Raw genomic sequence first — 274,269 nt, forward strand, 5'->3', positions numbered from 1 at the left:
TGACTAGGATACAGTTTATGAAACTAATCAAAATGAAGTGTGGCTTAGTTCCATTGGGTTTGCATCCTAGTAAGACCCCATAAGGACATTGGGGGGGAATGCATCAGACCATTGCTCCATCTAGCTCTGTAATGACAACATTGGCCAGCAGCAGCTCTTCAGGGTTCCAGAGAAGGTATGTGTGCAGCCATACCTGGAGATGCCATGGATTGAACCTGGGGGCCTGTTGCGTGCAAGGCAGATGCTGTACCACCGAGCAATCCCTTCCCTTAGAATTGAAGCCTTAGACCAATAACTGCTGTATGAAAAGCCCACCCATGTACGGCTGGCTGCATGGCAATGGCCAATGGGGCAGTGTGTTGTTTGGAGCATCAGTGTTCATTCTGCAGGGTAGAGTCTGTTTCCGGGGACTGGGAATGCCTTGCCAATGCTGGGTGGTGGGTTTCCAACATGAATGATCATGTTTACTTAAACAGGAAGGCTATGTAATGACAGTGATGGCTTCTGAGAAAGTGAAGCGCATGGTAATTGCTACAATTAAACTGTAATGACATAATTAATGCAAAGATTATGCATGGCTCGACTCCAAGCTGTCACAGTGCAAGAGGTGTCGATCATGCCTGGACCACAGTTCCTTCTGTTGAGATAGCCTCTGATCAGCCTTGGGAAGCCAGGGAGCATTGTGGAAGCAATTGCTCATGGGTGGTAATAAAACAGGCTACTAGAGATAAGAAGGAAACACATGGAGAAGAGCAGGGAAGGGCCACAGCTCAGGGACAGAGCATCTGCCTTGCAAGAGAAGGTCACAGGTTCAATTCCTGGCATCTCAAGGTAGGGCTGGGAAAGAGTCGCTGTCTGAGTCACTGACAGTCAGTGCAAGCAGCACTAAAGAGGTGGAGACAATTCTTCGTATAAAGCAGTTTCCTATGTTCCTGTGATTTAGTGAAAAAATGAGGGCTGCTTTACACTTTATGCAATTCCTGCTCAGAAAAGTGACTGCTTGAAATGCATGCCTAGATTAAATCACTTATTCCTGCATTTCAGGGGCTTGGACCAGATGATCCCCAGGGTACCTTCCAAGTGGAAGAAATGGCTAGGTCTATCAAAGAATGGAAATGACAGCTTTGAGCTAAATGTTGGGGTCCTGGTGGCAAAAGCTGTTCAGCAGTAGAACAGACTGCCTTGAGAGGCAGACAGCTGACATTTCCTCTGGTTTCCTGCAGTGATGTAATGGGCTTATAAACTGGAGGCAAAGAGTTGTTGTTGTTGTTGTTGTTGTTGTTGTTTAGTCGTGTCCAACTCTTCGTGACCCCATGAACCAGAGCACGCCAGGCACTCCTGTCTTCCACTGCCTCCCACAGTTTGGTCAAACTCATGTTAGTAGCTTCGAGAACACTGTCCAACCATCTCATCCTCTGTTGTCCCCTTTTCTTTGTGCCCTCAATCTTTCCCAACATCAGGGTCTTTTCCATGGAGTCTTCTCTTCTCATGAGGTGGCCAAAGATAGCCTTTGATCCTGTACTTCCTTTGCTCTTCCGTCCTTCCTGTGCTAGAACTCTTTCTAACTGAGAAGCTAGATGTGCAGAGACATTAGGAAGCTCAAAACACCCAAGCCTCATGGTGGTAGAGTAACAGTTCCAGGACTCATCTTTCACAGGAACTTGGGACTTGTCCACACTTCCTAGAAAACATGGTTCTGAGAGGTTTTCCACTTGTCCCATGCTTCTTAGATATGGGGTCCAAGCAGGTTTTTTTGTTTGTTCTGCCACTTTCCCCAGGAAAACCCACTGTTTACCGCTGAATCAGAAGAAACATCAATCTGCAGAAAAACTGACGTTTGATCTGATTCAGCTTTAAACAGTTGGTTCTCCCAGGGGAAAGCAGCCAGGCAAGCGGAAGTGTGTGACAAGGCTTAGGTTGTCCAAGAAAAGTGGCAATGTGGAAGAAGGTAGCCACAAGATGGGAGCCACTGGGTTATAGTGTGTGTGTGTCTGTGTGACTGAACACACAGGGAGATGGGGAACCTGTGGCCCTCCAGATATTGTTGGACTGCAGGTCTGATCATTACTGATCAGCCACCACACCAGCTGTGCCTTCCATCCATGTGCGTTGGCTCTACCTGTAAGGTTGCATTAAAAAACTATTCTCTTTAGCTGTTCCGGCTGTGCCAAATGCCTTTAGCTCTCCATGTTAACTTCAGATACTGCTGGAAAACCAGCCAGCCATAATTCAAAACATCCCCTGGCAACTTGCTCGTAAAGGTAGGTAGGAGTGATGGCACGACCAAGCTCCATAGATCATCCGGGAAAGGGAAATGTAAGAGTCAAAAGCCAGCACCGACTGCCCATTTCATCAGAGTGCTCGTGAATCTTGTCAGCCAGAGGTCATTCAGCCATTCTAACTGGTGAGCTTGCACTTGCTAGCACTATCTCTGCTCAGTGGAATGAAGACTGATGGTGGTGGCATGTTTTGTTGGTTCAGTGGTGATTTCTGTTCTTGTTCGCTCTCTTTCCCGAGCTATTGTGTCGCTTAATGGCACATGGGGCCCCTCCGGAAGTCCTTTTGATTGTGCATTCATGATTTGTGCTCATGTTGATGTTATCGGGGTGGTTATACTTCCGCCTGCTTTCAGTACACTTTGCATCTGCTACGGTTTTGCAGCAGAAAAACTGCCTCATTTCCAGTCAGTGCATGCCCTGAAACTCCCAGCTGATATCTTATAATTTTTCACATATGCACATATATGTCCAAAGGGTCTGAACTGGTGGCGACTGACCAGCAATAAGACCTCAGGGTCACAGTGGACAGCTCAATGAAGACATTGACCCAGTGTGCAGCTGTGAAAAAAGCTGGCTGAGGCTGATGGGAGTTGGAGTCCAACGATATCTGCTTTAAAGCTCATGGCACCTGATTATAACATTTCCAATTAGGTCAATCAATCACAGACACACTTGACCACTGCGAAGGAATGGACTTCATACACCTTGCTTTCAGTTCATCCTTTGGGACATTGATGGTCTCTCTTGCCCCCAGCACCAGCTGAGGCTCTCTGTCTTTTCTGTTGTTACTTAAAAATGTAAAAGTGCAATGCTGGTGGTCAACAAAAGAGGTTTAAAGACTCTCTCAAGGCAAATCTAAAAAAAATAGTATAAACACTGGCAGCTGGGAAACACTGGCCTGCGAGCACTCCAATTGGAGAACAGCATTTACCAAAGGTGTCATGGGTTTTGAAGACGCTCAAACTTCGGACGAAAGGGAGAAACACGCTAAGAGGAAGGCACGTTTGGCAAACCCTCATTGTGATCAACTCCCGCCCAGAAACTTATGTCCCCACTGTGGAAGGACATGTGGATCCAGAATTGGCCTCCACAGTCACTTACAGATTCACTGTTAAAACTGTGATCGTGGAAGACAGTCTTACTCGGCTACGAGTGATCGCCAAAGAAGAAGACTTCGTTTTCCTTCAGAAAACAATGGGGATCAAAATTTGCAAAGTGAGAGGCTTATATTTATTATGTGCTTCTTGATCACTGTGTTTTTTTTCTCTCTCTATGTGTGTGTATTTAAAAATTAGGAATTCTACTCTACGGATTCCTGGTGTATTTTAAACCCAAAATAATTAGAAAGCAAAGTACAACTTTGCTCACTGTTGTGCATATGGTTATGTTTTAAAATAATGTAGCGCCGAATTTTTATTTGCCTCTGACAAGAGCCTAGCATAAGAGCCCAGCACCCTAGCAAAGGAGAGGCCCAGGATTTGTGTTCTTGCGGCACCATCTTGGCCGCTTGACTGCATAAACACACAGCGTTGTTCAACATCTGAGGGGAAGTAATGACTTTCCATTTAGACTGTGGAGCATTCTGCTTAATAATAAATACGCTCCTGACATTGTTAAATGATAGCTTGGTTCTAATAAACCCCATGTTGATCAGTGTGTTGGTTAGAGTGGGTAATTCATCTTCTAGCGCTGCTGAAACTATAGCTAGGATTATAAAGACAACATGAATTAGGCATCCAAAGCCAGCTTCCCTCCTGCTGGTGTGTTTATTTCCGAAACCATCAGAAAATATTGGCCACTTTATTTATTTAGTTATGGCTCTCCTTATTAGTTAACTGGTGGCTCACATGGGAAGGAATGTGGTGCTGTATTATTGGGAGGACCACACAACTGAGGCAAATAGGGACAGAGGAAGCTTCTTCATACTGGGTCAAACCATTGGGTCCATCTCAGTAGTGCCTACACTGACTGGCAGTAGCTCTCCAGGATTTCAGGTACAGAGACTCTCCTAGCCCGACCAGCAGATGCTGAGGATTGGACCTGCTGCGCAGACCACCTGCCACTGAGCTTACGCCCCTTCCCGCAAATGTTTTCCTTACTTTCCTGTTCACTCTTGCACCCAAATGGACCCAGTAGGAAGAACTAAGTAAACCTTTTGCTTCCAGCCGGTCACATAGCCGACACCCTCCTTCCTCAACGGGTCATGTTAACCTGTATTATGGTGGCCACATATGCATCACCCAAAACGAGGAAGTGGACCATCTCTAAAGGATGCACATTTGCATAAAACATCCACGTGCTAATTTATAAAGATGCAAATTTAGGCAAAAACACTATGATTTTAATAGAAATGTCATGCATCTCACCATAGCAGGCTGAGTGGGGATTTAAACACTGGTTTGCCATGTTTTAGTCCAATACTCTAACCAATACACCAAATTGTCTGCCTTGCTCTAGTCATGGATCTGGGGGGGGGGCATTCCTGAACCCTCTTGGCATAAGGTCCCCATTATCCATGGAGCTTCTCACCTCTCAAAGTGACTGATATTTACCAGTTATGTCAGAAATTATCCTCTAATTCCCTGCTTTCTTTGTTACTGACTGTTGGGAGTGGGGGGGGAATCTAATTACCTTAAAATCTAATTATAGCTCTAGCTACTTGCAAGAGATTGGTTGTCAGGTTTAAATGCAACCCCCCACCCCACCCCACCCAGTTCAAGTTGGCTATAAAGTCATGTTCTACATGCTGCTCATTAAAATCCATTGTCTGGTGCACCCAATACACCAGAAATAACATCTTTTCTGGGAACAGAGTATTTTTCTCCAGCCTTTTCATGACCCAAGGTGTACAATCATTCAATGAAACCTCTGGGTATGTTACAAGCTCAAACTTGAGAACTGGGAGTCTCATGGTGAAGTGAATGGCAGTGAGTCCAGCACTTTGAAGACAGTTGTTCATCACAAAACACTTATGCAGCCCATGGAATTTATGGCTGCAGGATTTCATAGTGGCCATTAATATGAGACCGCCAGAAAGATCCAGGTTAATTCATAAAGGAGAGGTTTACTAATGGATATTAGTTATGAGACCGATTTTAAACACAGTCTGAGGATGAGATTCTTCACTCAGCACAACCCTGGGTTACACCACTTGGCTATATAACAAGATTATGAAATATGACACCCAAGTCTTGAACTGGAGCAAATAAGCTCACCGAGTTTCAGTGTTATCTCATGGATGGGTAGAGATCAGATCGGCTGTAAGAATTTCCTCCTTATTGTGCCACTTGTTATTCATGGTAGGGCAAAAAAAAACAGCTTCAAAGGTGATACCAGGTATATCTCCTTGCGCTGAATGCACTTTATACAAGCCAAATTGGTTTTTGCTTTGGACGACTCTTGTAGAGGAAAATCAATTTCGGGTTACAATGGCTTTGATCTTTCAAGCTAAAGATCCATTGCAAATGTGGTAAGTGGCTGGGATGTACGGCCTCTGCATAGAAGGGAATGCATAAAGCAGGTGTTCGGATCAAGGTTTCGCTTTGAGTGTGTATAATAAACAGCCACAAATCATGCTGGCCATTCTTAGTGCAGGCTCCCAAATGGATATTATCCTGACTAAGTAGCTTGTTTTTCTCTGGTGATGGCCACCGCAGGGATGTTTAAAGGAAATGTAAGTTTCTGTTTAGAAGCTATTCATGTTTCAACGTATGATATGTCACATAATGCTTCCACGCCTCAATATTTCCTTCGCATCCAGAATGTGTCAACGTCCTCTTGAATTTTGCATGAAACAAAGGCAGTTCTAAGAAATATGGTTCTCTCCCTTCCCCGCATCTCTGGCTGGGATGGAAGGGACCTGGAGGCTGACATACCTGGAGGGTGATTCGCATCAGGGAGTCAAATTATCTCATGTTCAACCTTTCCCATGCACTCATCCCCTGCCCTGAATCTCCGAGAGACCTTTAGCTGGTCTCTTTCAGCTTACCTAACCACCCAGGGGTGTTGTAAGGCGGGGTGGGAAACCTCAAGGCCAGGGACCAATTGTGGACTTCAAGGCCTCTCTACCTAGCTGTTTGGACTCTCCCCAGCCCACCTACCCTGAGTACTTTTGCCAGACTGGAATGTGCCCTTGAACTATGGTACTTCTTCTTGTATGTCCTGGATGGAGGAAAGATAGGGATGTGTGAGTGTGCATTGTAGAATCTACCCAGTTTTGCCTCTGGCCATGCCCACCACGGGCCTGTGGTCCCTGCCCTGGGTGTCTATAACAGAATGTGGCCCTTGGCAGTGAAAGGATCCCCACCCCTGGGGTAAGGAGATAGAGGGGTGGATAGATGGATGGATGAAAAAGCCCATTGCCATTTCCTTGAGGTCCTTAGAGGATGTGGCGAGAGATTCAGATGATAAATACATTATTTAATTTAAACTGATTGATTTTTTTGAAAATGTAATTGTAATTCGCCTTGAGCCTTAGAAATAGTGAGAATGTCGCATAAAATAATTACTGTAAAGTCTATTTCAGTTCTGAAGTTTTATATAGTGAGACATTGCACCATATGAGTTGTGTTGTGTTTTCCCCCCTTCTACTATCCCCCCTCATTTGTTCACATATGCTTGGGTCCATAATTCCAAGCGTATTTCCCTTCGGCAAAACTGCATTACGTCTGAAGCCTATATCATTAAAGTAATTTATCTACCCAAGCTCTCTTTAAGGTAGCTTAGCCTTTACCCTTCCGTTAAGTTTGTGGATGGCTTGTTTCAGGAGCTGAACTTGTACTAAAGGATCTTGTCAGAAATATATTTGAAGCCAGAAGGCCAGCGCTAACATGAATATTTAGATGTGTTTGATTTACATATTATGCCATGTCGTAAACTAACACCTGCTGGTCATGTTTTAACTAGCTGTTTTGTGCGAAAAATTGCTACTCTTAAATAAAATAAAAGAGCCAGCATCTAAAGCATCTTCATGGCGTTTCACAAAGCTGTTTACACACCACCATTTCTGAGATTGGGCGGGGAGAGAGAGAGAGAGAGAGGAGAGGAGATGAGAGAGAGAGAGAGAGAGATGCCATAAGGTAGCTTTTGCTCTCAAACATCATGTGAAATGCATGTAGCTTCCCATACACAAAGTTTGGTATATTTTGCTACTTGAAAACAGGTAGAAAATTCATAGTAATTCCCCCCCCATTTGTTGTTGTTGTCAGTTCGTTCAGGGTCGGTGTCCGACTCTTCGTGACCCCATGGACCAAGCACGCCAGGCACGCCTATCCTTCACTGCCTCCCGCAGTTTGGCCAAACTCATGTTAGTAGCTTCGAGAACACTGTCCAACCATCTCATCCTCTGTCGTCCCCTTCTCCTTGTGCCCTCCATCTTTCCCAACATCAGGGTCTTTTCTAGGGAGTCTTCTCTTCTCATGAGGTGGCCAAAGTACTGGAGCCTCAACTTCAGGATCTGTCCTTCTAGTGAGCACTCAGGGCCGATTTCCTTGAGAATGGATAAGTTTGATCTTCTTGCAGACCATGGGACTCTCAAGAGTCTCCTCCAGCACCATAATTCAAAAGCATCAATTCTTCGGCGATCAGCCTTCTTGATGGTCCAGCTCTCACTTCCGTACATTACTACTGGGAAAACCATAGCTTTAACTATACGGACCTTTGTCGGCAAGGTGATGTCTTTGCTTTTTAAGATGCTGTCTAGGTTTGTCATTACTTTTCTCCCAAGAACAGGCGTCTTCTAATTTCGTGACTGCTGTCACATCTGCATGATCATGGAACCCAAGAAAGTGAAATCTCTCACTGCCCTCCATTTCTTCCCCTTCTATTTGCCAGGAGGTGATGGGACCAGTGGCCATGATCTTAGTTGTTTTTGATGGTGAGCTTCAGACCATATTTTGCGCTTTCCCTCTTTGCACCATCATTAAAAGGTTCTTCAATTCCTCCTCACTTTCTGCCATCAAGGTTGTATCATCAGCATATCTGAGGTTGTTGATATTCCCCCCCAACACCCCCACAAAACCCAATCTTCTCTTTACAAGGAGCCATGAAACACATAACAATTGTTTCCATCCCCTTGTTATATTCCACACTATACTTGCCATTGTTCAAAGTTATCTCTGCATCATGAGAATAAGAAACATGGTTGTTGTTTTAAAAGAAATAAATTCATAATTGTAAGGGAGGGCTGAAGGCTGTGAACAATGATCGGAAGGGACAATTTTCCACAGGAAAAATGGCACCCTACTTTTTATGTCACCCAAAGGGTCTGAGAACAGAATTAGGTGGCCAAGGAAAGTGAATAGGTCCTGAGGAAGATGTTCTACACAGCCTAGTAGTTACAGGGGAAAATTTGGCTCCGCATGTAGACTTGTTAAACTTTTTAAGTTTTGCAGAAAGGAGGAGGGAAGAGTTCAAGAGGGGCTTGTGGAGGAGTTTGGGGAGACCTTAGGACACACTGTACTTTCAACTAGGTCATCAGGAGCACAATGGATTTCGGGATTTCTAAATGGCAGTAGAACAAACCAAGCTACATTCTGATTGCTATTATTATTAAATACAAGCCAAACCTATTCCCCTCATTCATCTTGATTAAAATGGAACCACTGGAGCACATTTCACAGTGACATCAAAATTTCCCAATTTAGGAATCAGAAGCTCCATTAGTACACCTTTATATACAAGAGGCTTGCAATCTTCAAGTTTCTGAAAAACAATTATCAGTGCTCAGCTCTAGTGATCTCACATGTTCATTTTGGGTTATGGAGTTGTCATATGCAGAGTTTAACGGAATTCTAGAACAGTGCTAGAGGATGGCAAGGCTGCTCATTATAAGTGAAGTTGCAGAAAAGTATCTGAAGAATAGCTGCAGTCTCTTCTTCCTTTTACCAGTGCAAGACACCTGCACGAGCTATTGCATTTTAATAAGAGAAAAACACGAGGCGTGGGTCTTCAAATAGCAAAATATTACTTTTATGATGCATGTGAAAATTTCCCCTATTCCAAGGTTTTTTAAACAGTGGAGAGACAAATTACAATTACAGAGGACCAGCAGGTGATTTTAGGCTCATCCAAGACCCCCTGAGATGGGAAAAAAGTACAGCATTAAACAGCCCTCTCATACAGAAGCATGACTCAAGTCTCTCACTATACGCATATAAGATGGATCCAACTCTTCAGAGTCGAAGGGTGGCACGATGATGCTAGCATTGCCAGTAGTGATGAGAATCCAATTCATAACTGGTCTGTGAATACAGGTTTGTTGTCCTAGAGGTCCAACTCTGTATTTCAATAAGGACTTGGAGTGTTGCTCACCTAATCCAGACTGTTCAAACCCATACTCCAGTCCAGTCACTCTAGAATCTGTGGCCATCATGGCTTGTGCAGGGTGAACTATAGTAAATTCCCCCAACCATTTGGCCTCAGTATGGTCTCTAGATCCACACTTTTGCAGAGCTTGATTTTCAACAAAAGAATAGAGACCACAGTGGGGCGATACAATATCACATACTGTGCTCACAGGTAATGCTAGATTTCTCTTGTCCCCCTCAAGGCTCTGAGAAACAGCCATCGTCACCACAAGTTATTTGGTCTCAGTGGCATAGTAGTTGCATGATGTGGAATTCAACAGGAAAGCAGAACAGCCAGTGCTATAGCTTGGCAAAGCAGGCCACTTTCCAAAGCTCAGAAGCTGTCAAAGAGAACCACTAAATGCATACGGAGCAAATGGGGAGATTGGAGGCAGAGGGCATCTCTTCTATGCCTCATCCTGTCCCATGTTCAGTCAAGGATTGTGCTCTCCCACCAGAGTGTGTGAATACAGGGAACCAGTTACATGCTGCATGTGAGACCCTGTGCAAAGTAAGAATGCACCATGTCTCTCTCCAACCATTGCCAGTGAAGGGAGAAACTGATGGTTTCTTGACTTGGGGTCTACCCAAACCCTCAAGTAAGCTTTGTGCAGCAACAGAGTAGTGTAAACAGTTCTTCTCTTCTACACACATATTATTAGATTTGACCTCAGCTCCCAGATATCATCCGTCCCTTCTCTCTCTCTCCCCCCCCCCATCCCCCCCCCCGCACACACACACACACATATTTTCTCTCTCCAGGCATATACAGTATCTAGCACACAACAAGTGCATGAATCAAATACAAATTATAATGTGCAATATAGCTTGCTCCAGCACGCTTCCAAAGTTGTGCTCAGTTACATCAATCAAAAGTGCAAGATTAGTTAGCCTTTTCTGCTGTAATCCCAGCATATCCATTTCTCTGCTCCCATAAGGCCTGGTTTTCCTCCTCTCTGCCCTTCAGCTGCTAGAAGCTGCTTCTCCCACTAATTATTTCCCAAGGCTTTTTCCCACCACCTTATCAATGAGGACAATAAATTACCGCATTTACTGATTTCAGCAGGTTCCCTACTCAAAAATGAGAAGAGCGACTTCTGCTACAACTAACAGATGAGGGTCATTGACAATGTTTCCAGATTAAGCAGTTGTGTTCTTATCTGTATGGATGTGTGGTCCCACCTGTCCTTGAAACTTCTGCTATGGCTCTCAGAGCCAGCACTTGTGTGCTTTCTTCAACCTAGGCACAGCTGTATGTCCTTATTCTTTGGCTTTTGCCCCACGCTAGAAGGCAAGCCCCACCCCACCCCCAAGCTTGGACAGCATCCTTGGCTGTTGTTCTCAACAAAGGTCCTCTTGGTTGAGCTTGCTAGCGTTGCCGACAGACGTGGTCAGGACATCACCATCTCCCATCGCTGGCTCATTGCCGTGCTCTCACAAGGGTTAATGACGACTTCCCTCATGTTCTCGTTGGAGTCCCCCACCATTTCGGTGTCCAGGCAGTAACGTGTGGCCATGTGCTCAATGTGAGAACAACTTTATTCCATCGCTTTTGGAAGAGAAAGGAAAAGAGATTAAATTCAGCATGCCTTGCCCCCACTGAGCTACAGTAGTTAAGATCTATGGCAGTGTTCCTCAATGCTGGTTCCCAGATGCTGTTGGACTACAGCTCCCATCACCCCAGCTACTTTGGCCAATGGGTGGGGGTTATGGGAGCTATAGTCAAACAACATCTGGGAACCCAAGATTGGGGGAAAAAACATTTATCTATGGTCTGTGAAGTAATAGTATTAATGGCTAGCACTCCCTCTATCCATTTTTTGTTTCCACAACTGTAGTGCATCAGCTATATGGCTGATATTCAGCTAGGTTATACATAAGTTAGGTTAGACCTATTGAAAGTAATGGACATAACTTAGTTATGCTCATCAATTTCCCTGGTCTACTCTGAATACTACCTCCTGTGTTTCCAGCAACTGGTACTTAGAAGCATACTATTTCTGACTCTGGAGGCAGAGCATAACCATCATGGCTAGTTGCCACTGACAGCCTTATCTCCGTGAACTTGTCCAATCCTCCTTTAAAGCTATCCAAGTTTGTGGCCATCACTGCCTCCTGAGGGAGATCCAAAGTTTACTTTATCAGTCCTGACTCTTCCAACATTCAGCTTCACTGCGTGTCAATGAGTTCTAGTGTTATGAGAGAGGGAGAAAGACTTTTTTTCTATCTACGTTCTCCACGTCATGCATAATTTATAAAAGGTATATCAATTGCTCCTTGATTCCACACATCTAATTCATATCTCAACATGTCTATGGATGATGTGAGGGAAAAAAAACTTCATATCACTGCTAGTAAAGTACGCTGTAAGAGAGAGAGCTTTTAGTCTTTGAGGGGGAAATGCCTCACCTGCTTGCCATCCCCTTCTTTGCAAGGTAAGAGTACCACCTGTGAACCTGGAAAGAGGGTTTGTATTGATAAGCACAGCTTCTGGAAGTGGACTTGCTGGTTGTATGTATATGTCCATTCCTGAAACAAGGAGAAAGCTATTACATGCTATCCTATTCTCTGAGTGGTGAGACTCTCCAGGGGTTCCAAACACTTTGTCCAGGGTTCAGTTTCCTTGAAATGAATGTCACTAGAGACTGCAGTGTCTTTAAGATATATGGTTTTATTTACACATATATGCAACCTGAGCATAGGATGGAGGGCCTCACAGCATTAGCACCCCAAAGATCTAGCTCCTTTGTTAGTCACAGTTTTCGATCCAGCATGGAACAAGGCATGTCTCCGTTTCCAGCTTCCAGCTCTCACACACAACTCTGGCTGTTGTTCCCCCACGTAACTGAGTCAGCCTTGGTTGCCCTGATGGATGACCTTTGTGGGACAGATGCAGTGCTGTCTTGCTCCTGCTTCTTGATCTCTCATTAGCATTTGATATCATTGACCATGGTATCCTCCTTGACTGGCTCTGGGGAATGGGGGAACTCGGGGCACTGTATTTCAGTGGTTTCCAATCCTACCTGTAGGATCGAGCCTAGAGATTAGTACTGTGTTGGGACACTGACTTTCGGCCTCCTGCCACCTATGTTATGGGGTGCTGGAGGGGACTATTTTATCCCTGGTGCTATTTAATAACTACAGGAAGCCATTGGGAGTTGTCATTAGGGGTTATTTGCTGCACCACGGTAAACACTTGTGAAAGAGTGGCACAATGACTTGGGATCTGTGTGCAAGGCCAAGCACTTTATATTGACTTCATTTCTGTAGAATAAATTCAGGCAGATATTCCATCTTCTTGTCCCAAACACTTCTTCTTTTTTAAAACAAACAAACAAACAACAAACAAACTGTAGAACTGGTTGCATGAACCAGCCATAGGAAACGTGAAATGGGTTAGTTTGTTTTGTTTCTGGAGCCCAGGATGAATTGTTTTGTTCTTGTTTTGTTTCTGGAGCCCAAGATGAATTGTGGCAACAAACAGGTTTCTATCTTGTATCTCTCAAGACAATAGTGGAAGAAACAGAGGAAGGGTGAAACAAGGGCATGGTGCAGGCGTCTGCTCTCCCCCCTTTCCTTTAACATTTCCATATTTTTATCTGGGGCCGCCATCTGGTTTCCATCTGATTAAATGGCAGGGGAGGGGGAGGCTGCGTCGCCAACCGAAGGCAGCCGTGCAAAAGTCAGCCAAATATGATACTTTAAATTTATTTCTTGAATTCATTATGACGCTGAGGAGCAGTGACAGGTGTCCACTGAATGATGTTAAAGCCTTGAAAAATTGTCCCCGGTCTCCAACAGCGTTAATGTAGCTTTTTTCTTTTCTTTTCTTTTCTTTTTTTGAGGGGGAATGGGGTAGCATATGAAGTGATTCACTGTTTGAAGCCGGCACCCTCCCCACACAGCCCTCACTACATTTTCTCAATAGCCTTTTGCACCACGGACAGCCTTTTCAACACATTTCGCAAAGATTTGCCTTGTCTCTGACAAGGTGCAACTGCCTTTGCTGCTTCACTGCTCGCTTCTTTCTTTCTTGGCCAAATCTCCACCAATTAATGAGAAGGTAAACTGCATTTTAGAAAATATCACCGGGGAGAGAACAATCCAGAGAAATTATCATGGCTGGGGTGCAGGGTTTTTTTTGTGTGTGTTGTTGTTGTCTTTACCTTGCTTTTGAAGTGGCTGAGGGGTGCCCACAAGTGTCCTTTCATGCTGCAAATCATCTCGCTGACGGCATGCGGTCTGCAGCCTTCCTAGGTGCTCATGCTCCCATTAAAGCCCAGGGGAAGACATTATGGGGCAGTTGCTCCGATGGGGTTTTTCAGGTCAGGAAGTGTGGGCAGCTGGGGAGGCTGCAGAGAGCTGAAGAAATGCTACTGGAAAGAAAATGCACACACCAGTCTTGGCTACCTCGCAAAGATAAAGTAAGATCAAACCCCCCAAAGAGTCTTGAAAATGAGGTCGAAAAGTGGAAGCCTCTTTCACTTGGCAGGACAGATTTTGGCACAGCACTAATCTGGTGCATTAAAGAACATGTGAAGGAGACTCCAAAGCCCACTGAAAATATGCCTGCAAAGAAACATTTTTGGGAATATGATGCATTCATTCAACAAAGCATTAAAAAACCCCAGGGCTGGGGATAGTGGTATGTATTTGCATAAGATGGGCTAAAAATATAAATATTATAAATGCACAATTCTCCTGTTTTCACAAAGATGTATTGAATACATCTGAACTCTGCAAGGGCTCCATCTGTGGAGGCTGGATCATCCAATGGCAAGGGTTGGGTTCAGGTTTAGTCTGTATTATAGCTAAGGATATAAGAACCACATTTAAGTTTTCCCCATAGGAGTCAGCGACATCCATCTGTTTATATGGGACAGGTTAATGGGATGCCTTTAAGCATCCCCAGTGATTGAAGCAGGGTGAAGTCCTTCACTTGTGTCCCATCTTGCATTCCATCTAGTCTGACCCAGAGTTTAGTGGGAACCATTTCTATTTGCATAATTTGCCCTCTTATCAACATAGCCTCATAGAGTATGAGAGACAGAACCTGAATTTGAAAGTGAAAAAGTGCAGATGTGTCCAGAGGAGCTGCAATGTTGTGGGGAGTTGAGATATGGTCATCATCACGAGTGCCATCTTCTAAGGGTGGCCCAATCTCCAGCCTCCAGATTTTAAAGCAAATATGTTGGACTCCCCCCCCCAAGGAAAAGCACTGATAGTTTCCTGGTTAGTATCATTCCAAGTCAAGGAATCAAAGCCTCAGTGGACCTAGTAGAAAAGGGGTAGCCAGTATGGTGCCCCACAGTTGCTGCTGGGATGCAACTCTCATCATCCCAGACCATGGTTAATGTTGGCTGCGGCTGATGGGAACTGGAGTAACTACATGTGCTGTAGACTTTTTTGTTGGCATCTGTCTGTCTTGAGACAATGGAGTGCACCTCCAGGGTGAAGTCAAGCTGCTGTGTTAGCAGCATCAAAGTGACATCCCCAGGGACAGGGCTTTTTTTCAGCTGGAACTCAGTTCCGGCACCTCTCAGGTGGGCACCATTGCCATTCAAAGAGAACAAGGGAGGCGTTCATGGCGAGTTCTGGCACCTCTTTTTCTAGAAAAATAGCACTGCCCAGGGTGCAATCCTTAGCAGTGTGTATGGACATCCTGAGTTGCCCAGGTGACAAGACCCCCCCCCCCTTCTTGGCCTCTCTGATGTGGTCCAAGGAAATCAGAGCAATATGTTTGGCAGCAACTTGGATGTACAAGTTGCCGGAAGGAGGCATACAAGGCACCATCCAACTGTCTTAGGGACTCCACTCCAGATTTGTGTAAGGTTTACTCCTTAGCCTTTTCTTCTCACAAAGATGTTCCACAAAGCAGTGGAAGTTTAGGATCAGAGTTTTCCTTCCCTAGATGGGCTACCTTCCCAGCTTGACAAGTCCCATTTCCTTCTGTAGCATGTGCAGAGACCATCTTCTCGACCATTGGATCCACTATTGGTCTTGTCCACTCAATCCACTGGAGCCTGTCTTTGCATGCAGGGGAAGTCCCTAACTCACCCATTGGCTACCCTCACCTGGTTGAGCTGTTGCATGCTGACAGCTTCTAGTAATCACAGGTGAGAGCTGTGTGCAGGGCGGGCACAAAAGATGTACAAACTACTGCAGAAGGAGCACAGTGTGTCCCCTACCAGAGGAACGACCCCTCCCCTAAGAATGATATTAGAGACAAGACTCTACAAGAGTTCTCAAAGTGAGAAGCACAGGCTTGTAATGTACTGTATGACCACCTCAATCTAATATACTTTAGCCAGTAGTAGATTGGATAAATTAGGGGACAGAATGTCAGCCCCTCCCAGTCTGTAAAGTAGGAAAACAGCATCTTGGAAGGGGCAATCTTTATCATTCTCAACGGGCTTTAAAGCATACTGTGGGCTCTTGCAGTAGCCTCAGTGGACATTGTTATTTGACCAGCTTTGTCCCCAGGGTGGACAATAAATCTTAGCACTTTGCGTAGGTGCACTAGAGGAGGCTGAAACAATTGTTTTTGTCTTGGTCGAGATGCTCCCTGTGACAAAGTTCTGCGGATCCTCTGGGAGAGAGCTGACAGATCGGAGCATCTGGCTGAATTTTTCAACAAGATCAGGACAAAAATAATGCATTAACTAACTAGGATGTTGGTGATTCACTCGGTGATTGATATTTTGAGAGGCAGACAGTGGGGCACAACAGGAAGGGGGGGAGAGATTGCCATCCTTCTGTCTGCTTCTCTTTTCCTACAGGAGACTGACAGCTTCTCTCTGAATACAGAGTCATTTCTGTACTGCTGCTGTTGACGATGTGCTCAAGTGTATCCAGGCCTAAGAGGCTTCTGATTTCTTTTCTAAAGCTTGTCAGGTTTCTTGGAACAGCTAATGATTAATGGGTTTATTAAATGAATCCCAGAGTCAGAAATCCATTCCAAGAAGGTTACTGCAAAGTTTAATATCAACTGATGCTCTGTTTCTAACAGAAAGCCAATGCACCAGCCAAACGGTGACATCTTCATTAGACAAAACCAGGGCAAAATTACGATCAATTATTTACCCTCAGATTGCATTTCTCCAGTGAAGTGCTAATCAATCAATCCCTTCAGCAAATGAGACACAAACAAGACCGGATAATGCCAAGTGTCTGACTTGCAGCATCATTGCAGAGGCAGCATGCTTGGTGCCATGATCAGTGGTACAGTTAGATAATTTTAGACTCTGGACTTAATAGTTTAATAATCCCCCCAACACCCTTTGAGGAGTAATTTAGCTCTCTGCATTTGGGGAGTCCTGCCCTCCTGGTCCTCTGCCCAGGAGTGGAAGGAGGGGGTTTGTGGACCACTTGCAGCGAGGCAATTATTCCTTTATTAAAAAGCAGGAGGGGGGGGGAGGAATATGAGTCAAGGGAGAACATGACAGAGGTTTACAAAATTATGCACAGTGTGGGGAAGTTACTCTCTTCCGTATACATTCATACCTCGGGTTGCGTTCGCTGTGGGTTTGCATTTGGCACGGGTTACGAACACGCCAAACCAGAATGGGTTACTTTCCAGGTTTTGGTGCGCACGCATGCGCAGAAGCGCGAAATTGTGCTTTGCACATGCGCAGAAGCACCGAATCGCGCCACGCACATACGCAGACGCGGCGCTTCAGGTTGCGCTCTGTTCAGGTTGCGAACGGGGCTCCGGAACAGATCCCGTTTTACAACCAGAGATACTACTAGAATTTGGAAGTTGTTCAATGCACCATCTTGCCAGGAGAGGGTGATAGCCATTGGTTTAGATGGCTTGCGAAGGAGCATAAGGCAAATTATACAGAGAGGATCACACTGTCAGTGAGGCCCACTGTATCAACAGCTACTAGCCATGGGGAAAGGGCTGCAGTTCACTGGTAGGGAACTTGCTTTTCATGCAGAAGGTTCCCAGTTCAAGACTCTGACAAGTCAGGGTAGAAAATATTGACCTCGATAGTCTGTCTCAGAACAAGGCAGCTTCCTACGTGGTGCCTAGTATTATTTTTTAAATATATTTTTATTAAAGATTTCTTAGTTTACAAAAATACGTGCATTGTCTCTTTTTCAAGTTGTGTTTTCTACAGAGGGGGGAATGGTGGGTGGGGTGGGGTCGAGTGGCAATGCTTCATTCTTCTACTTAGTGTATGTGTGGGGTTTTGTGTCAGCGCCACTTGTGTGGGTTCTCTTACTATTCTTTTGTTGTATTTCTTTGGTGGTGAGAGGTTGGGGGTGGCCTAGGGTGTGGTTGGTTGTCTTTGGTTGGCTGTAGTGAGATTTGTTTTTGTGTGTGTGTGTGTGTTTGGATCAGGTTAGCCATATTGATTCATATGCTGTTGGCAGATTCTTGTCGTTGTCTTGTTTGGCTGTGTATGTGATATAAGGGAACCATACCGGGGTGAAGGCGTCTTCTTCTAGTTGACCCTGTGTCAGTTTCAGTTTATTGGTTAGTTTTTCTAATAAGGCTGTCTCCCATACTTTTTGATACCATCGGTCCATGCTTATTCCTGACAGGTCTCTCCAGTGTCCGGCTACGTGGCTCCTTCAGATTCAGAAGCTGAATACCAGGTAATGGGCAGGACAACAATTAGAGAGCATTATTATTATTATTATTATTATTATTATTATTATTATTATTATTGGAATTTATATACCGCCCTATACCCTGAGGTCTCAAGGCGGTTCACTATTGCCCAAGGCCCATTGACAGACCAACCCTGCATTACAAAGATGTCTGCAGACTTGACATGAAGCCTAGCAACATCAACCCTGCCATGTAGGAATCCCTTGCAGATGACCACAGTGTCTGGAGACAGGCAGTGAGGTCGTGCATCTATAGCAGTGACCAGAGGAGGAATGGCTGTTGGGAGGAGCGCAGAGAGAAGAAACGCCATGGTGCATCTGCGGCAGCACAACCGGATGCACAAATCAATACATAGATAAACAAACAAGGCATGTGATCTTGGGCTCCTCGTTATCATCTAGAATACATGATCTGTGAGTCCATGGTTCCGCACTTATAGGTGGAACAGATGTAGCGGGGACAGCAGGTCCCCAAACAATCCACAAGGAGAAAGGAGCTTTGAGAATTCCCACAGCACGTTATACCTCCTCCATGTCTCTGGCAATAGAACGAGGAGCACATTAAAAAGACACTCCTAGTTTCCTGCTGATTGTGGAACTTACTGTCCCTGGAGAGACGTCGAAGCCAGAGCCAGGGCAGCTTTCAGAAGCGTTGCAATGCCCATACTGGTGTTTACTGAGGGGCGTTGAGGTAGGACTTTAATGTATAACAGCTCCCCCTCCCTTCTATTTAACTATCCGCTTATGCGTTTAAAATCCTAACCAGAACATGGAGAGAACAGAACACCTTTTTGTTGTCACAAACAGCACCTAATTCTCAATCTAGTTCAGAGAATACTCACTGATTGACACTGAATATTTTCCCCTTTAGTGATTGAGAAGAGGGGAAATGAGGTCAGCCTCATTAAGCCGCTTCTACTTTAATAGGCAATTTAATATTGAATGAATGTAGAGGATGAACTTAAATATATCATTTCAATTCAGCACATTTTTTTGAGCGACGGGAAGGAGTAAATAGTTCTGAAAGATGGGAGGAAAATTATAATTCTCATTTTCTTCCTCTGATCCTTGAAGAAGAATTATGTGTCAACGTAGCTTGCATTCCGAGTACGGATGGGCTCAGTTTGGTTCAGTTCAGGAGGGTGCTTCGTATCAGGCTTGTCTTGTGGAAAGCCTGCTGTCTTTGCAGCTTCGATACCAGGGACATTGGGAGTATCCATGAGTCTATTTTTCCAATCTATGCCACCCAAATCTGCTGTTTGGACAAGTTGGCAAAAAACTGGCACCAGTTCCAATTTTGAGGTGGAAGAGCAATCGCACAGCCATTTTTTTGCACATTTTTAGTGTGATAAGAAAGGCCCCTATGAAAGAACCTTGAGGTGTTAAAAAGTGACATCTTAAAAATACTAGGAATAAATTGGAGGTGTTTTTTTGGGGGGGGAAATGACAGCTTGCTGACTTACGCTGTGGGAGGGGGGCCTTTCGCTGACCATTTTGTCACATGAATGCAGAATAGGGGAAAAAGTGAAGGAACTCATGGTGACTCCTGAGAATGCATCATTTCAAAATGCAGTTAAGCGATTAATTGTATGAATGCTCTCTAGTGTAAAAAAAAACCCAGCAACCCTGCATCCAGAAAAGCGCATCTAAGGGAAAATGCTATATAGAACCTCATATGCTAGTTTTCTGTGGAAAGGGAGTTTGGGACACAGGAAAGCACTAACCTGCGTTCTGAAATATATCACAGAAGGACTTGCATTCCAATTCAAAGTGTTGGTGCTGACCTTTAAAGCCCTAAACGGCCTCAGCCCAGTAAACCTGAAGGAGCTTCTCCACCCCCATTGTTCAACCCGGACACTGAGGTCCAGCGCCAAAGGCCTTCTGGTGGTTCCCTCAATGCAAGAAGCAAAACTACAGGGAACCAGGCAGAGGGCCTTCTCGGTAGTGGCGCCTGCCCTCGGTAGTGGCGCCCTGAGGAAATAAACAACTATCTGATGTTTAGAAGACATCCGAAGGCAGCCCTGTTTAGGGAAGTTTTTAATGACTGATGTTTTAATATATTTTTAATCTTCTGTTGGAAGCTTCCCAGAGTGGCTGGGGAAACCCAGCCAGATGGGCGGGGTATAAATAATAAATTATTATTATATTATTAAAAACAAAATCGAAAATTCTTTCTAGTAGCACCTTAGAGACCAACTGAGTTTGTTCCTGGTATGAGCTTTCGTGTGCATGCACACTTCTTCAGATATTATATTATTTTTATTTTTATTATCCCCTTTGGGCTCTCTTTGGCTCTGGCAATAAGATGAGTGATTTTTGGCTGGAGGACAACTTAAATTATGGACTTGCATGACTACATGGCACCAATTATGTTTGTTCAGAGAGCAGACAACCTGGAGAGAGCTCAATTGTAAATACCTCATTTAGCAAGCCAGCATTATATATGGCCACTTTCCTTTGGAAGATGCAGCCCAGTAGGCAAGAACTGAAGTTCACAAAATGACCGTTCCCCACATCAAACGGGGCGTGCAGCCCCCTTTGATCCCAGGACAGCACATGGTAGTTCAGGCTGGCACCACCTTCCCAGGTCAGATACCTGTGGTCTCCGCCTACCCAGGCAGCCGTCCAATCCGGCCTGGGGGGGTGCTGCCAGGGGGATTGGCCAGGTAGGAGGAGGGACCACACAGTGCACACAATAGAAGGTGAGACATACCTGAGACATACCTGGGAAGCAGCAGTCAGCTCCAGAGCTTCCCCACCCTCCACTCCCTCAATTAATGCTTACTTTGCAGGATAACATTTCTTCCACAGGTGCACACGCACGCAGGCGCTGCTATGTCAAGGCCGCTGTTGAAGGGCCGGAAAGGAATTTCCCTGCATTGGCAGGTTTCGCCTTTCCCGTAGCAATTCGTCACAACTTTGGCGGTTGCAGGCCTTGGGCGGAATCCTTTAGCCATCTACCTAAATGGGGGGGCATGGGGCAGTGACCCCCTGCCCCCATTGCGGTGGCGATACCAGGGTTCCCGTTAGAGGGGTCTTAGGGGGAGGCAATGGCCATACATGCCGAGGTTGTCACTGCCCTCCCCCTCCAGTGGCGGCAAACAGGGGGGCGGGCTATCTGCTTGAACGTATGTTCTCCAGAACTAGCCCAACCCCCCCCCACATGTTGGATAACCCTGAATTTACCCAGTTCCCAGGCTTGGGGGGGGGGCTGGGAAGGATAAACGCCCAGTGCCTGAGCCAAGGTCTCCCTACACCTGAATCTTAATAAAATTGTGGCCAATTTTAATCCCATAGAAAGTTGTCTTGTGTCATTATTCCGCTCAGGGGCTGCCTGGGGGTTTGGGGGACTCCGCTTGACCGCACAAATGCATCTTATTGAGGAAATTGCTTGTACGTTAGTCAAAACTGAATACAAAAAAAAATGTTCTTCTTGGGGAAAATTTGTGCCAAGACGTCGATGAATTTCCATGAGGATTAAGCACAAATTTCCATGCAAATGCGGAGAACTAAATCTAAGAATAGAAAACTGAGAAACTGAAAGAGCCAAAATTGACAGACTCATCCATCCCTACTAAGGGCACGGCTTCTTTGTAGTGGCACCACTATTATTTCAATTTCAGAAGGAAAACCTCACTGCTAAGTGTAAGAAGAAGACATTTAAATCTGGAACTTCTTTTTAGAAAAAAAACCACTACCTTTAATTTCCTTGTTTGTTGTCTTCATACTGCAAAAGTCTCCTTTGTTTTGTATCACTCCCCCCCACCATGGTTTTTTTTATTATCTTGAGTGCCTTCAGACAGAAAAGCAATTGAGAGGTTTTGCAAATAAAATCCCCCCCCACACACATTATTCATGAGCATGTTCAGTGGTTCTGGGTGAGCCACCATCTTATCCTTAGTTTCACAGTGCCATCTTTAAAATGGGATCACCCCCCAAAGGATTGCTGTTAGGATAAGGGCACCAGATACTCTTTAAATCCCAAATAGGCCCTAGAGAACTCACCTGAGCTGCCATTACTGCACCTTTGCTGGTGACGCAGGGGTTTAAGATCACAACTGGGAACTCCTGGGCTTCTGACTTCTGGGTCTCCAGACATCTCTGTCTCTGTCGAATCATCCCAGTCTGGTAGAGAGATTCCTCAGGAATTCTGAGGGAAGAGGAAAGGATAAGGGTCATCAGTTTTTGGCAAGGTTGCTCTGCCCGTTAAAAATGGATAAGAATGGATAACTAAGATAATGGACTATGCAGAAATGGCAAAATTAAAAGCCAAAATAAGAGATCCAAATAACGATTGCTTTCTGGAAGCATGGAAGCCCTTCTCGGACTATTTAGGGAAATGTTATAGTGCGAAGAATTCACGAGCAGGATTTGGAAATATGAGCAACAGAAGGAATTAGAAAATACAATATTGATGTTTCGGTATAAGAAACAGAAGGTATTGTGCAGCCGAGGGGGGATATTAAAACACCATGGACAATGAGGCAGGAAGCGCATCAAGGGGGAAAAACTTACTATGTATTGATGTATATATGTCAAACTTTTGAAAATTCAGTAAAAGGTTAGTACAAAAAAGGGGTTACCAGTTTTTGCCTAGCAGCAGCCCACAGTAATAGTGAACAGCACTTTTCAGCACAAAGACTGTGTGTACCTTTGTTGGCAATGTTCTGGGGCCGCATACCAGCAGAAGGCAGGGCCAAAGCCAAATGTTTATGGGGCACCACATATGACTCTCAACTTTGAACAGAACATTTGACCCGGGGGGGGGGGGGAGAGAGAAAAGGTTCCCCATCCCTAGTTCAGAGGAAAAGTCGCCTCTTGGTTATTTAGCTTTCTGGGAGTGGGGGGGGAATAGGCAGAGTAATTCTATCCATGTTTTCTCAGAAATACTGTATGTCGCTCTGTGCTCAACAGAGTTTTCTTGCAGGAAAATGTGCACAGGATTGCAGCCTTGAGCCAATTTTGATTTGAGGAAAAGGGAAATCTGTGACATTTCACCCGCACAGGTAGCACATTTCAAAATTTGCTAGTACCTCAGTTCAGGATAGACATTTTCCAGGTACCACTTGAAGGTGTGGCATTTCAAGGCCTTTCTCAATTCCACTCTGCTCTGGATGCTGTTGAAAACAAAATATTTGCAAAAAAATCTAATCACGCCACTTTATACCGCTGCAACTTGAGATGGCCTTGAGTCCCAAAGACAGGATTCTCTCTGTAAATCTAGCTAGTGGCAAAATGCATTTGTAATCGCATATCCACGCCTTCCTCAGCTCCCACAGTTAACTCATTGTGTGTCACGTCACTGAACAACAAAGGACCCAACTAGAAATGGCATTCATTGGCATGACCGCAATTAATGTGTTGCATTTTTAACATTAAAAATCCCCCTTGGATTGCTTGATCAGCATTAGGACCTCAGGGAGGAGGGGGTTAACCCTTTTCCTCATGCTGAGATCCCAATAATAATAAAAACCCAAAGTGATTTGGCATGCAGGAACAACTCCCATTGATGCAAAGGGGAATTTACACTCTGGAGTGAAAAGCAGCTTTGGTAGTAGGGTGACTTTCATTAGGACCATAGTGTGGGGGAAGAAAGGGTTAAACTCCTCGTGTGCCAAAGTCTTGGATCTCTTGCATTGTAGCTGCTATTTAAAATTCAGAAGCTCGACATGTGAATTGCAATCATGCAATTAATCTAGGCAGCGGAATGGATGGTTTTAACTGTATCCTATTGGTTTATCGTATTTTAATTTGTTGTAACCTGCCCTAAGATCATTTGAGGTGAAGGGTGGGACATAGATCTTATAAATAAATAAATGTCTACTTGGCCCTTAGACCCATGAGAGTTCCAGTGCAGGTTTTCTGCCTAAATGGTATGTGTTCTATTGACATATACCAGAGCTACAAGACCTTGGGGTCAGTGTAGATGGAGATGTCGACCTAGCATGCAGCAGTTGTGAAAAAGGCAAATCCCATGCTAGGGAACATTAGGAAAGCAATACAAAATGCAAATGCCAGTTTTGTGAAGCAATTATACAAATCTATGGTGAGACGGCACTTGGAATAAAGTGTACAGTTCTGGTCATTTCACCTGGGAAGTGATATTGTAGAACTGGAAAACTGTTCAGAAAAGGGTGACCGAAACATTCAAGTGAGAGGAGAAAGTCCCCTGGGACAACGTTTGGGGCTTTTCAGTTCAGATAAAAGGTGACTGAGAGGAGACATGTATGCAATTATGACAAGTGTGGAAAAAGTGGATACAGAAAAAAGCTTCTCTCCTCTCAAAACCATAGAACTCATGGATGTCCAAAGTTCTTCTTCACACAATGCATTGTTGGCATTCACCCCTACATGTTGTGATGGAGGATTGGACTATCAGTGCCACTAGATTGGCCCTTAGCCTGTACCAGCAAACTCTTCTCATGCTCTTATAACACAATACGCTTATGGTATTCTGGCTCTGCAGCTGCTTTTCATACTCTGAAAATGGGGGAAATGACACAAATCCGCTTTTCTACTGCTTCTTTTTGAAAGCAAGGCTCAAGAGCTCCATAATCTTTGTTTACACACAGGCACGTGGATCCCAGTCTGGCTAAGGGACATGCACCCGGGAATTTGGTTTCCATGCGTGAATCACAATCTAGATGAGGAACCACAAATATAAAGGGTGCTGGACACTTGAGACCTAGTTCAATCTGGCAACCAAGAGTGCATAAAGAAAATTAGTCTCAGTTGCTGGTGATGGATTAGGATGTAGGAAGAACAGCGCCGGATTAGTCCAGAGGTCCATCTAGTTCAGCATTTTGTTCTCATAGGAGCTAGCCTTATGGCTATGCACAACATGAATACAACAGAACTCTGCCAGTTGTGATACCCAGCAGCTGGTTCCTCTAATACAATGGGTCCCCGGCTGTTGTTGGACTACAACTCCTATCATCCCTGACCTGGCGTGGAACTTCTGGGGCACTGTAGCAGTGACATCCAATGGAAGGTTAGAGGTGGGAGGGGACAGGTTTTGGCATTGCACAAGGCGCCATTGAAATTTGAGACACCAAGGCCTGCCACTGCCCCCCCCCAACAGCCCTGCACTATACTGTGCTTAATAGAATATGTGGAACTCTGGATGTTGCTGAACTACAACTCCCATCAGCCTCAGCAAGCTTGATATAAAGGAGGTGCGTAAGCAAGCAAGACCATGGTAGGAATAAATCACATCACACTTTCCAGCAGAAGGTTATCGCTAAAACCCTGTTTCGCCCACAGGGCAAATATGGAAGTAAGGATTTAGGCTGCCTGGCTTGTATATTTTACTTGCTTCTTTGCCCTGGGGCAGTGTTTGTTCATACTACTGGCTCATCTTCATAAAGATAGCAGGTTTTGCTTTTCTTGGCCCAACAGGGCAGTCATTAAAGGAAGGAAGAACCTTGGAGGTTGACCTGCAGCCCTTTCCAGGAAGCAGTAAGAGGAGAAGACGAGCTCTTTTATTTTAATCTAGGAACAAGCCAACCTTTCTAATGAGGTACACCAATAGAGTTTTATACAAGCTCGCATACATACACATACACATACACATATATACATACATACATACATACATACATACACATACATACACACACACACACACACACACACACACACACACACACACACACACACACACCAAGCAACTAGGACTTTATATCCATATACTCATAGCATCTGTTTACTATTAACATCTAATTAACTGTTCCCACAGAAACAAAATGCAGGCATCCCAACAGCTGGACTATAAAACCATAATGAGGTTCCACTGTATCAAACAATTGAGTCGCTCTCTTTGTGTTTTCCTTCACCGCCAGAGGGGGACACTTACTCTCCATATGGCCTCCCCTGAGCTGCAGGCCGGGCCGCGTAATAGTACTGCTTATATTCATCCATCCATACTTCAGCTGTGCGTTTGGTGTTTCTGAGGAGAGACATTTAAAGGAAAAAATGAGGGAGAAACCACAGGAGCATGCATGAAAGAGTTTTAATTGGATGCCTCAAATAAGAGCTTGAAGGGATAAATTGTGTGTGTTTGTGAGGGGGGAGAATCCCTTTTCCTCCTTCCTCCCCCCCCCAAAGGCATCTAGGTGGTGAAAACAGTAGATAAGATACAAAACAGATGGGCAGATTGTTTTAGTTTTTATTACGGTTTCGTTGAGAGCAGAGGACATCTTATTTGAGGGGACCTGCATTCATGGTGAGGTGAAGCTTTTTAGATGCGCATCTTTAGGGCAGAACTACATGTTATGTTCATTGAGCAGGTTGTAGCCCTGTCAGGGGATTTCATTTTTAAAAAAAATTAGGGTGACAGAGGGAGCATTTCCACTGGGACTGCAGCAAACAGGAGGGGGAAAGGTATAACCCTTCTCTAACCGACTGCAATTGCAATTGCACACTGATGGGGGAGGAGGAAAGCCCCATTGGTAGTTTTTCTCTATCACCATTTGCAGTGTGTGAGGGCGATATTCATCGCAATTGTAGCTGAGGAGGGAAATGCAGCTGCTGTGCATCTGTGAAGAAGTACACAGAATTCAGTGTCTGGGGATTATAGATTTTCAGTTGAAATGTGTTCTTTATTCAGTCTGTCTCCTCTTTCCCTCCCTTTCTCCCATGCCTTCTGTTTCTCCAGGTTAATCTTATTAACTTAAGGTCTCACGACGTCCGTGACTGTGAGTTTGGGGGGAATGGTGGCTGTTGCTCACATGGCCTTTTGCAGCACATATTTTTGTTTCATTCAGCCGCCAGTGAATAAAGTAAGCCTACTTTATGTAGGTGTTGGCATTTCCTTCGGGGAAGACGTAGGGGTGCTTCTTCCTGAAGACGTGCCCAACCCGGCTGCAGGGGATGATTTCTAAACTTCCGCCGCACATCCACACCCGGAATGAGATTTCTGTAAGAGAGGCTCGTGTTCATTTTTTCAAAGTCTCATAGCAGGCAAGATTCCAGCTTTAGCCTTCATTTTACCGCTTTGCCACACCAAGTCAGGCAAACCCACATACCAGAAAGAGCATTCCTGGGCTCTCTCCCTTCTTAAGTGCATTTCAAAGTTTCTTACCGTCAGTTTGACATTAACCTATTTGAAATCTCCCTGTAACGTTGTGGGTAATGATATCGAAATGGAAAGAAGCTGGCCTCTACACAGGTAGTCCCTTTATACAGAGTCCTGTTTATGTATCAGGAAGTCTCTTGCTGTTTCTTACTCTTGTGCTGATTGGTGTAATGTGTAGTGCCCTCCACAACAGACCCACAGCTCGTGGACAAAGGGTAAAAAACAGAATTTGGACTGGTTGCCAAATTACAAAGCATCAGAGCTGGTAGGTCCATAGTAAGGCATCTACTCTGGGTGCAGAAGGTTCCAGGTTCAATTCTGCTGTAAGTGTAGGCACAATACCAAGTTAGATAGCACAGTCAGTGGCGGAGGAAGGCTCCGCGCTACCCAGGGCAGCAAAAGGAAACGCTCCAGGGGACGGGGCGTGGCAACGTCACATTGTGACGTCATGACGGAGTGCCGCCGTTGCTTCCGCAGCCCCCTTTTAAGCCGCAGAGCAAAAAGGCGGCTCTTGGGGCTGCCGAGCGTGATTGGCGGCTCCCCGCCGATCGCGCACGGCAGCCCCACAAGCCGCCTTTTCACTCTGCGGCTCAATAGGAGGTCGCGGTCTGACAACAGATTGCGCCTGCACGAAATGTTGCGCAGGTGCACTCTGTCATCGGGCCGTGCGCTGCTGCTCCCAGGGCGACGGAGCGGATGGCGGCGCGTGGGGGTGACAAGCGGCAGCCCCTCCCACCACTCCCTACGCACCCCAGGAGCAGCAGCGCTGCAAAGACAGGGTTCTCACTCGGCCATGCGCTGTTGCTCCCGGGGTGACGGAAGGAGCGGCGGTGCGTGGGAGTGGCAGGAGGGGCCGCTGCTTGTCACCCCCACCCTCCCCTGTCACACAGGGCATACCGCCCCCACCGCCCCCCCTAGCGACGCCCCTGGGCCCAGTAGTCTGACTGCAGACAGTTCTTCAAATAGAGAACTATCCTCGGTGAAGTAGGGCACATGGCCACCGCCCTAAGCAAAATATACCTACATGTGCAGTGATAATAGGTTTCAGGAGGGAGGCAAACAACAAGCAATTGGATGGGTTTATTGCAAAGTGGGAGCATCTGTTTGTACGCATCACTGGCAGAGCTATTACATCTGCTAGGACATGGGGTCCTTTTTTCTCACTAGCTGCGCTCCCTGGAGAGGCTGAAGTTTTAAAGCCAGCTTAAAATCTGTCTTCCTGACAACCCGGTGCCCCTCCACCCCTTTCAAGGCTGCGGTTGACTCCCTCTGATTTGTAGCATTGTTGTGGCCAGAAGTAATTAAATAACAAACCACCCCCACCACAAAGCCCAGTTTGAAATAAACTTCCAGGCATGAACAAGGAGAGATTACACAAACACCCTATTTTTCACTTCTTCTTAGGCAGTCCAGGAGCTGCCCACCAAGGCAGAGTCAACTGGCTACAGGCCCAAGTCCCCTGTTGCCCTTGTCATCATTCCTTGATATCTTTGTGTCATCTAGGACATAACAAGGCTAGCTCTGATTAACAAAGTGATAATGGGATTACAGCTTGTGGCTATCTTCTCCCTTCTCTGTCCTTGCACTGGTGTAGGTGTTATGTAGAGAATCATATTCCCGATATCCTTTCACTTGGCATACAGTAAGTCTGGTCTGAAATCACCTTACATAGGAGCTGTAAACATGGTGCAGCAAGAAAGCAGATGGGTGGATGGATATCTCTTGGAAAACCATGCGCACACAATCATGCTCATGCCTAGATTCACTGCTTGTGAGATTGTTTTTATTGACTTCAAGTGCTCCATGTGGACAACAAGCAGTTAACAACCAACAGAAGATCTCGTGTCAGGCCACAGATCATTGAGATTCCAAAACAGATGTTCCAACTCCACCCATGTGAGAGGCTCTCCCACAGCCACCATAAAATCGTCCCCGAGCAGAACAGCCCATTCTTACTCTGCTTGGTGACACGTTAGTAAAATGCACTGCACTAATTAGAGAGGTCCCACAGGAAAACCCTACCAGACATTTGGAATTAACTCTGACACGGACCATTTCTTTCCTTTAAAATGCCTCCAGTGGCTAAGGTTATGGCAAATCTGTGCACACCACATTTTACCACTTGGAGACTGTCTTTTTGCCAAAGGACTGCCTGCCTGCCTGCCCGCCCACCTGCCCTTTTTGCAAAGCTGGTGATGGCATCGAAGAGATGATATAATATTTGCCTTTGCATTATGAACGAAAGGATGGTGCTGGTGGAAAAGTAAAGTTGGCACTTTAATAAAGGCACTGAAAAGAATTGAGCTCTTGCTTGCTTAGATTTCCGGCAAATAATAAGGGGAACCTTTGAGTGATGGATGACCAAAAGAATGCAAATTCCCCTGCCTCTTGAATCTTGGCAAGCAAGGATGCTGGTTGTTGTAGAGTGACAGGGACTCACCAAAATTCTCTCCACCCCAGATGTCCATAGCTGCATCGTATTTCCCAAGGTGGTTGAACCAGGCCTTGTCAATTACAAAAAGACCTCCTGCAATGATAGGAGTCCTGCATGGATGGGGGGAAAAGAAGACAGAGACTCTCACTTGGACTCCTTTGTAAGAGGTTTTGCACACACACACACACACACACACACACACACACACACACAGAAATCCACATCCTTGTTTCCTGGCCCATGTGCACTTTTGATCTGTAAATAGTCAGATAACACGGCTTTTTAATTCCCAGGTATGAATATGGAAAATGTCCTGGAAGCAGAAAGGAGGAGGGATCTGAATGCACGAATTCTCCAAGTGGAACGGAGTAGCAGGCACACAAACCCTGCCCCCAATATCCTTGTGGATGGCGTCATTCCCCAACCTTCCCAGGGGCTTTCAACTTGCATGTGCTTGAATGCAGGTGAGGACCATGATAAAGCAGTGCCCACAATTGTATAGAGGAATCTACTTGTTTCCAAGGGCATGTGACTAGAAGCCTCCCTGCACAGCTTCCCTGCACACCACAGAAAAGGGTACAACACACATAGGGACATTGTGGGCGGGATTTGCATGGATGTCCCTGTTCCCACTTTTCCATGTGGTTGGTCATATATGCCTGAGCACACCTATTGTCTGTTAGTATTCTGTTCATTTGAAAATCCACAAGCAGAGGCCAATGGGAGATAAAAGACTCTTGCAGCAGACAGCACAACCACTAATACCGCATTGTGCATGCTCACAAACACTAGGCTGCACTGCACTAGCTAACTCCATTGTTTTTGTTTTTTAAAAAGTGTGTGTACCTAAATGCAAACTGCTAAAACTCCTTCTGGCTGCCTCTCTGCAACTTCCTCAAACTCAGATTGCTTCCAGAGGCTACAGCCATCGAAGTAAACTCAGTCCGTTTGTTAAATCCTTCTGCACGCATCAAGTTTCATTTATCTTTTGAGGAAAGGAAAAGCGCAATCCTATACATATCTAAGTCCCACTGAGTTCAATGGGGCTCGCTTACAAGTAAGCATGTCCAGGATTGCATCCTAGCAGGATTCCTTCTATTCTATCTAATACCTGCACACAAAACAGACCACTCAATAAATCGTCATAATAGAATTTGAAACTCGTGTTTCAAAGAAGACTTGTTATTTGTATGTCAGTCAGAAGTGCTAATGCACTCATCAGCGCAACTCCTACAAGCCTGAGGTTTTCAGTCCTGATTGCAGGCTTCCGGACCAAAAATGCATTTAGCCCTCGGGGGTTATTTACATGGCATTATTTAACTGGGGCTCTGTGCCTAGTTTTATCCTGCGAGGAGCCTCGTTTCAAGGAGAAAGTCACACTTTCTCGGAAGGAGAAAGAGCTTTTAAGAAGCCCTTTGTAATCAGCCGGGTTTTGATTTGAAAACAGAGTTATTTGCCCCCCCTCCCTTTTCCTCCAGATCAGCTGGGAAGAAAAGTAAAGAAGTGGCACTGAGTGGGGCTAAGACTACGTGGCAAACACTGCTGTTAATTTTGCAGCGCAGATTCTACCCTCAGCAGCCTGGTTCATGCCTCAAAGAGCATTTTCTCTTTGATTCTACTGATGGTGGACTGTGATAAGGCAGGAATTGGTGCTTCCTCTCCTGCAACGGGGCAGCGTCAAAATGTGGGGGATGCCATGAGGCAAAAACGATGAGCAAGAACACCTGGGATGCAGGGATAAAGGGAAATGCTTGGAGCATCTATCTGGCCTAGAGCTCCGAGGATGCACTGCAGGTGGATTTCCACTTTAGGATTAGGGAGGTCCAACGTCTGAAGCTCAGCCTCAAAAAAAATGGAATGCCCTGGACTAGCTTTTAGGGCACATATGAAAGATTATGTCTCTTATCATGATGGCCTGTTTCCTTTGTTCCTAGTTAGGGAAAGCGGTGGCAAACTCAACCATCATTACGACATCTTTAAAATAATATGTATTTAACACGCTTTTCAGCAAAGCATTAAACTGTAGTTTGCTGTAATCTGCTTTGGGACCTGCTGGAGAAGGGTGAGTAATAAATTTAATGATAACAACAACAACAGCAGCAGCAGCAATTTATTATTCATATGCTGCCCACCTGACTGGGTTGCCCCCAGGACCGGTGCTAGGGTTTCTTGCGCCCTAGGCGAGACCACCTTCTGGAGCCCCCTCTTGCCCACCGCCAGCCCCCCGCCAAAGCCTGCTTTAGCGGGAGGTGGGGGTGGTGGAGAGGCAAGCAGCAGTTTCTCCGCTGTAGCGGAGAAGCTGCTGCTCGCCCGTCTGCCCCCAGCCAAAGCCTGCTTTAGCGGGAGCCGGGGGGGGGTGGTGTAGGGGGTAAGCAGCACCTCTCCGCTACAGCGGAAAAGCTGCTGCTAGCCCGTCCCCGTCCCCGACCAAGCCTGGCCAGCGCCCTCTCCATTTTGGTGCCCTAGGCAATTGCCTAGTTCGCCTTAATGGACGCGCTGGCCCTGGTTGCCCCAGCCATTCTGGGCAGCTCCCAACACATTAAAACACAGCAAGACAGCAAACATTAAAAATATTAAAAACAAGCCCTACTTCTAATTTCTTATGCTTTGTGCCAAACTGTTATAGGACACATTTCTTGGTATGTATCAAATCAGTGGTGGGGAGACTTTTTCAGCCTGAAGACCTTCATTCCCACACAGTGGGTGGGGCCAGAGACAAAGGGACTGGAGAAATAGGGCTGCAGTCCAGCCACACAAAACCCAGCTATTTCTACACACACATACCCCTATTCATCCAAGCAAGCAATCGGCACTAACACAGTTCCCAGACAGGCAAAAAAAGCACATGAGCAATGCGCAGAGCAGGCTACCGAGAGGGTGTAGCCTGGGGAGCCCCAAAGGCTGGACAGAGAGATTCAGTGTGTTGTGGTGGTGCGAGTGTTGGACTAAGACCCGGGAGACCAGAGTTCAAATCCCTACCCAGCCACGTAGCAACTCTCAGCATCACCTACCTCACAGGGTTGTTGCGAGGATATTTGGGAAAGGAGGAGAGCCATTTACACTACCTTGAACTCCTCGGAGGAAAGGTGGGATATCAAGAAGAAGACAGAGAGGCCTTGGGAGCCACAGTTGGCTCCTGGGCCTAAGGTTCCCTATTGTAGCATTAAAGCGAAGCATCTTTTGCCTCTCTTCCGCAGTTCTGTGCTTGTCACCCCTGCTTTCCCTTCCTCCTTCTTGTCACTTACTTGATGGGCTCTGTGGGGTCTGCCCGCTTTGCCTTCTGCTCTGGAGAAAGTTGTTCCCATTTAAAATGCAGGCTCCAGTCGAACCCTAAATAGGAAGTGAACAGAGGGAACAAAGAGATTAGAGTTGGTGCTTCCAATTACGGACCCATCGTCGCCAAGCTGCCTTGCATCAATATCATCGTATCAGTCATGTTGATAATCAACAGGGCGGTTAGTCCTATCCAGGAGAGGATTTCACGCCTTCCCACTGCCAAAGAAGAAAAGTCACAGCCTTAATATCCAGTTAGCTGTCAGGGACTGGACACAGGAGGAATGGTGGAGACTGCCTCCCCAGCCTGAACCTTCCACAGGAGAGGAAGACAGTATAGATTTACAAGAGGGGTTTGCGGGAGGTCACAGCTCAGAGAGAGATGAGGGGCAAAGTTGGGAGATAATGGGAGAGGAGGAGGAGGAGGGGAAGGCAGAGCTGGAGCAGCTGGCTGACACGTTATCACTAGAAAGCATTCCAGACGCCCCTTATCCGAGAACCTGGCAAGCATTGAAAGTAGGAGAGTGAAGGGCTTGGAGACAAATGACCCTAGGTGGCCACCGTAAGGTGAGTGGTGCTGTTGATGATTGAGGAGAGAAGAGGGGGTGGAGATTACTTGGAGCAACGCCATTACTCCAAGCTGCAGCATTTCTAAGCCTCTCTCTGTGAATATTGAATAAAAGACACTGGTAAGACTTTCCTTGTCTATCTATTCCTGGCAGCCTACGCTGCCCCGTTGCAGGAGAGAAGGCACCTGATTAGCACATCTTTATCTAATGAGAAAGAATGGTAAGATTTGTGGTAGCTTACGCATCAGAAGTGGCTCAGTGGGTGGAGCAGGGCTGCTATGCTCACTTTCTAGCAAGCGAGTCGCTGTTGCTTATAGGGGAAGGATGAGATGACAGGGAGGTTGGAGCAGTGGAAAGGTGGCAGAGTCAATCTGGTGCTCCTGCCAGTACGTTGGTGCTATCCTGACCTCCTGACAACCCACCTGCCAAGAAGCCCATGTACAAATTCCACCTCAACTGGTCAGAAGCTTCTGTTACACACAGCAGTTGGTATATTTCTCTTTCTCTCCCCATCTGTACACCAACCTCACTTCATTACACACGGACTATTAAAAGGAGCCCAAATGCAGTGGTGGGTTTCAAGGAGAACATAACTAATTAGCAATGAAAATGATTTTTCAAAAACCCAGTAAGGATTTTGCTTTCATTACATCATGCAGTAGCAAGCAATGCAAGTGCATAAATACAACACTTGTCCTCCATATTTCACTCAGGGCTTCCTGCATTGCAGGGGATTAGACTCAATGACCCTCGGGGTCCCTTCCAACCCTACAATTCTATGTTTCTATACTTCTTATTCCCCTCTAGTGACTTTGCTCATGCACTTGCCTGAACCAGGCATAGCAAGCACGGTACCCCACCTGCCAATATCTCATATGCACCAGTTAGCATGTTAGTGGCCCCTGGCCTAAACATTTACCTGTGTACAGGTGATGGCAGACTCACCTCCTCTCAGATCTGAAGAAGCTGCCACATAAGCAAAAGTGTCCAAGTTGATGATGTCAATAACTGGACTCACCACGTGCTTTGGGTCCTGATAACAAAGATGAAAGTACAATAAATATATTTGCGTATCACATTTACGCTGCAAGGGTATTGCATTTCCCAATCCTGGAAGGCATTAAAAGTTGTACCTTGGAAAATGGGACTTTCCCCGGAATTTGCCAGAAGGCTGTGAAAGGAGGCAAGAGAATACCAACATCCCAACCCAATAAAATGAAGGATCAGGTGTAGAATAACTTTTTTTTTCAACTCACAACAGGTTGGTTCCATTCTATTAACCCCCCCTTTTTTTTACACTGTGCTGTCGAGATTAGTACACTTTGTTTCTTAATGAGTATCACAGGATATTGTGGATATTGCATTGGGTAATGTTTGTGATGTTGCAAACAATGAGCAACACTCTCTCCATCTTTGCCAATTTGAGGGTGGAGCTGTCCCCTTCTACAGCAAGTCTGTCATCTCTCCGTCATCACATAAGAGAGGACAGAATACTCTGGTAATGAACTGAGCCTTTTTGGAGTATCGTTTCAGGGAACTGGTGCCATTGGAGCCCACTTTCATGCAGAAAGAATGAGAATCATCCAAAACGGAACATGCTGAGGAAAAAGTCAGAAGTGCCGAAGAAACCAACAGGGTGGTTGTTTTCACTGCAGAAGGAATTTCTGGTCGTAGAGAAATCACACAATTCCCAGAAGATGCCAGTTTATTTCTTTTAATTAGCTAAAAAGTTTTCTTTTAAATAGAAAAATTGCTATGGGCCTGGTCAGGCACTTCCCTGGGCTAATTCTTACGCTGTTGTAGAGAAGCAAGAGTCTCTATGCGTACTTTAGGGTCCCAATTTAGGGTGTGTGTGGGATTTGTGTAAAGCAAACAAACACCTACACTTAGGGGCACAAATACACATAGGTTCCATATTGCCTAGGTAGGGCCATCCCAGGATGTTTTGCCGGCTAGGGCAAAACAGAAAATGTCCCGCTGTCCTGAAAAGGAGCAAGCAGTGTGTGTGTGTGTGTGTGTGTGTGTGTGTGTGTGTGTTAGAAGCTGACAAGTGCAGGAGGTAGAGAGTGGTGTGCTCCTTGGAGGCTGGGTCCGTCACCTGAGGCGACTTCCTCACTGTGCCTAATGGCCCTGGCATTATGAAGCTGTTCTGGCATTATGAGCAGAAGGCCTTGGCTCATCATCTGTGCCTTTAAGGGATTCCTTCCTACCAGCATTACTGGAGTGGGGCAGGATCTAGCCAAGTGGAAGAGGCTCCCCGTATGCTCCGATAAAGTCTATTGGAAAGACAACAAGAATGGAAAGCAGCGAGGAGGTAAAATGCGTGAAGAAACCCATTATGTCTTTTCTGAGTGCTGGGACACCACTTCCCATGTCAATCAACTTCTCCTAAATCCATTGTTGAGCAGTTCCTTTGTACAGGAAGAGCGGCTTTTAATTTTTATTGCAAGGGGAGTTGCAAATGTTTGGTCAAATAATTTAACATCTCTGAGCAAACTCACCCCTTTGAAACCTGCTTCCTTAAAATTTTTCTGCTGACTGCCAGTGAACAAACCGAAGGGAAGCAGCTGAAGAACATGCAGCCCATAAAGTCAGCAATGAGGAAAGGCAAAATCACAGCTGAAGTTCAATGCAAGCCAGCGGGGAAATCCCATCGGACTCAATGGGACTTACTTCTGAGTTAGAAAGGCTTAGAACGGCACTACCAACAGTACACAATAACCTCTCCTCGCTCCCACACCTGACAATTGCTGTGGTTTTTCCAATTGTGAGAAAAGAGTTTGAAAGAATTAGATTTGTCTGTTACGTTTATATAACACCCGAGCAACTGTGTGGCTAACGTACACCATAAAACAAAACAAAAAAATACATTTTTCTTTTCTTTTCTCCTTTAAAAGCACATTAAAACAATAAATAAACCACAAAGCAAAGAAGTTGGGCAACCTCCCCACACCACAAAACCCTATCTAAAACTCAGCAGCTAAAAACACAGCATGATCACGTACAATATTTGGTTCTTATTGCTCAATTAATATATAGTCATGGGTGGAAGGTAAAGGTAAAGGGTAAAGGGACCCCTGACCATTAGGTCCAGTCGCGGATGACTCTGGGTTTGTGGCGCTCATCTCGCTTTATTGGCCGAGGGAGCTGGCGTACAGCTTCCAGGTCATGTGGCCAGCATGTCTAAGCCACTTCTGGCGAACCAGAGCAGCACATGGAAATACCATTTACCTTCCCGCCAGAGCGGTACCTTTATCTACTGGGACTTGGACGTGCTTTCAAACTGCTAGGTTGGCAGGAGCTGGGACCAAGCAATGGGAGCTCACCCTGTCACGGGGATTCGAACCACCGACCTTCTGATTGGCAAGTCCTAGGCTCTGTGGTTTAACCCACAGCACCACCCATGGATGGAAGAGGTGGGCCCAAATATCTATCAGGGTGGTGGTACAGCAAAATTTTGTCAGCTCTGAATGGCCTTTTCCTTTCTATTTCTTTCTTTGTTTTTTTGTGTGTGTTTTTTAAATAGCCCAGACTCCAATTATAGCTCTAAGCTTCAAGCTTTTCTCCCTATGGGACCAAATCTCTTTCCACAGGTATGCAGCAAGGAGCATCTGACCGAACATTGTTGGAAATCAGCTCTTGCAAAAAGGAGCTGGGTGTGAAAATTCTCTTAATTATGCTGCGGTGCACAAATCCGGTAGCCAACGGTGGCCCCTAAATTTGGGTCTGGCACATGGCTTGATGAAGAGAGACAAAAACCTAATTTCCAAGAAGGTTTGAGCCCTGGAATGACTCAATTAAACAGTTCAAACTGAAAGGAAAATAGGAAGCTGCCTTATACTACCGACTGGTCCATTTAGTTTAGCATCAGGTATTCTGGCTGACAATTGCTCTCCAGGATGTTAGAAAGAGGTCTTCACCTTTACCTTCTACTACTACCACCAGTATTATGGGATGATTGGGCTTTAACCTAGAATCTAGGTTAACCTAGAGTCTCACCACTCTATTCTGATACTCACTTGGGATTAAAGCACAGCAAGAGCAAAGAGGAAGGCATTTAATTTACCGTATTTTACACTCCATAAGACGCACCTTTTCCCTCCTAAAAAGGAAGGGGAAATCCCTGTGCGCCTTATGGAGCGAAGGCTTCGCTCCTGCGGCCTCCCCCCATCCTCCGACGGGAGGTGGGGAGAGGCAGCGGCGATGTTGCTGGATCGTGCCAGTACCTCCGTTCGCCGAAAGGTGCTGGGCACGATCCAGCAACATCTCCGCTGCCTCCCCCCAACTCCTGCCGAACGCGGCGGGGGATGGGGGGAGGCAGCAGGAAGCGAAGGGGATGTTGCTGGATCATGCCCAGCACCTCCGTCTATTACTTTTTTATTCTATCCTATTGCATTTACAATTTGAATTCTATGGAACTAAAATGGCTAAAATAGAAAAAAGTCATTAAGTGGTTGGCTAGCAAGTCCTCAGCGATTTTCAAGTGGTTCTTGGAGGGAGGACGTTTGGGAACTACTGAAATATTGTGCTTAATAATAAGACTGAAACGATCTTGAATGTCTGTAATATCTACTTTCTGAGCGTTTTGTTGTAATTTATGGGTTCTGCTGTGGTGGAGGTAGAATCATGGGGCTAAAATAGATGCAAAGATTATATAGATCACATAAGAAGGCAGCAAATGGCTTGAGCCTGAGGCTGGAAGTGCTTTATGTTTTCTTCATAAACTCTCCCCACCCCTAGTATAAAACTAACCTACAGCTAACCCACACAATCTTTTAAAGTTTAAATAACTCTAATTACCATTAAAAAGTTATTCTCTTAAAATTAATTCCCCTACAGCAGGAGTTATTCTCCTACAACTATATTTATTCTCTGACAATTAATTCGAATAATTTTAACATATATTAGAAGATAAGGTTGAGTCTTTATAGCAAGCCCATTATAGCAGGAATAAAAGATAACTGAAGAAAGTATAATCAAGTAAGGAAGGGAATAAATCCAAAATGGGCTGTGAAAGATATCTTCTACTACCAGTGTTGTATAAAAAGCACAGAGGAAGAGAGGAACAGTATATATATTTTATTCCAAATCTTGGCTCGAGCTGATAGCAATGTTTACAGGCAACTTTTACTGTGGGATCTGGGCTGTTTAGGTTAAAGCTTCCCAGTTGGTGTTCGGCTAATAATTATTGGATGTGTAGAGACGGTACCGACTCTCCTGAATCACTTATATATATATTTAAAAACAGCCCTCTCTGTCAATACAATGGAGAAGTCAAAGGTGCAGTGGTAACCTTGGTACTTGAAAGGCTTGTCTCCCCAACAAATCGGTTCCTGAACACCACAAACCCAGAAGTAACTGTTCTGGTTTGCAAATGTTTTTCGGAAGCCGAACGTCCGACTCCCAGATGTTCTGGACTCCCGGAATGGATTAAGTTTGAGAACCAAGGTACCACTATATTCTCATTCTTCCTCCCCTGCATATATACAGAGCCTGATCCATACATACAGAGCCAGTGTGGTGTAGTGGTTGAGAGCGGTGGACTCGTAATCTGGTGAACCGGGTTAATGTCTCCGCTCCTCCACATGCAGCTGCTGGGTGACCTTGGTCTAGTCACACTTCTTTGAAGTCTCTCAGCCCCACTCACCTCACAGAGTGTTTGTTGTGGGGGAGGAAGGGAAAGGAGAATGTTAGCCACTTTGAGACTCCTTTGGGCAGTGATAAAGCAGGATATCAAATCCTAACTCCTCCTCCTCCTCCTCCTCTTCTTCTTCTTCTTCATACAGAAGAGAGAGTCCCACCAAGAGATGCCAGGGATTGATCCTTGGACCTCTTCCATGCAATGCAGTCACAACCCTTCCCCTGCACCACTGGTATGTTAATGATATTCATGGAATGGGCCAGTATATATAACATATATTTATGAATATGGAGGACTGTAGCTCAGTGGCAGTGCATCCTCTTTGCATGAAGACGGTCCCAGGTTCAATCTTAGGCAACCCCAGGTAGGGATCGGCAAGACTCCCTGACTGATGCCATGGAGAGTTGCTGCCAGTCAGAGCTAGACAAGCGAATAGTCTGACTTTGAGTAAAGCAGCTCCTTATGTTCCTACACAGATAAGGGCTTCCCAATCTATACAGATCCAGCCTCAGATTTCCCAAAATCCATTCAACTGCCACTTCAGCCATCGCCAAGCTTGAACTTCCATCCCCTCCAACCTCTCTCCTTGGCAGAGAACCTCTAGCACATTAGTTGCTGTTGGTTCCTTGCAGGATATCAAAGCCACAGGCTGAGCAGCAGCGATCACCTCCAGAGAAAAGGTGCACAAGAAGTTGTTCTGCTGTGAAGGAAAGGGAGGCACAACTAATCTCCTTGATTCTCTCTTGCAACATTACCTGGTTCTAATCTACCAACAAAGAGGGCCCCAAATGCTCAAGTATTATCTAGCTTTACAGGCTTGTGATTGCCCCAGATAATAGTCACCAATGCTGGAGCAACAATATTCAGATAGCTGATGGCAGAGAAGAGGAAGTAATGAAGAAAGATCTTTCCTTCAAGCTGGATTCATGCAAAACTATATAGCTTCATGTTCCACCCCCCTCCCTCTCTCTTCAAACAGGAAAAACAGGAGTGGTGTGTGTGTGTGTGTGTGTGTGTGTGTGTGTGTATGTGTGTTGGATAGTGGAACATCGCCATCCATTGGCTCATTACCATGACATTAACAAAAGCCTGTTTTCAGGTGATGAAGATTGATTCCTTCTGTAAAAATGCCTTGGGCCTTGTAATTACATTTTAGGGGAAAGTTATTTGGCTAAAACAAATTGGTAATGGTAGACACATCAGCTCTCCAAGTAAAAACAAGACAGCATTGCAGAGGCACAAATCCGTACCTGCGCTAAACAAAGTGGAATTTCCCTGCAAGCTAACACTTCTGCTATGTAGTGCTCTCCCAGTTACAGATAATGGACACCCCCTCATCTGACACAAATTTATTTAGTGAAAGCCACTCATTTCCACAAACAAATGTGCTGCTTCTGCCTCCATTACCTATTCATTGCTGGGTGGTTCTTTTGAGCCCTCTTGGGCTGAAGGACGTCAGCCCTGACATCCACCCCTAGCTGCCCCCCTCCAGCACCAGAAGTAACTGTCACGAGGGAATGAGGCCTCTCCTTCCATACATCAGGTGGATGGTGGCTCCTGACTCCTTTATTAATGGCAGAGAGGCCAAGAGAGATGCCGGGGAAGGGGATAACATTGGCACCTTTCCTGAGCTCTCCTGTGTTTCCATTGCTGCTGCTGAATTGCATAAAATAAGGTCTCTGTAGAAGTGGAGAGCTGAGACACAGCCATGGGAGAAAGTCGTTTCAGTTCATCATGATTCTCACTTCCCCAAGCAATATGTTTAGGGAAGCTTTTAGTATTTGATTAATTATTGTATTTTAATATTTTGTTGGAAGCCGCCCAGAGTGGCTGGGGAAACTCAGCCAGATGGGTGGGGTATAAATTATTATTATTATTATTATTATTATTATTATTATTATTATTATTAGCAATCCCAAACAAATCTATCCTGCAAAATTCACAGGTTTCTGAATGTCGTGGTGCAGTTCTCCATCTGAAAAAGGTGTATGTTAGGGGAAAGTGTGCTTAAAAATATAAATATTAGTGAAGATAGCATAAATGCATTGTATTAGGGGAAATGTGTATATTAGGAAAAACTGCATGCAAAAATGTGTGTATGTGCATTCAAAAGGCTGGCAAGCTTTTGTGAGGAACTTATTATTATTTTTTATAAGAGCAAACTGAAGTGAAATGTGGAAAGAAACCAAAAGCACATTTTGTAGTGGTTAGAGTAGGGCATGGATGACCAGGGCTCGATTCTCCACTTGGTCCAGAAGCTCACTGGCTGACCTTGGACCACTGGGCCAGTCACTCTCTCTCAGTCTAACCTACCTCACAGGGTTGTTGTGAGAATGGGATGAGGAGGGGGATAATCATTCATGCCCCTTTGACCTCCTTGGATGGAAAAGTGGGATATAAATGCAACGAATGAGTAAATGAATGAATGAATACTGGCACTCCACTGAAGAGGACCCCCTTCTACCAGGTCCTGAACGGAGACTGCAAGCTTCTCCCATACGGGATTCAGCTCCACTAACAGCAGAGCTCTATGCAGATGCAGCCTGGCAATACAAGCATCAACAAAACCTCAAGGAGACCCTGTCACCTCACGTATCCATCAGAGAAATATGTATCTGTCATGTGTACTTTGCCCAAGAGACACTTTTCTTTTAAAGTGTCTTTGGGGTTTGATGCCCAGCGTTAATTTACTATTCCATTACACCCTCCCTCCCTTGCTTACACACACAAAGACACGAGTACACTTTGCTTCTTGGATGCTTGCCATGCGTTAGAAATCTGGCTAAACAGATGTTTTGCTGAATGAAAAATGGAAAGTGACATGCAGGTTGCAGGGGGGGGGGGCAGTTGCTGATTCAGATGCATTCTGGGTTCTCGATCTCTTTGAAGCGCAGAAGTTTATTAAGCCGAAATGGACTGTTTCCTGCAAGCCACAAATTAAGAGAAGACCATTAATCTTTGGGATGGGAGGAAGAAGAGCGTGGCAGGCAAAAATGAGTCGCCTTTCCAGCACCAGGCTGAAGGTGGCAGCATTAACATTTAATACAGTTGAACAAACACTGTTTGACACTGGCCAAAAAAGAAAAGAAAAGAAAAGAAGATGGGGTGTAATTTTCACCCGGAAGTAAGATAGCACAGGTGTGAGACTTCCCCACCTTTAAGGTGGGAAATGTGGGCGTAGGAAAAGAAAAGAAACATCTATTTTACATGCATGCAACCGTTCATCTGTCCCATCAACTTTTACTTCAGCTCAATGACCCGGGGAAAAGGCAAAGTGGAACAAAGTAGTTTTGAAAGGCTACAAATGTACATCTAAGGCATATGGCCCCTTGATCTCCTCACATGATGGTCCCTCTGTTTATCCCATCCAGTGCACACTGGAAATGAAATTAAAGTAAGGTTACCAGATATATTTTTTTCAATGAATCCAGGGACACTTTTCAACTTCCTACTAAATAGATGGATTTTGTCAGGGGACTGATTTGTAAACCCGGGAAACGGGGGCATCTGGTAACCTTAAATTAAAGGAAACTTTCAATGACTCTATCAGTGCCAGATGCCACCAAACACTCCCTCTAATGGCAAACTTGGGGGATGAATGCCAAGAAGACTGGAGTCAGAGTAGGAAATGCAAGGGAAATATGAGCATGCTCAAGGAAATCCCAAAGTTGGCTTCAACACACAAAAAAAGATCTTTACTAAACAATGAAAGGGAGGCCCCCTCCTTAAAAACAAACAACAGAAACCCACCCAAACTCAACACCCTAGTCCAGGACTGGGACTAATCAGGCCATGGAATATTGAGCAGAAGTTGGAAAAGAAAGCTGAAAATGCCTTGCTATGGTTCATGCAGTTTATAAAGTCCTGGCACACTGGAACCCTAACCTTGGGCAGTATCCAACTAAACTCTTGTAGTAGCACAAGGATTAGGGCTAGTGCAATAGGATACTCTTCCTCCCCTACCCCAAGTTTCCCACACTGTTCCCAAATATGCTCTGTAGGGTTTGGGGTGGGGAAGCCCAGAACAGCGTTAGGGACACAGAGCAATCCTTGTGCTGATGGAACAGTCACCTTAGCTCTGTGTTAAGAGATGCACCTGGGACCTTCATCATACAGGTTCTGGGGAATGCTGAAGACACACCTTGTAATCCTGCCCTGAGGTGTATATTTTTTAGGACTCGCCTTATTTCTGTGGTTGTCAGTTGTTTTAAACTGTTTCTGAATATTATGTTGAAACCTGCTCTGGGACCTAGGATGATTAATAATAGTATTAATCTGAATACTGCACTGTGTCAAAAGCAGCCCTCCAGATTCTCAAAAGTGAAAGAGGCTTCCATTTTTATGCCTCATTCTCAGCTGGGGAACCCACAGAAGGCAAGATCTACCGGTGACCATTATCTGTAAATTGGCAGCAAGGCCACTCACAAACACTCCTTGGCCACCTTGAAAGGAATGTAAAGGAATGTAACAATGAAAACCACAGCCCACCCATGAGAATTTGCCTGACATTTTCCTCCCCCTGTTGGCGCTGTGGGTTAAACCACAGAGCCTAGGGCTTGCCGATCAGAAGGCTGGCGGTTCGAATCCCCACGACGGGGTGAGCTCCAGTTGCTCGGTCCCAGCTCCTGCCCACCTAGCAGTTCGAAAGCACGTCAAAGTGCAAGTAGATAAATAGGTACCGCTCCAGCGGGAAGGTAAATGGCGTTTCTGTGTGCTGCTCTGGTTAGCCAGAAGCGGCTTAGTCATGCTGGTCACATGGCCCAGAAGCTGTACGCTGGCTCCCTCAGCCAGTAACGCGAGATGAGTGTCGCAACCCCAGAGTCATTCACAACTGGACCTACCCTTTACCTATTGGGCTACGAGTTTTGAGGGGGCCAAGCATGTGATTCTGTATCTAGCGAGGTTTAGAATTGAGTAGAAGAAGCCACTGAACCAGTCAGATGAGTGTCTTTGTGAGATAATGGCTACTTAAACGCTCAGCATCTCAAATAAAATGAACTGGGTTGCAAAAGCTATTAACTAAGTGATGTGCTCTTCAGGAAAGAGAGGCAGGTATTCACCCCATTCCTATCATCTGTCTGGATGCCACGTCATCCTTGGACTGAGAACAGCCCTGATAACAGTGTTAGGAGTTTCGAGGGCGCCAAGGCTATGATTATGCATCTAGTGAGTGTTGGAATCTAGTCGAAGAGGCCACTGAACTGGCCATGCAAGTTTCTTTGTAAGATAATGGCCACTTAAGCGCTCAGCATCTCAAATAAAATGACCTAGGTTGCAATAGCAGGCACTCTCCCCGCACCCCCAATCTGGCTGGCTGCCACATCATCCTAGGACGGAGAACAGCAGTGCTGGGCATGCGTGCCATTTGTGTGTGTGAACTGGGCTGATGCTGGAAGCTGGGGACACAGAGACATGTTTGCTCTGTGCTGGACTTGAGGCTCCCCTGTACACCTAACGAGGAAGCAAGAGGTGGCAATGCTGTGAGCCTCTCCATCCTATGCACAGGTTGTGTATGTGTAAATAAAACCCTATATCCTTTAAGTCTCCACTGGCCTTCATTCCAAGGAAACTGGACCCTGGGGAAGAGTGCTTGGAACTTCTGGAGTCTCTCACTGCTGAGAAATTGGGAAAGCACATAACAATATAACTGCTGTAAGAGAGGCACACATGCCTGGCCTTTTTTTTTCACTTCACAAGCACGCATCACGCTGACTGGCTGATTTTTTTTAAAAGGCTCCATGTTTGCCTTAGACTCCTTTTCTCTTTGCCTATACGAGTCAGGCGTTCTGTGCTCTGGACCTTGAGATTACTTACTTCTGCACTCATTTTCCCGCAAATCCTGTACCACTTTTTGGGGGAGTGCGTGTGTGGAATCCGTGACATGAGAAACCACTGAGCTGGCCCCTCTTTCCAACATTCATGCAGGCTTCAATTTTGATTGCGTGGGTTTTGTTTTTAAAAAATAAATTGGGAGGGAAATGAAAAGGAAAAGAGAAATTACAAATAAGAGAAGTTAACAGAGGTGACGTTTTGCTTTTACGCTTCATTCAGGCCCCGCTGCTGCTGCTGCCACTGCAACCATGTAATGAAATTCCTACGGCGCTGCTGCATATGGCATCCACATTCATCCATCACATCAGCTCTGAGCATGAGCTACATTCCCCCAATGCTGCAAGGGAAATACAGCTTGAGCTGCCATCCTGCTGGCTGAGAATCATCAAACATCTGATGCGGGAAAGGCGCCGTCAACCACTCTGATAGAGAGATTTGGAAGAGGGAGAGTGAGCAGGTGGGTGCAAAAAGGGGAGCGAAGGAGATTAAAGGGGCCATGTTCAAAGCAGAGCCACTTCGCTTGCACACCATTTCCTAAACACACACCCCTCAGAAGAAAGTTCAGAGGCCATCAGTGGGATTTGCTCCCCAGTAAAACATGCTCAGCATCAGGAAATAAGAACTGTGGACGCATAAAGCAGTTCTGACAAAATAATTAATGCCTTGTCACAAGATGCCATAGGATGAACATTCCTCCTGTGGAGAAGAGGACCAAGTGTTATGTTTGAGCAAGGATGGTACTGGGTTTAAATCACTGATCAGCTTCCTGGATGCCTCTGGAGAAGTCACTAGTCTGCACAGGACTGCTGGGTGATGTTTAAAAACACATAGTTTTGCTTCATATACTAGAACATGATATACTAAGTAATAGATAGATCGATACCAACAAATGGGAGGTATTTTGAAGGGTGGAAGACCCTGAAAAATGAAATACCTTTCATGATAACTTATTTACTGTATTTGCCATATTTACACGAATGTCACACACACTTTTCTGGCCAAATCGTCGTGAAAATTAGAATGCGCATTAGATTTGATTGCAAGCTTGAGAAACACCACTGACGTAGCAAATACTTTTTTTTTTTTTTTTGGCTGCAGGGTTTTGAAAATTGAGGTGTGCCTTAGATTCGATGGTGCATTAGATCTGCGTAAATACAGTAGTCTTTGAATGCCTGCTTTTATTGGTTTGGATATACTTGGGTGAAGGAAGCAACATTTCACAATGTGCTACTATGGCAGTGATGGGAAACGTGTGTCCTTCCTGGTGTTGTTTAACTCCAGCGCCCATCAATCCAATGGCCACTGATGATGGGAGCTTAATATCAGTTCTGCAACATCAGGACCACCGGCTACCCATCCTTGTGCTATGGCCCATGGCTAACTGGTAAAACTGAGCAAGCATTTCACTGTCATTTCTGAGCACAGCTCCTTGTGTACACTTATTCAGAGCAACCTTTATTGCTCCCATTTTACAGATGGCACTATCCAATCAAGAGAGGCAGAGGAAGCCCACCGAAGCCGCAAGATACATTGTCAGAGAGAGATGCCGAGAGGTTCCCTGTCCACATGAGGAGGCTACGAGGACACAACCGCAATGCCTTTATCTCTCCGAGAAGGACAATATTGGAGCTTTAATCTCATGTTCCCGTCTTTACCAGAAAGAGAATGCCATTGTCTGCTGTGAAAAAACCAGCAGGATTTAATTCCCATTAAATCAATTTATTAAAGCTTAATTTGCATGAAATTAAATTCAGCCCCTATTCAAAGAGCCATCACTCCCCTAAATCATTCACTACTGGGAATTGAACATAGGCCTAATTAAAAACTTGGCTGGAGCAATGCCTGCCTATTCCCTATGTACCACTCAGCAACCCTGACAGGAGCCCTGGGGCTCTGCTGACAGAATTTGCATACACCCGGGACAGCCCCTTCTTTGCTTGTTCTGCAGTATGGGCCTTCACTTCTGGGCATCATCTGACACACATCACTCATTGCATCACTGGGACAGGGTATTGGTTCTGCTCAGTCATCATTTTGAAGTGGACCTGAGCACATTTATTGCCAAGGCATCAGAAATACACCCACAAGAGGAAAAGTTATTGGACATCTGCAGAGCAGATTCCAAAATGTCTTAGAAAATAACTATGGGGGTTGTTGTTTTTCCTGACATAGCTGGCTTTGGATTATTTTTTTCCTGGATTAAGTGTACAGCTGTTTGATCCCTTGTGATGCTTTGGAATCTGAGTCCACAAACCAGTCCAGGAATCGGGACTCGGGACATATGTTAAGCTCAGTAGCGCAGGACACGTCTGGCTGAAGAAGGTCCCAGGTTTGGTCCTTGTTCTCTCCAAAGAAAAGGGTCGAGTAGCATTTCCTTTGCCTGAGACCAATAGCGAGCTATAGGTGGGCAGAGGTGGGTGGACAGTCTGACTTGGTTTAAGGCAACTTCCTATGATCCTAGTGGTGAGCTTATTTCTACCTCAAGGCTGGATTACTGCAAAATGCTCTGTGTGGGACTGCCTTTAGGGCTGGCCTGGGAGCTTCAACTAGTGCAGAATGCTGGTAATGGGAACAGACTACTGCTAAGGCGCAATCCCAGTGTTAAAAGATGGCTTCCCATTCACTGCTAGGCCAGGTTCAGGGTTTTTGTACTGGAGTACAAAGCCCTGGACAATGGAGGCCCAGGTTTCCTTAAGGACCGCCTCAGCTCGTATGTCCTGGGTCCATCGCTAAGATCTGGGGGAGTGCTATTAGTGGTCTCCCATTGACCAGACTCAAGTCACCACAGAGCCATGCCTTCAACGAAGTGAACACAACACTATTTCTAATTTCCCATTAGAAATAAGGCAGGCACCATCCTTGCCAAGCTTCAGCTGTCAGGTTAAACATGGCTTTGTTTCAGGAGGCCCTTGTAGCATAAATGCAGTTAACAATTTATTTTTCAATGTTTTAAATTTGGCGTTTCACATGTTTTAAGCTTTGTAAACCACTTTGAGGCCCAGAAGTGGGATATACTTAAAAAATAAAAAATATAGTACTGTATTGCTCGGATTTCAAAGCCACCTCCCACCATAGCTTTCCCCCCCCCCTCACCATTGGCTCCTCGGTCTAAAAGCTGCACATAAACAGAGTCGAGGCCCACTGCTACTTCTGACAAAGGTCGAGTCCCGCCGAGCTGCTCAGGGAACACTTACCTCTTTGATCCTTTGTAAAAGAGGCAGCAGCCAGTCCTTGTTCACCTCACAGTGACTGTCTAGAAAGGTCAGAACGCCTGCCTGTGCCACATCTGCTCCTCGAATGCGGGACCGGATCAAACCTGTCGAGATGCACACAAACTCAAGTGCCGGTCCGAGAGCCTTGGACCCCTAAGCAAGAAATAAGCTGCTAGCCAGGCATGCACACATAAGCAGTGGTGGCTGGTGCCCATTGGGCGGGGAGGTAGAGGAGCCAACAGTAGGTGGCGCCAGAGACAATGTTGGGGAGAGCCAACTCATTCTAGCCTTGCCCCCACCCTCCTCCCTGCTGGGGTCTACCGTGGCAATGCAGAGGCCAAGGAGGAAGAAGCTGATAGCCAGTGCCAACTCCTGTAAGTAACAAGACAACCAGGTGGGGACAGCTGAGGGGAGAGTGGTTTTTGCAGGGCGGGGTCCCATTTGCCCTAATGGGGCAGCATCCACCAAAGCACTCTTCTCCCCTTCTACCACTTTCATGCTCAGCTCCATATAATCAGGAGAAGTCATGATCGTCTTATGCGCCCAGCACTTATTTCTTCTAGAGACATATGACAACCCCTTTTGGTTTTGCAAGCTCCAAAAATGAAAGAGCTGATTGAAAAGGAACGATTTGTGGCTAATTCGCACAATTCTTTTGGTTGTTGTTGGGGAAGGAACTGAGGATAGTTACATGGACATTTTCAGTTAGTTCTGAAGGGCGATGGCACCAAAGGCTGCCAACCAAATGTCACCTAAAACAAATGTGGGGATTTCTTCCTGAGTGACACCTCCGAGGGTTTTTAAGGGGAACCACGAGAATGCATGAAGATCCCTGCTGCATCAGACCAAAGGCCTATCTAATCCAGCATCCTGGTCTCATAGTGGCCGACCAGGTGACCTACAGGAAGCCTGAAAGTAAGACATGAGCACAGCAGCAGCATGAGGCAGCATCAGTTGTCCTTGAAGAGGAAGCAGAAAGAAAACTGTACGTTGCTCTATCCGGCCTGCAATCGCTTCTCAAAGAGTTGGGCAATGTGTTTATGGGACATAGCAGCCTTTTTCTCCATTTACTGAGAGCTGAAGTCATAGAATCGTAGAATCATAGAATCATAGAGTTGGAAGAGACCACAAGGGCCATCCAGTCCAACCCCCTGCCAAGCAGGAAACACCATCAAAGCATTCCTGACAGATGGCTGCCAAGCCTCTGCTTAAAGACCTCCAAAGAAGGAGACTCCACCACACTCCTTGGTAGCAAATTCCACTGCTGAACAGCTCTCACTGTCAGTAGAGTTGGAAGGGATCCAACGGTCTCTAGTCCAACCCTCCAAAGTCCTCTTTGGAGCCAACTGACACCATATGGCAGAAGCTGGAAGAACAGGGCGGCAGTGACACAGATATGAATCGGTAGAATAATCATCTATGGGTTAAATGGATTAATCACTGGGGAGAAATTTTAATTGGTATGGAGAAATTATAATCAGTTGGAATGAGAGTTAAGGGCTTTTCTGAAGCCAGTGTGTCACTGTAAAAGGGAGATGGGGGATGACCTTTCCTTCTAACAGCATGTGACAACTTTGGTTAACGTAATCACGCATTTTATTATAATTCCCCCAGTTTCTCAAAAGGGAACAATTTTTGAGTTCTAATTGCTAATACATGAACATATTGACATTTAATTGCTAAGTCAGCTAAAACGAGTGCTCTTACAATCACAGTACAATAATTCACACTGGTTCTGAAACCTCACATTCTACTATGATATTCCCAGTAGTGTTCTGTTCTGGTACTCTACATTGTTGCTGTGGGACTTGTTAATGAATTGCAGGCAGTTGTTGCATCCTTTCCCCCCTGGATTAATCTGTGCATGTGGAGCAAGGCGCAACTATCAGCATTAGAACTGCAGCAGAAGGTCCAATTAGTGCACTGGAAGCTGGTATCTCAGCACATTTATGCCAAAGCAGCAATCCTATGCACACTTCCATAGAAGTAATATCCGCTGAATACAGTAGGACATACTTCCTTTTAAACATACATAGGATTGCACTGCTGATTTACAGTAGGGCCTAGTATAACTGAGCCAGAATCTGACTTTAAAAAAAACACACCAAACCACCTAATTGTCGTAGAATGCAGAATTACAAATATCTACATAGCCCACATCTGATTCACTTGTAGTTATTATTTCTGCAAACCAAGGTTAGAAAGCATTAATTTAGACTATGATTTTGGAGGGGAAGTGCATAGAGAGGTTTCCAGTAATAGCCCCTAGAGCCTGCTGTGGCAATATTCATCCTCTATATGTATCTACTTAATCTTTAAAATACAATTTAATTAAACGTATTTTTAAAAATCCCAGAGAGGCCGCGTGAGCCCATCTCATCTGTTTCCTTAGAACAAACAGCTTTAAAAGGAAGACCCCGGGCATTGTTTTGCCTATTCTAATTTTCTGGCTAATAAGCTGCAGCTGAGACTCCCTGGATGTATTAATAGAGCAATCCCTTTAAACATGAGAGGGGGTGGGGGGCGGATCTATTTCAAGCTCTGACCCCCTTTTGAACATCTTAACTAGCGTTCACTCTCTAGAGCCAATCTGAATGCCTAGTCGCCAGTCTTGTGAGAACTGGAACCTATTCATATAACATATAGCATGTTTAGTAGGCCTTGTGAATCTGCACTCAAGCATCCTGGCACAGCAGAGCAGTCACTCGCATGCCAACTTTTCAGCTCAGCTAATTGCACGCTGGTCCATGGAACCTGGGTCCACGAGTTCTTATCCTCACAAAAACCCTGTGAGGCAGGTTAAGTAGCGACTTGGTCCAAGGCCATTAAGAAGTCTCCATGTCTGAGCATGTATTGAACTCAAAGATTCCTCAGTCCAAGTCCAGATCCACTACAAAATCATGGCGCCACATTGAATGAATTACGGGTGGATCAGTTGCTCTCTCTCTCTCTCTCTCACTCACTCACTCACACACACACACAAAATACATACACATATTGAGCACTGGAATCCAAACACATTTATAAGAAAGATAATAGTACAGGAAAAACCTATAGGCATCTGGTTGGCCACTGTGAGAACAGGATGTTGGACTAGTTGGGCTATTGGCCTGATCCAGCAGACTCATCTTCTGTTCTTACATCAATTATCAGATACAATAAAGTACCACACAACAACATATTTATATCTCATGCTCAAGCACATTTATATGACCAGTTGTTTTTCCCCCTACAATAAACATGGAACTGTGGACTTAATTCTTTCCTGACTGACTTTTCTGTTTCCTGCAGGGAAAACTAACAATTCAAATCCATGGTAACCACACACAATCGACAATTCCATTTGTGTATTTTGCTATTTAAATGTGGGCCCCTTTTCATACCCAAGATCAAAATGTAAAGTATGATTTGTTTCACGCTGCCAAGTCAACAGGTTAATGATCCAGCTGTAATACCTAGAGAGTGCCAAGAATAGAGGATGGTGCAAAGATCGAAGGTGTCACATGTGTATTGATGATGAGACCACCAAATGGTCTGTAAGGGGCAGTGTTGGGTAGGTTTTAGTCATTTTTCATTCAGTTTCCCCTGATGGGAAGTAGACCAGATTGGCAGAATTTGGTTACTGGTGAATGTTGATTTCACAGTACACTAACCTACGAAAATGAATTTTCAGCAGCAGTAATAGAAATTTCAGGTAGGCAAAGTAATAAATGCTGCGTGAAAACTAGGAATGTCAACAGATTAAAAGTTTTCCTTAAATAGAAAACTCATTTAACTCTTGGGCTGATTAATTTGCAAATTAAAGCCAATTATTACAGTGTTAAGTTTCCCTTAACTAATAACACAATTACTTTTTTTTCTTAAAGTCACCTTAAAATAAACAATCTCTGTCATGAGAGGCCTGGCAACAATTTTTAGCAGAAATCAGGCCTTTCAGCAATCAGAGCAGCTGCCTCACCATTGTACTAGCTGAAATGGGGAAGGAAGGATGGAAAGTGGTGAAGAGAAGACCACATTTGTACCTATGAGAGGAAGATGGCTCATCTCATTAAAACCCATGTCCTCCTACCCATCTGGGCTCTACAAAAGCACAATGGAAGAGAACAGGATGGGGCAAAGGGAGATCACCAAAGGTGGTCACTGGTGCATCAACAAAAAAAGAGGCCAGAAGAGGATTTGCACAATATTTCCATGTGCTAATATATGTGTATAGATGCATACTCAGAAATGATTAGTATAATTTAAAGAGAAATAAAAGAAATCGCACCACAGCGGGAAAGACTCTGATCTGGTGACCTAGGGGCCTGCTCAGTTTGCTGTCCAAGTGCTAAGTGCTGATGGGCAATTTCAAGGTCCCTGCTGTCTCTTAAAGGGTAAAGGTAAAGGGACCCCTGACGGTTAGGTCCAGTCGCGAACGACTCTGGGGTTGCGGCGCTCATCTCGCGTTACTGGCCGAGGGAGCCGGTGTACAGCTTACGGGTCGTGTGGCCAGCATGACTAAGCCGCTTCTGGCGAACCAGAGCAGCGCACGGAAACGCCATTTACCTTCCCGCCGGAGCGGTACCTATTTATCTATTTGCACTGCGTGCTGTCTCTTAGGAACATAGGAAACTGTCTTACACGGAGCCAGAACATTGCTCCCTGTAGTTCAGTATTGCCTGTGGAAAGTGGCAATAGCACTCCAGAGTTTCCCAGTCCTACCTGGAGATGCAGGGGTTAAAACCAGGATGTTCTGCATGCAAAAGCTGTTGCTCTACCACTGACTGAAACTGAGATGTTGCCGTGGTTCTTTATCTTCAGACCTGGCTAGAACTTGACCTTTTTTTTTTTTTCAAATAGCGGGCTATCCCTTGAGAACTCTTCAAACAAAGGTCTCTAATCTGCAAAATAGGGTACATGGGCACCCTAAGATAACCTGTTCATGGGAGCCTCTTGGGCCTGATGCTCATGCCGCTCCAAAACTGGAACCACATGGGAGGAGCTATGTGGAGACTCTATGCCAGCATTTAACTCAATTTTCTAAAGGCCAATGTTGTCACATAGAGGGGCAGCTGTATACAGTAGGTTCCTTTCATGTTACCCATGGTAGTTATCTCAGGAGTGGTGCTGCAATGACTCCTTACAGGTTTCCTGGTGATATGGGAAAGACACTGATGCAACAAATCCAATTCCACCAGAAAAACAGGAGTTCTGATAGGTGGCCTCCCTTCCAGTTTGGTTTGTCTGGGAGGAAATTGATGGGATGGGGAAAATCAGAACATTTATGGGTACAGCCTAGTCTGAATCACACTTCTTGCCCAGAAGACAAGTGGGCTGGAAGGAAATAAATGGATCTGCCAACTTTCCTCCTCTTACTAGTGCATTCAAATACTGGTATCTGCCTCTATCTGCCTCTGTGCTGTTTTTAAAAGGTTGGAAGGAAGAGAGAGAAGATGGGAAGGGGTGGTCCCACAATGCTTCTAATTAAAACTAGATTAAAGCCTGAAATTAATACAATCTCCCTATCAAATGTAGGTTTCAGCCAACACTGACTCCTAACATAGAGGAATCAAGCACAATTTAAAAGCCTAGTTCGAAACTCAAATTAGAACAAAATCTTTGAAAGCCTTTGAATGACCTGAATCAGTACTGAATGAAAAGAATAATACAGGCTATGGTTTCAGTCAATGTAATGATGATGGGCTATAACTTCCAAATACCCACCCTCTGCCTGACCAAGAGCAGAGACATCCAAAGCCTCTATGAAAGCAAAAGCAAGTAACTTGTAATCACAGGGACACCAGAAAAAAGCCCATGAGAGGTATGGGCTCTGAGGACACGATTGGGACTTTGTCTCTTCCATGGAAGAGGAGAGGCTGCACAACAGGGTTGAACTGTTCACCCATTCAGAGTGAAGACAGGAAACATTGCCCTCACTCTGGGTTGGCTTCATGGCTGTTGCCATAGTCATAAGCAAATCCAATTGGCTGCATGACACGTGAGGTCATCTCACCGACTGCGTGATTTCTGATTAGCTGGAACACAAGCACAAAGAATCCTTGTTCTTAAAAAAAGGCACATGACTGAAGCAGGTGCCAAAAGGGGCAGCAAACAGGAGGAAACCAAGTGCTGGTGATGGCTGGCTGGGTGCTTTGTGGACATGTCTTTCAGAGTACATTCCAAGCCATGTAAAAGCCCCTTTTCATGCCATAGATTGAATAGGCTGGATAGAATAGGCTAGCTACTAAATGGTAGCTTTGGAAAGATCATATACATACCAAGGTAGAGCTGTTTCTTCTCCTCCAGTGTGGTATAGGGTGTGACTTCCTATAATCTGACATGAACAACTAATGGCCACCTTGCTTTTCTAGCTTTCTGCAGTCTAACAGGGTATTCAGCCCTGGTAATAGGGACAAGTCACCCGTGCTCTGTAGAGGGCACTTGATCATATTCCCCATGGGAATTGCCTTATGTATGCAAAGGAGGAGACTGGGGGAAGGACAGTTTGTTCCAGGTCCTCAAAACAGGGAAGTTGCTTATAGAATTGGCATGAATTTTACTGCTCCAAATATTCACGGGGAGATCTTCGTGGTTGGCATTGCTCTGTGCCTCAGTTTACCTTTGCTCAACCTGGGGGGGGGGGGGAGAACCCTTTCTGCTGCTGTGAAGTTTCCACTTAATAATTAACCACAATTGAGGCTGATTCCTGTTGTACGGGGCCCTGTTTGCTGGTTACTTATGATTTTAAACTGCTGCCATAAAAATAAATAAGGATTACACATACACAATTGAGCGTTTATTGATTATTTAATTCAAGGCAAGCTTTAATGGGACAGCATTTATATCCTTCAGTGGGCTCTGCTCAATTTTCCAAATTAGTATTGCAGCGGAGTACGACTTTCCGACTGGTTCAGAGAGGTTGCCCGAGCGGTAACCAAGATTTAATGGGCCCAAACCAGAATAGTTACAGACCTGCTTTGCATGTCACATTAAACCATAGTTAAAATAAATTGCAGGTGCATTACTCTTCCCCCACTTCCACTGCTGCCGCACTGCTAAGGAACAAACCATGGTTTAGCTTGGGCTCGTGGTTTATTGCTCTCCAAAGAAACCAAGATTAGACATCATGCTAAGCTAGACCGTGGTTTGTTTCCTGGGAGCAGCAGGAGTAAAGCACCTGCAATTTCAGCAGCAGCAACATTGCACATTCATAATAAACCATAGTTTATATTTTAACTGTGGTTTTCTGTGACATGTGAACAAGCCCATAATCGCAGCAACTGAAGTGGGGGGAAATATTTAACTTTCTGCAAAGAAGTCGTTTCTGAAATGCAAGGTTCACTGTAGCCCTTCTTTATCACCACAACAGCCATGTGAGAAGATGACTACTATTGTTCATGTACTGAAAGGAGGAAGGATTATTAAGTGAATATTAAATGAATCTGTCATTCCAGAGGCATTTGGAACCCATATTCCTGTTATATAGTAGGCCATGGAATGTGATGCCAGCAGGTGGCCTCCTGATAGGCAGTCAACCCTACCTGAATGGTGATTGCCTGGCCATACTTACGCTTGCTAGGGAACTTATTGTTTAGACCATTGCAATGGGGGCTAGCTTTGAAAATGGACTGAAAACTGCAGCTGGCCCAAAAATAACAATAAGGATCTTAGCTGGGGATATGATATCTGATCATATGACGGCATTGGCTGGATCTACACTGACCTGTTTAACGTGGCTGGGGAAACCCAGCCAGATGGGCGGGGTACAAATAATAATATTGTTAAGCTTGGGTTTGATCACAGAAACATGGCCACTGACTACAATGCCATATGGTGTAACATTTGAGTTTATTATCTTTGCACTGATGTATGTGAATGTTGCCTCAACTGACTGCATTTTTATAGTTTGATCGTCTAGCATTTACTTTGTTTGCCTATATGCAAAAATAAGCAATGGAATGAAATCGTTTGCAAAATAAAAACAACAAAAAGGAAGTCAAAATTTCAGTGGGAGCTGTGATGCCTAGTAGTTTCTGCCATGTTTGTGCCACATCAGTCTTGGATTGCCTGCTATTGGATGAATACTAGACTTTCAAGCTGTACAGGCAGGGTTATAATGTAAGTTATAAATTAAGTTTATAAATCAATGTAAGTAAATTATAAAGGAGTATATCAGCGAAGTATGCTACAAACCAAAAGACAGCCACTCCCCCCCCCCCGTCCCTCAAAACAGGTAATTCATTTTGCCCTTCACCATCTGCAGCTGGGCCACTGAGTTCTTACCTTCTCTTCTTCTGTTGCGCAAACATTTCACCTTGGGTAGCTTGATCAGCAAACGGCAGTCATCCGCTTTGGAAACACAAGCAGAGATCCATCCCATTTTCAAAACTTTTTTCTTTTTTTAAACTTTCACAGACTTTCAGGGCAAAAGAATAGCAGGTGAGCATTAAGGAGTTTGACAATGTGACACAGGTGAAAATGACCAATTGGCTCATTGGCTGCAAGAACACAGGAACTTACATCACAAGAGAACATCTGCACCTAGGTGTATGCAGGAACTTTCCCAGGGCAGTGGGGACTAAAGTAAAATATTGAAAAGGGGAGCAGACTCCTGCAGCCAATCAGAAGCCGTGCCTTGGTTTTCGAACCATTCCGGGAGTCGATTTGTATATGCATACAAATTATAAACTAACATTTAAAGAAACCAAAACCTATCAGCTAATTTCTCAACAGCAACAAAAAAATTGGGCAGAACAGTGCCTATATATTTTGCCGCTTCTCTCAGATTATACAAATGCTAGACATTTATTCTTACTCTCTTCTCCATGCATGCTGGGAATCTCTGGATTATGGTTCAATGAGGGGGGGCACTGTCCCCTTGCCCCACCATGGGCACCCATGCACCTGCCTTTCCAAGCATGTACACACATAGTTCTCCCCCCTTCCCCCACTCACCCCTCCCTCCCACATTCAAGTCATAAAAAGTCACTTACGATCATCACTGAAATCATCTACCAATATAATTTCATGGACCAGATGCACTGGAGTTCGGTTCAGAACACTGAGGAAAGACAAGGGGAAAAAATGCAGGGCAGCATTTCAGCAGAAAAAAATTAAGCCAGGGAATTAAAGCTCTGGACCAATTTTCCTCCAAGAGACAATTGGGTAGGTGGTTGAAGAGAGATTCGGAAATATCCTTATGTCAAACAGACCCATTGCAACATTATGATAATCAACAGCTATATAAATCAGGAGAGGTGACAGGTTTATGTTAAAGTATCCAATGTCTCACATTACTGGAAAGTTGATTATATGCAGAGGGAAAACCTACATATCGTAAGGACTCCAGGCATACCTTGCCATGAAGAAGGAAACTTGATCCACTGGGAAATAAAAGAAGCAGCACTTTTATAAAAGGGTAAAAGCAAAGTTGGCAAAGTTGTGCAAATAGATCCCCAGGAACATTCTACAATATACAGAGCAGGAAAAGGTGATAATACTATACAGGCAAGGATACCTGCTTTTCTGTGGCTGACATCAAAGGATAGAAGGAATATCTAAAAGAACTTATAAGAAAATAGGGTGATTTTTAAGGCTGGACTTGGGAATGTCAACATTAGGAATAATTATAATATAATAATAATTTATTATTTATACCCTGCCCATCAGGCTGGGTTTCCCCAGCCACTCTGGGTGGCTTATAAGAAAATATTAAAAACACATAAAAAGGAACAGGCCATTTCTGAGGAGGGGAAGGTTGTGTGGATGTATTTAACTAAAGGTTGCCACAACCACTGCCACTGTGAACACTTAAATTACTTGACCATTTATGCTAGGGCTGGTTTGTTTTTTAGCCAAGGGATTGCCCAAACATTTAAAATAAATGTACACTACCAGCATGCATGTTATTTTGAAGATACCCATTTCTGTTTTGGAATGAAATGATCATCCATTGTTTGAAAAAAATAATCTGCAATTTACTGCTGAAATTTGAGGAAAATACAGGTTGCCATAAACTCTAAACAAGGGAGAGCTCCAATTACAATCAGATTTTGAAAATTCCACTGTAATTGGCATTGAATGAATGCATGATTAATACTGTTGGTTAATTAATGTTTTCAGGCAAATTTAATTATTTTAACTTGCACCATTGCAAACTCTTTCCTTAATTTTACTTTACCATTAGGGAACTGTCCGCCAAACTAGATTCAGGTGTTAATGGTTTTCAAAACACCACATTCATTCAAAGATACGCATAGCATAAATTTGCTCATCAGGGCAGTAGTAGGGGTGGCAATCAGTACTCTTAACTCTGTGTTAGATCATAGCCCTGAGACTTAAATCTAAAAAAAAAAAAATGTAATGTATGAAGTGTAGGGGTGGTTGAGCAATTTTATTCATGTTACAGGTAGGTAGCTGTGTTGGTCTGTCTGAAGAAGTGTGCAAACACATGAAAACTCATACCAATAACAAACTTAATTGGTCTCTAAGGTGCTACTGGAAGGAATTTTTTAAATTTGTTTCCATTTTATTCAGTTCAAACTTCAAGGTGAACCTACAAAATTCCCACTTTCTGGAAAAAGAAAAGAATTAAAACATGGCCATCTTTGAAAATTTGCTGTCCTCTGAAATTTGCAACGTAGTTCGTGGAAAAAAAAGATGCAAAGGAACATTATTTTAGGCGAAAGTTCTTTGCAAAAATGTGTATATTGGGGGAAATCACATTAAAATGTTCATGAATTCTTATGAGGATTAAAAATTAATCACAAACTGATGCAGAAATGTGGGGAACTGGATGTAAGATTGGAAAAAATGAGAAACTGAGCAAAGCAGAAATGGGCAGTTTCAACCACCCCTAATGGAGTGGTCTTAAACTTAATGCTATATATTTATTGTGTGTGGAGGTATGACCTCACATGGAGAGCCCAGCAATGGGCACAGTGAGTAACACCAACCCGCTTCCCCTGTTTTTGGCCTTTACAAAAACTCATTTTGAAGAAGACTGTTCAGCTTGGAATTCCAAATGTAAGTGGCCTATTAAAGATAAATAAGAACAAAAACAGCTCCCTCCCCCTTTTATTTCCACAGGGCTCACATATTTCTCTCTCTCTCTTTCTCTCCTCCACACACACACACACACTCTCTCTCTCATGGAGTGGGATTTAGATGTGCTGTTTCCACTTGTCAAGTTCTCTTTTAATTATTATTATTAATAGGTTTGTTGGTGCTGAGGGCTCCCTCCGCCTTTCCTTCAAAAGAAAGCCAAATGTAGGAGCTGAGTTCAGCAAATTACTGCAACGGAGTATGTCAGAATAGGGAGACAGGAGAGTAATATCACGCTTGGCGGAATATTTAACAGGCACCGATTGCCTGGAAATGAAAACGGGTAAAAATAGAAGAGGGGAAAAAACAGCACAAAAAAACCTTTAATGGACCAGTAGAATTAAATTAAAAACAATGACCTTTTTCTGTTAAGTTGTTGGGCCAGTTTGGAAATGAGAATTAGTCTGCAGTTACTTTGGGCCAAACGAGATGAGACATTAGATCATTTGAAACCATGTCACAGTTGGAGAACTGGTGGCCCACAAGCCTTTCCAACTGACTCACTAGCCTCTAGTCTCAGGTCCAACCCACTGCTCAGCCATCTACCCTCCTGCTGTTCTTCCAAGGTAGTCTTTGCATGGCGAATTGGCGATGGTTTTCAGTGGTGACAGCCTCACTAGAAAACCCAGATGCTGCAGTGCTAAACTCTCTGTACTAGTCCAGGTTCTTAGTGATCATTGCCAAGGCTTGGGCAATCTTTTTTTAAATATATATATAAATGATTTTTATTGGTTTTACATATAATCAAATTACATAACATCGTATCCTCATATTTTATCCCTTTGGCTCAATTGAGCCTAACGACTTCCCTCCCTCCTGTCTAACGCTTTACAAAATTAAACTTTTACAACTTTACATTTCGCTTTGTTTCCTATCCCTGTTATATCACTACCTAAAATATTATATTACTCAACCTGAAGAGATAGCAATTTCTTCTTACAAAGCTTCAGATAACCCTGCTCATGATGTTAATTGCTTATAGTTGTCTTTCAGATATAATATAAATTTGTTCCAGTCCTTTTGGAATGCTTGGTCTCGCTGGTTCCAGATTCTTCCCGTCAATTTCGCCAGTTCTGCCAAGTTCATCAGCTTCATCTGCCACTCTTCTTTTGTTGGTAACTCCTGTTGTTTCCATCTTTGGGCTAACAAAATTCTTGCTGCAGTTGTTGCATATAAGAACAGTGTTTTTTTATCTTGTCTCGGTATCTCTCTATCCACTATACGCAATAAAAAGCTTCTGGTTTTTTAACAAAAGTGTTTTAAAATATTTTCTTTAAATCATTATGTATCATTTCCCAGAAAGCTTTTACCTCTATACATGTCTACCACATTGTTGTTGTTTAGTCGTTTGGTCGTGTCCGACTCTTTGTGACCCCATGGACCAGAGCACGCCAGGCACTCCTGTCTTTCACTGCCTCCCGCAATTTGGTCAGGCTCATGTTAGAAGCTTCGAGAACACTGTCCAACCACCTCGTCCTCTGTCGTCCCCTTCTCCTTGTGCCCTCCATCTTTCCCAACAGTCTTTTCCAGGGAGTCTTCTCTTCTCATGAGGTGGCCAGAGTATTGGAGCCTCAGCTTCAGGATCTGTCCTTCCAGTGAGCACTCAGGGCTGATTTCCTTCAGAATGGATAGGTTTGATCTTCTTGCAGTCCATGGGACTCTCAAGAGTCTCCTCCAGCACCATAATTCAAAAGCATCAATTCTTCAGCGATCAGCCTTCTTTACAGTCCAGCTCTCACTTCCATACATCACTACTGGGAAAACCATAACTTTAACTATACGGACCTTTTTTTACCACATATGGTAAAAAGTACCTTCCTTTCCCTTACATTTCCAACATTCATTTTTTTGTTCTATACATTTTGGCCAGTTTAACTGGTGTTAAATACCACCTACAGTATATATCATTTTCGTAACATTTTCTTTATGCGTGCTGCATGCAGTAAAATAAATACCTTCATTCCATAACCTCTCACAGCCTTCTAACTGTATATTGTGTCCAATATTTTTAGCCCAATGTATCATTACTGATTTTACCTCCTCATCTTTCGTATGCCATTCCAATAATAATTGCTTGGGGAATCTTAAGTGACCGGGAACAAGATATTAATGCTCCCACTCACCTCTCCCTTTCTGAAACTTTTTCAAGTGCCTCAAACCAGAAAGTTGAGGACAACTAAAATGGAACCCTTTAAGACAGGGCTGGGAAATCCTTTTCAACCCAAGGGCCACATTCCCTTCTGGATAACTTTCAAAGGGCCACATGCGGGTGGTGGGCAGGGCTACAGTCAAAAGTGGGCAGAGAATGCACATTTGGGCTTTATGCAGATTCTACACACAGTGTCATCGGCCCCCCACCCTCCACTCAGGCAGGAAAGGAGTCTCAAAGCGGCTAACATTCTCCTTTCCCTTCCTCCCCCACAACAAACACTCTGTGAGGTGAGTGGGGCTGAGAGACTTCAGAAAAGTGTGACTAGCGCAAGGTCACACAGCAGCTGCATGTGGAGGAGCGGAGACACGAACCCGGTTCACCAGATTACGAGTCTACCGCTCTTAACCACTACACCACACTGGCTCTCACTTTCCAGCCAGGTAAAAACACTAGAGGTGAGGGAAGGTGGCCTGTGGAAAAGCCTGAGGGCCAGACAGGGTGGCCAGCCCTGCTTTAGGAGCATATTCTGAGTTTCCAACATTTGCTATTCAGCAAATTATAGAGATGTGAATGTATGTGAATGTTCATGCAGCAAAAAAAAAAAAAGGAGAGGGAGGAGACAGAGATGAGGGGAATAGAGTGACTTAGACTGGAGAGGGGGTTGGAAAGGTTCTGTGAAAAAAAGAAGGCAAATAGGGAGATATGCCAACTGCTTTCAGTGATCTAGAGCTATGTTCTGAAAAGAGGGGAGGGGGAGCCTCCAGGGCATTTTGTTGTTGTTTTTCTGTTCCTTCCTTAACATCTGTTTGCATGCAAACACCAGTGGCAAAGGATTGACTTCTTTAAAAGGGCAAAACTTTGGAAACTTGTTTGCATGTGAGACAGAGAGACGGATGGATGAATGGGGTACATGCTTTTCCGTGGATGTACGGAAGTGTGTGGATTTGGGTGGTGGATGGGAGATGCATGTGGATGGTGTATGTGTGGCTTTGGCCCTACACATTTTGGGCTGAACGTACAAGGGCCTCTTGCATACACAAAACGGGGCTCTTATTTTGAACTGCACACAAGTGCTTATTCCAGAAATCAACCTAAAGTTAGATAAGAAGACACTTAAAAGGCCAATCTGATAATATGCTTGGTGGATAACTGCTCTTGGGAACTTGCTACATTGGGCTGGCTTTGATGGAGATTTCTGCATCCTAAGGCCTTTTCAGCAGCATGTGCAGTCTCTACAAGATAAGAGAACCTTTGCACTAACATCACCACGTACGTATTTAATATATGCAGACACTCACTCAGTCTAAGATTTGGACTAATATCCCATGTAAGAAGCCATAGAAATGAAGGATTCGAGCTGACAATGACTGCGTAGCCATTCATCATAGTGACAGGGGAGAGAGAAACATCGATGGATTCTACCTCTGCCTTGGAAGCAGGTGTTGGAATCCAAACCTCCTCAGGGCTCCAACATGCAGATGGTACCTTGCAGGAGCAGCTGCTGTCCCCATCACAGAGAATGCCCTGCATACCTCCCTCTCCACCGTACAAGAGAGTCGGCTGTCGTGTGCAGAATCTTGGAATAAATTCTAGAACCACTGGATTGACAAGCAGCATGTCTGTGCTTCCAGATGGGGTCTTGATTTGCAAACAAGACACTGAGATGTTACAAATAGATCTTGGGCAACAGATTATTTCTCTACTTATTTGCTAGATTTCCCCTGGTAAGGATTGTTGTTGTTTAGTCGTTTAGTCGTGTCCGACTCTTCGTGACCCCATGGACCAGAGCACACCAGGTACTTCTGTCTTCCACTGCTTCCCGCAGTTTGGTCAGACTCATGTTAGCAGCTTCGAGAACACTGTCCAACCATCTTGTCCTCTGTCATCCCCTTCTCCTTGTGCCCTCAGTCTTTCCCAACATCAGGGTCTTTTCCAGGGAGTCTTCTCTTCTCATAAGGTGGCCAAAGTATTGGAGCCTCAGCTTCAGGACCTGTCCTTCCAGAGAGCACTCAGGGCTGATTTCCTTCAGAATGGATAGGTTTGATCTTCTTGAAGTCCATGGGACTCTCAAGAGTCTCCTCCAGCACCATAAGGGTAATTCCAAGTTAATGGGGATGGGGGAGAATATGGCTGTTATTTTTTATGTCAATGGTGCTGTGTGGATGCTGCAAAAAATGTGTGTGCATGAGCAGTGGCAATCTCACAATAAACACCTATCTGGAAGCATCCTGAGATGACAGTATGCCATTAAAAAAAAACATTTTAAAAATCCTACCCCATTGTAGTATTTACAAGCTGCAGAGATTACAAATGAGGGTGTCTGTGTGCTTTTGGAAAAACAACCAGTTATGACAACTCAGTCTTGATGCAAATGCAAATCACTGCCAAGCTCCCCTCAGCTTTTCCTACCCCTTGAACTGCGACTTAATTTTGAGTAGCCTCTGCAATGTGTAAACCAGGGATGGCTAGCTTGTGGCCCTCCAGATGTTGGTGGACTCAACTTCCACCAACCCTGACCATTTGCCATGCTGCCTGGGGCAGATGAGAGTCTGACAACATCTGGAGGATTGCAGATTAGCCACGCCTTGTGAAGAGGGAGGTGAAGTGGGGATGTTGGAGGTGCATACAGACCTCCCATTTTCTGGCCTTTCTTAGTATTGCTTGTACACAAGCCAAAAGAGAAGCAGAGAAACAGCACCCTGTTCAACCCCAGGGGATGGTATGCCTCCTGCCTGTTCAAACTACATTGATATGGTAGTTCTCTCAAATGTTCTTTAGAGAACTCTTACAAATTCTGCTCCAGCTTTCCAATTAGGTATACATATATACTTGCCTTTGTTTGTGTGTGGGTAGCTTCTTTTGTTTGGCTTTGATACACCCAAAACACAACATGCTTGATATCACAGCTCTTTGAAGCACCTTGACTTTAAAAAAAAATGAATTACAAGCACCTCTGTAGGAAGGAATACTAAAGAGTCAAAAATCTACCTGAGGAATCCTTATGGCCAGTTGTTGCTCTGTTTTGATCAGCCCTCATTTATCGTACTTCACACACACACACACACACACACACACACACACACACGTTTGATTCATAGGATTTAATTAAAGTTAAACAGAATACAATCTAAAGACCCTGAAGCTAACAGGAGCACAGCATCTATGCCTTGTGGGCTTCCCACAGACAGCTGCCTTCTGGCAGTCAACAATGGACAAACATTTACAATGACTTGCAGCACCATCCAGCCATTTCAGGTACATAAAGCTGTCATTCAATGCAACACGGAGTGGTACATCAAACCGGTATAGTCTACTCTGATGGTCAGCAACTCCCCAAAGGCTTGAGCAAAAGTCTTCCCCGGTTGGTCGTTTTAAATGGAAATGCTAGAGGCTGAATCTGTGATACTATGAATGTCAAGTGTTGTGTAAAAGATAGAATGGCTATGCTCAACCTCCACTGTAGGAGGCAGTATGTCTCAGCTGCTGGAGTCCCAGCTGCTGGTGCTCACAAACGGTTGCCCTCAGGTCCAGTTTGGCCACTGTGAGAACAGGATGCTGGGCTAGATGGACCATTGGCCTGATTCAGCAGGATCTTCTTACATTTTTGATACCTGAGAGCTTCTAAGAAGAATCCATTTAGTTCACCAAGGTTTGCTTAGGAGATCTTGCTGGATCAAGTCCTGTATATATAGTCATACCTTGGAAGTCAAATGGAATCCATTCCGGAAGTCCATTCGACTTCCAAAGCATTCAGAAACCAATGTGTGGCTTCCGATTGGCTTCCTACTGCAGCCAATCGGAACCCACGGAACCCGTGTCAGATGTTTGGGTTCCAAAGAACGTCTGCAAACTGAAACACTCACTTTGCAGTGTTTGGGAGCCAAAACATTCAATTCGCAAGGTGTTTGACTTCCAAGGTATAACTGTATAAAGGATTTCATTATCCCGTTCATACCTCCTAGTATTAAAAAAAAACAAGTTTGGATGTTGGATTGTGATTATTTATGAAAGTAATTTATCTCCATGGCAATGCATTAGAACCTGTGGAAGATTGGGGCGGGCCAAGGGGGGAGGGAGAGAAAGCCAACAATAACCTAAAATGCTCAAAGGGTCAGAGGTCACAGATACTGAAATCAAGTGGAGAGCAAGTGAAGTGGGGGGAAGCCAGCAGAAATAAAACACTCCAGCATCCCAGAACGACTAATTACATAGGGGAGAGTGAGAGAGAGAAATCGTTCAAGAATAACTATAAATGAGTGTTGATTACAAGGCAGCTTCCACGTTTCCCACTCAAATACCCACCAGCTCTTTGAAATTCAAGAGTTCTCTTATGTGAACATCAAAAAGGTAAAACCATGAGCCGGGTTACATGCTTCCTCATTCCGAGAGATGATTAGAAAAAAGGGGGGGGGTAATCTAAATGATGTGGCCGTGGGGTTGCGGGGGGGGGGGGTTGGAAATACTGTAAAGGAAAGGAGAAGTCAGCACAAAGCACTAATTATACAGTTTCAGAGTAACACCTGGCTTATTTTTTACTCTTTTAATCAACGTCATTTGAGCACAGTTCCTATGAAGTGCGTTTTCACTCCCAGGGAACTTGAAAGAGGTGGGAAAGTTCTTTTCAGCAAGGCAGGCTTCTAAACAGGGATGCCACCTTCAATGTGTTCAATCCGCTTGGTTGATTAATTGGAAGGGCCCAATTTCAATGGGTGTAAAAGGCACCTTTGCTTCTTTATCCAAGGCTATTTTTGGTCCCGGTGTGTTAATGTTCACAGGGAAAACAAAATGTTCAAGACTCCCTTTGCTTCCCTAACAATAAGTGGTAGATTTATAGCTTCAAAAAATTATATTACTTTATTCATTGGAAAGGACATAAAGTTAATCAATTAAAATCAAAATTAATCTGCTGCCTGGGGTACTGATGGGAGCTGTTGCCCAAAACACCTTCAGGGTTCTAGGTTGGGGAAGGCTGCTGTAGAAGAAGCAGGGGAATCTGTTTGTAGCTTCTTCTCCCTGCTCTTAGTAATCGCTGAACTGGCTCTCACTGGGTGGCCACAGAAAAGCACTGCCTTGCTCTCAGCCTAATGGGCATTGTGGGATTGAGACGATGCATAAAATAAAGACTGCAGAGCACTTTCATGCAATGAAAAAATGTCATAAAAACCATTACAATAGCACTGAAATGATCCATTTGGCGGTGTTAGACACACTCCAGATCCTCCTTTGTTCTGTCTTTAACTGGGCTAATGCCCGCTTCCTTGTTCCTTCCTTCAGGCTCCACGTTGGCACACAAGGCCTCTGCCTACCCCCCCCCCCCCCCCGTTTGCTGCCCAGCTTGGCACCAGCCCCCAGTACAGCCCTGCAGCCAGAAATCCAATGGGGAGTTGGGCGTTTTGCCTGCAGTATCATACACAACAGCTTTTCCTAGTCGGATGACTGCCAGTCAATGTGTCTTTTGAAGCTTCCGCTCTTATTAATGACTTCTTCTTTTTAACAGTCCCAGGCTGTTCCTAGAACTTACTAAATTGCCCATAAGTACAAGGGAGCACTGGGCCTTCTGCGGGCTACAAGTCTTACTATGCTACATTTTGCAGGCAAAAGGCTACACTGAGCAAAGGGCTGTGACACAATCTTCATGAGAGAGGTAGGGGTGGTGACGGGGAAGGGATGAACGTCTTTACTTGCACGTTGTTGATGAGTAGCAACAACAAAAGCCGAGACGGGCTCCCAAACTCATCTTGGATTACCAAAGATCAATATTCCAAACCAAGGCAAAGCCCAGAAAACATGGAAAAACCTCCCATATTTTTTAATTCACTGTGTGACAGGGTTTCATTGCACTGAACTGGCCAGAGAACTAAGTAGTCACAGTGGCAAAAAGATGAGTTTGTGGTACAGAGCCCATTACTTGCAGAGATGGCCTTTCTCTCCTTGGTTATTTAACCTGCGGCCCATCAATTCTCTCAGTATTTATCTATTATAAAATTTATATCTCGCCTTTCCCCCAAGGAGCTCAAAGTGACATATACATCTCTCCCCCTCTCCATTTTTTTTATATCCACAACAAACCTGTGAGGTAGGTTAGGCTGAGAGACAGTGACTGACCCAAGGTCACCCAGTGGGCTTCACTCAACTGAGAGGGCAGGGGAAGCTGGCAATTCTTCTCCGGCTCAGATTTTAAAGCAAACTAGAGAAGAAATTATAGGTTTGAAAAGTTTGCTTCTCCTTTGACATAAGCTTTAAGAATCGCCATGAATTCTTTTCGAGCCTGCCTAAGGAGAAAGTTTGCCAGAATCTCTAATCGGAACAAGCCTAAATCACTCGTCCTTCTGCTTCTCTGAACATCCAAAACTGTCCTTTAGAGATTCCACATGTAGATAATTGTCTCCCCTACTTGGAGCTGCCAGGGCAGCTGGAACAGGAAATGGAGAGAGCTGCCCCTGTTGAACACAGTATTAGGGTATTCAGACATGATTTTTCTCACAAGGCCTTTTGTCTGGAGACTGCACTAGAGAGTGCTGTAAGATGAAGGCATGTTTCATCCCTTTTCCCTGAGGCAAAGGTCAAAGTTTGCCAGCATAAGTAATCTGTAAGTAGTATATTACCTCACATTCCCTCACAGCTGCCTCTGGCACTGGTCTGCCTCAGTCCCTTCTGTTCTCTGCCGTTTATTATTTAGAGAGAGAGAAATGCAGACTGGTTCCCTGCTTTCCAAGAACATTTCTGCAATGAGGTAAGAGCCTCACTGGAGTTAAGAAGAGCCAGAAACATTTATTGAGGCGAGCTTATAATGCTTATGTCAGTGCCTCAGCAAATCAGTGTCAGGGAGAGCTCCCCACCCATTCCTATGCATTCAAGGGTGTTCTCTTCCTTTGGGAAAGCAGAGTTGGCCAGAGCTAGGGTGGATTCATGCCGTGGAATTTTCTTAGGTGACATGTTGTATTTCATACTTGGGTTTTGACTAATCACCATATGTGTAGCTGGAGGGGGAGGGGGTATAATATTAATATTTATTGGTATCCCACTCTACCTCCTAAGCAGAGGATGACATTAAGGGGGTTGATATCTGGCCTCTGAGTTGCCTGCATTCTTATCTCTTCTATAAGTCATTTCTTGTGTAAGTTTCCTATCAGATTACCCAGGCTAATGCCCCGGTGGCAGGGGTTGCCTTTGTCTAGAGTGCAGGCAGGCCTCACTCTCTGCTGAGTCATCTGAAATTGCTGTTTTGCAGTTATAAGGATGGTTGCAGTGGTGCCTGAGGGACAGCACTGCTCTCCTGGCTTCCAAATAACATGTGTCGCTGCAACTTACTGGGAGCGTCAGCATAAAAAAATTGGAATGGGATTTGGCTCCACTGCCATGCCCACATCCGCAATGCTCCCTTCTTCTTTTTAAATAATTTTTATTGATTTTCTTTTTCTCATAACAAATATCCAATATCAGTAACATTCATTTTCCAATTTCCTCCCTCCCTATTGACTTCCCTCAGCTTCCATTTCTGGTTTATTACCTCAAATGTTACATTCTGCTGTTTGCATATAGTACTATGTTGTCACATTGTTAAATTTCTTGTTCTCTGTAAATAAAGTTATAAATGTTTATTTAAATCCTGCCAGCGAGCCCTTTCCCCCCCACTACAAATATGTTGTAAAAGGTTCCCATTCTTTTTCGAAATCACTTTTGTCCTTTTCACGCAGTTTATCTGTTAACTTTGCCAACTCTGCATAGTTCATCAACTTTTCTTGCCGTTGTTCTTTTGATGGTACTTCTCCAGTCTTCCAGTTTTGTGCTATTAAGATTCTTGCTGCTGTTGTAGCATACATGAATAATGTACCGTTTTCCTTTCGGCAGCTCCTGTCCTAAAATACCTAACAGAAAAGCTTCTGGTTTTTTTTAAACAAATGTTATTGTAAACATTTTTTTCAATTCATTGTATATTATTTCCCCAAAAATGTTTAATGCAATACTCCCTTCTGCCTTGCCCAGGAGCAGCACATCCCCTTTCACCGCTTGGCACGCTGCCCCATTCCATTACCATGCCACCCCAATATCCCTTACCTGGACTGCGTGGCAACACTTGGAAAGCAGCGATGACAGTGTTTTCTGGCAAGATCTTGCCAAAATCTTGTGAGATCTCGCAAAATTTTGGCGATATCTCACTGGAAGCTGGCACCACTGCCCATGCCGCTTCTCTGTTGATGGCAGAGGTGGGCAGGCCGGCTCTGTCATTCCCTGTCCCCTTTCCAATAAATGACACTAATATGTGGTGCTCAGAAACTGAGAGAAGAAGAAGAAGAAGAAGAAGAAGAAGAAGAAGAAGAAGAAGAAGAAGAAGAGTTTGGATTTGATATCCCGCTTTTTACTACCTGAAGGAGTCTCAAAGCGGCTAACATTCTCCTTTCCCTTCCTCCCCCACAACAAACACTCTGTGAGGTGAGTGGGGCTGAGAGACTTCAGAGAAGTGTGACTAGCCCAAGGTCACCCAGCAGCTGCATGTGGAGGAGTGCAGACACGAACCCGGTTCCCCAGATTACGAGTCTGCCGCTCTTAACCACTACCCCACCTACCACTACCACGTGCTTATATCTGATCTCTGTAAGTCTCCACCTGACTAAAAGCTACTTCAGTTGTACTGAACCCAACGCCAAAGAAGTTAAAACAAAACAAAAAATGTATTTAATTAATACAAACTTATCGCAATATATCCTCAGCTAGCTGGCAACATGGACATAGTAGAGCAAATGTGATATGTATCGGGTGGATATGCCCACATGCATGTTCAAGCCTTCTGGCTCTAATTCCTACTAAATTAATAGAAACTCCCAGGGTGGTTGGGCCTTTAAATCCCATGGATGTACTTTTGAAATACTTGGGAGAATTTGGCTCAGAAAACAAAGTGGAGTTAATAATTCATTTGATAAAAGCAGCTAGAATATTGATGGCCCTGTTTTGGAAGAACAGACATTCCAGTCAATAAGAAAATGAGAAGAAAAATGTTGGGCCATGAAAAGATGTTTGAACGTGGCATTTATTTCACTATAGAGAAAGGAGAGTTAGGCATTTAAATGTTGAGGGTCTTAGATGGTTTCTTCTGCTTATTTATTTATTGGGCCTTAGGATGCATCACTGCGTAGACTTTGTGATATATTGAGATGAAGAATGGAGCTCTGTAAAATATTTGTTAAATTAATGGAGCAAGCTTAACTATGTCTTAACATGGAAAGAGGTCCTGCTGAATTCAATGGGGCTTACTCCCAGAAAAGTAGGATCAGGACTGGTGTGCATTATGAGCAGAGCTTCAAATGTTTCTGCATTTATTATAGCTGCATTCACGCATTATGCTAAACCATGGGTTTAGCCTTATGAGGGCAAGCTGCAACAAGCACCTTCACATCTGGCTCACTTGCTCTCTGCTCCCCTTCCAAAGCACCCTTCCCTTTCAGATCTACCACCACTTGTCATGATGTTTCAACCTGGAGAAATCGGCTAGTTTAAACAATGGTTAGGAAAAACATACCAACTTCGAACCATGATTTACAATGCTGTCTTGTTTCCACTAATTATAGTCAAGATGAACTACAGTTGAGGGTTCCGATTAAACTGTGATTAATCTAAGGACAAACTGCGGTAGGCAGTGGAAGACAGGAGTGCCTGGCGTGCTCTAGTCCATGGGGTCACGAAGAGTCGGACACAAAGAAAAGACGAAACAACAACAACAACAACAACAACAACAACAACAACAATCTAAGGCAGGCACTTCCAATCCCCTCCTGAGTTTAAGGAGAGGTGAGGAGGAAGTACATAAGCCCATGACTTGTGGCAGTTCATCCTCATAATGTAAAACCATGGTTTAGCGTTTTGTGTGACTATGCATGCTTAAAGGTAAAGGTAAAGGGACCCCGACCATTAGGTCCAGTCGCGGACGACACTGGGGTTGCGGTGCTCATCTCACTTTACTGGCCGAGGGAGCCGGCGTATAGCTTCCGGGACATGTGGCCAGCATGACTAAGCCGCTTCTGGTGAACCAGAGCAGCGCACGGAAACACCGTTTACCTTCCCGCCGGAGTGGTACCTATTTATCTACTTGCACTTTGACATGCTTTCGAACTGCTAGGTGGGCAGGAGCATGCTTACTCAGAGGTAAATCTTACTGTCTTCAATCAGGCTCACTCCTTCTCCAGAATACAGTCGTACCTCAGAAGTTGAACAGAATCCATTCCGGAAGTCCATTCGACTTCTCAAATGTGCAGCTTCCAAAGCGCGGCTTCTGATTGGCTTCCAAAAGAACGTTCAAAAACTGGAACAATCACTTCTGGTCTTCGATCGTTCAAGAGCCGGAACGTTCGACTCCCAAGGGGAGCTGAGGTACGACTGTATTTAGGATTGCAGGCTGTGATACTTGAGCTGTTTATATATATAACTTTGAGTGTGTTTTGATGTTAAAACAAGAAAACGAAGCATCCCTCTAATAAAACAATTATCCATACAAACCAGAAACAACACATTTATCATAGTATCAAGATCAACACATTAGAGCCACTTAAAACACAAGTTTAACAGCTGAGGCTATTTAAAGGAAGGCTTCTGAAACTCATAAATGTACTTCTTATTTGAAAGCTAAGTGATTAGACTAGTGAGCCTCTCATGAGAGAGTTCATCACCATGGAACCATATGGGTGGGATATTTTATCAGATAGTCCCTACTGTTCTCCTGAACAGTAGAGTCCACCAACGTGGATGGTTTAAAAAAAACAATTAGTCAAATTTGTAGAGGATATGGTTATCAATGTCTACAAGGCACAATGGCAATGTTCCACCTCCACTTTCAGAGGCAATTTGCCTCCGAATACCAGTTGATAGAAATTACAAGTGGGGAAAGTGCTGCTGCCCTCAATTCCTGTTTGTAAGCTTCCCATAAGCACCTGGTTTGTCATAGTAAGAACAGGGTAAGATTGGCCTTTGTCTGATCCAGCAGGGCTCTTAAAAAATAAATAAATGTATTTATATACCGCCCTATACCTGGAGGTCTTAGGGTGGTTCTTCTTACTTTCTATGTCTTCCTCTGAGTGGCTGGCAGTGCTTTCCCAAATGGAAATGGTTAACCTCAGTCCAGCTTGTGGTGTTGTGAATCTCTTAAAAAAAGCATCCAGTGCCAGGCTATTACACTATCCATCACAGCATCCAATAATCAACAGGATGGCAATTGATATGTTTACCCCCATGTGTTGAGATGTGGAGAACAGACCCTATTCCATGTGATCTATAGGGAAGGGGATATATGAAACAACCTGGACCCTGTGATTATCATCTGAGGCCCTTCTTCATGCGTCATAGAATCGTAGAATCATAGAGTTTGAAGAGACCACAAGGGCCATCCAGTCCAACCCCCTGCCAAGCAGGAAACACCATCATAGCATTTCTGACAGATGGCTGTCAAGCCTCCGCTTAAAGACCTCCAAAGAAGGAGACTCCACCACACTCCTTGGCAGCAAATTCCACTGCCGAACAGCTCTCACTGTCAGGAAGTTCTTCCTAATGTTTAGGTGGAATCTTCTTTCTTGTAGTTTGAATCCATTGCCCCGTGTCCGCTTCTCTGGAGCAGCAGAAAACAACCTTTCATCCTCCTCTATATGACATCCTTTTATATATTTGAACATGGCTATCATATCACCCCTTAACCTTCTCTTCTCCAGGCTAAACATACCCAGCTCCCTAAGCGTCGTCTCCGCTAGAGGTCTGGAGGGCGGCAGCACAATAATGGGCCTTTTCTGCAATGGCTCCATGCTTGTGGAATGCTCTCCCCAGTGAGATATATTTAGGCACGAGGTGAAAACATTTTTATTTAGCCAGGTCTTTGGCTAATTAAACCATCTGTGGCCCTTTAAAGTGTGAGGGGGTGTTGCTTTTGTTTGTTCTTATGATATGTAGTTTTGTGTTTTTCTTCAACTATCAGAATGCCTCTTGCTTAATTTGTCTTTGGCTAATTAAACAATCTATGGCCTTTTAAACTGGGGGGTATTGTTTTTGTTACTAAGTTATGTTGTTTTATGTTTTTACATTATAAACAGCCCTGTGATCCTCAGATGAAGGGTGGCAAAGAAACAACAACAACAACAACAACAACAACAACAACAACAATAATAATAATAGGTTTAGCATGGAGAATTAGGGAACATAGAGATCTGCTTTTCTGTAGCCCAAAAAGAACAGCTATGGTTTTGCAGAGATCTGCTCTTATGTGGGGAGAGTTTTTTCACTAACAATCTCATGGCTCCCAATTATGAAGGACAATTAGCTGCAAAGCTCTCTTGGTTTGCATGGAGATTATGTTTTCAAGGACAACCTCCGAGTTCCTCTGGATGAGCCATGGAGAGGTCTGGGCACATGGCCATTTTTTCATTTGCTAGTTCACTCTTGGCTAAGCTTTCCTACGGGGGACTGAGGAGATGCCTAATTTTCACTGCAGGCTTTCTAAAAGTAGCATTTAATTCCCATGTGTGTCTTGAATCTACAAAGCACCAAATACAAAGCTCCTCCCTGCAAGAAACAGAGAAAGCTTTCTTACAGCCTCTGTACGTCTAGAGAGCCTCTCCACTCTAGGTGTGCAAGTTGTACAAGTGTAACTAGGACGCATCTGTGTGTGCATTTGCAAGCGGTGGCTAAATAGAAAGGTGAGCACTTGCAACTGGTTATTGCTTGGCTTGATAAAACATGAGAACTTTTAGCTGTGGACAAGATTTCAATCCACATTAAAGGGGCACGAAAGCAGTTCGTTGCGGATGGCTCACTAGAAAAATTGTTTCCATTTATTACATATGTAGACTCAGCAAAAACAAAAGCATAGAAGGCAGTTGCATCTGAGTTCAGTATTTATTTTGGAAAGTTAAAGGCAGGGAGTGAGGAGAGGAGAGAATAAACAAAAGCAAAGAAACTGCTTCAGAACTGGAATCTTTGCTGATTTTGAATTTCCTGGTACTGTTTAGAACTTGAAATATATAAGAAACACTTGCTATTGCTTTTGAAACTTTTTGGAAGAAAACTTAAAATAGTTGATCAGCACCAAGTGCTGCATGAGTCCCCATTTTGGTTTCCTGCGCACCTTGTTGTTAACTTATGGCATCTGCAATTGACTGCTTTGAAGCCAAATCGGAATGTACCGGTATTTTGCTGTTTTATCCATGATGCAATCATTAGGGTGTATTTTAATTGCTCTAAGCCACTTCGGGAGCCAATCTTGGGTGAAACCAAATACCGTTACAATGATCATTTAGATAAAGAGGCTTTTAACAATGATCAGGAGTGGGTGGTGGGGCAGCTGAGCAGCTGTAGCAGGTGCACCTGTACCTGTGCTGTAGTATTCTTGGCCGCACCTCTGCCCAGGAAGCAGCAGTGGTGCCAGTACCAGGAGACCAGCTCTAAGGTGGTGTTGCACCACCTGCTCCCGACAGAGATGACACATCCCTAGAGGCGGCAGTAAGCACTCAATGGAAAAGTGTGCACTCCTGCAGTATCTAAGGTTAATATTAGGGGTCAATGGACACCCTTTTGCTTGCCCTAATAGTGATTGAGTGGCAATAAAACACAGGCACCTTGGCTAATTATTTATTTGACTCCACCTGCTTCATTCTTCAATGCCATCAAACTTCCTTCCTTCCAGTTCACTTTCTTCTTGTTTTTCTTGGAGTTTAAGTATCTCCTGCCATGTAGTTCTAACTTTTTACTGGAAAAGCAATGACAAACCTAGATAGCATCTTAAAAAGCAAAGACATCACCTTGCCGACAAAGGTCCGTATAGTTAAAGCTATGGTTTTCCCAGTAGTAATGTACGGAAGTGAGAGCTGGACCATCAAGAAGGCTGATCGCCGAAGAATTGATGCTTTTGAATTATGGTGCTGGAGGAGACTCTTGAGAGTCCCATGGACTGCAAGAAGATCAAACCTATCCATTCTTAAAGAAATCAGCCCTGAGTGTTCACTAGAAGGACAGATCCTGAAGTTGAGGCTCCAGTACTTTGGCCACCTCATGAGAAGACAAGACTCCCTAGAAAAGACCCTGATGTTGGGAAAGATGGAGGGCACAAGGAGAAGGGGACGACAGAGGATGAGATGGTTGGACAGTGTTCTTGAAGCTACTAACATGAGTTTGGCCAAACTGCGAGAGGCAGTGAAGGACAGGCGTGCCTGGCGTGCTCTGGTCCATGGGGTCACGAAGAGTCGGACACGACTGAACGACTGAACAACAACAAAATTGCTTGGTGGCAAATTTTTTTGCAGTTGTAAGCTATAGTAGGCTTCTGCTGTGTGTGTGTGTGTGTGTGTGTGTGTGTGGCACACTAAAGTCTCACTAAAGTCAGAAAGAAATTGTTTTCACTTGCTTTTCAGATAGCTGTACTGGTATGTTGCACTAAAAATAATACTGGGCAATGTTGTTTTGTTGTTTAGTCGTTTAGTCGTGTCCAACTCTTTGTGACCTAGACACAACTAAACGACTAAACAACAATGCCCAGTATATTATTATTATTATTATTATTATTATTATTATTATTATTATTATTACAACATACCATAAGTATACTGGGCATACTTATTTAATTACTAGTAAGTCTACCCAACCCAGTGGGCTTCTTTCTGAGTAAAACTGCATAAATCTGGCCATTCTGATTTGAGGTATCTATAGTGGACATTGCTAAAGGGCAGACTCCTTTCCAGATTTTTGTATCATGCTCTGCCCGTCATTGGCTTTGGATCCATCCACTGGGGGCAAGTGTCCCCCACAACAGATTACAGATGAGAAAATACGGCCTCAACAGAAAAAAAAAAGATTGCTCACCCCTGATCTAAAACCATCAGATTTCAATCCCATCCTCTATCTTGAATCCAATTCAAAACCATTTCAGTAAAGTTTAATTGCCGAGTCTGATAGTGCATTGGAAGGGTATATTAACACTTATAGGCCATCCTCAAAAGTAGTTCCTCGGGCGGGGGGGGGGGGGGACGGACATGCTAAAGCCTAGCAAAGTTTTGGGTGCCAGGCCATAGCCAGCCTCGTCAAATAGTGAGAGACATGAGTTTCTGGAGCCAGAGCTTGAGGTACAAACCACAGGCCACACAGAGCTGGGGACAGTTTTGACCTGGAAGCTTTTATATCATCATCATTACCATCATCACCAACACCATCAAATTTGTAATCACTGCCCTTCACCAGCAGGTGTCTAGGCAGAATTAAAAATAAAAAAGTTATAACATGCTACAGTCACAGGAATAGTTGCCAAGGGCCAGAGGTGCATCTTCAGCATTCACTGAAAGATATATTGTGAATAAGTAAGTATCACCTTTGTGGGGATGGAATTCCACGACTTAAGAGTCACCACAGAGAATGCCCTCAACCAGGCCGCATACTCCCTGAACTTTCAAGGGAGATTGAACCACCAAAAGAGCACCTTCTGCTCATCTGAACATCCAGGAGGGTCTGAAGGGAAGGATGCGGTCTCTAAGATAGTTGAGGCCTGAGTTGTTATAGCCCTTGTAGATCCAGAGCTGAAGAAGTCAGCTGGCTGCTGGGATGGCAGAATTACCCTGGAACCCAAGAACTTGTCATAACTCAGGGCGTCTTCAGGCCTACTGCCTCAACCCAAAAGCCCATCACAACCCAGGGAACATTCACCACTTAGGGGTAATGGAGAATGGATCCATCTGTTCCCACTTCTGGCTTCAGCTATCCCTAACATGAAGAGCATCCTGCTTCAGGCAATAATTTGACATTTCCAGCTGAGCAACAGGGGAATGTTTTGGTCAGTGCTATTTTTATGCACCTCACTTACAACAAGTGGAATTGATATTGTGTGACAAGAGATGAAGTAACATGAGTTCTGCAAAGAACCCCTTCAAATTTGTGACTAGTGCTTTAGAAATCTGCATTGCTATAGAAAGAGAACATGTAATTATGATTGCATTAGAGATGCACATATTTCAAAGTCCCCGTTGCCTTGTCACTTTCCCCCCTTTAAGACTTCCTTGACTTCTAAATGCTTTTTATTGGTTGAAAGCCAACAATGAGGAGAAAAATGCCCTTCCTATCATCAAGCTGGGGAAAAGGAGGGAAAAGGTATATATACATACAAAATTTCTAGAAAAAACAATTTGTACACTTGTGACAAACCTACAATATTCTTAAGTGATAACAAAATAAAATAAAAAATTCTTTCCAGTAGCACCTTAGAGACCAACTAAGTTTGTTCTTGGTATGAGCTTTCGTGTGCATGCACACATCTTCAGATACACTTCAGATGCACACCTCTTCAGATAGTGTATCTGAAGAAGTGTGCATGCACATGAAAGCTCATACCAAGAACAAACTTAGTTGGTCTCTAAGGTGCTACTGGAAAGAATTTTTTTATTTTGTTTTGTTTTGACTATGGCAGACCAACACAGCTACCCACCTGATTCTTAAGTGATGTTAGCTATACTTAGAGAAGACTCATGGCAATCAACAGAATTAAGTAAATAAAGTTCATTAATTTTAGTGTGAGTATGACTTAGCAGGATCTCATCCACAATCATTAGATTACCACAACACATTATGCTTGGGGCTGCCTCTGAAGACTGCCTTGAAACTTAAGTTGGCACAGAATTCAGTGGCCAGTTTGCTCATCGAGGCAAGATGGTTTGAATATATAATGCCAATCCTGACCCGACTGTACTCGCTGCCAATTAGTTTCTGGATTCAAAGTGCTGGCTTAAGCAGTTCAGGACGGCAATACCTCAAGGACCACATGTCCCCATATGAAACAACCCAGACCCTATGATCATCACTAGAGGAAACTCACGTGCCAGGCAAAAACATTCCTCATATCCCAGGCCTTTGGCTAATTAAATAATATATGGCCTTTGAAACTGGGACGGGTGTGTGTGTGTGTGTGTGTGTTGTTGTTGTTGTTGTTTGTTCTTATGTATTTTTGTGTTTTTATGGTCCACAGTAGGAAGGTAAGAGTCACATCAGTTGCCTCAGCCACCTTTGCCTCCACCCCCTCCTAATTTTGGCACACTTACCTGAGATTGAACTATACTAAAACCGTACGCAGGGGTACACGTACCCCTAAACATTTTGTGAATCTAAGTTTGGCCTGATTGAGGGGCAGTATTTCAATATGAGTAGGGAAATGAGAGTACCCCTAATATTATTATTTTTTTTGGGGGGAGCACTGCCTGTGAGTATATGAAAAGGATTGCTCCAAATCTCTTTGCTCTCTCTCACTCACTCATTTTTGAACCCAGCTCAGATTCTCATCTTGAGTTGCTTTTTACGTCTTCATAGACTATTTTGTCCTGCACTCTGCCTGATCTTGTTCTCCACCATCACCCAGACTCAGCAAATGCTTGGCTTAATTAGATCCTACAAATCTCCAACCACAGCATCCATAACATCTTGGGTGATATGCTATGTGCTGGCAGAAATGAAACTCATCTTATTAGTACAACTCTGTTTCTTTAGGGGCTTCAAGTGCTACGTCTAAATGATGGAACTGAACATACCCCGACTGCTGTGATTTTAACAAGCATTACTCTCTGCTTATTAGAAGCTGAGCAGGAAACAAGGGGAAGGCGATAACTGGTTGACTTGCTTGCCAGAAGCTCGGCTCTCCCCTCGCCGGTCCTGGAAGGATCCTACAAAAAAGTCCCATATGCATAGAGACTCTGCGCCTGTCCATTGGGGGAAATAGGAAGCCCAGAGCACTTATTTTTTAGATGTCCCTTCTATGAAGAGGCACATAGGGAGACCATTGATCCCTTGATGGTGAGGCTCGTTGACCTCCCAGAAAAGCAAAAATATGACCTGTTCCTGTGAGGCAAAGATCAGAAGACGACCCAGATGGTCGCCAGATTCTGTGTTCAGATCTGTAGGCACAGACCTTCCCCTGAGCCAAACTAGTCCGTTAAGAAAATCCCCATACCCGGTTCTGCGTGTTACCCAGGTTCAGTTCTCTGCAGTAGATTATCCTAAAGTTTTAAGTGTCTAATGCTTATTGCATTTATAAATTTTAATTTTACTGCTTTACAATGTTTTAAATGTGTGTTTTTCTTCCGGGATTGTACCCCCAAATGTTTTTATATGCTGGTCTCTGACCGTAATAAATTGTCTATCTGTCTATCTGGTTGACTTGTTCAAGAATATTGTGGAAGATGAACACAGAGCCTAAAGTCTAGGTCTGCATTCCCATCCTGTTGACCACCAGATGTTTTGGATGACAACTCCCATCAGCTGCCAACCAGTTTTTATATATGCAAGGAAAAACAGTATATTTCGAATGGCAGCATTTAAATCCATTAAATAAACAAACACAACTACCCGAGTTAGGAAGAGAGCAGAGGGAATTGCTGCAGATCCTTTGCATCCCGGTCATCATCTGTTTGATTTACTTCCATCTGGACATTGCTACAGGACTTTATACACAAAACCGGCCAGGCACAGGAACAGTTTTTCCCCCCTTGTGCCATTAAATTGTTAAATTTGTAGTTGTGTAGTGGAAGGGGAGGTCAGTTATTGGTGGGGTTTCTTTGCTGTGTCATTGTGTTGTTAGTGGAACAGTGTTTGTATAAGGTATGTTTACATTGCAATGTAGCCGAAGCAAAATTCCAAGTATGTTGGAAAATGTACTTGGCCAATAAATTATTCCTTATTCCTTACAAAAAGGGATAAAATGGTGCAGTTGTTTTTACATAATAGAGCTGGTCTAAAGTGAAACATCATGCAGAAACACATTTCTCATGGATGGGGCAATGATTCCCTCCATAATCTGTCCATGGTTTTCCACCAAGTGTGAAACAGAGTTTACTCTCGGTGATAAAATGGCAGGTGAGCAGACGGCAAAACTGGTCTATCCCATTGTGGCAGCATGTTAACATTTTCAAAAAAAAATCTGACCCACTGAACTGGGCATATTCAAGCTTTTCTGGGGATGATGGCTTCCCTTGGAAAATAAAATTAGACCCAAGCTCTGCAAATCTGAAAATTCTCCACAGGCTGTTCCTTATATTGCCAGACTCCAGTCAGTGATGATAAGCAAGGATAGAGTCAAGGCACAGAAAATAATTTCACATAAGTTTAAATCCTGAATATCTCTTACCACCATCACCTCCCACATCGCCCAGTGGGAAAGAGTGTGCAATTTTCATATTTGAAGTATTTGAAATGAATCATTTGTGAACAATCTGCATCCCTGCAATTAATTGCTCCAGAAAGTGGTGGGATCGTTTTGAATAATGAATGAGCTTGGTAATTGCACGATCTGTTCGCAGAGGACTTGCCAATATGGAAAAAAAAGGCGGGAAAGGGAGCTAAACAACATCAAAATGAATCACTGAGTACAGCATTCTCCGAAAAAGAACTGCATCAGCATTCAAGAATAGGGAGGTTGTGCCCATTGAAGTCCCCAGCAGGCATTCAAAAATATTGAAAGAGTCGGAAATCCACATGACTCTAAGCACTGTTCCTCACATGCAGGAAAATCATTGTGAAATAAAAATGGACAAAGTCAATAAAGCTAGGTCTATCATCTTGCTGTGCCGCAGAAGCACCTAGCATGACAAGATCTTCTTCACATGCACCCACAGCATGAACTACTGGGGAGTGCAAGAAACAACCACGTGTGAGGTCAGAGGTCAACTGCATTGGTGTCAGGGGTTGGACTCAAGGGGGTGAGATGGAGGAGGAATGGTGGAGATTCCTGATGCTGCCAGAGTAGAAGAATGCAGCATTGATTAACAGCAGGGCTTTGAGGAGTTTGAGGGAAGTCACAGCTCAGAGACAGACGAACAGAAAAGTTGGGAAGTGTTAGGAGAAGGGGGAGGGGAAACAGAGGCAGACCAGCCAGCTGACACGTTGTCACTGGAGAGTATTTCTGAACCCCCTTCTCCCAGAACTCGGCGCTTGTTAAAGAGTTCAGGAACAAAGGACTCAATGACATGCTTAATAAACGCATGCACCTTATGTGCCTAATTACATCACCATCACATATCTCCAGCTGCACATTATTTTGCCAGCTAAACCATTTTGTATCCAACTGCACACTAAAAAAACCACACACACCATGAGCACATTTTCACAGCACTCTTTTAAGGTCAACAGGTATTCAAATGGCAGGTATGGGGTTGAAGTTTAGGGGTTTGCCTAAGGTTTAAAGCTGAGTTAAAACTTGAACCAGGAGAACTTCATAGCTAACAATCTTAACTGCACCAGTTCCCAGTCCTCACAAATAACACAAGACAAAGTGGACAGCAATATAGGCCAAACGCTGTGCAGGTCAGCGTCTATACACGCAAGGTCAACAAAAATAATGGGCTAAAGAAGAGAGGGCAGCTGTCCTGTCTCTTTGCTGTATGATATGCATAAAGGGGGCAATTTCTGACAATCTCATCTTATGCCTTTGGTTGGTGGGGATCAGTTGCAGTGATTTTTCCTGATATAATTTCAAGCCTTTCACAAAAATCAATGGCTGTTATAAATAACACTATGCCAACATCTTCTCTCTAGTTCCTTGAAAGTTTTCTTCCTCTGAAAAAGAGACAATCTTTCTCTCTATTCTTAAGGTCACTATATATGTGTGTGAATTTACAGAACTTTGAGCTTACCTTATAATTGCTAGGCGGCCTAATGTCGTGTGTATGGGCTTCCACAGGATTTTTTTGGGGGGGTGGAGGGGCTGCAAAGTAAAATACTGAAAGCAGGGCCCACTAGAAAAATATTGCTGGCACATTTTGCCCTTTATCTCAGGTTCTACACATGCTGGAAACCTGCCCTGAAAAATGAAATCTGGGAGTCTGGGGATTACGGTTCATTTAGAGAGCAGGTGACTGCTCCTTCCTCCCCATGTTTTCTGATCTGATAACGTCCCACAGAAGGTGCTATATAATGTTCTCTTCTCCCAGGTTTTAGTTGGAGTGTAGGAATCTGGGGATGTGCGTACAGCATTGGTGAAATAGTTCCCAGAACAAAAGAAAGAAGACTTGTGAGCATCCCAATACAAAAAACAAAACAAAACAAAAACTCTCCCCTTTGCTAATATTTAATTGCAGCTTCTTTTCTCATTAATTAGTGGGGCATGGTTAAAAAAAATAGATATGGGAGACAATTTTGGCACAGCACTAGTTAATCATGCACTTGGCATCTTGGAAGCCATTTGACTGTCAACTTCACTGTCAGATTACTCGGTCTTACCTTCTTATCGTCCTTAGTAGCGTGGACCTGGCCTCATTATGGAAAGTGATGATGATGCTGGTTGGCGGCAGATCTGTGCGATAGTGCAAAGTAGTGCATCTGAATGAAGAAAAAAACAAAAGTATTGCTCAGGTTATGGAATCGTTAAGAGCGTGGCATTCAATAGATTTCCTTCCCAGTAGGGAGGTGCTAAGTGACAACTAAAACCCATCTGTGCAGCTCTGAAATTTGTGGTATTCATTCTTCATTAAAGCAATGCTATGTGAACATAGGTCCAATGAAATGAAACTGGGTTTGATGAGACACAGGATTGCAATGTGAAAGATTCTAAACACGATAAAGAGCCACTGGTGAGAAGTCCACCAGCACCTGAAACCCAGGATGAAACTGTCACTTATAGGACACTCTGTCCTATAAGCCAACCAAGTTGTGCATCCTTGCCAAACCCACCATAGCTTCTTTGCTCAGCCTGAGTGCAGGACTTGGGCTGGATGGAAAGGAGAGAAAAAGCTCAGTGTCACCTATGTGTTGAAGGCACTCCACCCCTAATATCCAGATCAACTCACCTAGTCCCATAATACACGTTGGAGAGGTAGGATCACAATGAACCCCACAAGACCAACAAAATCCTGAGACATAAGAGGTGATCTCCTATAACTACTTTGAGAGACCTTTCTAGGAATCAGCAAAACTGCTTATGAGTGAGATCATTTTTGATTAGTTATGAAACAAAAAATTACTGGAGCACTGTTCACAATACTTATTATTTATTACATATCACAGAGCTGTTCACAAGTCATCATATAAAGGACGTAAACATAACCATTAATTTTTAAAAAATCTTAAAATTCCAAGAAAACTCATTAATTACAAGAGCAGTAAGATAATATATACTATCAACTGCTCGGCAAAGCAGGGGACTAAAAAGAAAGAAAGAATTCCCCTTAAAGGCAACTTCAACAGAATCAGAAAGCCTGGGCAAAAAGGGGCATCTAAAGTAACTGGAAAAACTGAAATAGTTATGAAACAGCCTGTTCCATAAAGAAGGTGCCATTGCCAAGAAGGCCCCGACTCAGGTTACTGCCCCCTGGGCTTTGCCCAAGAGCAAGATCTCAATTTTAATGTCCAGGCTGCTATTGCTCCAAACTATCAACTTTGCAAGTTGTGTGTCACTGAGGCAGAAGACATGATGTCCAGGCTGGGTTCCCAACGCCTCTTCATTTGGAAATGAAGCACCAAGTGCTGTTCACACAGTGCATTTCCTGCTTTCTTTAATAATAATAATAATAATAATAATAATAATAATAATAATAATAATAATAATAATATAAATTTTTATTTATACCCCGCCCTTCCCAGCCAAAAACCGGGCTCAGGGCGGCTAACACTAATTAAAATCACAGCAAAAACATAAACACAATCAATTTAAAATAACAGATTAAAATACAAATTTAAAAATTCAATATTAAAACTGCAGTCTCATTTTCAAATAACCCACCAATAAAAGAATGAAGCATAAATATCAAACAGAAACCTTGAGGTTGGCACCCACATAATTCTCTTCTACTTTGAAGTGACATTTCATTAGAGCAGAAGAGCTGAGCCTTGGCTGGAAGATGCTAGAGTTTACCAGATACTAGGACCCAGGAGACCACCTGGGTTCAAATCCCCACTGGGTGACTTTAGGCCAGTCACTGTCTCTTATCCTAACCTTCCTCACAGGGTTGTTGTGAGGATAAAACAGGGAGGGGGAAAAAACCATGTATGTGTCCAGATTGAGCTCCTTGGAGGAAAAGGTGAGATGTAAAGTAAATAAATAAATTGCTTTGCCTATTCGGACTATTTTATGTCATGTTGTATGCCTTTATTTTTGAACTGAGATATTTATTGTTGTTCATTTAATGTGTTGCAAGCAACAATCTTGTGGGAAAGTGAAAGACAATTAAACAGATGGAAGATTATGATGACGTAACATTTATGTAAAGATTCAGATAGGTTGCCGAGTTCTGGGTCCAACATCCTGTGGGATATGCACACCTTATCCGCACCACAACTTTTCACCTGGAGCTTCAGAGTCATTCTCGCCCTGACCCAAGATAAATAATTGGCTCACGCCACCCCATTGTATCCATATCCAGTGGTGTCTGCTGTTTGGTGTGAATGCCTTATTGTAAAAGGTGAATTACATGTTAACCACACAGATGGAAATCGAGCTTTTAATGACATTCTGAATATACAAGCGACACTTCCTTGCCTTTCTCTCTCTGTGATATGCACAGCCTTGTGGCAACCCATTCAATAGGCAGGGGGACCTTTGTAGACAGATCTTTCAGATGTTTTGCCTTTCATCACACAAAAAGGGTTTTCCTCAAAGCCTTCAACACTAATTGGTTCCTCTTTTACCAAAAAAAAAAAAAAAAAGGAAAAAGGGGGAAAGCTCTTTTGACATGTTTTGTTGGCTTTCTACCTTTAAAACTGTGCTTCCCAAACTACAGGCCACAATAGGATGGTGCTCCCAATTTGTGTTAACACTGCTCTGCTCCCCTCACATTCATCTCTGGGACTGGGAAGGCAGAGGGAGAAGACTTCACTAAACCTAACTAAAGCGAGGTAGAAAATTGTGCACAAACTGAACTTCTTCCTCTTCCATGAATCTGGAATAACATGTGTTTAGAGGTAGCCCGGCTCCCAGATGGAGCTGCCAAAAGATGGTGGGAAAATCTAGAGAGAGGCAGTTAGTGTTGTATTTATGTCAAAGAGATTAATAACAATATAACTTTTAGAAAACATCTGAAGGCAGCCCTGTATAGTGAAGTTTTTTAAATGTTTGATGTTTTGTTATGTTTTTATATCTGTTGGAAGCTTCCCAAAGTGGCTGGGGCAATCCAGTCAGATGAGTAGGGTACAAATAAAATAATAAATGATGATGATGATGATGATGATGATGATGATGATGTAAGAGGCACTGCCTCTTAACAATTCCCCCAACAATGAAGTTAGGTCATTGAGTAAACCACCTCATGCTTGAGGATTTGAGGGTCACTACAGAAATCTGAGGCCACATTTTAATCCAAAATAAACACCAGCTTTAGTATTTAATTCAGGATTCCGAAGTTTACAATCCAACTTGGGGATCCAAAAACCATGAAATCTTCCATTTGGCCTTACATCCAGCCTTTCATGAGCTGGGAAGAAATGTTTGAAAGTTGGGGGGATCGGGGTAGAGCAAAGGGGGAGGGCAGGGGGAGGAATGCAGGGTAGGGAAAGCATGGATTGGCTCTGCTACTGCATTCAACTGGTACCCAAACCTGTAAATGTCCCAGTAAATGACAGTGACTCTACCGACAGGAGTGCAGTGGCATGGCACCAACTCACTGTACCAGTTGCTCCTTGGTTATAAATCCAATATTTGCCATGGCCACTTTTATAGCTCATAATAACCAACAGTATAGGTGCTCCAGAGGAAGAGTCAAGAGGGGAGGAATAGGTGACCCGCCCCTCTGCCTTCCTCAGCAATGTATTTGAGAGGAATATAGGACATGCTATTTGACTACAATCAGTTTCTACAGACTGAGTTTAAGAATTTCCTTCCTAAGTCAGAGTGAACATCCATCTAGTCTAGAAATTTGCCTCCCAGGTGACCCAGCTAGTTGCCCCTGAAATGCTCACGAGCAAAGCACGGAGAAGATGCTCTGCTTCCTAGTTTATTCCAAGCATCTAGTAATCAGTGATATACAGCCTCTGACTGTGGAGCTTAATAGTCATATAGATGTTGATAGACCTGTCTTCTTTCATGAGTTTGATCATAACTTTTTAAAAGGCCAACACAGCTTCTTGTGACAATAAATTCATGGTAAGTTTATGATGTGTTACATGAAGATATATTGCTCCCTTCTGACAATCAATTAGTTTAGATCCAAATAAAGTCTCTAGCTTAGTTTATGCCAAATTTATGCATCTCTCTACTCAAGCACTTGTCACATCTATGATTCCTAAACTATATTAGGGCATTGGCAACTGGCACACCTTAAGACAGACGGTGCCCCTCTGGGTAGTATAAGAGCAATCACTATTTAATACAGACAGACAAACATTCACTATCTTAGTTGTTTTGTTTGCTGGATTCTCTTCCACCTAAACAGTCAGTGTAGCATACTGGTTAGAGTGTTGAACTGGGACCTCAGAGACCAGGGTTCAAATCCTCCATCAGTCATGAAGGCCTTGCCTAACCTAATAGTTTTCAACTATTTCAAGCAACCGCCGATCCTGAAGAGAGTGACGAGAGGCAATACTTTCTGTCGATAATCACCTTATATATTACAGCGAAGTGAAACTAGGACAGAAGGACTGAAGCCCAAACTCACTGAGGTCTGTGTTTGTGAGTTTGTTAGGGCTGTTCTGTAGCCATTTTGAAACAGCAAAATAGACTAGTTAATCTCTGGAATTCATTAAACAACCAGGAAAAGGGATGCTATGGTTATGGGAGGGAGACAATGGCAGCTGTGGAATGAACAGGGAGAAATATTGCTGGGAAACCTCTCTGAGAAGGAGCAAGTGGCTAATTTAACAACTCTCACTGTCTAACATTAATGCATCCACAACGAGGGCCAGCTCCAAGTTTGAAGTGACCGCCTACATCATCACTGACCCCCTCTGTGAGGCACAGTTGGTGACAGGCACCAATAGCAGCAACGTTATTTCAGTCAGCACCAAATGACAAACCCCCATTTAAATTTTCTACAATGTCCCTGATGCAGTACCACGCTCCTCAGACCTGGATACATTGCACTGATTGGATGAGCTGGCAGACTCTGGCCCTGGCAGCTATTCAAAGCTGCCAGACCTGCCCGCAAATCTAACTGCTTAATTCTAAAAAGATAAAAATAAACTTCACAGTGGAAAGCCCCATCGTTTGCACATGTGCCTGTTAAAAATGCCTTCCTACCTTCCCATCCTAAGGGTTTCCTGCTTTGTGCATCTGTGTATGGAATTCCAGGCATTTTCTTGGAAATTGGAACGCTTTTGGCGCATCAGACTCAAATATCCTTTTTAATTGAGCCAGCCTTTTCTGTCAATATTGACTCCAGCAGGGCAGAAGGAATCGCCCAGAGTTTACTCTCATGTTTGATTTATGCTGTACGCACAGGTTAAAAAAATTGTAAAACAGGAGATATAAAAGCAGAAATCTCAGAGGAGACCTCTAATTGTTTTCCGTCGTGTGTGGTTATAATCCAGCACAATAATGCAGAGACAAGCCGTGCAATCTGTGTGGAGTGAGAAAGCAGAGCAAAATATGGTCAGAGGAGTCTTAAAGCTTAGGCAAAACCTCGCAGTGCCTCAGGAATTGCAATGAAAGGCTTTGCTCAGACATATTTATAGAACAAGGAACCACGGACAGGCATGTTAAGACTTCTCATTAACTGACTTGCTCTGTAATATTTCAGAGGAGGATGTCAATGGGATTTAACAAGCTTAACTGTGTGCTGGACTGCAGATCAGGTGAAGTCACCGTGACTTGGCCAGAGTGGCGTAATGCCCGTGGCTTAAACAATCTTAGAAGTTAGCAGAAGTTATAGTCCCACTGTCTCTCATACAGTTGTAGTCTTTCCTATGAATCAAGAATATCCAATCTCCTTAGAAATCTAACAGGGTATTTAAGTCATAGCTGTCAACTTTTCCCTTTTCTTGCGAGGAATCCTATTCAGAATAAGGGAATTTCCCTTAAAAAGGGGGCGGGGGAGTTGACAGCTATGATTTAAGTGTGTGTGTGTGTGTGTGTGTGTGTGTGTGTGTGTGTGTATCTCACCTTACCTTCATAAAAAGAGTCCTATTGGATCAGGTGACAGGTGAATCTAGCCCTGCATCCTGTTTTCACAGATGCCTATGGGATGTCTACAAGGAGAACCTGAGCACAACAGCACTCTCCCTACTTGGGATTCCTGGCAACCAGTATTCAAAGTCAACAGTGGAAGCAGAACATAGCTAGCAAAGCCAATTGCCACAGACAGCCTTATCAACCCTGAATTTGCCTGATCCTCTTTTAAACCCATCCAAGCTGGTGGCCAATGCTAGTTCTTGTGGGAGCAATTTCCAGAGTGCAACTGTGTCATTGAAATTCTGCTCAATATTGATCCAGAGTACATTCCAAAGTATAGGTAGCAGATTAACAACTTAAACACATTGCAGGTTTCCCCCCCCCAAAAAAAAAATAGACCAGAGGCAATTAACATTTCATACAGCAGAGCTTTAATGCTACTGAAGGCAAATGAGCATAATCGTCACAAATCCAATGCATTCAGGATTGGCACTGTCCATAAGAAATCCAGTTGCAGCAGACTTAACATAAATTTACAATAACTCATATTAAGCCTACAACTTAACACTAAGCATACTATGTACAGAACACCACACCAGAAGGAAGAGAGTGAAACCCAAGCTCCTTCTGGCCTTATTTTGATAGTCAGCATGACCTTGACAGAAGAGATAAGTGAACCAGTTCAAGCCAGCTGTACTCAGCTTCTCTGAAGGTATAACCCAAACATCACGAACCTTCTGCTTGTTTCTTTCACACAGAGAAGCTTCCAGAAGCTTACATAACCCTTTTGAATTAATTAGAATAGGAAAGATCTCTATACTTTCTTAACTAAGAAATGCAAACTGTGTGCCATGTGAAGAAGTACCTTCTTTTATCTATCCTGAACCTTCCGATATTCTGCATCTTCGTATGCCTATAAGATCTAGTGTCATAAAAGAGAGAAAAAAACATTTCTCCCATTTACTTTCTCTACACCGCACACAACTTTATACACAGTTTCATCCTTGATGGTAGTTTGCTTGGCTTTTTTATTGCTGCTTTAGAGTTTGCAAGTGTATTTTAAGCTGGTGTTTTATTATTACATTATTGCTGCTTCTAATATATTATGTAAGCTGCCTTGGGAAATGGTTCAAGAATGTTAAAAATAAAGAACACACCCAATCCATGTGCAGCAGCACTCAACCCACATTTAATGTACAAAAACGCCTAAGTCAGAAATCAAAGCACTGTAGGCAAAACTGTGCATTAAATGTTGGTTGAGCTACAAATTGAATGCGCGCTGAAGCAATCAGCACCGCTTTGGCGCATGACAAAGGCTTCGTGGACTCACTTGGCCTACAATTACACCAGGCCACTCTCGTAATTTGACCCGCACATTGTTCTATGTTCGTAGGGTCATCAGGCATAAATGGCTCAGGACTAGCTCACTGCAAGCCAGTCTGCCACCTATATCCACCTATTCCCAAGCAAACTTACCTTTGCAAGGCGGGAGAGGGGCTGGCTGCAGGGAGAGCTGGCGGGTGTCAGCAGAGCTCTTGCAACCTTGTCCACAGATACTCCCAGAGTATCCTATTGCCCCGGGGGATGCACACACAAACTACAGCATCCAATGCCTTCCGGCTCCTTGCTGGTTTATTAATATAGTACTATAGCAGTATTATATAAAGGAGTATTATATAAAAGAACTTTGAAAATAAATAATTCAAGGGAAGGGGGAAATTAAAAAGTGGGGATTGGAGAAAATGGGATTAAGAGGAAAGGGGGTCCTGCAACAATGCACTTATAATGCACTTCTTTTATAAATGAGAACTTGAGCCAGGCAGAAAAGAGTAGAAGAAGAGTTTGGATTTGATATCCCGCTTTATCACTACCCGAAGGAGTCTCAAAGCGGCTAACCTTCTCCTTTTCCCTTCCTCCCCCACAACAAACACTCTGTGAGGTGAGTGGGGCTGAGAGACTTCAAAGAAGTGTGACTAGCCCAAGGTCACCCAGCAGCTGCATGTGGAGGAGCGGAGATGCGAACCCGGTTCACCAGATTACAAGTCCACGGCTCTTAACCACTACACCACACACTACACCACACACGTTGAATGCGTTGAATGCTACATAAGGACAAGGCATACGAGAGCAATGCTCTTACCAACACTGCTGGCTCCCCTGCCAATTGGATTTTCCCCCAATTAAATAAACGGTTGCATTGAATAACTTCCTGCATTGCAGAGAATGTAATATTAAATAAAGATATTATTGAGAAAAGCAGTGCCAGGGAATAAATAATTCAAAGCAGGTTTGGGTGGGGGGGATGTGAAATAATAGAAATATTTGGGGGGGTTAGAATTGTTGAAAGAAGGCCCTAAGGAGCAAGGGGTGGGGGAAGAGGGCCCTGAAATCATAACACACACCATTCCCATGTGCCAAATTAATCTCAAAAGAAAAGAAAAAAAAATCAGATCAGATTTGAAAAAGGGGAAAAAAACATCAGATCTGACGGCTCTGTATAGTCTGCACCAAACTTCCAGAAAATTGCTTTCTCACTGCTATTGATATACAATTATGTTCTAAATGCTCCCAGATGTGTGCCCTGCTATCTTCTTTGTACGTAGCATCAAAAGGGGTCTCCTTCCAAAAAAAGAGAGGGAGGGAGAGAGAGGGAGAGGGAGAAAGAGAGAGGTATTGGCGTACTGATAGAGACAGAAGATCCCAGCCACTAATACATCAATTATGTTGAGAGTTGAGAGCCAGCTAGTGCAGAATTGGATTTTCTATATACCTGCTGCTACCTGAAACGCAAAGAACGCTCCTGTCCTCAAGTCATGCCCAGTGGCTGGGACAGGTTCACTCCTCACCTTCCCTTCCCTGGAAAGAGCTCAGCAGTCTGGCAGCAGGGGATAACGAATTGAGCCACAACAGGGAGGTGACCATTAACAGGAAAGGGTGCAGCAAAGGGCAGCAAAAATGGACAGGGGTTTGAGCAACTCTCTGTTTTTATTCATTTTGTTTGCTTATTAGATTTCTGTATTGCGCTTCATCCAGAGATCTCAGAGCAGTTTCCAGCATGAAAATACAAAAAGAAACACAAAATACAAAGATGAGGAATACCCTTCTATTTTAGAAAAACGTTTAGTGGGGGGCAGGGAATTCTCCCACGCTCGTAGTATTAGAACTTGAGGTCACCCAATGACGCTGAATTGACAAGGCTGCTCATGGCTGATGAATATTCCCCCTCCCACAAACACCACTGTCGGAGGCAGTATGCCTCTGAATGGAAACTATGGAGGGGGGGCTGCCATTTTGCTCAGGTTCCTGCTTCTGGGCTTTCCATAGGCATCTAGCGTGGTCTCTGTGAGAACAGGGTGATGGACGAGATGGTTCACTGGCCTGATCCAGAAGCGCTGTTCTTATGTTCTTAGGTCCCCGCTCACCTCTCTCTCTTTCTTTCTCTCTCTGTCTCTCACACAGCTTATCAATAAAGTACAACATTCACTGCCATGAGACGTGGTGAGGACCACCAACCTGGGCAGGTTTAAAAGGGGCCTTCATAAATGTAGGCATAAATAATAATAATAATAACAACAATAACAACAATAACAACAATAACAACAACAACAACAACAACAACAACAACAACAACCACCCCAACATTTTCCCTGACAGGGACTCAAGGCACCTTACAGATAAAATTAAGAACTGCTAAAAACATAAAAACCATTAAAAACAATCAAGCATTAATATAATTAAAACCAGGTATGATCTGTTTATATTTATGCATTCCTTTGGCTGTGTGAGTTCTAGTCCTGCTTCCAACATTTGTCACACTGAGCATTATGCCACCCTGCCTTTCACATTTCACGGTGAATGGCTACATGGTGACTCCTTCAAACCGCCTGTTACGAGAGCAGCAGAGGGGAATCCAGTGTTCACATCAATCCCAAATCGTCGTTCACCCTAGGCCTGTTCACCAGTTACAATGATCACAGCTAAGTCTACACGTGTACAAGCATTTGTGCGAAAGAGCCTATGCTCAGCAATTCTATACACACCCAGTACGTCCACTGAATGCTGCTTGAGTGTACAGCCCAACTATCTGTGTAGACAGCTTGTCCGCTCATTGAATGTAGCACGTGAATATCTCAACCAACCTGAGAACGTGGAGTACAGGTCTACCAGGGCAACATTTTAAAGACGCTGTAGAAATGTGAGGTCTGTCTAGTAGCACTGAAATGTGATGTGCCATTAGTGGTCCAAGCGACACATTGAAAGGAAATCCTTCAAAACATGAAACTCACGTATAAAGGGCATTTGACGCCACTGGGCAAGCTCATTGGATCAATAAGTTTACCACTTAAGAAGATGGGGCCAGAATGCTCTTTAAGGCTTCTCCTAAACAACCCCTGCCCATTAACCATCCTACCACTTGAAAAGGCACATTGCCGCCGAAGCTGTTGACAAGCGGTTTTTTGGCACTCGCTTGGATAATAAAACCACAGCTTGGAAAACATTAAATTCAGCATGTCCAGAATTATTCTGTGTGACAATTACATCTGGGGTAATTTCAATTTAATACCTCACTGCGAGTGAAAATTGCAGCATGCAGCCCTAAAATTGCTGTAATAATGAAAATAAACCCACTAAGAGCTGCCTGTGCTACCTCGGGCTGTCACTGGATAAATGTTTTCTGCTGCTTATGGTATTTCATAGGTCACCAAATTGCCAACACATTTTTTTTTTTACAAAACCAATAAAAGTTCAACTTCCCTCCCCTCCTCCCCTCCCCCATTCCCAATTGTTCTTTCACAAAAAGAAGCAATTCCAGTACACAACGCTCCAGACCGCAGCTGGAGATTTTGTTTTTTTGTTTTTGAGCTTCATGCTTTGAAATCTTATAGTAGAACAAGGAGGGGGAACCTGTGGCTCTCCAGATGTGGCTGGACTCCAACTCCCATCACCCCCTGACCATTGGCCATGCTGGCTGGGGCTGATGGGAGTTGAAGTCCAACAACATCTGGAGGGTCAGAGGTTTCCCACCACTGCAAAACCAAGATGCATTGCACTACATTTTCACATTCTTGGATCTCACTGTGGGACGACATCTTTACTACTTTTATGCAGAAACTTCCAACAGCACAGAGAGAGGGAAAGAGGGAGAGAAGGTTGAGGGCGCCGATTCAAGGAATAATTCTTCAAGAGAGCTCGTTGCAGCCCATTCTCAGAGTCATTTTTGATGTCTTTAAGCCGTCGACACGTGGCCTTTCCATTTGATTTATCTGAATTATTTATTTCCCAGCAAAGATACATCTGAGATTAAACTTTCCTCAAATATGCCAGCCTTTCCAAATGGCACTGAGCATTTGAGTATACAACCTTACATGGAGGAAGCTCTCCAAGATCTTTATCACAGCAACTTCTGCAATCTTAGAGGCAAGAAAAATGTTGCTTTTCACAACAGGAGAAGGTACAAATCCCATTAGCTCACAATGACTCCAACTATACAATGACTTATATGACAAAACATTTGCAGACAAAATCAAATTCAGGACTTCCCAATCCAGAGTTCTTAATTTAGCAAGAACATTTTCCTATTACCTAGTTTACTTTCTTGGGTTCCACGATCACTGCAGATGGTGACAGCAGTCATGATATTAAAAGACGCCTGCTTCTTGGGAAGAAAGCAATGACAAACCTAGACAGCATCTTAAAAAGCAGAGACATCACCTTGCCGACAAAGGTTTTCCCAGTAGTAATGTATGGAAGTGAGAGCTGGACCATAAAGAAGACTGATTGCTGAAGAATGGATGCTTTTGAATTATGGTGCTGGAGGAGACTCTTGAGAGTCCCATGGACTGCAAAAAGATCAAACTTATCCATCCTTAAAGAAATCAGCCCTGGGTGCTCACTGGAAGGACAGATCCTGAAGTTGAGGCTCCAGTACTTTGGCCACCTCATGAGAAGAGAAGACTCCCTGGAAAAAACCCTGATGTTGGGAAAGATGGAGGGTGCAAGGAGAAGGGGACGACAGAGGATGAGATGGTTGGACAGTGTTCTTGAAATGACTACCATGAGTTTGGCCAAACTGCGGGAGGCAGTAAAAGATAGGCGTGCCTGGCGTGCTCTGGTCCATGGGGTCACGAAGAGTCAGACACAATTGAACAACTGAACAACAACAAGTTTAATACCAAGTTTCTTTTAAGTGTGGATTCCCACTGCAAATAATATTGCCAACTGGGTGCTACTTCTAACATTTTACTTCATGAGATGAAAATTCCCTTGTGGGTCTCTCTAGTGTCTAGTTAGTTAACAAAATTCAGCAAAAATAAAGAAAATAATGAGAACACCAAACAAAAATAATTCCAGGAGGGCTCACTGTTGGAAACCAGGGAGAGAGGTAGGAAGTTGGGCAGATTGCAGCGTAGGCCTGCAACCATCTCCCCTGGCGCTTATTTCCAATCCAAAATAATTTACACTATCAAAAAAAAGGAAAGAAAAACATCCCTGAAATAGATGCCTCTTTATATAACTCTATTTCAAGTACACCTTCTCACTTAGTGAGAAAAGGAACTGTGCCTTATTCAATCCGTATTGCAGGTTAACTGCCCTGGTGAGCAATATCATTTCAAACGAGGGACACATCCAGAGATATTTCAGCTATTTTAGATCTTTCTGTTTACTTACGTAATTCTTGTTTAGTGGTTTTGGCAGAATCATGAAGCAAAGGACTACTGATTAGTGGCAATAGTTCTTTCATCCTGGATGCTATTTAGATGCCCTTGTATGCCAGTGCCCTCATTATTACATTATTGTTTTAGTTCTTTAGTGGGTGGTTCACTTTTGAAGACTGGCAAATTGCAGTTGCCTAATTACCTTTCTTTCTTTCTTTCTTTCTTTCTTTCTTTCTTTCTTTCTTTCTTTCTTTCTTTCTTTCTCCCTTCCCTACCCCTCCCTCCCTCCCTCTCCCCTCCCACACATTCCCATGTTGGCTGAGGCTGACAAGAGTTTTAGTTCAATATACCTGGAGGGCATCAGGTTGGGGAAGACTGGTACAGAACTTGTGACACCATATCCCCAGAAACTGCATACAATCAAGTCTCCCTTTCTCTCTCTCTCTCTCCCTCTCTGCCTTGTTAACTTTCTTTAAGAGATTATTATCATTCTCTCTCTCCCCCTCCCTCCCCACTCTGCCTCATTCCTGCTCATTATTCCTTTCTGCTTCAACAACACTTGCTTGCCAGCAGCTCTGCTTTTGCATTTTTAGCATTCTCTGTGCGTACCCAACACTCCTTCACACAGCCAGAATCACACAAGAGTGTTCTGCACATATGCCTTCCGAGCAGGCCTCCACGTCTGCAGAATCACATCAGAGAAGACCCCCACACTCTACACAAGAAGAATCTCAGGAGCATTGAGCTTGTGTTAGCAGAGGGGTTAGAGTGTGGGATAGAGGGAGAGCAGGGTGCCAGCCCCCACTCGGCCTTCAAGCTCACTGGGTGACCTTGGACCAGTCACTGCCTCTCAGCCTAAGCTACCTCGCAAAGGTTGTTGTGGGGGGTTAAATGAAGAAGGGGCAAACCATGAATGCCACTTTGAGCTCCGTGGAGCAAAAGGTGGGTAGAATAAATAAATAAATAATACGAGTAGAGATGGGGAACTTCAAGCCTGTGGTGGAAATGCGGCACTCAAAATCTACCTGGCCTCTCTGGCGTTCCACACCAGCCCAGTTTTGCAATCTCCTTTTGTGTTTTTGCCTAGCTGGAATATGTCATTGAACTCTGATAATGGCATTTGTTTGCCTGGATGTAGGATAGAGCTGGAGGTGAGAGTGTGTGCAGAAACTAGCCTGCTGTGCAAAGGTACAATTCATATTTGCTGTTCTGCCCACATTTGCCTCTGACCCCACACCCCAAAAGTTTGCCCAGAAAAGAATGTAGTCCTCAGGATGAAATTTGTTCCCCCATTCCTGGTGAGAGCCAGTGTGGTGTAGTGGTTAAGAGCGGTAGACTCGTTATCTGGTGAACCGGGTTCGCTTCCCCGCTCCTCCACATGCAGCTGCTGGGTGACCTTGGGCTAGTCACACTTCTTTGAAGTCTCTCAGCCCCACTCACCCAACAGAGTGTTTGTTGTGGGGGAGGAAGGGAAAGGAGAATGTTAGCCGCTTTGAGACTCCTTCGGGTAGTGAAAAGCGGGATATCAAATCCAAACTCTTCTTCTTCTTCTTTATCCACCTTTGGAGCCTGTCAAAGGTGCTCACTTTTGTCCTCCAGCTAAGGGTTTTATCCATGGGACAATGGGCAGGTACGAAATACTTCATTGATTCACATTCAAGGCAACCTGTGGGCAATGGTTTCAGGGTTAAAGCCCCCAGAACCTCAGTTAACACCCATCAATTCTCTGGGGAGATTGACATCAGTATTTCAATAAGCAGGGCTTCAAAAATCTGATAGATCTGAAGCCTCAGTGGTTTTTGCAATGGAACAAACATTATGAGAAGACTTATGGAGATGGGGACTAAAATACCTTTGGTTTATTCTGAAATAAAAAAAAATTGTCATAGGTTGAGAATGAGTATCTCAGAAAATGCGTATTAGGAACCAGGTGCTCTACAGCCCTGTTAAGCTAAAAACTAACAAGGAGAAGGGGACGACAGAGGATGAGATGGTTGGACAGTGTTCTTGAAGCGACTGGCATGAGTTTGGCCAAACTGCAGGAGGCAGTGGAGGATAGGGGTGCCTGGCGTGCTCTGGTCCATGGGGTCATGAAGAGTCGGCCACGACTGAACGACTGAACAACAACAACAAAACAAGTATTCTCCCTCCCTTCCTCTGACTCGGCATATCATACTCATTTCATTTGCTCAGTCTTCGTTGGACTGGGGGTTTTCTGTTTCTTTTTAGGGGGAGCATTACTACCCCTAAACATTTTTTTTTACTTTGCCAAGCTTCCAGATGCTTCCTGTCAGGGTTCAGCCATACCCAGACCTGGAACCTGGGGTCTCCTCAGAAAATGAGCAGGAGGTGGAGGACACAAACATGCAGGGACCATGCACATCACCAGGTCAGCTGATTCTCAGATCTTCAGATGCCCAGGCCAAAGCGCTGCACAAAATAGTGGGCAGAGAGGTCACCTGATAGCACTATGATGACATCATTATGGTGTCAAGTGACTGGCAGGTGGGCAGCTCTATCACTACTGGGAAAACCAGTGATTATTAGACCATGCATATAATGTTGAGGGGCCATTTGCAGGGATGGTCCATTCAACTTTTTCCTTAACCATGCTGGGGGCTGGAGGAGGCTGAGTAAGGGATAAACAAAGACTATGTCGAGGAGAAGTGCGGTAGGGATCAGATGGCATGAAAATGGCCACAAAAGTCAAGAGTTTTCATTGGGTTAAAAGGGGACTGAAAAGAAGAAGGTGGAGATCTGCTTCATCTTTTCCCCATATATATTCAAGCTGTACATAAAAGGCCTCTTGAAATTACTCACCCTATTTGTGGGCAGAGAAAATAAGTAGGGGTAACATTTCACCAAATTTCTCTGCGGGAGAAAGAAATTCTTCAGCTGTTTTTTAGGGGTGAAACTTTGGGGCTCACCATTAGTGGTGCCAGTAGCACAGCTTCTTTCTCCCCCCCCCCCAAGGCTTTGCAAAAAAATGGCATCTAAAACAATAGTGGAGAAAATTCTGCAAAATGCTTTTCTTCTTATTCTAGGGGGTTGAGGAAAAAATAACTTTTCAGAAATATGTATTCTGTGACATTTTAGCTCAGCTCTAATACAAATATATAATCTAATGTTAGCCTTTCAAGTGAAAGTTTAGAAGTGTACATTAATCTCTGAATGCATTGGATGGGCATATAAATAAATGTCTAGAGAATATTGGGGTGTCACATTTTACACTTCGTAGAATTCCTTCTGGGGCTTCTCTAAGATCCTGTCCTGCCATATAAATCTCTAACGTCAACAACACATAGCAGCAGCATCAAGCTGATTGACACGACAAACTACACTGCAGCCCAGCAAGCGCTTTATCTAACCTTCTGCAGGTCCAAAGCTCAAGGTTTTCTGACTCACCTTTGTAGACTTTTTCTAGGGTCTTGGCAACCAAAAACGTCATGCCTCTCTAGCTTCTTTTAATGAAGATTGCATCACATATTTCTTGGTGTTTTTTTGTTTGTTTGTTTGAAATCTCTAGTGCATCACATATTACTGCCCTTTAACACTGATTAAATGCCAACTGTGTGCCACGCATTTGAGTCTTAAGACACGTAGAAAGGTAACACAGAAATTATAGCATGTACAAAATTTGGAACCACTTATGTCTTAGTGTACAGAAGTATCTCTAAGACTGGAAATAGACTATAATTTTCTTAGACAGGTGACATGATTAGAGTTTCTAATGGGCACACTCGTCCCACTATGGTCACCGTCTCTGTCTAAATCTTTGCCACATTTCAAAGTGTTGCAAAGCCTGTTTGATCAATGATAACTGGAAAACAAGAGAGTCTCTTAAATACTCCTTTTTCTATCACATTACTTTTAGTTCTCCTAAAAGCTATTATCTGTCTTATGTCAAACATGGGCACAAATCAAATCCCTTTCTCTTCTTTCTCTAGAACAATCTTTGGACCACAATTCCCATCAGCCCCAGTCATCTGGCTGGGACTGATGGGCCCCAGTTCGGCTGCTCTAGACACAGGTGTGACTGGTGTCTCTAAAAATTTTTACACATCACTTGGGAAGAAAGGCGAATTAATGCCAGTGTACTGGGAGAAGCAAAGATCACCAGTGTCGAAGCAATGATTCTTCAACATCAACTTCATTGGACTGGTTATGTTGTGCGGATGCCTGATTATTGTCTTCCAAAGCAACTTCACTATTCCGAACTTAAAAATGGAAAGTGTAATGCTGGTGGTCAACAAAAGAGGTTAAAAGACTCTCTCAAGGCAAATAAAAAAAAAATAGTATAAACACCAACAACTGGGAAACACCACACCAGAAAGCGCTCCAGTTGGAGAACAGCCTTTACCATAGGTGTCATGGGCTTTGAATATGCTCAAACTCAGGACAAAAGGGAGAAACGTGCTAAGAGGAAGGCACGCTTGGCAAACCCTCACCGCGATCAACTCCCACCTGGAAACCTATGTCACTTACAGACTCACTGTTAAAGCTGTGTTCATGGAAGACAATCTTACTCAGCTACGAGAGATTGCCAAAGAAGAAGAAGACTTGGCAACCTGGGAAGGCAGCCCATCTAGGAGTAGGAAAACTCTGATCCTAAACTCCTCTGCCTTGCAGGATATCTTTGGGATTAGAAAGGGCTAAGGAATAAATGGTTTACTGTAAACCCTACACAAATCTGAAGCGGAGTCCTTAAGACAGTTGGATGGTGCCTTGTGTGCCTCCTTCAGGCAACTCCTGCAGCCAAGCTAGTGCCAAACGTATTGCTCTGCTTTCCTTTGAGAACAACTTTACTGTATATCTCCCTACTGCTCCAAGATGAAAACCCAGATGTCACATACTATTCTGCACTGCCTTGATGGACATACATCGAAGGATGGCTTCTGTCACAAACCAGGCCTAAACTGAAGGCCCATAACGCAAGACCTGTGCTGCTTCACGCTCCCTCCCTTACAGTTGCTTTCAACCGCTTGTCTTTTGTCTCTATCTGCTTTAAGTTTATATGAGTTATAACCACTTTTAACTATTATGTGCTTTATTTTATTTGCATGCTTGTATATTATGCTGGTCTGCGATCGTAGTGAAGCTTGTTGTTGTTGTTGCTTTCCTTTGAACCACATCAGTGAGGCTGAGAAGGGGGGTCTTGGCATCTGTTCAGTTCAGGCATGAGTTCAGCTTGGTGCTGCTAATGCAGTGGTTTGACTTCACCCCCGGAGGCACACTCCATTGTCTCTGGAGATGCACAAATGCCAACAACTATTACTACCACTACCACTACTACTACTACTATATAATATCGTCTGCTGCTACTGTTGCTAATACTCCTCCTCCTAATAATAATGATTTACATTCATTCTGCTAAGGAGCTCAAAGATGCATACACAGGGATATTCTCTGTTTCCAAAGTCATACAGTGAGTTTCATAGTTCAGCAAGGATTTGAGCCCAGGGGTTCCCTAGACACTCTTATCTTTGATATCAGGGAAAAGGGTCGGCAGCTCTCTGTTAGTGATTTGCAGCAGATCAGAAAGTGTTTTTGAGTCTCCATGGTTTAATTTTTCTCCCACCCCCACTTTTAGGCTATTAGTATCTATGGAGAGTAATAACACAAATGAGTAATGGCATTTGCAGGGAATCCCATTAGGACATGCCATTTTAGGGGGTGAAATTTAATTTCTTCAGTGAGGGGTCTTAGAAATATTTTTCGGCACGTGAGAGGATTTCAAACCTGGCATTATTTTCGTGACTGGATGACATTTAGCTTGATAAGTCTATTTCAGACCCTCCAAGTTTCCCTATTTTCCAGGGACATCCCTGATTTAGAGAAGCCATTGCAGTCTCTGAGTTCATCCCAGAATGTCCCACTTTTCCTTAGTATGTCCCTATTTTCAATGTAGAAATGTTGGAGGGTATGGAGTTATCTGACCCCCGAGCCATCTGAAGGCAACCCTGTATATGGAAGGGTTTTTTTAATGTTTAATGTTTTTTATACATGTTGGAAGCTGCCCACAGTGGCTGGGGCAACCCAGTAAGATGTGTGGGGCATAAATAGTAAAATTATCATTATGGAATGGGACGTCCCTATTTTCACCAGAGAAATGTTGGAGGGTATGCTATGTTTGATGAAGAAACACATAAAAAGTTTCTGGAAAACCAAAGGATTTTAATTTTACCTACTGAAAATGTCAGGTAATGCTAAATAATATAAATACATAATATAACTGCAAGTACTAGGCAATCATTTTTAATGACTTCTATGAAGTTTTACTTACCAAGCAAAACTAAATTATATTAATTTAACCAAAATATCTTTTGAATTCCCAGCTTTTTAGCAACCCTCATTTTTGGAAGTTGAAAGCTGAAGAATTCAACACGCCCTACCATCCCATTAAAGAGGAGTGATAGGTACTGCCTCCTGAAACAACATTTGGATCAGTGGCTCCATCTCTAGAATGCTTTGATGGTGTTTCCTGCTTGGCAGGGGGTTGGACTGGATGGCACTTGTGGTCTCTTCCAACTCTATGATTCTATGATTCTAGACTGCTATTTTTCAGCCTGAAATCTGCTCATACATGCTCTACACCACAGTGACTTTTCTACTGGAAGAGTGCTTCTGTACCCTTGGAAATAACCAACCCCACTGTTTTCTAGTTAAGGAGAGGCCATACTGCAGTAAGGAGAGTCTGGCTGTTCCTTTTATGATAAGGATGGTGATCTGTTACCTATAGTATGCATCTTAAACACTGTTCACAGATACAGGATAACACCATATCAGTAGAATTAAATAGCTACAAATCCTAGCGATTGTCATTTGCATTTCAAACACTTGTTCCTGTATTACACGGCACATTAAACATATTCACAAGTTTTTTTTTCTTGGAGGGGAGGGATAGTGTTATAGATGTATGTGTGTGTTTTCAAGTGATCTTCACACCACTCAGGAAAGCAGCCAAGGAGCTGCAATTTCAGCTACAAAAGAGAGATGATGCAGCTGACGGCCGAAGGAACATATTTGATTTATCTTATTTGCTTATCTTGGTATTCCTGTGCTACTTTTTCAGCCTGAAGGTTGCATCTGAAGTAGCTCACAAAACGGTTTAAAAATGTATAAAGTATTGCAACAAAATAATGAAAAGAGAGGAGTTAAGGGAAATAAGTGAAAATAATAGCAGGAGACAGGCTGTCATTCGACCCGAGGGAGGGATCAACCATAAAAAGAAAGGGGAAAGGAGGCAATGCTCATTGAAAAATAGTTAAGCTTCCTAAAGGAGGGTGGTCAAGAGCCTGGGTACTACCACCAAAAAAGCCCTGCCCTGTCTCCACAATAGCTTAATCTCAGGTGGTGGATCCTAGACACACTGTCAGTTGTGTGTCAGTCCACATTTGCATTGTGATGTTGGCCTCTGAGGATTCATCATAGGACAAGTTCATGCTCTTCTTTTTAAAAGATGCAGTGCATTATTGCTGTTTGAGAGCCACTTTGCTCAACTTCCCAGTGTCGGCAAATATGATGGGGCTGGTATTAGTGCTGTGTCAAAAATGACTTCAAAATCTTTCCACATGATCCGTGTCTTTTGGCTTTCTTTGGTCTTGCGATCATGAGGACATATAAGACTAGGATTTGTCTTCTGATGAAATTTTGCACACCACTAGATGGAATTCTACTTTTGCTTGACACAATTTCTGGGTCCCTCTTACTAGCTCCCATTTTCCTGCATGCCTTACACACGGGGCATAGGTTTCCACAAGTCCAGCAACTTCCTTCTCTCTCCTTGCCAAAAGCAGGAGTTGCAATCAATGTCAATGAGCTGATCAGGGCTGACTTCAACCCCTGCTGGGGTTGGTTGCACTCTGGAGTTCCTGCTGGCCGAGAGCCTCTGAGTGCAGCTGGTCCCTGCTGAAAGTGAGAATTGCAATCAGAGTCAATCAGCTGATTGGCTGGGATTCGCCACAGGGAACCTTCTTGGCAGTCCACCTTGAGTTCAAGCTGGTCTGCAATGGAATATTTTTTCATGAATTAAAGCCAGTTCGTAAATGAAGAAGAAGAAGAAGAAGAGTTTGGATTTGATATCCCGCTTTTCACTACCCAAAGGAGTCTCAAAGCGGCTAACATTCTCCTTTCCCTTCCTCCCCCACAACAAACACTCTGTGAGGTGAGTGGGGCTGAGAGACTTCAGAAAAGTGTGACTAGCCCAAGGTCACCCAGCAGCTGCATGTGGAGGAGCGGAGACACGAACCTGGTTCCCCAGATTATGAGTATACCTCTCTTAACCACTGTGGAGAACTAGCCTCCTGCCAGGTAGGGGTTAAGTGTTCTGACAGTTAGAACCCTTAGGGGCGGGCTTAGCCTCGGTATAAAACACCCCTCCCAGTGGGCAGTGAGTTAGTTAGAGTCCGAGTTAGAGTTGGAATTGAAGTGTGGGCAGGAGGAGTTTAGTGAGGGGAGTTGAAGGTGAAGTGTGAGTCAAGAGATAGAGCTGGGAGTTTAGAGTCTTAGGTGGATGTTAGCAGAGAGGATAAAGAGATTGTGACACGCGTTGTTATTGCTATTTAGTTAACTATTAGAGGTATTAGGCCGGTAACATTTAGAGGTATTAGGCCGGTATAGGACAACTGTTTTAAGCTTATTGAACAACCTTTTATTTATCAGCAACCACAAGCTTTGTACGCAATAAACATCTTTTTAGTTCACAATATCCTCGTCTGTGGTGAATGAAGTAAGCAGGATCCAGCCAGTAGTCTGAAGGGCTGCATGCTGGGGACTGTTTGTCGTTGGTGCAGCACTCATAGACCGTAAAACGTCCGGGGGTGGGCTGTACAGGGCGAAGGCCCGCGACATTAAAGTGGTGGCAGCGTCGGGACGAAAGATAGTCATAAAGTGGTGGTCACGTTGAGATCAAAGATCTAAAGTGTTGGCAAGAAGTGCCAAGGTACAAGAAGGATTTAAGGGTGACGCATTGTGTGAAGTGTGAGGCTTAAAGAGGATTTAAGCAAACTTCAGTGAGACTCTACAATCTAGTCAGGAAGGGGATCGCATACACCTGGAAAGGGAGAAGGGGAATTCAGAGAGGAATTACCTGGCCCTAGGGTGTGGTGTGATAGCGCCTAAGACTGTGAGATTGTGAGAGAATTACAAAGATACTTTGCGTTGGAAACTATTTCAGGCAGAAAGGTTTATAGTGAGAGGTCGGAAAAGTACGCTGGATAAAGTGCACTGAGGTAACTTTGGGCGTGACTTTGGACCTAAACTGTGGAAACTAAGCCTGGAGAAATAGTTTAACTGAAACATCCTTGATTTAAGTACAGAAATAATACCACCAAATAAATAGAAAATGCCACCTAGAAAGACTAAAACAGCTCTTAGGGACTCACAAGTAGAAAGCTCTGAAGAAGAAAATGGGGTTTCCCAGATTGAGGAAACCAGTACTGAAACAGTTAACAAAAATCCTGCTGAGGGGACGAGTTTTAAAGCCTCAGAGGAATTTGAGAAATGGAAACTAGAACAAGAATATAAACTGAAGGAATTAGAAATGAGACTGCAAGCTGAGGAAAGAGAGAAAAAATTACAAGCTGAAGCAAAAGAGAGAGAATTAAATATTGAGAGAGAGAGAGAGAGAGAAAGAGAGGCAATGGCACTGAAAGAGAGAGAATTAAAGTTCCAAGCTGAGGCAAAAGAGAGAGAACTGAAAGAGAAAGAAATGACCTTAGCTATTGAGAGAGAAAGAGAACGGGAGGAAAGAGAATATTTACTAGAAATGAAAAGACTTGAATTATCAGCTGTAGATAATAGAAACAACAACAATAGTTCCACACAAAATCCTAGCAGGGTGGATTTAAAAAGATTCCCTGACTTCAGAGATAAAGACGACCCTGAAGCGTTTATCATTTCTTTTGAGAGGGCTTGTGAGGATTTTGAAGTAAAAGATGAGGAAAAAATGCAAATACTGAGAGCGCGTATTAGTGGAACATTAACAGAGATTTATTCTCAAATGCCATCTGATCAATCTAAAGATTTTGAAGCATTTAAACGGTTGGTTTATGTCAGATTCGGAATTACTGCAGAACAACTGAGACAAAAATTTAGAACAATAACAAAAGTGCGTGAGGAAACATTTGCTCAACTAGGAGCTAAAACTACAAATTATTTAAACAAGTGGCTAGAACAGGAGGGTGCTGATTCTGTGGCGAAAATAAAAGAGGTGATCGCATTGGAACAATTTTATGACACGATTAATAGTCATCTGAAGTATTTAATTAAAGAAAGACGCCCTAAAACCATCCTGGAAGCTGCTAATCTGGCAGATGAAATAAATGAAATCCGAGAACACGCTTATGATGCCCCAAAATATAAGGACAAACAGTGGGAAACAAATAAGTTTAAGAGAATGCAACAGCCCACAAAGTTTACCACAGAAACTGCCAAGAAAATTTTTCCCGCCAATGAAAATGTTCCCCATAACACGCCTATGACAACGGGGGGGACTGAGGGAAAAGTAAATAAATATAGTGAGGGTAAAAGGCCTGAATTAACCTGTTGGCAATGTGGGAAAAAAGGCCATAGACAACTGGACTGTAGAACTGAAATCAGAACTAGGAGTGCAAATACTATCCCTCAGAAGCAGACATATTGTGTCCAAACTGTGGAGACAGAGCCAACTGCCAACATGGTTGCCACGACAACCGAGGCCCAGTCAGAGGCTGATGAGTTACCAGTGGCCCAAGTTGTGAGGTGCTATATAATTCAACAAGATGACATGCTATTACACAAAACAGGAGAAGAAATTTGGGTGAATGGTAAACAATATAAAGGCTTAAAAGACACAGGGTCTCAGATTAGTATTGTACATCCTGATTTGTTAAAGCCAGAAGACTTTATTAAAGGCAAAACAATCAGTTTAAAAGGAATATCAAAACAGCCAGAAATCTTGCCAGTCGCATTAGTTAATCTGACATATAAACAATGGTCTGGAAAATGGCAAGTAGCAGTTTCACCAGAAATCCCAGCTCCAATGTTAATCGGGTGGGATCTCCTTGACCATGTACAGAGTGCATTTGTAATAACTAGGGCACAAAAACTGCGACAGTTTCCTCAGGAGGAAAGGCCTGATACAATTGCTGAACTGACACAAGATACAAGTATAATGCCAGTTACAAATAGTCAAGCAGCTAGTTTTGCAGCCAAGCAGAAACTAGATACAGATTTACAGAAATATTTTCAAGCCACAGCCGTGAATACAGTATTAACCCCTGAAAGCCCGGAGCAGTTTATAGTCAACAATGGGTTGCTATACAGGGAGATTCTTTTAAAGCCTAATAGAGGGGGTAATGAGATCCACAGGCAACTGATAGTACCTACTGAATTCAGAACCAAGATAATACAACATGCACATGGCAGTATCTTTGGAGGTCACTTGGGAATCACCAGAACCAAACAAAGGGTGTCCCAAAATTTCTTTTGGCCTGGGATGGGCAAGCAAATAAAGTTATTTTGTCGAACGTGCCATACTTGCCAATTACAAGGACATGGGCAAGATAAAACAAAAGCACATGAGAGATCTTTTGAGCCAGGACAAGATATTTTAGTAATCAGACCAGTAAACAGTGACCAGTTACAACTGACATGGGAAGGTCCTTTTAAGATCATTTCAAAAATGAATGATGTAAACGATATAATCCAATACGGTGAAGGGAGGCGGGTCATGCAGGTGAATATGATAAACCCAATCAAGCCACTAAACCATGAACCCAATCTAGACTACAGTAGTCACGTTGTTGAAAAAGCCTGTGATATTGGTAAAGGAGTGTCTACCTGCAATATGACCAGTGACCTATCTGTGAGATCAGTTAGAACAACTAGTCATCGTTACGATAAACCATTCATCAGTTGGAAAGATAGAAAGAAAGACGTACTGGAAGTTATAGCTGGCATGGGGGCCTATCGAATTTCTATGAAAATGAAAGTGTTCCCTACACTAGAGATTGTGTGGTGGGAAGATGGGTACCCTGCTGCTCATGCAACACAAATAAATGTCCAAAATGAATGTAGTTACACAGCCTTAACAGAGCTACCACGTCAAAGGCATACAAAAGTAGTCTTAAAATTGCTCGAAGTGGGAACTGATAAATCAATACAGACCAAAGATGAACTGACAACAAGGGAGATTGCTATGAGCAATAAGCAATCAGAGCTTTTTAGCCTACTTTCATTAAATGATCACGCTTGCCTAGAAAGCTTCAGCAAGCTGACTAAAAAAGAAGATATCCACAAACTTCTGAAAATAGTTCCCAGTGCATTTAAAAGCCAGACAACCAGTGTTTATGCAGCTTATGATGACCTGGAGATGTGTGTACAAGTCTGCGAGCTTAAACATTTAACAGAGATCCTGAAGGAGGGAGAGGTTGAACTAAGAGAGCTTTTGACCCTGAGAAACAAGGACTCTACCCAGCTTGGGATCCACAATCGTTACAGACGCCTCGAGTGCAGAGATCGGAATGGGACTGTGTCATCTGGCCGAGGAAGACAGCTTACATCCCATCACGTATGGCAGAGAAAAGACTGGTGCCCAGAGAAAGATACTTCCTGCGACGGTTAAGGACGATAAGGAGCGTGAAAGGATCCTAAACATCATCGCAGACGCCTTATAATGAAGACCCAAAGACAAAGGTTAAAGGACAGTTACGGTTTTTCCTGCAATAAAGACCTTATGCTGCATGAACTATTGTATATAATGTGCACAACTATATGTACTTTTACTGGAGATGTAACTGTTTATGCCATAGTTAGGGAAAGGTAAGAGTTAATAAATGTAATGTCTATAGTGATGTTTAAAAATGTTGTTTGTATCAGAGGGATACTTTGGCTAGTAACTCCTCTGATACAAACCTAAAAAGGAGGGAGGTATGTGGAGAACTAGCCTCCTGCCAGGTAGGGGTTAAGTGTTCTGACAGTTAGAACCCTTAGGGGCGGGCTTAGCCTCGGTATAAAACACCCCTCCCAGTGGGCAGTGAGTTAGTTAGAGTCCGAGTTAGAGTTGGAATTGAAGTGTGGGCAGGAGGAGTTTAGTGAGGGGAGTTGAAGGTGAAGTGTGAGTCAAGAGATAGAGCTGGGAGTTTAGAGTCTTAGGTGGATGTTAGCAGAGAGGATAAAGAGATTGTGACACGCGTTGTTATTGCTATTTAGTTAACTATTAGAGGTATTAGGCCGGTAACATTTAGAGGTATTAGGCCGGTATAGGACAACTGTTTTAAGCTTATTGAACAACCTTTTATTTATCAGCAACCACAAGCTTTGTACGCAATAAACATCTTTTTAGTTCACAATATCCTCGTCTGTGGTGAATGAAGTAAGCAGGATCCAGCCAGTAGTCTGAAGGGCTGCATGCTGGGGACTGTTTGTCGTTGGTGCAGCACTCATAGACCGTAAAACGTCCGGGGGTGGGCTGTACAGGGCGAAGGCCCGCGACAACCACTACACCACACTGGCTTCCCCTGGCACCATGGTGGGATCATGTCAAAGGGGTCCACGGGGGTGGGTGTGGGGTGGGGAAAGCACTAGTGACTGGCTCACCAGACAATTCCAGTTCCCCACCCCCTTTTAAAAAAAACTTTAAATTGTGCAAGGTGTTATATGTAGCAAAGTGCTGGGTTGAAGGTTTTCAACTGAAAACATTTGCCTGGAATTTGGTTGGGTGGGGTGCATTTCTAGGTGCCATATTTAGTTATCCAGAATGCCAGGAATGACGTCACATCGTGAGATGAGGAATATTCTAGAGGTAAAATGCTGGTCCACACTGGTGGATACCATTAAAATGGCAGCCACCTTTGGAGGCCACAATTCTATTTTCTCTGAATGCTCCCAGAAGGACCTAGTGCCATTCTGAGGGGAGTAAATACTGCAGCTTCCAAACCAGGTAGAGCACCAGTGAATTTTATGGGAGTTCCATCCTTGAAATTGTCCCTGCCCCTGAAAGTAGCTGAAACCCGCCCTTTCCCCACCTATTCAGGGCCTGCAAAAGCAAACAGAAGCATTGCTCAGCACTAAGCCAAACCCATAAAAATCATTGCAGCCATCCTGGGGAACCATCAACAGTGTCCTTTTCCTTCTATGCTTCCCAGCTGCAGTGTCAGAATGAAAAAGAAACTTTGGTTTAAGTGACTCACAACCCCACAATGTCAATGCCATCCTTTCCACAAGAGAGCTATCTGGAAGGGGGGAAAAACACCCAACAACACCCGAATCCCTTGACTAATTTGAAAAAAAGGGGGGGGATATGTGCCGGGAAAGATGTGAAGGTAAACAAACAACAAGCTTGATGCTGAGTGGGAACCTTGCGATGTGTCAGAAACATCACATTTATAAAGTATTAAAAATTCACAGGATCTTTTTTTGGTCTTTGGTTGGGAGTAAGAAAAAGGAGGAGGAGGAGGAGGAGGAGGAGGAGAGGCACATTAAAAAGTGGAGGAGAGACTAGCAGGGCTGCATTTAAGAAGATTAACTGGATTGTGTGCCATGATTGTCAAAGTGGCTCATGAATTATTCAGGGATGGCGGGCCATTCATAAAAATGCAGGCAAGGGCTGCTCTCTCAAGTTCTACCCCACCTCCTGCTGTCAGGATCATGGAGAAGGAGGGGGGCAGCAAAAGGAGGGTGGGTTTCCCCCCTCCTCTTTCTCCCTGCTCCCTGCTATCAGCAGGCCCAAACGCTTTGGCCCAATGCTTGCTGATTTCCCCTTTCACCAGGGCACAGTCATTACGTCTTGTTTCAACCTAGTTCATCTTTTTAAAAAATAAATAAAAATAAAAATGCAAATAAATGCAGAGGAAACAAACACAAGAGAGAAACCTGGAAACTTGCCTCAACCTGTCAACCTTTCCTTGAAAGCCATTTGGAACGACACAGAGAAGGCTTGGAGAGCAGGTCATTTGGCATAGATGACGGTCCCCAGCTGGGCTTTGCAGCTTCCAAATGCTAGGCTGGGAGAGGGAGGGGGGAGTCCAGCAGATCTGCACACGCAGCCGTTTATTACAAAGCAGAATCGCAAAGGGGTCCAGCCCCGTGCAAAAGCTGCTCAAACACCCCGACGTGACAGGGCTGCTCTCTGCAGCAGAGCTTGGCAACAGAATGGACATACGGCTTTCAAAGAGGACTGGGCAAATTCATTCAGCATGATGGCTACTAGCCATGATGCCTATGCTCTGCCTCCACAGTCAGAGTCAGTAATGTTTCTAAATACCAGTTGCTAGAAATTGCAAAAGAAGAGAGTGTGTTTGTAATTGGCACCTGGTTGGCTACTGTGAGAACAGGATGCTGTCCAGACCCATCAGAGTGTCCCTATTTTCCGGGGACCGTCTCAAATTTACAGAACCAATCCCAGTTTCTGATTCGATCCCGGAATGTACTGCTTTTCCTATTCTCATCGGAGAAATGTTGGCAGGTATGGAGTTATGCAGCCGTCGAGCCAAGGAGATAAGTAACTATACAAGCTTTAGAAGACATCTTTAGGAGACCACCCAATGTGGAACTGTGGCTCTGCGAAGGGAATTGGGGTCTCCAACCAACTCTCAGCATGCTTAAGAAGCCACGGTTCTCAGGATAATTTGGGGGGTCCACGGCTGTCAAAAGTGATATCATGGTGCTTTATAGATAGGAATGTGGCTAATCTTAGCTACCAGGGAAAACAATGGTCTCTGCCTGAGTCCCTGGAGACCTGCTACCAGATGGAATAGCATACCCAATTAGTCCAGTACTGGACTGGGAGGAGTAATGATACAACTCTGTATACGGCAGCTTCACAGTTTTTCTGGCTGCAGTAGCACATGAAACTGTAAGTTGGCTCAGAGGATAGACAATATCTATTTCTTTATTTCAGGGGGAGAGGAAGGCCCATTTATTAACAGTAGAAGAAACTTGCAAAGCCCAGGGAATTAGTGTACGGTTTGTTATTAATACATGAAGTTGACTTCACTCCAGGCATATAGACCTTCATCTGACACAAAAGCTGAGACAAAAGCAAACCTTAAGTAAACAATTTCATTCTCACGGAATTACTCGAGTCATGTTATTAAAGCAATCGAAGTTGCATAATAACTTCAAGACAAATGATCGATACGGTGAAGCAATCAGACTCGGGAGTAATTCTGTGGGGGGGGGTGGAATGATCAATAGTAGCAGACCTGAAATGCGCATAGTGATAAGGTAATAGGAATGCTATAAAACAATCAAGAGGTATTCATAGAGTTGAGTTTACCCTGCACCTCCTGAGTTCTTTTGTCTCTGGGGAAGGGTACCAGCATACATAACTTTTGGCTCATCTTTGGAGCATCCTCCTTCACTTGGCTGTGGTTGTGGGACAGACCTTGGAAAAGGAAGGCTCAAAGTGTCCGGGTGAGCATTTTGACTCATATGCCAACTTTGGCACAACTCCTTTGGAGCTCAAACTCAACTCAATGTGGGCTCATTCAGGCTTCCCCACAGATGCCCCCTTCACAATCCAAAGAGTGTTCACATGTTATGAATCGTAGATTCTTACTGGATCAGGCTAGAGGCACTTTCAGTCCTGCGGCCTGTTTTCACAATCGCCAGCCAGGTGCCCACGGGAAACCCGCAAGCGGGGCCTGAGTTCCACAGCACTCCTCCTGTCATGGATTCTTTAGCTGAGATTCCTGCATTGCAGGGGGTTGGACTGGATGACCCTTGGGGTCCCTTCCAACTCTACCATTCTATGATTTGATGATCCTTCATTACAGCTGAGTGTATAATCTGTGTACCTGTGGACAGAGATACATTGCCCAGTTATTCATATGCAGAATTAAATGAGCAATCTATGTACCTGTGTACACAGTGGCTGAGCTATACAAACCAACCCGTGTCTACCCTTTCATACAGACACATCTACATTTGTGAAGGCAGCTTGTACCTCTGTTCAGCACTGAACTGTTTGGGGAACATGCAGGAAACAAATGTTATGAATAAATCATTCCTTTCCCAGTGATTACTAGCATGATTATCGCCAAACAAAATGGTAAGCCACATCAGCATACAGTTCCTTGTTGTGAAGGCAACCAATCCATTAGCTCGCACTTGTCCTTTGCTATCTCGTCTTTTGGCCATCTGGCAGAGGGTTGCCTTCCTGCTCCTCAGTGAACAGGAGTGGGGAAAGGAGAACTTTTTCAATAATTTGGGAAGGGGGAATAGTTATACTGCGCCAAACCCCTCCTAGGCAATATCTGAAACAGGAGAATATATGGCTCATGGCTACCTGAAGAATTTCATGCTCACCCCCCCCCCCTTGAGTCTCATGCAACCTTCAGAAAATATTTCTCCAAATTTCTTTGAAAAATGTGAAATACAGTCGAAGCGAGCGTTCCGGTTTTCGAACGATTTTCGGAAGCCGAACGTCGGACGTGGCTTCCGCAGCTTCCTACTGACTGCAGGACTCTCCTGCAGCCAATCAGAAGCCGCGTTGTGGTTTTCGAACAGTTCCAGAAGTCGAACAGACTCCTGGAACACATTATGTTCGAGAACCATTTACAGTCAAACCTCGTTTTGCGGACGGGATCCGTTCCGGAGGCCCACCCACTAGCCGAAAATGACACACGTCGAAGTGCCACTTCTGCGCATGCGTGAGCAGCGAACCCGGAAGTAAACCCTTTCGGTACTTCCGGGTTTGCTGTGGACATTTGCTGAAGAGGACGGAAGTGGAGGCAGACTCAGAACAAGGTTTGACTGTATTAAATGTATGTATTAAATGACTCAGGCCTGAAAGACCTCCTCCTTCCCTAAACAACTACCTTCTTGGTAGCTCCCCAGAGGCTCATGTGATGGCAGCCTGTGAGGGGGCATTCTCTCTTCTCTCTGGTGGCCCCAAAACTCCCTCCCCATGGAATTGCATCTGGCATCTTCAGTATACAGCTTCTGGAGATTGCTGAAGACTCTCTTTGCCCTGACTTTTATTTCTGTAACTGTAAGTTGTTTTAAACTTGTTAAATGGGTTTTAATGTCTCAGTGTATCTGAAGAAGTGTGCATGCACACGAAAGCTCATACCAAGAACAAACTTTAGTTGGTCTCTAAAGTGCTATTGGAAGGAATTTTTTATTTTATTTTGTTTTGACTATGGCAGACCAACACGGCTACCTACCTGTAACAGGTTTTAATGTTGTGAAGGGAAGAGAATAAATTAATAATAATTCTTAATAATGCCTCCCTAATCTCCCCCTCCCCCTCCTAACTTTCCCTTTCTCTATTTTCTCCCCTCTCCCTCTCCACCTCTCTCTCCCTCCTCCATCTCACATTATCTACAACAACAAAAAATGTTTCAAACTGACTGCAGCTGTTGTGTATGAAGGATGCTAAGACTTAAAAAACAGGGGCACTGAATGTACTTTTGTTACCTATGGAAAAATCTTTCAATAAATAAATATTATTAAGAGATTTGTGAGAGATTTGCAAATATGCCCATATATAGCAGTGTCAAGGAGAAACGAACACACCAGTTCCTGGGTCGCTCGTCCTCAAGACAGGTTTTCTGCATCCCTTGTTCCTCCATTTATTTTCCAGCTGCAGTCTCCTTTAATGTACATCCATGCAAACGACGCACATTAGATTTATCTAATAGTGAAGCTGTTAATTCTGAAGGCAGAGTCAGTGATGGATCGGAGCTCTTTTTCTTTTGTGTTACATCCCAAGTTCTTTATTTCTCCTGTTGACACGGACATGGGCTAAGGCCGCTGTGTGGCAACTCGGGAAGATTCTCAGCATGAACTTTATCTGTAGGCAACTGTGTCAGAGAAATGCAGCTAATTAACTAGAGCCCTCGCTTTTGTTCCTTTTATTTCTTTTTGAAGAAGAAAAAAAAAAACCACCCCAATATTTTATCCCATTCAGCATCTACGAGAATAATGAACTTTGGAGGCATCAGTTTTAGCATCTCACAGTGGGATTAGGCACTGGAAAGGCATACACAGTAATTAATGGAAAGTTGCTCTGTGTTTGCTCTTTAAGGGAACAGTAGATAGTCACTGGATACTTCTGAATACAAATAGAGCTGCAGTGGAAAATCACTTAAGGATCACGTACTGCTCTCCACTCAAATGCTTTGCAACATTGCACCTGTGAGGGCTTCTGACACCACGGCAATTGATGCGTCGAGAATTTCCTTTTTCTATACAAGGTGAACTTTGGCAGTCACCTTGCATTACATTACAGACTGTCAGTGCTACACAAGCCACTACCGAGGGCCAGCAGACAGTGGGCAAATGTAAGAATTTGCGTGTACCTGAGCCAGAACCATGGACAGCTCTGTCGGAATCTTGTTTAGTTAGTTATTACATATTTATTGCATTTCTATCCCACTTTTTCCTCCAATGAGCTCAACATGGCGTACCTGGCTCTCCCCCTCCTCATTTAATCCCCACACAGCAACCCTGTGAGGTAGGTTAGGCTGAGAAGCAGCTCACCCAGCGAGCTTCATGACTGGGTGGGGATTTGAACCCTGGTCTCTTAGCTCCCGGTCCGACACTTTTAACTACCACACTACACTGGCTCCCTCGCTTTAGGCCACTATCGAAACTCCAGCCAGCCAGCAGCAGAGCTTAATGGAGCAGTGAAGTCACACCCACATTTTACCAGGCTGCACCAGGTGACACCTCTGCCAAATCCAACTCCCTCTCCACCCTGCCCCAGTCTGACACAAAGGGGGTTTAGATTGCAGAGTTGCTGCCCCCAAGACCCCATGTAATCAGGGGCTGGAGAAACTTGGATCCTGGAGTACAGGGGACAGAACACACTGTCCTTGTTAGCCAGACAAGGACAAAATTACAATCTCCTAGTATTTATACCAGGCCTAGACAATCAAGAGTGATCGTTATTTTAGCACCACTTTGTAGTAGGAAATGATGGAGGCTTCTAGGCTTACTAAATGCTGAAGCATCATTGTTCCTTGGGTGGTTATGCATGTTACTTTGCAGAGGACAGTCCTCTTCCCGAAGGGCTGTCAGTCCTTTTATTTGTGGGAGCCCTTTGCTTGAAGACCTGTCCAGTTTCAAGTGCAGTTTAAAGACAAAGAGAAGGGAAAGTGGGTGCACTGAAGGTCCCCATCAACTGCTGGTCCCCAGGTAGGTGATTGAGTTTGTTGCATTCTTCCACACCAATTTGAACTGTAGTAATTATTTCTACATTTGCACCTATGCATATAAATTAGCACCTGCAAAGCTTATGCAGACTTTCCTTCTATTTTCTATGATGTCTAAGTGGCCATGCCAACAGTTTCACAAAATGATATGAATCTAGCCCTGGGAAACCAGATTGAAAGACAGAGCTTAAGGATACATCGCTGGGACCCTTTTGCAGCTCTTAATTCAAGTTTTTTTCTGAGATGTGTGTGTAAAGAGGTCAAGCACATGCTCATGTCCATGACTGAGATGGAGCCTGAGCTTGGCTATGCAGGCTTCTCAAGAGGTTTAAAATGCAAATATCTGCACAGCCAAGCAGCTGACCAGGCAGGTTGTAGACAGCAACTGGGTCAGAGCTAGCTGCATTCGGCTAATGAAAGCCAGTTTCAGCTCTGAGGTGACCCCTGGACCCTAGTGGGTTTATCTGGCTGTAGTGGTAATGCATCAAGATGTGCTGAGTGGCTGTGTCTAGCAACTCATTTAATTCCCCACCATGCCCCAGAAGAACACTAGCTCAGGGATGCTATGGGAAATTCAAAGTGTGGCTGGATCTAGTCACTTTTGCTGCTCAAAGTGCCATGCCAGGGAGTTGAGAAATTAGGGAATTCAAGGGCAGGCATCAGCACATGCCCCAAAATGCCAGCTGTCTGTATTTGACCCAATAGGTTTCTATGGGGATACAGAGAGCTGTTTGGCCAACTGGAAAGTTGAAGTGAGAGCCAAAGTGCAAAGGAGGTCAGTTTCCATAGGGTGGTGGCTTCCTTGACTTCAGAGTTTTGTGAATCAAAAGGCTCTATTTGCATGTACCATAATTGGCCATACTGATGATTTCTAATTTCGCTTGCTGCATACAAAGCCAGGAGAATGCATCTAGCCACTCAAAATAAAACCTTAAAGAAGACCTGAGATTTGCTGGCAGAAGAGGGCTTCAGGAGCTAAAGGAACACCTGGCTGCTTGGATTTCTAACATACAAAGCATCACGGACGAAAAAAAATTCCCCTTGAAGTCAAAAGTATTAAAATAAGAATACACATACCAGAGGACAGCTGTGTGTTTTCCATTAGCCAAATGACTTTCTTTTTTGATAACCTGCATTGCGAAGGAACTCCAAGAACTGACAACCTTCTAGATTAGATCTAGAATTGTTGCCTGGAGGACATACTTATCTACTCTTTTGACAAGCCAATATTGATGGTGATCACAGGCGTTAGCCCATGGCAGATGACAGAAAGGAGGCCACAGAAAGGACATGGAATTTATCTTGAGTAAAGCGATGTATGCTTAATTGCTGCTGGGTGGTGGTTGTTTTCATTTGCTGATTTTAAGGTAGTGTGATTGCTACAAATGTGGTTGACGCATCATAAATCTCTGGTACACACACACACACACACACACCCCGTCCCCCAATACCTTAGTCATTGCCTGCAGCAACAATGAGACTCCTTTTTATCCTCAAAACAGCATGACTCAGCCCCAACCTGGAGAGTCTCAAGGGGTTTGGTTCTGTGGATCCTGACAATCTTAGAGAAAGAAGTGGTAGGATGACAACCAGCCATCATTGCTGTCAGTATTCTTGGCCAGTGGAGAAGACAGCAGATTACTCAAAATATATTGGGGAGTGGAAAAGGAAGTTATAAACACTATAATCAGCCAGTCAGTATAGAAATGATCCTAGTTATAAACTCTGCAAATAAGATTACTCAATTTAAAGAAAATGCATTATTGTGTAAGGTCCAGAAACCATGAGATAGATGACTAAATATAGTATTTATAACTTCCTTCCCCTCAACCCAATATATTTTAGTAATCTGGTTTTGTTTTTTTGTTTTTTTAAATCATTTAGTGTGGAGTGAGAAAGAAAACGCAATCAGCGTAGAAGTAAGTTTAGGAAATAAAAGAAGTTTTATAACTTTTTACATTGCTTCTGTAGCAAAATCTTTGAATCAGAGCAAGGCATGTAACATAAGTGACAAAAACTTAAATTTCCACATTTTAATCCTTTGCACTTAGATTCAGGTCAAACAGCTACATTCCATTTTCATATAGCCAACTCTTGCCAATGGTTACGTGGGCACAGCTATTTAAAGCTAACAATTATAAGATCAAAAAGTTAATTTCCACCTAACCAGATCATTCAAGAAGGAGGCATTACTCAATTTAACACTCCATTCACACTTTCTGATTGTGAGCTTGACAGACAACAATAGACGATGAAGTCTTGATCCTGCCTTCTTCCCTATTTCATGCAGCATAGGAGATAAAGCTCCATTTTCTTGGCCCTGTTTTACATGCAAGAGCATAGGTTATTAACTATAGCTATACAGCAACACCTCTGGCCAATTAAACCATGATGTCTCAACTTTGAATATTCCAATACATTCTAAACCAGGGGTAGGCAACCTAAGGCCCATGGGCCGGAGGTAGCCCACAGAGGCCATTTAACTGGCCCACGAGCCACCCCCAAACCGAGCCGAGCCGCCTGCTCAGCAAGTCCCCGTGTGCTGCGCTAAACTGGCACAGTGGTGTCTGGACATGCACAGAAGTGATTTCCGACGCCACGGACATGCGCAGACGCGATTTCCAGTGTCACGCTGTGCCTGTCTGGCTCACAGAGGATGTCCACGGGAGTGATCTGGCCCATGCCTGGTAAGCCTTGCCGACCCCTGTTCTAAACCACCCCCACCCCAAGTAACATCCACGTAAAAGGGCTACAAAATTGGGTAGATTTTGTAAGATAGATGAGAGAATGATCTGGATAAAGCACTTCGTTGTATCATTTATATAGAGTTTATCTTCTGGAAAATCTGGAAGAAGACTTTGCAACTGAATGAGAAATTGAGGAACTACATGCTAGTCCTGAATCTTTTTCTTTTCAAAGTATATGTTTACTTGTCAAGCTTGCAACAATGAGTTTGAATACGTGGTGCCTAAGAAATCTGTAGATCATGCCAAGCTACCACCAACACTCACCAGCACCTGCAGACTACATCAGTGCCATACATTGAAAGCACACACACACACCCCTTAAAATCATGGGAATCATATAATTATAGAGTTAGAAGGGACCTCAAGGGTCATCTAGTGCAACCCCCTACAATGCAGGAATCCTGCCCACAGCCATCCCTGGGTGGGCTTGAACCACCAACCTTCTGTTTAACAGTCAGATGCACAGAGCTATAATTCCTATCAAACTGCAGTTCCCGGGGTTCTTGCATTAAATGTATGGTGCAAACACAGTTCCAGTTAGTACTCCAGGTTGGGCCACAGATTTCCTGGGCCACAGGCTGGAGACGTCTGATGCAACATTATGAAGCTGATTCCATGAATCCAGTTGTGTTATTGTTGTTGTTGTTCAGTCGTTCAGTCGTGTCCGACCCTTCGTGACCCCATGGACCAGAGCACGCCAGGCACGCCTATCCTTCACTGCCTCCCGCAGTTTGGCCAAACTCATGTTAGTAGCTTTGGCCAAACTCATGTTAGTAGTAGTTTTATTACATGGACAGAATTGTTTGGGAATAATGTGACCAGGACACCAGTTTGATCCAGATTAGCAATCCCCTCTTTTTTTAAAAAAATTAAAAAGTCAAATGTAAAATGCAGGCTCTGCCTAGCAAAATCAGATGCTTTTTAGGCTTGTTCTAGACCTGCAATTCTATGACAGTAAGTATTTGGTCTACCTGCTTACCCAATAAATTGTGTGCCATTAACAACTGTGTACATTTTAATTTCTACTTATGTCCAGCAGGTTTTTATGGGAGGGAGCTCATCCTCACATTTTTTATTTATTTATTAGAACACAGCACAATTTCCCCGGGGAGCTCAAATATCATATCTAGACCACTCTCGTGAAATGAAATGATAATGACAGTTCACTAAAAAATCTCATTGGGAGAAGTCATCATGGCCATATTTAGATGCAAATTTGGTATGTCTTCCATTCTCTCTTTCTCAATGGTAACGTTGCAGGAACCCGCAAGGTCACAGCGTAATCATGGCTAGCTGATTTTGGCTGCTAAAAATGCATTCCAAAAATAGCTTTAAGATGCCTGAAATTCTGTCTGAACATTACTTCTCAACGTAAGCAATTGTGCTGCTTTGCTGGGGGTGGGGTGGGGTGGGGGGAGAGATCCTATGTGATTGCTTCTAGGATATTAGGCCTCCCGTACCACTGTTCTGTTGCAGGCCAGGCAACAAATTGTGGGAAATTCCCAAGAATGCACACTTTCCGCATGTGATGAGCTTCATCTGTCTGTGACTATCCTCTTTTATTTCATTTCCTAATGCAAATGTGTTTGCTTTCATCACATGGCTGCATCTCAAGGGTAGAACAAATCACACCCCTTATTTAGACAATAAGAATGGTGTGAAGCCTCTCGGGTCCTCAGAGAACATTCAGACAGCTGGGATTACAGATTAAGAGCAGGAGAACAATGCAAGGATGCTGCTGGCTGGGTATTGTTGGCTTTGGCTTGCAGAAAACAGCAGCTTATAACAAAAACACAAAAGGAAGAAGCTCAAAATCCCCTACGCACAGCAGCGCAATCAAAGAAGGACTTGCTGTGTACGGGGCCAGCCATTCTTACTAGGCTGTCTAGAGACACAATTGCCACACTGTTTATTCCAGAATATGCACAAAGACTTCAAAGATGATTCAGGAGAGGAGTCATAGGTATAGCAGAGGGTTCACTGAAGAGGTGGGGGGGGGATTGTGCTGGTTGGATGAAAAGCTATCACAGCTCACTTTCCACTCAGCCAACATAAGGGACTCCTGGGTGGGACAATTCAGGGTCCTCACCATATACCTCCCCACCCATTTCTTTGCGAAATGACTATTACGCTCACGACAAAACCAAAACCAAGGTACAGGCAAGGGTTGAGGCAAGCATGCAATACAGAACCAGTCACAGCGCTCATTATGAGATCTCTCGACAATTAGGGGTGATAGTTGCACTGCAGGCCAAGTTGGTACCTCTACCATGACTCTGCCCTAAGATTACAATATTCTGACAATTGGCTATGCTAGTTGGGTTGGGAGGTGAAGTTCAACAACCTCTGGAGGACCACATATTCCCCCATTCCTTAGTGTTGTATTGTTCCTGCAGTTTGAGTCTTCCCAAAATGTCATGAGGAAAGAGCCATGCTAGTGGCTAAACAGATAGTGAAAGCCTAAGGGAGATGCAACAACAGAACACTGGATGCAACATATGTTGAATTTAGATTTTAAAAAAAACAAAAACAAAACAACCCTATATTTAATAGCTGTGGAAAGCCAGATTAGCAGGATCAGGTTGGGAAGAATCTTTAAACCTTCTAAAAAAAACCCAGCATAAACTATGCTGTAATCTTGAACTGCCGGGGAACTACCCTTCTGAATGCCAAGCAACCTGTTTCAGGCTGGTGTAATAGTGACCCCTGGTCACTAGACAAGACCAGGGGCCAGTGATTCTTGGACAAGGAAATTCACATCTGTCTTTGGCATCATTTGAGAGTTGCATTGAACAGAAAGGAGAACTTGGGGTTTGCTTAATACATTGCAAGGAAAAGCATAATTTGTTATTTAACTGGCATTCAGTGGGATAAGATAGATGGACCCCACACTGATATAGCTCCTCCCTTCTTAATAAAAAGGGGATTTATCATAAACCTACTTGGTCCCAAATGAGGAATATGCCTTGCCTTATGCTGGGTTTGTTCGCTTAGCTCAGTGGGGTTCCAGGGTTTCAGACAGGGTTTTCTCCCATCCCTTATTTATTTATTTTTGAATTTCTCATGGCGGTTCACAAAGCAGATCACAATATATAAAATCAAAATAAAAACAACAACCCAATAATACCCCCCCCCAAAAAAGAGCCACATTTTAAAAGGGCATAGGATGTTGATCAGGCCAACCAAAGACCTGGTTAAATAGGAACGTTTTTGCCTGACGCATTAAGGTGTAAAATGAAGGTGCCAGGCGAACTTCCCTGGGGAGAGCATTACACACACAGGGAGCCACTGCAGAGAAGGCCCATTCTCATGTTGCCACCCTCCAAACCTCTCGAGTAGGAGGCATACAAAGGAGATGCAACAGATAGAGCCTTCTGCATGCAAAGCACTGCTTCACCACTCTGCTATGGCACGTCCTAACCTGAAAGGTTGGAGTTTATCTGTCCTCTAAAGGAAATCAGAAAACTCAGCTGGTGATAGCAGCAACCTGTAACCTGCATAGGCTTTGTTGAGTAGACCTTAACACTTCATTTCTAGTATCTCAGTGTTATAGGGGTGCCAATTAAATAAAACACAGTAATCCTTCCAAGAAACTGTGCTCCACTGTGCAATGCCTTGCTAAAGACAAGTGAAGACAGCTCACCATCTAACAGGGCAAAAATGAGTTCAGGATTAATATGCAGAATCTATTTATGTTGCTGGCAGTCATGCATAAGCCAAAATGAAATCAGTCGGAGCCCTGCAACTGAAGGAAGCATTTGCACGCCTGACAGTTTGAACAGTCCCAAAAGAACGGGGAAAGTATTTGCACATTTCAAAGCAGAATCACATTATAAAACTGTCACATTTTCATGGCCGTCCTTCCTGTGACTGACCCTTTAAAAAAAAAGTTCCTCTTTGAGGAATAAGTGGAAGCAATTAGATTTAAACGTCACCCCTTGCCAATAAATGCTCCACTGTTGATTTCGTTGCCTTGTCTCCTTCACCCCCAAATCTAGTTACTTTCCTGGTGCCTGCTAGACAAAACCCACTTAGAGAGGGATAAAAATGAACAATCAGCCCTGTGAATGTGAAACAAGCACAACACTGCAATATATTTTCTCATCAAAGGGGTGCTGGCTTCATATCTCATCCCTCTGAGAGCTTTGGCTAATGTTATCTGCTCTGCCTCAAAAAGATGCCACAGAATCAGTCGTTTGTGAAAAGGGACCTTTGGCAGAATGTATTCCCCCACCAACACCCCCCCCCACACACACACACAATGTCAGCCTGCAGATCGTGCTTGCCAAAAACACGTGCCACCTTCATCACAGGGAGCCTCAACCCTGGGTCTCTAAGCAGGTTTGCAGACATGAGAAAGTTAACTAAATATGGAAGAAGAAAACAAGGCAATCTGAGAAATCAATAAGGATTGTGGAGACCTTACAAAGCAACGGCTCATTGTGTTTAAATCTAATTGCTTCCACTTATCTTCAAAGCAGCAAAAGTCATATGTTTGTTTTCATGGCCGTAAGGTAACTCTGTGAAATCCATCCCAGGCTGCTGCGCCATTTCCCTTTCTCAACAACAACCTCATATTGAAACCATGGTCTGAGCAATAAGGCTTTGGGCCTGGGAGGCCATGTGGCTGCACAAGATTTAACCATTTAGCCAGCATGGGAAAGGCAGCTAGACGTTTTTCATCTTACTGAATCACAGGACTAATCTAGCCCTTGCAAGGCTAGGATCTATGAGCTGGTTTGTGTGTCCTGTATCATCGGCTGCATTAAAAACATGCCTTTAAAGCACATTCATCACACAAAGAATCCCAGGAACTATAATTTACCCCTCACCCAACTAAAATTCCCAGGCCCTTTAAAACAATTCTTTGGGGAGGGGGTTGGAAATGTGCTTTAAATGTATGCTGTGTACGCAGCCTTACTGAGATCAGCCTGGATATTGTGTTGGCGAACTATAAACCAGAACTCCCCTGCTTAGAAACACTTGACACTTTCCTCCCAGTACTTGCCACTTATCTCCTCTTTGCCTCTTTTGCTGGATGCTGGCTTCCACTTCTGTCTGTGATTAGAAAAAGTAACCCAAAATGGGAAGCTGCATTATTATGGTAAGACAATTTGTCTGTCCTCCTAGCCTAGTATCCTCGATTCTGGCAGTAGCTGTCCAAGGTCCTGATACGTCTTTCCCATCACCTGCTATCTGATCCTTTCAACTGGAGATGCCAGGGATTGTACTTGGGAGTCTTTTACCTGCAAAGCATTGGGCTCTTATCACTGAATTACAGTCACCCGGCTCTGAAATAGGTTCATACTGTGAATTCACCGATCCAACTCTACTACCTAGCATTTGAGCCAGGCTTCAAATATTCGGGTTCAGGTCACAGATCAAGATTGCAGGCTGCACAAAACAATTTGCTAGATTCCATTCTCTGTTTAAATGGGCCTTAAAATGGCCTATTGTTCTCACATATTTGTTCAAAGGAAGACCAGGGAAAGGATAATTTGAAGACAGATTTTTAAAATGAAGGAATGATTTGGATGTGATAATTCAAATCCTGAAGCAGCAATCCCATCTTTAACAAGAGAAGGGGCTACTAGCCCCCCCATGGAGGACATGCTTTGGTCCTGGGTTCAGTCTAGGGATGGACAGATCAGCCTATTTTTTTTATCACTTTCACAGGCATTCAACCAGAAATCCATTCCCTTCATTTTCTGCAGATATGACAAGTTAAAGTCAACATTTAAGTTGTAGGCTTATCCATTGTTCCTAAAAAAAACCACACATTATGTATGCCATTTGTAGGCACTTTCTCCTAAAAGACATTATTTTCGAACACACACAATTTGCATGCCGTGCGCATTTCTTGAAATGAAACTGCAGTGCAAAATTTGCCAAAATGTGCTATCTGCTTGATAACTGCCTGCTTACGACATAAAAGTCTAGGAGATGTGAATTAGGCTTGCTCCCATTTTAAAAGGGAGACTCAGTTAAATTCTCCTCCATCCAGTTTATTCTCCACTAAAGGATCTAGTAGACCCGGGGAACATCTCTGCCTGAAATCATGGCACTACCAGTCAGAGTAGATGATACCAGCCTAGATGAATCAATGGCTCTCATTATAAGGCACCGCCATCTGTTCATATTATAAACTGCATTGTGCTAGCAAAACTATGAATAATTTTAAATTATCATTTTTTTGAACTGCAATCCTTGAAATATTCAGATTTCCCCATTTCCTCCCCTGTTTAGTTTCCCTTTCCATCTTTTTTGCACTTCTCCCTTGTTTATAACAACTGCTGAGCCAAAACCAGCATGTCACCAGCAGAAACTAGTGATAGTGGCAGCTACTGTATATCAGTAAAACCAATGGACCATTTGGAAGGTGGAGGTCAGCAGGGCTAGCATATGGAGCCACAAAGCCATGGAATACTGGCATGCCTCGACTCGTTGGGAGGTGTCTGCTGCAGATGGCAGAGACCCAAAAGCAATCAGGAAGAATTCTTTTGGCTGTGGGCAATTCATCCCACTCACTGTTACATTTCTAGCCTGCCAAGCTGGAGTGTATGACTTTATTCCAGATATTGCACACGCGCACACAAACACACACACACACACACACACACACACACACATGGGGCAGGCAGGAGATGATTTACAGTGCAATTTTGGCTCCAAGTTTATTACTGCTTTTGCTAGTATGTATGTATTTATGAGAAGAGAATCGAAAAGATAGTGGTATACGATCGTTTCTCTGTTTATGAAGAATATTAATAGCAACACTGTTTTGTTATTAGATCTGAGAAGGAGGTCTTGTACTTTTAGGAAAAGGTGAAGAAAGGATTGGTGACAAGAAGTCCCCGTGAAGAAATGGAATGGAGCGTGGAGGAATATATTGACCCAATATGTTCGCTTGTTTTTAAGTAGATTCGGTATTTGTGGTATGACTCTTGTTGGTGATGTGGGTTGTGCACATAATTTTCCTACAGGTCGGTGCCCCATTCCTAGACAAAGAATAAATTTATTTATTTATATTAGATTTCTACACCAAAGGATGTTAGTTGCTGCAACTGAGGATTACAGAAAAGTAACACCTGACTGCTGCTACCTACCATATTTCCACTCAATTGCAGCTATTATCTACAAGTATATAAGCAAAGCACAGCTTCCATAATTGTTCCACAAAACATCATCTTGTGTTGCTTCCTTCCTTGCAATGTTGCACCTGCAATATCCCACCAAAAATTTGGGGGAGAAATGGCTAAAGCAGGAAACCTGGCAGGGTCTAAAGGCTCCACTCTCATAAGAATTTCTATTTCCAGATTTTCCCAGATCCTGTTATATTATCACAGAACTTAAATGCACACTTATACTGTGATTGCCCTGCATTTCTTATTTTGCATGTTCCCAGCACTTGAAATACCTTTTAGTTACTGGTCTACCCACTGAGACAGTGATAATCTTATTGAAAGGGTCCAATCATCATGTTTCTTGCCTGACTCTATAAATGCATGAATTTCAGTGCATGATCACAGCAAGTTGTTTGTTTGTTTTTTTTTAAAAAAAGGCCATTATGCTGGGTGAACGTGTCATGAGAACATTCCCATTTTCCAAGGATTTGGAAATGGAGAAAATGTTAGGGAAGTGGAGGGAATATTACTGACATCTTTTTGCTTTCATCAATGAGTTGCAGGTGGGGCAGTTGGCCCAAATAACATGAAAATAAAGAATAATTGAAATGCAAAATGGAAATGACCTATTAGGTCATTTAATCTGCCTCCTTCCAAGTCTGGGTTTTTCAGACACTCATTGACTTAAACTGTGTGATTTCCATTACTGCTCCAAGAAGATCAAATTCAATAAATCTTACACTTATATCATTTCCTCTAAAAGACATTCCACCTTCATGTGCTTTGTTTTTCATTATTCATACACCATTTTATAGACCAATGTTAAACAATTCCACTTGCAACAGGAAGATTTTCTTATTTTCTTTATTTATAGACAGAGTATCATCTTAGAAATGCTATTCTCACTCTTGGCTAGATAGAGATATATAAATATATATATACACACACTATCCAGTTTTACGGTCTAGAGGTTACCAGAGTACAACCCACAAAGTTATGCTGCTGTGCAATTTGCAGTCATTTTACTAGAGCTTCCATTGGAATTAGTGGAAGTGTGCACAGAAACAAGGCCTGGTGGGTTGCCTTCTGCTACCATCCAAGCACTGAAGGTACAGGTTTACCAAAGAGATTTGCTTTATTATTCTTTTCCTAATGTATCCTTTCATTCTGACAGCTGAATTGCCACGAGCTGATTTATTCAGCAAGCTGGCCGCAGTAGACTCAAGACCCAGACTTAGCAATTCCTGCAAGACAGCAGCTAATTTAGAGCCCCATCAGTTTAAATTATTGAGACCCACCATGTTTATCCACATTTAATTTTATCTGCCATTCCAATGATCACTCTTTCCAGGGCTATGAAATCCTTTCACATCCTCACAGTCTGCTATGGACAATTATGTCATATTCTGGGTCATTGGTGAATTTAGCCACCTGGCTGTCTGGGTTGCTTTCCAGTCATAACGAATATGCTGTGCAATGATTCTGTTTCCAACAAAGAGCATGAAGGGAACTTGATGTTTATCTCTTTCACATTTTTGTCTAAAATGGATCACTTACACACGTACCATCTTTTCATCCAGTTGCTAATCTGGGAAAGAACCTTTCATCTCTTGATCTAACACTGGTTTGCTTCTCTGAGAAGCAGTTGATAAAAATTTATTCTGAAAGATTACAACAGCAAGGGCTTTGCGGGGAGGAGGGCCTCCTATGTTGCTAGCTGCCGCTAACTTACATGTACACACCAACAACAACAACAAAAAACCGTTGCTTTTCCAAGCACTTCCAGCAAAGGGATGTGTCAAAGACACAAGCCTTATTGAACTGAATGTGAGTTGTGCAAGCCATTCATTATCTTCAACTTGAGAAATGCATGAGAAATATTTTCCGGTGATAGCCTGTGAACTTGATCACTAACTTCTGAACTCTCTAGTTTCTACCAATGGGAACAATCTAGCCTACATTAAGCACATAAAAATCAATCCTATATGCAGGACTTTTTTTCCCAGCCAGAACTCGCTGGAACTCAGTTCTGGCACCTTTCAGGTGGGTACCATTGCCATTCTAAGAGAACAAGGGAGGTGTTCATGTTGAGTTCCAGCACCTCTTTTTCTAGAAAAATAGAACTGCTTATGTAAGGAAAAATAGAACTGCTTATGTAAGGAAGTTGTTAGAGGGCACATTCTGGGGCCTACACTGATAAGGGTGCGCTAGAAAGAGGGAAGCCCCAACTTCTTTTTATGGAGCTTGGGGCTTTGGGGTCCCAACCTGCACAGGAGGCAATCACCACTTCAGAGCTCCTGCAAAGGAGAGTATCTGCTGAATTTAATAAAGAAAGAAGACTACCAGTGAGAACCAGGGAAGGTCCATTGTTCAGAGGCAGAGCACCTGCTCTGAATGCAAAAACATCCCAGGTTCAACACCTTGCATCTCCAGGCAGGGCTGGGAGAGAAACCCCGGAGAGCTGCTGCTGGTCAGTGCAGGCAATACTGAGCTAGACGGACCAAGAGTCTGATTTGGTATAAGGCAGCTTCCTGTGCTCCTGTGAGTAGTTCATCCACTTGCCACAGGGGCTAAAGCATATGGAAAGGAAGACAGGTGCTCTTTGAAGCCCACAGAACTACCCAACAGCAACGCCTGAATCCCAGGCAGATGGCATTCAGGTAAATACACCTGGGACATCATGCCTGATCAATGCCATTAGCGTCAAAACTCAAAAAGAGTTTTGCATGCTCACTCCATCAATGCCTGTGAGGGAGATCTGCCACTAACAATCTCCAAATGATTCAGGGGATGAAATTCTCCCCGCTTCCCAAGCCACTGCTGCTTGACAGTTTCCATTAGCCCACCAGGCAGCTCTGGGCAATCAGATGCGCTGTCCCTGGCCTCTCCTCCCAACGAGACTCATTGCCGCAGCCTGTTCCACAAAGTGCATTGCGGTGCCAGAGGGGGTAGCTGCTGAATCTCCCCAAGCAGCTGGCCAATGACAGGCTGTATCTCCCACTGGGAGCAATTCCCTTCCTCCTTGCTAACTGAGCTCCCCACTCGCTACCTCGGCCAGTCCAGATGCCTGCTGCTGCTGCTGTTGTTTTAATTTCATGTGCTTGCTCAGGTACTTAGCTAATGCTGCATCCTCCTGACATCTTCAATAAACCGGAACCCAATTACTGCGTGAAGGAATCAGGAGGGAAAATATAATTAGCCCATGCTACATCTACGTTCTGTGCCATCTCTAGCTCCATCAATGAGAATTGATGGGAGAGTGCTGTTGCACTCAGGTCCCGTTTTTGAGCTTCCCATGGGCATCTGGTTGGCCACGGTGAGAACAGGATGCTGGACTAGAAGGGCCATCTAGCTCTTCCTATATTCCTGATATACACCTGATATACAACAGAAACTCAGTGCCCTGGTGTACAGAATCTGGACCAAGGGATGGGATGAAATGACAGTCAATTTACATCTACTTCCATCTTCAATGGGGCAGCTGGTGAATATTCCATTTGTTATTTCTCTCCAGGAATGACATGCTCTCTGCTTAGCTATTAACCGACACCCATCAAGGCTGTCAACTTCCCTCTGGGGGAATGAGCATCTGGCTACAGTCTGCAAACAAATGAGAATCTCAGCAGTGCTTGCACTTAAGCATCAACGCAATATTATCTAGTATAGATTGGCTCCTACCATAATATTCACATGGGAGGGGGGGGTTGGGGGTGGAAAGTTTTCACACGGAAACTGAATTTAGGGGTTTTTGGTCAGCATCCAAGATTTAATTTAAGGGCTGTGTCTTAAACCCAGATCTGGGGCAAGATGGTGGTTCCCCCTGTGCCTCTTCTGGTACTAGGCCAATAGGGGAATCACTCAACATTTTTTTTTTTACTCAGACTCTCCTACTGGAGGAGGAGCTTATGGTTTTTCTAGAGAGGACAGAAGCATTTCCTGTCAACTTTAGTCTTGGATTGATCTACCCTTTGCTTCCTTCCACATGGCTCTTCCAGGCTGCTCTAGATGTGAACACAGAAAGCTGCCTTATACTGAACACTGGTCCAGTGAGTTCTGTATAGCCTGCACGGATTGGCAGCAGCTCTGCAAAGCTTCAAGCAGGGGCTTATTGCAGCTCTACCTGGAGATGCTGAGGAACTGAACCAGGGACCTTGTGCATGAAAAGCGAATCCTCTGCCACTGAGCTAAAGTCTTTCCCCTGTAGCTGAATACATCTCCAGTCATACAGCGTTTCACAGGATAGAGTTTTATTTGAAGGGCTGTCTGGTCCAACTTAAAGATGAAGAACTGTCAGAAGGGAGAGCAGCCTTGAAGTGGCCCATCAGCACTTAACACCTGGACAGCACACTAAGCTCATCAAGGAACAGTCTTCCGCACTAGGGTGATGTATACTGTATTTACATTTAAATGATAGTAATTAAATTTCAATCTATACACAGTACATGCAAAATGCATGCATGTTCTCCCGGTGCATTTCCTCCTGTTTGGTGACACCTTTAAGTGGCCACCCTAGAACGGATTTAGTGCTGAGATGCTCACCAAATATTGTTACTCTGCGAGCTTTCAGTAGCAAACTGGGATGAAGGATTGGCTGGCTTGACGGTTCTTCTCGCATCGTGATTTTTTGCATAGCACCCACCCCCATGATTTGTGATATATTGCCAGGTCAAAAATTACAAAACCAATATCATGATAGACTTCATACTGGTTTTGGACAATATATTGATATATCGCCCCACCCTAATAATGTCTGTAAAGCATTTTTGGCATCACAAAAGTGATATCCAAAAAAAGTGAGAGAATGTCACTGATTGAGCCCATTGATTCCTCTTTAGAATAAATAATAACATGAGGTTGTATCCAATGAATATGTCCTTATTTGTGCAACACTTGTGCAACACAACTATCCCCCCCCCCCAACACACACACATCTCACTCTGCTGAATCCCTGTACAGCTCCTAAATCTGTTCTGGAGGTTCACCCATATTTCCATAGCAGATTTCTTTTTAGGGGGGCATGCAAGGAAAGGATAGAGAGCAGAACAGGATGACATGGTTGGATGCAGCCCCTGAGCTATGCCTCTACAGACCACCGGGCCTAGGGTGTACTCCCCAGTAACACAATTCAGGAACGGTCAAGTCCTGTGTGTGGCAACTGTGTTTTCTGATATGCAACTGGAAAAGAGAGAGAGAGAAGAAGGAATATGGAACCTGTGGTGTCTTGTGTCTCGAATGCCACGGTCACTGGGTATCCTCTCACTCTCCCGCTGGTTGAAGGCATATAGTCGATACGGGTCCTCTCCTCCCTTCCATTTCCGGGCAGTCAGGTACTTTCGTTCTTCAAACTGATTCCAGAGGTCATCCCAGTCGATGTCAGAGCCCTGTTCATGTACAAACATGGATGCTCATCAGAACAAGAAGCACTGCAACTGAATTGTCATGCTTTTGTTGTCAGCTTGGAAGGTGCCAGCTGCCTTGGTCTACTTTTAGGAGAGCTTGGGTATCGCTACAGTTAAGCTTGCTCCTGCAGCACAATCCCTGGGATGTTTACTCAAAAGTAAGTCTGACTGTGTTGACTGGGGCTTACTCCCAGGTATGTGGGCTTGGGGTTTCAGCCACAGAGTATTCATGCACGGCGCTCCTCTCTTCATGTGTAATACAGTGGTACCTCGGGTTACAAACGCTTCGGGTTACACACTCCACTAACCCAGAAGTAGTACCTCGGGTTGAGAACTTTGCCCCAGGATGAGAATGGAAATCGTGCGCCGGTGGCGTGCCAGAAGTGGGAGGCCCCATTAGCGAAAGCGCACCTCAGGTTAAGAACGGTTTCGGGTTAAGAATGGACCTCCGGAACAAATGAAGTTCATAACCCCAGGTACCACTGTACTCACTTATCCCTCCTTAAGGCATGAATCTGCCCTTGTAGCAGAACAAGGTGGCAGAGGCCCGAGTTAACAGAACACTGCTTCAATTGCAACATCTGCCTGTACCCCTTGCCCAAGCCACAGCCCTTCACCTGCTGAAGAGTCAACCTGTCTTTTCATTCGGCTGCGCACAATGGCTTTGTCCCTGCATTGTGGAAGCCAACACAATGGGGCCCTGATAAAATCACATCATTACAGAAGCACAGCCTCTTTGATCTCAACCTGTGTGTAGTACAGAGAGATTCAAAACTTGTACAATTGTTCCAACACCGGGGATGTGTGATCTTATCCAATAATTGATCTCTCTTTTTTATTGTTAAGTCAGTATCCAAGTCCCTTTTGGCTGCTAACAGCACAAAATGAGGCTTTCGAAACAGGCAATTTTACCCCATAATTGATTTTATTCACATCTGACAGCACATTTTAATGTAATAATAGTTAGGGGAGGAGGGGGAATGATGGCTCTGACAAATGAATGGCCCACGTCCCCTTCACCAGCTTTACACATTGGAAAAGTACCCCTGTAATGTTTAATATTACATTTCACATTGGCTATAAAGGAGTCATAGGCAAGCATCAAATGGCTAGCTCCCATTACAGCGATGAGACATCTTTTCTCAAGCACCTATGTGAGGGGCTACATCAAAGCCCTTCTGGACATTTAAATTTATACAAGATCACTCTTATCTACATGCTTGCAGACTTTTGATTCCTTTAATAAAAAAACCCCAATACATTTGTGCAGCATGCTTCATTAAATTCCACCAAAGCAATGCTGATTATTTATTTAAACCATGATCCACCTATAATGTTGCCTGTGCAAGTCACATGGAAATGAATGGAAGCCATGCAATTCTTTTCAGTTGTAACCTGCATCCAATTCAATGAGGTATGCATGATGGGGAATGGCAGTGGTTTGTGACCAACGTGTCTAGCATTCCCCCCCTCCCCACAAACTACCATTAATCCAAATGCTTCTTGCTGCTGCAAGAAAAAAGGAATCCAACATTCTGCTGGCCCTCTTTGGCTTGCTCCTGCAGCACAGTCCCATAGATGTTTACTAAAAAGTAAGCCTGACTGTGTTCACTCCCAGGTACGTGGGCTTGGGGTTTCAGCCACAGAGTATTCATGCATGGCGGTCCTCTCTCTGTCTGTGCATTGCTCCGTGGTCCTTTGCTTATTACTTATAAAATCAGGAACACAGGAAGCAGCCTTATAGTGCCCCGTCTAGCTCAGTATTGTATACACCAGGCATGTCCAACAGGTAGATCGTGATCTACCAGTAGATCACTGGACGTCTGTGGTAGATCACCGGTAGATCAGTGGCTGCCCCCAAAGAAGCTAAAAAAAACTTTGGCTGCCCTAAAAAAAGCTCAACATCTTTGCCCTGCACCCCTAAAATGACCTGAACCAAAAATTGGGCTTTCCTTCCTAAAAAGAAAAGCTCAGTGTCACTTTCCTCTTCCCCAAAGAAGCTCAACAACTTTTACATGAACCCCCCAAAAAGGGGGTAGATCACTGCCAGTTTTTAACTCTGTGAGTAGATCACAGTCTCTTGGAAGTTGGCCACCCCTGGTATACACTAAGGGCTCATCACATTTCCACTCGTCATGCTGCTTTCCCACAGGAAATCCCACTCTTTAACGACAAGTCAGACCAAACTTCAATCTGGATTTCTGCTGATCGACGTTTGTTCTGATTCAGCAGTAAGGAGCGGGTTTTCCCCAGGGCAAACAGAAAACCTCTCAGACCCCTGCTTTCTAGGCACGAGACAAGTGGAAATGTGGGCGAGCCCAAACTGTGTCCAGTTCTGGGCACCACAGTTCAAGAAGGATACTGACAAGCTGGAACATGTCCAGAGGAGGGCAACCAAAATGGTCAAAGGCCTGGAAACGATGCCTTATGAGGAACGGCTTAGGGAGCTGGGTATGTTTAGCCTGGAGAAGAGAAGGTTAAGGGGTGATATGATAGCCATGTTCAAATATATAAAAGTATGTCATTTGGAGGAGGGAGAAAGGTTGTTTTCTGCTGCTCCAGAGAAGCGGACACGGGGCAATGGATTCAAACTACAAGAAATAAGATTCCACCTAAACATTAGGAAGAACTTCCTGACAGTGAGAGCTGTTCGACAGTGGAATTTGCTGCCAAGGAGTGTGGTGGAGCCTCCTTCTTTGGTGGTCTTTAAGTGGAGGCTTGACAGCCATCTGTCAGGAATGCTTTGATGTTGTTTCCTGCTTGGCAGGGGGTTGGACGATGGCCCTTGTGGTCTCTTCCAACTCTATGATTCTATGTTTCTAGCATCAGCTATCCAGCATTTCGGACAGGCTTCTCTCCCAACTCTCCCTGGAGATGCCAGGGATTGAACCTGGGGTCTTCTGCATGCAAAGCAGGTGCTCCACCACTGAGCTGCATCCCCTCCCCAAAGACTCTTGTGCCCCAGACTTATGCTTTACATTTAATCTTTTCGCCTTGGCACCTTATGCTCGACTGTCTCAACCAATCAACGCTATTGACAGATCTTGCTATCCCCACCCTTTAATACTGCAAAAATCTGTTTTGTTCAACTTACACTGCTAGAATACTAGGTAGGGCTTTAATTGTGTCTCAGCTGGATTAGTAATGTTGTGTTTTCCAGTCCTTTTCCCTCCCAACTTAAGCCTTTAACTTCCGTTAAGAATTCTGCTGCCTTGCTGTTATCTTCCGAATCCCATTTAAATTGTTTACTTTTCTTTTAAAACCTGGAATGCTCTGTCCCTTGCGTATTTGCCATCTGTAGTCTTTCTTTATGGTGCAGCTTGCGTTCTTCTTCATCATCTCCTTGTTAGGCTTTGAATCTCCTCCTATTTCTCTCCTATATCCTTTAGTTTCTACATATGCTTAGAAAGCTCTGACAACCAATGTGCTGTTTTCCACATCTCATCAGCCAAGACCGGCTGGATCACACCAAAGGAGGTTCCATCTAGCATCCTGGTCTCCCATTCACCAACCAGGTGCCCAAGAGAAGACCATGGCAGACCAGGACATGAGCCTAACAGCATTCTCCCTACTTGTGCTCCCCAGCAAACTAGTAACTTTGTTTTCAATCCAGCTTCAAATGTGTTAAAGGAAGTCCACCTAGAATCCCTAGATCTGATCACCAAATTTCAAAGAGTACATAGCAATAACGGGAGACCTCAATTTCTCTGATATATTTTGGAAGCCAAACTCTGCTAACAATGAAAAGTATCTGAAGAAGTGTGCATGCACGCGAAAGCTTATACCTTGCCAAGAACAAACTTAGTTTATAAATGGTGTTTCCGTGCGCTGCTCTGGTTTGCCAGAAGCAGCTTAGTCATGCTGGCCACATGACCCGGAAGCTGTCTACAAACAAATGCCGGCTCCCTTGGTCTATAGAGAGAGATGAGTGCCGCAACCCCAGAGTCGTCTGCAACTGGACGGTCAGGGATACCTTTACCTTTACCTTTAAGGTGCTACTGGACATTTATTTATTTATTTTTATATATTTCGACTGCATCAGACCAACACAGCTACCTACCTGAACCAATGAAAAAGTATTGTTATGGATTTTGGGGGAGACCACCCTAAACCCCAGAAATTAATAATGGTAGGATTTTTATTATTTGGAGTTTTTATTTTATTATTTCATTTTTATTGGGTTTTATAAACAAGAATGATGTTTTACAAATAAGTATACCAAGTTTTCTCATGTCATTTGTATATCACAAAAATAGCTTAATAAACGTGGGAAAGTATCTACAAAATATGTTTCATTCTTAGTTTTGAAGATAAGACTGGAGGTCAGTGGAAAAATACAGGTTAAGCTTCCTTTCTGATTTAGGGCCTCACCTGGGATAGATCAATTAACATGACTAAAGGTGTTGATGGCCCATCTAAGAGGAATCTTGGGCTTGGGCACACAGAAGGTTGCCAAGGTATGAAGTGACAGGGTATGAAGTGACAGGAAAAAAAGAGTCTTTAGCTGCGCTGCTGTGGAGGACAAGCCCCGCTTGAAATGACCACACTGTAAGATTTGGACTCCCTCCATGCAGAATGAAGGTGTAAATAGGTGAATAAACCATATTTCCTAAGGCTACGGCAGTCTCTACTGTGTCTCAATTCTCCATAGGAACACAGACCCTGGGTGAGTGCCTGGAAACTCCTGGAAGCTTGTCAGAGAGTGAGGGTGGCACCCAGCTTCTGCAACAGTGTAATGAAGTTATTGCCTTGCCTTGCTGACAATTTCGTATTCCAGAAGGTGGGACTCAGCTATCCTAGACACAATCTTCAAGAACAAGAACCAATTGAAACAAAATAGAAAATTCTTTCCAGTAGCACCTTAGAGACCAACTGAGTTTGTTCTTGGTATGAGCTTTCGTGTGCATGCACACTTCTTCAGAAAAGAGAAGTGGCTGAATTGCAACTAATCACCAAACTTAAAACCATGGAGAAACCTGGTCTGAACAAAGACATTGGATTCTTATCTCATTATACATAACAAAGCTATCTTTAGCCATATCACCCCTTGCCTTTCCCTGCAAGACTAATTGCAGATGTTAAGAGTCGTCAACAGGTTTTCCACACCTATCAGCTGATCACCCATTCCCACCACCCTTCTGAGTAATACCCCTCCCCACTCCCTCACTATATTTAAGGATCTGGTGACTTCTGTTTCAGTGTATCTGAAGAAGTGTGCATGCACACGAAAGCTCATACCAAGAACAAACTCAGTTGGTCTCTAAGGTGCTACTGGAAAGAATTTTCTATTTTGTTTCGACTATGGCAGACCAACACGGCTACCCACCTGTAACAAGAACCAATTGGTTGATGAGGCAGAAGTAGCTGGGACCATAAGAACAGATGAATCCTGCTGGATCAGACCAAAGATCCACGTAGCGCAACATCCCTTTCAAAAAAATTTTTTTTTGGGGGGGGGGTGTTACAGGTCTACTTAGCATCTCTGCTGCTCCACCATCATGGACAGTTGCCCACCCTAAGTAATCCAGTGTTGGTGCCTCCCAGTGCCAGTGGCCCCTGCAAGAACGGTCCCCACAAAAAAAACCTGGAGCCAATCAGTTCTGCAGCTCGGTTGTGTAACTTTATTGCCACCAATTCTGCAAAAGTCAGGGAAGCCCTGACTAAGTCTCGCATCCCAGGGCATGTTTGCAGTTTCCGGCAATTGAAGAAATAATCTTTTGCTTTGCAGATGGCGCACATTTGACAGGGAGAATAAATATGGACACTCACAATGTCATTTTTACTCATTTCTTCGTTGCTTATACCTTCCCTAGCTGCCCTAGCTAGAGCCACAGATGAAAAGAATCCTTGCATTTTGAACAACAGCTGAGGATTTGAGGATATAAAGCATTGGAGGATGTTCTGAAAGCCATTCATTCTTAAGACCACTCCAGCCCATCAGGCTATTTTCAAGCAGGAGGATATATGAAATGTGTTTGCAAGCTTTTGGTAGGAGTCCAATATATCGTGCAATCAATACAGTTGATGTTTTTTTAAGGCATCTTGTAAAACATGATTTATCAATGCAGTAAAAGATCGGGAGAAGTTACATCCAGTGAATCCTAGAATCACTTAAGGTCCCAAGATTTATAAGGTTTGATGACAGTCCTCAGAATCCTTTCTTTTTCAGAGTGCCAAAATAAAACACTTCTTTTTAAACGGGCAGGCTCCAACCCATGAAATGGGCACAATCCAGCTCATAAGCACCATAAAGCTTCCATTTATTTCACTGCCAAAGTCAGGCATCTGCTTAGCTTCCATCCATTGAAATAAATGGAGCCTAGGTCCTGTACCTTTACCTTCAAAGTGCTTAGGTCTGGCTGAATTGTATGCAGTGTTTGGTTATAGGTATTTTACCTGCTGTTGTTTTTGGTTTGTATTTTATTGCTGTTGACTGCCTTGAGTGTAATTTGGTGGAAAGGCAGGATACAAATTTAACAAATGAATGAAGTTGTATTTCCTGTGCCAACGAAACCAGCATTTCTTGAAGATTTGTTCTAGTCAAAGCATCTCAGTGCTTGCCACACACCCACACATGTGACTCCTTCCTAACTGCAATCTCAGTGGAACAGACCAAGAAAAATTGCCACAAGTGACTTTTCTAATAGTGAATTTCAGCTCATTGTCTGTCCTCTCAAGGTGACATATGGACTAATTGCTAAGAAGGCATGCTTTGGAACGGAAGAACTTGCCTCAGTAAAGGAGCCGGGCGAGAGGACTTTCCACTCATTCCATAGCCCTACAATTTTACGACTGGCTTGAACGAGTAATTGTCATTCAAGCCAACTGATAACTTACCTGTTCCTTGATTACTGATAAAGGAGAGGTACAGGCATTAAACAGTGAAGCAGGAAAACCCCTTCGTTCACCCAGGACAAAACATCAGTTATGGATTATTGGATAAGATCTTCATTATAACATTTCCACCATGCATTATCTCTTCTTCCTCTCAAGTAGAATTCTATCTGGGGACTTATTTAACTGATGTGCCGAAATCTAAATTTAATTTATTATGATCTAACTCACTTTAGGTTCCAAATTAGCATGCACCCGAGAAGGATCAAGTCAATACTCTACTTGCCTTTCTATTTGTCTTCCACACAGCTCCTCTCTGTGCGCCTCATATTCATTTTCTCTCGTGTACTGGTAATAAATTTGATTTTTTTTTCTTTCCTCTCTCTCTCTCTCTCTCTCTCTCTCTCCCTCTCTCTGTCAGAAATTAGGCCATTTTTCTTTCAATGCTGCAGCTTAATGACCAGTATTAATTATATAAAACAGTGAGTTAATAAAGAATTTGAGAGAATGAGAGCCATTCCAACAAGGGGGGGCAAATCCTTCCCCATCTCATGGGGGGAATAGCTAATCAGTCTCACCAGCTATTAAAAGATCTTTACCATAGTCCTCCCACCCCCACCGCCCCAGTCTCAAAGTTCCGACTTTAGGTATCATTAACAGGCACTGAGTGGTATTCAACTAACGTGTCCTGTCAGCAAAGGTTTTCTGCTTGCACTAGACTTTTCCCTGTCTTCTCTCCCCATGCATGCTTTGTGCCCTCCCCAAATCTGATCCAGAGGGCTAGACCCCTAGAACAGAGTTAGTGGATATTGGGGGAGGGGGAAGGAGAAGAGGAGAAGAATGTTCCATTGAGCAGATGGAAATCCTTGTGCTGATGGAACGGCCATGTTGGATGCAGTCCAAGTTAAGCCAGTGGTTTGGGCCTTTTGCACTATGTTTTCATCCTGATCCTGAAGCTACAGAGGAATTTGTTATGTTAAGTCAGCGATGGGGAACCTGTGGTCGTCCAGTTGTCACTCTACGAAAAGTCCCATCATTCCTGACTACTGGCCATGCTAGCTGCGGCTGATGGGAGTCGGAACCCCACAGCATCTGGAGGTCCACCAGTTCCCCAACCCTCTGCTAAGCACCCAGATAATTACAATCCAGAGCTGCTCCCATTTTCTTCCAAGAGAATGGGAGAGCGCCTGCTGGTACGCAGCTCCATGTTAACAAGCGAGCCCAGCAAAGCTTTGATCTGACTCTGAGGCTTCCAGAGCTGAGGCACACATACAGTAAGGACACAGTGGTCTGAGCAAACACCTTTCAAAAACAAGTGTTACCTGTATAAAATAAGAGCATTTCACATATCTTCGTTCAATGTATTCGTTCAATAACCAAAATGTTAAGCCACTCTGAAAAGATTTGAGACATCCCACATGTAAGAAGATGTAACAGCTTACAAACTGATCCCTGGAGAATCCTTCGGGAAATAGTAGAGGGGTTTTTTTTTTAACACTAAAAATAGGAATGTTCCAGTATAACACTAATATGTAAGGGAATGTTCAGAGCGATAATGCAGCAGTATCCTCATCTCCCCATAGAAGGAAAGGGCTGTAGATGACAGAGCAACTGCCTTAAAAGCAGAACATCCCGGGTTCAATGCCCAGCATCTACAGGTGGTGCTGAGTCAGACAGCTGCTTGAAACCCTAGAAATCTGCTGCCAGTCAAAACAGGCATTGCTGAGATAGGTGGCCCAATGATCTGACTTCCAGCTTTGCTTGGGGACATTTTACCACGCTGGGGTCCCCAATTCGATTGAGGTAGAAAAATACCCCATAAAACTGTATGTGTCAGTTCCACGCTACCCCGAGTCAATGTTATATTACACTGAAAGCCACAAGCAGAAGAAAACTACCCATAAAACAGGCTATGTCCAATTTTTGTGTGGAAAATGGCTAGCATTGGATAACTACTAATCTGTGTCACAACCAAATTTGAAAAGACCCACATCCACCAAGAGACAAGGACCATTCCAATGGAATTAATACGACCCATCACTTTATGCAGAAAGACATGATCAGGTTTCCATAATATACCTATAGCTCCTGTTTTTTAAAAAAAGGAGCTTGCAAATATTCTGCTTTCGTGTAGTACCTGCTTATAAATAAGAGGTGTTTATCACAGTTTCATATCATGAAAACTATCAAGAATCATGCATGTATGACAGTGGACAAGAGCAGAGTAATCTCAAGCCATACATACACTGGGAATACCATCAAAAGCTACACACAGACACATACACATGGACACAGAAGGAAATGCATCCCTCTTCAAATTAGCATCTTTTACATTCAGGTAATGTTATGCTGGGACGCGGGTGGCACTGTGGTCTAAACCACAGAGCCTAGGGCTTGCTGATCAGAAGGTTGGCGGTTCGAATCCCTGCAATGGGATGAGCTCCCGTTGCTCGGTCCCTGCTCCCGCCAACCTAGCAGTTCGAAAGCAAGTCTAAGTGCAATAGGTAGATAAATAGGTAGTGCTCCGACAGGAAGGTAAATGGCGTTTCCGTGCACTGCTCTGGTTCGCCAGAAGCGGCTTAGTCATGCTGGCCACATGACCCAGAAGCTGTACGCCAGCTCCCTCAGCCAAGAAAGAGAAGAGTTGAAGAAGAGTTTGGATTTGATATCCCGCTTTATCACTACCCAAAGGAGTCTCAAAGCAGCTAACATTCTCCTTTCCTTTCCTCCCCCACAACAAACACTCTGTGAGGTGAGTGAGGCTGAAAGACTTCAAAGAAGTGTGACTAGCTCAAGGTAACCCAGCAGCTGCATGTGGAGGAGCGGAGACGCGAACCCAGTTCACCAGATTACGAGTCTACCACTTTTAACCACTACACCACACTGGCTCTCAATAAAGCGAGATGAGCCCCGCAACCCCAGAGTCATCCACAACTGGACCTAACGGTCAGGGTTCCCTTTACCTTTACCTAATGTTATGCTATGCTGATGCACCCACCATCCCCAGATGTTGTCAGCAAAGACAACACATGTCAGATACATATGACATGTGGCTTTCATTGGCAGCAAATACCAATAAGGCAAGCCCTCAGAAGGAGACTGCAAAGCCCTCCCACCTTCTTTTCGAGATAAACTAATATGACAGCTCAGAAAAGCTCGTCCTCTATTGTATGTTAAAGGGCCAGTATACACAAGACATTGTTTTTTGTGCATGAAAACAGACACTCAATTTTGTCTTGAGAAATGCAATGTGTAAACTGGGCAATCATATAGTAATTAGTGCCATTTCCTTGATTGTGTGCAATGCATCTGGATCAAGCCACTTGCATATATTGCCTAGATAGTTTAGTTTAGTTTAGTTTAGTTTGTTAGATGATAGATAGAGATAGATAGATAGATGATAGATAGATAGATAGAGACAGAGATAGATAGATAGATAGATAGATAGATAGATAGATAGATAGATATAGATAGATATAGATAGATAGATAGATAGATAGATAGATAGATAGACAGACAGACAGACAGATAGATGATAGATAGATATGAATATCATCATCATTAGTAGCCATGGTAGTAGGCAATAGAGGCTGATGACTCAAAACAGAACCAGCGAAGATTCATCAACAAAGGCAAGAGGCAAAACATAGTAAAATGGACGCAAGCCAGGCAGGACTTCAGACAGTTTCAAGGTAGATCTGTTCCAAGCACCACCACAGCATAATTGAGCCCTATAGAGCAGAGTAGGCCATCAAGTGTTCAAGCTTCATTGGCTGAGTGAAGAGTGGGTCATGCTCTGCATGGAGGTCTAGAACCCCTCTAACATTTTGTCTTCAGGAGGATGAGGACCAGTTGGCATCTCAGGCAAGGAAGAAGAGATGGGATCAAGGGATTGGAAGAGTGGTTCCGTGGAGGCGTCTCGGGCTGTCTGCTCAGGTGGCAGGGACTGCTAGTACCTGGTTCTGTGATGGGGTCTGATGAGGTCTTGTTAAGTCCTCTGTCTTCTCATCTCCAGATGGGGCTTTAAGTCCCCTGGTAACTCACAAGCTCCCTTGCCCCACATCTCCCATGCCAAGTCTAGGGTCGTTCCCCCTGGGGGATGTGACAGCACCATTTTTCTTTGTCTGGGGCACTAGCTAGGGCAATTACGTACAAAGGCTAACAAACTGAGTCCAATTTATAAGATGGAAACTCAAAGGCACGTGCAGAAGCTTTCCAATGTAAGACTGTTCCCATGTATAACCAAAAAGGTTAGTAGAGAGGCTCCTTGATCTGATCACACTGCATTAGGACATTCAGCTATACAGGCAAAGTGGGGAGATCCAAAATAACTGTATGTCAGAGCTAGACTAATCAAACTGTCTGCTAAAGCTTCAACTGAAAGTGACAGTTCCAGTTCATCTGAGGACAGAGAGGCCATGTATTTGATCATTTTCTTCACTGAAAAATTCAGCGGCGAGGTATTTCCATTATATTCTCTTTAAAAAGAATCCGCAATGGGGATGCTTAGCCAAAGGAACTATCCACCAACCACCACAACTAAAGGGCTACCTCAAACTGTGCAGAATCACGTGGGCTATCATCCCAGAAAGAGCGCTAACATGCTGTGAATAGCACACCTGAGTCCCTGAGGAATCAATTAGACGGGACCTCTTGGGGACAAGGAGGAAGTTTAAAGGAAAGGGCTTCATTAATTCACAGCAGAGGCTAAGTTGCTGTATCAGAAATTAAGTTGGTGGACTGAGGCCCGTTCCTTTCTCTCTGGCCCTGTTTCCCTCTTCCGTTAATTATTACTCAGACAAGCTGACTTTACAGAGAGATAGGGACCCAGGGGGATGAAAGTGCACAGCCTAATTGTTCACCTCCTGTGTATAAAGGCTGGAAACCCAAATCTTCCCCAAAGAAGCTCTCCCTTATTACACAAGATACAGGTTATTTGACATCTTCCCCTAGCTGAGAACGCACTCAGGTAACAGCTGCCTCCTCCTTTACCAGCTCACTAAGTAGCTTCCTTGGAAACACCTGTGGCTTAAAATAAAAAAACAAGAAAGGAAAGGAAAGTCTCTTACTGTGACAGCACATTAAAAATTGAAACTCTCTAAGCTTGGAGACATACTTCTGTGTCTGCCTCTTAAATCAAGACTCAGGGGAAAAAAGAGTGTGTGAGGGGGGAAGGAGGTGGTGGGAGGGAGAGCAGGTCATTAGCAGTAAAGACTACAATTTTCCAGCAATTGTTAATGCTTTGTTTATGTGGGTTTCTACGAATATGACATTTTAATGGCACAATAATTGTGTGATTACAGTGCAACAAGGATTGCTAGAGCAAGAAAAGAGCAGCTCAGACCGACGCCTGCTGTGGGTTCTTCAGTTTTCCCTGAAGCCTGCAGACGGATAACCACAGGATTTCCATTCAGGACTGTCAAGCTGCGAATACCCCACATGACAAGCACCCATTTCCATGCCGTCATGAGATGCCTTAGGCTTGTTTAGTCACAGGTGCTACAGGCACTAGGTCAAACCCTTTTCTTTCTCAACATACTGTAGGCTATAATGGGCTAAGGAGTGTGAAAGACAACAACGAAGGTGTTATTAACGGGATGGTACCCGCCTTTACGTTACTGCCAGTTTCTTTAGACTTTATTGGTGGAAGTTGCATTTTCAGCTGAATTTGGGGGAACCATTTGAAGCATCCATGCCAATGAGCTCTTTCAATTACTTTTGTTGATTTGCTCATTGCAAACAGCTGAAAGTCTGTAAATTGTGATAATAAACCCGATTTGCATTGGGGATTGAATAATTTCGGTTGCAACTGCTATGCTGTGCGGAAGCACATCCTCCTTTCCCTTGTCCTAAAACTTCCAACGTTCAGTTTCAATAGATGGATGGCCCCAAGTTTTAGTATTATGGGAGAAGAAGGGAGGGGAATCCTCCTCAAAATTATGTACTATCCTATTCCACTCATGTTGTTCACCTTTCTCCAAAATTAAAAAGTCCAAATGTTGTAACCTTTCCACATAGGAAGTTGCTCCATCCCCTTTGTCATTTTGGTTGCCCTTTCTGAATCTCTACAATGCTTTCTTTGCGCTGAGGCCCCGGAACGGTACACCGCATTCCATGTGCAGCCACAACACAGATTTTTATCATGGCATGAAGATACTGACACTTGTGTTTTTGGAATCTTTTCCTAAGGATCCATAGCACGGTATTTGCCTTTTTCATAGCTGCTACACACCAAGTCAGCACTTTCTCCGAGCTGGCCACCACAACCCTGAGGTCTTGCAGCGGTTGCCAGGTTGCACACCATGCTCAGTATGCCAAGCCCAGCCTTGTGAGTAAAGTCTGTTGCCTTCCCTGTCTCTGGATGTTCCCTTCCTTCCCTGTAAAAAAAAAATATGTTCATATCTAGATTGCCATATGCCCTCTTTTCCAGGACACGTTGCAACGAACCTCCACTTCACACTCTCCCCTTGTTACTAAGTTGAATTTCTAATCAGGTGTTCTGGGTCAAATTTCAATCCACCCCACCTGTCCCTCTGAGGTCCGTCTGTTATTTCAATTCCCTTTTATCAATAATCTGGGAATCTCTTAGTAACGGGAGTTTTCCTGTCCAGCCGGCCGTGGCCGGTTATATCCTCTGCTCTGGGCTTCAGGGGTTACATCTCTTCTTTTGCCTACAGTTTGGGGTCTCTCTTTCATTGATCCCTCACTATATCAGTTAGCTAAGCCCTCTTAGCAACTCTGTGGCAATACCAGGGTTTCCGCTCGTTAGCACGGGAACTCCAGACACAAACCTATCACCCTGCAGGTCGTTTTGTCCTTTCCCTGAGTTCACCTCCTCATGAGCATACTAGCTCGCTGGACCAAATGAACGGACAATATTTTCTTAGCTCAACAATAAAGAAGTCTTTATTTCTTCATAACATAACGGTTTCAGTAATGGTTTATAGCTTAGTTTCATAACAGTGTAACCTCTTTCTTTCAGCATCATATACACATCTTCAACGTATCCTAACCTATCCTAACCTACCCACCACTATCCTGGCCCCACGCCCTCCTTCTTCCAGTCACCACTCACCCCACTAACGGCTGTTCCCTCCTTTAAAGAGCGGAATGTCCCGCCTCCCATGAGATACCTGCCACTCAAACTGGGGTGCCCATTAACTCATAAAACACCGTGGGCTTCTGAAAATCCCTTAACTTAGATCCGTTTCGTTACACACGTCCTCTTTTTTTAGAGGTAAAATTTCTGTCCGGGCAGATTTTCTGAATTTGCCAAAATGTCCTGCTTTTGCGGCATCCCTTCCTGGTGCCCTCTGATGTCACTCCAGTGCGTGCCCCACCCACGCATGCCCCAGCGCACACATGCTCCGCACCCCAGGTGCCAGCAAGTGTGTCCTCTTTATTGCCCTTCAGAATATGGCAACTCTATTGCTCTGTTGGAGGAAGGGAAGAAACCTGAAAAAACCAAAATCCTATGCAGTTCTACTGATGGTTGTTTCAAAAGGTTGTAAGAGGAATGAAACAGAATGCTTAGCTGCGGATTCCATATGCCATCAGTCTCCTCTGGTGGATTCTATATTGGCATTTCTTGACTTTGTTTTATAGACATTCTGAAGAATTTGAGTTGGGTTCAACGGCAACTTTCTAAGCCAGGCATAGGCAAACTCAGCCCTCCAGATGTTTTGGGACTACAACTCCCATCATCCCTAGCTAATAGGACCAGTGGTCAGGGATGATGAGAGTTGTAGCCCCAAAACATCTGGAGGGCCGAGTTTGCCTATGCCTGTTCTAAGCTCACCAAGGGGCCAACCAAGTTGAGGAAAACTTGAGTTAGAACGATAGAAGCCTGTAATGAAGAAGCATCGATTCCAAGCAGGCTTGCTACTTTCTGTAAAATCACCAGGGCTTAGAGGGGCTGGTTGGTGGGGTAGGGGGAAGGCAGTCACTCTATGAAATTGACAGTATCTGGGCAGATTATGGATCATGTCAGACAGTGTTAAAGGCTTTTGTTCTCTGGTTTGTTTGGAGCTTCCTTCTCATTACCCCAAATGAATAAGCCGTTTGCATTTTAAATTGCTCCTGGCTGCATTATTGTTACCACCATAAACCAAAATAACCTTGAAGAGAGTTTCACAAATTTTCAGAACCGCTGGTCTAACATACAAATATGCTCGCATGCTGCAGGTAAGAGGATAAAGGGGAACAAAACTCTTCGATTTAGAATTCCCAGAGAAGGTAACAGAAAGAAAGACACTTTCTTTTGGCACAGTGTGTTTTGCTCACAAGTGTCAACACAGCCCTGGCAGCAGTGGGAATGCCAGCTGTCTACAAAACACACCGGTAAAGAGCATTAAGTTTCTGCTGTATCCACGAAAGCAAACTGCTTGTCTGTCTCTAGAGAAACTAATTGCTGGGTAAAACCAAATGCAGCAAATTTTACATGTGCCACACTAAATCAGCATCATTCGGCCCCCTCCTACAGACTCCTACACCACTTTCCCCTCCCCCCCCCCGAGTACTCTTCCAAGGAGGAAAGTGATAAATCCCCCTCCCCCCATCAATTCATGCTCAAGATTTCATCCCACCATATTTCTAAGAGCTCATCAGAAGATTTAAGGTTATATTCTTCCACACTCCCTCTCACATACACACAAACCACACACCATCTTTTCTCTGTCACTGTAACTGAAAGGCACCAGACTGAGGTATATTTTATCCCTTTTTTTCAAAAGGGTGAAGAACATATGAGCTCCATCAAGCTGAGGAGGCTGGCAACGGCTTTGTTGTGCTCAGCTCATCTTCCATGACTCTTCATCTCAAACTTTCAGCAAGGGTGCCTGTTTTGTTAACTTCTTGACTGGCAGCTGTCACAATGCAGACATGTGACTTCTGGGAAATGGGACTCAATTCTTATTTGATGACATATCATCTGGTGGAAGCTTTTTCAGTCATGGGGGAAGAACTGAGACCCTGGCTGAATTCTATTGCCAGTGGAGGAACTCTGATGGAATTCACTCCCATATTAGAGCTTTCAGAAGTAAAACCTTATTTCCAACAAGTGTGCCGTGCCAGAAATGCATTTTTCATCTTGATAGTTATGATCAGGGAAGGAGAGCACTCGAGGGTTAGGAAACAATAATGCCTGGCATATGGAATATGGAGAGGTATCATATCATTAAAAATTTGTATACTGTACTGCTCTTCCTCAACAGATCTCAGGGTGCTTCACAGCATAGAAATGCAATATAAAAGCACAAAATACATGATAAAAACAAGAACAAAAAACACTACACAAACCAATAACCCCCACCTCCCACCAACACATTTGAAAGGTGTATAAGAATGGAGGGCAGTAGTAGCAGGCCAAGACCCCCAAGCAAATCTACAGCTTTAACTCCCCCACATCTTCTTCTGCCACAACAGGAAAATTCTGACACCCCCCCCCAGGAGACTGGAATTAGGCCAAAGGACAAAAAAAATTAACATTGATTTGCACCACACACACAAAAGGAATCAGATCCATGCATATTTATTTCTAATTCTCGAAATTTGCCTTCGGAACAATGATAGTGACCAAAAAAAAACCTCAACAACAGTAGAAAGGTTAACCTGAAGCAGGGGTCAGCAAACCTTTTCAGCAGGGGGCCAGTCCACTGTCTTTCAGACCTTGTGGGGGGCTGGACTATAAGCCATCCCTCACACCGACTCTCCCCTCCCTTCTCCACAGGACGAGCCCCGATGGCTACTTACATGTGTCTTGCGAGTGGCAGGGGCTGGCAGCGACGGCGGTGGGGGGAGATGAGCGGCGCGCGAAAGGGCTCCGGAGAGGGGCTGCTTAAAATGGCAGCTGCTCGCGCGCTGTGCTGCTGCTGCTGGCACCAACAAAGCCCAGCCCCCTTCCTCTCTAGGCAGGGCAGGGAGCAGCCAGGAGGAGAGAGGGAGGAGGCTCGCCACCGCCACCGCCATGTGAGGGAGAGGGAAAGAACGTGTGCACTGGCGATCCATGGGCGATTCCCAGACCGTCCATGCGTCGGATCTAGAGGCAATTGGGTCTGATCCGGCCCACGGACCTTAGTTTGCCAACCCATGACCTAAAGCTTCAGTAATCTGATAGAACAATAGTTTACAGGACATAGAGTGGTCCAGTTCAGATGTCACATTCCCTGCCCAACAACTATGGTTTGCTGGATTGAGAATATGCGGTGAATTCACCTCTCTTCCATCTACTTCATGCATACTTGGTTTAATATAAGACCTCCTTTTGTCAATCCAGAGTTGACACCAATGACACGGTTTTGAATACTCCCTTCAAGCAGTGCTTTTCCCCCCAGGGGGCACTGAAGGATATGCGGTAACGGCACCTATTTTTCTAGAAGAAAAGCACCTCCAAGTCATATGCATTGACAACTGTATGGCTTCACCTGTTGTCCACACGTTCAGGACACTGTCTGCAGTGAGGTGCCTATGTGTATACAGCCATCTAGATGCCATCTACACGGAAGTTCTGTTGAAGGCATAGGAGCTGGGGGCAGCACCAACAGATAGAATCCAGCTCCCCTTTCATGTGTTCCACACATGAACTTGAGAAGAGAGCGGAGGTAGCAGAGAGATCCTAATGGACAGCTCCGTGCCCATCAATGTGGAGGCTGCTTGAAACGGAGACAGGGAAGAGGCCAGAAGAACATCCTCTGCATTCCTTGAAATGTGATTATATGCCTGTTAACTCCTGTCCAACAATCAAGCTCACACAGAACAAGAAGCTTCCAGGCTCCCGAGTGCTTTCCTTTCTCAGTGACGTACTGTATCATGTCAGCTGGGCTGACAGAAACCAAATGTTAGAGTCTAAATCATGCTGAGAAGGCCAGAGAGAGAGAGAGAGGCAGGCAAGAAGCTCAGTCAACCAATATATTGTCACAGTGAAGGAAGGAAGGCAAAGCCCTATATGAATAGGTCATATATGGGTTTTTCAAGAAGCTATCTGCATCTGGACTGTGTAGAAAATATAAGCATCACCAAAAAAAAGGGACAGAAGAGGCTACATATTTGCAAAAACTAGCAGTTTGAAAGCACGTCAAAGTGCAAGTAGATAAATAGGTACCGATCAGGCGGGAAGGTAAACGGCATTTCCATGCGCTGCTCTGGTTCGCCAGAAGCGGCTTAATCATGCTGGCCACATGACCCAGAAGCTGTATGGCGGCTCCCTCAGCCAGTAAAAGAGAGCGAGCGCTGCAACCCCAGAGTTGTCCAGCGACTGGACTAATGGTCAGGGTCCTTTACCTTTACCTTTAAGTGTATGCTAACGTGTATGTCCCCATGGTTGGACAGTGTTCTCGAAGCTACCAACATGAGTGACCAAACTGCGGGAGGCAGTGGAAGACAGGAGTGCCTGGCGTGCTCTGGTCCATGGGGTCACGAGAGTCGGACATGACTAAACGACTAAACAACAACAAACGTGTATGTATAGATGCAAATATAGGAATTCTTACAATTGAAATAGAATAGTGGGGTAATAAGACTTTGGCCAGGGGAGCTGCGTGCTTGCTCAGCCTACAGTCCAGTTTCTCACTGTTCATGGGCAATTTCAAGACCCCGGCTTTCCCTTCTTGATCCAGACTTGGGTCACATCTGCATGATACATTTAAAGCAATATCATACCACTTTAGCAGTCAAGGCTTCTCCCAAGTATCCTTGGAACTGTAGCTTGTTAAGATGCTGAGAGTTGTTAGAAAGCCCCTGTTCCCCTCATGGAGCTACAATTACCAGAGTTCTTCATAAAGAGGGATTAATATTTTGAAGAGCAGAAAAGAGGACACATTTGCCGACTTCTACTTTTAACTATGGTAGCTATAACGGCTCATTTTACATACCCACGAAAAAGAGGGTGTGTCCTGGAAAAAGAGGACATATGGCAACCCAAACGTCTCTGCAAAGTGTCACTCTTTAGCAGTGCTATTTTTTCTAGAAAAAATAGGTGCCACAACTCACCATGAACGCCTCCCTTGTTTCTTATAATGGCAATGGTGCCACCTGAGAGGGGCTGGACTGAGTTCTGGAGAGATCCAGCTGGGAAAAGCTCTGTTCTTTAGTGCTTTGGATAAAAAACAAGCTACAGTTCCCAGGATTCTTTGGGGGGCTTAAAGTGGCTTAACAGTGCTTTAAATTATGGTGATGGTGTGGTCTTGGAGTCCTTTAAGCAGAAGACGGAGACTGTCCTTCCAACAACCATTCAAGAGCACCCTTAGCACAAGAGGAGGAAAGTTGTCACCAAAAGGATCTCAGGCTAACAATGAGGGACATATTCACCCACACCACCTTTTGCTGAACCAGACATTAAAAAGGCATCTTTCATTGACTTAACATGTTTAGTGTTGTATAAAGTTGCGCGTCGTGTTATCTCTCTCTTATAATGTCCCTAAAAAAGCGCACTCTGTTCTACCTTGGTCACATCAGTCCTAATTGGTATGACTGAGGCATAGCAAAATGGACATAAACACCGTTTCAGCAAAGCGAGAGCCTCATCAAACCACCATATAGCCTGGCCATCTGGCATAGATCCTCTCCGGGGACTGAGATAACCTGAGGTGTTTTACTGCCTTGCTGCAACTTCCCTGGGCAAGTGCCTCCATTATGAGGGAGAGAGTCTGTTTGTGGGCTGTCTGTTTGTGTGTGGTTTTACCTGGCTGCCCTCCCTGCAACACACACACACACACACACACACACACACACACATATATATATATATATTTCAAGAATACTGGAGGCAGGTGATAATCTTTCAGCAAGAATCGCAACCAGGCAATTTGTGCAAATGAGATTTGAATATCTTCCACCGTGCTGGCCTCAACTGTGGAGCTGTTAACATCCAAGGCACTTGTGCCATTTGAAAGGATCATAGAGCTTCAAACAGTGCAGATGCAGCCCACCTTCTCTCACCCCCACCTCCCATCACGGATGCCAGGATATTCATAAAATGAAGGAAGCAGCCAAATAGGCAGCTAGCTGGAGATTGTCAGCTTACTCCCACATGGACTGCATGGACAACACATAAATTATGAGGGCTTTTTGTTCCACACACAAAGATTCAGCACAGATATATGGTTACCACGCAGAGTGCCTGTCAATGTGCTAGGCCGTGGCTGACATGTGGTAGAGGCAGGGCTTTTTTTTTAGACGAACTTGGTTCCGGCAACTCTCAGGTGGGCACCATTGCCATTATAAGAGAACGAGGGAGGCGTTCATGGTGAGTTTAGGCACCTCTTTTTCTAGAAAAATAGCATGAGGTAGAGGCGTTTGGCCACCTGAGGCAAAAGATGGCCCCATCCCCAGTCCACATACAGAAGCTGACTGTACTGGAGCCACACACACACACACACACACACCACACCATACATTTAAATCACATGACACCCTCAGAGAATCTGGGGATCTGCAGTTTGCTAAGGGTGCTGGGCATTGTAGCTCTGTGAGGAGTAAACTACAGTTCCCAAGATTATTGGGGAGAGGGGAAATCATGTGCTTTCAATGCACAGTGTGGATGCAGCCTGACAGGTGAATCTTACTTCAACACAGGCAACAGGATAGCCAGGTCCTTTACCAAGTCAAGTAATCTTTAGTTAGCCGCAAGTTGACTCCTGACTTTTTTTTTAAACAGCCATTTGTACTGCACCATCTGAGTTCAAACATTAATGCACAACAGATCAAAGAAGGAAAGCATTTCTGGTCATAGTATCATTTTATACAGTTAAAATGCATTCAGATTTTTCATTTGCAAGGAGTTCGTTAAATTTGGGGTTAAGGTGATGAACCTGCATCTGGTTAATGGTCTACTTTCTACCTAAAGAATTATGTATAAGAGAGAGAGGAATAGGCAAAGTAACAGATTTACAGAGAGGTTGTTTTATTATGTCCTGGAGCATTTGTGGAAGAAATATCCATATAATTTATTTGCATTGATATAAAGGGATGCAACAATAAAATAATGAAATAATAATAATAACAACAAGATGTCATATGCTTAAGTGCATTTGTTTTGTTTCTCTCTTGTTTTTCTCTATATTAAGATGCAAATGATTATTGATTAAAATAAAAACAACTTGGGGGGGATTTATATTTCTATGTACATTAGGATGTGTCCTGCAGGTTTTGTACCTGTGGGAGGCTAATCTCCCTTGAGATTTATTTATCACATTTATAGTGTGATAATAAATCTCAAGGAAGATTAGTCTTCCACCGTTGTACGAAACTTGCAGGACAACTCATCCCAATGCACACACCTCAGCTTTCATTTGAGGGGGAAAACAAAGAAGAGGCTGCGTTGCCATCCTTGTTGCTATGGGCAAAAACCTGAAGGAATAATGAGAGCATCACATATCTTATCCTCCCATTGCTCTTAACCATCCCATAGGCACTAGAATAGGCTAAGGCATTGGGCTTTTTTGAAATCTGAGGAGTCACAGCAATGGGCCAGATCCTTCACTGGGTTAGAAAAACTGATGCGAAGTATTTTCTCTTCATTTATACTCTTTTATGGCAAAGCACTTAATCTATTTGAACTCAGCCAGAGCATCAGTGTTGAGCTCATGTCTGAATGCTTTTATGGGAAGGGAAATTATCTGCCCACGTTGGTCTCCCAACTCCAAGACTCAATGACAGAAACTGCACACAAAATACTTAAAGCTGGCTTCCACCCTCACTTTATCATGTCCCTTCTGCTCTGATGGTTTGGCACTCCTCTAATGAGTTTAACTCCAGGTTACTGTTTCTCTGTGTAGCGATTAGCCATTTAAACCTTCAGGGGATTTCATTATAATCTCCAACTTGGAGGGCTGTGCAAGAGTACATGTGGTGTCCATAAAGCGGCCTCAGGGCTGGCAAGGCAGCAGCGGAGCAAATTAGCAGAGAAATCCAAGTAACAGCAAGGCAATGGGTGCCAGAGATAGCTCTAATGTGTCACCATATGGGAGAGTTGGCATCTGAGCTTCAGCTTGGGGAAAGTTGATGGTCTGACACAATGAACTGCACATTAGAAATCATTCCTGACCTTGACTTTGCAGAGAAGCAGAAGAAGCAGAAGAAGCTTTTTCCCCCAAAATGAAATTAATGCTAACATCAAATTAGAGCAAGCGACTAAGTGCTCTGTCGCCGGGTCCTGCAAAGGACATGTCGGAAAAAGCATAACATGGAATTGAGGAATTTATAACTTGCGTCCAGAAAAAAGGAAAAAAAAGAAGAAGAAGAAGAAGAGTTTGGATTTGATATCCCGCTTTATCACTACCCGAAGGAGTCTCAAAGTGGCTAACATTCTCCTTTCCCTTCCTCTCCCACAACAAACACTCTGTGAGGTGAGTGGGGCTGAGAGACTTCAAAGAAGTGTGAGTAGCCCAAGGTCACCCAGCAGCTGCATGTGGAGGAGCGGAGACGTGAACCCGGTTCACCAGATTACGAGTCTACCACTCTTAACCACAACACCACCAAGTACTGGTATTCATTACTACTGCTATGCTTCTGAAACAGTCATTTACCTGATCAGCCTCCAGGTGGTCAAGTAAAGCAGAAGAAGAAGAAGAAGAAGAAGAAGAAGAACAGAAGAAGAAGAAGAAGAGAAGAAGAAGAGAAAAGAAGAAGAAAGAAGAAAGAAGAAAGAGAAGAAAGAAGAAGAAGAAGAAGAAGAGAAGAAGAAGGTGTTTCTCTTTACATTTAAGTCGCTGGTGAGACAACAAATAAACAAATAAATTGTGGGCTTGTGACATCTCTGGACTTTATCTCCAGATTTCACTACCACTAATATAATATAAACTAAGTATACAATGGAACTTGTGAAAAACCACTCATTATGTCCACAATTTGGGTTGTGGTAGGGGCATGGATCTTATCCCTGGTTCGAAAGACAAGGAAACAGAACGACCTGGAAAAGCAGAATTAATAGTGCTGCTAGTAGCCAGCAATCAATACTTCTGCTAGTATCACTAATGTCACCAAACGTTCATTTAGCACCAGCAGTATATCATGGGCTACACAAAAGTCACTCGTCCCTGGAGCTATTGAAATATAAGTAGGACATGCAAGGCAAAGGATGGCATTTGATAAAGGAGCAGAAAGTCAGGAATTAGAGAAGGTAAATGAACATAAATACTCCTCTTTTAGGCAGTAATTGTCAGTGATTTGGCACCAACTGCATCAAATGTGCTTACTCTTGTTCAGTCTAACACCTGATCAGCAATCAACTGTACATACTAGGGAAGTACAGGAAAGGAAGGAAGAGATTGTAGCTCAGTGTCCCGACTTGCAACTCCGAGGATGTGCCATCAAGTCTGGTCCTACCAGAGTTTAATCTGGACATGAAGCCATTTTACTGAAGGTGTATAGGCCTAGGTTTGGTTAGTCTAGATGGGAGGCCTCCTAGGGATCACTTGAATGCCACCTTGAGTTCCTGAGTGAAGAAAGGGGATTATAAATGTAATAGAGTGTATGTCTTTGGGCTGCCTGCACAGAAAGAGTGAATAGAAAAAAAATCCTCTATGCTCTTGTCTCTGGGTTCACAGTGAAAGAGCGGACGGTAGACTCTAAGAGACCAGATTTCATCCAACCTTGCTGACCCTCACCCAAAGCCTCATCAGTAGTTTAGTTGTGTAACTATTTCTTTGTGTAATAACACAGAGATCCAATGAGGCAATAAGTAACGTACGACTTCATGTCAGGAAGAAGGGGGATACACCAGTCACAAGAGTCAGTTCAGACCTCAGCCTGGCGCTACAGAAAACAGTGCTATTCGGTCTGAAGCACTTCAGAGTAGCCTAGTTCAGTTTGGGTCCAAATATGAATCCTGATTTAGAAAAATGCAGCTCTGTGCCTTCTCCGTTCACATTGGAGGTTGTTTTTTTTAAAAAAAATAATAATAAAATTAAGCTTCCCTCCACCCTTGGAAATAAATGGTTCAATTGTCCAGGCACTGTGTTGTTCTCCGTGGATGAAGGCTGAATGCCAGATAAAGAGGTTCAGGGATTTTGTGTGTGCTGGGAGCCTTTTAAAGTGTCTTAAAAGGGGGGGGGCTGTGTCTTTAAAAATATTTATCACAATTGGATTAAATTTGCAGGCATGATGAATTCTGAATTTCAGGAGGATAATTGCAGTGGTTTCCTTCAAGGGCAGGCATTAACTGTTTGGGGTGGTTAAAAAAGGATTCATTTCATCTCTATTGTTTTATGGGCAATTTGTATGAAAATAATGCAAGTGGGAGGTGCCCCTACATAAGAATGCCAAATTACAAATAGATCCATGAGTTTTTGAGCTGGGAGCCGTTAAAATTTCATCCCATTTGGGGGAAGAATTGAATGACATTTTCATACACAGTAGTCTTTCCTGAGGTGATGAATCTTGCCAAATCTCAGAAGCTTTTCCTGAAAAAGAAGCCACTGCAGTGATTAAAAAAAGAATCATAATTTCCCCTGATGTTTTGTGAGCAAGCTGTATGAAAATAATATACCAGTACATCACAGGTAACAAACCTGACAAATTTCAGAAGGATGGATGCAGGAGGTTTAGTGCTAGGCACCATTGGGAGGGGGCCAAAACTAAAAGGGATTTGTCTCCCTCCTGTGGATTTGTGGTAATGATTTTGGTATGAAAACAGCATACATTATATAAAGGTGTCCTTAGGAAAGTAACCTAAGAAGGTTGGATTGGGAGCTAGGGCATAAGATGGATGGAGAGGAAAACCTTCAGACTTGTGTTTGCTCAGTTGGCACCCAAAGTCACAGAAACTAAGTGCAAAGCTGATCAGACAGGAGAGGATGCGCTGGCAGAAGGAGCTCGTCATCCAGTATTCTCTAAGCAATCGCAACTAGCAGAATTAGTAAAAAGCACAGAGCAGCAAGCCCAAGATATACAGTCGTACCTTGGTTTTCAAACAGCTTAGTTACCGAACATTTTGGCTCCTGAACGCCGCCAGCCCAGAAGTGAGTGTTCGGTTTGCGAACTTTTTTGGAAGCCGAACGTCCAACAAGACTTCCGTGGTTTCTGATGGCTGCAGGAGCTTCCTGCAGCCAATCAGAAGACACACTTGGTTTTCAAATGTTTTGGAAGTCAAACGGATTCTGTTCGACTTCCAAGGTACGATTGTACATACTTCAACATCCCTTCCCCAAAGGGAGGGATGTAACTGGGAGCGTCTGGGTAAAATCATCCCCTCTCATTAGAAGCTAGGTATGTCTGTCACAAAATAACCATTTCTCCCTTCTCTCTCTATGCTGGCATTCACCTTATATCACAAACTTGAGTAGCGACATTTCAGTTTTAGAAGACGCACTGCCTGCAGTGTTCTTTTTCAAATCTCTGAAGCATCCCAAATCGCTTCAGAGGTCCCCTTTTTGGTTTGATCACTTTGGCTCTGAAAAGCTCCAATCTGTACAAAGTGGCCCGTGATTCATCCAAATCTGCTGCACCACCCTATCAGGAATTACAAAGCAGACTTTAAGACCACACTCCATTTCGTGAACTAACATCTTGCTTCTGAGTAGGAATCCTGAAGCGGTTGGGGTCCCAGGGAGACAGAAAAAAGGTTTCTCTTCCTGAGCCAGAAGGGACTGTTCTAAACTGAGTTTGGCAGCGACCTGCTCTTTGCATATCTTCTATCAGCACTGCAGTAAACAATATATAGCATCTGAAGCCCTTTCCAGTTTTATAAATATGCAAAGCTCCCAATGGCAGTGTGGAGTAATGAAAAAAAAGCCCTGAGGGATTATTTGCCCTGCAGCAAGGGCAAGAAAGCTTTAATTTTTAATGGATGGCCAAGGCTAGCCATCAAAATGGGGGGATTTATATGCAATCTGGAGCAGGAGAGGCTGCGGCCCGAGGATGTAAAGATGACAAATTCTTTCCTTTGACAAAGGCTGCATTTCATTTCCAGACTTTCCTCAAGGGGGGAGAAAGCACGGCAGCACTAAGCTCACAATGGGCTAAGCAGCAATCACCAGGAGCTGGGATGAATGCTACTTCAAGAGTCCCAATTTGCACAGGGTCAGCCCAAGGTCAAAATGTTAATTCACATTACTCACTGTTTCTTCTGGGCAATGTCTTGGAATGCAGGGGGGGGGCATAGGAAATAAGCTGCACTCATTCAATTAGGACGGCTTACTCTGCTTCTGTTCCCAGCATTCCTTATTTGTGGCATCAGGCTGTTAGCTTACACACAAACACACAACATTTTTTGTCCTCCTGGCATAGCTGGTGTCTAGAGCACTGGCCTTCAGCAACTGGGCATGTGATCCACTATCGCATCACAGTCCGACCTAACTACCACTATATACTGCCATATATTTATTTGTATCCCACCTGGCTGGATACAGAGGAGTGGGGGGCACCAAGCCAAGAGGAGGAAGTCTCAGAGCCAGGTGAAGGGAGAAGTTGGGAGGAGGGTGCCGGATGCTGAAGGGGCAACAGGGTTTAGTGAGCAGGAAGAGCTGGTGACAGAGAGCAGTTCAGACTCCAAGGCTGAAGCAGAGAACCGGGGGGGGGGGGTGTCAGGAGGCTGCTGAAGAATCCAGGGACTCTGCCTCTTGATTGAGACAAGCTCCCTTCCCCACCTTGGTCTCCAAGAATGCACAGAATAACGAAAAGGTTCAGAACAGAGACCACAGTTTGTGAGACTGCTCATGACAGTGTGGCTCCACTGGGCTGCCCCTGCCCCATCCACCACCTCTCGTCATGCTGCAGTTCACAGCGCCATCTGTCAGCGGCCATGTGAACGACTGTGTGGAGATGGATGAGTGGAAATGTAGAGATAGTGGAAAAAAGCTACGTGGCTCCCTAAATGAGATGAGGCTAACCTCTACATCATCAACAACTCAATCAAGCATTTTAACGGAAACCCATTACCTCTGCTACACTTCTTCGCACCTTAGAAAACACCTGCGTGCATAACAGCTCCGCGTATCTTATTCTGTAAAACAATAAATTAGCCTATAAGATTGCTTCTTGACACATGAAGACAAATCCTGTATAATTAAGAAGGAAAGAAAGCAGATTATTACCCTGCTGGAGAATACGGCTGCCTTTGTTGTTTTATTTACATTATACTGTATAATGAGCTGAATACTTAGAGGTCAGCATAAAACCAAGCTGCTGACAGGAGAGAACCAAAATATCAGGAATTTTGTGTGTTGGGAATCAGGCACAGGGGATCTTGTTTTCCTTATGGGCGTTTTCTACACAAACCACTGCTCTATTGCTGCTCCCCACCTGGAAAGAGGCCTATAAGGCCACAACATCACCTGTAGCCCCGGCCAGTCTGATAATGCAGGTCTATCCCCCAATATATTTCTCTGTTTGGACCTAAGTGACTTGCGTAATCAATCAATCAATCAATCAACCAATCAATAAAATACTTAGAGAAAAACCTCCACACACCTCCAGTTCAGTCTCCAGACTGGCAGTATTTGCTGGGCTCAGGTGATATATTATTGGCACATTAATGGCATTTGTTGACAATATTTATAGCCACATTCCAATGTAAATGGTAAAGGCAGCATAAAATATAATATGATTAAATTTTCATCTTCCAAACATCCCAATTTAGCTGAAGTAGCTTGGCAAGCTTCCATAGGAAGCCTGTTCTCTCTCTCTCTATATATATATAGAGAGAGAGAGAGAGCTATATATATAGCTGTTGTTTATTTGTTTGCTATCAGGATTCTTTTTAATTTGTTGTGATAGATACATTCATACTGTATATATAATGTGTGATTGAAAGAGGAGCAGATGTGTGATTTGGTGAGAGGAGAGTGTATTGTGGTGCATGTGTGTGCGATGGAGGAAGATCTTATGAAATGTGAAAGAAGGGAGGTGTATGTTGTTGTTGTTGTTGTTGTGTGTGTGTGTGTGTGTGTGAGAGAGAGAGCGAGAGAGAGAGCAGGGCCGAATTTAAGTTTGATGAGGCCCTAAGCCACTGAAGGTAATGGGGCCCGCCCTTTATATGTCCAGCTGTCTTTGTCAACAAAACTGTCGTTTTTTTTGTGTTGAATATATGCTATATGGTAATTATGGACCTCAACAGGTATCTAAAGTCATTTGCACAATTTGCCATGCAACCAGTCCATGCAAATGTAGGCACCCATATATAGAACATGAGCAAACCAGTGATATTTAGGGAGCAGGCTAGAAGCGCGGCCCATTACTTACATCATAGGAGCCTACAAACAAAAAACACTGGTGCTGTATGTAGGTTTATTGATTTGCTTTTTTTTATTCTTATATTTGGAAATACATCCAGGTTTTTTCCTTTAATTTTTTGGGGGTCCCCAGAGAATAGAACCCTAAGCTAAGCTTGTTTAGCTTATACGTAAATCCAGGCACACTGTGTGTGTGTGTGTGTCAGTGAGAGAGAGAGGGAGAGAGGAGGAGAGAGATCTGTGTGTCTGTGGTCTGTGTGTAGTTGAATGTGGTCTGTGTGTAAGGGTATCTATATATTTTCCCTAGTACTGGGGAATGCTTCCTGTGTTGGACAACCACAGCATTTGTGTTATACCACACACCTAGGTGGCCATATTGAACCAGTGTCATTGTTTGATGCTTTATTATGTTTATGTTTATGTTTATTATGTTTATGTCTTATTATTATAACTTTTTTCATGAGCTAAACATAGAAGGGGGAGGGGTGCAGGAAGAGGCATTTACAATCAGTACAGGCACTTCGTTTTTACTTATTTAATTTTGCCCAGGAAGTACTGTAAGAGTTGAGTCAAGTACGATGTATCATACAAAGGTGAAGAATAAATGCCAAAATTATATAAATTAATGAAAACACATGAAAAACCTTTAACCTGTAATCCAGTGCACAGGTTTGCACAGTCAAGCTAAACACAATGGATTGTACCCCAGTCTCTACGAAGTGCTATAAATATAGCAAATTGATACTGTCTATACAAATAATAAAAAAAAAATCCTTCCAGTAGCACCTTAGAGACCAACTAAGTTTGTTCTTGGTATGAGCTTTCGTGTGCATGCACACTTCTTCAGATACTGTCTATGTTTAGGGCTACAACTTCCAACCACCGTGTTGGCTGGGGCTGATAAGAATTGTAGTCCAACATATCTGGAAGGCACCAGGTTGGGGAAGGCTGTACTGCAACGTGGCAACAGTGCACTTGCAGACAAAAAATGTGCAGCAAAATGATAATTTTTGAAGGTGTGGCGTAATGGTTGGAGTATTGGGCTAGGACCTGGGAGAGCAAGGTTCGAATCCCCACTCAGCCATGAAGCTCACTGGGTGACCTTGGGCCAGTCACCATCTCTTAGCCTAACCTCCCTCACAGGGTTGTTGTGAGGGAGGAGAAGAACCATGTACACCACCTTGAGATCCTTGTGAGATAAAGGTGGGATATAAATGCAACAAATAAGTAAATAAAATCTCTTGTAGATGTTTCTCCTCCTGATCTGTCTATGGCACTCAAGTCCTGCTTGCAGGCTTTCCACAGCTGGCCACTATGAAAACTGGCCTTTGGGCTGATCCTGCACGGCTTTTCATGTGTTCTTATGGCTCTCTCCTCCTGATTCCTTATTTTGGATATCACGTTCCTGGTCAAGGGTATTTTACTGAAACCTGTTCTACTGCTTTGGGCTGTTCAGTTTGGCCTTTCATTCTGCTTTCCCCATCACCTCTAATGCTCCCATGCCATCACATCCCAGGGAGCGGAGCTCTTCTGCTAGCCTTTTCCCGCAAATTTCAGCTTCTGCCTGGGTGGGCTCCCTGAAGTGTGAGGAGATGGCAGAGTGCATGTTAGCCGCTGACGATCGCCTCATTAACCGGAGCACTGCAGGCAGCTCCTCTGCCGCCTAATTTGAGAGTGCAAGACCGTCTTCAGATGGCTCGGTGCACTCCTGCAAGGCAACCGAACAGCAGGCAGGCGAGAGGCCAAAAGATGCTTCCCCCCTGAAGGCTGGGGGCAATTAGAAAAGGCTCCGTAATTGGAAACAGGAAGCCAACCCTTACCTGAGACCAGACCTGCCAGCAGCGTTACCATCCCTCCAATACATCCCTCAAAGGTTCAGCACATCTGGAAACTTCCCAGAAGCAGCAGAGCGGGGCAAACCCAGCACACGGCATTTGTTGTGCCTCTCATATGCCTTTCCACATGGTGTGTGTATCTTTCCAAGCTGGGGACCGTGTGTGGCTCTGCATATAGACATCAAGGTCAAAGCAGCCGCCCCAAGAAGATCAGAATAAAAATGTTTGCTTTTTCCCTGTTTAGGAGCCTGGCTTAAACCTCCAGCTGGGGTTTGCATTCCTTCTCTTTGAAAGCCCAAAGCCTTGTAGTCGGAAAAAAAATGTCTTGCAGGTGTGGTGAAGGAGAAGTTTAAGTCTTTCTACTAGTAGATCTTTCAAGACAAACAGAGCCACCTGGAATGTGCTGGATTTGTAAGGAAAATTGCCTAGAGGAGGAGGGGAGAGTCCCAGAAAAAAAAGAGTTCGCTAGGAAAGCAGAAGAGAAGACAACAGAATCACATAACTGCACAGACGGAAGGGACCACAAGTGTCATCTAGTCCACCCCCGTGCAATGCAGGAATGTTTTTGCCCAAGGTGGGGCTCAAACCCCCAACCCTAAGATTAAGTGCTTCCTGCTCTACCAACTGAGCTATGACTCCAAGGTCCTTTGCACCTCTGTCCTTTGTTGCCTTTCTTTATGTTTCAGTTTGGCCCTTGACACCCTCGGAAAAATCGTCTCTGAAATTATTCTGCAAAAGCGCCACTGAAATGAACTAGCGGCTCCCTTTCATTTCAATGGGATTTGTGCAAGAGAACACCCCAGTGAACTGGGGTCCTGGTGCTATTTCTTGCATGTAGGCTATTTAAATATGTTCCCTCTTCTTGGATTGTAAGCTGCTGTTTAGTTGACTTAAATTTACTACCGTTTTCAAAAGTACTGCCATGGACAGCCGTGCAGCCAATCATTGTGCAAATACAGATGTGGGAGGGCTGTAAGGGGAAAAAATCCTAGTGCAGGAGAAACACCAGGGATATAGCTGAGATAATGGGTATCCCATTAACATTTATCCAAGCATATGAGATTCATCATACAAAATTAGTGGCTCTTGTCTGGTGCCCTACCCTGTCACACAAAGAAACCTTGAAGTGGAGTATTAAAAGTAAACAGACCTCTGGATAGAATTCATCTGTAATTTATTCATGGTATACATTCCCCACTCAAAAGAGAGATCATGCAAGCTTTTGCATGCATACCTAAAGGAAGTGAATAATCAGATTCCTACTGAGACCTGTGGGTATACGGCTGTATAAAAATTCAATAAATAATAATAATAATACTTTGGGTGTAAACTTAGGAAGAATGAATCTAGACATCAACACTCTTTTTTTTTTTTGCATCATCCTCAACCTGATGTCATCTTTTCACAGCAGTCTGGGCAAGATAATCCATCTAGTAATTGCTTCTGGAGGAGGGGAGAGGATCTTTACCCAGCTTTGGAAGTTACTGCCGCTATCATTTCCCGGGACGGCTGCCCTACCAAACCAACCAAGAACAAGGGGGCAACTGTTTAACAGCAGCATATTAACTTGACACATGGCTGGCTGCAAGCAGGCAGGCAGCATGCCCTTCTAAGCCACCGCATCTCAGATGAGAGTCGCTTGCTGGCTCCGAGAAAGATCTGAATTGGATAATGGGTAAAGGCAACGGAGAACAGGGACAGGCAAAGCTCCTACCACTGTGAGAGGTCAAAAGCCTTCCAGGCCATTACAGAGTCAACCTATCTTCTGAGGTGGATTTTTTAGTTTTCATTGTGCCTTAGAAGAAAAAAGAAGACCCAAAATATATTGACCTCTGTCTCCCATGTATGCTGCTGTTATTTTAAAATCAATTTCAGAATGACACAGTGGCTAGGGCTAGGCTTTGATCTCTTTCATTGTTCCTGTTGTGGGGTTTGTGATATGACAATACAGGATTGTTCAGAGCAGGAGAGCAGCAATTAATACTGTGCAAGCGAAGAGAGGAGAACAGGTTTTGCTTGCAGAAAGCACCAGCATGCCAATGCCAGTTTAAAAGGATCAGTGAGTAGGATGTGTGAGGACCTCTGGCTGAGACCCAGGGAAGCCTCATTGCCAGTCAGAGTGTGGCAGCTAGACTGGTGACTGGGAGCGGCGACTGGGGCCATATAACACCGGTCCTAAAAGATCTACGTTGGTTCCCAATATGTTTCCGAGCACAATTCAAAGAGAAGTGAAGTTACAGGGAACCAAGCAGAGGACCTTCTGGGTAGCGGCGCCCATCCTGTGGAACACAGTCAAAGCAGATGACAAGGAGATAAACAACTAGATGACTTTCAGAAGACATCTGAAGGCAGCCCTATATAGGGAAGTTTTAAATGTCTGGTGTTTCACTGTGTTTTCATATTCTGTTGGAAGCCACCCAGAGTGGCTGGGGCAACGCAGTCAGATAGGCAGGGTACGAATAATAAAATTATTCCGTTTCATGTGGTATAAGGCTCCTATATTATTTTGCTATGTCACAGTTTTCTCAGTCTTTATTACAGTGGTAGAGTCTATCCCAAGAAGGGGGTTGGACTGGATGGCCCTTGTGGTCTCTTCCAACTCTATGATTCTATGATTCTAAGTGCTTCTCAAACATTAATGAAAAGGGGTCTTTGCAATAGGCACATTCATTAAGTCAGGCTGCTCTATTTCCTCAAAGTTCCAGTGGGCTTCAAAAGATCTGGTTGTTAAAACTTTGTACACAACACATCTCAACCCTTCAGGCAACCAAGGTTGTTGGGGGATCACTACATTATTCCCCTCCCATAGCTACAGTTCTTAGAATGGTTTAGTCATAGAGTAACCACAGAATTGTAGAGTTGGAAGGAACCCCAAGGGTCATCTACTCCAACCCCCTGCAATGCAGGAATCCTTTGCCCAACGTTGGGATCGAACCCATGACCCTGAGATTAAGAGTCTCACGAGCTATATGTGCTGGCACTGGAAACTGTAAGTCCAAGAGGGGAATAGGGTCAGCCCCAAAAAAACTCTCAGCACCCTTGACAAAATACAGGTAAAAAAAAAAATAATTAAGCTCCCAGAATTCTTTGGGGAAAGCTTAGAGTGGCACAATAGTGCTTTAAATGCATGATGTGAATGTGGCTTATGGTTCCTCTCCCTATGCAACCATGCTGATCCTCAGATGAACCAATGAGAGAGGTGGTGTGGTGGAGCTTGGTGGGGTGATGAGGCCAATGCTATTGTGCTATCATAACACAATGCTGAGCTGCCACTTGTGGGTTCTCCTGCAAACTAACTCCCCAGGAAGAGAAATCAGATGCAAAATGGGAGTGACAGCAAGAACTGATTTTAAACCTTTGATCTCTTGCTAGCAACGGCTGTCATCTTCCAAGGTTCCAGGTCTGAAAGGATCCTGACTGACAGCCCAGAAGATACAGCAGGCATAACTTAGGGGACAAATGTGACAGCCTGTGCCCCTTCCTATCTCTCTACTCGGCAAAAGAAAAATAAAAGCAGGCTTCATAAGTGTTAAATATTCAGGAAAAGTCAGAAGCCCAATGTAACTTCGTTTATTCCACAGCTCACTCCATATTAAAACAAGAACACACTCTAAAAGCCAACCCGAACTGCCAGTTGGCAGTTGACAGTTGATAGACCTTGCCATTGGAACTTTCGTCCACCTACGCTCTGCGATTGGTTAGAATCATAACGTGTTAAACCCAATACATAACAATAAGAGACATGCCATAGTCACAGACCCAAGAGCCAGGAAGAGGGCAACACTAGCCACTGATTTCCAGTAATGTACTATCAGACTCGTTTAATTCATAGTGAGAATGCCTAATTTCAATTCCAAATCAAAACTGGTGAATATTGAAACACAGTCTTCTAAAAGTATACATGATGTATACTTGTTGTTGCACCATTAATTTTATGCCCAGTGCTTAAAATTGAGTCTGAATTGCTTTTTCGTTACAGCTGTAGGTCCTGTCAAATCCTAAGAATGGGCCTTCCCTGACCTGAAAAATGCTTTTATTCACCTTTCTCTGCCTCACCTAAGAGCCATTCCTTACTCACATAATTCACTGCAGAAATGTAGGGAACTTGCCAAGTGAGAGAATGTCACCAGGTGACCTAAAGACACTTGGCTACATTACACAATTCCGTACAAGTGTAGAATCATCCCTGCGGGGAGATAAGAGATCACGCTGGGAAAATCATAGCATCTGCCTTAGCAAAGACTCACACTATTGCAAGCACCACTTGTCTTCCTGGGGAGACAGATTTTTTTTATAAAAAAATCCATCTTCCTTCCACAAAAGAACAAGGCAACACCCCCCACCCACTCACTCCACCCTCACAATAAGGAAACGAGCAGTGCAACTCAAGCATTTCTAGGAATGCTGTAGAGAAAGAAAGCATGGTGTGTCTGTTTTGGGGTAGGAAGGAAAGAAAAAAGAACCCACTCTCTTAATTGGCAACACAGCAAATGAAAATGTCAATCTGTTCTGTGTCTCGGAGCTTCTGCAGCTCTTTTGGATGAAGAGGCTGCGTTCTGCCAGATTACCGGCTCTTTTCAGCACCACCAATTAAATGAAGGGAAAACAGGATATTACAAGGTGCCACAAAAGTCTCTCAGCGCCTTCCATTTATGCCACACAGTGCCCCCCCCCCACACTCTCTCCTCCTCCTCTGCTCCTCCGTCCTCAACTTTCATGGTAACCATGTAGATAAGTGATGCTCAGTTACTTGGATCTAGCACATCCCATTCCCACCAAACAAACCTTCTTAGACCAGAAAAAGACATTTGTTTGCTATAAAGTATACAAACAACCACAACTATTGTTTTATGCTCCCTACCTTCAGTTTGGGCAGGGTTTGGGAACTTCAGGTCTGGGGGCAGAATCTGGCCCTCAATACTGTCCCTAGGCCACACACCCTCCTCAGCCGCACCCCTCACCAGAAGAAGAAGAAGAAGAAGAAGAAGAAGAAGAAGAAGAAGAAGAAGAAGAAGAGGAGGAGGAGGAGTTTGGATTTGATATCCTAAGGAGTCTCAAAGCAGCTAACATTCTCCTTTCCCTTCCTCCCCCACAACAACCATTCTGTGAGGGGAGTGGGGCTGAGAGACTTCAAAGAAGTGTGACTAGCCCAGGTCACCCAGCAGCTGCATGTGGAGGAGCGGAGACACGAACCCGGTTCCCCAGATTACGAGTATACCACTCTTAACCACCACACCACACTGGCTCTACTTCACATCCTCCTTGAGTTGTTGTTTTGCTTGGTTGAATGGAGAGGGGTGTGTTTAGAAGTCGCTGACACTTCAGCCACCAGAAAGTGGTGTTGCAGACCTCGGTGTATTTCCTTAGCTTGACCAGCCTTGATTAGTTCACATAATCTTAGGATGCTCAGGAGAGAATCTGGCATTCTGGCATTAGCTTTGGGATTTATAGCTTAATGGGATTTCTGCTCTCCAGAATTTTGATTTGCAAAATAAAGGAGGGCAGGGGGACTTAGCATTATTAGCATTCCTGGTGCTTGCAAGGGAGAAAACCTGCTGCCCACAAACAAATGAGGAGGCAAACAGGTTCTGCCAGAAAGCTTCCTACTAACTGAGTGGCATGCCTGTTGCCTCTCAAGGAGGGGGATCCCTAATATTAAGCAAAGGAAAATCCAGCCCTCAAATAATCCACAGGACTGTTTTGTTTCTCTTGGCAAGCTGGCCAATAAGGGCGGAAAAAGGCATGTCAAAGAGCAACAGGGAGGTTGTCTTTGTTGATGGCAACAGCAGTGGTACTGTTGAGCATTTGAAATCTTGCATCGATCAATACAGACATTCACTATAGCCCCATTCTGGTGTGGACGAAGGAGTGGGATCATGAATGCTACCCCATCTCTCCATTCCCATCGAGGCTTTGAGGTCCATCTTTATCTTGATCATTCTTCATGCAAACATATTGAAGCTGCCTTCTGTCAAGTAATATGATTGGTCCATGCCTATCCAGCATTGCTAAACTGCAACTCCCATCAGCCCCATCAAGTGCAGCCAATGGCCAGGGACGATGGGGAAGTTGTAGTTCAGCAGCATCTGGAGGCCCAAAGGTTCCCCTCACTTTACATAGCCTAATATTTTCTATTCTGACTGGTAGATGCTCTCAAAAATCTTACCCAGAGGTGCACCCGATACCCTTTTAAACTGCTGTATGAGGTTACAGCAATCCCACGCACACAAGCTTGCACCAGACCCACAAATAAATGAATATAAATGCTACAATTCAGATCAATTGCATGGCTACCTGGCCAGGTTCCAACTGTATGTTAGTCATTCTGATTATTTGACAGAAAGTCTCCTTGAAGCAGGGAGGTTAGAAGGGCGCAGCTTTGAAATCCTTCCAGGTGCATTACAAGGAGAATCAATCAAGCAGAGGCTGCTTCCCTGTCTCTCCAGTTGTTTATTTGCAAGCTACACTATCACTTCCATTTGGAGCAGAGAGACAGTAGAAAAAACGAATGACCCACAGGACTGGTGCCAGGGCGGTCTGCTTGCTTTTCCTGCACCAGAACAAGAAATGCAAGAGATAAAACATACCAATTTATCACAACTTTTGCCTCACCGTGTGACCTTTTGCACAAACGTCATGGGGCAGTATCCAACTAATGGGTCCTATCAGTGCAAGGATTTAGGCAAGCACAACAGAACTACTCCCCACATGCCCCCTAAATCTGCCCCAAACTCCCTAGAGCAGATCTGGAGAAGGTGTGGTGCGTGCTGACTCAGCCTCACTAAGCCTCAGTTTCTCATCTCTACAATGGAAATGATAACCCATCTCACCATATGGTAACACAATGCACACAACACAGCACACTGCAGGTAAACAATACAGCAATATGTGAATTGTGTGCAAATAGAATGTACATAAGCATGAGCATTAATACAAATTGCCTCCTCTCCTTAAAATGAAAACACACCCGGTAATTTCACGCGGAGCAGATCACCAGAGTGCCATATTAACTGATGGTTCTTCAGAGCAGCCATTTTCTACGAAGTCATACTGTAGGAATGAGACTTAACAGACCTGTCCAGCTTCAGTCTGGGAGATTTATCAGCTAGAGCGATCTCTTCGCATGCCATTCATGTTGCCGTTTAAGAGCGGGGGTAGCCAACATGGTGCTCTCTAGACAAGTCCCATCATCACTGACCATTGGCCACGTTGGCTGGAGATTAGGGGGGGTCAAAGTCCAAAAACACCTATAGGGCACCCCTGTTTAAAGGTATGGCCCAGCAAATTCAATGTATGAAAGATTTCCAAAGGACAGGGCAATACTTGGTATTTCAGGGTGTTCACTCCAAGGAACAACCAGTACTGATATGCTGACACAGGTATTGTTTTATTTGGCCCCGAGCACTGCGGAACTGGAAGCAAAATAAAGAAATCCTGCTGAAAATTACAAAATACTTACTATATTCCCTTTATTTCAGCAGCTCCTGCCCCTGGCATGGTGCATTGCACCAAAGATCTTGTTTGGAGGAAGCTGTTCCCAAAATTAACTATGATACAGATTAATACTGGGTCATGAAGAAAGGGAGGCTAATGATGGGCAGATTATGTTCCCCAAACCGTTTGCATGCTGAACCAGCATATGTATGTGGTTTGTGCCCTTCACCCACATCATAAATAGGTGGGCCCCCTGCCACTTGGTCAATAACTGCATTGAAACACGTGATGCAAACAAATGTATTTCTCTGCAGCAGGTGTTGGGAACCTCAGGCCCAGAGTCTGCCCCTCAGGACTCTGCCCCCTTTCAAGTAGCAGCCTCTAATGTTCCTGGTCTAGCTGGAATGTTTCCTTGAACTCTAATAATGCCTCTTGCTTGAAAGAGGCGTGCGAGTAGCACTAGGCTACTGTAAAGGTAAAGGGACCCCTGACCATTAGGTCCAGTCACAGACAACTCTGGGGTTGCGGTGCTCATCTTGCTTTATTGGCTGAGGGAGCCGGTGTACAGCTTCCAGGTCATGTGGCCAGCATGACTAAACTGCTTCTGGCAAACCAGAGCAGCGCACAGAAGCACCGTTTACCTTCCCGCCGGAGCACTACCTATTTATCTACTTGCACTTTGACGTGCTTTCGAACTGCTAGGTGGGCAGGAGCAGGGACGGAGCAACAGGAGTTCACCCCATCGCGGGGATTTGAACCGCCAACCTTCTGATCGGCAAGCCCTAGGCTCTATGGTTTAACCCACAGCGCCACCTGCATCTGTACAGGCTACTGTACAGACATACAATTTAAATTCATTGCTGCACCATTTTGGACTCTGGCCCTGCACACCTCTGGCACATGGGCCACAGTAGGTTGCCCAGGAGGGACTGCAGTCGTCAGGCTGACCAAGTTGCCCCCATCCCTGACCACAGGACCGGTGCTAGGGCTTCTGGCGCCCTAGGCGACACCAATCATCTGGCGCGCGCCCCCCCCCCTCCAAAGCCTGCTTTGGCGGGAGGTGGGGGGGTGGAGAGGCAAGCAGCAGTTTCTCCGCTATAGCGGAGAAGCCACTGCTCGCCCGTCCAGCCCCCCGCCAAAGCCTGCTTTAACGGGAGGTGCGGGCACAGGCGGGCCAGCGGCAGGGCGCGGCGCCCCCTCCATTTCGGCGCCCTAGGCGGCCGCCTAGTCCGCCTAAATGGACGCGCCGGCCTTGCGTGACCCACAGCACCAGAAATAGCAATGGTCCATGCTACCAACAGGTGCTTTCAGAAGGGAATTAGGGTCCTGTGAGGGACGTGACTTTCCAAGAGAATATCTCAGTACTCTCAGGGCCTCCCTCTGGCTGCTCCTCAAGCTTACCAGCCAAACAGCACAGACGAGCAGCCAGCAATGTTGCTCTTTGATATACAGCTTTTGTGGGCTAAGAAAGCTCTTCCGCCTTCACGCTTGTCAGGCCAGCACATTTAACGAGGCATTTTGCAGTAGTGTGTTGCTGGAACGGTTCCCAGTGCAACTGATTAACAGCACAACTGCCAACAGGTGCAGTTTGTGAAGGCATCCGGCCTCCCCTCGGCCCCCTGCCCCCCCCCAAAAAAATAAGTTAACATGCAATGCTTAAATCCTGGCTTAGAAAAAGCATACAATTCACCTCTGGCCTTTAGAAGTGAATCATCTGCCTCCTACTTCAAAAACTTTGGCACTCAAAAGCGCCAGACAAAGCGACAATATGGTATTGAAAGCAAAACCTAAACACTCCAAACAGAAGCTTGACAGCAAGAGCAAGCTCTAGAGTTCCTTAGAGGCAGAATGCGGCAAGTACTAAAGCTCTCGGTGGCCAATTGCGCTACGGGAGGCCAGTATGCATGAACTGCCCTGCGACATCAGACCAAAGGTGCCTATGGTCAAGCACTCTTATCTCCAACAGGAGCAAATCAGATGCTTCTGGCACACTTCTAACCCGAGCACAGGCGAAATGAAAGAAAAGCAAAGAGAAAGACTTAGCAGATGCTCAAAAACAGGCATTCATTTCTCATCTGATGCATGTTGTCTTTTTCAGGGAGCGGAGAGGCAGGGAAGTGCACTTCCTCAGAGCAACAATCTGACGTTTTGCTCCTCCTTTGGCACATGTGAATTCCCCCACTCCCCCGGGCTTTGGGTGCTTCCAGACTGTCACTATTTTCTGGTGAAATTCAATCACGTATCAGCAAATTCAGCTTGTGCAACAACAAATCTGCCTTCTCTGCAAAACTGGACATTTTAAACTAAAGAAACTGATGGCGAAATGCACTAAGAAGCTGGGGGGGGGGGTGACATTTGCTTGATGCATCGCCATCTAACCGCCTCACATAACAGAACGAATGCTCAATAAACAGCCGGTGTCATCTAACCTCCCTGCAAACAAATCAAGAGGAATAATCAGGTCGCCTGGAAGCAACCTTTCTTTGGGGCTGCTCCTTCTTCCATTAACAATAGAGATCTCCTTCCCCCATCTTCTGGAAGTTACAGGTGCACTGCATTGGAACAAGCAGTTTCCTATTCTTAATTATTATGGCTTGAAACCATCAGTAAAATCCCTCTGCCTTGAAATTGTCTAAGCAGTTTTTAAAATCACCTGGCTTCATGGCTGTGCAAGGTAACATGTCAGTTAATCCCATTAAGTCATTTTTGAGCCATGCTGTCTTAATTTTTATTATTTAAATTTATATGCCGCCCTTCATTTGAAGATCACGGGGCGCTTTACAATATAAAAACACAAAAATACATACAATAACAAACAAAAATAGTAACGCCCCCACATCCTATTATTTGTCCTGATTCTATTATTCTCTTCCATTTGGAATGGTTTTACTGCTCTCTAACTGTAATGATTGTATCTGTTTTTACAATTGTATACTCTGTTGTTGTGAAACTGTCCTGGGACCTTATGGTAAAGGGAAGGGAAAAAATCATACAAATAAAAATAATACTGCCAGTAAATGTTGGAAGATCCTGACTCCAACCCCCCCCCCCATTTTTCTCCATTCATTCGCTTCGCACTATTCATATTTGTCAAGCCTCCAAGGGTAGTCAGCTATATCATCTTTAAAATGACCAAGTTCCTAGTTATCTTGGTCGTTTCAGATATCTCTAATGACAGTTATATAATTAGAGGTGTATTGAGTGACCAAAAGAACCAGGAACTTGCTCATTTATAAGATGAAAGTTTGATTCTTAAAATCCATGGGAACTAGAAGACTTTTTTTCTTGAAATTTGTTCTGCAGAAGCAGGCCAGAATTTTCCAGTTCACCTTTTCCTTTCCCTACAAACACAGATTCAGCAAAAACAACAATAACAACAACAGACCTTTGGGGACTCAAAAGGGGTGTGTCATGCCATCTAGTTTTTTTTTCCATGTCTTCAGCTCTGCTAACTTTTCACCTGTCACCTTCGGCATGTGTTGTGCTTGTTGATAGGTATGAAGAAGCAGCCAGATTATCTAACTGGATTGAACAGCAGTGAAATGAGTTGAGTGAATGCATGGAGAGGGGGGAAGTTTATATCAAAAGACATTAAGAGTTGGGATCTTCCTGCAACGTTTACTGGTAGTAGAATCAGGGCAAATAGGGGGAGCAATTCATGTAGCACAAAACTGACTTAAGGAATTAACTGATGTGGAGTTTTGCCATGACCACTAACCCAAGTGGTTTTTAAAGCTCTCCGTTCGCCCTAAATCTGAAGAGCAAGTTGCTGTTTTGTCACAGTCGCTCTCTCGCTAACGTTCTTTAAAGCCTGTTCTGTTCGGAGTAAGCACATTGCTTCCATTAGAAGCTGTAAAATATTTACTGAGTTCTAAGCCTGCTGCTCCAAAAAGTGCTCTTTGGGGATGAGAGGCAGGTCTGTGGGGCAAAAAGCAAAAGGTGAACTTTGCCTTTAATCAGTCACACTGTACAATTTGTTTACAGCCTTGTCTGCACATAACAGATTCACCTACATTCTCAGAGGGATGATTTCAACTCGCTAGCAGTCCAGAGCGTCAAGGAGAGGGAAGGATTGTGTGCAAGGAGTCCTGAAGATAAGGTCAAAGTGCTCTGCGGGCAAAGGCAGTAGTGGAGAGGCACTCACTCGCCTGCTCATCTAGCCAGGCGTCCCCTTGAATAGCACTATTAAAAATATGTGAGGATACAATCAATGACTCCTTTGTTTGCAGGGGGAAATTTGCTGCAAGCCACATTTGTCCAGTGCTCTGCATAGCAAACTAATCACTGTTGTACACTCATATACTAAAAACGGGAAGAAACACTTCAGAGGCACAGAAAACAGCAAACTGAAATGATAAAATGGGTTCTTACCTACAATAGCATTGAATATCCTTTCTTCATGAAGTGCCTGCCAAGTCTGACTGATGATACTAAATCGCAGCAGTCATTGCTCCATACAGTCGAGATATTGTTGAAGAAATTTCTAATCCAGTAAGAGGAATGCAAGCCACATGGCCATAACCATAAATGACCTTGCATACCTCCCTGCGGTGCTCAGTCGCTGATCACCTTTCCATCTGCCCACTCGGTTCACTGACTCTCCTCTGCCTTGCTGCAAATAAATGCATGTTTTATTCACCTGTCCAAAGTGGTTTGGGCCCAGTCTTTCTCTCAAAAGCTTTTTCGCAATTTTGGGGAAATGTTTTTAACGGTGGAGCAGAAATCAACAAATGCTGAGTGTTCTGTGTGGGCCTCAAACCTAAACAGCCACACAAAGTGTTTGTATGTTTGTGCAGTCACCACAGCAAGCATTAGTCTCAATTGTAGGTGAATTTACCATGATCAATTCTCTCTTCTGATGCCACGACCCCAAACTGTTGCAGTTCTTGATCTTAGACTATGAATGGTGCCAGGCAGGGAACCAGCCTTCATGTCTGACCAAGTTCTGGCCAAACTATAGAAAACCAGCCAAACCACCAAGGGAAACTTTGACACTAACTAGACAAAGTGGGTCATGTTATACTGCCTGATCCCTATTAAGATTTTTGAGCAACAACATTTTGCTGCTGTTTCCTGTGATAAAACACCTTCGATTTCATTCTGACCTGCTTTGCCTGCGCCTTATACCTTTGACAGAAGCTGAGTCACCTTATTCTCTTATTCATCTGGAAAGTGTTTTGAGAAGCAACACAAAACATTGTAAACCATTAAGGGGTTGTCAACCTGGTCCCTACCGCCCACTAGTGGGCGTTTCAGGATTCTAGGTGGGTGGTAGGGGGTTCTACGGCACAAGCTGAATCCTCCTTCCGTCAAGCACTGGAAATTTTACCATCAAGAATGATGCATTAGTGGGCAGTAGGTATAAAAAGATTGACTATCCCTGGTCTATATCAAGGAAAGTAATAGAACCACTCTATTTTGTGTTGGTCAGACCACACCTGGAGTACTGTGTTCACAATTTAAGAAGGATATTGACAAGCTGGAACATGTGCAGAGGAGGGCAGACAAGATAATCAAGGGTCTGGAAACCAACCCTTATGAGGAATTGTTGGCGGAGCTGGCTATGTTTATCCTGGAAAAGAGGAGACGACTGAGAGGAGACAGGATAGCCATCTTCAAATATCACAATGACTGTCACATGGAAGATGCAGCAACCTTGTTTTCTCCTGCTCTGGGGGGGTAGGACTCGAGCCAACTTTTTTTCAAGTTACAATAAAGCGAGATTCAGACTAAACATCAGGAAGAATTTTCTGACAGTAAGAGTTGTCTGACAGTGGAATGGTCTCCCTTGGGAGATTGTGGACTCTCCTCCATTGGAGGTTTCAAGCAGAGGTTGGATGGCCATCTGTCATGGATGCTTTAGTTAAGATTCCTGCATTGAGATGACCCTCAGGGTCCCTTCCAACTCTACAATTCTATGATTCTACCTAAGGGGCTCTCTTAATGGTACCACCTTCTCCTGAGAGCCTACTCCGTGGTTACGTGGAGCAGAATTTTCAGTGTTGCAGCATCTGCCCTATGGAATTCTCTCCCCATTGAGGTTAGATGAGTATCAATGAAACCATTTCAATAAATGCTCTAATAGTAGTAGTAGCAGCAGCAGTCATTTTTAAATTATTATTTTTACTACTACTATAGTATAAGATATTATAAATATTTTACATTTTATTTAAATTATTACTTTAAATAATTCAATACCCTCTGCGTTCCAGCAACAAGAAACCCTGTCCATTCTAGTTAGAGAGGCTGCTGCAGTTATTAAATTATGGAATATGAACTCTGGCTGCTTGCGATGCTTGCTTTCAATATGACAGCAAGCATTATGGGCCTGAGTTCTTCTCCAGCTTAAATTTTAACCCAAAGCAGAGCAAAATGGCTCTTTCCATCCCAACCTTGCTCCCACAGTGGCAGCCGTAAAGAAAAAAAGAAAAATCTTAGTCCTCCTTTTACTCCCTTTCTCTTCCAGTCACTCTCCATTGCCCCCACTGCACTTGCAAGGAACCCAGGGAAATCCAAGGGCACCGACAAAGCTGCCAGAAAAGGGATCTTAGGAGCTTACACGGGGAAATGGCTATGACAGCTTCTGGAATGGCAATTATGGAACAATTAGAGAAGAACTGACTTCAGATGAGAAGGGCAGATGTGGCCTTGACAATGGGCAGAGCAAATGCCCATTCTCCCTGCTGCAATTTCCTGCCAGAGTGGCAAATCACCTTTTAAATATACAGATAGATATGGATATAATAGATAGAGTTATTTATGTGTTTGTTATGTTGGGATCTCATCTTTTCTTCCAAATTGCTGAGAGCAGCACTCCGTCGGGCATCCTGGTTCCAATTTACATATGCATAAAGCTTTTATTTGTTAGCATAACTCACACACACACACACACACACACACACACACACAGTCTGTCTCTCTCACACACACGCAGACACCCCAGTAACACAGGATTAGGAACAGCATGCTCAGAGGCATCCCAGCAAATAAACCCCTACTGAAGTCTTGCTGAAGTCTATTAATCCAAAGGATTCGAAAAGCCATCATTTCCCCCCCTCCCCATCTGGTAACACTTGGGTTTTCTGTCTTTTGGGTGACACACAAACCCGTGTCATCACCAACAGGGCCGGACACATCAGCTGCTGTCAAGCAGGCCACGTTACTGTTTGAAAGAACAACCTGAAACAACTCTTTCCAGAAGCTTCTAAGGAACAAACTGGAATGGGGGGGGCAGGGTTCAGACAGAAAAGCATCCCCTCCCTCTGCCAGATGGTGGCTTGGCGACCAGCCTGTCCCCTTGCCCACACAGCGTACGCAGGATTGCTTACTGTTTCCAGAGCAGTCAATCTTTGGTTTTCCACTAATTATAGCACTTCATTATAACTCTTCTCCACAGGCCCTCTGTTCCTCCTGATGTTTGCTTTTAAAAGGACCACTTTTAAATAAATAAATAGCATTTTACCTACTTGAGAGTTACTGTTAATCACAGTCACCTTCATAACTTTCCACAACTGACTACCGTCATTTATTTATTTAAAGATGTTGCTGCAGAAGATCCCTAACTAGTAGAAGAATCATATGGGCTTGGGACTGGAATGTTATTTTGATTCCTAAAATTAAAGAGAGGTGTGATCAAGGTTCTGGAAATAGCAGAAGTAGACAAAGCAACCTCAGAAATGGGTTGATGTCACCTTGAATTGGGGGTGGGGGGGTGGGAATGAACTCATTCTGTTTTTTGTTTGTTTGTTTTTTGGAATTACTGCAAAGACAATGCTATGCCTAGGACTGAGGGGAAGGAAAAACTGAGATAGAACAACAACTTGTAATATCCTGAGGAAAATACTGGCATATTAAAACAACATGCAGGGTGGGGGGGGGGGGTGACTCAGAACCTCCTTGTGTCCTGATGACAAAGCCCTTTGGCCTTCCTCAGGTCCACACACAAACACATATTATTATTTATTAAATTTTGAGGCATCCCTCCAAGGAGCTGGGGCCAACCATATTATTGGCCAGCCTATTTCAGGCTTAAACTGAGAGTCAATGTGGTGGGGTGCTTAGAGAGCCAGACTAGGGCCTGGTTCTGATCCCCACTCATGGATTAAGGTTCAAATCCCCATGCAGGCATGAAGCTTACTAGGTAACCTACCTCACAGGGTTGTTGTGCAGATTAAATGAAGGGGGAGAGAACCATTTACACCACCTTGCACTCGCTGGAGGAAAGGTGGGATGTAAATGTAATAAATCAGGCACGCCCAACAGGTAGATCGTGATCTACCAGTAGATCACTGGACGTCTGTGGTAGATCAGTGGTAGATCACTGGCTCCCCCAAAGAAGCTCAACAACTTTGGCTCCCCTAAGAAAAGCACCCTTAAAACACCCTTAAAAACACCCTTTAAAAAGCTCAATAACAACTTTGACCTGAATGCCTAAAAAACGGGGCTTTCCTCCTCCCCAAAAAATTTGACCTGAACTCCCCAAAAAGGGGTAGATCACTGCCAGTTTTTAACTCTGAAAGTAGATCACAGTCTCTTAGGAGTTGGCCACCCCTGTAATAAATAAATGCCACAAATAAACTTTTCCATAGCTTCCCCATCGAGGCCCAGAGGGAGCTGTCCCGGGTCCTGACTTTCTCTTGAACCATAAAGTCTGCCCGACTCCTGTCTTGGGTAGACTTTGACTCAGCTGACTCGAGCTCAAGTTTTAAATCTTTCCCTTTTCCCTGAGGGAAATTCACTCAGGCCATATTTTGAAATGAACTGACCTAGTTCCTCAGTACTAGGTTTTTATATGCAGATATCAATTAGGTAACATACTTCTCCAACTTTTGCAAGGTAGTTTCATCTCTTTTTTTAAAAGTGTATTCTATAGGGAAACTGAATACACAGTACCACAGGGCAACAGTTCAACAGCTGGAGGGCACAGGCTGGTGAAGGTGCCTGCTTAATATCAATAGGCAGGGAGTTCCAGAGAGTAAGCTCTGCCACGCTAAATAACAATGAAGAAAGAAAACAGGACAGGCGGTGTTTTAAATTTAGAAAGTGCCCAAAAGCAGCAAGTGAAAATTCAAGCATACCTCACATGGCAGATGTGTTTTAGCATTCCTATAATCTCTCTCACTAATTGACCACAAAAAAGCCAAAGAGGATTTTGCAGCAGAAGTCTCATTACTCAAAAGAAAAAAAGGAAAGGAAAAACACTCAGGCTCGGGTTACTGAATACTACCAAAGCTGCAGCAGCAAGAGAATCGGAACAAGTTGTTCTGCTGAGCAGAGATCGGAAGCAAAGCCACAAGATGTGCAGCAGGGGATATATATTATTTCCAGCAAGGCTCAGTTGTTCTATTTTAAAACGACCGGTGTGATTTTTGTGCTTGATATGCAGCAGAAACTTCTGAGCTGGCTGGGTATTCCTTAGCATATTTAACTCCCACATTTGGGGCTTTAGTGAAGAGGAAGACAGTGAAACATTTATATCTGAGAGGCTGTCAGCCCCTATATGACAGATCTGTATCGTATTATCCCATTCCTGGTATTTGTCATGGTTTCTATCTGCTTTCATGCCTCTGGGATTGGTCTATAAATGGCTTTCCCCCCATTTTTTTTTAAATGAAGGCTTTTTAAAACACACACACACAACTCCACAAAGAAACAGCCCATATCCATAATTCACTATATGCCATGTGTCTTCCCATTTCCATTGTGTTAGATAATACACCACACAATCCTGTGGCTCGGTGGTACAGCACATGATTTCCATACAAAAAGTTCCAGGTTCAGTCTCTGGCATCTGCAGGTTGTTGAACTAGGAAAGCTTTCTGTCTGAAACCCCAGAGACGCACTACTTGTCACTGTAATAAAACTGAGCTAAATGGTCGGAATTGGTATATGACAGCTTCCCATGGGAAAGTGATTCCTACAATTGCTTCAGCCCAAATAACTAACCAATGACCCCAGAATAAAACTATTATTGCAACCTCCTAAACCAAAACTTTGTCCATCTATCCCATTTCTTAGGCTACATTATGGAATCCACTGCCAACAGCTTAGTAACTTATTTAGGAAGATTCCCTATCAGCCAGAATTTTTATCTAACTTTTCAGGGTAGGAGGAACTTTGATATCCTGTTGCCTGCTTTCAAACATAATAATATAATAATATAATAATAATTTATTTATACCCTGCCCATCTGGCTGGGTTTCCCCAGCCACTCTGGGCAGCTTTCAACTGAATATTAAAAACAATACAGCGTCAAACATTAAAAACTTTCCTAAACAGCCCTTCCAAATCCAAACACCCATCATTCCTACTGCTCCATCCGCTGCTCCCCCACCCAAAAAAATAGTTTTCTGTGTAAGGCCACAGTTGGCCTTTGCAAATGTCCACAGGTTGGCACTGAACGTGACAGACAACAAACCATGGTTTGGCACGACAACAGCAAGCCCAACCATCTCTGAGCATGTGTGTTTCACTCAACCCCATCCTCCTTTGACGTGATTGTGAGAAGCGTCACTTCCATTTTCAATTAACTGCAGCTTACTGTGTCATCCATACTCCTGTAGTTAATCTCAACTACTTATTTATTTTTTAATAAAAAAGCCCAATTCAAATCCTGGTTAATGAAGACGGCTCGTTTCAAAAAAACTTTGGTTAAGATTAACCATGTTTTAGGGTTCCAATACAACAAAAAGCTGTGGTTAATCGAAATCAGAAGTAAAAGATTCCAATCACCTTCTCGCAGCTACACCAGAGGAGGAGAGAAGAGGAGGAGAAACATGCAAGCACAGGAAAGGCTAGGCTCATGGTTTACTGTGACATAACACTAAACACAGCCAACGGCTCTCACAGCGACATTCAATGTCATAATTTTTATGAGAAAAGATAAAACACACTATCTGACCTGCCACAATGAGTTCACAGATCTGTTAAAGATCCAGAATTGCATTATTGCTTACGCCGGCGATTAGCACATGTATGTAGATGACAGTGACCCACCAATGTTGTGTGGTGGAGGGAAGAGTTATTAAGATCCATCCACCCCACCCCAAAAAAGCTGTTCCTGAGCTGATTTGACAACAGAAATTCTAGCATGGAGTTGTGGTCAGGATTAGTTCCTCAGCTAGGAAAAAAGTAAAAGTTATCTAAATGGCCCTCTTTCTTCCAAAATGTTTGCTCTGCCAATGCTGAGTCAATAGGATGCTGAGTCAATATTTGACCAGAAAAGTTACTGAAAATCCAATTGGCTCATAAAGAGTAGAGCGTGCAGAGGAAGAAAACGAAATGTAATTATTATGGTGTGGAATGGAGTATCTTTCCACTTTGATTTCACTGTAAATCTCACATTAGCATTGAAAATGCTCATAAGACTATTAAGTCCGGCATCCCATCCTCACAGTGGCCAACCAGATGTCTTTGGAAAGCCCACAAGGAGGACCTGGGTGCAAGAGCAGTCTCCCCACTTGTGCTCCCACCCCCTGGCAACTGGTATTCAGAAGCATACCTGGTGGTAGTACACAGCAAGCATTAGCCATGTTGCCCACTAGGCCAGGGGTCCCCAAACTAAGACCCACGGGCCGGATATGGCCCGAGCGACCCAATTATCCGGCCCGTGGCAACCGCCGCCGCCCGCTCTTACCAGTGCGGCGCAGCTGCCCACTTCCGGGTCGGCAGAGCACCGGAAATAGCTTGTGCGCATGTGCAAGTGTCATTTTCAGCGCACTTCCGGGTCAGAGGAGGCCCATGCGCATGCGCACAAGCTATTTTTGGTGCTCTGCCGACCTGGAAGTGCACTGGAAATAGCGTATGGGCGCGCGCTCCCCCGCCCTCCAGCCTGCCGCACGATTGGCGCTGGAGGAACCGGTCCAAGGCAGGGTTAGTTTGCTGACCCCTGCACTAGGCTAATATAACCTAATATAATCTTTGCTATGTCTTAAAACAGGTAAACATGGAATCATAGAGTTGGAAGGGACCATATAAACTTAAGCTCAAAGACAGTAAAGGTGGGGAAATACACTGGGAGTGAGACCTGCAACAAATTATTCAAATGTGCTGTGTTCATGTTTAGGAATTCAGCCAGCTATGCCATTTTTTTCATGATACTACTCCATTCCTTTCTTCCTCTCTCCTCCTAAACCCCCGTTTTCTTCCCTCTAAAGTCACCCAGAATTCTGTGTTCACAGAACATGCTCAGTCCTCACTGAGCCCTTTTTGGGTTTTCCCACCACAACGTCCAAGTTTTTTCTAAAGCTTTGTCCTACTTCTGCAAACTTTGGGGTCTCCGCAAGGCTGCCGATACTCATTTCTTACGCCTGTATGGTGCTATTTTGGCTACATAGGAATATATGCTTGGAGAATGCAGTCACTATTAGTACATAGGATGTCAGAAAGACCCAATGGCCTGCAGTCCAGAGCTATGCTGAGATAAGAGTAAGTCTGATATTGCTTTTTTATACTACCTCCTTCCTATAGGGGGCAGTACAACATCTTAGCTTGCCTCAAAAATATACAGATCACATCCTTTATGAGAATATGACATTCCAATCTGGTAGTGCTCCATCTGGCTGCAAACTGGGATTTTCTCTCTCTCGCTCTTTTACATACAGCCACTTCATCCCCTGTGCAACTTACTTTTAAGTAAGCATTATTGAACTCAATGGGTCTGTCTTCTGAGTAAGCAGGCTTATGGTTGTCCTGCCAGTCAATAAGCTGTCAATACTTGCAAGAGGTCAGCTGAGGTTGATAGTGGTCCTGCGCCCTTTATATAGCAAACAGAATTAAATCACCGCTCTCCACCACTCATTCAACCCACATTCTCCGCTTACTAATTTGGCCATGTAGAAGGACCATCAAAGCCAGGGCATGCTGACCATACCACCAGATTGAAGATGCTTTCACAGGATGGTTACAGTACCATCAGGTTAATGATCTATTCCTAGAGGATAGGAAAATTGGTTTTGAAGACAAAAAAAATCTAGATTACAAACTGATTTGTTGGAAGGTAGAAGCAAACTGCTGACAAAAATGTATAACTTCTTATTAGAATGGTACACAAAAGATGAGTTAACGAAAGAGGCTATGATAAAATGGGCAATGGATTTTGGGCACAATATTGAGTATGATGCATGGACAAAATTGTGGAATGAGAGTATGAAATTTACTGCATGTGTAACCCTGAAAGAAAATGTATATAAGATGATGTATAGATGGTACTTGACTCCAGTTAAGTTGTCGAAAATGTATAGGATGCATGATAAACTGTGCTGGAAGTGTAGACAAGAGGATGGAGAATTTTATCATATGTGGTGGACATGCGATAAGGTTAAGGTATTTTGGGAATCGATTTACAATGAATTGAAGAAGATGTTTAAATATACCTTCCCCAAAAAGCCAGAGGCTTTTTTGCTGGGCTTGATGGGAGAAGAAATAGCTAAGAAGGATCAAAGACTGTTCGTGTATGCGACAACTGCTGCGAGGATACTTCTTGCCCAAAAGTGGAAATTACAGGAGCTACCAACGATTGATGAGTAGCAGACGAAGATGGTGGAATATGCTGAACTTGCAAAACTGACCGGCAGGGTCAGAAACCAGGATGATTCAAGGTTTCAAAGAGATTGGAGTAAATTTGTGGATTATTTAAGATTGAATCGAGGAAGTTTGAAAACACTAGTAGGATTGGAATAAACCTTTGACAAAAGTCAATAGATTGAATTGATAAAAACTGCGCGATAGGATTGGACTAGAAAACCTGCTGACGAGAGGGAGGGGAGTCGTAGCTCGGCAGAGCACAGATTTAAGTTTGTATGTTTGTAGATGTTTTATTTGATGTAATCTGAATTAATTGGAAAATAATAAAAATTGTTATTAAAAAAAAAAGCCAGGGCATGCTGCTTTATTCTTCCCCAATGAATGTGGCATATATAAGAAAGAGAGGAGAGAGAAACTCGGAAATACATATATCTACTCATTTACCTGTAGATCATTCTCCTCTTTTCTCCAGTGATTAATGGGAATGTCTCCTTTGGTGCAGGAGCCCTTGAAATGTGAATATTTACCACATTTCACACAAAGCACCAATGAACTGCCCACTCACTATATTATTAGAGCAACTGGATTTGTATCAGGCCTCGGTTTCCTACCCCATGTATTGATTCATCCAGTAAACAATGATGTCATCTTCACATGAAATGACCCCTGTTGGAGAGTGGTGGGACACCAGAATTAGCATGTTGAATTAGCGCTAAAGAAATAATTGGCAGGCGCACAAAAAGGCAAAAACAGCAGTGGTGACAAGAGCCGACACTCTCCTTTCTTCCAGGGAGAAAATAGATTTTCTTCCAAGATTAGCTTGCAAATGCATTCACTGGAATATGAATGGTGATGATAGGGCTGTAAAGGTTTTGTCAGAGGATCTGTCACTTTCTCTTACTCAGCAAATCCAAGCGAGAAGCAAGGGGCTTTTTTATTTATTTAGTACAAGCAGAGTTTGAAGAGGAGGAGTCGCAAACAGAGTACAAGGCTTGGTGATAATCTGGCATGGAAGGGTTCCCAGTAAAGTGTTTTTAGGGAGAGAGTCCACTGCGAACAGCATCTAAAACTTATTGAATGCTTCACATTTTTCTATTCTCTCCCACCTCCAATGGACCATAATAGTGTTTTGTCCTTTCCCAGTCATGCATGCCCAAGAGGTATGCTGATATTCATGCTTGGATGAGTAATATACTGAAAAATTAAAAAGCAGTGGGATTACATTGATGAAAAATAATCAGAAGGCCATCAGGGCCATTCCTTCGTCTAAAATGGATCCATGGAATCTGGATCCAAGCGGGTGCTCCATGCAATGACCTGACACAAATAAGATGAGGGACGCTTCCAAATTTTACTTACATTTGACAGTGGATTCCATGTTCTACCAGCAGCTACTAGTAAGGTAAAAAGGTAAAGGTAAAGGATCCCTGGACGGTTAAGTCCAGTCAAAGGCGACTATGGGGTTGTGGTGCTCATCTTGTTTTTAGGCCGAGGGAGCCAGCGTTTGTCTGCAAACAGCTTTCCGGGTCATGTGGCCAGCATGACTAAACCACTACTGGCACACAGAGGAACATGACCAGTGCCAGAGCACATGGAAACGCTGTTTACCTTCCCGCCACAGCGGTACCTATTTATCTACTTGCACTGGCATGATTTTGAACTGCTAGGTTGGCAGAAGCTGGGACAGAGGAACGGGAGCTCACCCCATCACAGGAATTCGAACCACCAACCTTCTGATCAGCAAGCCCAAGAGGTTTAGTGGTCTAGACCATAGTGCCACCCACATCCCTGCATCCCTACTAGTACGATGAGGCAGGGAAGGCAATTATGGACATTACATGGTGATCGCATGCAAATGTTACATCATGGCATATCCGCAAGAACATATTCTCAGCAGCATCCCCATGATGAGAGCTGAAAGGGTCCGATTGACCATCTCTACACCAGCTCCTTGATCCAATCCAACAGTGTCCCTCCCCCTTCAAATACACATGCACCCAGATGTAAACACAGGTATCGATAGGCTGCTGTGCGTGCTCTGTTGGACTCCATGCCTGGTACCCACAACATTCCTTCTCTGCTTTGTAAATGTACCCATGGCCCCCAAAAAGGTTGGTGACTTCCCCCCAACAAGCAGAGCTGAACCAAAGCAGTGGTTTTTGTTTCCATTTCACATTCAAGATTGCTGAAGGCCACAGGAGTTTTTTGGCTCGGCATCACATGTCCACTGAAAAGTTCCTCTGGTTATATTGGAGGCTTCCTTGAGAAATTGTCATGCCTCACCAAATGATGAGGGGTGTGTTGCGAAACTCTGTGCTTATTTCCCAGTACAGTACTAAGGCAAAAAAGTAATTGATTTTCTTGCTGTTCAAGGAAAGGTTCACAATTGTCCAACTTGCAGATTTCAACACTTTGCTCAGCCCAAAGTGAATGTAGAGGATTACTGTTTCTTGTGTCCATGTGAATTGAGAAAAATACTTCCCTGCCACCAGAGAGCCACCACCAGAGCACCAATATGAGACAAAGATAAAGTCTTATGGTGTAATGTTCATTGCAGTTTCTCGAGGGATTCACTACTCCACCAAAAGATTAGTAAGGAAAGAGGGCATGGCTATATAAAATTAACTGAAACAAATCCAAACTTTTCATTTCTCTTCTGCATATTACCTAAATCATATTTTCCCCAGAATTATTTTTAAGTAGCTGCAATGCAGAATTGCATATTTAAGGTTGATGGTCCATTAAAAGTGCAGCAAAAAGAAGTGGGGGGCCAAGTATGAACTCAGGTAGGTAACATGAGTAATCCTTAATAACAGTGGTATAGTTAATGGCTGGCAAATGTTTTACACCCTGTTAAAATTTCTCTCTGCGAAAGCTGATTCAATTTGCTCCGAATGGGTTTGCCATCCCCTGTTAAAGTGAAAGGTGCGTGGTCTGCCCCTCACTTTTACTGATGTCACTTTAAATATACACATGGAAACGAACAGGCGCTTACTGGGTTTCTTTGAGGCAGGGAAGAGCGAGGAAGAAAATGCAGGGGCTTAAACTGAAAATGGAAACACAAGATTAAAGATTAAATGGAAACACAAGATTGAAACTACAAGAAAGAAGATTCCACCTAAACATTAGGAAGAACTTCCTGACAGTGAGAGCTGTTCAGCAGTGGAATTTGCTACCAAGGAGTGTGGTGGAGTCTCCTCCTTTGGAGGTCTTTAAGCAGAGGCTTGACAGCCATCTGTCAGGAATGCTTTGATGGTGTTTCCTGCTTGGCAGGGGGTTGGACTGGATGGCCCTTGTGGTCTCTTCCAACTCTATGATTCTATGATTCTATGAAATGGGAGCAACAAAGTCAGCACAGTGAGTCCATGGATCTGCGAGAGTTTGACTCTTCACAAACACATCTTCATTTGTTTTCCACATGTGTAGAAGTTTGAGTTTGAATATTGCTTTGGTTTAAGCTGCATCACGTGTTGGAGGCATCTGGTCAGGGCTGGCTCAAGATGTTTTGATTCCTTAGGCAAAAGACAAGATGGTGCTTCCTCCTTGTTCTCTGGACTGACAGTGGGAATTTGCTTCAATGCTGGTAGCTGGAAGATGTCCTCCGTTGCACTTGAGGGAGCAGGCCAGCTTTGGGAACCCAGGTCAGGTTGTGTGGTACACACCACTCTGTTTCTCAATGGAGGGAAACAGCTATGGGGTGGGGCTACTGCGAGTACTCTGCTGGTAGGGCCGGCCCCACATCTAGTAGACAACGAAGTTCAACCCAAAAGGCCATTTCCTATTGAAATGCACAGAGACTGAATTCTTCTAGCACTGTCAGTTGAAAGATATGAATGAGATCAGGCAATCCTGCCATATCCCTGTATTTTTACTAAGAGCAAAATATGATCCTGCAGCTCCTCCTGCTAGCTCACGAAGCTTTCCTGTTGCATACAAGAAAGAGGTTTTCTTGTATGGCAATCACCATATTCTGGACTGAAAAGTCAGAATTGCTGGCTACTGTTCCAGGTTGTTCAGGTGCAACTCTGAAGCAGAGATAACCTACAGCCCTCAAGATATTGCCAGACTGAAATTCCCTTCGTTCCTGACTGGATGGAAGCGACGAAAATGTCCCAACAAGTTTCCTTGCCCCCCCCCCCACAAAGCGTTTAAACAAGAGGCAGGGCACACTCACACTCAAGATTCTCTTGCCTTGGGGAATGTTGGGAATACAAGTGTGCGTTCTGTCGAGTCAGGTGGGTTTGATCCCATCTGTGAAGGCGGAGCCTGATTCTAGGCAACAAGGCTGCATGCCTCTGAACGCCAGTTGCTGGGAGTTGCATGTGGGGAGAGTGACACTGTGTTCCAGTCCCACTTGTGAGCTACCCATAGGCACTCAGGTTCACCACTGTGGTTCGCCACTGTTCAGTCACTTCCATCTTCCATTCAGCCTTCCCCATCCGCTGATCAAAGCCCTCCCCACCCCACCCCCCCACTGAGGCTCTCAGCTGGAGGGGGACGCTGGCATCCCTGCTCCCCCTTCCAAAGTGGCTGAAGTGGGGGCAGAACCGTCCTTCAAGTCAGGGCAGAAAGGGAAGATGTCTCCTTCCTCCAACCCAGGTTCCCACAATTCAGCACCACCGCCCTGCTCTGGCTCATCTGCCATTTCTTCATCTGACCCTACCAAGCCAAGCCTGATCCTAACAGCGCTGCAAGCCTCATGACTAATATACGCCTTTTTACGCACCCTTTCCTTCAGTATATGACTTTTTGTATACATCACTTGGCTGGAGAAATGCATTGCAAAATTCAGGGAAGTGTGGATTTAGGTTTGTGTTTTGGTTTGCGTGCTGTTTCGGAATGTGTAAATTATGGTAAATTATGAACTAGCCATCTTCCTCTTTTCTGCCCCACAGCAACAAGCGCTTCGCCTGCCTTTGGCCGTTCAGTGTGCAGCCACCAAGGAAGAAGAAGAGAAGAAGAAGAGTTTGGATTTGATATCCCGCTTTATCACTACCCGAAGGAGTCTCAAAGCGGCTAACAATCTCCTTTCCCTTCCTCCCCCACAACAAACACTCTGTGAGGTGAGTGGGGCTGAGAGACTTCAAAGAAGTGTGACTAGCCCAAGGTCACCCAGCAGCTGCATGTGGAGGAGCGAAGACACGAACCCGGTTCCCCAGATTACGAGACTGCCACTCTTAACCACTACACCACACTGGCTCTACACCACAAGGGCACAGCAGATCATCAAAGCCTCCCATCAGTGGCCTCCCAGGATGCTGATGGAAGAAGGGTAAGAAGAGGCAGGTCAAACAGTAAACACAAAGCAGGGACACGAGACTCACCATCTTAAAATACCGGCTGGCAAATAAAAGCAGGGATATATGCAGCCTCACATGCGTTAGAGTGATTGATTAGACCCCATCAAGGTCCTGCTATAATAGTTTAGAAGGAGGTATTTGCCAGCAGACTGCGAATTGCGGAAAAATGTCAATATGCCTGTGTGCTGCTAGACTGCAGATATGCTTGGAGCAGGCTGCCTTGACATTTGGTGTGCAGGTGCTTAAAGCTGGCCTGCGAAGGAGGCACAGAAAGCCTGCCTCTGAGGCGAATGTCAGGTATATTATTTAAACTGCAGCTTCTTGATCTGGGCCCCCCAAACTGGCAAGCTGAAAGTGAGATGAGTTGTGACTCTGTGGCAGAACACTGATTCCGTAGGCTCTTCTTACACTTGCTACCAGCTGGTCTGGCAAACTTACTGGGGGTGGAGTGCAAGCAACAGCAGTGGTGCTTGACCCAACTTTGAGAAAAGAAGCCTGAGGTAAAGGACTTGCAGCAGCTCTCTCCGTCTTCCTTTCTCCAAGGTGCCTCTTTGCCCAGGCCTCTCTCAAACTTGCTGCTGGCCCTGAGGCTCAGTTCCAGCCATGAGAGTTCCCAAGCTCCCACTCTAGGAACATAAGAATCTTCCCTATACAGACGGAGTCAATCATCAAGCTCAGTGTCAGCAATTCTCCAAGATTTCAGATAGGGTTTTTAATTTTACTTTTACATTTATATACCAATTTTTTCCCCAAGGAACTCAGTATGGTTTACATGGTTCTCCCATCTGAAGAAGTGTACATGCATACGAAAGCTCATACCACTAACAAACTTAGTTGGTCTCTTAGGTGCTACTGGAAGGAATTTTTTTTAATTTTGTTTCAACTATGGTTCTCCCCAGCTCATCCTCATAACAACCCTGTAAGGTATGTTAGGCAGAGCTACCTGGAGGAGCCAGGAATTGCAGCTGGGACTTTCTGCAAGGCAGATGCGCTACCACTGATCTATGGGGCCTTCTCCACTGTTTGGTAAGGCTGCTGAAAATGTCCCTCTGCCTGGCGCTTGGAAAATACAGTTATCCCAGACAAAACACTCAAGCCCAACACAGCTCAACCCCACCCCCAAATATTGTGCGCTGCTTGCCTGGTGCTGCTCTCAAAAATAAAAAGGTAATAGAAGAAAGGGGGGGAGACATCCCAGTCTGTCCTCTGCACATCTTGTTGTGATTTATCTCCTTTGTGGGAAATTAAATATGTCAGGGCTTCAAACAGATGCAGGATGGGCTGCAGCAAGAAGAGTCTTGTCCACTCTTGGGTATTAGCGATCCCAGAGCACTAGATTAAAAGTGTCAGGCAATCTCATGCGCAGACCTGTGAATTCAGCCACCGATTTTGTTGCTGGCATTGTGCGCTGTTCACTTCTCTTCTTTCAGAGCTCAGCAACCCCTTCAGAAGCCACGAGCTCCCTCTCAGACGAACCGCAGAGCCGGTTCTTCCCCAGAATCCTCAACCAGACCATCAGATGTGCACACCTGTCCCTTGATGGCTGCAACGTCAAGGGAAGACTGGCATGCATGAATGGCCCATCACAAATATATGTAAAAGGCCCAGGGACGATAAGTTTTTAATGTTTGATGTTTTATTGTGTTTTTTTATACTCTGTTGGGAGCTTCCCAGAGTGGCTCGGGCAACCCAGTCAGATGGGCGGCACATAAATTATCACTGTATCAAGTCACAGGGGTACCATTGTTCCACGTCTTTTGCCTATGGCTTGGCCAATTTGGGGGCCAAGGAGTACCACTGATAGACTCTTGTTAGGCCCTGGAACCATTCCAGCCTCCAATCTCAGTGTGAGAAATAGAGTTCCCTCGACTCAGACACGAAGCCCACTGGCAGGGCGGGAAGAGGAAGCTGACCCTGTCAACCGGTGTCTTTTCTGCAACTTAATAGAAGGCTGGAGTCTCTCGAGCTCTCCGCCCTTCTCCAGCACTCAATTCACTTACAAAATCATTGCAAACCCCAGCTTAGTCAGACAAGTGAATGGAGAGGTGGTAACCCCTCGGAGCTGCAGAAGCGGCTGGACAATAGTATCTCATATCAAACTTTCACAGCCGGCAATGTGAACTGGGAAGTGATTGAGCTCCATTTAGCACCTTCTTTCGGGTTTCTCGGTTTTTTTTTTTGTCATGTGCTATAGGTGAAGACTAAACACCTGCATTTGTGCCTCGGAACTGAAAGAGCAGTGTGTGTGTGTGTGTGTGTGTGTGTGCTCTCCACAATAGAAGCTTCTGTGCAAGATTGAACTATGTGAAAGGGAGGGAGGGAGAGTGGAATAAAAAGCATGGAGGAAATCACTGAAAGTCGTTTAGCACAGAAGCTTATTGCAGTGAAGTTTTTGGTAGAGGGTTAAGGGTGCCGCATTGTTCGCTTTAGAGTCTCTTTATTAGCTGCCTTTTGTTTTCAGGGGAGGTGGAACATACATTTCAAACAAATCATTTCCAGCCTTTGATGGTGCCCCTCAAAAACCGCCAAGCTTCACAGCAGCCTGCACAGCCTACTTCATTCCTCACCCTGTGCAACTTATGCAAAGGAAGTAGCATGGCTGGTGCACAAAGCACAGCATCATTGTAAAAACATTAACAGCACTGTTGGATCAGGCCAGTGGCCCATCTAGGCCTCCATCCAGTTCTCAAAGTGGCCAACCAGATGCCTGTGGGGAAACCCACAAGCAGGACCCGAGCACAAGAGCCTTCTCTTCTCCTGCGTTGGGGAAGGGAGTCATGTTTCTTCCTTTAGGTTCTGCCTCCAAGACTTCACTTAGGCAGCACCCAAAGGAGGAGATGCACCCCCTCTCAAAAGAGGGCAGAGATTCGCACAAAATTTGCATATGCTAAGGTAAGAGACAAGGGACACGGGTGGCACTGTAGTATAAACCACTGAGCCTAGGGCTTGCCGATCGGAATGTTGGCGGTTCCAATCCCCGCGACGGGGTGAGCTCCCGTTGTTCGGTCCCAGCTCGTGCCAACCTAGCAGTTCGAAAGCACGTTGAAGTGCAAGTAGATAAATAGGTACCGCTCCAGCAGGAAGGTAGACAGCATTTCTGTGCGCTGCTCTGGTTTCACCAGAAGCAGCTTAGTCATGCTGGCCACATGACCCGGAAAAACTGTCTGCGGACAAACATCGACTCCCTTGGCCAGTAAAGCGAGATGAGCGCCGCAACCCCAGAGTCGTTCGCGACTGGACTTAATTGTCAGGGGTCCTTTACCTTTACCTTTTAAGGTACAGACACATATTTAGAAATAATCACTATAACTTAGATAGAAATACAACGCATCTCACAAGAGTGGGAGAGACAAGTATCAGCTCATTCTGATGTCCAGGTGTGAACTGTTGATGGACAACTTCAAGGTTTATAATCCTTAATCTCTAAACCAGACTGTCATAGTCCTGTGCTGCCAGCCATGGCAGATCTCAGTGGAAGAAGAAACCAGCCAACCAGCCGAGTCTCGGGGGGGGGGGTACTTGCCTGGAGGCAGAATCCTTGTGCAAGGTTCAGTCCAGTCCTAAGGTCAGAAATATCTCAGTTCACATAGTCAGATGAACCGGGGGGTCAAGAAACTGAAGGTTCAAGGTCACAAGAAGCAGCAAGGGACTTCCGGCGGCGACGCCATTGCGGGTGGTCGTGGGCTGCTTCGGCTGCGAAGCGCCCAGTCCATCCCGGGGGTTGGAGCCCCGCTACCGCAAAGCGGGGCTCCGGTGGGGTGCGGGAAGAGCGTCCCGCACCCTGGGCTCCCCGGCTGTGCCCGTTGTGGCTCCGAACCCTTCCCTCGCTCCCCCTGTAAAGGGGGAGTGGGGGTGAAGGGACGACGGAGCCGGGCTATAGGGGACATGCCCCAACCGGGATGCAAATGCGGCGACAAATCCTGTGATGAGCGTCTAAGTTCTACCTGTCTTTAATGATCTGAAAGAACCCGGTGGTTGTGAGTATTTGATTGACTTTTATATCTTTGGAACGATCCGGGGGGAAGAGGAAAGGGAGCCTGCCTTCCTCCCTTCGGGAGAGAAAGAAAATAACCAGTTTAAGTGACTGCTGCTACAATAATGGATACAAAGTGTTTGGAATTTGGAAACTGAGACTGCTGAGATTTCCCTCTGGGGATTAAGTGGGCAGAAAATATCTCCATTTAAAGTTTTGGTCTTTACGCTCTGGCTTCAGAAAAAATGGCGATAGAAAATCTGGACTGACGTGGGAAACAATTGAAACAAAGGAAGGAAGAGACAGGAACTGAAATTTGACACTCACCCTCTCCCCCAAAATGCTGGACTTTGTGTTTGAACTTGTTTTGAACTCTGGACTAACGGATGAAGAAATGCTTACTGTCTTGAGGCTGGAACTGCTTAATCGGAAATTGCAAGTCTTGAGTGGGATTATAAATAAAAAAAACCTACTTCCCACAGAGGAGGCTTTCCAAAAGTTTTACTCAATGGAAGAAAACCTTGGCAAAGAGTTAGAAGGGATGCTTGAAGGATGGTCTGAAATGGCTGGGCGACTCCGGGAAAAGGAACCGTTCTTTGGGGGTGGCAGTCCCGGAACGGCAAAATTTGCAATATCCAGACCCCGAGGTGGGAGCTCGGGGGCAAGGGACATAGAACTAAGATATCTACAAGAAGAAGAAGTATGGTACAAAGAAGCGGAGGAGCCCAGAAAAGATGTGATGTGTATCCTGAAGCTCGATGCAAGGTTTGTTGTGAATGCTGCCTGGATCTGTGGACATTTGGGAAAAGAAGACAACTGGAAGATTGGTTCCGGCGAAAGACAGAGAAAGACAATGGACAAAGGGGGTGTGGGGTGAAGTATTAAATGTAAAATTTAAATGGTCTGTTATGGTATCTGAAATCGGAGAGTGAAGGTTGTTAATTATAAGTTTATCTTGAATAAGTAAGGGGATATTGGATTTTAAGTTAAAAAGCAGCATGATAAAGGACAGAAGAAATAAGTTTAGATTTTATAAGAATATTCTGCTAAGATTTATGATACAATAGGATGATTAAGATAATTGTGTTACTTTTAATTGAAGTTAAATTCTTTTTTTTAGAGAAAAGCTGTTAAGAAAGTAAAATATGGATCTAAAACCGAAGGTGAAAAGGCAGGGGAAGTCAAATGTCAAGATTCGGAAATAGAATTTTTTTTTGTTAGGTATATAAATAAGAAGAAGAATCCTGGCAATATATGTATTTGTATTTGTTTTGTATGTGTAGGTGTGGGTCTGGGTGTGTGTTGTATTATGAAAATGCTAATAAATTCTTCAAAAAAAAAAAACAAAAAAAAACAAGAAGCAGCAAGGTCTGGCCAGGAACAATGACTGTTGATTCCAGCAACTGACTGAGGCTGGAAACTCTGCTTAAGAAAGTTGGAGCCAGCTGGTTCTCATCAGGAGCAAGAAGGCTGATCAGCTCCTTCAGGCTGCTGCTCAGCAGGTGAAGCCAACTCCTGGCCCATGACACAGACATGGACCAGATAGCCCTTGAGATACTGCACTGACCTCTGTGTAGTCAGACACATGGCCATCTTACATCAGAGTACATCTGTACTCAAGTACCCTCATGTAGAAGTGCTCAGTTATGTGTGCTCAGATATGTTTGATACATCTTTAGCACTGGTGTCCCATCAAATCAGTGTCAGAAACTCAGATATATAAGGTAGGCAGGCGTCAAATGGCTCCTTAAACCAGAGTTACAGTCACCAAAAAGGAATGTCTAGTTGCCATTTGGAAGCCAGAAGGCTCGAAAGTCGTATTTTTTCAACATGACTTTTTGGTTCCTGAAATTCATTCTGATTCTGCAGATAAAATATCATGGGTAGAATGTGTAAAAACAGGCAAGATCCAGGGTTCCCCCGGCATGCACCTCCAAATGGTGGAGACATCAGGTGCCATCCTGGCACCCAGACATCTTTACTTGGTTGCAAGTGGCCGATATCCAGGTGCAAAATGCGCCTGGCGAATTTCGGACGCTGCATCAAATATGTCCATTATCTTGCTCATATGTGCATATTCACTTCCTTTGATCACCGCAAAACTGAGTGAGGATTTGCACATGAGAATGTGCACCCTCACCCATAGCACCACAAACGCACAAGTTTGCATACACCCCCAAAACACAGTATCCCATTCCCACATTCTGTCCAATCACCCAGCACGAGGAAATCAAAATCTCCTGTCCCATACCTGCTTATGTTGTCTTGTCTTTTGCCCCGAAGCCCTTGACCAAGATAGATTTTTGTTTTAAAAACCATCCTCGGTTTGCCGTGATCTCTCTCGGGTTTTTTATCTGATCCCCCTCAGTTCCCATTACAGCTACCATTTATCTCCCTGGTGCCAATGGGTTGATTTACTGCTTCTATCAGCACGGCTCCAGCACCAAAAGCTAAGGAAGGGAGGGGAGGTGGACAAAGATTCATCAGCCAGGGCCCCAACAGGAGAACAAGGTTAAAGAGGCAACAGAGAAGTTGCATAGGGATGATCAGAAGGAAATTGTGCAATGAACAGATAGCAAGAGATTGGTCTTTTTCACTTCCTATCCTATGCACAAATTTAGCTTAATCCTTCTGGCTAACAACAGTAAAAGAAGAAAAATACAACCCCATTAAAAAAAGGGACACACTTGCAGGCCCTGTACACACACAGAAAATTCAATAACAGTTCTTTTATTTAAGAGGATCATTTTATTTCAAGGTTTCCTTTCTCTCTCCTTTCCTATCTGTGTGTCTTTCTACCCAATGGATTAAAACTCTATTGATGAGTGGCATCTTATTTGCAGGGACATCCTGTCGCAAGACAACATCAGCCGTGCTTTTCAAGGCACAGACTAAAAGGATTTTGGAAAACGGAGGGAGGGGAGAGCACCTTTAGCTTTTGTGCAGCGCATAATCTGAATAATAACAACAACCGCAACAAACCCCAAACATGCCTGTTGGTGGAGATAACAGCCTCCTGTCAACATTCTTTCAGAAAATAGGACAGGCTTCATGCCAGTCAGTTCAGCAGTATAGATGGATGCACTCTGACACATTCTGGTCAAATCTGTACAATTAAGCAGAGTGTACTTGTAAATTCCTGAGTTTTAGTAGTTTCTAATGAAATGAACTTGCCTGGAATGGCACTGCATTTGAACCAGAACCATTTTTAGGATGTTTAAAATACATCTCTATGATGGATCATAACAAAAGCCCATCAATTCAGACCAAAAACTCCTCTAGCCCAGCATCCTGGTCAACCCGATGACGTCAGAATGTCACGTAAGGCCCCCTCAATTGTCCGGAGAAGCTGGCACCTCTGATCCAGGCCATGATAAAAGGAAGTACTTTCGTGTATAGTTGAAACTATGGCATTTACTCCCATAAGAGGAAGTGACGGCCACTAAATATTTAAAAGGGGGGGATTAGTCAAATGTACAGAGAATAAGGTCATGAATAGTCCTGATGGCTATACAGTATACTACTTTCATGATCAGAGGCACCAAGTCTCCGAAATGCTGAGGAACAACAGTAGGTTATTACCCTCATGTCCTGCTTGTGGACTTCCCAGAGGCAACTGCTTGACCAATGTGGGGGAAAGATGCTGGACTATAAGAGCTTTTGGTCTGACTGAACAGGTCTTTTTTGTTTTTGTTTTTTAGACACCTTCTTAAGTGGACATACCAAAGACCGGCCCCAGTTTCACTGCACAAGCAGAGCATATGCTCTTCCAGTAAGGCACAAATTTAAGAAGCTTTCTCCTTCCTTCAGAATGAGGTGGCAATTGACTCTCTGCTTTGTCAGTTGACAAAGGCCTCCTTTTCTCATCCACTTGGAGCCCTTTCCCTACCAGCCTAATTCAGCCTCCCTATACTAATGAATGCCATGACAGGATGAGGAGCTCAAGATCAATTGAAACCCACTGAACCTTGAGAGGAGCCTTCTGGTGCAGTCTGGAAGTGTGACTCCCCCCCACGACTCCCACCTCCGTGTTCTCACTAACAGGAACTGACAGAGGAATGATTAACTGACAAGTTCATTAATGTTCACCTATTTTGGATTCCCTCCCTGAGATTCTCCAGGGCAAGAAAACAAAGCCGTTTAGGCCTCCTTGAAATGGTTGCTTCAAACAAGGAGACCCATTTTAACGTTTGCTAAAGTTTCAAAGGGGGGGGAGAGGAGGTGGGAAAAGTTCAGAAAAAGACGACCAAAATTATCCAGGGGATTTTAGTATAGTGAAAAGGCAAGTAAGGGGGAGGAGGAGAAGAAGAAGAAGAGTTTGGATTTGATATCCCGCTTTTCACTACCCAAAGGAGTCTCAAAGCGGCTAACATTCTCCTTTCCCTTCCTCCCCCACAACAAACACTCCGTGAGGTGAGTAGGGCTGAGAGACTCCAGAGAAGTGTGACTAGCTCAAGGTCACCCAGCAGCTGCATGTGGAGGAGCGGAGACACGAACCCAGTTCCCCAGATTACGAGTCTACCACTCTTAACCACTATACCACACTGGCGAGGGCGAGGAATAGAGGTGTATGAATTAATGCATGGTGTGGGAAAAGTGAATAGGGAGGTGTTTTTCTCCCTCTTGTAACCCTAGAACTCAGGGACATCCAATGATGTTGAATGTTGGAAGATATGGGACAGACAAAAGTACTTCTCCACACAGCACATAGTGAAACTATGGGATTTGTTCCTGCAAGAGTCGGGTATGGCTGTTAAGTATAGTGATTTAATTTACTGAAACTGAGAATGCTTAAAGGCATTACTACAAGTTTGAATCTGGAATGTTCCCCAGTAACTCTCATGTGATTGGTTGATTTTGGCCACATGGGAGGTACCTTATCACATTCTCCATTTTGTTCTGTGAGTGACTTGACTGTAATGGCTGCTTCTCCATGAACACTGAAGAAATGACAGTGTTAGATAACTCACTCACTCTCTCTAAACGCAATAGAGGAGAGGAGTGTTAATGTTTCTGTGCAAATGTATGTGACAGAAAGAAGGACGGAAGTTGATGTTCTCCCCTAAAAGCAGCAATGAGAAGTCTGCTGGAAGGAGAAAGTGGAAACCTCTCGGAAGGAACTGCATGGCCAAGCTGGACCATGTATGGGAGGCTGGGTGCAAGTCCTGAAAGAGAGAAAGACGCCGTCTCCTTGAATGTTTAAGGAAGAAGCTGTAATCTTCAACTAAGGAAAAATAAGTCCATGCTTGGATAGGCATGTGAATGTAAATACTTTGCATTTATTATTCTTTAGCTATAAGTTCTGCAAGAGGCAGAGAAAGAATTTGCCAGGCTGCGGAAGTCCAGGAAAGGCTTCATGGGATTCAAAGGGAGAGGAGGAAAGGAAGGTGGATTGATGGATAGATAAAGAGGCATAAACATTTTCCTCCTAGTAAAAAAATCACTCAATAGAAAATGGGCCTGTTACTGTCAGGCATATAATGGCTGCCTTCATCTCACCTTATCCAAGGGAGCCACAATCGATAGAAGCCGTCCATCCTCTTACTATCTCTATGAGGAGTGTGTAGCTGAGGTAGAAGGGACCTTTCAAAGGCCAGGCAAGATGAGACAAAACAAGGTTGAAGAATGAAATGGAGGGGCCTCAGACATGCAAATAATAATAATATGTTGCATTGCACAACTCTTGACAATGTGGTAGAGTGGCAAGCTTCATGCTTGAGCAAGGGCCTCCTCCAGCTTGCCAGATGTTACCACCTGGGCCACTGTGGATGTGCCTTTCTTTGCACGCAATGCACCTGGAAGTGAAGCCGGAGAGTTCCAGTCGCAAGTGGGCAATCAAAAGGCCACCGAGGGATGACAATTCAGACGCCTGCAGCCAATGCACAGATTTCACTTATATATAATTAATGCAATTTGCATAAACACACGATGAGCATGGTGGATCTGGGGCACAGCTGGTAAATGCCGGCTCTGATTAGCTCCGATTTCGTTTGTGCCGTTTCCAGGTAATTTCAACATGTTTAGTAGACAACAGCAAGGAAATCAAGGTCTCCATGTTGGACTCTGAAAAGGAAGGGTTTTCTCACAAAAGGCACTGGCTGCTCCTACTATCAAAGGAAGCAAGGAGCAGGTAATTTTGCATACTCATTTTCCACTGTCAGTGAGCATGGCTCGCTGTGTGGTGATATGATACAGAACCTTGTCTGGTTGACCCCCATTTGTGGGACTCCCTCCCTACAGAGATTAAGGCTGTCCCCCTCACAAACAACATTCAGATGACACCTTCAGAGATACCTGCTCACACTAGCATTTGAAAGTGAATTACCATTTGAAATGCTGCTACTTAATTCCTTTGTATAGCTTTAAAATGTTTTCCTGATCTGTTGTGATTTAATAACTATTAAATGCATAGTTTTTAGGGGGTTGTAACCAACTAAATTGTGGTACACAGAGTGTTCCCCCATCTTCTCTCTCCCACACCCCAAATCTGTCCTGGGGGTTCCCCCAAACCACTGGAGCAGATTTGGGGGTGGTACACAGGGGAAGAGAAGGAGAAGAAATCATGTTGCGCTTGTGGAAGTTGGTCTGTGTGCGCAACAGTTTAGTTGGATACAACCCTCTAAAATTACAGATTTACCAGTTATTAAAATCACTGATTGACTGATGGTTTCATTGACTACAACCCTGCTTAAGCAGTTGTTGCTGGAGGGGGGGTAGTATAGATGCTCACTGCCCTGGGAGCCTGTAGAATGAGGGGCAGTCTTTTGTGTACAAAATAAAGTACTTAGACTGTGTATATTTTAACAAACCAGCAACCAAAACATCATATGACAAAAGACTTCTTGGAGGCAACCATCCTTGACTAGAGGGAGCCCCATAGTCTCACTGCTCCAGTGTATCTTGGAAGGGAACTTACCTAGTTATCAGCAGGTGGAGTGAAAGAGCTTCACCAAGAAGAAGAAGAAGAGTTTGGATTTGATATCCCGCTTTATCACCACCCGAAGGAGTCTCAAAGCGGCTAACATTCTCCTTTCCCCTTCCTTCCCCACAACAAACACTCAGTGAGGTAAGTGAGGCTGAGAGACTTCAGAGAAGTGTGACTAGCCCAAGGTCACCCAGCAGCTGTATGTGGAGGAGCGGAGACACGAACCCGGTTCCCCAGATTACAAGACTACCGCTCTTAACCACTACACCACACTGGCTCTCTGCTAAACTTTTGTATCTCTGTCCTAGCCTTACTTGTACAGAGTATATTCAGGAAGATTGAGTGCCCTTCCTCCACCACCCCCAGCTCATCCCTGTGCTTCCTTCCAGAAGGGTAATCAAAGTTGATTCCACAAAAATGTTTACAGCTGTTGTGGGCTCCTACTGCCTAGCGCCTGTGACGTCCCCAGAGCCCAGAAATACACACACTTTCCTGCCTTCCATCTCTGCACCACTATGCAAAACGGCTTTTAAATATTTTCCCCGTTTGCCTCATTTCCTTCTGTTGATTACCCACTAGCCTGCTCAATATTCCTCCCTATTTTCATAAACAGTAAAACAAAACAAAGCTAAACTTTGCTTTTAAGTTGTTGTTTTTATTATTATTATTTTAAAAAAAAAACTCTTGAAGGATGAACACATTAAAGGCACACATGGCTCTCTCTTTAAAAAAAAAAAAAAAAAGTGGGTAATTCACGCAAGATGACTCAGTCCTCCGCACCAATGTGCCGCCATTTAACAATCGTTCGATTTGTTAAAAACCACGTTAAACTGGGCAGACTTTGGTTCCTCCAATAAAACCCATTAGCTGCTGCATTAAAAACAAAAGGGGGAGGACAGAAGGCTGTTCTTCCATGAAGCTCTCCCTTCCCTTGACTACAATTGCACGATTCACCAAGATTGAAAGCTAGATTCGCATTAGTAATAAGAGGGAAATTGCTCCCCTTGATCCGAAAAAGACAATAATCTGTACACTGCCTCAGGCATCCATGCTTTACAATGATCATGCCCTGGTTCCCTTAACTTGTCCTTGATGGCCTCTTTCGCAACCTCTTCGTCATTTTTCCGGTTCTCCCCACAGTTTTGACTCTGTAAAACATCACACCCTCATTAAAGTCCATGAACGCGGCCAGTTCCAGTTCTTGCATGATTTCAGCGTTTCGGGCAATTTCTGAATTGCCTGGAATTGAAAGAAGCCCAACAGGGGCTGGGTTGGAGGGGAGGGAACAGGAAGCAATTTCCACATATTACTTGCAAGTTAATAATCAATTTAACCATGTGTCAGGCGGCAGCAGAGCTTGGAGCAATAAATAGGCTCTGGATCAGCATGAATATCAGAAACTCTTAATAGCCCTTGTAATCACATAGCAGCTCCTAAGCACAGCCAGGCGTAGCTTTGGCTGGCACCGAACGGCGATGCCAGCTTACGGAGCCAGGCACCAGCCGCTAATACAGGCTCATCAAACAGCCCATTTGCAGGAAAACAAATGGACTGAGAGCAATGTGCGTCTCATGGTACAGGAAGCTTTCTGAGCTCCAGTTCAATAAAACACTTTGAGCACATTTTGAACTTGGAGTGCTCCCTGCCACCCTGCACTGACTGGTAGTACATAAGTAGGACATGAGCATACATCAGCACTACAGGAAAAAGGAACCAAAGCGTTTTTCACCCGAAATCCCAGGGGTGCCTCCCTCTTCTCCCCGGCATTGTCAGTGATGTAGATCTGTAGGTGCTCCAATAAGCAATCCACACACACCCCCAATTCCCTCCACTGCTCCATTTTAATTTTCCCCATTATCGGGGAAAGGGGAGCCAGAGGCTCTCCAACCCTCTCATGCAAGGCTTTCATCCTGCTCCAGGTGAGGAAATTCACAGCTTGTGGAAGCATTAATTTGAGCCAATTAGATCCCCTGATTAACCTTCCTTGGCACTCAAATGGCTGGCACAGTTCACCCTGTCCTTGCAGCTCTGGTGTGGTGCAAATATTTATTTATTTACCAGCCTTATGTTGGAGTGACACAATACATGACCTGGGGAGGGAGAGAGAAAGAGAGGGGGGATTTATTGACTGTCTGTTTAAAGTAGCTTCAGAAGAGAGCTATCAAAGAAACCAGGTGGTTCCATCAGATGGAGCATTGAGCATAAGGCCTAGGAGATAACAGGTTCAAATTTGTCTCCAAAATCACATGTTCAAGCATTTTCTTTTGATGAATGCAACACAGAGCTATGTTGCAGGCTGCAAGGAGCTTCTACAGGACAATAACCACTGATATCAGCCATGTTAGGTCATTTAAACTATGCCATCCACACTCTGCATTTGTCATTGGCCCTTCTGACAATCTCTCCTCCTCCTCCTTGCAGGCTGGCTGTGAGCTCCTAAAAAAGAAGACCAAGAGGATTCAAAGGAGAAGCGTTCTCACCCCCCATCATAATTATAACCTTGCAGCATTTCTGCTTTTCCCCCTTCTTACTTATTTTGGCTTTTGTGGTTTGTGTGCCAAAATAGCCGTCCACAATGGGTCCTCCCAGGGCTGTCCACCACACTGGGTTTTCTAAAAATGCCTTCCTGTCTTGTACCCAGCAAGGCAAGCACAGGCCTAAATAACTCAGTCAATTTAGGAATGAAAGTACCATTGCTCAGAGCCACTAAATCCACCATAAATATCAACCCTGGATAACTTAACTGGCAGGACAGAACAAACAGTGGCTTCACTGGCCAGAACTGGGCACAATTCACCACAGGCCTCTCTCACACACACCAGAAATGAATGGTCAATACCTAAGAGCACAGAAGTACAGCTGTCTCCTTGCAGCTACAAACCAAACTACATGTTACATTAGCAAGGGGGTTGGCATTATTTTTAAATTTGTCAGTGTGTGGGTTGTGTGGTCCAGATTGGGACCCTAACATGGTCGAGATGGGGGGAGGGGCAGAGCCTTTACCCTCCACTGTGGTCCCAATCCAGCTCACATCTGCAAACTTTCATTTGCTTCCATGGGATTTTTTTTCAAATTTTCCACCCTATGTAAATTTGCCCCATCTGTTATATGTGGATTCGCAAGCACACTATTTAGCTTCAGGTAAGGAATTGTACATCAGGAAAGGCGGGGGGTGGGGGTAGTTTGGGTGCGCATTCAACGATTATCTGGAAAAGAAACTCAAGCAACAAATTATTGAAACCATAGCTTTTTATTTTTATATCCTGCAAGTTGGAAATTGCGGGAAGAGTAATTTTGCAAATTGCACCTGCTTTTCCACCTCTGTGGCAATGGCTGTTTCTTCAAAGGGCAAAGTCAAGGGGCCGTCATGCCTTTTCACAAGTCTAGAACTGCAAGAAGTTTAAATAAAGTATTCTTTGAAAAGCAGGCTTGAAAATGATAACTGAATGAAGTTCCCAGAGGAGTAAGAAAGCTTCTTTATTGAAACACACACACCACTGAGAGCTTGCCTTTCATACAATAGCATCATTTGTGTGTATATGATACAGGAGTCCCCTTGCAATGTTCAGAAAGCCAATTCTGACTCCATCAGCCCAGTCATGCTGACAAAGAGGTTTAATTAATTTGGCAGAAGGGGGAGAGAGGCTGGCAGCCACATAAGAGCATTATCTAAGCTATGCTTCTCAGAACGACAATAGCACAATAACGATTGCTCTCCTAAAATCCCGAGGAATTGAAATACCTGATGCTTCAGTCCTTCCTACAGTTGGACAGCTAAGCGCTACAGCAGGAATGAGGAATTGGTGGCCCTACAGAACTCCCTGCAGCTCCAGTCAACACAGCAAATGATCGGGGGTGGTCCCCCTACATCTGGAGGGCCACAGGCTCCCCATTCCTACTCTACGGTGCCCCGTGTTTTAATTCCACAAAAAATGCACAGTTTGTGGATATCTGGGTTTCAGATCCATGGATCTCAGCTTGCTATCTCCCAATGTGTTCTGCTACACGGGCAATGGCTAAGCTCTTCAAAATAAAGGCTTGGATCCATAGCAGTCCAACTTTTCATACCAAGTGGGCCACAAGAATAGGCTACTTTGACACAGAACCCACAGGCCACACATTACTGTGTTGCATGGCAGGCACCAAGGCCAAAATTATGTGCACACCGCAGCTTTTACGCTGCCTTCCCAAAGCTAGCTAAGTGAGGCACTGGGTACTGTGAGGCTCTGGCAGGCTCCTAGAGTCCTCTCACCTTCTTCCCAAAGCTGGGAAAGAGCTCACTAGGCTTTGGGAAGGAGGCAGAAGAGTCTTGGACCCTGTCCTCATGCCTCCTTCCCAAAGCCCAGCACCTCACTTATCTAGCTTTTGAAAGGCAGTTGTGAGGCCTGTGGAGGGGTGTGGTGGGGGTGTCAAATGTTCCAGAGGGCCACAAAAAATGCTGGACTACCCTGCTTTAATTCAACAAAGACATCAGCTAATAAGAGCAGGAGGGCAGGGTTTTCCCCATTTCACCTTCCCTCCTACGGTCACCTTGCTACCACCCAATTGTAATGGCGGTTCCCCCAAAAATCTGGGTCAGATTTTCCTAGGTGACCAAGGTAACCAATGTAATCACCTGACTCAGAGGTTGCTGGAATCCAACTTCCATCACCCCCAGCCACCAAAGTCAATGGCTGGGGATGCTGGGAGCTGTACTCCAGCATCTGGAGGGCATCACGTTGACCATCTCGGGACTACCGTGTACCAGAGATTCCCCCCAACTCTCCAGATCAGATTTTCATGGAGGTGCAGGGAGGAGAATAACGAAACATTAATGGGTATTGTGACTGCCCTACCTATGAGTGAAACTCTGCTCCCGGGATCTTTGGATTCCTCCCAAAACCTGTATACTGAGCTGGCATATTCAAGGTCATGTAAAAGAGAGGCGCTCTGGGTAATGGCCCCACAATTGCAAGACTTCTGAATGAACACCATTCAGAAATATTTATAAGATTTTATTAAACCAGTGGAAGAGGGGATAAATGGATGTTTTAGCAGATAAGTTTTATCTACTTTAACCGGCTGTTTTGTACGTTTTATGGAGTAAAAGGCAAAGTATGTTATTGTACTGTACTCTGTTAACAGTACAAAGTATGTTATTGTACTGTACTCTGTTAACCGGGAGGGGGGGGGGAGAGAATGTGCAAATTTCCTTTCCAGTCCCCTCAAAGCCCAGAGTGAAAGAACCTACTTAACCCCTTGATGAAATCTTCTTCCAATTTCCCAGCTGACATTTTCAAATGAATAATAACAATAAGTTATTAAGGGTAAAGCTGTGGAAAGTAATGCCTAACTAGCCTTCAGCATTGGCCTAGACCCTGGAGGATCACCAAACTCAGGCGGCGCACTTGAAATGTTGAGACCGTGCTATGGGTACACCAGTCACAAAATGGCGGCTGTGAGGGTTGGGGACTGTACAGCATAATACAAAATGGCTGTCATACATCTAGCAGAACAGAAAGAGACACAATTGTGAAGCATGCCCCCCTTAATGTGAAGAAAGGCACCTGAATTAGCCGCCACTCACAGAGAGACCCTCTTTGAACCTGTCTCCTTTTCAGCATAGTAAGAAAGGGGGCTGTCTAATCCTGGCATTCTGTGAAATGTGGGCATGGGGTGGGTTTTTTTTTGGGGGGGGGACAGGTTCAGCATTGGAGATGCTGAGCCAGTGCATTCAGGACCTGACCAGAAAGAGCAAACTGTTTCTTGCACCTTGTGAATTTCTGAAGTGGTATTTACAGAGAGTTGTCGTGGGCAACACAGGAGATATTGGCAGGCTCACGGGTGCCCAGTTGGCAACACCTGGTCTAGACTACTGCAACCATATGGGATGGGGAGCTGGTTATGAAAGTGTGTGTGTGCATGATTCAGTATAGGGGTTCTTCTCTGCCATATTGCCTCTTGATATGGAGGAATAAAGGTCAGAGAGTTGCAGTTTCTTCAAAGCCATCATGATAAATAATAATAATAATAATAATAATAATAATAATTTGTACCCCGCCCATCTGGCTGGATTTCCCCAGCCACTCTGGGCGGCTTCCAACAGAAATCAAATACAAAAATATCATACATTAAAAACTTCCCTAAAAAGGGCTGCCTTCAGGTATTTTCTGAATGTCAGGTAGTTGTTTATTTCCTTGACCTGTGATGGGAGGGCGTTCCACAGGGCGGGCGCCACTACCAGGAAGGCCCTCTGCCTGGTTCCCTGTAGCTTTGCTTCTCGCAGTGAGGGAACCGCCAGAAGGCCCTCGGCGCTGGATCTCAGTGTCCGGGCTGAATGATGGGGGTGGAGACGCTCCTTCAGGTATACAGGACCGAGGCCGTTTAGGGCTTTAAAGGTCAGCACCAACACTTTGAATTGTGCTCGGAAACGCACTGGGAGCCAATGTAGATCTCTCAGGACCGGTGTTATGTGGTCCCGGCGGCCACTCCCAGTCACCAGTCTAGCTGCCGCATTCTGGATTAATTGCAGTTTCCGGGTCACCTTCAAAGGTAGCCCCACGTAGAGCGCATTGCAGTAGTCCAAGCGGGAAATAACCAGAGCATGCACCACTCTGGTGAGACAGTCCGCGGGCAGGTAGGGTCTCAGCCTGCGTACCAGATGGAGCTGGTAGACAGCTGCCCTGGACACAGAATTAACCTGCGCCTCCAAAATGACTCCCAGGCTGCGCACCTGGTCCTTCAGGGGCACAGTTACCCCATTCAGGACCAGGGAATCCTCCACACCTGCCCTCCTCCTGTCCCCCAAAAACAGTACTTCTGTCTTGTCAGAAGATCAGGCTTTTACCGCTATGCACCAAGAATTTGTTAAGGTGGGTTATTTTTGTACTTGTATTTTTTTGCACACTATACATCTCGATGATGTGTTATGGGGTGTGTTTGTAATTGTCTGATGTGAACACTGGTCCTTGAAAAGGAAATGGTGTGTGTCTAAGTGCAGGCAAATGTATTTAGAGTCAGGACAACGCGGCTGCTCTTGCCGGGATCAAATTAGATCTTCTGGACTTCTGTGATTTAAGGAGGAAAGATTAAGAATAATCCATCTCAATTTCCTCTGCTCTGAAACAGTATTAACAGTAAAGAAGACGATTTCAAAGCTCGTTGTTTTTGTAAAGCACGGCGCAGTCACCGCCACCATCATCGCCAACAGCCGCCTTCACTTCAAATCTCTTTCCAGTCAGATTTATTGTTGGCATCTCACACAGTAAAGCCGAAGAGGAAGTGTGAAAGGCAAATGCTTTACTCTCATTCTTCACAAAAATACCAACAATCACCATTCGGACTTTCCTGGGACTGGGTGTGAACTGAAAAGGAATCTCATTCATTTCCAGGTCTGTCTTCTCCCCACACTGTATTTATGAATATAATAAAAGACCTGGTTGCAAAATGATTTTCCAGCTTCTCTAGCTCTACAATTTTTTTTTTCTGAGGTGAGGAAACCAGAACTGTACACAATATTCCAATTGCAGTCACACTATCAATTTGTATGACAGCATTATGGTACTGGCAGTTTTATTTGCAGTTCCCTTCCTAATAATCCCTAGCATGGCATTCACCTTTTGCACAGCTATTGCACACTGGGTAGACATCTTCACCGAGCTATCTACAATAACTCCAAGATCTCAGTCCCTGTAAGTACATACTCAAAGTTAGGATTTTTTTGCCTCAATGTGCATCACTTTACATCTGAGTACAGTACACTGAGTTGCATTTGCCATTTCAGTACCCATTCATCTTTGGGAGCTCCTCGCAATCTCCTATTTGTTCTTAACGCCCTGAATGTTTGGGTGTTAGCAAACCTAGCTGCCTCACTATTCAACCAGAATTAAAAGACATTTATAAACAAGTTTAAAAGCACTGGTCCCACAACAGATCCTTGGGGGGACCCGCTTTCCATTGTGAGCACAGTCCATTTATTCCAACTCTGTTTCCTGTTCTTCAACCAGTTTCTAATCCACAGCATGATCTGTCTTCTCCTTTCTTCCTTTTGCTACAGTTCCTATTGGCCACCAACGACTTGTTTGGCGGAGGGACAGCCAAAACATCTGGAGGACCCCAGCTTAGCAAAAGCTGCTCAGAAGCATATTGTCAAGAGATTGCTTGCTCAGAATCTGTCTCCGTCTCCTGAACTCACTTTGTGGCAATAGCTTGTCTCCTCTAAACTAAATGGAACAGCCAATGCAATGCCATCTCCTATGCCTACCCAGAGGTAAGGCTCATTAAGTTCATTTGTGCTTGTTCCCAGGGATGTGGGACTGAGGCCAGAGTCTTTCTGATACAAAACAAGTTTCTTCCCACAGAGAAGTACTTCATTTATGGCAAATGGATTGCTTTGGTGAATATAGAGAAGCTTGCACCATTAAAGTTCCAGAAACTCTCACTTCCGGTGTGAGCGCCATTCCCAGCGGCTGGGAGCTGTCTCGGCTCCGAGACAGCTCCTGTTTCCCTGGGGGTAGGAGCCCCGCAACCGTGCTGCGGGCTCCGGTAAACCACGGGAAGAGCGTCCCGTGGTCAAGGGTTTCCAGCGGGCTCCGCAGTGCCGACCCGTTCTCAGGCTTCCCTTGTAAAAGGGGGGCTTGAGTGAACGGGCTCCGGCACAGAGCTGTGGAAGCCATCCCCAACCGGGGAAATGCAGTGGCAGCCGGCCGTTGGAAAATGAGCGCTCCGCTTTTCCTCAATTCGGACTTTAAAAGAAGGAATCTGTAAGTACGGATCTTATTTGGACTGTTTGGACAAAATGATATAATTAGGCTTTCAGAGAGAGATGTAAAACGAGGAAGTCCGTCTCTCTCTGTTGTGGCAAGATCAAAGTAACACTGAATTTGGCTGTTGCTATTTAAGACTAATCTAACGTTTTATGTTGATTCTGATTCCCCAGTTTGGGGCGAGACTGAGGATTTTGATTTATTTCTTCCGTTGGACAGTGAATATAGAGTGAGAAAATTAACCCTCTAATCAAGGGGGAAATGGCGGCTGGGACTTGGGACGTGAAGATGGAAAAGTACTGAACTTTGTTATTTCCTGCCTACTCCTGACTGTTTGGTTCCCACGGTCCTTCCAGACCCAACAATGACCTCAGCGCAGAGGAAAGTATTGTTGGAATTACAACTTTTGCAAAAGAATTTCCTTGATAAGTTTAACCAGATTCAAAGTATGTGGAAGAATTGCACTGATGAACTGCTCCAAGAAATAAATGGAGAGAACTATATCCCAGAGAATACATTTGAACAAGAAAAGAAACAAGCACAATATGAAGAGCAGTTTCCAGGAAGTGAGAGGTCGGGAACTGATTACCGAGACAATATAACGGGTTTCTGGGGTGGCAGCTCAGAAACTTTGCAACAAAAACTCTGGGAAATACATTCTGAACTGGAGAATGATGGAAAGATGCTTTGTGACAATGTTTTGGTTTGCATGTATCAAGGAAAATTTGACATTCTGGAAGAAGAAAATGGCAACATTTTAACACAAGAAGAACCTGGGCTGGGGAAAAGCTGAGGGGAAGGCTGTGGTGAGGTTTTAATAGGGGGAAAGATGATCAGGAGGGGGGTGGGGTAAAGTGATTTAAGAGTCTTACTAGGAATACTGACCATGGTACTCCGACATCAGAAGGGGGAAAGGGGACTTTGAGAATGGAAGAAATGTTTAGGATTTGGTTAAAATGGGTTGATTTAATATTTTTAAAGATGGAATTAGAAGTAACAAGAGCAACAGTTTTACTGAGTTAAGAGAAGAAAGGATATAAGAAGCTAAGATTTGAATGATGATGTTTTATTTGATAAGAATAAGTTTTATGATTTAAGATAAGTTGATTATAATTATAAGATTAAGATTAGTTGTAAGAAACTAGATATGATAATGTTACAAAGTTACTGAAGAAGAATAGAAATGAACACATTAGAGAGGGTGTGAGGAAGTCCTAAGCTTAAGAGTTAAAGATGTAAAGGATTTTAAGTAATATGTGTGTATTGGGTGTATTGTGTTGTTATGTGTGGGGCGTGGGTATTTGTAATGTGGTTTAATTTGGAAAATCCAATAAATTTTTATTAATAAAAATAAAAATAAAGTTCCATAAACTCTCGAGGCAAGGGCACTGTCAGCCTGGATAGCTCAGTTGGTAACAGCATGATGCTGATAATGCCAAGGCTGCAAGTTCGATCCCCGTATTGGACAGTTGCATTGCATTGCAGGGGGTTCAACTAGGTGATTGTCAGGGTCCCTTCCAACTCTATGATTCTATCACTCCTTATACTGAGGATGTAAGGATGCAAATGGGGCACTTGGGCACACAGTAAATATGAAATGGATTGACAAAGTTGGAGAGCTGACAGACGTGTTTGGTTTTACAAGTCGTACCTCGGGTTACGTATGCTTCGGGTTGCGTACTTTTCGGATTACGAACTCCTGTAACCCAGAAGTGTTTCCCGTAGCACACGCGATCCGTGCATGCACAGAAGTGGTCTGCACATGCGCAGAAGCGTTCTGCACACTTCGCGCATGCGCAAAGCATGTTTTCGGGTTACGTACAGCGACTTGGAACGAATTGAGTACGTAACACAAGGTACCACTGTAGTACCTGGGTAATCCATTAATCTTTGTCACTTGATTCCCCCCTCCCTCCGAACATCATAGTGTTTTCTTAATTAAAAACAGCACCAAGTTGTTTTTATTGAAGATTTTCAAAAACTTCTGATTGAAACAGTTCCAACTTTGACATAGTTTGAGATAAGGGAAGAGGGGATAAGAAAAGAGAAAAAAAAGTACAAATGTAAAGTCATTACCAAGTGGGGGAGATCAGTCTATTTTTGGTCCGTGTCCATATTAAACTAGCCAGCCAGTTCTTTGGCTGCAAGCTTCTGGAATTATAAAACACCCACTGGTGCAAAGTTGCACCGGCTTTGAACTGACTCTGCAAGATTAGGGGGGTTTAAAGAGATGAAATTATATTTTCTTCACTAGGAGCTTACAGGCAAGCACAAAGAACAAATGGAAAAATGCACATAAGTAGACAGGCAATCGACAATCACATGCAGTCTGTTGGAAGGCAGGGAGGGAGGCAAAGGCATATCCAGCCTCAGCGAATTGAATCAGATGCCAATCACATATAAATATTTTCTCATTCACTAGTTTTGTTCATTGTTTCATTTGTTTGTCACACACACCAGACCTTCGTGAATCATTTTAAGGATGCGCAAAGATGTCTTGCACTGGGTTAAATCCATATAAAGCTACTGAAGCCGCGTTTAGAAGCATATAAGGCTACTGAAACACAAGCTATATATGTTGTAGAGCAGGGGTGGCCAACTCCCAAGAGACTGTGATCCACTCACAGAGTTAAAAACTGGCAGTGATCTACCCCCTTTTTGGGGGGTTCAGGTCAAAGTTGTTGAGTTTTTTCAGCGAGGAGGTAAAATGTTGGGCTTTTTTAAAGGGATCCACAGTTGTTCAGCTTCTTTGGGGGGAGCCAATGATCTACCAGTGATCTACCGCAGACGTCCGGAGATCTACCGGTAGATCACGATCTACCTGTTGGACATGCCTGTTGTAGAGAATAGAACAGGGACTCAGGAAACTGAGAGTGGTGAACCTATTTAGTCCACACTTTCTGATACTATGCAGGAACTGAAGCACAGCTTTCCCACCTCAGTTTGTGATTCTCTGAATCTTGAGATGCCACTCACCAGCCAAATGAGGTGTACAAAAATGCACATGCTGGGGTAAAGTGTGCATAAAAATGCATATAACAGTGAAATTAGCATTATGTCAGGGGAAGATGCTTTGCCAAAAAAAAGTCTATTAGGCAAAAGTGTGTACAGGTGTGTGTACATTAGGGAAATTCACACTAAAATGCTGGTGAATTTCATGAGGACTTTTTAAAAAAGTGAACCAATGAGGAAATTGTAGAGAAATAAATTTAAGATTGGAAATATGAAAAACAGAAATTGACAGATTCTGTAATTTATTACCCACCCTTCACCTTAAGGTCCCAGGTGATCCCTTTGTGAACACTGGCCTCCTTTAACATTCCCTAAAACTCAAAATAAAAGCCACTCAACAATCCTGACCACATTTCTGCCAATACATTTGCAACTTTTGCACAGGGGTTGCGTTCCTAGCCCCTGGACATGTCAGTGGGGCATTTGTAAACCCAGCTCGCCCCGCCCAGCCCCTTTTCCAGCCACTTCTGGGTTGCAGTGATGCGCATATACACGATCACGTGTGCATTGCACAAGCGCAAAATGCTCGTTGCTTGTACAGTGGTACCTCAGGTTACAGACGCTTCAGGTTACTGGTGCTTCAGGTTCAGCTAACCCAGAAATAATGCTTTGAACTTTGCTTCAGGATAAGAACAGAAATCGTGCTCTGGCGGTGCAGCGGCAGCGGGAGGTCCCATTAGCTAAAGTGGTGCTTCAGGTTAAGAACAGTTTAAGAACGGACCTCCAGAACGAATTACGTTCTTAACCCGAGGTACCACTGTATATGAAACAGTAGTGACAGTTCCTCAATTGCAAGGCGAATCGGGACCATTTGCAGGTTTGTGTGGGCTCTGGGCATGGGGCCTGCTGCCCTCCTGGCATTTCCCGCCCTCCTATATTAGGGATTGAAAACCTTGGGCCCGAGGCGCAAATGCAGCCTTCCGTGCCGTCCTGTCTAGCCCTCGGGGTTCTCCCCAGGCCAGATACCTTTCCTGAGTAGGAAGATGGGAAACAGTCTTATTTACCACCAAAAGTTCTTCTTCCTGGTGTTTATCTCCTTTCTTGTAACTTGAAGCCATTGGTTCAGGTCCTACCCTCCAGAGCAGGAGAAAACAAGCTTGTTCCACCTTACACGTGACAGCCCTTTAGAATCATTATTTTAGGTGCCCCGTGGCCTTTAAACAAGCGCTGCTATTTTTGTCCCACCGGCTTGGCATTTCTTTTGCTCAGTGATCTCCCGAAATCCAGCGGGCTGCTGTAGCAGCTTTGGAACCCAAAGCGGGACGGTTGAGGAAGAGGGCAGGAATCAATTTAATTGCAGCTTAGTAAGCAAACGTTCTAAGTGCTTCTAGCAAAATGCAAGCACTTCACTGCTAGGGAGAGATGGGAGGGGTAGGAAACGGCCTTTTCCTCGGCATGGCGAAACGAGCAGCAGCTGACTGTCCCCCTTTCCCCCCACCATCGCCGCTTCAAAGTCTGGAAGACGCCTGCAGCAACACAGCATTTGGGGAGACTTCCACCAACTCTCCTTCTTGGACTCCAAAAATGGCACCAAAATTTACCATATTTTTCGCTCCATAAGACACACTTTTTTCCTCCTAAAAAGTAAGGGGGAATATCTGTGCGTCTTATGGAGCGAATGGTGGTCCCTGGAGCTGAATTGCCCAGGGGCCAAAAGAGGATCATGCTTTTTATTTTACAAAGAGAAAAGAGGGTGTTGAAAGGCCCCCGCTCAGCAACTGATCAGCAAGAGATGGGGAGAGAGATAAGAGTCCCGGCTCCCTTTGGCCCCGCCCCCTTGCCCAGGCCTCCATTGTTGCATGTGCTGCAGAAGGAGGTTGTTTGTTTCCCCAGCGACATGTGACTGACTGATTAGATTATCTGTCTGGAAACTGTAGAAAAGGCTCCGTTTCCTTTAGAAGCTGCAGAAATGTGAGTTGAACCCCATAAAAATGGGGCTTTTCCTCTTTCCTTTTCCCCCTTTGCAAAAGGAGCTTTGCTTTTCCCCCTTGGCAAAAAAAGCTGCAAAACTTTTAGCTGATCCTCAAAAAAAGAGCTTTTCCCTTTGCAAAAAAAAGCTGCAAAACTTTTAGCTGATCCTCAAAAAAACAGGGCTTCTAGAGGAGGAAAATCAGGGGGGGGGGAATTCTTATTTCCTCCTTTAAAAACGAGGTGCGCCCTATGGTCCGGTGCGCCCTATGGAGCGAAAAATGCGGTACGTTTTATGCACACAGCATTTCTTTCCCCAGCCACCCACCCACTTCTGTGCAGCTAGAAACCCATAATTGGTTTTATGGTGCTGGGGGAAATGAGGAGGTTGAATATGTGTGGTGGTTTTTTTAAAAACAACAACAACAACAACAACACACACACACAACACCTTCACAGCTGCAGTCCTCTGCTTCAGCATTATTATTTTTATCATTTTGTTCCGATTTTTTCCTCTTCCGTCAGCAAAGCAAGTGAAACTAACAAAGAAAAGCCAAGAGGAGGGCAGAAATTGGCATCCTCCAGGGTCTTTTGGAGAGGCACGTGCCAGCGCCAGGCCAAACTCGGAGCTTCAATTTAAAGACCTCACGTGCTCACCTGAGAAACCTTTTGAAGATCAGCCTGTGTGTGCTCCCTGTTGCAGCCTGCTGGATTTATGGATTTCCCCCCATGTTGAACAGCAGTACAGCCTCTAATTGCATATAGAATGGACTAGGAAATAGCATAAGTGCTGTTAGTGGGGTCTTTAGGTTCTTGGAGGGAGCCCAGCTTTTGCTACAATCAATGGATTTTGTGCAAATCCTCCTCACACAGCCAGGTTTTGTCACCGGCACATTTGAAAACTCAGCTTCTCGGTTTTATTTTTGCTTTTATTTCTTAAAAAGTATACTTGCTCTGATATGTGCTTTATTAATTATTATTCCTTCAACTGCACTTTAAAAAAAAGTTTTGCCATCTTTACGCTGTCTGCCCATAGAGAGATGTCACAGCTACATTTGCGATACCACCAAAAACAAGTTGCCCAGGGCCACCAGTTGATTTTATGGCCGCAGTGAGTTTTGAACATGGGAGGCCGAGGCCGACCACCAGTCAGTCAAACTCAGCCTTATCTCCTATCTCCTGGGTATCTGTAGGGGCATCCTAGAAATGCCGTGCAGTGGAAGTTCTGGTTTGGGTGCATTACTGGTAAGAAAACAACAACCGAAAACATGCTATGGGTGCCACTGTGTTCTCTTGCGGCAGCAGCCATGTTTGTTTTTTACCCACAATGCACCAGAACCAGAACTTACCACACATGCATCTTGAGAAAACAAAGATGCTACCCTCAGCTGTCGCCACCAAAGGGCTCGGAAGGGGGAGCTCAGGCAGAAGTGGGGCTCCTCCAAATGTCACCATCATTTGCCTGAGCATGCATTGTTCACTTATTTATTTATTATTAGACAAATTTATAGACAGCAGATAGCCTCTCTATCCGCTGGTATACATGGTAAGCCTGTCTATCTGCTGGTGTACAAGGTAAGAACAGAATAAAACATAGAAACATAGGCTCTTTGTAAAAGAAAAAAAATCAATCAATTCAGCAAACCCTAAAACAATAAAAGCCATCCATACAAACTTTAAAAACAACGGAACCATTTCAACAGATATAAAAATTGATCTTCCATAAATGACTGGGTTACACCTCAGGGTAAGTCTTGCTAAACCAAAAATGTCTTCAGCAGTTACTGTACTTTAAATATTATATTTAGGTATGTTATATGTCAGGTACCTGCTGAATTTTGCCTAGTAAATGATTCCAGAGATTTGGTGCTGCCACACTGTGAGCCCACTATAAACCCTCAGCAGTTACCCGTCTGAGAAGCGCAGTTGCCAGGCAGGCCTACAGTGAGCAAGGCAGTTTGTGGTGGCACTAGGACTGTATTCTTGCCACACCAAGGTTTGCACCTGAGACTTTTTCTATGTGCAAAGCAGTGTTCTGCAGCAGGAATGGAGAAGTTTCAGGTTTATTGGATCTACCTTGTTTCGCTAGAACACGAAGATCTAATAACAAGAGTCAGGTGTAAAAAGCAATTGGATAGAATGAAAATAACCAGGTGCCGAAGAGCACATGCTGAGTCCCGAGATTTGCTTTCCGTGCCAGAATTGAACAGAGCTCATGGTCTTTTCACACAGAAGCCCGTTCCTTCATTTCAGCAGCCAAATTTAGATGGACTGGGGGGGAGTCATTTTGTTGCCAGCATTGGTAAACAACTGGGAGTAAAATCCCTTTGCTGACCTACTGCAAATCAGCCACAGATCTGCCAATAAATCCTGATCCACTCTTTGTGCCCACTCTTTGTGCTCTGTGATAAAGGTATAGTCAGTTTTTGAAATCTACCCTACCCCTGGGCAGGGTTTTCCTGGGATGCTAACCCAGAATCCCTTTCACTCTAAGCAAAAACCATACCCCTTGACCAACAAGCACAGTTGAACACAGATCTCCTGGATCCATACTAACCTCTGCTATCCCTGACTCTAAATATGAATACATTTAACATTTTTCTTTGTGTGTGTGTGTGTGTGTGTGTGTGTGTGTTTCTTTCCTCGTGATTAGAAACAAAACAACCTTGAAAGTCATGCACCAAGACTGGCAGAATACAGACCCCCTGACTTTATTGCCTTTTCAGTAGCCTTTTCAGCCTAAGCCCCATTTACAAATTTTCTCCTGAAGTACTGCACCAGCTCAGGAGTCCTGACAGGATTTAAACCGCAGCGGGCAGCCCGGACACATTATTAAGCTTCTTCCTGCGCTCACAGTACAGATAAAGATAAGATGGAACATGGGGAAAGCGCCACAATTCGCACCATTGACAATCATAATTTTTAAACAGCTTTGCTGCCTTCTTTCCTACAGTTGTAATTTTGGATGTACGCGATTTTAATCCAGCAGCAGCAGCTGAGCCGAGCTGAGAGATTTTCAGACTCCACACGTACACCTTGAAGGAAACCACCCCCCCCCCACACACACACACACACACTCCCCCCCAAAAAAACACCCACCTTCCCCATACTTATCTGGAGGGTGCCAAATGACCGAAAGTTCCAGCTGCTGCTAAACTTTCTAAGGCCTCATCTGAACTACCTGCCTCCCTTTTATTTTTATTTTATTTTTTTACAAGCACAACACAACGCCAGGTCCCTGAGCGCCCCATGCTCATCATTTCCTAACGCAAACTGGCCTTGTTCAATCAATATTTATGCCTCTATCACTCACAGCTGCAACATGGAGCAATAATGAAGCATAATGGGGGTAAAATTCATTCCTTGTAATTACCAATGAAAAATTAACTGCGTATTCATTTATGGCCTATTGTTTTTCAGATATTGCAGAGAGATAGCTGAGGCACAGTCAATAGATTAATTAAGCAACCTGGGTAATACAGGCTGTACATGATTTGTCTTGAGTGTTTCATGATCCCAGCAGACTGAGAATTGCTTGACCAAGCTGGATAGCTAAATACTGATGGAATTTTGTATTGCACAGAAGCAACATCATTTGGCAATGGGAAGGGGGTGGACACCAGACTCTGGCATGGAAGGCTATTCCTGCAGTTCAGTTATGCTCACAGACATACCTTGAAAACAGAGCTTCACACTCAACGTATCTGCTCCCTGGATGTGCATGAGTTACAATTTTTGTAGATTACACAAACTTTAAAAACAAACAAACTGATCTGCTTCACATATGCAGTGCTAACCATGGTTTAGCCTAACAAGGATGAGCTGCAGCAAGCCTCAGGCTTGTGCAATCCCCACACCCACTTCCTTCACTGGCATGACTATGATGAGATTGGAAGTTTCAGCATCTGCGGGGATTCTTTGGCTGGAGCCTCCCGCGCACAGGACAAGGTCAACTGCACGCGGGATACCAGTTGCTGGGGGATCTGGTGGCCAGCACCTCACGTGCGCCCTTGCACGGAGCACCGGCCAAGCCTGCGGACGGGACGGCCGGTAATTCCGGAGCCCAGCTCACACCGCGCCGTGAAGTAGATTGTCCGCCGGCCTGAATCTGAAGGATGAGTGAGTTGAATGAATGAATGAATGCCTCGTAGATGGATTTGCAGGCGTTTGCGACCTCTTAAGTTGTTCCGGAAAGTAAAGCACCAAAATAAAGGTGGCCAAAACGGCGGCCAAATAAAACACTGGTAAACGGTAAAATTTAAACTAAAATGAAATAAAGACTACGACCATGGTCTCTTTGAAGACGGCTTTGGCTGACCCGCGTGGGTTGTTTCGCTCTCTCTGTATCTTGCCACGCAACCTTCTCTCTGGGCTTGTCCGTTCCACCGTCTTCCACGCTAGCTAGTTCTCATGTCTCTCTCTTGTTATCTCTCGTTCTATCTCTCCTATCTCACACTCCTCCTTACTGCCCAGCACGGGGAGCCACAGCCTTTTATTGACAAGAACAAACAACGTCATGATCAATACTTTTACCAATCAGAACACTGTTGCTGCCCCTGAAAAGGGCGGGAAGCAGATTAACTGACCACCAAACAATTTGAACTTGGAGCCAAAAAGTCCCGGCGGAGGGATCTCAGCGGCAAGCCACCTGCTGGATCCTCCTTTCACTTTCACTTTTTTGCGGAGGGACACATTAAATAGCGCATAATTAATAACAAACAAACATAAACAACCGCAGGTGCAGGTGCACCCGCGAAGTGTATTCCCACAAGCATCCTTTTTAGATTACATCCAAACCCCTAAACCATGGTTTACCGGAACTATTGCTAAAACAAGCCGGCTTTGCAATCTATTATTTGAAGTCAGCTTATTTCCACTAACCGCTGTTAAGACTAACCACAGTTTATAACTACGTAATAACAGAACCTGTTGGATCAGGCCAATGGTCCATCTAGTCCAACCCAAAAAGACATGAGGGCAACAGCACTCTCTTCACTTGTGAATCACAGCAACTGGCATCCAGAGGCTTATTGCCTCCGAGTGTGGAAGAAGAAGAGTTTGGATTTGATATCCCGCTTTATCACTACCCGAAGGGGTCTCAAAGCGGCTAACATTCTCCTTTCCCTTCCTCCCCCATAACAAACACTCTGTGAGGTGAGTGGGGCTGAGAGACTTCAGAGAAGTGTGACTAGCCCAAGGTCACCCAGCAGCTGCATGTGGAGGAGCGGAGACACGAACATCAGGGGAAGATGCTCTGCAAAAAAAAATATGTGTATTAGGCAAAAGTGTGTATATTAGGGAAATTCACACTAAAATACTGGTGAATTTCATGAGGACTTTAAAAAAAAAGTGCACTGATGTGGAAATAATGGAGAAATGAATTTAAAATTGGAAATATGAAAAACAGAAATTGACAGATTCTGTAATTTATCACCCGCCCTTCACCTTAAGGTCCCAATAAGGCAAAGAAAAGTGCAACAACTTTTGTATCCGGATTTTTACTTCTTGAAATATGGCAGCCCTATCAGTGAGAAAATAAAGAGAAGTACGGTATGTTCATGTGTTGGATCATGGGTAGGCAAACTAAGGCCCGGGGGCCAGATCTGGCCCAATCGCCTTCTCATTCCGGCCCACAGATAGTCCAAGAATCAGCGTGTTTTTACATGAGTAGAATGTGTCCTTTTATTTAAAATGCATCTCTGGGTTATTTGTGGGGCATAGGAATTAGTTCATTTCCCCCCAAAAAAATATAGTCTGGGCCCCCACAAGGTCTGAGGGACAGTGGACTGGCCCCCTGCTGAAAAGGTTTGCTGACCCCTGTGTTGGATCATTTTTTAAAAAAAACTTCCACTAACTTGAATATACACAGCATCAGGTTTCATATTAACCAGCAAAGTCATGTTGATATTGGGTAGTTAGCTCAATTAATTAATGTGCTAAGAAATTAATTTTCACAGACCATGCCGTTGGCTTAATCTGTGTTAAATGTCTATGAGAAAGATGCTATGAAAACTACAGGGATGGAAATAAGTAAAAGATTATTAGCCAAGTTCTGATTTTATTACATAAACTTTTGTGCTACGAACAGTATCTGCTATGGCTCAGGGGCAGAACGTGTGCTTTTCGTGCAAAATGGCCCAGGTTCAACCCCTGACATCTCCAGGTAGGGATGAGGAACCTCCCTGTCTGGTGCCACTGCTGGTCAGTGTAGATGTGGACTCCCAAACGTCACCGCAGTTCATTGTCCTTCCCCGTGACAACCAGAAGTACAATGAAACAGAGAACCCGTACGTGATGACTTGGGTTGAAGCTCAATGGGGATGAATTTTGAGTATTTGTTTATGAAATTGAAACATTTCTAGCCTATCGTTCATCAGCAAATATCCTAGGACAGAGCAGGCCCATAGCCAGGGAGGGCTGGGGGGGGGGGGCTACCCCACAAAACATTCTCTGCCCCTTAAAAGACATAATTCAATAATTCAATAATCAGGAAAGCCTTGGTTTAAAGGTCCTGATGCCATGGTTGTTGTTTTTTTCTTCAGAGGCCAAGGAAGCCTCCAAGCAACCTACTTCAGCCCATCAGCAACATGCATTTTTAACAAGGCTGTTAGCTTTTTCATGTCTGCAGACCTCGTGGTTACCTGCAATCAGGGAGAAATAGAGATGGAGTTGGAGTTGGAGTTGGAGAGAGAGAGAGAGAGATGCTTTTTATTTCATTTTTTGTCCACAGGCCAGAGGACAAGAGCCACAGGTTTCTTTTGAGGAGAACTAATTTCTCCCAATTTGGGGTGGGGGACAGACTTGCAGGAGAAGGGAGCATTCTGGAGGCATCTGATACAATGCATCGGGAATCCTTTATGGCTAGGGTGGCTAGCGCTAAAAACTATGTATTTTTATTGATGGGAATTTAGATTTGTTTCACAACTAGATGGGCTGGAGGGAGTTAGGAATTATGTTAATTACTTTGATTGATTGCTTTGCCATTGCTACTTTTTAGTTTATATGCAAATTATATCCAATTGCTTTAATTCTAATCATATGTGTAAGTTGCTTCATTTCCAAAAAAATTATCTTATGTCGTATTATAAATTCAATTTTCTATATATAAGTTATATCACATTTATAACACCATTTAACAGTACTATTAAGCTTTGTACATTAATCAATCAATCAGTTCTTTATTACGGTCACTGACCGTAAATTGCATTACATTGTCAATATTTTTAAAATTTAAAATAAACAAAAATAACTTAATTGTACATTAATAATATGAGTGATTCATTTCAATTAAAATCAGGAATCTGTGGTTTTTATTGTGTAAGCTTTACTCCCTATTCCACTGAGCTACTACTGAGCAAAATCAAATCTTGACTGGAATCCAATGGATGCTGGTGCATTGCCCAGTTTTTGGTATCGTATGCACTAATGTTGATTGGCTATCCAAACTAACATCAATTAGCTACCAGGTGGTTTGAGATATTGGTACCAAAAAAAAAAAAGGTTTAGGACTCCTGGATGGTTAAGTCCAGTCAAAGGCAACTATGGGGTTGTGGCGCTCATCTCACTTTCAGCCGAGTGAGCCAGCGTTTGTCTACAAACAGCTTTCTGGGACATGTGGCCAGCATTACTTAACCGCTTCAGGCGCAAAAGAACACTGTGACGGAAACCAAAGCGCACGGAAACACCGTTTACCTTCCCACCGCAGCAATACCTATTTATCTACTTCCACTGGTGTGCCTTCGAACTGCTAGGTTGGCAGGAGCTGTGACAGAGCCACGGGAGCTCACTTTGTCATGCGGATTTGAACCTCCAACCTTCCAATCAGCAAGCCCAAGAGGCTCAGTGGCTTAGACCACAGCGCCACCCGCTCCCAGATATTGGTTCTAGTGTACACAGAACAGTCCTATCCAGCTTGGGACCAAGATACTTAAAAGATTGCTCCATCTCTTAAGTACCCAACAGATCACTGCAGCAGATGGTGTCCTGTAGATAACATCTTATCAGAAGGGCCATTCTTCATAATGTCATGTTTTCACCTTTACTGGGGAAACACTTGCCCTTTGGAACACCTTCCCATTATATATCAGACAGGTACTGCCTCTAAGGTCTTTCTGGGGTCTTTTGAAGACTTTCCTCTTTCAACAAGTCATCTAAGAAGAGATTTTTATTCCAGTCAGTATCTGCATTGGATTGAAACCTGGTCTCCTTTCTTTTCACATATAAGGGAAGAAGATAACAATTCTCACCACTAACCATGGGCATAGCAAGGGGGGCGGGGGGCAGCTGCCCCCCTAGATCAAGTAAAACAATAGAAACACATACCTAATTGGCCAATCACATCGGTTCTGCCCCCCCCCAAGAAAAGTCCTGCCCCACTAACAAAGTCCCCCCCCCCCGCAAAAATCCTGGCTATGCTCATGCCACCAACTACTCAAATTTGTCTGTGGAGAGACTATATTAACCATTAATTGTCTTACGAAAATGCTTGCAATGACACTACATAATGTATTTCCTTGACTGTTCTTTCTGTGTAGCTCCATTTTCTCCCCACCTGGCTCTCTCATTGTACTGGAGGTGGGCTTAGGAAAAACTATGTGAAAGAAGATGAGACCATTGAAGTAAATCAGCAGAGACCCCCTTTGGGCGCCTTTTAATAGAAGGAGAAGATCGCAACCCTTCCATCAATATAAATGCAGTTGCCCCACACATCTGGTTTGAGCCTTCCTTGCTACATTAAACTTCTCCAAAATATTCATCAATGAATCTAAAAGACCACATTGGAACCTTGGTATTCCAAAGGCATTCAAACATGGGAAGAGAACCTTTCCTCGTGATCAGCTCAGCATGCATTAAATTCCACACACAATCTGACCTGTCCCCATTTTGTTGTAGCCTCGGTTGGGCTGCTGGCCAATCCCGGTTGCTCGTAAAATCTGTGCCAGGTCATGCCAGCCTAACTTGGGCCAGACTCTGCCTTGGCACTGCTAACTTTCCAGTTGGCCGAAGAACAGGCTTAGAACAGCTGTCTTTTCAAACCACTGTGGGAAATCTCCTCTGCCGAAAGTCCATCACGCTCTTTTATATTCCACCTTCAATGCTCAGTGTTCTTTTGAAATGGTAGAAAACTGCTCCCTCTCAATGCAGGCAGAACACTTATCAGTTAAGGCAGGGGGTGGGGAACGTGTGGCTATCCAGAGTTGGACTTCAGCTGCCATCATGGAATCATAGAAATGCAGAATTGTAAGGGATCCTGAGGGTCAAATAATCCAACCCCTGCAATGCTGGAATCACAGCTGAAGACAGACAGACCACCAATGAAAGAGAGTCCACCATCTTCCAGTGAAGAAGTGTTCACCCTGGGCAGCTTCGCCCATGACCAGGGATGATGGGAATGACTACAGCTATCTCATCCTTACATTACGTCTTCCTACCACAGAATGGTTGTCCTACAGTCAAGCCATACCCCTATCCAAAGGCATCATGCAATGAGTTTGGGGTGTTTGTTAATCCAGCCTCCTGTCTCCTGGCACCTCCGCCCTTCGTGCTCTAGAGAACAAAGCTCCTCTGTTGGGAGTTTGCTGTACTTGTCTAGCTTCCCTGCGTTTAGGAAGCGATGGAGGGGATGTGAAGAGCTTCTCTCTCTACCTCCACATGATTATTATTGTGTAAGGGCTTTGATGCATGAACAGGGCTCATGGAAAACTCGCTGTGCTTTCTGATCTGGAGGATGGGACATGGTCACCTTGTTCCATAGGACAGGGCCTCATGAACTTGGCTGGCTTTTATGTCCCTGGAATTGCCTTCCTCCCCAGCTTGCCAAGACAATAGGAGCTGACACTGGTATTTTATGAGATGATAGTCAGTACACTGGCCTAAGGCAGCACTGAGCAAGAAAGCTTTGGAAAGTTAAGGGAGCAGGAGATGTTTCTCTTCCTGCCTGAGGGCATCTGCAGCAACTTCAAGCTCCTATCCCTGCTGGAAGTGAAGGTGGAAGGGCTGGAGGCATCCTATGCTCCAGCTTACTAGGGTAGGGATGAGAGGTCTATAGAACAGAGGCTAGAATCAGTCCTGGAAGGGCTGGGGCTCAGTGAGAGAACAGGAGTTTTACATGTAAAAGGTCTGAGGTCCAATCCCTGGCATGAGAGCCAATGTACTGGGCTTAGAGTGAGAGACCAGAGTTCAAATTCCCCCTTGTCCATGAAGCTCACTGGGTGACATTGGGCCAGTCACAGCCTCTCAGCCTAACCTGCCTTACAGAGTTGTTGTGAGGATTAATTGAGGAGTAGGGAGAACCATGTAGTCCACCTTGAGCTCCTTGGAGAAAAAAAGGTAGAATCAGTCAGTCAGAGTTGGTCTCTGGAAGGAATTTTTTAATTTTTTATTTTCTTTTGGCTATGGCAGACCAACACAGTTACCTACATGTAAGTCAATCCCTCAGTAAGGGTGGGAGAAATCCCTATCTGAAACTTGGAAAGCTAACTACTGGTCAGTTTTAGACAATGCTGAGCTAGATGGAACAACGGCTTGACCTGATATATAAGGTAGGTTTCTAAACTCAACAAACTCAAGTTCCATATGGGATCCAGTGATGCAGCCCAAAGAGATCCTCCAGAGTACAAGACTCTGGATTGGAAAGTGAAGCACAAATCATGCTTCCCTTGCTCTTTCATCAAAAGCCAGGGTGTGTTAGTAGTGAACAGCTGGCTACTCAGATGCTGTTGTTGAGAAAGGTTTGATTTACTGGATCATGGCCTACACTACTTAAATGAAGGACCCCCTAGCAGAAAATGGACTGCACCACACAAATTCTGGGAAGGACCACTAGGAATTCTCAAAGATTGCAGCCAACAGTTAAGAAACAACACTCCTTTAAGACCCTTCCCATTTACAGATGCATCTTTTAAAAAAAGGTAAAGGTAAAGGACTCCTGACAGTTAAGTCCAGTCATAGACAACTCTGGGGTTGCGGTGCTCATCTCGCTTTACAGGTCGAGGGAGCCGGCATTTTGTCCACAGACAGTTTTTCAGGCTCATGTGGCCAGCATGACTAAGCCGCTTCTGGCGCAATGGAGCATCGAAACCAGAGCAGTGCAAGGAAACGCCGTTTACCTTCCCGCCAGAGTGGTACCTATTTATCTACTTGCACTTTTTGGCGTGCTTTCGAACTGCTAGGTTGGCAGGAGCTGGGACTGAGCAACGGGAGCTCACCCTGTTGTGGGGATTCGAACCGCCAACCTTCTGATCGGCAAGCCCAAGAGGCTCAGTGGTTTAGACCACAGCGTCACCCGCGTCCGCATCTTTAAAAACAGCTAAATAATTGGGGGGTTTTAAGAGACAGTACAAAAACAAAGTATAGGTTAAAAAACAAACAAACAGGCAGATACATTTTCATCTAGCTATAAAAGCTGCTCAGCCTATAGCAAGTCATGATACATGTCCTGGTGGTTGACAAATTGTGGAGTGGGAGCGGCTAATGTTAAGAAAATGAGCCAGAAGATTCAGTGGAACCTCCTCCTTGCTGGTGAAATTTCAGGTGCCCTTAGGCAAGTATCCTTCCAGCTTCCTCCTGCTTTTGGGGTTGCAGGCAGCAATCAGTTTCTGGTAGTGAGCACCAAAGGGCCTTTTCAACTTTCAAAGAGCTCTATGAACATTTATCTGCCAGGCACTCTTTAACATTGACAATTCTTCTTTTATCTTAAGTAGAGCTAACACAATAACTACAGGACATGGCAAGCACATTTCTTCCTTTAGATTCGCTTTTTTAAAAAATTCCATGGCAAAGCAATTCTCCCTTAGCAAATATTTGTAAAATTAAAAGGGTCCTTATTTTGTTCTGTTTTTCCTCAGTCCCTGCACCTTCAGCTTAAGAACCCAGGAAAGTGTCTTATACTGAGTCACAGAACTGAGTCCATCTGGTTCAGTATTATCTACAGTCGAGAACAGCCTTGTGTGGGGATAACCAACATCTGGGACAGCCAGTAATTCCCGGAGTGCCTGCTCCCACTGGCCGAGAATGGGTCCGTTGGTTATGAATCTGAAGGTCGTGAGATTGTTGTTGGAGTTCCGAAGGTTTCTTTTGGAGTCATGAAGGCTCCTCTGGAGTTACGAAGGCTTGAGGTTCCAAAAAGGAAGGAAAAAAGAGCAAAGAGATGTGGCCAAAACTAAGCGGCCAAAAATAAAATAAAGAACTAAATAAATAAAGAGACTAAGAGACTGCAGTCAATGGTGGAGTTGCGCTCTACTTCTCTGTGCGGCTTGGTTTCTCTTTCGCTTTCTCTCTAGGCTTGTCTCGCACGGCTGTTCTCTCTTGGCTTGTCTCGCGCACTCTACACACCGCTACAGAGAGTAGGGGCCTTTTATTAGTAAACTGAACAACGTCATAACATCATCAATAACCAATCACAACATAGTATCTGGGTGAGTTTCTGGGCGGGAAACTCCTTTCCGGCCGTTACTGAGGCTGTTTTTGGCCTTAAACGCGGAGGAATCCAGGCAGCAAACCTCTGCCGGATCTCCTTGCCTTCCGCGCAATAGCGCGGAAGGTTACCTTACTGCGGCAAAATGCAAGAGTCCACAAAACGTATTCCCACAGCCTTGGTATTCAGACATTTTGGCTCCCGAACGACGCAAACCTGGAAGTGAGTGTTCCGGTTTGCAAACATTCTCTGGAACCCGAGCATCTAACGCAGCTTACGCAGCTTCCAATTGGGGTTTCATAACACTAACAAAATACAGCTCCCAGAATTCCTTGGGGGAAGCCATGACTGTCTGAAGTACCATAGTTTTACACACATTTACAATGTGAATGTGGCCCAGGACTGAAGGAGATATCTGGCCTGGTACCCTAATGAACCGCAGCTTGCAGATCTCTAAAAACCAACTGACAAGCCCGTCCAGGTATCAGTCATGTGTATTACCCATTCACATAGGTCCACGGAACATGCATGCAGATGCCTGTCCCCTATTGTCCACCAAGCTGTGGTTCAAGGGATTGGTGGGCTATTTTTAATTTTTCCCCTCCCTGCCTGTTGACCAACCACCTCACTCCGAAAGCAAGAAACCAGCGTGGGAGGTGGTCTGGCCAAACAGCTATAAATATGACCTCATTGCTTATGAACCTGAGGTCAGAGACATGGTCTAAATCCACAGAAGTGCTGCCGCCCACAAGGGCAAGCTCAGTTTGTGGCCTCTGTCCCATTTTTCTTTTTTCCTTTTCCGCTAACGCACACCCGCCAGTGACAACCTCAGCCTAGGCTCCGGGAATTGGATTTGTCAGCTCAACGCTGCCTGCAGAGCCAACTGCGTGCATTCCTAACAAATTAATCTGGGAATTTACTTGTAATTAATCCGGCATATCATTATTTCCTCCATGTAATTAAGTTGCTAATTTTGCTGTGTTTTGTTTTCCCCTCACAACTGAGAAGGAAGCAAACTCTCCGTGAATATACAGAATACACTGTCTTTCGGTCCTTCGGGCAGTCAGAGCAGCAGTCAGGATTTCTGGATTCCATTGCAGAATTGCAGGAGCCAGGGTGGCATAGTGGTTATTGTGTCCGACTATGACCTGGGAGACCGGGGTTCGAATCCCCAAGCAGCCATGAAGCTGCTTGGGGATCCCCAAGCAGCCATGAAGCAGCCATGAAGCTGCTTGGGTGACCTTGGGCCAATCATGGTCTCTCAGCCTAACTTACCTCCCAGGGTTGTTGTGAGGAACAAATGAGGAAGAGGAGAACCATGCGATAAATTTAAATGTAATAAACAGCCGGGGGCGGGTAGAAAAAGGGGGAAATAGAAACAGGATTTTATGTTCCTAATGAGATTTCAGAACACATCCCCATGTCACAGTGCTGAGTGACATTATCTGTAATGTGTGAACTTTGACGTGCCATCCTTATACGCATATTTATTTTCAAGGTTTCTGCAAACACTTCTCTGCATGCTCACTACTTACGCAGATAAATGCTGAACACGGTGTTGACACGAATGACCTAAATATGATGCCGGGGGAGGGGTATTTTCCCCAGCACAGAGCGTGTAATGTGTGAACAAGGCCTTAGGCCAGCAAGCCAGAGGTGCAGAGAAAATCCCCGCTCTCTGTGTCAATGATAGCTGCAGACACTTTGAGAAACGCTAATCTTCCTTAGCCTCGGTGAACCTCCAGCTCCTTCGAGCTCCTAAAATAGTGAGTGTTTCTGAAGGGGGGGGGGTGTTTCAAAGTATGTAATGCTCACAAAATGCTTTGAAATCAGCAGATGAAAGCTAAAGCAGAACATTATGGGGGAGCCCAGCTGATCTGGCTCACCCAAAAAAAAAAAAAGACTTGTTATATGGTTGCAGTCCCTCATAAGCTATCCAGCAGACAGGATTAATTTGACTTCATGCTAATCCCTTGCCAGCTAACTGGCTCACCTGATTACGTGCAGGCGCCACACGAGGAGACGGCCACGCCGTTCCAGTAGGCTCATTTCGTGACAGGTCTCAAAGGCTTCATTCCCTCAACCCACCCTCCCAAAATACCCCAACACTGGACCACATGCCCCATATGTACAATTAGGATTCAATCTGTTGTGGCTGCAGCAATAATGGTCTGGACAACAGCATTGGGCAAGCTGGGGAATTTATTCTGTAAACAACTGGCCTAAGCAAATCTTAGAACGCTGAGTGGAGAGGGAGGCAGAGCAGATTTTATGGTGCAGTGAGATCTAGGCCATATTAAGCTAAACACTACAAGACATTTGAAGCAACTGCCTCCTAAGTTTTCCTTCCGCTTGTACATAAAACATTCTCCTGTTAGCAAACAGGTCCCAACAATGCCCCAAAAGAAAGGGCATCGGTCAAACATTTTGGGGGGGGGGATATAACATAACATGTGTAAATCCACATTTGCATCCAGGAATAAAGCGCGGTCCACATCAGGTGGCTGGGAGTGCACAAGAGTTCTGTGAGCCATTGAAAAAATATGGGCATTCATAGAATTGTCGAGATGGAAGAGTCATCTAGTCCAGGCATCCCCAAACTCAGCCCTCCAGCTGTTTTGGGACTACAATTCCCATCATCCCTGACCATTGGTCCTGTTAGCTATGAATGATTGGAGGTGTAGTCCCTCAAACAGCTGGAGGGCCAAGTTTGGGGATGCCTGGTCTAGTTGAACCCCCTGCAATGTTTAACTCTTAGGGGAACATAGGAAGCCGACATATACCAAGTCAGATCCTTGATTTATCTAGTTCAGGCATGTCCAACAGGTAGATCGTGATCTACTGATAGATCACCGGACGTCTGTGGTAGATCACTCAATAACTTTGGCTCCCCTAAAAAAGCTCAGAAACCTAGACCTGAACCCCCCCCCCCACAGGGTTTTCCTTCTTAAAATAAAAGCTACGGTAAACAACTTTGACCTGAACCCCTAAAAAACGGGGGTAGATCACTGCCAGTTTTTAACTCTGTGAGTAGATCACTGTCTCTTGGGAGTTGGCCACCCCTGATCTAGTTCAATGTTGTTTAAAGTTACTGTTTACAGTGACTTGCCAGGGTTTCAGGCAGAGGTCTTTCCCATTCTACCTGGAGATGCCAGGAACTGAACCTGAGACCTTCTTCATGCAAAGCACTGAGCTACTGCCTTTCCCCATGGCAAGGCTCACACACAGAAAGAAATTCCTCCCGCAGTCAGCATCTGAAACTAGGTAGTCCTCTTGCTTGACCATTTCCTATCTGCATGCAATTGACTGGGATACCTAAGTGAAAAAGTCTCATCCATACACACAGCAGCCCCCCAAGACCTGCTGCCCCCTAGAGGCAGCTCTTGATGTTACAGAGCAGCACCCAGTAAGGGTAATTGAAACCTCCTGAGCAGAAGGCAGGATCTGGAAGGAAAGAGGGCGAGTGGGTGGAGGAGGGGAAGAGAAAACAGGTGAGTGAAACCGAAAAGAGCAAAGCAGCGAAGATGACGGATTAGGTAATTGGAAGAGAGACAGAAGGAGAGATTAAAGAAAGGCCTGGAGATTAGATTAAGAGGAGGGAAGAGGTGAGCCCAGGATAAAAACCAAGCAAGCAACCTTTGCTAACCTTGCTCTCCAGAAAGGCAAAGCAGAATTCATAAAGACCACAATTCTGTTCAACTACACAGCCTCTCCTGCAGCTGAGGAATGGCAAAGAGCAGGCATGAGCCCACTGGCCTTGCGTTTCCCTCAGGTTCCTCATCTCTAATCCCATTGCCTTCCACCCTTTGCACTGTGGTTTAAACCACTGAGCCTCTTGGGCTTGCCGATCAGAAGGTCAGCAGTTCGAATCCCCGCTATGGGGTGAGCTCCCATTGCTTGGTCCCAGCTCCTGCCAACCTAGCAGTTCGAAAGCACACCCAAAAGTGCAAGTAGATAAATAGGTACCGCTCTGGCGGAAAAGTAAACAGCGTTTCTGTGCTCTGGTTTCGGTGCTTCGTTGTGCCAGAAGCGGCTTAGTCATGCTGGCCACATGACCCGGAAAAACTCTCTGCGGACAAACGTCAGCTCCCTCGGCCAGTAAAGCAAGATGAGCGCCACAACCCCAGAGTCGTCCGCGAGTGGACTTAACTACCTGTTGGGAGCTGAACTTGTGAGCCGGGGTGGATTTCTTTATTCAGGTAGGCCTTCCTTCTGCAACCCTATCCCTTCCAGATGTGTTGGGCTACAATGCCTAACAGCCCAGGCAAACCTGGCCAATGGTCAAGGATAATGAAACTTGCAGTCCAAAATATCTTAAGTGCACCAGGTCGGGGAATGCTGGTGTTTGCTCTCCACACAATGTGGAAGCCTGACAATCCAGGATTCTGAAATGCACAGGGAGCCCAACCAAGCAGCAAATGTGCATAGGGGGAGCTGTTTTGCAGCAAAAACAAAGAGCTTTGTGGCTCCTTGAAAGAGTGAGAAATTTATTATGATATATTTTTCAGCATCCAACAATTCCTCCCAGTCTTCTACCTCTGACCTCTCCTTGGTGTCCCAATACCAATTCCCAGGCTCTAAGCCTTCCTTCTCTGGAATGAACTCATTGTTTTGTTGAGACATAATGCTCACCCCTGATTCAGCATACTAAACTATGGGGCAAGAAGCCTTGGGCTCACCCATTCTCCCCATCCCCTCTTCAGCATGCCCATGAGGAGATCACATGCTTTTGTTTCTGTTTTCAATTAACCACTACATTTGAACCCTACACTGTGGCACTGGCCAACTCTGGTTTATTGAAACAAGCTGGTTAGAGAAACCCCAGCAAATAATAGTGACGACTTAACTACAGTTTGTCATGGCATGGCATAATGCTAAACTGCAGTTACCGTGAAAAGTGAAACTCCTTCCAAACTCCTCCTTGTGGGCCCAGGGGAGGAAGAGAGTGATGAGGGGAGCCTCATTCACAAAACACAGGGTGAGGGAGCCTGGTGCCCTCCGATTGCTGCTATACTCTAGCTCCCATCAGCCCCAGCCAACATAGCCAATGGTAAGGGAGGAGGGGAGCTGCGGTTTCAGCAGCTTCTGGAAGATCACAGGTTCCCCACCCCTGCACCAGGCCATAGTTTAGTGTTACGTCCAAACAAGACCAGACTCTCTACTGTCAAAAGGAGCACATAATTCAAATTGATTGCTGGAAGTTTCCAAAGCCAAGAATCAAACATGTTTTCAAAAAAAACAAAACAAGGCTAGGAATATAGATTCTATTGATCTCAGGGGGGTGAAACTGTTTTGATGGAAAATTCAGGACAAACGAAAGAGAAGATATTTTAAGGATGCTGATTGACGGAGTTGACAGCAACATAGCCTATGTATCTTAGACGAGTAAGGCTTGATCTCCCATCTCTCGGAGAAAGAGCTCGTTGATTTGACGGACTGCTGAACCAGGCCTGTAATGAGTTCGGCAGGAAGAAGGAGATCAGGGGGGAACTAAATCTCTAACTGTTCGGTGGATGTTCTAAAGGACTGTAAAATGAAGAATCAATTCTACAGCAAGTGCTAAGGGGGAAAGGTTCATCTGAAGGAGAATTCAGTATATCATGCTCCCCACCCCATGAGTTTTATTTTGTAATTTCGAAGAGTGCATATCCCTATTTACACAGAGGGATTGTTATGGTGGTAAAGGCAATTTCATCTAATGCCTTCTTTGCTTCTATTTTCTTTAAGGGCGTTAAATTCCACACATTTATCGGGAAATGCATGGTTTTTCAAAGCCTTAAAAATAGCCATGTTTGCATTAGCTGACCAATTAGAACAACACAGGTTTGCACCCTATGAAATTCCTGGGATTGTTCATAAAACAAGTAACCTGTAAATATCATATCACAGATTTTCACATAAAGCAAAATCATGAGCCATAGTTAAAATTCTGAAGTCCGGTGTACCAAATGACTGGAGATTAAAATAGGAAGGGAAAAAAAACCTGAAAACTATTCAATATCTTATTCTTCTCCAAAGCAAGAAGGTAACCAAGAAGAATCTTTGTGGTGACTTAGTGCTCTGGTCTGCACTAAGTATGCCTTTCCTTGACTCAGCTCACACCCACTTTGTCAGAAGAATAAAGAAAATATCAGTGGGGAGAACTAGGTCAGGTAAAAAGTGAGCCAAGGAACTGATTCAATCTACTTGTTCATGTGTGTTCCCTCATTCCTGAGGCTAAAACCATAAATTATGTTAACTGCACATAAGCAGTTAAGTTAAATAGCCACTGATTCACTGAGCAGAATCAGTATCACAACAAACAGGGCTAGGGGATTAACTCTTCCCTCCACTACTGGCTTTACAGAACTTTATTTTAACTACCCATGGGAGGTACTTTAATTGTTAAGGAGATACTTTTCTGTGGCTTCATCCCACAAGATTCCTGTGATATTTTTTTAAAACCTGCAACCTCAGGAGGGGGAAGGTCTGGCAGATGGCCGTTTCCCAAAGAGGTGGGGCAGTTCTTTAAACTCACCTCATAATCGAGGACTGGGCAGGACACACCCGGATCACAGGCCAGTTTCCCAGGCTGTTCTTTCCCTCCGGACCTGCCAAACCCATGATCTCAAGCAGTAACTAACTAGGGCAGTGCAAGCAATGTCCCAACATGGGGTACAAGATCATGACAGGGAAAAGACACTGACTGCTGCCGTTAAACAAAATGTGCATTTTTCATTGTGTAATATATGTATTTTCAGAGTTTATGTATAATATGATTATCATTAAAGAAAAACTGCCCTAGAACCATAACTGCCCCTTACCCCCCAATGACTCTGGTCATTGAGAATTTACACCTGCTTTAATCATTGTATGTAATATATGTATTTTCAGAGTTTATGTGTATTATGATTATCATTAAAAAGAAGAAAAAGTGCCCTAGAACCATAATAACTGCCCCTTACCCCCCAATGACTCTGGCCATTGAGAATTTACACCTGCTGTTATCTGGCACGGACTTTTCCGGCATTCTGTCCCTCCGTCACATTGAAGTGTGACCAGATGCTGAAACCAGCTTGTATAGGCTGGGGTTGTTGTTTTTTCCTGTTTCTCCAAAGACAAGACAGACTCCTGAGAGCAACCTTACTTCTTTAAATAGTAACATGAAAGAATCCCTGAATGTGTCACATTCTGCCTAACTGGAAGAAAGGTGGGAAGGGGGTGCAGGTAAGTTGGCCGCAGCACGAATTAGCGTAAAGGCGGGACCGACTGCTCTGACTCATTCAAAAGCCCAACCTTATTCCCCCCTCAAGCACAAAAAAGCCCATGAGTGGCATCAAGCATGTTCATTCATGGGTTTGGCACAAATGCAAAGCAGCACAAAACTTCCAAGCTTCAGGGATGAAAACACTTTGAAGTCTTGTCAGCAAACCCTCTCCCACACCAGGCATGTCCTTCTCTGACCACAGACAGGCTGTCAATTAACTGACTCTAGCCAGAACGGAAAGGGCTGCATCCCTCAGAGTGTCTAAGTGCTTGTCTCCAGACTGAAAGCTGAATTTTGCTCCGGGGAAGGGGAGGGAGGTTTGTCAGAAGCGCTGAGGCGATTTGAGAGTCATTTGCTTGCTTGAGCGTTTTTCCGTGTTTTCCAATCAGCTGGATCCAAATATTTCTGTACCTAAGCAATACTCTTTAGCTTTAACCCTCAAACCTACTGTGACAGCCAAGACAGCCAGTTATCAACTTGACAGTCGCATCATCAACTTGCCCTCGCAGTCCCCCTGTTTAATCAATTTGGCAGAAATTTTAAGGGCAACATAATATTAGACCTTAAACTTGTCCCTAATGTGTTTTAGCAGCAGAAGTTGGAAAATTACAGAATCGCAGCCAATTGAAATTCATTTGGGGCAATAACATAAAATATGGGGCAAACTATGTTAGTTACAGAGCATGACAAGCCAGTCTTCTGTGTGACACCAAGCAAATGGAAATGTAAAAATACAATATGGCTGCCAAAATCACTACATCACTGAAAAATATTTATAATTTTGTTGCTGTGGGGAGCTTCCTTGCACACCATACCTGAGCTATACATGGTGCTTTGAAATCCCAACTTTGTGACTTCAAAGCACATTCTGACATCAGGCGATTAATAGCCTAGATCTGATAAGGATCAAAAAGGTGCCCCCCCATATAGAGGATTAAAGCGTAAGTTACTGAAACATTAACACACTTGAATAAACACATTCTGATACTTACGCATCATTTTAAAATGGATTACATGTCACGTGACAGTCAGATAAAGGTATGGCTGTAATGTTAAACCACTGCTGAGCAACCTGTATGAACTTAACCTCCCCCTCCCACAACAACATATACCCCCCTCCACTGCATGGCCAGGAGATATTTATAAATTTTTGCTTTTAGTTAACCATGTCTTCCTTTGTCATCCACGCCATGAACCATAATTTAACACGAATGACCGTTGTTCAAACCATGCATTGCTGAAACCAACCATCGTTAAGGTTAAACCAATTTTACTGGCCCAGACAGCACAGGAAACTATGGTTAACTAAAATGTAAAGCTTCTGAACTTCTCCTCTTGGCCATGGAGGGGAAGAGAGGGGAACTGGAACACAAGATCCCAGGAAGAGGCTGGACTCATTCACAAAGTGCCAAAGTTTAAATCATGGGTGGGCTGTCGAAATCCACCTCGCCTCAGCCACTGTTTGAGTGTTACATCCAAACATGGCCATTGTTTCATCCAATCATGCTAAAAGATAAAAAGCAATGTAAAGTTTGAAAACATTTCTTTTTAAATACATAAGTGTGTGGGTGGATATGGTTGTATTATTTCCAATACCAAACTGTAACAATTAAAAAAAAAACAATTAGAGGAAATTGGCAAGAAGTAGTGAGTGATCTAATAGAAATGTGGTGTTCGTTATGGTGATGTCACCTCCAGCTTGTTCTGAAATTAACACTTCTATGGCAAAGTTTACGCCAGGAAAGAGTTGGTATTAGCTGTCTTGTTTACCACCCTTGACTTTAGGGTCAAAGCTGAAGCATATCTTTTAGGTGCAGATTTGGATTCAGCAGGGCTCCAAATTTGGGAAATCTCCCTCCATTGCATGTTCTGCTGGTTCATTGCAAAACAGGAAGGCAAAGGCGAGCATTATCATGAAAAGACAGGTTCTTAAATGCATTGTTGTGAGTTAAAGGCAGCCTTGAGATTTAAGTGCCCGTGTTGTTGGTTTTTTCCCCCGAGAAGACAGACAGAATTCAAGCTGTTTGACATTTGCTCAAGGAAAGGGTAAGAGCAGAGGAAAAGGAACTGTGATGCCTCCTGCAGGGGACAAGGAGGAAAGATTTTGCAGTGCTCTTCTGCTTCCTCCCCAGGACATTCCCAGACGTTGACATTAGTGGAAATCCTGATTAAGACACTACCCATCAGTTTTATTATTACTCATTTAGACTGCACCAAAGGCACAGAAATTCAGAGCTTTCCGTTCACTAACTGATTTTATTTTATTTTTAAATCAAGCTGTAAGTTGATATAAGAATACAGCACACACACACAAAAATTGTCCACTGCTGTGAATCCATACTGGGCAATCATTAACCTTAGAACTGAACAAATGGGGTAACCTTTGGCAGACAGCACAAAAAAAATAGTCATTTTTGCGCCGTGAAAAGTTATGAGAACAAGTGCAATTTGCAGACTTTTTCATTTTAAGTAGGGAGGGGAAATGACAAACAAAGATGATATGAAGTATGCACACAAGGAAATTTCTCCCCGTCTCTTTTTTTTTTTTTTGCAAGTATTTTTTTATTTTCCAATTTTATACAGAACACAAATGTATACATCAAATAAAGTTTTACAATATCACCAAACTCCGCCGAGTTTTTATTGACTTCCTTCCCTCTCTTCTCTGGCTTTCTAATTTTTACAGCACTCCTACGCTTTCTCTTCTATTCTTTTCCTTCTTTCGCATATTTTGATATCTTAATATTTTCATTACTAATTTTTCCCTGTTGCAAGATTTCTTTATACCCTGTAAGCGCTTACACCTCTTTATAATCTTTTATATATTCCAAAAATTTACCCCACTCCGTTTGAAACCTTCGATCCTTTTGTTCTCTTATTTTCCCAGTTAGTTTCGCCAATTCTGAAAATTCCAATACCTTTCTTCTCCAGTCATTTACCGTTGGTACCTCTTTGACTTTCCATTTTTGCGCCAACAATATTCTTGCTGCCGTGGTGGCATATAAGAAAAAGTTTTGATCTTTCCTTTCAATCTCTTCCCCTACCAATCCAATCAAGAACGCTTCCTGTTTTTTTGGGAATGTATACCTGAAAATTTTCTTTAATTCATTATAAATTGCTTCCCAAAAAGGCTTAACTTTTTCACATGTCCACCACATGTGGTGGAACTCACCATCCTTTCTCTCACACTTCCAGCATTTCTTATCATACTTTCTGTACATCTTTGCCAATCTTACTGGAGTGAGGTACCATCGATACATCATTTTCATGATGTTTTCTTTTAGGAGTATACATGCTGTAAATTTCATATGTTTCTTCCAGAGGTTTTCCCACATTTCTAATTGTATGTTGTGACCGACGTCTACTGCCCATTTTATCATTACCTCTTTAACTTCTTCGTCTTTGGTATGCCACTCCAATAAATAATCGTACATTTTTGATAACAATTTCTCTTTACCTTCTAAAATTTCTATTTGGAATTTTGATTTTTTGCTGTCGAAATTACCCTTTCTTTTATCTTCATTGAATAAATTATAAATCTGATGGTATTGAATCCATCCTGTCAGTTTCCCTGCTACCTGATCATATGCTTTAATTTTCCAACCTTTGTCTGACTCAATTAGCAATTCCTCATATGTTATCCAATTTTCTTCTTCTGTATTAATTTTCTTTATTGTTAATATCTCTGTGGGTGAGAGCCATCTAGGTGTTCTTCTCTCCACCAAATCCTTGTATCTTAACCACACCTCATATAAAGGTTTTCTAAATACGTGTGTTAAGAATTCCCTATGCACCTTCACTTTTTCTTGCCAAAGGTAGGAGTGCCAGCCGTACCTATTATTGAAACCTTCCAAATCTAGCAACTCCTTATCCCTCAGCACCATCCATTCTTTAAGCCAGAGCATACATGATGCTTCATAATAAATTTTTAGATCTGGCAATCCAAAGCCTCCCCTCTCTTTTTTATCTATTAATAACTTATGTTTAATTCTTGGGCGTTTGCCTTGCCAGATGTATTTTGACAGATTCTTCTGCCATTCTTTAAACTGGCTTATTCCCTTAATTACTGGTAACATTTGGAAAAGAAACAAGATCTTTGGTAGTACACTCATTTTTACACTTGCGATCCTCCCCCACAAAGACAAATTTAATTTACTCCAAATTTCTAAATCTCTTTTGATTTGTTTCCAAATAGGTTCATAATTATCATTAAACAAATTTATATTTTTGGGTGACAGCCAAATTCCTAGATATTTTACCTTTTTTACCACCACAATACCATATTTGTTTTCTAATTCTTCCATTTCTTTTTTATCTAAATTTTTAACCAGCATTTTCGTTTTTTCCTTATTTATCTTTAACCCTGCTAACTTTCCGAATTCTTCTATTACTATCAGCATCTTTTCTACACTTTGCATTGGTTCTTCTAATGTCATTACAATGTCGTCCGCGAAGGCCTTCAATTTGAACTCTCTCTTCCCCATCTTAATTCCTTTAATGTCCTTTGTGGCTCTTAATTTATCCGCTAAAACTTCCAATACAGCGATAAACAACAATGGTGATATCGGGCAGCCTTGTCTTGTGCCCTTTGTGATTTCAAATTTATCTGTTAACATACTATTGATCACTAATTTGGCTGATTGTTCTTTATAAACTGCCTTAATCCCATTTAAAAAATGTTCCCCCACCTCCATCTTTTTTAAGATCTTCATCATGAATGACCACGACACATTGTCGAAAGCCTTTTCGGCGTCGATGAAAATTAAAGCCGCTTTTTTATCTATTTTCAGGTCTAAGTATTCAATTAAATCTACAATTGTTCTAATATTGTTTTTCATCTGGCGTCCTGGGAGAAACCCAGCCTGATCCCTATGGATTATTTTATTTAAAGCCTTTTTCAATCTTCTTGCCAAAATATCCGTAAATAACTTATAATCCAAGTTCAATAGTGAGATCGGCCGGTAATTCTTTACATTTAGTAAATCCGTACCCTCTTTTGGAATTAAGGTAATAAAGGCCTCTTTCCATGAATCCGGAGCTTTCCCATTTATCAAAATTCTATTCATCACCTCTAACATTCTCGGTACTAACTGTGGTGCCAATTCCTTATAATATTCTGCTGATAAGCCATCGGGGCCTGGTGCCTTCCCTCCTTTCAACCTTTGTATTGCATTCTTAAGTTCTTCCTCTGATATTGGAATATTCAATTGTTCTTGATCTTCTTTTAGTATTCCTTTTGGTTTGTTCTTATCCAAGTATATATCCATTTCTTCTTCTTTCTCTTGATCTTTCTGATACAAATTCTTATAGAATTCCTGAAAAATATTTTTAATATCCTTTGGGTTTTCTATTAATACTTCATTTCTTCTAATTTTATTTATTATACTCTGTTCTTTTCTCTTCTTCAGCTGCCACGCAAGAAGCTTCCCCGATTTATTAGCATACTCAAAATTCTTTTGTTTTAACCATTTTAGCTTCCATTCTATTTCCTGATTGGTTAATATTTCAAATTGGTTTTTTAGCCCCTTAATGCTCTGCTTTAAATCTTGGTTTTTTGGATTTAAGATCAATTGCCTTTCTTTTTCTTCTAACGCTTTTAGAATTTCTTCTTTCTTCTTCTCTCTTTCTTTCCTTTTTCCAATATCTTGCGATATCAAAAACCCTCTTAGCACCGCTTTACTGGCGTCCCAGACCACGTTTATGTCTGTTTCTTTATTTAAGTTCAGTTCAAAATAATCACTTAAAACCTTTTTTGCCTTTTCTATTATTTTCTCATCATTAAATAAACTTTCATTCATTCTCCACCTGGTTTTGGCACCTTCTCCTTTTAGTTCCATATATACGGCATTGTGGTCCGATAAGGTCCTTGGCTGAATCTCTACTTTATTTACTTTTAATAATATTCCTTTTGAAACCCAAATGTAATCTATTCTTCCTGAACTTTTATTAGGTTCCGAAAAGTATGTGTATTGTTTTATTTCCGGATGTTTTGCCCTCCATGCATCTATTAAACTCAAATTTTCTGTCAATGTAAAAAAAGCCTTTGGCAATTTACCTTCGGAGCCCCAACTTCTTGATGTTCTATCTATTGTGGGATTCACCACCCCATTCATGTCACCCATTAATATTTGTTTTTCGTCAGCAAACTCAAGCAAGATTTCCTCAAGCTTTTTATAGAACTTGGCTTTTTTATTATTCGGGGCATATATTCCTACCAATTGTATTTTCTCTCCTTGCCATAATATTTGTACGATTACTATTCTCCCATCTTCATCTTTGTAAATCAGTTTGGGTTCCAACTTCTGTTTTACATAAAGAACCACCCCACGTTTTTTCTTTTTATCCGCCGACACAAAATCCAGGCCCAATCTTTTATTTATTAATATTCTTTTGTGTTTTTTGGCAATGTGGGTTTCTTGCAAACATACGACGTCTAATTTTTGTTTATTTAAAACATGTTCAACTTTATTCCTTTTGCATTTATTATTCAAACCATTTATGTTCCAAGATTGAAGTTTTAAAATCATAACTCCGGTTTCTTTGTTAAGTCTTTCTACAACTTAGTGTTTTCTCTGTCTTCCTTTTCCTGTTCCTCTTCCTCTTCTCCTTCTTCACTTTCCTGTTCACTTCTTTCTCCTTCTCCCTCTTCTTCTTCCTCTTCCTCCTCTTCCACTCCTCCTACTGCTCCCTCCTCCGTCTTTCCTTCTACTAATTCTTTCACATTCTTTTCCTTCTTATCTCCTTCCAATCCCAACTCCTTCGGGTATCTTCTGATGAACTTCTTTAGTTCTTGCACATTTGTGATCTTGTATCTCTTGTTTTTGAAATAGAAAGTTAGTCCTTCGGGAAATTCCCATCGAAAACTTATTCCTTTTCTCCTCAAAATTCCTGTCAGTGTCTGATATGGCTCTCTCTTTTTTAAAAATCTTGCTGGGATTTCTTTATGTATGATAATTTCCCTACCTCCAATTATCAATTTCTGTGAATGGCCTAATTTCAAAATTTCATTCCGAATATCCCCGTCTCAGGGCAGTTCGGGCAGATACACTCATCACTTGACAGCAGCCAACATCCATTGATGGCTTCCCTGTACAAATGTGCCAACACAGACACTGCAGATAAAACTTCCATATCATCCGATGCCACTGCAACGCTATTCTAAAGATTGTTCACGCATTCTGTTAACCCTTATCAACCATGCAATAATCAAAGAGAAATCAAGTGCTGTACACACATGTATGAGCCCATCCTCAGAATAGTGCTTTATTTGTCATCTGCAAATGTAGGTCTGATGAAGGATGGGAAAACCCTGCACCATCACACCTTGGATTGTGTTGCCACAGGCTGTCCGCATTTTGCTTGGCATACAGGTAGCGTAACTGTACAGCAGGTGTTGACAACCTGCAACCTTCCAGATAGAACTGGACTACAGTTCCCATCATCCCCTGACCACTGAACATGCTGGCTGGGGGCTGATAGGAACTGGAGTCCAACTAACTCTGGGCCACAAGTTCTCCATCTGTAGTGGGCCAACTCTGCACATGCAGCTTATGAATTGGAACTGCACTCCACATGCGTGATCAATAAAATCATGATCAATAAATATGCCACAGATCTGAACAGAACAGCCAGAAGAATCTTAGTGAGTTGTAGCCATCACAGAAACAGAGAAAAGTATGCCAGTAAGTGCTTCAAATTATGCCAACGACACAGAAAGAATGCAGAAATGTCTTCAGTGCAGACTGTCTAGCCCCATCTAGGCTGACATCGATCAGGAGTAACTTAATTAAATGGGTTTGCACTACAGAGTAAAAGTCCCGGAAGAGATACATTAAAGATAAGGACTGTAGCCCATGAGAGTGTGCATAGGATTTGAACACTTGTCAGCAAACATGCACATGACCAACATGTGAAGCATTTTTTTAAGGTAACAGTGTTTTCTTATGAGAATCCCACCCCCCACCCAAAAAAAGTATTTTTGCCCCATGTTATGCAAATGCTGTCAATGTGGAACTGAAAATGGAAGTGAAACACTTTTATACTGAACATACTACAGTTTGGAATGCATCCCTTGTAAATATTTTTGCTGCAGGGAAGAAAATGGTAGAGCGATGATTTTAATATCAAATGCACATTGTTGCCAGTCTGAGTTTTAAATTCAAATTACAGATCTGGGAATTTTTTTTGGGGGGGGGGGGAGGTGTGGGGACACAATTTAAACGTCATTCATTTAAACATCCAAGACAGCAATAGGTGCTATTAAACTGGAGCGTTTTCAACGCAATAAGACCGTTTTTCACAAATGGCACTAACAATTGTGTTCCCGCTGTTCCCACTTCTGCAAATTTGAATGTAAAATCCAAATTGGTTAAAGGTTCATTTGGTTTAAAAACTGGCTCTCCACCTTTCTCCTGTCCCAAAGCATCAGAGTTTACAAGCGACTCCATTCCACACTCAAAAGGCTTTAGCATCTTTTGCTGGGGGGGGGGGGAGAGGAAGGAGAGGAACCAACCCCCCCCCACGTGCATATACACTCCAAACAAGTGCTCCACTTCAAGGTGGAGGACCCACCATTCTTGGATGAGGTTTCTGGCTTCCACCCAACCTAAACGCTCCTTATCTCCTGCTTTCCTGATGCCAGATGCATAACTCGGGGTCCAATTTGGAACGGAGTGCCTGCCTTGGATTGCTGGCTTCAATCTTTGCTCAGCGACAAGCGAGCCAAGAAACCAACCGGATGGTCTTTATGCATAAGGCTACATTTAGATTTGTGAGTTGGCAAAAGAAAAAAAGAAAACAGGTGGAATTCATGTTCCACTTTCCATGTCCTTGAACCTAAACATTTAAAAAAGAATAATAATAATAAATCGCCACCGTTTCTGGAGGTGATGGAGACGATGGCAGCAACAGCCGCCTAGAATAAGTCATCAGCGATCACTTTCTGAAGAACTGCCTCGCCTGCCTGCCTGCCTGCCTCTCTCTGTTCAGTCTTTTTACACTTGGCTTAGAGAGCCCTCTTCCTCTTTCATTGGGAAGCCGAGAAAGGAGGCGCGTTTCGCCCGTGGAAACTGTTGCAAAGAAGTTGGAACCCAAGCTCGACTCGAGCAAGACGCTGGCCGGCAAGCAGGTGTCTGTCACCACGTGGACTTTGCAAGGCTGAGGCGCTCAGCTCCGAAACAACTTGGCCGCTTTCCAATGCATATGGAGAGAGTGTGTGAGAGAGAGCGCGCGCGTGAGAATGCGCTCTTCTCTCTCTCTCTCTCTCTCTCTCTCTCTCTCTCTGTGTGTGTGTGTGTGTGTGTGTGTGTGTGTGTGTGTGTGTGTGTACATGCATGTTTTCTTCGTTCCCGGCCAGCTTTGAAGCCACCTTTCCAAAAAGCCTGGCTCTGCACACGCACCTACATAAAAACACTTCAAACCTAGCTAGACATGTCTCTATTTCCCACTCCGTCCAATAACAGACTCTCGCGCACCCTCCTCCGCTTCCCCTCGAAGAAGTCAGAGAGAGAGAGAAAGAAGCGCCAACTTACCTTCGGCGTCTGCCCTTCGGCTCCCACCACTTCCAACTTCTTCCTGGTCCCGAAGAAGAGCAGCAGAGCCGCGATCCACAAGATCCCCAAGACAGACAGAGCCAGCCTCCGGCTCAGCCGTCGCATGGTTAGCAGAAGGAAGAGGAGGAGGAGGAGGAGACGCCGCGTGGGGGAAAGTCCTCTCCGTCTTTTCCGAAAGGCAACCAGGCGGCGGGAAGAGGGTGGAGCTGGCCGGCACCCTGCCTCCCACTACGGGCGGGATGAGTCCCCGCGAACCCCCGCTAGGGGCACGGCAAACGAGCCCGCCTCCATCAGGAGGAGGCGAAGGGAGTCCCGGGCCGTCTTCCCTGCATGGGGCGAGGAGGAGGAGGAAGCCGGCGTGGGAGGGGCCGGGGGTGGAGAAACAGGCGGCGGGGGGTCCTCCTCCTGATCGCGACGCGCAGGGAAGCGGCGGTGGGCGATCCTGGGTGCCCCTGCGTCGTGGCTCTCCAAGGCAGGGCGTCCTTCCCCGCCTGCATCCGCCGGAGACGAGCGGGGACGAGGAGGCGCCCGCTTGACGTCGACTCCTAAGCCGATCCAGCGCTTCGCCTTCCCGCTGCCTCGCGATCGGCCCCCGCCCTGGGGAATAGGAGGGGCGCCCCCTCCCCCCGAAAAAGCAACCTCCCGCAGAGACGCCCCTGCGGACGCGCAGGCTGCACGCTTGGCGCCCTCCCGGGTCAAACCTGCCCGCCAGCCGCTTGGAAGCCAATTTGGAGACGTCGCTGCTGCCGCCGCGGCGCTCGCTCTGCTCGGCGGCTCCCTGCGAGGCCGAGATCGCCGCGGCTCCGCGAAGGCTCCGGCGGGGATCGGAGGCAAGCGAGGGGCGGGAGCGCGGCGGCGGCGGCGCCCCGGAGTGCCGGGCGCCCAGCTGGCTCCGTGCCGCTGGCGGAGTTGGCGGCTGGCGGAGCTGAAGGCGAGCGCGGCCCGACGGCACGGGGATGGAGTCGCCGCACGCAGCAACTTTGGAGCGTTTCGGAGTTGGTTGGGCGAGGAACGGCCGGGCTCGTCGCCGGAGCTGGGTGGGGGGTGGGCGGCGGGAATGGGCTCTCCGCCTCTGCCTTGGCGGCATGGGGCGGCAAGACTGGAGGCTGCAGCGGCCCCTACACGACCCTTAGTCCCACAGCACTCAGCGGGGCTGGCTTCTTTTAAAAACGTAATGCCAATTTGTATTAATTTTGTAAAAGGCAAGTCTGCAAAGCGTAAATAGCAAACGCACGAGAGAGAGCCCTGGAATCGCAGCAAAGGTAAGTACAAAATAAATGAGCTATAAAACAAAGCGGGCTGCTCAGTCTGATTATTTGGTGACTCTTCACAGGTTCCATATAGCATGCAGCATAGAGTTCCCAAGATACTGGTCCCCCAGTACCCTTTGTACTGCAAAGAGTTCCCTAAACTTGAAGAAGGCTGAAGTCTAAAGCTTTTTGTTAGCATGTTGATTAAGGAATTCACTTGTGCAATCTTGGGCACACTATTACTTGAAGATTCAGTGAAACTTACTTCCACATAAACATACTAAGGTAAGCATGTTCGGCCGCCCTGTTTCATCTCCTTTTATTTTTTCCTCCCATTTTAATTTTTTGTTTCCACAGCTATCCTTTGCAACTGATTTGAACATTGGCTGGGGTCATACATCCTATTTTAAAAAAAGCCTATTCTGTTGCTTGCCCTGCATTCACAGTATTCACAGGTGCGCAGAAACATCCTGCCAGTTGCTTCTCACATGCGTATCATGACCTCCTTCCCCACAGGCAAAGGTGCATGGAAAATGCACACAGAATCTCCCTAGGTTTCCCATGATTGAGGTGGCCTAGCATAAAATGGGAAGATGGCAGGGACCCAGCTTTTGCAGTGTGCTTCCCGTAAGTGTATCCATGGAGTGCTGCTGCTTTCTGTGATGTTCTTCTCTTGCTGTGATCCCTGGGGCACTTGGGCGGGATCACATAAAGAGGCTGATTGCGTGGGCAAACCAGTCCTGGGAGAGCACTGTCAGGAAGAATGTAATGAGCCTGCAGCTCTCTGCTTTGATAGAGCTCAGCAGTTTGTAGTTCATCCACAAGCCCTGTGGCAAGTAAGTCCAGGAAAATGACCAGCACGCAGATTTGTATTGCCTCGCCCTTCCTACACATAACAGGCAGCCTGACCTGAAGCACATCTACTCAGAAATCCTGTTTAATTCAATGGGGCTTACTTAAAAAAACAAAACAAAAATGGGATTAGGATTCCAACCAAAGTCATTTGTGGTGCATCCACAGTCTGAAAAGTGGTGGGAGGAGGAATCTTCCAGTTTGGAGGCAAAATTCTTACTTTACAAGCCTAAACATAAATATATTTCCAGAGCAATAAAGTTTCTCTCTATCTCAGTGAAATAAAGTCGCCACAAACCCCAAGTAGAATAGAATGATATTATACTGGCATCACATAATTTCTGCAGAGATGATTGATTCTTGGGAGTCTTAACTGCTTGTCATTTTATGGTCAGGAGAGAAACATTTCCCCAGAACAGCTTAACTGGCAACAAGGAAGAAAATGCATCTTTCCCCGCAGCAAAGGATGACTTTGCTTACTTCCAGACGGGTCTGTTTTTTACTAACCTTGCCCAATGTCCTAAAAGCCTCACTTGCACCTCCACGTATTGCCTCTTAGTCTTAGATGTCAATCATGCAAACATATCTGTCAGGAAGATTTGAATGTGGAAGCTCCTCTCAGGGTTGGATTTGCTGCTTCCACCCAGCCTTGAAATTCCGTAAGCAGATAAAATGTTGGTTAAACCATTCAGCGTTAAAGAACACAAATTTTGCAATTATGTGTAAAGTGAGGGCTGTGTGTCTCTTTCCATTAAACATATATCCAGTGCTTTGCCAGCTGTCCATGTGTCCTTTTTAAAAAATACACCTGCCTTTTCTATCCCAGCAAAGGATGCTTTCAAAAATTCTGTGCTATGCTTGCAACCCAAATTAGTACAATTTGAAGAATGGAGACTGTATATGCTTTATGAATCCTCAACTCGGCCCATAGGTGGGCTCTGGAAATAGATACAGTGTGCTTCCTGGAAAGGCCCCATGGGGTGAATTGCCTCATGACAACTTCCCCTGGACTTTCCTTGAAGTGCAAGAATCTGGGAAGGCTGACACCTGAGAGCTTGAGGTCAGAGCATTCACTCTTTTTGTTTTCAAGGGAAGTCCTTCATTGATCAAAGGACTCTCCACCCACTGATTTCATCCAAAGTCAAAGTGCAGGTTCCATTGCCATGCATAGGACAAGGTGACCTTTCAAGTAAACTGGTGCCAAGTTTTCAGCAGAAAGGTTAACTCCTTGGAGAGCCAGCACATGGCATGCAGGGGTGGTTGGTGCCCATTGGGATGGAAAGGGTGGGAGGCGAGATGGAGATGGGAGATGGAGCCAATGATGGATACAGCAAACTAATTCTCAGTTTGTCCCCATCTTGCTCCCTGCTGAGGTCTACAAAGGCAAAACAGGACAAGAAGCTGGCAACCAGGGGTTCATTATGGACTAGTTGCAAGAAGGCATACATACAGGTGGGGGCTGTGTAAGAGCAGGCTGCTGGGGCAGGGCCACATTTGCACCAACAGACCAGTTTCCTCCAATAGTGTGGACAGACCAGAGTCAAGATCATTCAGGCATCTTCTGCGCTAGAACCACCCTGCAAAAATGTTTATCTACTATGAGGGGAAGTGGAAGAAGTTCCTCGGCTCTGGTGCATTTTTTCGAATTCCTTAGGAGGAGAATGTCCAAGCTGAAAGAATCCGAAAACACTTCATTGGAAGTTCCAAACTTGCAGCACACATAGGCAGGGTCACTTAATTCCCCCCCCTCTTGTTTGAAAAGAAGTAACTGCTTAACATTTCAGATAGCGGTTAAATGCATGGTAGGAAGATTAATTTGTCCGATTGAAACAGCAGGGGGAAATTCAGGTAGGTGGAATTTAATTACTGGATTTGGAAGAGGAGATGTGAGCTTCTAGTGCTGTCATGAGCACTTAAAAATAAAATTACACTCTTCAGCAGACAGCAGATCTCTTTCTGGCAAATGAAGTTCTTTATCAAGAGACGCCTGGAATGCTAGGCAGGAGCCCTGGAGAGCAGGGCTCAGCTCCTGCAGCCTATACTGTGTGACTGGGTATGCCTGCTGCACATACAATCAGGGTGGTTTTGTTTAATACAGTTGAGTTCATTACATTTCCTAAGTGCCCATTTCTTTTTAAGGCATCTTAACAGCAGATTGAATTGTACAAAAAAGAAGACAACAATATAAAATGGTATAAACCATATCATATTCACACTATCCCATTCATCCTGTCCCATCAAATTCCTGGGCATAGAGGAATGTCTTAACCTGGCGCCAAAAAGTTGACAAAGTTGGAGAAGGAAGGAAGCACCATTAGTATCTGGTGTGTAATTGTTCATTACTGTATGGAGTATCTATAGGGCCCAATTAGACACTTTTGTTTATTGGTTGCTAAAAGCAGTTGCAAAGAGGTGCTCTGAGTCTTGTGCCAGTTCACCAAGGCAGATCATCCCCAGGAACTGTTCTGGGGTGGGATTTGTACTGATGAATCAGCCTAGGGAAAAGGTGTGTTGTTTTGTTTTGAAGCCAACTCCCAAATCCTCTGCATGGCTTTAAGTGAATTTTTTTAAAAGGAAAAAGCCAGGAGATGCATTCAAGTGGCTTTGACATCACATCTAGTTTGGCCTTTTGCTTCAAGAGGAAATGTCAGCAAGTGTAATCGACTTGCTTTTTGCCATTTAGACTCTAGTAAAGACTGGAACTGATGCATATCCATACTGGGAATACATTCTTACCTTGGCTACCAGGCTTTTGTTAGATCAATGGGAGCTTTGGTGCAAGCAAAAATGGGAAAGAACCCTAAAACTCTGCCAGATTCAGTCTCACTTGCTCCCCAACGGGGGGGGGGGAGTAACACCTCATATATTAGGACCCATCCCAATTTTCTTTGCGCAACTACTGGAGGCATTTAATCTAGACTGATCCCCTATTCCTTTTCCCCTTCCCTTTTTTCTGAAGAAACCCTTCTGGGTCCCCACATTAAAATTCCTCCCATGTCTCCCTACTGGCCTAGCATGACTAACCTGGCCAGTTAGCCCAGGTGATCCCATTGATGTTTGTTTTTTATGCTGTTTTTTAGCTGTTGTTTTTAAGTTGTTTTAATCATTGTCTTACATTTGTTGTTAGCCGCCCTGAACCCGGTTTTTGGATAGGGAAGGGCGGGGTAGAAATAAATTATTATTATTATTATTATTATTATTATTATTAGTTATCTAAAGCAGGGATGGGGAGCCTGTAACCCTCCAGATGTTACTGAACCATAACACACTGCATCTTTGACCATTGGGCATACTGGCCGGGGCTCATATTTCAATGAGATCCAGAGGGCCATAGGCTTCCCATCCCTGATCTAAGTAAAGCTTTCCCTTGCAGGAGAAAATGTTAGGAATGGGAGCAGATGTGAGTCATTCATGCTGGCACAAAAACGACAGAAGAAAAGTCCATAAAAATGGAATCTGGTGCATAAAAAGAAACGTAGAAAAAATGCAAATAAGGTGTCAGTGAGTTCTAAAGTCCTATGCATTTTTTTAATATTTCCTCTAGTTGTTTCTTGCCACTTTTTCATTAGCTATTTGCATTCCCTCCCTCTCCGCCCCCCAATCTTTTGTCCTTTTCTATTTATTTCCCCAAGCTCTCATCTTTCTGTTTTCCTTTCATGCTCTTAGGAAGGAGCGCCGGATCCTTTTTAAAAGTTCGTGTAGCAGCCACACAAGAGAAAGAGACATTCTGTGTTTCCTTTGTTGCTTCATTGTGGTTTGTCATGAGAGAGAGAGAGAGAGAGAGACTGGATCATTACCAACAACTTTCAGAAAAATGACAGGAGGGATTGGAACTTCACCGCAGAAGGCTCTGTTGGCACAGCGGTGCAAGCTCAGCATGTGGATGAGACCCAATTAAATCCCAGGCGTTGTATCAAGTAAAACTATTGATTCCTTTGCTCTTCTTCTAAGCCATTAAAGAACGATTGCAGCAGCGCAGCTTGCGATAGGGCCGTGCACAGCCTCATAGTGCTACTGCGTGAGACATAGCAGATTTTGCTGAACTGGGAAAGAGCCATAGCCAGTAGAGAGGTGGCAAATTCAGAACTTCAGGGTACCTTCATGTCACTCACAGACCCTCACAGCTATGCCCCCTTCCACGAATGTACAATAATCTTACAAGTTAACAGTAATTAGGGACAGGTGGGTAGCTGTGTCGGTCTGCCATAGTCAAAACAAAATAAAAATTTCTTTCCAGTAGCACCTTAGAGACCAACTAAGTTTGTTCTTGGTATGAGCTTTCGTGTGCATGCACATGATGCATTGCAATGATGAATGGAGATCTCCATTTGGTCCTTTTAAGCTAGATCTACCATTTTCTACATGGGCAAATGCCTTGGAGTAGTAGTACTCCAATGTCTTCTTTTGGAGTGACTTAAGTTGGGTTTTCCTTGAAATTCTATTGTACACAACAGACTGTGCGCACCAGTCTCTTGAAACTGTGTTTTCTATGTGTTTCTAGATGCTTAGCTTTCTTCCTGCCTGAACTTCTGCAGAGTGAGCCTAGCAGCCAACCCTCAGTGGCCAATTCACCTCCTTCCATGCTGATTGGGTGGTTCTAAGATGTTGGAGACAGAGACCTTGCTGGGAACTTAAAGGAGAGCAGAATCATAAAATCATAGAGTTGGAAGGGACCCCTGAGGATCATCTACACCAACCCCCTGCAAAGCAGGTATCACAGTTAAAGCATCCGTGACAGTTGGCCATCTAATGGGTCTTGAACCCCAGACCATTACACTTCTAGACGAAGCTCAGTAGCAGAGCACCTGCTTGGCATGCAGAAAGCCCCAAGTTCAATCCCTGGCATCTCTAGGTAGGACTGGGAGCAGCTCCTCCCTGAAACCCTGAAGAGCCACTGGCAGTCAGTGTGGCCAGCACTAAGCTAGATGGACCAATGGCCTGGCCCAATATAGGGCAGGAAAACCAGAGCTGGAGCAAGATACTCACAAAGCCACTGGAAATGACTTCTGTACAGGACTTTGCCTCTGCTGAACCCATACAATCCAGGGCCAACCACCACATCATTCTTGGCCTGATGCACGGACTGCGCCATGACTGAGAAGTAGAGATGATGGAGACATTTGGCTCCATTTGCAGTTAAAGGTGATCCTCTCTAATTTGCACTTTCCGAAACAAAGTGCAAAATCAAAGCAGAGCAAGCCTTCAAAATCTGCACTTCTCTGAATTTTGCAATGAACTTCTCCAGCCAAGCAACATGTAGTGGGGGGGGGGGAGCACACAGTAGGGGAAAGCGTGCATAAAAATATTTATGGCCGTGGAAATAACATGCAAGAACACATTGCATTAAGGGAAATTGTTTTGCAAATGTGGATATTAGGCAAAAGTGTGTCCACAAATGTGTCTGTTTGGAGAAAATTGCATTAAGATGCTACTGAATTTTCACGAGGATTTGGGGGGAGAAAGTGAACTGACATGGAAATGTTGAGAAATGATCTTAAGTTTGGGAAAACTCACCCTGGGCTCCTTTGGAAGGAAGGGCAGGATATAAATTTAATGAATAAATAAATAAAAATGAGAAGCTGAGAGAAACTGAAATCAGCAGATTTCTCCATCCCTACCAAGTAGTGACTGGCTCTAGATCAGGAGTCAGCAAACTTTTTCAGCAGGGGTCCAGTCCACTGTCCCTCAGACCTTGTGGGGGGCCAGACTATATTTTTTTGGGGGGGGTGAACGAATTCCTATACCCCACAAATAACTCAGAGATGCATTTTAAATAAAAGGGCACATTCTATTCATGTAAAAACATGCTGATTCCCGGACCGTCCATGGACCGGATTGAGAAGGCGATTGGGCCAGATCTGGCCCCCGCGACTTAGTTTGCCTACCCAAGTTGGCAAACTTACCAGACGATGGGCCTGTCCACACTCTGTCCGTCGGAGGATGGTCTGGAGCATGTGCACACATGCACTCTTCTGGGTCAGAGGAGCGACCCGGCACTCTTCTGACCCGGATGTGTGGCGGAAATAGCGTGTGTGCATGTGCACGCTCCTCTGTCCCACGCATGTGCGCACACTTTATTTCCGGCTCATATCCATGTCAGAGGATCACCCGTGCACATGTGCACAGGCTCCATCAACCTGGAAGTCGGTCCCCACGCTGCGCCATGCCACACCACACCGGTAAGAGTGGGGGGTGGTAGGGGGTGCCATGGGCCTGATAGACGAGCCCCGTGGGCCGCTACTGGCCCATGGGCCTTAGGTTGCCAACCCCTGCTCTAGATGGACTGTCTCCATGCTGGGCCAGATGACATCCCACTCCCACAGCCAAGGAAGGAGGAAATCTGTGCAGCTGCCTTTGCATTTCCCAGCCATCTTCCACCACAAACTTTTAATCATTATAGTTTAATGGATCCATATATGCCATTTTATTGCAAGGTACATTTGCATGGCACCTGGTTGTACTGGCACGTAGTTAAAATGATGCCACGAGGTACGGAGCAGCTACCTTTTTTTTGGTCTTGGGGCATGTTTATGCCACCAGAAGGCGTGTCCGCACATGCTGATTTCACTGTCTTGGCGATATGCAGCTGTGCTGTGGAGGCAAGTACAGGCAGAAACCCACATTTGTGTGGGCAACGGAGACGATCTATTCTTTAGGCATGCCTTTGGCATTCCCATTTTGTAATATGAGAGGAGGGGAAATGTAATCTGGGGCCAGGAAGTCCTCTTTTGTTAAGCCAGGCCAATGCAGTCTACCTAAGAAAATGTTTGCATTACTTTTTTTTTCTTACTTACTTTTCATGCTTTCTATCTCATTGAATTGCCGTCATCTCTAAGTGCTGTACAAGTAACTCAACATTACATTAAAGATAAAAATCAGTTGACACTATAAAATCAGAATTCACTTAAAATGCCCGCTAAAGTGTTTTTGGTTTGTTTGTTTGTTTTTAAAGATATTCTGTAGTTGTTGGAAGTTCAACCAGGAGTGAGGCCTGTTTGTCTTCTGCAGAAGGGAGTTGTCACATTCCCTCAAAGCTGATCAGAATACATGCATGCTCTCTCTCCTGCTTTATCCTTTCAACCACTTTCCTTTCTACTTTCAAGTAGTTTCGACCAGGCTTCTTGAACCTCAGCCCTCCAGATGTTACAGGTAGGTTGGTCTGCCATAGTTGAAACAAAATAAAAAAAATCCTTCCAGTAGCACCTTAGAGACCAACTAAGTTTGTTATTGGTATGAGCTTACGTGTGCATGCACACTTCTTCAGATACGTACCTCCAGATGTTTTGAGACTACAATTCCCATCATCCCTGACCACTAGTCCTGCTAGCTAGGGATCTTGGGAGTTGTAGGCCAAAAGCATCTGGAGGGCTGAGGTTGAGGAAGCCTGGTTTAGACTGTGAAACAATGACTTCCAAATTCACCCAGTAATGCTCATTGCTGAATGGGGATTTGAACTCAGATCTTCCCAACCCTAGTCCATCCTGCTAACCACTTCGTCACACTGGCCGCATTCTGAAGGGGTCCATGCATTGATTCCTCAGGCAGGGCCCATGACTCATTTTTAACCTTGCAGCATTCCTAGCTGATCTCCCAGCATCATAATAATAATAATAATAATAATAATAATAATAATAATAATAATAATAAATTGATTAGCATTGCAATCCTACTCAGAGGTAAACCTCATGGTGCACAGTGGAGCTTACGGCCAGGAAAGTGTGCATAGGATTATAGAATTTGAAATTGCCATTCTTATCACCTGAAAATGGCCCATCTCTAACCATCAGGAAAAATAATTTCAGTAACAATTTTATCCTCATACATAAAATGTAACCTTTATTCACCTCTGGTGTGAAAACAGGTTTCCCTCAAAGAAGAGTTCCACATTACTCTCAGTCCTGATGGCTCAGTTGCTTAGAGCGTGGTGCTGATTACACTAAGATTGCATGTTCAATCTCCATATGGGGTAGCTGCATATTCCTCCATTGCAGGGGGTTGGACTAGATGATCCTCAGTGTCCCTTCCAGCTCTACGATTCTACGCAGTACTGGTTGGTCCCATAAATATTATTGTGCTGATGCTATACAGTCTTGCTCCTTGCAGTCCTTGGAGAAATGTCAAGAACTGGTCTATCATGTAAGGGAAGGATGTGGTCCACCTGTGTGAATCGTTAGCCTTCCCCGAGTTCTCAGAAAACACCTTCAGCAACAAGAGGGCTTGTTAGTTTGCTTGGGGTCATCTGCGAACACCCACCAGCTCCATCAAGCATGGCTGACAGTCAAGGGTTATGGAAACTGCAATCCAAAACATCTGGAGGTCAGAAAGTTTGGGAAAGTTGCATGAGAACAGTGGTTCCTAAAGTGGGTGGAGCCATCCCCGGGGGGGGGGGGCTGCAGGATTACCTAGAGTGGGCAGCAGGGGGCGCTGGAGATGTCAATGAGTCTCAGGCTTTGGAAAGCTGGTATCACTGAATCAAGCTCACCAGGTTTGTTGACTTAATTAAACTAAATAATTCTAACTGGAATTTGAATAAACGTGCAATTAATTGTTACCACCTTGAATTTCATTGTGTTGTTATGTACCTTGATGGGTTGTACAAACTGCTATTGTGAATAATATTTTTAATGGGGTAGGGTGCACCAGTGATGAGTTTATAGAGCCAAAGGGGGGGTTGAGAACTGCTGCCCTTGAATATCAAGGGCTTCCAACTGGCATTTTAGGGAGATGGCTTGTGTTGTTGTTTAGTCGTTTAGTTGTGTCCAACTCTTCATGACCCCATGGACCAGAGCACGCCAGGTACTACTGTCTTCCACTGCCTCCCGCAGTTTGGTCAAACTCAAGTTAGTAGCTTCGAGAACACTTTCCAACCATCTCGTCCTGTCATCCCCTTCTCCTTGTGCCCTCAATCTTTCCCAACATCAGGGTCTTTTCCAGGGAGTCTTCTCTTCTCATGAAGCCTCAGCTTTAGGATCTGTCCTTCCAGTGAGCACTCAGGGCTGACTTCCTTAAGAATGGATAGGTTTGATATTTTTGCAGTCCATGGGAGATGGCTTAGACTCCTCCTAACTTGGTTTAGCCTATTTGTTTAAAATGTGGAGAATCTTACTAAAACCTTCCTTCTAGCAAAATAGGAAACAAAATAGGAAATTCTTTCCAGTAGCACCTTAGAGACCAACTGAGTTTGTTCTTGGTATGTTCTAGCAGTTCAGCCAGCTTGAGTCTACTTTGCCAACATCTTCCCTGGGAGGGCTCTATGCCAGAAGAAGAAGAAGAAGGTCCCTGGTAGAACTTCAGCAGGTATTGTTGTTGTTGTTGTTGTTGTTGTTGTTCAGTCATTCAGTCGTATAGACAAAGCTATTCACTTCCCTGCTGCGCTGCTGTTAACAGTGCAGGGGCCTTAGTGAAGGTGGAAAGATAGCAAGTCTATGTTCACGCCCTGCCCCTACTTGCTGTCCTTTGCTCATTTTCATTTAGATCCTGTGGATCAGTCGGGAAGGAAGTTAATATGCTGTGGGGATCTGTCCCTGTCAGAATGTGCGCTGTGCTGTTTGCCCATATCTGTCTTGCAAGAGCAGCCATTTACCTCATCGCACAGCATTCAGATGCTTTTGCCCCGAGGTAATCTATCCATCTTTGAATCAGACAGCACTTTATTTTGGAGATTAAAAAAAAACACCAAAACCCTGCTTTCAGTATACCAGAGCCATATGTATGCTGCGTTTACTCCATTGTAAAGCACCCGGGAAGATTTTTTAAGCCTTGTGCAGAAGCATTTCCAGTTAAACTAAGCCCCACGAGAAAGTATTTTGCTAAGAAAGAAACAACGAATACTGCAGCTTATTTATTATTATTTATTTAGAGCATTTGTACCCCATTCTTCAACCTGAAAAGACTCCCAGAGCAGCTTATAAAACAAGACAATCCCTGCCCACAGATGTGCTATCTAAAATACAAGGCTCAAAAGGAAAGAGGGACAGGGAGGGAAGCGAAGTTGTCAGGGACCTTAAAGAGCCACATAGTCCAGCTTCCTACCAATGCAGGAACTCTACTACTGTTGCTTCTCTGAGTGGTATTATTGTTGTTTTAAGGCTAAAAGTATTTTGTCTCACGAAGGTAAAACGTGAAGTTGTACCAAATAGGAGCTTGCTGTGCCCATTTAAACCCACTATGCTTTGATTTACTTAATGTATTGTGTTCATAATTTTTCCCAATTCAGTCTCCGCTGAGAAGACTACAGCAACCCTGCTCATGTGCTTACTTGGATGTAAGTCACACTGAATTCAATTAGGCTTTAATACTATACATGTTTTGGGGGGAGAGAGAAAAAGATCCTATTTGATTCAGTTCACCTCTGAAGGGGAATCTACCCAATTCACACTTCTTCAACCAATTCACAAACTGAAACACAACCCTGTCCATCAAAATTCTCTGGATTCTGCCCTGCAGTTCCCCAGCAAAGTCATGCGTACAGCGATGCATATACTAAGGTAAAATGTGCATTAAAATGCATACGTCAGAGAAAGTAACATACAAAACTGCATTATATCAGGGAACATTGCTTTTAAAAAATGCAAAATTTCATGTGTATGTGGAGAAATTCACCCTAAGATGCTGATGAAGATTCTTGAGGACTTTTTAATGTGGAGAACTGAATTTAAGATTGGGGAAATGAGAAACTAAAATTGATGGCTTCGCCCATCCCTTCTTGCAGGGCCTGCCCAGGACATATTGCCACCTGAGGGGGGAAAGAAAATGATGTTCTCCCCATTTCTGCATCCCCACCACCATCACCGCTTGAAGGGGGCAGGGGAGTAAAAGGAGGCCAGAGAGGAGATTGGGGTGGCGGATGAAAAGCAGTGAGCTCCTGGGAAGCTGGATCAGTGACTACCACACTTCGCCTCATAGGTGGACTGGCACTGCTTACATCCAAGTTAACATGCACAGGATCAAGCTGTAGAGTCTATTGGTAAGAAAGTTTTTTTTCAAACATGTCCCCCCCCCCAACTTGTTTATTGCAGCTCAAGGTTGGATTAAAGTCTTGTTCGCTTTTTCAGATAAACCTTCATTGAAAGATATAAAATGAGAGGTGGGGGACATACACACCAGAAAAAGCAAGGTGAATACGGTAGAAATTAAATTACAAGTAAGGTAATAAATACAGCTTGTCTGACAAAAATGCAATCAAAGGATGCTGCCTTGCTACTTTGAGAAACAACTCCCTCTGCTGAGAAAAAGAGATATTGGCAATGTCCCGGCAATTCCAATAAATATCCAGTGATTTATTTCTCATCATCAGGAATGGGCTTATATCCATCTCTGGTTTGTATGTATATGTATATTTTTATATATGACCATTTACGTCTGTGTAAAACTGAACGAGATCCCTATTGCTTGTGCATGTTCAGAATCCTGATTTGGTGGAAGGAAGGAGGGATGTTGTAACAAGAAGCAGAGAGATCGGGGGGAGCCTGCTCTGTGTGGTTCTCTTGAGAGCAAAATGAGGAAGAAAAATAATCCAACATAGTTGTGATGGGGTTTTGTTTTTGTTTTTGCAATGGTCCCTTTTCTGTAACATCTAGACAAGTGCCATTCCCTCATGTGCTTCAAGTGGCATTGCTGAAGAAAATATTGCCGCCTATAAATAAATATTTCAAATAAATTTTCAGGTTCCTCATGCAAAGCAGGTGAGACATTTGGGGAAAGTCCGAAAGCATTTCAGATGAGGCTGTTGAAATTTCTCCTGCTCTTTCACCTCCCTCAGGTGAATTTGCCCCTCTTTGGGATTTTATATTCCACAGGGCTGAAAGAAGAATATGCAGACAGGCCCCATTTCTCTAGGGTAGCCATATCTTGAAGAGCAAAAAATAAGAGGACACATTTGCCAACTTCTACTACAGTGGGTGGTGCTGTGGGTTAAACCTCAAAGCCTAGGGCTTGCCGATCAGAAGGTCGGCGGTTCGAATCTCCGTGTCAGGGTGAGCTCCCGTTGCTCGGTCCCTGCTCCTGCCAACCTAGCAGTTCGAAAGCACGCAGTGCAAGTAGATAAATAGGTACCACTCCGGCGGGAAGGTAAACGGCATTTCTGTGCGCTGCTCTGGTTCACCAGAAGCGGCTTTGTCATGCTGGCCACATGACCCGGAAGCTATACGCTGGCTCCCTCAGCCAATAAAGTGAGATGAGTGCCGCAACCCCAGAGTCGTTTGCGACTGGACCTAACGGTCAGGGGTACCTTTACCTTTACCTTTACCTTACTATATCTATATCATCTATATAATTTTTATTAAATTTTCTGTTTTACAATTTAGAATATTCATTTAGACAACCTTAAAATATCAATGACTTCCCTTCTCCCTTTTCCATGCTTCATTTTGCATAACATAAATCCCTGCATATTTTATATAAACTAAACCACTCAATAGTCCATTATTACTTCCATCAAAACTGACTTACGCTGCTGAATTTATCTTAATGCTACCAACGTTTTCAAATGTGCACAATTTCCCCCCATATATTCAATAAACATTTTCCGATCTTCTTTAAACGGATGTTCTTCTTGTTGAAGAGCAAAAAAAGAGGACACATTTGGCGACTTCTGCTTTTAACTATGGATCGCTATGACGACTCTACCCATGAAAAAAGAGGGTGTGTCCTGGAAAAAGAGGACATATGGCAACCCTGGTTTACACACTGGCGACATGAAAGACATGGGAAGACCATATTTGTTTAGATTCGTTTTACAGTCTTTCCAGTTTTGTCATCAACAACCCTTCTCACCATTCTCCACGCCACCACCACACACCCAGAATGCTGGAGCTTCTGCTGTAGGCCAGCACTACATACAGCAACAGACATAGGACAGTCACAAATACTCTGCAGCTTCATCCTAGGGAAAAACCTTCTGTTCCAACTGATGGAGACTAACAAAGCCACCACCCAATATCTGCCACCTGAGGCAGCTGCCTTACTGTTTATTTTTTTTTTAACAGAATTTATTGGCATTTTCACAAAACAACATAAACCCAACCCCCACACCTACAAATATCAAAACAAATACAAATACAAATACACATACACATAATGTCAGGATTCTTCTTCTTATCTGTATATCTTGCTATAGAAAAAAAAAAGAAAAAAATTCTAGTTCCGAATCTTGACACTTGACTTCCCCCGCCTATACACCTTCGGTTTTAATACAATACACTTTCTCCTTAACATCTTTTCTCTATAGAAGTTTAACTTAGCTTGATATAGAAAGAAAAAACACCTTTGTCTTATCTTTTGCATTATAACCTAAAACTTAACCAAATATTCTTAGAGCTAAACTTATTTCTTCTATCATTTAGCATGCTGCTTTTAACTTAAATTCAATATCTCCTTACTTATTTAAAATAAACTTATTTAACAAACTTCACACTCCGATTTCGGATACCATGGCAGACCATCTATGTTATACAATGATTAATTCAACCCACTCCCCTTTTGTCCATTGTCTTCTCCTGTCTTTCACCAGAACCGAATCCCCTATTGTATGCTTCTGAATGTCCACAGATCCAGGTTACAACCACAACAAACCCTGCATCGAGCTCCAAGATGTTCATCCTCTGCATTCTGAGCTTCTCCGTAGCTTTGTACCAAAATTCTTCTTCTTGTAGAAATCTTAATTCTCTGTCCCTCGACCCCGAGCTGCCACCTCGGAATCTAGATATTAAAAAACTTTCCGTTTCAGGGTTTCTGCCACCCCCTGAAAACAGTCCCTGTTCCAATCGGATTTGCTCTGCCATCTCAGACCATCCTTCCAGCACATCTTCCAGCTCTTTGCAAAAGTCTGTTTCCATTGAGTAGATTTTTTGGAAAGCCTCCTCTGTGGAATACAGATTATTTCCATTTATAATCCCACACAAGACTCTTAATTTTCGATTAGCCAGCTCCAATTGAAAGACAGTGAGCTTTTCCTCTACCTCCCAGTCCTTCTGTGCCAGCATAAGCGCAAAGTCCAACATCTTCGGGGAAGGGAGGTGGGTATCAAATTACATTTCCTGTCTTTTTCCTCCTTTGTCTCAATTTTTTCCTGCGCAATTCCAAATCGCCGCCATTTCTTCCGAAGCCAGAGTATAAAGACCAAAACTTCAAATGGAGATATTTTTCCTCAATTAACCCCTGAGAGGGAATCTCTACAGAGTCAGTTTTCAAATTCCAAGCACTTTCAAATGATTAGTGTAGCAGCAGTCACTTAAAGAGTTAATTCCTTCCAACCCCCGAAGGGAGAGAGGCGGGCTGCCTTTTCTTTTGATCCCAGAGCTTTTCCCGAAGTACAAAGAGACAGTCAATTACTCACAGCTTCTGGTTTCTTAGCAACTTCTTAATGACAGGTAGAACAGAGACGCTCCTCACGGACTTTGCCGCCGCATGTAAACATCCCGGTTGGGGCATGTCCCCTGAAGCCCGACTCCGTGGTCCCTTCACCCCCACTCCCCCCTTACAGGGGGCGCGGGGGAAGGGTTCGGAGCACAGCGGGCATAGCCGGGGAGCCCAGGGCGCGGGACGCTCTTCCCGCGCCCCAACCAGAGCCCTGCATGCGGCTGCAGGGCTCCTAACCCCCGGGATGAACTGGGTGCCTCGCCACCGAAGCAACCCAGGACCATCCGCGATGGCGCCAGCCGCCGGAAGTCAGCTGCCTTACTGTTTAATGGCAAATGTGGCCCTGGAGCTTAGCCTTAGGGGAAAGAGACAGATCCTTACATGCTCCCCTCAAGGTTCCTGCACACAAACACAGGGACAAGGAAGCTTCTCCTGTAGAATTTATTCTTTTTGCTCGAGTCCTGACAGAAAAATGAGCGGGGGGGGGGGGGTTCTTTTTCATTTATATGACAAATGTTACATTGTGTTATTTGGCTGAATATTAAATTGTAAAATCCAATAATATTTTTTAAAAGGAAACAAAAAAAGCAATCAAAACAGGAAGCTTCTCTTCCCTTCCATTTCTGTAGGGATGAAAGCATTAGACTATAATTCTATAAGGTGAGAGGAGCCACCAATGTGGGTGGTGTTTTTGTTTTTTTTTAGCACTTTGTATAGAGACAAAGCCTGTTGTTTTTGTCCATGGAGTTTTCTTGGCAGGGATACTGGAGTCGCTTGCCGGTTCCTGCGCCAGGTGGATCACGTTTAGTCAAAACTCTCCACTATGACCCGTCCGTCTTGGGTGGCCCTGCACGGCATAGCTCATAGCTTCTCTGAGTTATTAAAGGCCCTTCGCCACGACAAGGCAGTGAGCCATGATGGAGGCAGTGGAAGACAGGAGTGCCTGGCGTGCTCTGGTCCATGGGGTCATGAAGAGTCGGACATGACTAAACAACTAAACAACAACAACAACAACAGAGACAAGCAGCCCACAAGTATATTTGACGAATGGTCATGTAAGCTTTAGAGATAGGAAGAGAAGGAGGAAAACCCATTAACTTGCCAGAGAGCTAATTATATTTAGAGCAAGGCAGATGGAATAATGTGAACAAGGCAATCAAATTCCCTTCAGCCACTTCAGCACAACCCCACCGAAAGAGAGCTATTTGCTTCAATAAAGCTGGAGGGAATTTGGTCCTTTGTCACCAGCCTGAAAGCACTTCAGTTGGCAAATGCTGCATTCAGACACCATTACATTTGGTTACGACTTGGCCAGTGGGACCTGTGGGGGAGAATTAAAACCAGTTCCTGTTTAAAGACAAACACGCCAAATTTGCACTTTCCCAAAAATAAGTAAATGCACAGTGATACTTCAGAACTCGCTCTTCTCTGAATTTTGCAATGTACTTCTCCAACCAAGTAATTTTTTAAAGAAGAAAATAATGCATGAAAATATTAGTGAAAACAACACACACAATTGCATTCTGTTAAGATATATGGATTTCCAAACATATGCATATGGGGCAAATTTGCATACTGAAATGTGCATATTAGATTTTTTTTTTTTAATTAAAAAAATGCTGACAACAATTATTAAAAAGATTGTTGAGGAGAGGAGCTGACCTGGATGGTTTGGAACTGAGAAGTGGCAGGTGAAGAAAGGGTTAAATTCTCCTTCCTTGCTTCATTGAGAAGGACCATTTACACATTTAATGAGTGTGATTGTCTGCCTTCAAGTGTATTTGCGTATAATATGCAGTGTGAGATGCTCTATTATTTCCTTTCATAGCATCTCTTTGCTTCTGCTTTACTTATCTGTAACTTAAGCAATCAGAAAAAAATGTTAAAAAGAGATTTTTTTGGAACATACCACTTCAAACAGGGGGGTGGGGGGGTTGAATGCTTAAATGCTCCCTCAAATAAAAACAAAACACTTTCTTTGAAGTAGTTTCAGATATTGAAGGACAAATGTTTTAGCATAGCTTTTCTCCATGTGGATGTCTGGGCAGGTGTTTGCTTAACATGGGAAAACATTCAAATATGCAAGCACCCCCATCTACTTTCTAAAATGGTACAATCCCAGCAGAGTTTACTATATTTTTCGGAATGTGTAGACTGTACTAGGAATTTTAGAATCAATGGGCTCCATTCATACTGGGTAGCCCCTGCATCACGGGCAGCACTTATGCCAAACCAAAAGAGGCAGTGATTTGCCATAAAGAGCAATAATGGAGGCTGCTGTCTCTAAACTAGGGGTGGTGGAGAAATTCAGTTTGGTTTGCCTTTAAAGCAACCCTCCCTGATTTTCACTTTCCAAAACAAGATGTGCACCAAAGCACAACCATCCTTCAAAATTCACACCGCGACTCCAGTTTTTGCAAATCTAGTTCTTCAGCCAAGTAACATGTGCAAAAATGCATGGAGTGGAGGAAATCGTGCATTAAAATCCATATACAGTCGTACCTCAGATCCCAAAAGCCTTGCAACTCGAACGTTTTGGCTCCCAAATGCCGCAAACCCAGAAGTGAGTGTTCCAGTTTGCAAATGTTATTTGGAAGCCGAATGTACGACGCGACTTACATGGCTTCCAATTGACTGCAGGAAGCTCCTGCAGCCAATCAGAGTCCGCGCCTTGGTTGTCGAACGTTTTCGGAAGTCGAATGGACTTCCAGAACGGATTCTGTTCCACAACCAAGGTGTGACTGTATTGGTGAAAACAACGCCCCATAGTTTGTTGCATTGGAGGAAATGGATTCATAAAAACATGTACATTAGGCAAAATTGCACATGAAAATGTGTAGGAGAAATTCACACTAAAATGTCAATGAACTTTCACGAGGGCTAGATATACGAAATGTAAAGAGCTGAATTTAGGTTGGAAAAATGAGAAATTGAGATTAAACCAAACCAGACAGATTTGCACACCCATACCCTATACTACCCATTTCTGATGTGAAACAAGATTGTATCAATATAGCTGGTATAGAAGGAGGGCAACATTCCATTAAAGATTTGAAAAGATGTTACAAAGCAACATATAACCTCTTGACTGTCCAATATTCTCTTCCCGGAAGTAATCTCCCACAGTAATGCTCAGCAAAGCTTGTAAAAAAGTAATTTGACAAAAGGAAATATCTGCCCATAAAGATCAGCTGAGCGACATGACTGAAGTTGGAAAAAAGATTTTATTCTGTTGGTTCCTGGACTGTCCCGAGACCTGGCAAAAATAGCTGAGTTCTGGAACACACAAGGGAGGGAGGGAGGGGACAGAATATGCATCAAATTGCCCTTGATGGCAGCAAACTAATCCAGTCCTTTTTTTGCAACAGGGATGGAAGCATTATGGGTGCTGGTGTGGACTGATATGGAACCATTCTGGAAAATCCACAAAACAAATAGCAGATGGTGAGGGGCTGGCAGTGGGAGAGGTGTTTTCACTTTGTGCCAAACTACTGCAAACATCAGAGAAGAACCGAGAGAACTGTAGCGCTCCACGATTCATAATAGCCCAGCACAGTTTTTGAAAGTAAATAAACAAAGTCAGATGGGTGGGCATTAGAGACAGGGCATTTTTGGTGGTTGCCCCATCTCGGTAGAACTCTCTCTTGAGAAATGATTCCGACTCCATCCATTCTGGCTTTAATTCAAAACTGGATCCTTCAATTCGAAGCTACCAGTAGCTTAGCAGATAGAACAGGTAATCCATCCTATCCTTTCCTAAGTACTTAATATAATTATTAAGATAAAGTGAGTATGTGTTTAAAGAAACTTAGTGAAATCGGGGGGGGGGGGGTTCCCTGATTCCAAATGAACTTGCCTTTTCCCTCTACCGACACTGGCATTTTTCACACAGAGGTAAAAATGGATATCTCCGTTGAAAAAATTTAGTTGACAAAATCTATATATTTTCATAGGAATAGCACCAAGGAGTGCAGGGATCCCGAGAGAATTCCTTTGCCAAATGTCAGGTTCTTATTATAAATCACAAAGGTTTCAGAGCTGTTAAATAATTCATTCTAGGGGGTTTTTCCCCTCCTTACAGCATTGGCAGGACTTATTAGTCCCTCACCCTGCCTTTCCCGACTCATTTTTGCTAAAGTCCTTTAAAAAAAATCAAGCTCTAGTGAAAACCGAATATAAGAAATATAAATGCTAAACGTTTTCAAGAACTTTTTACCAGCAAGTAAAACAAATACAGTAATCCCCAAATAATGTGTAAGCAACGACAGCAGTCTTATAACTTTGCCAAATAATGTTCTCTAATTTTTACAGAGGTTTTCCAGCTTTGATGAATACGTCATCGGTTTCCCGCCCAAATACAACCATGAGCATTTATATAGAGTGATACTTTAATCAGAAAAGATTGGAATATATTGTCACAAGTAATAGTACTTCCTCATCTGTTGAGAATTTTATCAAAAATGATTTGATTTTAAAAAAAAAAAACTTGACCAAAAATGTTTTGAGTGTCAGTTATTTGCCTAGCTGCCCTCCTGTATAGATTACAAAAGCAGCCCAAGGTGGATTTATATGGAATGAGAACATTCAAGATTTTTCAAATTATTATTCTCAAAATCTCAAAAAGGCTGGCTTGGCAGCTCCAAGTTCAATAGGAGAGGTTGTATTGTTGTTTAGTCGTTTAGTCGTGTCCGACTCTTCGTGACCCCATGGACCAGAGCACGCCAGGCACTCCTGTCTTCCACTGCCTCCCACAGTTTGGTCAGACTCATGCTAGTCGCTTCAAGAACACTGTCCAACCATCTCATCCTCTGTCGTCCCCTTCTCCTTGTGCCCTCCATCTTTCCCAACACTAGGGTCTTTTCCAGGGAGTCTTCTCTTCTCATGAAGTGGCCAAAGTATTGGAGCCTCAGCTTCAGGATCTGTTGTATTACATTCCCCCATAAAAGTGAATGACTTCTGCTGACTTCACAGCAGGGGGAAAAGATCCAGCGTTTTGTGGCACCAATGAGTAAGGGGTGCAGTTTCCCTACAACACTGGAATTGCCTATAGTTGGAGACCAGCTTTTCCCTATGCCTCAGTAATGAAAACTCCATTAAACTCTCTGAGATGGAGTACAGGAGACTGCATGTGTGGAGGAGTGAATTTTACTCTCATCAGTTTTTGTCCACAGTAGCCCATGGGATCTTCTAAGCACCACAGAAGATGGGCAGTCTGCACGAGAACTTGGAGGAGAGAAGGGCCCTCCAAGAAGTAGCTTTCTTCAGAGAAACGTCTTGGTAGGTTTGCTAAGCCTTAGCGGCCAAAGACAGACATGTGTGCATGTGCTCAAACACTACTTATATTTCCAGGATCGAATTCTCTTTTAAAGCCATTCAAGTCGTGCCCATCACTACCCCTTGTGAGAGTGAATTCCATGAGCTGACTATGCATTGTGCAGAGACTTGCCTTGTTTTATCTGCCCTGACTCTGCTAACGTGTCTCTGATTTCTAGTATTGTGAGAAAGGGAGACAAAGTTTTCTCTATCTGCTTTCTTCACACCTTTTATCCACTTCTATCACACCCCCTCTTAGTCATCTTTTCTACAAACTAAAACGGTCATAGGACCATTGTCCCAGCCCCTTGATCGTTTTGGTTGCTCTTTTCTGCAACTTTCCCAACTCTACGATATCCTTTGAGAGGTGAGCCGTCCAGAGCTGTACAGAACCAAACTTATTATTTGGATTTATTTCGCACTTCATACAAACCGTCCCTAGGCAACTTGCAATGCAGTGGTGTAGGAAGGGCGGGGCTTAGGGGGCGGAGCACCCCGGGTTCCAGGGGAGGGGGTGACACTCGGTGGCCCCTCCCCAAACCAAGCCCCGCCGCCCGGCACCCGTCCGTACTGCTTTACGGATGGCTGGGGCAGCCCCACGACCCGCCGCTTGCTTGGCGGCTCACCCAGTCGCTGTGGGAGCAGCAGCGCCGGCCCAGATGGACTGAAATCATGTCTAATCAGAAGCAAGTCCTTTTGAATTCAGTGGGCCTTACTCTCAGGTAAGTGAGGTTAGGATTGCAGCCTCACATACAAAAAAGTACACAGTTCAAAGCTGACAAGTGATTTCCCCCCTCCTAGATTTTTTTTTAATTCCTGTATCTTTGCTGTATCCCCTCCCCTTTGCTGTATCCCCTCCTAGATTTTTTTTTAATTCCTGTATCTTTAATTCCTGTATGGTGCTGGAGGAGACTCTTGAGAGTCCCATGGACTGCAAGAAGATCAAACCTATCCATTCTCAAAGAAATCAGCCCTGAGTGCTCACTAGAAGGACAGATCCTGAAGTTGAGGCTCCAGTACTTTGGCCACCTCATGAGAAGAGAAGACTCCCTAGAAAAGACCCTGATGTTGGGAAAGATGGAGGGCACAAGGAGAAGGGGATGACAGAGGATGAGATGGTTGGACAGTGTTCTCGAAGCTACTAACATGAGTTTGGCCAAACTGCGAGAGGCAGTGAAGGATAGGCGTGCCTGGCGTGCTCTGGTCCATGGGGTCACGAAGAGTCGGACACGACTGAACGACTGAACAACAACAAAATCTTTGCCTCAGGGAGCTTGAAGATGGCTATACCTGATGATGTGATGTATTTTGTAGGTATCTTCCACAATATTGTCGTATAATGTAACATATTCTGAGGTTAGATTTCCTCCCCTTCCCTATTGCTCATTACAACCAGGAAATCTTTTCAAAACTCCTTTAGATGAGACTTCTAACAGAGGAAGATTATAATTCTAAAAATACACCACGAAGCCTTGCCTTCGCGAAGCAGAATATTTTGACATTGGCTTCATGCATTCCTCCACACGCCCCACTGTAAGGCTAACTGGGCCCCCGTCTGCCTCACATCTGAAGCTCAGGATGACAGGCAGAATCAGAGATTCAAAACGTTGGCATGTTTGAAAGCACTTTCCTCTTTCTGCTCGAGCTGCTGCGTTCCTTTTGCTCATCTTTCGTGAGCGTTAAAAATCATCAAAGGGAGAAGCGGGAGGATTCCTGTGGGCTTTTCGCCTTCACAGCTATCAGGAGGGAATTCTGAATAGATTTCCTCAGCAAGGAATTTTATTTTAATTAAGCCACTGGCCCCCTTTTCTCTTGCAAACTTTCCTAGATGACAGTCTCTGGTTAATTAACGGCTGAAACTGTTTTTAAAAGGTGGAGAGGGAGGGAAGGAGTTGGCGAAGAGCTGATTTAACAGCTTCCATTAACCGGAGAGCTGTGCCATTCCCCTGGCGTATAATGATAAGGACCCAACTGCACTCAAGGGTTAATGAACTGAATTCTCTGAGAGTTCCCCAAGTTTGTTTGTTTCATTCCTTCTAGGTCAGGTATTACTAATTAAAGATTTGGTGTAGCGAAACCCCTACTGTGGAGGGACCCCTGCAAACCATTTAAACTTTCTTGATGCTCTCCATTAAGAGCTTAAGTGGGTCTGATGGCCTCTCCTGCACTGTTGAGGCCATCCCACCCGTGATGATTTAAGATGTTTTTCCTTTCTCTGATCTAATCGTTCATGGCATCTACACACGGAACCTTTCGTTGCAGGGTCCCCATGGCTCCGTTGCCGAGTTTTGTCAGCCATACTTCAAGTGCTGACATTTTGCTGTTGTGCCACCTTGCTAATCTCAAGGCACATCTCAAAGTCATCCTGGCAATAGAAAAGTCTCTATAACATAAGGGGGGACCTTACTGCAAGGGTAGCCAATGTGTTGACTTCTAGGTGTTGCTTGACTCCAGCTGCCATCATCCCTGGTGGGGTGGTTAGGAGTTAGCAAAGTAAAAATGATAAAGGACCGCTGGACGGCTAAGTCCAGTCAAAGGCGACTATGGGGTTGTGGCGCTCAGACAGCTTTCCGGGTCATGTGGCCAGCATGACTAAAGAGCCAGTGTGGTGTAGTGGTTAAGAGCAGTAGACTCCTAATCTGGGGAACCGGGTTCGCGTCTCCGCTCCTCCACATGCAGCTGCTGGGTGACCTTGGGCTAGTCACACTTCTTTGAAGTCTCTCAGCGCCACTCACCTCACAGAGTGCTTGTTGTGGGGGAGGAAGGGAAAGGAGAATGTTAGCCGCTTTGAGATGCCTTCGGGTAGTGAAAAGCGGGATATCAAATCCAAACTCCTCCTCTTCTTCTTCTTCTTCTTCTTCTTCTTCTTCTTCTGGCACAACGGAACACCATGACGGAAACCAGAGCGCATGGAACCGCTGTTTCCCTTCCTGCCACAGCAGCACCTGTTTATCTACTTGCACTGGTGTGCTTTCGACCTGCCAGGTTGTCAAGAGCTGGGACAGAGCAACGGGAGCTCACTCCGTTAAAGGGATTTGAACCGCCGACCTTCTGATTGCCAAGCCCAAGAGGCTCAGTGGTTTAGAGCACAGCGCCACCCGCATCCCTTTAGAGTTAGCACCACATTGGGTGCCCTTACCCTCCTGCATCAGACCAAAGATTAATTTCATTCAACGTTCTGTTTTTATAACACTGACCAGTTCTTCTGGAAGGTCCATAAAGGCAGGGCTGAGAGGCAACTGCCCCTGCGCCCGATTAACATAAGAGCCTACTAGACCAGGTGAATGGCCCATCAAGATCTGCATGCTGTTCTCACAGCAGCCTGCCAAATGCCTGTGGGAGACCCACAAGCAGAAGCCGAGCACTAGAGCGCTCTCCTCTGCTGCAGTTTCCAGAAACCGGTATTCAGAAGCATGACTGCCTCCGATCATGGAGGCAGAGCATAGCCCTCAAGGCTAGTAGTCTTCAATAACCAAATCCTCCATGGGTGTCAGGCTTCAGGGAATCAGCTTCCTCCCCACCCCCGTGGCAGTAGATAAGAAGATCAAATGTAAGAAATGCCTTACCAGTTAGAATCTTTAATAATCACACCGAGAGAACAAAGAACACATCTCCTAGAAATGGTGGTGACCCCAATTAAGGGACACTCCCCCCTCCGCCCCTATTAATCTCTGTCTCTCCTACATCTTGTAATCTGAGCTTGTAGCCTCTACGCTTTCTAACACTTTCTGAGCTCTCTTTGACTTTGGAGACGGGGCATGAATGCTGTCTAGAAACTGTGAATCTGCTAACCCTCTCTTCCAGTGTTTCTTTTGCTAGCTGTTCCCCATCCAGTATTTCCCAGCTTCTGCCTTCTGAACTATGCCCCTCTGCAAACCACTGTTCCAAATCTATACTGTCCTCCTGCTCCTGGGAAGATTCAAGATCAGGGTCAGAGGGAAGGGGGGGGGCTCCCACCATTCTTCCTCTTTGCAACCCTCCGCAACATGGTCCCTGACAATGGGTCTGTCTAATCCTCTCTTAAAGCCATCAAGTTGGTAGTCAACTGGCATAGGAGCCAACTCCTAGGGGCCCTTTGCCGTCCACAATAAAATATTTGAGGGTCTGCCCCCCAAATGGTGTGTGCACCATGTTGTGTGGTTGATTATGCAGGACAGGGCTTACCTGCCTTCCTCCCACCTATTTTTCAAGTTGGCACCTCTGTCTTTAGGAATGACTTCCATAACTATGCAGTGAGTAAATGAGTAATTTATTGTATCTGTTTTACCTCTTGTGTCACAACTGGAGCACATATGTAGCCAGTCTATGTGAGGGTACCTGAAGTCACCCATAACTACAACATTTCATTCTGGGAATGCTTCCTCAATGTCATTCTTCATCTCAAGATCTCCCCCAGCATTTTGATCAGATTGACGATAGCACATCCCCTGTAGTAAATTACTCTTGAGTTATGCACACCTCATTGACAGGACCTGAAGATGATACATCAGGTATTCACAAGTTCACTGTCTCTGGATATGGTAATTCTGACATCCCAGTCCACTGATGAAATGAGATATATTGACTATTTTATATATATAGCCTGCTCTGTTATAAAGTTTAAAAAGAAAAGAGAGACCCAGGGGTTTAAAGAGCTCTCAGTGTCTAATCAGTTCCAATCCTTGACAGTTGCAGAAAAGCTGATAATTGATTGCAGCCCATTAGCCGCATATAAGGTTAGCAAAGCTAAAACAAAATATTAGATATTAATCTAAAAAGAGAATTATTATTTTTTAAGAGAAAGATCTTTACTTAGCTGGAAACAAAAATGTTATACACTATCTCAGGCTCAACATAATGTCATGATCTTATTAACCAATATGGAAAATTAAACTTATCATTTTCTGGAAGAATCTGCACTGTAAAGATGGCAGCATTAGTGAGATTTTTGTGGGCATTTTGCAGTTTTTCAAATGGTTTCCCCTTAAAATTCAGGAAGAAGAAGAAGAAGAAGAAGAAGAAGAAGAAGAAGAAGAAGAAGAAGAAGAAGAAGAAGGCTCTGAATATTTTACTTTTCTTATTAATTAAGGAAATATGCTCTTGTGAACTGGGTTGATTTGATCAGGCTTTATGGAGTGGGGTACATTAAAAGCCCATAAACAAAATGGCATTTATTGCCCCAAACCTTGTTCCACTGACGTATACCAAATAGTACAAATTGTCTAGCCCCTGCAGGTGATTTCTCTAGACCAGACGGATCAACAGATGCCAGCTAAGCAGGTAAAAAGAGGCAACCGGGATTCTAGCCGTGCCCATTAGGACATGGTAATAATTTCCACTGAATAAGCAATAATCCTCTGGCTAGGAACAATCCAGGCAGGGAGTGAGCAAGAAAGCAGGTGGATTTGTCTTAATTGTGTTGGGAGAAATCAGCGAAGTTCATTCCAGCCAAAGAAGATTATCCCGTTCAGAAGGGGGAGGTGGCGAGTTTCACCTGCATGTTTTCATTACAAACTAGCACGGCAGAAGAAGCCGCTCCACAGAGCTGGGCTTCTGATCTCTTCGCAGTGAATGAGCATGCAGGTGGGTGATGCATATGGATGAGAACATAATTAGGAATGGTAAGACCTAGACGGATTTCAAGCTCCCGTAGCAATTTCCAAATTACAAATGGTTTTAAATAGCCTTCCTTTGAGCAAAGGAGCTGCTGTTTGGAAGAGGAGAAGCTCCAACTACAAGGTATGGAAGGACAATGCCTGACATCATCTCCTAGGATGTCACAGGAGCATCTTCTCATGGCTTAGGTCTATCCCAACTCCCTAAAGTCATATCACCCTTGGAGGATTATTCGTTTATTTGATTTATACCCTCACCTTTCCTCTAAAGAGATCTAGGTGACATACATGGTTTCCCACTCCCTATTTTATCTTCACAACAACCTTGTGAGGTAAGTTAGGCTAAGATGATGATGTTGTTGTTGATGATGATGATGATTATCCCGCCCATCTCACTGGGTTGTTCCAGCCACTCTGGGAGGCTTCCAACACATATAAAAACATAATATAACATCAAACATTAACAACTTTCTGGTATAGGGCTGCCTTCAGATGTGTAGTTCTTTATCTCCTTGACATTTGATGGGAGGGCGTTCCACAGGGAAAGCACCTGCTGGAGAACATATAAATCCCCAAGGCATGTGAGGGGAGAGACTCCATCAGGCAAGGCCTCCTTCCACCTGCCTTGCCCCACTCCCTGGCCCTGGGATTCTTCATAAGGAAGCTGTTCCTGGAGGAAGAACTGTGAGGGGAGAGACTCCATCAGGCAAGGCCTCTTTCCACCTGCCTTGCTCCACCCCCTAGTCTTTGCTTCTCAATTTGTATTGTATTATTTTATGTACTGTGGCTTGCCGTTGTTTTATTGGTTGGTTTAGAAATTGTTTATTGTAAATCTTGAGTGGATTTCTGTTTAACTTTTATATGTTGATATTATTTTATATTACTCTAATAATTGTTGAATGTTACTTTTTGAAGTAGGTTGCTTATTTTAAAGTTTTGTTTTATTATCACATTTTTGTATTGCATTAGATTGTTATAAGATGTACATTTTTTGTTTCTTCTTCTTGTAAACCGCCTTGAGTATCATAAGATAGAAAGGCGGTATACAGTAACCTGAAGCTCTGTTGATAGGCTTGCTTAGCAATAGATTTTTATGGACTGTGAGCTACTCTGGGCAAATGTCTTTGGTAAATATGTGTGGTAATTACACAGAATCTTATTCTCTGCAGAGATGCACTAGGGAGGATGATTTGCATTAGAAATGTGGGCTATTCATGTAAATGACTGTGTTATTTGTTTATAAAAACAGATTAAGACTTGTCTAAAGACCTAGAAGTGAGCCATATGTAAGAACACAGAGACAGCCTCTCGCATCTTCAATGTGCTCTGCATGCCTTTTTCTAATTAAGCTGTGTGTATATGGATGGAGGAAAAGGGGGGAAAACTGGCCCATTGTCTCTGCAATTTGCATATTGCTAATTATGGACATTTGGAGAAGCTCTGCGCTTCTGATGCTAGCTGCAGCTCTTCAACTTCCATTGTAGCTTCCCTCTTGCAAAAGATGATCTCCAATCAATTTATCCATAGGATTTTTTTTTAACTCCCCAAAGTAGAACAGAGTGGTCCATCTTATCTAATGGGATATAAGCACCATTTCCTGGTTCTGTGCCTGCTTAGCACTGTTGTTGTTGTTGTTGTTGTTTTAAAACTAGCCCCTTTACCACCTTCACTGGCTATATACCACAGGTGGGCCAAAGAGTGTTAGATCCAATGGAGGCCGGCCTGTTAGTAACAAATCTTTGTCCATCCTCTGTGTCTCCTCCCCTCAGCCTTCTCTCCTCCAGGGTACACAAACCCAGCTCCTTCAGCTTCTATTCCATGATCCTGACAGTCCTTCATTGCCCTTCACAGAATACAGTACCTTCATAGGAACTGTAGGTTGGTGCCCACGAGGCAAGACACAGTGATAACATTAAGACCCTTTATTGAACTAACAGAACAAGACAACAGGGGCAAAGCAACTGTTTATATACATTTCTGAAGGCCTGGGCCACTTCCACTCCCAACATGATTGGCTGTCTAAACTTCCAAGCTATAGATCATAACTTAAGAGTTTAAGGGCCAATGGCAGAGGTCCAAATCCTGAAATATTCTGCAATTGGATATCTTGTATTGAATCAGAACATAGGGGCTCGGAATCCTTAGCTCAGGCAAACACAGACCACTGAATAATTAACAGGAACTGCTTTATACCAAAACAAACAAACAAACAAACAAAATCCTTCCAGTAGCACCTTAGAGACCAACTAAGTTTGTTCTTGGTATGAGCTTTCCTGTGCATGCACACTTCTTCAGATATGCATGCACACGAAAGCTCATACCAAGAACAAACTTAGTTGGTCTCTAAGGTGCTAATGGAAGGAATTTTTTTAAAAAAAATTATTTTGTTTTGACTATGGCAGACCAACACGGCTACCTACCCGTAACTGCTTTATAGCAAGTGGCTATTTTGCCCATCTACCCCAGTATTGTCTGTTCTGACAGGCAGTGAATTTCCAGAGGCTTGCTAATGACCTGCTATCTAGTTCAAAGAGATGAAGCAGTTACATTTTTCAAGCAACGTGAGAAGAAAAATAAACCAAGCATGTAAATTTTGCCACATTTCAGACTCAGAGCCTCAACAAATCCTTGGTAACGAGTGCAAAAACTGCATATATGGAAAGAAAACTCATTTTCCAACGGTTATTTTTGGGAAGATGCTTATTATCAGTCCTAGAATTAATAAGATGCTGGAAACATCAGCTTCCTTACCTCACAGCCCCACTGAGGCAAAGGGAACTCTGGTTTTGAAGGCCTTGTTCCGTTTTACTGTGGGTGACATCCATATTTTGGGAGGGTAGATTTAAAGGTCAGTTTCTAAAAGCAAGTTCTCATAAAGCTGAGGGCTGAATTTAACAGCTGAGCTGCAAAATCATCGCAGAAGGATTTTAGTGAAGGTTGCATCTTTTATGTGTCTGATGCAGTGTCCAGCATCTCAATGATCTCATATTTTAATTTTAAGATTTATTAGCAGCCCTAATAGGATATCACAATTATGGAAGAGAGAGAGAAATGAAATGATTAGATTTTCATATCAACACTTAATAAAAAAGAAGTGTAATAAATTACTTAATAAAGAACATTTTAAAAAAAACTAGTTGGTAACACACAGATTGGCTCAAGAAGGTAATGAATGGTTCCCATTGCCTGAGAAAGTCATTAATTATAATTTCTTCACAGTACAGTCTTTTTTGCTGCAGATCATTTTTTACAGCAATACATTTGTGGGTATAGTTTATTTGTTGCTCTTTCCATATGCTTTCCGATTATAACCCAGTGACAGAATATTCAATGTGCATTCCAGATCCTTAGTCTTGATTAGGCGTGCAATCCTATACCCAATTACCTAGAAGTAAGCCCTAGTAAACTCAAATGGACTTTCCCACAAGTAGACATGTATAGGATTCTGCTCTCTATCCTTCGACTATTGTTGAAAGTAATAGTAACAGCGTTAGACAAACACAACCCATTGCACCTGCCATCATATTCAATACAACCCCCAAATATGGAACTGTGTGGCATGGCCACCAAGAATGGAAATCAGCAGAGCAATCCAACAAAGGGGAGGGAGGAATTGAAGACAAAGAAACTACCAGATCCAAAACTTTTGGGCTCATGCTGCCAAGACAGAAGGAGGGGATGTTTTCCCTTTAGTACTGGTCTTCTGTTGACTTTGCTTGGATTTTACCATTTCCCCCTGATCCCAATAAGAAGGGGGGGAAGTATGCCAGCTTCAGGGCTGATGTATTTCCACCCATCCACCACATCCCAGGGGAACAGGACGGGCTAAATCCCATTGGCCCTTTGCACTGTTGCAACATCAATGGCAGAGGAAGGATGCTGGCAGAAGTTTCTACAACTGCAAGGAGGATGCCTCCATGCAGATGCTTTCTTTCCAGCCTTGGCAAGGGAAATCTGTGCTGTCGTAGGGTTCCAAGAATGCCTCTGCAGGGACCATAGATTGCAATCACAAACACACACACCATCACTTTCCTTCATTTTCAGTATGCAATGCTTCTCTTCTCCGATTTGCCTACGGCTTGCAAGAGTTAAGCACCCCCGAGACATATCTTATAAATATATTTGTTGCCATTGTAACTTGCTTTTCTGTATTTTACAGCAAATGTAATCTGAAAAATTGTAGTGCCATATGAATACCCACTGAGGCACAATTACTTGGCCACTTATATCATTTGCCCATCTTTATTATTATTATTATTCCTTTCACCCCTTCCCAGTAAACAAAATAGCTTTATTGAACTCCGAGCAGCATTTCAAAGTTGTTCAAAGGGTGTCAGGTCTCCTGAAACACATCCTTGCCTACTCAGTGCACTCAGAAAATGCCTAATTTGCAAAAGCTGATAAAATGGTGGTTGCACATTCATGCTAGCATTCGTAATGTGTCACTGTTGCTTATGAAATTTGCCTTTTATAATTTATAATTTTTCTTTGACGTGTCTATTTCTTGCGACTACTGAGAAAAGATGGACCCCCTGTTCTTTCTTGGCATCTCAGAGTCTAGACCACGAATGAAAGAGCAAACATTGGTCAGAGGCTTCAGTACCTTGGACAGATCTCTGTACTTTTCCCATGGCGAATAGTGTACTTCCTGACACAGGTTCCTATCTTCCTCCATTTCAGGATCCTACAAATGGATGGATGAATGGATAGATTTTCCCTCAGTTTTGGAAGCAAGTAATTTTTGCAAATAAGAATACTTCTGCATGAGGCTTTATACTGACAGAATTTCCTTTTAATAGAATTTGGGTTGTGCTGGTATACACAATTCATGCCCCCCCCCCCTGTATATATGGACTTGGCCGTAGGCTGTGATCTTCTAATAGGAACTAAGGTGTATTGCTACTTCCTGTGAAGGATCCTTCCACACTGGATGAACAACAATAATCCGTTCTACCAAGCATCTCTCAAATTCCTTGGACTTGGATTGCTTCTTAAATGGGGTTCCATTTAAACTGAGGTGAAAAACAACTCTTACAAAAGGAAGAACATAGAGACAGAAACTGTAATTTGACACTCACTCCCACCCCCTCTACCATCATGTTGGGCTTTGTCTTCGAACTTGTTTTGAACTCTGGACTAACGGAAGAACAAAGGCTCAATGCTTTGAGGCTGGAACTGCTTTATCGGAAAGTGAAAGTCTTGTGTGGGGATTTGAAAAGAAATCTACTTCCCACAGAGGAGGCTCTCAAAAACTTTGACACTTTGGAAGAAAACCTTGGCAAGGAGCTGAGAGGGTTGCTGGAAGGATGGAGAGAAATGACAGGGCGACTCCGGGAAAAAGATTCGTTCTTGGGGGGCGGCAGCCCCAGGACGACGATAAGATTTGTTATATCCAGACCCCGAGGTGTGAGCTCGGGGGCAAGGGACAAAGAATTAAGATATTTACAAGAAGAAGAAGAATGGTATTGGAGCCTTATTTGCCCCTACGGGTTCCCATTGTTGCGCCCGGTGAGAAAACATGGGAAAAAAAACCTGAGGCTTCTGGCTTCAGAGAGAGAAAGATTTAATTTCTGCATGCAGAGGTACTTCGGTGTTTAGATAGCCAAGCAAGTACAAAAGTTAGCCAGTTTACCAGCAGTTCTTATACAGTTTTCCAACTCATTCCCCCCACCTTCGGAAAACTTCCTCTTGTCCATATAAGGAACATTTCCTGTTGTACATTTCCTGTTATACATATAAGGCAAAAGGACATATAAGGCAAAAGAACATTTAGCCAGAGTTGGTTCATGCGCACTCCAGCAAGGCCATCCTATCTCTTGACCTAGACAACAGTTCCTCTCTGCAAGGACAGCTACAGTACTCTCTGCGTAAGGTCTGCTGTTCTTATCTCCAGACACTTAGTAAGGCAAAGCTTGCCAGAGAGAAGTACAATGCAGATCAAAGTTCACAGCTTTACAGAGCAGTTTCATACAGAAAAGCTTAACAGGGGCACTTTTATACTTAATACATTCACTGGACTAACAATACATTCAGGTAAATATATAGGTTAGCTAATTAACCCCTTCCATTCCCTCCTCTTCTTCGGACCGCTGGAATTCTTTCTCCAGCGCGTCCCTGGGAAATGACTGATATTCTCTAGCAAGGGATGCATGCATTGCATTAAACAGAAAATACAAAGGCAAAATAACAATGGGGGACACAATATCAACAGATACAACAAATACAACTAAGGATCTTTTACTTCAAATATTCCTAACACTAATTACAGAAACTGTTCAACTGGTCACATTATCTGGTAACTGGTCAACACAAATTAAGGTAATATGATCACTCAGTCCTCCCATTCACAGTTCTTTTCCTTCCTTTTCTTCCATAGGCGTGCACAGGGCCAATGGCCCCTCCCCTGTGCATTGGCAGCAGGTTTGTT

The 274,269-nt window shown here is 44.1% G+C and overlaps 1 protein-coding gene across 1 annotated transcript; it reads right to left on the bottom strand.

Annotated features, from left to right (window-relative positions):
• Window positions 1-10,419: 10,419 nt before the first annotated feature.
• Window positions 10,420-240,833, bottom strand: GALNT14 (polypeptide N-acetylgalactosaminyltransferase 14). Its single transcript, XM_033144635.1, is given in 16 exon segments — window positions 10,420-11,159; window positions 11,162-11,174; window positions 12,035-12,154; window positions 22,250-22,394; window positions 23,278-23,361; window positions 26,100-26,192; window positions 27,035-27,161; window positions 29,761-29,864; window positions 33,000-33,084; window positions 34,542-34,629; window positions 48,264-48,385; window positions 56,544-56,609; window positions 57,254-57,321; window positions 82,729-82,827; window positions 130,423-130,592; window positions 240,455-240,833. Coding segments are annotated over 16 exon segments (1,653 nt in total). The 5' UTR covers window positions 240,581-240,833; the 3' UTR covers window positions 10,420-11,016.
• Between the last annotated feature and the right edge of the window lie 33,436 nt (window positions 240,834-274,269).

The sequence above is a fragment of the Lacerta agilis genome, chromosome 3 (genome assembly GCF_009819535.1).
Source record: "Lacerta agilis isolate rLacAgi1 chromosome 3, rLacAgi1.pri, whole genome shotgun sequence".
NCBI classification, from domain to species: Eukaryota; Metazoa; Chordata; class Lepidosauria; order Squamata; family Lacertidae; genus Lacerta; species Lacerta agilis.